The sequence below is a fragment of the Chelonia mydas genome, chromosome 14 (assembly GCF_015237465.2).
Source record: "Chelonia mydas isolate rCheMyd1 chromosome 14, rCheMyd1.pri.v2, whole genome shotgun sequence".
NCBI lineage: Eukaryota > Metazoa > Chordata > Testudines > Cheloniidae > Chelonia > Chelonia mydas.
The window spans coordinates 8,257,192-8,545,549 of NC_051254.2; the positions used below are offsets into that span (position 1 = coordinate 8,257,192).

Consider the following 288,358-nt stretch of genomic DNA (forward strand, 5'->3'; position numbering starts at 1 on the left):
GTCCCTAATGAAAGGCAATGCAATCTGTATAGTGATACTGAGAGTTTGGGTTTCAGTCCCAACTATGACTTTAAACAAATTTTCAGATGAGCCCTTTAAGTCCAAGTGCCTCAGTTTTTGAGTGCCCAAATCAGTATCGCCAACTCCAAACATTACAAAATGATTAGCCAGGCTCCCCCAAAATCATGAGATTGGAGTAGTAATAATGAGGTTTACAAAATAAATAAATGTGGGGTCCTTTTTCTGAGCTGCCCTCTGAGCTTTGAGGCTGCTCTTGAGCTGGATTTTTCAAGCTTTTTCTCTGCAACCAGGAGGGCTGGGCACTGTTATTTTTAAACAGCAGCTGAGACTCTTCTCTTTGGGAGGTGGGGCTTTAAGTCAAACATCAAATGTTGGGAAACTTGTGATACAATCAAGAGAGCTGCCAACCTGAGACCTTGAGGACCCAGCACACAGAGGCAGCCAGCACCCTCTCTCCTCCTGGAATGGGGGTGAGGGGATGCTCAGCTCTCTGACCAGGATTTGAACCTGCACCTCCCACCAGTCAGAGACAGTACAACCTCCCGCTCCAGAGCGGGGCTCTGACTTGTCCAAGGTCTCACAGTACATCGGGAAGGGACTCTGCACCCAGCACCCGCAAGGGGGACCACACAGACCTGCCTCCTAGCACCAAACGCCTTCCTCCCTCATAAGTAGGTCGGCCACGCCCCAACACGCATAAAGATAAATGCGCATGCGCATCCCCTCCTAGTGGTTGATTCTCGCGCGCGTGCGCTTGCTTCCCCTCATTGGCCGTTTGCTCCGGCTCTCTCGCGGAACGTGGCCTCGCGTCTTTCCCCAGCTCTCGCGAGAGGCGGCGGCTCTGTAAGATGGCGGCGCTGTGTGAGGAGTTCACGCTGTGCGGCCTGATTGCCAGCGCGGGAGCAGGGGCTGGCCAGGGTATCCTGGGGCTGGAGCCCGGCCCGGATTCCGACCGGGTGCTGCTTACCGACCGCGGCCGGACGGCCACCCTCTACAAGGTGATCGCCCCGCCCGGCCGCTCTCTCGGGGAAGCCTCGCTCCTCCGTGGGACGGGACCGCGTGAGATCCGCCTGCCTCTTTCCCCTGTACCGCATGCTCGTCAGCAGGGACCCTGTGCGGAGCCCCCCTTTCCCCGGGACGGGGATTCAGGCCCCCGGGCTGGCCTGTCCCGCTGCAGCCCCGTCTTGTATATGCTGGGCAGGGACAGCATGGCAGAGCTCGCCCAGGCTGCTGCCTCCCTGCTCCCGGGCTGCCCCAACCCCCGCTGCCGGACACCGAGCGCGGGGTGGGGAAGGGCCATGCAGCCTGCGGGGATGTATCCCTTGCCCTTGTGTCCGTGCTCGGCACTTCTGCCGCTTCAGCTGCTGCAGGAGGCTCTTCTCTTCTTCCCCCCCCCCCGCACCCCTCCGGTGCGTGTGCTTTAGCAAAAGTTTCTGTACCCTCTCTTGTCTTCGGGCACCTGCGGGGCGCTGTGCGTCAGATCTGCTCGCACCCCAAGCCTGGCCTTGCACTCCTGGGACTCGCTATTCTGCATCAGGACATGGGCTTTTCCAGTCTGATTACCCAGCCTCTAATAATAGCCGGTACCTGATGTTTCTGAGGGTAGGGGGAAAAAAACATGTATTTCCATCAGCCTTGCTGCCCTGCAGTATACCTAGCCTCTTGTGCAGCGTTGTAGTTAGCATTGTGGTCAGTTTCTTTGCTAACCCATAGGGAAACAGTCTATCCTGAAACGTGATAGTTTGTAACTTTCTATTTTAGAAGGCAGTGCTACAACTGTTTTATCTGACAGTTTTTGATCCTACAGCCTCCATTGCCTGCTGGTCTGGGGAGCAACAAATTGGAAATGAAACCCCACCGTTAAATGACTTTTTACTCTTCAAATAGCTTTCATTTTTAAAAAAAAGTTGCTGAAGTTAAAGGGTAAAATGTCATAAAAAAATCTTCATTTTATGTTCGAGAGAGATGGTGGTGTGAGGTAATATATTTTATTGGGCCAACTTCTGTCAGTGGCAAGCTTTCGAGACAAGTTTTTGAGCTTACAGAGAGCTCTTCTTCAGGTCCTGGGACCAACATGGCTACAACACTGCATACAATCATTTCATGTTGACAGAGCAAAATAGAAAAGTTCATCATCATGTTCCTATTACGCAACTGTCATTTAGGGCAGCAACGAAGCTCCTCCACTCCTGTCTGTTTCTGGCAAGTCTTTCAATGGTTCCCCAGCTGTGCCCCAGATTTTTCAGCTTGGCTTCCACAGCTCTTCCCATGTTTTTTTGGATGGCCTCGTTTTCACTTGCCTTCAGATGTCCATCTTATTGCTACTCTGGTGATGGAATCAGTTTCCATCCGAAGCACATGACCAATCCATCTCCAGTGCCTCTTGGCAACGATGGTGCTCGGATCCTCTTGGCTGCACTGTGCCAATTGATCTTGGTTTGTGATTGTTTTGGGCCAAAAGATAGGGAGAATTTTTCTGAGGCAGGTTGTATGGAATGAAGACAGTTTGGACATTTCTCATTCCCAGCATTCTGAACTATAAAGTAGTGTTGAAAGTACGCAGCTCTGATAAATCTTGAGTTTGGTTTTGGTGTTGTATTTTGATGATATCCAGACTGTATTTAAGCTCCTGAAGGTGTTCCTGTCTTTATTGATTTTGTTCCGGATGTCCTGGCTTGTTCCATCATCCTGGGTGATGGTGCTGCCCAAGTATATGAATGTTTCTACATTGGTGAGAACGTAATCCTCTATCCGTACTGGTGATGGTGAGGCAATATTAAAGGTCATGAGATCTGTCTTCTTGCGGTTGATTTTTAGTCCAATTTGCTGGCTGTATGCGTTGACTCAAGTTGTTTTTTCTTGTATATGGTGTTGGCTATGTGATAGGAGAGCAGCAACATCTGCGAAGTCCAGGTCTTCAAGGGGTGAAAAGTGTCCATTTAATGTCTCTTGGCATGTCTTCTGTTGTACGCCGCATTACTCAGTCAATGGCAGTGTTGAAGAGGACTGCAGACATGACACACCCCTGACGTACTCCTGTTTTGACTTCAAAACTGAGCTCACTGTGATCAGCACTGTACGTAAAGTTGAAATAGAAGCTTTTGATGATGTTGATTATACGGAAAGGAATTCTATATGCCTGCAGAATGCATCATAGGCTGGTTCTGTGAATGTTATCAAAAGCCTTCTCAAAGTCTATGAAATGTATGTAAAGTTGCCATTGCAGACTCTGCAACTAGACAAGCCTTGAAGAAAAAAGTTTTAGACGCAAAATCCCAGAAGCTAAAGGACAAATACCACAAGCAGTATAGCCAGGCACACCAGGAGGTCAAACGCCTTGTGAGAGCAGACAAATGGAATTATATTGATGATCTGGCAACACAAGCAGAGGATGCAGCTGCTCGTGGTGAACAAGGAACCATCTACAGAATGACGCAGCTTATCCATGGTAAACGGCAGACAGCAACAAACACTCTCATCAGGAACAAACAAGGCCACCTACTAACAACCAGAAAAGAACAAGAAATGCGCTGGACAGAGCATTTCGAAGAATTGCTGAACAGGGAGCCACCTACAGAAGAAGCAAACATTCAGGAGGAAGAAGATGATCTTGATTATCAACACAGACACCCCAACTAAGGAAGAGATCATTCAAGCCATCAAATCCTGAAAAAATGGGAAAGCTCTTGGCAAGGATAACTTGAATGTAGAATTGTTCAAGGTAAATCCTAAATTAGCAGCATCTATCCTGGCCCCTCTATTTACATCAGTCTGGGAAAGGGAAAAAGTTCCAGATGAGTGGATCAATGGGGTTATAGTGAAGATAGGAACTGTCAGTGATTGTAATAACTGGCATGGTATCACACTTTTATATGTGCCAAGCAAAGTATTATATAAGATCATAGTCCAGCATATATCCGAGGCAGTTGATAGCTTCCTCTTTTCTGAGAACGCTGGCTTTCAGAAAGGGCGTGGATGCATATACCAGATCTTCTTCACTCTACGAAAGCAACGGCAACTCTACATAATTAAGAAAAGTTCAGTGGTACAATAATTCCATTCTCCCATCAATTGTCTCCGTTGTCTGCTTGCTGTAAACTCTTTAGTAGAGGGGCTGCCTTTTGCTGTGTGTACAGCCCTGATCTCAGTCGGGATCTTTAGGTAAAGCTGTAATGCTGCTATGATTAACATATGAGTGCAAATCCCAAGGTGTGCGAATGTACACAGTACAGAGAGAACCAAAAAGGAAGACAAATTTAACAGTAATAAAAATGGTGGACAACAGCCACATAAACTGGTCAAATGGCATCATAGGACAGAGTTTAAAGCAGGGGTTCTCAAACTGGGGGTCAGGACCCCTCAGGGGGTCACCAGGTTATTATGGGGGGCGGTCATGAGCTGTCAGCCTCCACCATAAGCCCCGCTTAGCATCCTGCATTTATAATAGTGTTTAAATATATAAAAAAAGTGTGTTTTTTTTTTTTTTTTAACTTATAAGGGGGAGGGTCGCACTCAGAGGCTTGCTGTGTGAAAGGGGTAACCAGTATAAACCAGTGGTTCTCAAACTTTTGAAGAGACAATTTCTCCAATGTTTAAATGATTGTTTCTTGGAACAACTAGTTCTAGAATATTCAAGAGGAGGCAATTCTTCGCTCAGTCTTAGGTAATACTGTCACTTCTTGAATTAGCTTGTGTAGCGGAAACAAAAGAGTAATAATGAACACAGTGTAGTTATGGTCAACGTGCTTAGGGCAAGTAAGATACCAAAAAGTAACATAGTAACACTAAACTTTAGGAAAAGGGAGAAATGAGGTTAGGCAAAAAGACCCTAAACTTAAAAATAACGAAGTTAAATTCTTAGAGGTGACATAAATATTATTTTAATTTTTTTAAAAAGGCATTGGAAGATATGTGGACTGCTGAACAAAAAGAAAACAAGGAATGCAAGGAATAAACAAGGGTGGCTCACCGCCATGGTTAGTGCAGTTGTTTGAACCAAATGAAAATCCCTCAAAATTTGGAAATCAGACCCTAGGGAAGCCAATAAATAGAAACATAAATAACACATCAGGCAGCGAAAGGGAAATAGCTAAAAATGTAAAAGCAAATGAGATTCTTTAAGTATATCAGAAACAGGAAGTCTGTGAAAGAATTGGTTGGTCTGCAGAATCTGAGGCTTAAAAAGGGGGAGGATGTTATTAATGCGAAGTCAGTTAGCTTCTCGGTTTTTGCTCCTGAGGATATTGGGGAGATACCTAACCTGTAGCTGTGCTTTGCTGTTAACTTGCATGAAGTACTACCAGATCAACGTAACCGAAGAAAAAAATACTGGAGAAAACTGATAAATTAAAAAGCAATAAGTCAACACCCAGATGGCTTATGTCCAAGACTTCTGAAGACGCTTGAGTATGAAGTGGCTGAGCTGCTAACAAAAATCTGCCATATCTTCTTTTAAAAAGCCACTGTTCCAGAGGATTGAAGGGTAGAGAATGTTATACCTGTATTTTAAAAAGGCTCTAGGAGTGACTTGGAGAACTCATTTCCATTGGAAATTGTTGAGGCCAAGAATTTAACAAGATTCAAAAAGGGACTGGACACTTACATGGTAAACTCTGGATATGCTTGATCTCCTAATTAATGATTACAAATTTTGGAAGGGATATTACGCCTCAGGGTTTAAATCAATTTTTAACTAATAGCGTATATCTGTGCTTTAAGCTGAAGGTGTAATTTCCAGCTCAGGTATATGTACATGCACTAGCTTTGATTAAACTAGCATGCTGACTGTAGACACAGGCAACAGAACAGGCTAGCTTCCCAAGTAAGTACCTACGCTCCTAGACAGGATTGTACTCAGGGTGGATAGCCCGTCCTGCTGCCTGTGCCAGTGCAGTTACACTTATATTTTTAGTATGCTAGCTTAATCAAAGCTAGCATGTGTATGTTTATGCAAGCTGGAAACTACATGTTCAGCTCAAAGTGTAGAGACCAGGATGAAACCTAATATGGAAGGAAGACTACCACACATCTGCCTATTATGAGGTTTTTGCATCTTCCTCAGAAGCATCTGGTGCTGGTGACATCTGAGCGAGGGCTACATGGACTTTAGGTCTGATCCAGAATGGTAGTTCCTGTGTTCTTTATATAAACTCCATATTCAAGTGAAACTTGATTAGTTTGTGTTTTTGTTTTGACTCATTACCCTCTTTGGAATTATGCTTGCGTCATCCGTGGAAATCTAAATTACTTATTATTCTCACTTGTCTAGGTTTCGGACCAAAAGCCACTGGGTTGTTGGTCAGTCAAACAAGATCAAACTATCACATGCCCAGCTGTGTGTAACTTTGAAACTGGCGAATACATTGCTGTCCATGACAATAAGGTGAGAGCTATTTTCCAGTGTTTGAGAATATAAAGTCTTCTGAGTGAATTACAAGTAATTGATTGTGATTTAGCTATTTGAAGTACTGGAAAAGTGTGGAATTTTCCAGAATAAATGCAGCTACTCATTCTCTTAGGGCTTTTCAAATCATGGAGTGCCCCAGGTTGCACACCATCAGAATTTGGAGCACCTCAGTCATTGCATTTTTGCGCAGTGGAGAGGATGGCATGCAGCACTGGGATTGGACACACATTTGGGGGGGGGAAGAGGAGATGCCTTATGTTGAGAACCACATATTCAGTTACTTGTCTTTTGAAAACTTGCAAGTTCTTTCCTATAAAGTCTCTTCATATGATAGACATAAGCATAAGAATATTTTGGTTAAAATAAATTCAAAAGTAATAATTATTAACGTTTTATGTTGTGAGATTTGCATTAACACCCTGTTGAGATGATTGGGGTAGTTCACATCTTCACATCTCCTGTTCTGCTACCTTATCTCTCTCTGTTCTCGTCTTTTAAATAGGTAACTGAAAATAACCACCGGTTCTATTTTTCTTTACACTTCATACACTTTCTCATGCCAATGAATTATATTTAATAACTAATGAACCCTACTATATCTTTCCAGTCTGGGCCCTGACCTGGTAGAGGGTGGCTTTGATCATATCCCCTTCCAACTCCTTTCATTGGAATTTTCCTTTTTTCCTCACTTTTAGTCTATCCTCATCTGGTTTCTTTTTGTTTTCCTTCAGTCACGCTTCTGTATCTTCTGTTCTCAAAAATCTATCCATCCTCCCTTTCAAATCCAAACTTCTTGCGGTTGTGCTGAATTTCTGCTGTCTTAACTCCTTCAGCTCTTGCCTGGGTCCTCTGGCTGTCCCTCCCACACAAACCGCTTCCTCAAGACTGCTCTCACTAAGGTCACTCCTTGTGAATTCAGAATTCATTCAAAATTTCCTGATATGTTTGCTTTCACTAACAAATATTTCATATGCCAGTCTGTGATATACAGTAAATGGACAGTTTCATCATATTTATAAAACCATTTATCTTTTAAAGGTTTTAAGAATATGGAAGGATGAAGATGTTAATTTGGATAAAGTATTTAAAGCAACAGTAAGTTTGTTTTGTTTTTTTTAAAAGTAATGTATATTCACTTTCAAATTAGAATTAAGAATTTTTGGAGGGGAGGATGTTAGCTTTGCAGTGACATGTTGAATATATATATATATAATTTTTTTTCTTCAATTACTTGTCTCCTTAATTTACACTTCCAGTAGTATGGAATATTACTAGTAATTCACCTGTGTGCTTAGGTTTAAAGATCTTCCTGACAAACATTAGACTTAAAGTGGTTAGTAGGACCAGTGATAACTCTTTTTGAAACATAATAGAATTTATAGGTTGTGGGATTTTCTGAATGGGGCCACTGGGCTAATTAAATTTCAATACATAAGGTTTCTTCTAGCCTATTGCTGTGAGTAAAAGGTAAATTATTCAACTGAATGGGAGTTTCAGTCAGAATCTTTATTTGCGTTTCGTATTTCTTTATAGTGAGGTCTGGTTGGTGGATGTGTTGTGCTTTAGCAGTTATATTTAAATTCCTGGTGTCACTTAAGTGTTCCGGATTGTAACCTACCTAATGCGACCCAGAAATGTGATGCTAATTAAGTTGGAACAGATGTTTTTCTAGCAATTGCCTCTTTCGGCAGTGAAATGATGATGCATCACAATGTTTCACAAAAGTGGAACTTGCTGGGACTCCATTATGAAGAATTCTGCACTGGCAGCATTCTGTTGCTAGTCAGTTTTTATAAGAAATCTGTAGAAATAAAAAACACAAAAATCAAATGTACAACAGTTTGGGGGCAATGAATTGTGAATGTAAAAAACTTTTAAAGAGAACACTTTTCTTGCAGTTAACAGCTGAGGTATATCGGATACATTCACTACCCTATACAGAGCCCCTTGTGCTTTTCAAAGGAGGTGCTGTGCGAACCTTAGATGCTCTGTTGGCAGCACCACAACAAGAAATTGAAAATGTTATCTCAGATGAAGTCATTAGGTGAGTGATACCATTTTAGGGAACTACCTTCATAATCCAAGGAATTGATGGTCATATGTGAATCAAGTTCTAAGTCTGCTATTATCTATCTTGTGTGCCCTGAAGTGTGTGTTGCAGAGGTGAGAGCTGCAATCGTATTTAAAAATGTCTTGTTCACTCCTATTTTATGGCTATAAGGCTGTATCCTATTAAAATGAGAATATATGTATAAAAGTCTAAATACATAATTTAATGCATTTAGATGACTTAAGTGATGTTGAAGATCACAGTGATAGTCATCCGTTCTATTGGCAGTGCCTCCAGAAGATGTACCTAGAGTTTTCAGTTAAATGTATCTATTGCTTATGTATTTTTAGTTCATTGCCCACTTAAAAATGTTCAATTGTTTTTACTTGTAGCAAGAAATAATCCTACAACTTTCAACTTTTAGGTGGAGTGAAGCTTTCATGGAAACACAACAACCTGTTTTAATTTTTACTACTGAGAAAGTGAGTGGCTTTTTAAAAATTTGTTATAGCAAAAAATAAATAAATTATAATAGTGTTTAAATCAATTTAGTCTCTTTGTATCTCTTGCTTAATTTCATAAATATAAACTTTCATGATGTAAAGTATTGTAATATTTCTGTTACCTATTTAATTTATATTACAGTTGAGTTGTCCTGTAGTGATGAGCGTGACTTAGTTGAAAAATCTACAAAATGTCATCTAGCTTTTCAGTAATAGTGAACTTGTTCTCATTACCCCAGGGATGGGGCAAAATTCAGGACATTTAATTATGATGGAAAATGTAGTGACAACTTAAAAAATAAGTCTTACAGAGGCCTAAAACTTTAAAGCTATATTTTTACGTACAGTAGAACCTCAGAGTTATGAGCATCACCTCAGAAATGGGGGTGGTTCGTAATTCTGAACAGAACATTATGGTTCTTTCAAAAGTTTACAGCTGAATATTGACTTAAAACTTTACTCTGCACAAGAAAAATGCTGCTTTCCCTTTATTTTTTTTTTAGTAGTTTAACACAGTTGTCTGTCTGTCCTTTGCTGCTGCCTGATTATGTACTTCCGGTTCTAAATAAGTGTTTGGCTGACTGGTCAGTTTGTAACTGAGGTTCTATTGTATAAAATACAAATTATTTACAAAGATGACACGCTACAAAAATCTCATTTTGGTGGGGAGGAAGGAATTCCTGTGTATTTATCTGAAATACCGTACATGTCTCTACAAAGTGACAATCTCATTGAACTCTACCATTATTTTGCCTCCAAGAAGGGAAACTAGTTTTGGTATGAATCTAGAGAGCAATTAAGATTAAAATCAGAACAGTAGTAGTAGTTTGTATTCCTGAGTCCCTAGGAGCACCAGTCATGCTTTGTTTTGAAATCTTAAAATTAAAAACTGGGAAATACTAAGTAAAAGATAACCCTCATAACTAATTCTTGGTGCTTGGGATGGTGAGGACTCTCCCTGCAAGTTCCTCAGAAATCTTATGTTTAGCCAATGAAATGGCTTCTTGAGCGTCATGTTTGGTTTATTAACCAGAAAACCTGTATTGGTTCATGTTAATAGCCTCTTCTGACTCCTTCATATGCACTGTTGATTAGTGCCTGAAAGTGATTCTCTGATATTTTGGCTTTTTCATTAACTCGTTTTTATCTTCCCTGTAAATCCATTTGTATTGCATTAGTTTATAATGTCACTTAAACTTGCATGAATTTTACAAACTGTTTCATGTGAGTTGTTTGTGCAACATGTCCAGTTAAGAGTTTAGGTTCATAACTCTAAATGGCATGTATGGCAGTTCACTACTGCTAGTCTGTAACAATAATATCTGTAGCATCTCCCTGTTTTGTAAATGAAATAGCGGTAAACTTTTTTTTTTTTTAGAATGGGAATTATTTTGTGTATGTGCAGAAGGTTAACCCAAATATCCTACACAAGTACAAGCTTAAACAAGAAGAATCCCATCCACTGAGTTTTACAGCATATACAAAAAACAAGATTCTCACACTCCTGTGTTTGTGTAAGTCTTATTTTATGATGGATGTAACTGGTTGAAACTTGTAAACTAACTACAGCTGTTTGTGAATTGCTGTTGTCTAATATAACAACTTTTTTGGTATTAAATTTTGTGTAGAAGTAGTAATTAAAACTTTTTTTAAGCGTTTTCTTGTTCTGATGGCTGGAAAGTCTTATACCTGTTCATGCTATGCGTTGCACAATGAGATGTCTTTAAGAAAGTTCTGCATTTGAACTCTCTCTTCTGAACTTACTGCATTGTGATTAAAGTTGGTCCATTTAGGTTAGCTTTTCATGTGCAGATTTTATAATGGTCTTAGATGTACATATGAAGCTTTAGAAAAATGCAGAGGCATGGTTTGACACAATCATTAACTTAAAATGTAGTGTCACTTTTCTCTTCTGATAGATTCTAATGGATGTGTGTATAAGATTCTGATGTCACTGCAACAAAGTGTCCCAGAGGAAGAGCAAATTCTGTCCAAGTCACTGCTGCTCAAAATTGTAGTGTCTGACACTGTTCTAAAAGGAGCTTCGTTAGCCATCCTTGATATAGATCATGTTGCAGTATTGGGATGTTTGGATTCTCCACCTAATACTGCTAAAGGTAACTTTGAAGTGACTTGTTTTAACTTCTAAGACAAAATTAAGTTGGCCGCATAGACCAGTTGGTGGGTTATTTTTGTGGTCTCTTCACAGGAAAGAATGATCTTGGGTTGGAATTTCTAATCGGGGAATTTACAACTTTTCAGAGACCCAGTTATTTAGTGGGGATGGTAAAGAAACTGAATTTCAGACAGAATGCTAGTTTACTGTTGGAAACTATTGTAGTACAGTTAATTATACAACTGAGTGGTTTGCAGTCTACACTTACTGAAATAACGCCTCTAATGGATTGTAATTGTAAATAGTAGTGTCAAACCCAAGACTAGAAACTACTTTTGCTACTGAATTTCACGCTCTAAACTGCAGTATTTCTACACTGTGTTTTTGAAAATTGTATGACAATATAGTGGGAGATAACCCTCAAATATTTTACAACTTGTTTGTAATTTCAGCATACAAAAAGAGAATTATCTACTTCTGCTGCAAATAAACTGGCTGGGAAATGAAGTTTGCCCCAGGACTGAAATTCTAAGTTTCCAAAACATTTTCTGTCCTGAATCAGGATGAAAAGTCAAATTTTACTCCTGGGGGAATTGTGTGTCACTGCACGTGTGCAGAATTTATGTCCCCCACAGATTTCTTTGCTTCCCTGCAGAAAAATTACTTCTGATGGGGAAGCAAAGGGAAGCGCAAGAGTGGTCACGCACCCCTCCCCAGCAGCACAGACGAGTTGGTTCAGGCACACAAACCAGCTACTAGAAATGTAAATCACTACCAGGGCCGCAGGGGCAGGCTGGGCAGTCGTGCGTGAGAGAGAGAGGGACACTGTGTCCCTATTGCTTACTATTGCGGCACACTCAGCATGGAGGGGCAGGGCTTCGGTGTGTTTCTTAGGCAGTAGGTGTTGGGGCAGGCTTTGTTCCCTTAGGTAGAGCAGAATGTAATAGCCTGCCTGCATAGTGAATTGTTCCCATTGTCTTTGTTAATTCCTCCAGGAGTATAAAACAGGTGTAAAAGTTTTAAGGCTCCTTTTACATTACCAGAGTGGTGTAAAGGACAGTATAGCCTTATAAATGCTTATGGTGCTTTAGTCGTTAGGAAACTTTTTTTCAGTCCAAAAATTTAGACCAGTTCTATCAAAATGTGCTCCATGAACTGTTTGCTTCTGACTTTTCTGGAGATGGTCAGTAGCCAATATAAAGCGTGAGTTTGATTCCCCAGCCCTCACTTGCTCTTCAGTTGCCTATGATGTAACACTGAGCGTATGGCTGCGTATATTTGTTGACTAATAACTAGAAATAAAGTGTCGAACCTGGCCACATTACTATTAGGTAATGAGGTTTGGGGATTTTCTCCAATGCTCCCCACTCCCATGCGCCAGCCATTGTACTGTAGTTTAAATAAATTACCGAAATAATTGAAACCAGAGTGATTATATTGCATTATTCTGACAAATAAAATGAGGAATTTTTTAAAATATTGTGCGCAGAATCTTTAATTTTTTGGCACAGAATTCCCCTAGGAATAAAATACAAAGCTTTTCGCAAGACTGAATTTCCAAAATATTTTTGGTTTTGGCTGTGCTGAAATGCAAGGCAGCCAGGAACATGTCTATGGTTCTGAAATCAAATATATTCCCTGCGATCGTCGGGTGCTGGCCTGGCTGGTTTGGCCAGGCTGGAAAGCAGGACATCCTAGCAAGAAAACAGCCCCATCTGACTTGCCAAAATCACTTTTGCTGTTCCTTAGTGCTGGGTGCATTGTATACATTCTGAAATGCAATTTCATTTTATTTTGGGAAGCGCCTCTCTGTAACTGAAGACTACAGAGAAATGTTATATGTCTGTCACTTTGAACGCTCAATATATCCAGTTTTTTCCTTTTTCTGTAGAGTGCCTATCTATATGGAATACAAAATTTCAAACATTGCAAACTTCAAAAGAACTACCACAGGGAACCTCAGGACAAGTAAGCTGTAATTCAGTGTTTGATATCTATGGTACTGTAAGCTTCAATCTAACAAACTTGGCATTTCTGTTTCACTGTAGAAATGAGTACATACAACTGGGGAGGGGTGGAATGTTTTGTTTAAGCCATGGTTAGAGAAACAGTAGAAGTTTTGAGCAGCTTAAAATAATAAACACTTTAAAATGCTCAACTCTTGAGGCAAACTTCAGGCAAGATGGGCTTATGCAATAAAACTGCGACAGGGCTATCTAAAAGGTAGGTTTTTTTAAATCCTAAATTGATTGGGAAGAAACATAGTTTTGAAAGTCCACTAGGAGGCACTTAGTCTGCCCAAAAATAAAGCTTTTGTCTCATTCACATTGCTTGATCAATGATGCTAAGACTCAGTTGGAGTTTTAGTCGAGGTAAGGGTAGATGGAAAGAAACATCTTACTGAGGTGTTTTTAAAAAAAAATATTGATTTGAATGGATTTTTGTGCAGAAGTCCAAATTAGCTTCTGTACTTCATCTGTTAATTAACAATGTACTTAATATTTTGTAGTTGTGGTGTTATGGAGAGAAATTTTTTTTAACACATGGGAAGGTGCTAACTGTAATCGTATACAAGTGTGAAACTTCATCCTTGGCAGCTGCTGTTGGAAAACTCAAGGATACTCAAACCTCAGGTAAGAGTTCGCTCAATTATAAATATTATTCAGTGAATACTTGCAATTTCAGCATACATCCTACCACTAAAATTCTCTTGAAAAACTTCATAGAAAAAACAGGATCAGTCTTACAGTAAAATAGCTGAACAGTAGCTTAACTTTGCTTTCTGTTCCTTTGCAAAAAACTTATTGAAATGTGCATAATACATTACCTGTAGTATCGATGCACTGAAACAGAGCATCCTAACGTGCCTTGGTGATGGGGGGGAGATGGTGTTTATGAACTGTGAATTTCCTTACAATATATTTAACAACATTAAGCATTCACTTACTGCATGTTTTTTGTAGAGGAATAACATGACTGTCCCCCATGCTGCTAAACTGTTATATGTTGTGCTAGTTAAACCTTTACTACTTCTATTAATAAAACTGTACTTACGCAGTTTTTTAGGTGGAAGTTTTTTTAAAGCATCTTTACATACAGTACTGGTTGTTTGGGTGTTTTTTGTTTTTTCTTCCCCTTAATACAAATTCCATTATTTTCAGACTTCATATGATAGTCTTTTGCTTAGAGGTAGTTCTTGGCACAGCCTTTTCTGAAAATAGGGTATTGTGGAGTCAGCTTAATACCAGTCGTACTGTTGCACCTGTAAAATACTGTTGAAAGTACATATCTAATTCATCCTAAACTGTAGAATAAAGTCCAAGATAGATTTCAGAGCAACTGGTGTATTTGTATCTTGAGTGATACAGCAGTTGCGTTGACCTTATTTTCTAGGAAAACATTTTTTATTTAATGCTGATCTTAAACTTATTTTAATTTTATTCACAAGATGCATGGAATTGGAAACAAATTTTATATTGACAGGGAATGACTCAATATTTTAAATTGCTTTAGAGTTAGAAGATTCCCTACTGCTATAAGAGAGAGATAATAGAATTAACTTGCGTCCGTTCTTTGCGTGAATGCACTTTTGTAACTTTTGTATAGGTTTAATATAACTTTGTGTTTGCACAGGCATGAGAACGGTGTCTTCATATGTGAATTGGAATATGCTTCAAGAAGATCTGGCATCTCCACGTACACAGCAATCTGTAACTGCTAAAACTGAATCCAAGAGAACTGTAAGTTTCAGGGTTATCTTTTCCTTGCTTGTCTTTGCATTATAAGTAAGGCTACGATTATGTCACGGAATCTGTGACTTCCATTGACCTCCATGACCTTTTCTGCCCTGGGGTTGGAGCTCCCAGCCAGACCTGCCCTCACAACTCCCAGCCCTCAAGCTGGTGGGGAGACCCTGTGGCACTGCCCGGCCGCAAGCAGCAGATCCCTGTGGCACCCACACACTGAAGCAGTGGGGTACCCAGGAGCCCCAGCAGCAGTGGGTGTTGAATCCACCTACCCCTTTTGTCAGGGATATTTTTAGTGAAAGTCAGGGACAGCTCACAGGCTGCCGTGAATTTTTGTTTGTTGCCCATGATCTGTCTGTAACTTTTTTATTAAAAGTATATGCATGACACAAACTTTAGTCTTAATTATGAGTGCATGTATTTTCAAAACTTCAGGGTTGGCTCTGGCAGACAACTGTGTTTGTTTCTAAAACTGTGATCAGACTTCTCAACATTGTTCGGCTGGTGACCTCAAGCCAGTGGTGTCCAAACGTTTCCTGTTGTCGTCTTTCCCACCGCCCCCTCCCTCCAGTAATGGAATCTGTCTACACACCCCCCCCCCCCCATCCTTTTAAAGTTGGCTCAGCCGAGGAGCTTTGGCTGAAGCAGTGCTGGGGGGTGGAGAGGGAATGAGGGGAGAGTGGTGGCCAGGGGCGAAGTTGGAGCAGGGGCGGCATGGTGCTTCCCGCCTCGGGTGGGGGCTGGCATGGGCCCTGCCATGCACCCCCCCCTTGAGCTTTCCTCCACACACCTCTATGGGGGTGTGCCCCACAGTTTGGGGAACACTGCCTTAAACCCTACATGCTACTTCTACAACACACAAATAGCACATTCATGCTGTTCCTAGTTATTTTGATTGAAGATTTATCATTTTTGTCCAGGCTTTGAGGGTAGCTTCAATTTATTTTTTTTCCTTAAATTACAGTTAAGGTCGAGAAGGAACAATGTTGCAAAAGTGCAGCGAGACACCCTTACAGTTGAACAGCTTTTATCAGATATAAAGGTAAGTAACTAAAATATCCTTAGCTCATATTTTACTAACCTATTAGAATATCTCAAAATAAGTCAACCCAAATGGCCGATCGAGTTCTGTCATTCCCCCTCTTCCTTTCCTGTCCTCATAGCTTGATACATGTATACTTGTAAGAATTAGCCATATTGGAGATTAAACCATCAGCGTATATAACTATTCTGCAAAAAGAATTGCTCATGCATAATACTAATGATATTAAAGCTAGCTCTTTCAACAAAGCTTTAGGAACGTAGTATACAGCATCTGAATAATTTAAATATTATAAATGTAGCCTTGCACAAAGATGGAGGTCTTAAATTTAAAGGCAATAGACATTCTGAAGTAAATGGTGAGACTTAGAAAAAAGATTCTGACTGAACTCTAGACTTGTAACTTTTTGGAACTTTTTCTGTCTGGAATATTTACATTTGTTTTGATTTAAATAAGACATCTATATGGAGGCACGAAGCACCCTGACAATTAATATTCCAACATAAAACCCTTCTTCCCAAATCTTCACACCTGAGTTTCTAGATACAATGTGAAACAAGCTACTTAATTTTAAAAAGTAGTCTGAAGGTGAAGTCTGTCCTATAATTGCTTCCAAAATAAGATAATTAAACTTAATACCTGTATCAACAATAATTTTTCACTATAGCACATCAATTTAGAAACAAGTTAAGCAACATCCTGGTGCAGTTTTGAGAATTGCTGAACTAAATTTAATTGTATTTAAACTTATAAAAGTAAACCTGAGCTGCCTAGTCAGCAACATCGCTGTTGGCTGCATAGTCTGATTAATTCCTAGAAATTGTTGCAAACTGTGTGTGATCAAAAGTGCTTCCCCGCTTGTTTGAAAGTTCATGGCTGCTTTGGTATATGCAACACATTAATTAAAATATTATTGTTCAAGCAATCCTAGTGCTGTAACTCAAGTTATTTGATTGGAAATTGAGTAAAGATCTCTGCAAATATTATAGTAACTAATGAGAAAACGGTTATTGAGTAAGGGTTGAAATGAGACCACTCCCATCTGATTATTAAGGGTATAATTTTCAGTTCTAGATTAGGTCTTTTGGTCATTATGACAAGGCTGTCAAAAGGGGTAATCTTAAAATCTTAGCTTTACCACCACCATATCAGAAGGGAAAGTCATCTTAGTTTGCAGGGAAGAAGAGCCCTGTGTCACTTGTAAGTTTTTGTCTCTCACCAACAGAAGTTGGTCCAATAAAAGATATATCACCCACCGTGTCTCTCTAATATCCTGGGGCCAACACGGCTACATCTACACTGCATGTTATTATCTGCAGTCTGAAAGTTTTCTTTTTCTCCACTTTAGTCTAATCAGTAACAATATGCTAATCTTATACTTCTAACACTTTTGAATTGGATAATGTTACTTTTAGGATTCTTCTCAGAATGATATTGAAGAGGAATTGAGGCAGTTCTTGTCAAATGCACAGATGTCAGATTTCCAAGCTACAGTTGGATACGTTATAACAGGTCTTGTGAACAGGTGTAAAACAGAGCCAACATTTTACCCTCGAAATTGCCTGGTACAGTTAATCCAGACACAAGGACTCTCTTACAGGTGAATATTAAGTGTTTAAGTCCAGCTTTTGAAAGTGACTAAGCTGTTTATGTGAAGTTTTGAAAGTGTTACTTATGGTCGAAATGTGGAGACCTTTACCAGAAAAAGTGATTATTTTATGATTTGCTGTTCTCACAGGAAGACCTGTAGGATTTCTGTTGCTAATATCAATTTTGGTACCTCTTATAGCACTTTTCATCAGTAGATCTCAAAGCACTTCATTTTTTTTAAAATATTTATCATTCTCATCCCTATGAAGTAGGGCAGTACTGTGATCCCATTTTTTTACAGATGTAGGAACTGAGGCACAGAGAGGCTAAGTGACTTGCCCAGTGTGGGTCTGTGGCAGAGTAGGGAGTTGAACGTGGGTCTCCCAAGTCCTAAACTAGTGCCCTAACCACTGGACAATACTTCTGCACCTTAATCTAAAAGAAGGTTAACGCTTCAGTAGTTCACATGTGGTTGAAATGTGAGGACTAACGTCTTTATTCTGCCTCAGTTTGTGCCCAGACTTAATGGCAGTTGCCTTGGAGAAGACAGATGTGCATTTGTTGCAACTCTGTCTACAGCAATTTCCTGACGTTCCTGAAGCAGTTACCTGTGCTTGCTTGAGGGCTTTCTTAAGGTAAGCGGGAAGCTGGTAATATAATTCCTTTCTGTTAGTCTAGTTTTTACCTGAAGACTTGGTTTCAATACATTCCTAAGAATTATTTTAGCGTTCTAAGCTTTTTTTTTACAGATGAAGAGTTAAACAATATTTTAAGAACCTTCAGGAACCTGAAATTGTATTTATTCTTGAATTTTTACTCACCACCTTGTTGGTCAGCAAATTACTTCATTAGCCTAAATTGATGCCAGGCTTGTGTGTTGTCTCCTCTCCTAGAACACACTATTGGCATTAGCCTTGTTTCCACTAAAACTGGATGCCCCTCTTTGCTTTGATAGCTTCTTAAGATGGAAAGCTTAGTCAGTTTTGCCTATACACCATGCTTTTTATGTAACTCACCATGGTTTTTCACCGTTACAAAAAATGCTGAACTATTGTCTTTCTTTTAATATTCTCTCAAATGGTATATTGCTAAGACATACCAAAGCATAAAGCCAGGCCAAAAAAAAGAGATTGAATAGCAGCCCTGAAAATCCCCAGAATACTTGGAGCCATCCATCTGCAGATTCATTTAAATGCAATAAGTCTTTGTCCCAGTATCTTCTCCACACTAGCTAGTTACAAATGTAACAGAAAATTGTAAATGCACTTGTTTCTTAAGTGTGGCATAAGTTATGTATGTTCTGCAGTCCCCAGACACAGATGAGAGGTTAAAGGGAACACTTTGCTGCTCTTGGTTTTGAGTGGCCTGTGATATATTTTACCAGGGCCTGTCTTATGTTGGTTTAGCTTGCTCCTGTAAACTTAAATGGCAAGCTAAATCAATATAGAACAGTGATAAATTAATTTTAATGTCCACACACAATTTAACTAAATGTTTAGTTTTAACTAAACATAACACCTTTTGTTAAACTGGCACAACTTTGTGTGTAAAGAAGCCCTTAATACTAAAATTCTACCTTCTATCTGTGCAAGATGCCTATCGACTACAACAATTCTATAAACTATTTGGATTGCCAAAAGTTACTATCCATGGAGACTAACTCGTTCTTTAAAAATTTCAAAATGGCAAACTGTGTGGTGTTCATATTAGCAGCTAAGTGCCTGTCAACTGCCTGCATGCTAAATGTTGGAATAATTATAAACATTTTAAGGAACAAAACACATAGCTTTATATAATGCCATATGATCAAAACAAACTTAGATTATAACCTTCTTTAAACTAGTCCATAATAGAATGGCTGGTGACACGGTAATTTAAACTTGTGGTGCTAGAATCAGTACACATTTTATAAATATTAAGTCTGAAATACTTTAACTGGATTTTCTCTTGTTCTTTCATCTGTATTGTATGCTTCAAAGTGCTAATAGACTATTTTGGTATAAAAAGATTGATAGTGTTGCCTGTGCAGAGAATATACAAAGTATTAAACATTTAATAGTCTGTCCATGGAATGACCCTTCCTTCTTATAGCATCAATGATGACAGCCTTCAAGGAACAAATGTGAATTTAGATTCAGTAATCAGTTACATCGATATTACGCCCAATGATCAAGTAGAAAAAAAAAGTGAAACTGTACAGAATGGCTTCAGTTCTGAACTGATGGAGGACAGCTGTGATGTTCAATTAACACAGAAGTCCCATGTGATGAACACTGAAGAATTATGCCCTGTTGGACCACAAAAGGCAGCACTGTTGTATCCTTTGATGCATATATGTCATCTTAATTTTGTTACGTCATGAATTATCTCTAGTTTGATTAAAATACAGGCTGTAAAATAAGTGGTGCTTACTATTAGCATTGTTCCAAAGTCTGTCTTAACCTCTTTTTAATCATAAAAAGCTTGTCAGTTGTGATAAATTGGTCATAACTACACAAAAAGTAAATAAGGCAGTCTTCGTATTCATGCTGTAAAATAAGTGATACTTAATTTTGATTTACATTTACTTGTTGTATACAATTTCATGTTGCAATAATAAGTTTTGGTATAAAATGTTAGCTTCACAGAAAGAAAAATTGGTATTAAGTGTTTGGCTGGCAAAGGCACCCTTAACTATGTAACTACAGTACTTCTAAGAAAATTGAATCCATTTAAAAAATAAACACAAAAACATGCTACTCTCAGTGACTGAGACTAACTTATATCACGGTAGAAGCACAAAGACTAGGAAGAAGAATATTCAGAACCCAAAACAGCATTTCTCCCTAAAAGTGTAGAAAACTACTTTAACAAAATTTAAGATCCACTGAATCTTCATAGAAATGACAATTCTTGAAACTGTATTTCCTGAATAATCCTACACAGAAATGCCGTTCTCCATTCAGCATACAGTGAAACATTTCTCTTGCCTCATCTGAAAGACCTTTCAGCTCAGCAAGTCGTTGTAAGCATGCTATACTACTTAGAACTAATTATCAGTTTAGCTCTAACTATAAATCAGAACTTTTTTTTTATGATGGATTCTAAGTTGCGTAAACTTATTTTTCATGTATTGGTTTAAGATATCAAATAAGAATTAAAAATGGTATTAAGTGTTCTGAAGCTAAATTCTCAGTCTCTCTAAAAATGAGATCAATACTTTACAATTAACAAATAATGAAGTCTTTTTCCTTTCCCTTATACTGTATCAGCACACAATATATTAAAATTTACAAATAGGGGCATGTTCGGGGGGAAATAGCTAAGAATCTGTTATAGCAGTCTGACTCTATTTTCCTTCTAGCTGTTTCTCCGGTATTTGCAGTACCTGTATATAAAGTGCAGTGAAAAAGTTAGTATGAATTTTCCTGGCATGCGCTCTCCAACCATAAACCAGGTGAGAAGATAGCATTAAATATAACCCTAAATTTGGTAATGGCATAATTTTGTAGTTTAGATCAGTGTATTGTATTGCATTTATTCATTACGTGCTAACAGATTAATATCTCTATAAAGTGGCTTGGAAAAAGACACATTCTCCAAGATAAAGGGGTTTCATTTTACATCACTAGAAATTTAAACTTTCAATACAAATGTCCTATTCAACCTTTGAACTTGTAATCTGTTAAGCAGATGATGTTAGATATCATTAAACTATAATTATGGTAATGCTGATTTGTCTTGTTTGTTCAGATTATGGACTGGATGTGCCTGTTACTAGATGCTCATTTTACAGTTGTGGTGATGCTACCAGAAGCAAAAGGATTACTTTTTAGCTTGCATAAGTTTGTGAGAGCACAAGTAAGTTACACTTCCTATAATACTGCACTAATTTTGAGTATGGATTTAGTATCCGAGTGGCACGTGAGATATAAAAATACAGTCAACTCAATCATACACATTGGTTCTTCTCTACTCATATGCTTTGTCCTTTGTGTCAAATTTCTACCGTCTTCCATCTACTACAGGCCCAGAAATGACAGTATTGCAGTGGTTCTGTGTTTGTAGTTTGAACAGCTTTGAGATCCTTCAGGATGAGTGTATCATATAGATGTGCAATTGTTTTTCACTATTTTCACATATGAAAAGCATTCCATAAGCTTTGTATTATAAACATCTTAATTTTTCTTCTTAGGTACGATTTCACTCAGAACTCAACAAGATAGAAGGAAGTTTGCAAGAGCTGCAAAGAATAAAACACCAAAAAGACTTTGGCTTATATTCTATTGAAATGTTGGAACTGATTTGAATTTGATATGTATTCTTCATAAACTTATTTTTTATTTAATCCCTTCTCTGACAAGGATTTATTTCCTCTTCATAATGGGTTGTGAGCTTTCTGTGCAGGGTAACTGGTTTACTCTGTAGCTACATTGAGGGATACAAGTTTGAGGCTAATGTATAAAGCTCTCCCATTTTCACTGGGTGACCTATTGAAGACCCCACATGACATCAGAATAATCATACTAGGAAAATATACTCCCAGTAACACTCTAAAATGTGACTTGATTTTATGCAAACTTGATTATATATTGGTAAAATAGCTTCATAAATAGGGTCTTGACAGGCACTTTCTTAGACAAGATGACAGTATTATACTGTGCAAGAATTGTTCATCAGTATGAGCGAAATTATAGTACGGAATCTTTGTTTTAAACATTTAGGTTTGTGTAGAAGGTCATTTTAACACTATCTGCCTGGTTCCCCCATATGTATTATACTGGCAGTAAGATTTACCACAAAGTGCACAAAACAGATTATATTTAGGGAGTAAGAATAACTAATTTCAGTTGGTCCTTAACATTGGGCAAACTTACTTTACCAAAAGGTGGAGAATAAGGAGTTTGTCAATTAGCACTTCCCTATCTGAGTGTAAATCTGAAGAGAAACTCTGTTCTCTCCTCTATTATCAGTAGGTGAAATGGCATTGTCCTGCTGAACAAATATTCTTTTGCTTGCGGCTTTTTCATTTTATTACCTTTTTAGCGTCTAATTTGAGGTTTTAGGAGATAAACCGACAAAGCTTGGGAAGGGACCTCCTAGCTATAGCAGATCTGAAAAGTGTTAAATGACAACTTACCCTTCAGAGGCACTCATTTTATGGCTTGTTGTTCCCCTGGTCTTTTTATGACAGCTGAAATCTCAGATTTGGTATTTCACAGAGCTCCTGTTTTCGCCACTTCGTTTATGAATTGCAGATAAATTCAGCTCATAGCTAATTACAGTGTGCGTCATTGGCCTCCCATTTTTAAATTGTTTTCATATTTTACTAATATACTTTTGGAGCAACCAAGCCTAGCTTTATTCACTGAGGCAGCATTGTCCAGTGAATAGAGCATTGGATTTGGACTTCGTTTCTATCCCCTACTCTGTCACTTATGCCCAACATCATACAGTACATGTCACTTCACCTTTCTGTGCCTCTATTTCTCCTCCCGTCCTGTCTGTCATGCCCCTACTTAGATTATAAATTCTTGGGGCAAGGAATGTTTTGTCCTGAGCCTGACCTAGCAGGCCCCCAGTCTGTTGGGTCTTCCAGGTTCTGCTGTAGCCTGAAATTTCTTGATTTGCCCCCTACAGGACTACTGGAGACCCTAGAGTTGGGGAGGAGGAGAGCTGCTTTCTGGACAGGAAGAACTGTATTATTTTTCTCAGATTAAGAGGTAGAATCTAATACTAGTTTAATAGTGAGAACTTGTTCATGAAGCATATTATAGTTTCTCTGAGGTAGTAAAACACTCTTGAGCTGAAGGAGTAGACCTTTTTTCTTAGCCAGAGGCAACTGACAAGAACACTCTCTCTCCCTTTCATCAATCCATGCAAGATTTACTGAATTAACACACACTTAACTGTTCTTCTGAAGCTTTCTTAAATCTAGAAGGATTGTGATAATATGCTTATCCCATCATAGGTGCATTCCCAGCCAATGGTCATGGTTAAGAAAATCTTAAAATAGAGGGAGAAACAAGTTTGGAAGCCCTGGAGAAAGATAAGTGGAAATTGCCCTCAAAGTTTGCTTAGAAACTGTAGACTTGGAACTCTAGTCATTTGATTTGAAGTAAAATGGAGAACCTGACTTTGAACAAATGGCTTCCTAGTACTTCTTACGTTTAGATGTATAACAAGATTGACAATGGTGTATCTGACTCTAAGCATAAAGGTTCACATAGGTCCCCAACCACTCTTTAGCCACAGCTACACCCTAGAAGACACTCTGGTTCAGTGATCTTGAAGTAGTTGCTCAGATTCTGGCATAAGAATTGCCATACTGCAATAGACCAGTAGTCCATCCAGTCCAGTGTGTGTTATAATTGTGGTTAAAGGGATAGATCAGAAATTTTGCGTGGGTTTGGTCATAAAGTTTCAAATGTATTTTGGGTTAAATCCTTCTAACTATAGGCAACTTTTCTCTATGCCCCATTGTGATGGGGGAGGGGGTATGTGTTAGAGATAAGAGAATGTTAATAGAACAACATCTTCTCTTAACAGAAGTCAGTACGAGATGCTTCAGAGGAATGTGCAAGAATCCCTGCAATTTCAATTAGGGGAGCAACCTTCCCATAAACAGTTTCTGCTCAGCCTCAACCAGTGGTGGTATTTATGCCTTAAGCAGGAGGGTCTATATTTGTTACGTTAGCTAGGATAAAATGTTCTTGTCCGTATAAATGTCTCCTTTTCTTAATCCTAAGATCTTGGATTCAAGGGAGCTTGTGGCATTAAGTTTCACAAGTTGATTATGGACTAACTGCAGTATTTCTTTAAAATGCAGTGCTTGTTAGCTTCATTGGATGTTTGCTTTTGTATTATGAAAAGGTAAGTAAGAGCACCTCGTCTGTACCATTTTCTAATACAGACAAACATTTTGCCCCATTGGTAGCTTCAGCCCTTTTGATTTCTACTTTTTTTTTTTTTTTTTTAAATCCACCACTCACCTATACGTGACAAACTTGCATTCTTCATTAAAAACCTTGATTGCCCTAAATGTTGAAAGCCTTTTGAATGTGAAGACCAAACCTTAATGTAATATTTTCCTGAAACAAGTCTGAACTAGCCTATTCCCAAAACCAGAGTCCCATTTTAGGGGCTCTCCCCGTAAAAGATGAGTTGTTTATATCCATTTGAACTCCTGGTGCCTGTGATGGGAGAATAGACCATCTTTCTGGGGGATGGTCTTGAGGGCTCAAATTACTAAAATTCATTATCCTGGAGACTACCATTACCATTTGCATAAATTTCAGAATGTCAAGATCTCATCTTACACTCTCTGTAGCATCAGAATTTTATCTCTGCCTGGGGGGGGGGTGTTGCTGCTGTTTTGTAGCAGTCACTTCACAATATCCAATTCTATGATTCAGGCTGCCATCCTAGAATCATGCTTTCCTTATTAGATTTGATAGAATTTGGTGGGAGGGATATAATTTCATCAGATAATATTTTTAAGCTTTTTTATTTGTATTTTCATAGTTGTGGGAAATCATGGGGGGAAGGAGTCAGACAATAATTTAATTACAATAGACAATGAGATTCAAAAAGTTAGTTTTATAAATATTGCATAATTATCTGCAGCTCCAGTTTTGCTAACATTGGAGCCAACTGTTTAGGCAAAGTTGTAAATATATGCTTCATGCAGCATTCATTACAACATGTTTTATATACAATAAGGAGGACTCTAAATTCTCAAGCAGCATTTTTCTTATTTTGCCTATCTGTAAATTTGATAGTCAAATGGAAATGTTTTCATCGGTTTGTGTATGTATCAGAAAATTTGTTTAATGACACTTACTGATAAAAATCTAATCCAAGCCTGCTTATAATGCAGAATTGCCCAGCTACCATCAAGACACAAGCAAATTATAAAGCTATAAATGATTACGGCATGATTAATAGCTCTTATAAGAATGTGACAGACACTTATAGTCATGTACCCAACAAACACAAGATGAACAAACAAGTATCTGTACCCAGCTGGATTCTACAGTCACTCACCTGGAGGAAAAATCTCAGGTTTGTGCTGGTGTCCTATTCAACCACAATCCCCCTATGGTCATGCTATCATCAGACTCTTCCCTCTTGGGATTGGGAGTACAACTGGGTCCTCACACAGTCCAAGGCAAATGGTCACAACCAGAAAAATGCTTGCACAGCAATCTGTTGGAGTTAAGAGTGGTCAGAAATGCTTGCCTACACTCTCTTCCCCTAGTCAAAAACAAGTCCATCAAGATCATGACAGACGACAAAGCTTGTATGTGTTTATATTATATCAATTGTCAGGGCAGAGCGCGTTCCTGCTTGCTCTGTACTAAAGAAATAAACTTGGAACTGATGCTTGGAAAACCAGATAGTCATCTCACCTTCTTACCTCCTGGCTATACAAAATACCATAGCAGACCACCTCAGCGGACACTTCTCCCTAAATTACAAATGGGATTTGGACTCTTCAATCTTCAACAAAATATTCCTAGCTGGAAGATTTCCAGAGATTGACCTTTTGTCATGGCAGCCAACATGACGTGCAGAAAACTCTCTGTTCCAGGACTCAATCTCTAGGAGACACTTTCCACATTACATGGACAAAAAGGTCTTTTCTTATGCGTATCCTCCAACTCCATTGCTTTTAAAGGTCCTCATCAGGACCAAGCCACGGTCATTTTGATTGCACCAAGTTGGCTAACAAAGTTTAGTTTCCTTACCTTGTTAAACTTGCTCCTCTCCCTCCGTGGTGGCTCTCAACCAAACCTCAGCTGTTTTGTCTCAGGATGCAGGTCAGATGCTTCACCCTAATATGAATGTTCTGCAGCTACAAGCCTGGTTCTCAATCAATAGCTCTCAAGATTAAGGGCAGCCTGTTCTTGGGAGTACCAAATGTACTTTTAAATAGCAGACACTGCCCTTTGGAAATGGAGAAGAGATTGGCACAGGTATAACCACATCTTTCACCTATCCAGTCATCTTTCCATAATATTGGATTACCTGCTGGAATAGAAAATGCGAGGTCTTTTTCTGGGTTCATTTAGTGACAAAAGCAGCTTTGCACAAGCCAGTAGAAGTCTTCTCAATATTCGCTCATCTGACCGCAACAAGATTTCTGAAAGGTTTTTACGAATCTTTTTCTGCAGATTAGAGCCCCTGCACTGCTTTGGGATCTCATTTCTTAACCGGCTCATGAAACAGCTCTTGTAGAAGCAACCACATGACTAGTGGCTCAGTCCCTCTATGAAAAGGGCCTTATTGGTGGTCCATCACTTCTACTCAAAGGGTTGGGGAGATGGGAGTTCTGGTGGCAGGACCTCCAATGTAAAGTGATCTCCAGGGAGAAGGTATCCTTACAACCTCATTCAAAATTTTTTACCTAAAGTTTCTTGAGTTTCATATTAACTAAACTATTCACCTTCCTTTTCCCTGCCCTGCCCTCCCCACCCCCCAAACTGCATCAGTCTACACTGTAATCTGACTTCCACACACTAAATGTTCAGAGGGCCTTAGCCTGTTCCTTGGACAGAAGTAGGCCATTCAGGAAGGTGTCTAGACTGTTTCTCTTGCAGGTTAGGTCTAGGGGAGCTTCTGTCTCCACTCAAACTTTCAAAATGGATCTCTGGGTGCATTATTGCCTGTTATGGTTCCACTGACGTTCCACTTCCCCCGTGCGTGACTGCACGTTCTAGTAGATTGCAATCTATCTGTAGCCTTACTCAAGGATGTTCCAGTTGCTGAAATCTGCAAGGCTGCAACCTGGTCATCTTGCAGTGTGAACCAAAGCATATGCACAGATCAGACACTACAGTAGGCAATGCAGTTTTTCTCTGAGGGACTCTGTTCCGAAAATCCCACTGCCTTAAGGGGTTACTTCTAGGGAGTCCTCTGAAGCCAAGCACCCCCAGGGATGCTACTTGGAGGAGGAGAGGTGTGATCCTGTGGATATTCCACTACCTCCCCTCCTCCGCTTTAGAGTTTCCTCTGTGTACTTCACAATAGAGAAGGAACTGAGGGCAGTTCACCCGCACAGCCCTATAGAACTTCAGTACGAGGCATGAGGATATGTAGGATTCATGTGCAGGCCAATCGGGTATTGCTACCAAAAATCTCCAGTCAAAGGCACAGGGCCCATGCATGCTGTAGTGGGGCACCCACAGAGGGACACATCTTAAAGAACTCCCAGTTACTGCTCCAGTTACCTCTCCTTTCCAATTCTTGCAGCTCTTCTCTGACCCCCTCCAATTAATTCATCAACATTCTTTTTGTCTTCAGTTCTGGTGCCCACAATTCAATCTTAAGATTCCCTTCTTCTGCGTGATCAAACCTGTAGTGACAGTTGATAATAGAACTTAGCCAAACTGTTGGTGTGGTTTTTGTTTTGTTTTTAAGTTTAGCCTCTCAATAGAAAACTCTGGGGGGAGGGAGGGAATTAGTGCAGTTTGAATCCACAATAGATTTTTTTTTCCAGTTTTTCTCACCAGAATTAAACTGAACTTGATTACTAGTTGCAAAATAAAAATGCATGAAACTAGTATGGGCCAGGACTCTGATACAAAAGGGTTCTGAACTTCTGCAGAGGTATAATATTACTGGAATAGATAATTTATATAATTTTAAAAACTTTTATAGCAAGGGACAAATATTTCAGTCAAGAATCCAACTGGCTGGTTATCCTGTTGAGAGAGTTGTATTGTCTCCTGAGAGTAACTCACATAAATTTTGTATATTTACACTTTTGTTCCTATTCTACTCATTTTTGACTGGCCTTTATTAAAATAAGACATTAAAATATATTGGCTTAGTTGAAAACCTAATCACATTTATTTTAAGAACATGTCTTGGCCCATGACTACATCTGTACTCTGCATAATTAGTGCAACATCTTTTTCAGAGGTTTTTTTTTCTGGAGACACCTAGCAACTTTCCCTTGTTAGATGATAGCCGCAGAGTGGTTTTGAGTAATAAATCCTCCCCCGAGCAGTGTGTATTAATCAAAGCAGAAGTCTGTCTAAATAGCAGCTTAGCTCATGTTCTAGATAGCTAACATTTGTATTATTGAATGCAGTCTGTCAGCAAAGGTCAGATGGAAGTGGGTTGCTTAATTTCTTAGGCAGCCCTTACTCCTCTATGTAGTAAAAAACTTGGATATCGCACCATATTTTTAGCATGGTCATGTAAAAGTATATGTAAGCTCAAAGGCCTGGCCCATACACAAGTCATAAAATAATTTGAAAAGAAGCACAGTTTACAAAAAAAAGTACATGATTTAAGCAGGTCCCTACTGTAGTAAAGGCCAAGACTGTAACAGGATTCAAAAAAGAACTAGATAAATTCATAGAGGATAAGTCTATCAATGGCTATTAGCCAAGATGAGCAGAGAGTGTCTCTCTCACCTGTGTTTGCCAGAAGCTGGGAATAGGCGACAAGCAACGGATCACTTGATTACCTGTTCTGTTCATTCCCTCTGCAGGATCTGGCATTGGCCACTGTCAATAGACAGGATACTGGGCTAGATGGACCTTTGGTCTGACCCAGTATGGCCATTCTTATGGACTGCTATACCTAATTCTACCAAGCGTTCCTATGGAGTTGGGTACGGCACCTGGCTGTCCCCAGATTGTCCTAGGGTTTGAGTGGTAGAGCCAGCAACATAAATGGAACAAGAAATTCAGTCTTGGGCAAGGTCTAAACTACAAAGTTAAATCAATATAAATCACCTTATGTTGACCTATTAGTGCATGTCTCCACTCAAATTTTGTCTCCCACCAACATAAGCAACACAGTAAAACCACACCATGGAGCCATGGTCAACCTATGGCGGTCAACGTAGCGTGAGAGTTGACACGGGTTCGGCAATGTCTACATTAACAGTCTTCCACCGTCTGTCCCACAATGCCCCATTGCCTGCAACAGTGACGTACTGCTCTGGTCACAACTGTGAACTCCACTACCATGGGGTCATGGAGACCAGAAGCCATGATGAGTTTAGCTGGCATCATTGCAATAAATGGGCTAAGGGCATACTGACAGGTGGCTTTGGGACCCCAGTAGCAGCTGTTTTCTGTGCTTTCTGTTACTCTCAACGGTGAGATATCAACTAAAGCCACCACCACCTGTGGAAAATAGCGGCAGTTTTCAGTGCCATTGCCCTATGCTTATACCCATGGAATAGAGAACAAAATTTGATTGCTTCGTGCAACTGAAATTCCTTCCCCTTGCTGGGCCATACTCACCATATCTGAGGATGGGGAGCAGTGCTGTGCAGAGATGCTCCACAGCTAAAGTGTCAATAGGCATATCTTCTTAAAAGCTTTTATAGGAATAAGAGAAGGGAGTTTTGAAATTTCTTTCCTTTTCTGTTGTTACTGCCAATCCAATGCTACACCTGTCTGTTTTTATCAGCAATTGCTGCAGTTGCAGCCTCGAAGGCTGCCTCTTTCACATGTTGGTGCCTGACTGATGAGAAGGAAAACGAAGAGGACTAGGGAGGACATGTTCACTGAGATCCTGCAAGCTAGTGCTTCATTGACTGTGAACACAGGGCCTGGAGGGCTGATGTGGCAGATGGCGCAGAGAGCAGAGCACACAGGAGACAGGCCCAGGAGAGGAATGCACCAGGACCTAATGGGTCTTCTCAAGCAGCAACCACTAATGCTGCAGACCCTGGTTGACCTACAGGTCCAAAAATCCCAGACTCCCCACTCTTTTGCAGTCCTTAGAGCACTCCATAGTAGCATCTCCCTTCTTCCCCAACCCTGCCATGTGGCCTGACAGGCTGTGTTCTTCCTTACCCCTACCACTCCACACCATGAGACGCCAATGAATATCACAGCTTCATGTAAACTGAGTCGAGAGAACCACGGTTTGTGTGTGCATGTAGGTGCAATGGGCTACATTTGTGCACTGAAAGGGGCAGAAACACTTGTTGCCTTTCCAGTTGCAAAGTCCCATGCCGTTCATTTGTTTAAAATGTGTATTGCATTGCCTCCCATTCTTTGCGCATTGTTTTTCTGAGCCTGAGTTAGGTGGTGCTTTGTGCTTTGACACTGCAAAATGCATAGCAGTACTATGTTGTGGAGTGGGCAAAAACAGTGCAAAAAAAGTCATATCAGTAAATGTACACACATACCACATAATTCATAGCAGCAGCCGAAGCTCCAGGCCCAGAGAACAATCCAGTACAGAACACTCTTGGCTGACTGTTAAGATGGTCTTCCAAAGCCTCTCTCAACTGCATGGCTCCAGGTTGAGCTCTTGTAATGGTTTGTGTCTGGTTGTTTGAAGTCAGCAAACGGCTCCTTCACCTCCACCCTCTCACAGCTTTTCCCCCTTTGCCTCACAGATACTGTGCAGGACACAACAGGCAACTATAACCAGTGGGATATTTTTCTTATTGAGATCCAATCTCATGAGTAAATACTGCCAGCGTCCCTTCAATTTATCAAAAGTGCATTCAGTTGTCATTCTGCCCCCGTTGAGCTGGTAGTTTAATCTTTATTTGTGCTGTCAAGTGGGCCACTGTATGGCTTAATGACCACGGGGAGCATTGTGTAGGTTGGGGTCCCGAAAATCAGTACTGATATTTCAATGTTGCTTGTAGTAATCCACCAGTCAGGAAAGAATATTCCTGTTTACAGCTTTCTGAACAGTCCTACGTTCTTAAAGATGCAAGCATCATGCACCTTCCCTTACTAGCCCACACTGATAACAGTGTAGTGTCTCTGGTGAGCCATCAGTGTTTGCATAACTGTATAAAAGTAGTTGTTTCTATTGATGCACTCTGTGGCAAAGTGGGGGGGATGTGTGCCATCTGTCGCCTCCACCCGCCACCCGCGGTTCAGGAACTTCATTGCTGCAAATCTATCCACTATGTCCCGCCCAATGCTGAGAGTCTCAGTCCTGTGTAGTGGAAAATGATTAATGGCCCTACACACTTGACAATAGCCCCCACTATGGATTTTCTGACTCCAAAATGAATTCCTACTGACCGGTGGCAATCCAACTTTGCACGCGTCAACAATGCAATTGCTACTCGCTTCTCCACGGTCAATGCAACTCTAATTCTGGTTTCCCTGTGCTGGAGGCAGGGGTAAGCTTGGCGCCAAGATCCAGGAATGTGACCTTTTGCATCCAAAAGTTCTGTAGCCCCTGCTTGTCAACCCAATCCTACATTATGATGTGATGCTACCAGTCAGTGCTCATTTCTTGGGCCCAGACGTAAGCTTCACCATCTGCAGCTGCTCTATGGATGCCACCAACATCCCTTGAGTTGTCTCTCACCAAACTGCTTGGAGAAATCATCGTGTCCACTGTTGTTGCAGTACTTCCTGCAGGTTTGTGAATACATAAGGATCACACATCTGGGATTTGCAACATTCATGAGAATAGTGCAGAGCTCTGCAGGCTCCATGCTTTTGTCAGAGAGGACAGACCCTGAAAAGTGCCATGCGGGTTTGTAGGATTTTAAAGGCATGAAAATTATGGAATTAGGGATGGCATAAAGGGATGGAGAAAATTGCATGCTGCAAACTTGAGACCTGGCTCTTAGAGATCCTTGGCTGAATAGTTTTGTTTCTACAACATCTGAAAATTTCCCAAAAGGCATCATGCTAGACAGCGGTGCATGTCAGATAGGGATACCTACTGGTGGTCCACAACACTTTGCATCAACACAAGCAGTCCTGGGTTAGTACATACAACATTGACGCAAGCAGCTACATATGCATGTGCATGAGTGATATGTTAATTGGTGGCTGTCAGCTCATATGACTGTAAAATTTGGTCAATAGATGTTTAGACATGGCCTTGGTCTGTACTTGAAAGTAATAACACCATAGATATGTCAGTCAGCTGAGGAAAAGAACACACCCCTAGCTGATGTAGCTAAGCCAATGTAACTCCCAGTTTAGATGCAGCTGTGTCAACAAAAGAGGGCTTTACATTAACATACAGTGTGTCTACACTGGGAATTTTGTTATAGCTATAGCTAGCAGAAATGTGTGTTTGTTTTCATCGCCCAGACAGACATATACCTATGCTGATATAACTTTTAAGTAGGCCTGTCAAGCGATTAAAAATATAAAACAATAATAGAATACTATTTATATAAATATTTTTGGATGTTTTCTACATTTTCAAATATATTGATTTAAATTACAACACAGAATACAAAGTGTACAGTGCTCACTTTATATTTATTATAAATATTTGCACTGTAAAAATAAAAGAAATAGTATTTTTCAGTTCACTTAATACAACTACTGACGTGCAATCTCTTTATCATTAAAGTTGAACTTACAAATGTAGAATTATGTACAAAAAAAAGTGCATTCAAAAATAAAACAATGTAAAACTTTAGAGCCTACAAATCCTCTTACTCCTACTTTGTGTTCAGCCAGTCGCTCAAACAAGTTTACATTTGCAGGAGATAATGCTGCCCGCTTCTTGTTTACATTGTCACCTGAAAGTGAGAACAGGTGTTTGCCTGGCACTTTTATAGCCAGCGTTGCAAGATATTTACATGCTAGATGCGCTGAAGATTCATATGGCCCTTCATGCTTCAACCAGCATTCCAGAGTACATACGTCCATGCTGATGATGGGTTCTGCTTGATAATGATCCAAAGCAGAGCGGCCCAATGCATGTTCATTTTCATCATCTGAGTCAGATGCCACCAGCAGAAGGTTGATTTTCTTCTTTGGTGGTTCAGGTTCTGTAGTTTCTGCATCAGTGTTTCACTTTTAAGTCTCCTGAAAGCATGCTCCACACCCTGTCCCAATCAGATATTGGAAGGCAGTTCAGATTATTAAATCTTGGGTCCAGTGCTGTAGCTATCTTTAGAAATCTCACATTGGTACCTTCTTTGAGTTTTGTTAAATCTGCAGTGAAAGTGTTCTTGAACAACATGCTGAGTCATCATCCGAGACTGCTATAATATGAACTATAGGGCAGAATGCGGGTAAAACACAGAGCAGGAGACATACAATTCTCCCCCAAGGAGTCTGCTCACAAATTTAATTAACGCATTATTTTTTTAACCAGTGTCATCAGCATGGAAGTATGTCCTCTGGAATGCTGGCCAAAGCATGAAGGGGCATATGAATGTTTAGCATATCTGGCACGTAAATATTTTGCAATGCCGGCTACAAAAGTCCCATGCAAACGTCTGTTCTCACTTTCAGGTGACATTGTAAATAAGAAGTGGGCAGGATTATCTCCCATAACGTAAACAAACTTGTTTCTCTTAGCAATTGGCTGAACAAGAAGTAGGACTGAGTGGACCTGTAGGCGCTAAAGTTTTACATTGTTTTATTTTTGAGTGCAGTTATGTAACAAAAACAATCTACAGTTGTAAGTTGCACTTTCCTGATAAAGAGATTGCACTGTGGTACTTGTATGAAGTGAATTGCAAAATACTGTTTCTTTTGTTTACCATTTTTGCAGTACAAATACGTGTAATAAAAATAATATAAAGTGAGTACTGTACACTTTGTATTCTGTGTTGTAATTGAAATCAATATATTTTAAAATGAAGAACTTCCAAAATATTTAATAAATTTCATTTGGTATTCTATTTAACAGTGCGATTAAAACTGTGATTAATCGTGATTAATTTTTTTAATCACTGTTAATTTTTTTTGAGCTAATCGCGTGAGTTAACTGCGATTAATCGACAGCCCTACTTTTAAGTGTAGACAAAGGTACTGTAGATTGTAGTAATCATGTGGCCATACTATAGCTGGGATCCTAGCATAGGCCTGTGGCATTCATGCCTTAATATCCAGCCCTAGGTATGAGCCAACTAGCTGTATGTAAGAGTTTTCTCTCAAAGAAAGATGTTTCTATCCCCTGTACTGTTCAGCTTCATTTACTTTCACAAACCAAAGAAGAGAATGAATGTCAATATCAACAAAAACGTTTTACTTTGCTGTACCACCTTTCATCCTGAAGGAACTCAAAGTAATTCACAAATTCTGGACATGTATATATTGCTAATCATAGCAGAGAAAATGTGTCCGTGAACTCACTTCCCAATGCTCAGAGGGGAGTCCTATATACATTTTAGTGCACTATACTTGTTGCATGAAAATAGGTATCAGGACGAGTGCTGTTTATTATACTGTTTCTTATAGCAGCCAGAAATTAAGTACTATTTATTTTGTTTCATATCCTGTGATAATTACTTGTAGCTGCATATTAATAAAGTACAAGTAAGACATTAAATATGCTAGTCATAGCATGAAAGCTAGCACCTTTGTGCTATAATGTGTATTTCTCCTTTTCTGGCTCTAGGTAACAGTTGAGACAAAAGTTAAAAATTTGAGCTGCGTGAGTTGCAACAGTTTTGGTATACAGGGGATTCATTAATGCCAGCCTCTTCTGATTCTAATTCACATGGGTTTTTGTATTTATTCCTTTGAGTTTTAAGGTTTGACTTCAAAGCAAATTAAAACAAACCAGTTATGTTTCACCTGGTTTAGCATCAAAACTATAAACTGGTTCAGTTTCATGCTAAATGTTTAGTTTGGGGTTTATAATTAAACAGAACCAGATGCACTTTGTGGTTTTGGGTTCCATAATGAAAGTTTGGTTCAGATCTTAAAACTTGTGGGCCAAATGCTGTAAAATGCCTTACAGAGGCATTCTCCTTCTGGAAGGCTTTTTTCTGCTTTGCTTTTAATAATAATAGTATTTTTATAAAGCACCATTCCCATCCTTCTCCAACCCAACAAGCAGGTTTGTGAGCCTAACAGGGTTCGCAAATGGAGCAGCAAGTTAATTTAAAAATAGGCACCTTTTAAAAGAGATGAAATGTTGAGCATAGAAGAGTGCAAATTAAGTACAGGACTGTGGATATAATTGACAACTTTGGGGTGAGCAGGGTTGTCAGGCTGCGCAATAATTGCATATAGTGGAGATGCACCCAAAAGGTAAAAGAACACAGGAGCATAAGCTGGGTTTGCTTGGTGCTGTAGCTGAACTTTGGAGTCTAGCAAGGTTCTAAAGCGCTGTGCAACAGTACATTTTAAAAAGTAGAACTGAGTATAAATGACGAGGCAGCTTAAAACATGACTAAGTCAGGTTTTGTTGACAAAACAGTGGAGGTGTACACACAACAATGCTCCTCCTGCCGATGTAACTTTCCTGCTATGCTGACATCATAAACCCACCTCGAGGAGTGGCACAGAGCTTTTTGTGATGAAGTTAGAGCAACTCCGTGTCAGAGTACCCATTGCACTTGCTAGGTGGTCCACAATGGCAATGCCCATCATGACCACTCTGGTAAGCAGTTTCTGCTCTGCTGCCCTGCAGCCAGAAATACAAGTATGTGCCCCATTCTAAAGCCTCAGGAATTTTTTTAATTCCACTTCATTTTTGCTCCTTGTGGACAGCTCACATTGCATCTTCCCAGCTGACCCCATGCCGGCTTTCCACGGGAAACACACTCCTGCCTGGAGTGTACCGGAGTTACTGGGTCGATAGGGAAAGGAGGCTGTGCAGTGGCAGCTCCGATCCAGCCATAGGAACTTGAACACCTGTGAGCAGATTGCTCATGGCATGGATGAGAAATTACATGAAAGGGACACGCAGCAATGCCGTGCTAAGACCAAGGAGCTGAGGCTGGTGTACTGGGAAGCCAACCATCACTCTGGTGCAGTGCCAAAAACATGCTGTTTCTACAAGGAGCTGCACGCCATCCTTGGCTGTGACCTCACCTCTACTGCCAAGAGCTCCGTGGATTCTTTGGTGTGACGGGAGGCAGCGGACAGCGAAGTCAACCCCTAGGATGAAATGGATGAGAAGGCTGAGTTGAGGGGGACGTGGGACAGATGAAAGGCTCGTCTAGTGCCATGGTGAGCCAGTACCTCTTTTTGACTTCAGAGGGGTCTAGCCAGTCCCAGCAGTCCGGCTCTGGCATGCCTGAAACAGGAGAGGGGTGCTCCGGTAACTACTCATTTTGCTTTGATACTGCACAGTTACATGAGATAGAGGTATCCTTTATTTTCTTACACGGTGCACGTGGGAGAAGGGATTGAAATTAACAACACATGGTACTGTTTGCAAATGCTTCTCATTTCCCTGTGCATCTACACAGTGGGGGCCCTGCAGAAAAGTTTGGTAATGCAAATTGCACACCTAGATCTCCTGGAAATCCTCCATAGAGATCTCTAGGAAACTTGCCTGCAGGTACTCTGCAATCCTCGGCCAAAGATTCCTTGGCAGAGCTGCTTTGTTTCTTTCCCTATTGTAGGAAACTTTTCCATGTTAATAGGCAATTACCTCTACAGGAACCAAAGCAGCACACAGGTAAGCAGCATATGGACCCAATTTGAAGCCGCACACGTGCAGGAGATGCACCCTTGCATCTTCAGTTACCCTCAGGAGTGTGATTTCAGCTTGATCACCCCCCGTTTGTGGAAAACGATGCCAATATTCAGAATAGTGCCCTAGCCACTTGTACGGATTCCCTTCTGAAGCCACCCAGACCCCTTTGTCTCATCTTGCACTTGTTCACCCCCCCAGGGTGAACTCACTATGTTTAATGTTTTGGCCATGCTGCGTGCTTGCCAAGGGAAAGTGAGAAAAAGGTGTATAACTTTTATGATTCAAGACTGTGAGTGCACACCCAATACTGACTCTGTGTATTGCTTTTTCTTGTTTCTGCAGATATGTTCTTGAGGGACAGCTCCTACACATCGGCGGAGTACCTCCATCAGATAAGGAGGTGAATGAGGAGGAGTAAGAAGGACATGTTTTGAGAAGTGCTGTAATCGTCTGTTCAAGCCAATAGCAAGCACAGAGCCTGGAGAGAGACCGTAAATGAAAAACTAGACCTGGATAGCAGGAGAGGAGAGGGGGCAGGAGCAGATGAGAAAACTCATGAAAGACCAAACAGAGGTGCTCAGGTCCCTGATTCTGCTGCAGGCAGAACACATGCGTGCTTGATGCCCCCTGCAGCCCACACAGAACTGCATTCCATGCCCTCCCCATGCATGTTCCTGGGCTGTGTCAGTACCTCTTGCATTCCACCCCAAGGACATTTTCTATAACAGTAGCTGGACTTACACACAGCTGTCAAATCCTCATCTCAGAGAGTGCTGCTCAGTGTCATGTCCTTTTTAAGAAATGTTAATCTGTGTATTGCTGTTTAAGAAAAATTTAGTTTTAAAAAGACACTGATTCTTTATTTGTGACCTACACAAGGTGGTTGCAATAGAAATGTATGCACAGTGGCAATCGGCACATTGGCAGACTACAATTAATGTTCAGGCAGGAATCATTACAAGGGTCATTTGAGGTGGCAAGTAAACAGTGTCTGGCTGAATGCATTACAGAAAGACCTATTGTGGGTCTCATTGTCAAAATGCTGCTTCAAAGCCTCCCTGATTCAAATGGCCCCCCACTGAGTCCCTCTAATAACCCTGGCATCTGGCTGCTCAAAATCATCCTCCAGACAATCCACCTCAATGCTCCACCCCGGGAAAACTTTTCCCCTTTGGCTTCCCATGGTCATAGCAGCCTGCTGTGCTCCGCATAATATTTGTGAAGATTTTCCTCATTGATGTCTAACCTGACAAAAAGGCAGCACCAGCAACCCTTTAATCTGCCAAGCACACATTCTACTGTCCTTCTGCACCTGCTGAGCCCGTTGTTGAAGCACTTCTTGCTGCTATCAAGGTTTCCAATGTATGACTGCATGAGCCACAGGACTAAGGGGTAGGCTGGGTCTCCTAGGATCACTATGGGCATTTCAGGTCTGAAATGAAAGTCCCTGCATGCAGCTTTCTATACAGGCCAGTTTTCTTGAAGATGCGTGCATCATGCACCTTCCCTGACCACCCCGTGTTGATGTCAGTGAAATGACCCCAGTGATCCACCAGCGCCTGCAGTACCATAGAGAAGTAGCCCTTTCTGTTGATGGTCTGGGGCCACAATTGGGATATGCATGCCATCTATCACCCTGCCGCAGTTAGGGAATTCCATTGCCACAAAGCCATCCACTATTTTCCGCATGTTGCTGAGAGTTACAGTCCTTCATAGCAGGAGACAATTAAGGGCCCTGCACACTTTTATCACCGCAACCCCCATGGTGGACTTTGAAACTGATTCGCGACTGAGCAGTTGCAGTCTGCAGTTGCCAGCTTCCACATAGTGATCACCACTTGCTTTTCCAACACTAGGGCAGCTCTCATTTTGGTGACCTTGCGCTGCAGGGTGTGAGCAAGCTCCGCACACAGTTCAAGGAAGGTGGCTTTGAACATGCAAAAGTTCTGAAGCCATTGCTCATCATCCCATACCTGAATCACAATCTGATCCCACCACTCTGTGCTTGTTTCCTGACCCCTGTAGTGACAGTCTACCGTGTGCAGCTGCTCCATGAATATCAATACCAATCTTGAATGGTTTCTTTCCATTGCACACAACAGGGCAGGCACCACGGCTTCCTGTTCAGATTTGCAGCTCATGAAATACTGCCAGATCAGCAACATTGTGTTCATAATGCTTATCACGACTTGGTGAGCAGTGCAGGACCCATGCTTTCAGGCAGAGATGGAGAGCATAAAGTTTACAGGGGCAGTTGAAAAATGGCACGAAACATAGTTGAAAGCCCTTAGAATTGTGGGATGGAGAAAACTGCATCATGGGATGGTGCTCCTGCCCCGATGCTGCATTGTGATCCATTCCCCGAACGCCTAGTAGCAGAAGGTGATTTGCACAGAGGGATAGTTACCCACATAGTGCACTGCTCTCTCTGTTGGTTCTAAAGCACCAACTGTGGATGAGCTCTGCCAACAAAAGGACTATGGTGTGAACATGCACAAGTGATGTAATTACAGCAGTTTATGACCTAACTTAAGTCAACCTAATTCTGTGGCATAGACATGGCCTAAGAAATGTGCATGCCTGGGGCCTGACTGTTCTCTTTTACACTGGTATAACTCAATTGACTTGAATGGAGTTACTCCAAATTACGAGTGTTGGAAATAGGATGTTGATGCTGTGATTGGATTCTGCAGATTTGTTGTACTTCTCAGGCTCCCTGGAAAATGAATGTAATATAGATGGAGCTATGAGATATGTGAGAAAGTGCGAAGTGGATTAAGCCCAACTCCATGCTTTGTACCAAACAAGACTGGAGTGTGGGTACAGCAAATAAGAGATGTAGTTTGAAGATGGAAGACAAGAAAATGCAGACTGGGGTAAACCTTGTGGTCTGTAGGGTGACCAGATGTCCCGATTTTTGGGGCTTTGTCTTATATAGGCACCTATTACCCCCACCCCCGTCCCGATTTTTCACACTTGCTGTCTGGTCACCCTAGTGGTCTGGCACTCTTGCTTGCTTGGTGTTGGCTGTGGTTAGACATTGTGGGGTCTAGGAGGGTTCTTAGCTACGCACACAACAGGGATGAAGACTGAAGATAGAATAGAGCAAGCCCGGTTACTGGTACTGGGCTGTGCTGGATGCAGGTGGGGTGCAGTAGAGCTGCCAGCTGCTATAGGAGGATAACACTGGGGACAGCCCTGCCCTCTGCCTGGTGAAGCCGGGAGAATCCCTACTGAGGGTGTGTGGTTTGGGTGGGAGTGCTATGGCTGGCCCCTGCAGCACTAGAGAGGGGGAAGAGCCCTGTGCCTAGACTCTGGAGCAGGGGGGAAATAGCAGACAGTGGGGATTGAAGCTGGCAAGGGGTGGAGGGATGCCGTGTTTTGGACACAGGTATAGAGTGGAGGGAGCCCTGGGGTTGGACTGTGTGAAGAGCTGAAGCTGTGAGGAGGGTGAGGCGAGCCCTGCGGCAGGTGCAGAGGCTAGAAAAGCCACAGGGAGCAGAGAGCCCTGTGGCAGGTGTTAGCCACAGGGAGCACAGAGCCCTGGGCGGGGGCAGCCCCTGTGCTCTCTGTAGCTGTGGTGTGAGGAGAGCCCTGGGGTGGCCGCAGCCGTAGGGCCCAGGGAATCTGTCGGGGGTCGAGGGGAGCCTCGCGCCCTACTCTGCGCTGAGGGATGCGGCGCAGGGGGGCGTGAGAGCCCCGCAGCGGGGCTCGGGGGCTGGGAGCGCTGCCCGCCGCTGGGGCTCTAACATGGCTCTCCAGCCGACGAGCTGCCGGCGCCGCAGCGCCACCTGGCGGAGCTCGGCGGTCTGGCAGGTCACGTGAGGCGCTCAGGGCCTGCTGCTGCCGCCGCTTCCCCCAGTCAGAGCGGAGCGAGCCGAGGCAGAGACGAAGAAACAAGATGGCGGCCGGTAGCGATCCGGAGCGGGACGCCGGCAATTCGGATTGATCCCCCGGCCCTCGCAGTTCGGCGGCCCCCCTCCCCGGCCCGGAACCCTCGCAGGGGGGGGAGCTTCCCCGCAGCTGCCTGTCCGGACTCCGAGCGCCCTCCCCAGCCTTCCCCGCCCCTCCCTTCCCCCCTCGGCCAGCGCCCAGAGATGCGGGGCCGGCGAGGCAGGCCGCCCAAGCAGCAGCAGCCTGCGGCGGCCACCGCTCAGGCGAGCTCCCCGGCTCCGCCCGCCCCACCGGGCCCCATTGGGGGGCTGAGGTCCCGGCAGCGGGGCAGCAGTCGGGGCAGGTGGGCGGCCTCGGCCCAGGTGGAGGCGGTGGGGCCCAGGCCGAGGGGGGTCGGGGCTGCCCAGGCCTCTTTCTCCTCCACCGCCTCCCCCAGGGCGGGCAGCAAGAGGAAGGGCGGCAGCGGCAGCAGCAGCACCCCTGGTGGGGGAGGCAGCAGCAGTAGGGGCAGGGGCAGGGCTGGGGCTGGAGGAGCAGGAGCAGGGGGAGGAGGCGCAGGAGGCAGCTGCAGCAGCCAAGGCAGGGCTGCCTCGTCCAGGAGGAGCATCAGCAAAGTGGTGTACGATGATCATGAGAGTGAAGAGGAGGAGGAGAGCGTGGTGTCCGAAGAGGAAGAGGAGGGGGACCCCGAGGATAACCAGGACTCCGAGGAGCAGGAGGAAGAGGAGATCATGGAGGAGGAGGACGACGACTCCGATTACCCCGAGGAGATGGAGGATGAAGATGATGCCAGCTATTGCACTGAGAGCAGCTTCAGGAGCCACAGCACCTACAGCAGCACCCCAGGTATACAGTCAGTGGGATGTACTGTAAAAGAAGGAGAGGGCACCCCACATGCTCCCTCTAGGTTTGCAAACACACATTCACAGGGGAGGGGGAAGGCAAGCAATAGTAAGGGATGCCTGCAAGTAGACACAGGGGGAGAGAGGCATGCAAATCAAGTGGTGCTGGTAACCACACAGATGCGTTGAGAATCAGAAGGTGCTCATAAACTCTCACATGGAAGGAGAAATAATATGTGCACCATAGGGATGCTATCAGACAGAGAGAGAGAGGACTTGCAATTACATAGATGCATTCTACACCAGAAAGTGTTCACAAACAGTGGCGAAGGAATTGTATAGAGCATCCAGTGGTACTTTTATAAAGGAAAAATATGCATTCATACTAAAAGGGTCCTTGCAAATACATATAGACAGGGATGCCTGTAACATCAAGTTCTTCTTGTAGACACAAGGAAAGGAAGTGCATGCAACATGAGGTGTCCTCCAGAAATTAAACTCTGTGTGCCTTGCAGACATGCATACAGTGTCTAGTGGCCACAGAACACAACTAGCTTTACTAGAAGGAAAAGGAGGTGCATTGTTCAAAATGGAGATTGCATTGTTGCAGTTTGGGGGAAAATTCACAGGGTTTCATTGCACTGGTTTAAACCCAGTTTTAGTTACTGGAATGTTTTAAAAAAACCCACGTCCAAACCTTGAACTGAAAGTGGTAAAAATGGAAATCAAAGGTGAAGTAGGTTTAAGTCTTCAGAACACTTGCCTTTAAACACTGCATTTATTTTAAAATATGGCAAACTTTAAAACTTGGTTTATTACTTAGGGGTTTGAGGCTCATTTTGATTATTTGGATTTACAGTTTATCTATTTTAATTATAAAATGTATTCATTTTACATCAGTAACAAATCTGGGCTTCTTTCAAGTTTTTTAAACTCTGCACTCCTTTTTTCCCATAATTTGCTTTATTATAGGAGTTTTTGAAGCTTAACTCAAAAATTATGGTTTGTCTAGATTTGCACCACTTTTTTAAAATTTAGAGGTTACTTTCATTCCTAAGTAGAGTTTAGGCTTGACTTTTTTTTTTTTTTAAGGTCCTGATTCAGGGAGGCATTTAAGCCCAGGCATAAATTTAAATTAACTTGTTGAATTGGGCCATAGATTGCAAGAGTGTTTGCCTAAGTTTTTGGTATGGGGAGAAAAACAGATAGCTTGTGTGAATTTATTGTACTTAATAAAATAGCTCTGTGGTCTTATACAACTTATAGACAACTTTTGAGAAGGAGAAAAAGAAGTTCAGGTTGCTAGAACATGTCATTTGCTTTAATTATTTGCCTACTTAATGGACACATGCAATGGGGATGCCATTATGTGGCTTTCAAAACTTCTAAAGGAGTAGAATTATTTTTAAAAGGCACCTCTTTCATATCCTAAGGTTTCTAAATGCAGTAGTTTTTAAAAAGAAATTGCAAGGCAATTTAAATGTAACTGCCAAAGAGAGATCATCTTTTGGAAAATGGATTTTAGTTCACCTGTAAGGATAGTACTTTGATCAGTTTGATGACTTTCAAATAGTTCTTGTTTAAAGATGAACTCTTGTACTAAGTTAGACCCAAGCTCTGAAAGTTACTATTCTGCATTTTCTTAACTGTTACATTTCTATTTAGTTATGTGGGAGCTTTTTGTAGTTACCCACCTTCTCCTGTTTGGTCAAGGGAAGAATTTGTTTGCTGACTTCATAGGCTCATGCTGAGAAATATTTTGATGCCAGAAATCCAGATGTAAGATCCATTTTACAGAATACAATATAGAAATACTTAAGTCTTGAGAAAAAGTACCTAAATTAAAGAGAGAGCTTTGGGCACGTGTGTGTATTGTCACTGTATGCATACACACGTATGTGGTATTTAAGTACCTACTACTAAAATAATAGTACACTTTATAAGAACTGGTAGAATTATAAATGTATGTGCTTATTTGAGTTTAAATCTCAAATTTAAAAATGTGTACATTTAATGTTATCTTTTGAAGTATCACATATATAGACCCCATACTTGTTGCTGAGTTGCCAGTTGTATTGTAGCATGGCTGGTATTTTAGCGGTATGCTGAAAGGCTTACTTTTTAAGTTACTTAAATAATTTTGTGTCTTAAGTTGCTTCTCAAATTCTTATCTTTAGAAAAGAAGCAAGTGATGACTAATGTTGCTTATTGCAGTCGATGAATAATAAAATACCAACTTTTAGTTTGGCCAGCTGTAAGTCTGTGTCCAGTTCCTGCTGAACAAATACATATATCACAAAGACTGCCACTTACAGGTAGCAGTAACTGACATCTTAATCTCATCAGATCTTAGAAGTGATTTGGGAATGGAACCTGAACTCCCCTTTCATTGGAGGTGTGGTCCTATTCACAGTTGCAGCATTTTTGCAGAGATGTGTGAGAGGAAATTATGATGCTGCTACCTGTGCTGTGCAGACAATTTAAGTACAAGTGTCAGTCAAACACTTCTCACCAGCCTTATGTGGACACTTCAAGCAGAAATCACATTCAGTTTACCTGAATGAGAGAGATTTTTAAACTTTTTAGAATTGTATTAATATATTGAAAGATAACATGATGGTATGTCCCTAGAACATAAGAACGATTATACTGGGTCAGACCAAAGGTCCATCTAGCTCAGTATCCTATCTTCCGACAGTGGCCAATGCCAGGTGCCCCAGGGGGAATGAACAGAGCAGGTTGTATCAAGTGATCCATCCCCTGTTGCCCATTTCCCAGCTTCTAACAAACAGAGGCTAGGGACTCCATCCCTGCCCATCCTGGGTAATAGCCATTGATGGACCTGTCCTCCATGAACGTATCTAGTTCATTTTTATACCCTGTTATAGTCTTGGCCTTCACAACATCCTCGGGCAAGGAGTTCCACAGGTTGACTGTGCGTTGTGTGGAGAAAAAAGGGCTTCAGTTTTTTTGCTCTACTGGAAAGTTAGTGATATCTCTTGAATGTGCATATTGGAGTATCTACTACTTTTGATGTTACTTGAATTTTAAGTTTAGGAAATAAAAAAAATCTTAGGAATATCATTATGGCATTGATATAAAGCTTGACAATTACTGCAGTCAGATTCAGTTGTAAGCACAACCATTATGGCTGCTTGTTGCTTCCAAGGGATGTGATGTTTTTCTTTTGTTGGGGGAGCCAGCATCAGTCGTGGGACTTTGATTAGTTCAGCTAATTTACTGTAGTTTGACACACCCCTGAACCAGGTATCCCTACTCTGTTATGCCTTTGACTTCCATTATTTTGGCAAGCAAATTTTGAAATAGTTATCCTTTGTGTTCTGTATTTCAAAACATTGTTGCCACCACCTGTCCACTGAAACCTTTTACTTTAAGCTTGTTATGATGTAATTATGCATATCCAATACTTCAGGTACATTGCTTAATTTAAAACCACATGTTTAAGCACGATGCCCGAACAGTCAGTCTTATCTTACCCTCCATCTCAATTATTTTCTCCTTGTCCCACAAAACCCTGGGAAAGCAGTTGGTTCTTGCAGCATGTCTTAAAATCAGGGTTTTGGCTAACTGAGAGAATGAAATGTCAGTGTGGCTGACAAATTATTCGAAAGCACTGGATTTGTGAAGAGCCAGAGGACTACGTATAAACACTTCATTAAATTTCTTGACTTGGATTCTGTCAATGTGAAAGTTAATGCAGCTATAAGCCATCATTATTTCCTTCTGAAACGAGTCACTTTACCAGAGTGCTCTTACTTTTGTAGCAGAATTATTCTATTGGAGAATTATAAGTGTTGCACATCTCTCAAACTTTTTAACTGTTTGTAATTTTTATTGCATAATATTCTTTTATGTCCCAGGTTATTTAAATGAAGGAGAGTTATTTAAATGGGGAGTTACTTAAATGAAGGCACTAAGGTTTGGTATTGAGGTATGTAAACAAAACTTTACTGATCGTGTCTGCACTGTAGGAATATTCACACAACACTGACTAAACTCCTGAGGTCTTTACCCAGCATGCACTGGGCTTTAAATAAAACCTGGCATGGCTTCTCTTGAGGCAGTCTCTAACTGGTGGTTTAATTATGTAGAGGAGATGTCACCAAGATATCATGCTTATTATGAAGGAACACAAGCGATGATTTGACAATCCTAGTGAGAAGTTTGTGCAAAAGAACAAGTGAATAGGTTTGTGGCTAATTGTGTTGCATTGACTTGCAGCTTTTACCAGAAAGGGGAGAATTTGCATGCCAGCTCAAGAATTCCTTAAAAATCCATTTAAAATAAAATCCTAAACAGTTATGGTCTATTTGCATACATTTTAAAAAGGAGCATTCTTTGTGTGAATAGTTGGATCTGGACTCCTTATTAGCAGTTGAATATTGTGCCATACCAGCTACCTTGTAACTTTCTTCTAGTTCTGCAGTAAGGTTTCAAATTTGACCTATGACCTCAGTGTCACATGGTATTAATATACAAACAAATAATTATTATAATTGGTCAATATACTTTTTGGTAGATTTTCTTGTTTTTTTCCATGGAGAAATTTAAATATACATTATTCTAATTCCTAAATTAAGTTTACATATGCTGAACATAATTGTAGCTCCACTAATAATAAAGTAAAGCTGTCAGTCATCCTAAATTGCTGAAAAAGTAGCTAAATTGCATTAATCCTGTAAATTTTCAATTTTGGATCCCTGGGTTGAAATTTTGCTTAGATGATAGGTGACTATGAGTACTTCTCAAATGGCCACACTGTACTTAGGTATTGATACAGTATATCTCATACTATTCACCAAAACATTTAAAAGGATGTGGGAAGTAGTTTAGGAAATGACATCATCTTTGTAGTTGACTAGTATTTAGAGGGATCCGTGTAGTTTTCATGCAGATGGTCAGGTTTTTAAGAAACTAAACTTATGTAAAACCAGTGTGTATCTGCTTGTTTCAGAAGCAACTAACACCCACTGTTTTTAGAAGTGTGCTGACATCCTTGATGCTCAAAAAAAAAAAAAAAAAAGCCACAATAACTTCAAATTCCATTTCACAGCAGTGTAAGTGGTGGGGAAGGGAGGGGTGTATGTTTGGGTCAGGTTCAGTGGCTCACAGGGGAGTGCAATAGTCTATAAATCATAAATTGAGCCCAGAAAATGATGCTCAAGCTCCAGTCAAAGGACCATATTCTGCTGTCTCATCCCTGCTGTCTGTGCCACGGTTCTACAAACAATTTGGTGTGTGGTGTTTTATAGGAAGCTGGTGCAATTTCTGTGGCTAATCTTGATTTCTTTTCCAAGCAATATAAGTAAACTGAAAAAAGGTGCACCTCTTGCATAGCAACATCCAAACTGGTCCCATAGTTGTGAGTAGAGCTGGTCAGAAATTTTTTGACTGAATGTTTTTCTGTCGGAAAATGCTTGTTTGTTGAAACTGAAACATTTTTTGGAAATGTGTCTCGGTGTATGAAATTTCATTTTGAAAGAAAAATTGAAAAAGTATTTTGGTGAGGTTGAAACGTTCCATTTCGACCTCTTTGGAATAGAATGATTTTCCCTTTCAGAATGACTTCTTTGTTTTTTTATTATATAATATAAAAATGTGAAATGAAAATGAATGACCCAAAACAATTTTTTAAAAATTATTTTACAGGAAATATGTTTTTTTTATTTTCTTTCCATTTTGGAATGAAAAAACCCTCAAAATTGCGAATTTTCCTGGAAATAGAAAATCTAGTTTGTGCCTAGCTCTAGTTATATCATCTCCTCAAACTATGAAAAGTTCTGTGGCACAGCACTTTTATCTGAAACTTGGATAAGTCAAAATAATATATAGTGTAGCAATCAACTGATCTTTAAAACTGCCTCTTTTCATATCTGTTAAAAGCAAATCTTTAAAAAACGGTTCTCTTTGACTAAGCTTGGCAATGTATTGAAAAGTGAGAATGCCTACTAGGTAGGAGCTGAGCAGAGCACCTGTTTCTAGGGAATCCTCATGCCTCCAGAGCAGCACATTATTAATTGGGAATAAACCTTCATGTTGAAGATGCTGTGTACAGGCCCTAAATCTGGAAGAAAATCCAGGTTTTATTTTAGTAGATAATTAGTCTGACTGGGTTATGTATGAATTACATTGTTTGAAAGATTCTGTGGGAACTGTCACCAAATACAAACAAGTAATCTCTCCTCTTCTTGGAGCTGCAAAACTCTTCACCTGCTAAGATCTGAATACTGAATTATGGGCTTGGGTTGGTTTTTTTTGTACAACCTGACGAGGTCCTTTTCCTAATAGGACAGGGAACATCCTTTTGTTCCATGTGCTCTTTTATGTGTCTCCTGGCCTCTGTAAAAGGTGATGATATAACACAGAACCCTGAACTGAGGTCTTGGCAGGTAATTGAAGGAGGATTATAATTCATTACTTGCATTTTACCTGGCCTGGCTGTTCCTAGTGGCAAGGAAAGTTAAGGGGAAGGTTTTGGAGGAGAGAAACTAAAATTAGTTGAGAGCTTTCTGGTCTAGCAGATGCTGGAAGCAGCTCCTATTGGTCTCAAGATCATGTTTGGTCAATTTAAGGCATGGCAGCAACTGTCTTTGGTGGAAGTAGAGTTTAAACCTTCCCTTGACTTCTGATTGGAATTCAGGTTGTTGGTTCTTTATAACTTTCAAATTGGTTTTGGACCTGGTTAGCTGAGAGATTGCTTCTCCTTGTGTGACGCTACTGCATTTGTGGTTAGCTGGAATACACTCAGTTTAAACAAGAGGGGGCTTCTGAGAAGGCCTTCTCCATGAAGGTCCCTCCCACTGGAATTTGTTTCTTTCCTGCCCACCAGAGCCCACCTTTGTTAACTTTCAGGATCTGCTGCAAAGGCCATCTCTTCTAATACATTTAGAAGTGGCAGTATATGGGATATAAGATACAGCTTGGTTTTTGATTAGCAGGTGAATAATTGAATAATTTAGTCCTTATTGTATTTGTTTTACAATTAAAATACACAATGATTAACTAGAAAAGTGCTCACAGACCTAATGGGTGCTTATTGTGGGTTATAAAATAAAAGAAATCGGGATAAGAATGGGCACAGTGACACAGATATATGCAATGTAATTGTAGCCGTGTTGGTCCCAGGATATTAGAGGGACAAGTGGGTGTGGTAGTATCTTTTCTTGGACCAGCTTCTATTGGTGAGAGAGACAACCATTCAAGCTACTCTTCAGGTCTGGAAAAGGCACTCCCAGCATCACAGCAAAATGCAAGGTGTGCCAAACTTTGTTTAGCAGCCTAAGTAGTCAGCATATTTTGCAAGGGACCATATAGGGTAGAGTGGCCCGTTAACACCTCTGTAGTCATAGGACAAAAAGAGAGGGTTAGTGGGTTACAGATTGTTGTAATAAGCCATAAATCCACTGTCTTTTTTCAGTCCACGATTTTTAGTGTCTATCAGAGTAATGAATTTAAGCTCCTAGGCTCATCTTTTGAAAGTATTGTGCAGGTTTCCTTTGAGGATGAGGACTGATAGGTCAGATATAGAGTGATCGCTTTGTGAAGTGTTCACCCACACGTGATAGTTGTTTGTTTGTCTTTTCTCATTTTTTGGAGGGAGTTGGTTCGAGAGCATAGTGAGTGTCTGGTGTCACTGACATAGTTGTTGTTGGGGCATATAGTGCACTGGATGAGATACACCAGATGTTGTGATAGGCATGTGTGGGATCCATGAATCTTGAAAGGTGTGTTGTGGATGTTCGTGGGAAAAGCAGTCGGGGAGGGAAAATTCTAAAAGACCTTGTAAAGTCAGTTGTGGGTTTGAAAAACCTTTGAATGCCCTCTTTAAATAAATATTCAGTTTTCCTGTTATTGGAATGAAGATTTCTGAAGTCCCAAATCCATGCATTTGTTAGTATTGAGTTACATGTTATCTAATATCTAGGTTTATGGGTTGAATCCAGCCCAAGGAAGCAGTGACCAAAATTGTTGGCTGCTTGCTAATTGTTCACTGTAAAATGAGTTTGATCTCTGTTCCATTCCTGTTTGGTGAATTTTGTGATGTAGATGTTTGTCCATCAAAGTTGGTACTAATGGACAGCTTTGATGATGATCTCAGCAAAAATAACAAGGATTAAGTGGCGGAGAGTGCCCCTTTATTCCTAGATCTGAACTGGATGTCATGGTGGGGATTGGTGAAACATATACTGGTAAAAATTCCTTCCTACCAGTAGAATTATATACACAATAAGGGGTTGCGCTAACTTAACAACATTTTTTTTCTGTGCTGCACCAATAAACCGTAAGTCTGCCTCTCCAGTGACAGTCCCGGGTTCCTCTCATACATTATTCATACTGAGGGTTGTGAGGATCGAGCCTCTATATTACAAAATGTCATTCTTGGTTTGAGGATTTATTTTCTAGGGGCCTTCAAAAGTTCATTAGAACTTGTGGCTGTGTATAGCTTAAATTTAGAAAATCTATTGGCATAGTGACCATACCACGCAGCTATCTCTTGTCATTTTTGTTAAAAGAATTTAAGAAATTTATAGTACATGGCTGCAGAATTCTTATACAGCTTCTGTGTCGAGCAGTTATAAGTGTGTGTTTGTCAACACACCAATTATCTTGATGCTTCAAGTCAAAGCTTTCTGATCTGGGCATATTAGATTTATATGAATGCTCTTTCATTATTAATACTTGAATAATTGGTGCCACATCAATTATATTGTTTATTCTTTAGTTTTAAATACAACCATCTCCTCAGTCAGAGAGTAGAAAATGGGAAGGGGCTGCTAAATCAGGCTTTCTCATCTGGAAACTGCTGCTGAGCAGTAGGGTCTCATGCATACCCTAGATCACTAGAAAGCCATGGAACATGAGTTGAGCAGGAGTGGAGTTCTGCCCCTGCTTTGGTTGGGCTCACCCAGAATGGCCTTGCTGGTGGGAATTTGATTCAGGGACTAGGTGAAAGGGTATGCATGAGTTGTGAAAGGATGCATTACTCATGAAATAAAGTCCTGCTTCTTTGTGGGAACCAAAAGTATGAATAGTATGACTCTTTAAGTGTTAGGTTTAAATTTAGACCCCATCAACTTGAAATCTAGCCAATTAAAATAAAAAATGAAAAGTAGTTTCAGGTATTACACCTGCTTCTGAGTCCTTCTGACAATTTGTTGTGGTTTTTACAATCACGTTTTCTTTCTTTTTTAAAACATTCCTTTCTGTTGCTATGTGAGAGAGAAAACAGCTATAAACTGACTAAGGGAAATAGCGAACTTGAAGTGGTACATAAAAGTGGAGTAAATCTGACTCTGATGCATATGTATTGGTGACATCAAAATAACCATGCCCCATGCATGTATTTCAGTGTGTAATTATAATGAATACAGCTGTTAGTGTGTACATGTGCTCTGATTTTTTTAAATCTTTTAATAAAGCTGAAGAAAGAGATGTCTAAAGTCATGTCTGCATGAGAAAGCTACACCAGTTTAATTTATATTGGCTTTTGAACAGTTTAAACTGAAACACACCTCTGTGTGGACACTTTTTTAATTCAGTTTGTGTGGTTTATTTGAGTTTAGCATTAATAAAGTTAAACCAAGCGAAGCCTGGTTTTAAACCAAAATAAGTGTCCACACAGGTTTGCACTAGTTTAACTAAATTGGTTTAAAATCTTACGTTTAGAGTTGGTGTAACTTTCTTAAATAGACAAAGGCTAAGGCCTGTCTGCATTTAAAAAATAGATCGACCTAGCTACATGGCTCATGACTGTAAAAAATTTTGTGCCCCGAGTACTGTAGTTTTGACCTAACCCCCAGTGTAGACATGACAAGTTAGACTTTTTTTAAAAAAGTAAATTGTCAAATCTCAGTGTCTGAAAACTTAACCATGAAAGACATCTTCAGAAAAAAGCCAAACAGTTTTGCAAGGCAATCTTAAATCTCAGTCCAAAGGGAAGCTTTTTGGGAGATGTGTAAGTACTTGAAAATAATGGGTTATAATGTAAATGCTCCCTCTGTAGTCATATTATTGTTAGAGCTGTCCAGCGATTAAAAAAATTAATTGCGATTAATCGCCTGATTAAACAATAATAGAATACCATTTATTAGTTTTGGATATTTTCTACATTTTCAAATATACTGATTTCAGTTACAACACAGAATACAAAGTATACAGTGCTCACTTTATACTTTTATTACAAATATTTGCACTGTAAAAAACAAAAGAAATAGTATTTTTCAGTTCATCTAATACAAGTACTGTAGTGCAGTCTCTTTATCATGAAAGTTGAACTTACAAATGTAGAATTATGTACAAAAAAAGAACTGCATTCAAAAATAAAACAATGTAAAATTTAGAGCCTACAAGTCCACTCAGTCCTACTTCTTGTTCAGCCAATCGCACAGATAAACAAGTTGCTCTACATTGCAGGAGATAATGCTGCCCACTTCTTGTTTACGATATCACCTGAAAGCAAGAACAGGCGTTCACATGGCATTGTTGTAGCCAGCGTTGCAAGATATTTATGTGCCGGATTCACTAAAGATTCGTATGTCCCTTCATGCTTCAACCACCGTTTCAGAGGGCATGCATCCATGTTGATAATGGGTTCTGCTCGATAACTATCAAAGCAGTGTGGATCGACGCAAGTTCACTTTCATCATCTGAGTCAGATGCCACCAGAAGAAAGGTTGTCTTTCTTTTTTGGTGGTTCGGTTTCTATAGTTTCTGCATCGGAGTGTTGCTCCTTTAAGACTTCTGAAAGCATGGTCTGTACCACATCCCTCTCAGATTTTGGAAAGCACTTCAGATTCTTAACCTTGGGTTGAGTGATATAGCTATCTTTAGAAATCTCACATTGGTACCTTCTTTGTCTTTTATCAAATCTGCAGTGAAAGTGTTCTTAAAATGAACAACATATGCTTGGTCATCATCCGAGACTGCTATAACATGAAATATATGGCAGAACGAAGGTAAAACAGAGTAAGAGATATACAATTCTCCTCCAAGGAGTTCAGTCACAAATTTAATTACTGCATTATTTTTTTTAATGAGCATCATCAGCATGGAAGCATGTCCTCTGGAATGGTGGCCGAAGCATGAAGGGGCATACGGAAGTTTAGCATAACTGGCATGTAAATACATTGCATGCTGGCTATAAAAGTGCCATGCAAACACCTGTTCTCACTTTCAGGTGACATTAGAAATAAGAAGCGGCCAGCATTATCTCCCGTAAATGTAAACAAACTTGTTTGTCTTAGCAATTGGGTGAACAAGAAGTAGGACTGAGTGGACTTGTAGGCTCTAAAGTTTTACATTGTTTTGTTTTTGAGTGCAGTTATGTAACAAAAAAAATCTACATTTGTAAATTGCACTTACACGATTGAGATTGTACGATCGAGATGGTACTTGTATGAGGTGAATTGAAAAATATTATTTCTTTTGTTTGCCATTTTTGCAGTGCAAATATTTGTAATAAAAATAATATAAAGTGAGCACTGTCAACTTTGTATACTGTTGTAATTGAAATCAATATCTTAAAAAAAAGTAGAAAAACATCCAAAATATTTAATAAATTGCCATTGGTATTCTATTGTTTAACAGTGCAATTAAAACAGATTAATCGAGATTAATTTTTTTGAGTTAATCGCATGAGTTAAATGCGATTAATCAGCAGCCCTAATTATTGTTGATCTCTTAGACTGAGAAATCCATGTGATTAATGATGTATCCAGTTGATCTCACAAATCAAAATATCCATATTCTTAAAGTAAAATATCTGAAATTACTTTTGAAAAATTGGGACTTCCCTGAGATTCTAAAAGAAGAAATAAACTGAATTCGGATTTTGGAAAGTTGAATCCAACCATTGTTGCAGAATTGTACTTCAGAATCCAAGCTTTTATTTTTTATCTTTCAAAGCCTTTTTCTTTGAAAAAGAATTTGAATGTAATAGCTCTGAGAGTTGGGAACTGCACTATCCATCTCAATGGAATAATTCCAAAACGTATAGATGATGCTTATCAGAATCATACACATAAATATAATGTGGTTGTGCCATGGTCCAGAACTCTCTCTTGCCACGGTAGGTGCCAAAAGTCCCAGGTTCATCCTCTTCAGATGCCCAACTTCTCAGCTTCACCAGTAACAAATTCTGCAGTGTAATTATGTATTGTCAGTACAAAAACATATATAGAATATTGTAAATATGGGATGGTGTAAAATTGAATTTAATATCAAAATGGGCTATGGTACTCTTGGTTTGATTTCATGTGTAATCATAAATTAATTTTAGTTTAAATGAAGCTGCCACAGTGGTGCAGAATTTAGGAACAGTTTACCCAGAAAGTACAGATTCTTCATTAGAGACACTGATTATTTGATGATTTCTTTTCTGTAAAGTTGTCGTTCTTTTTCCTGACTGACTTATTGTTATTACAGTTCTGTGCTACATGTACTAACAATAATACGTTTACACACATGTAACATTGTTTTCTGAATATTCCAGTGCATCTTGTCTTCTGTGTCTGTCTCATAATCTTCAGGCTTTGGGAGGGAGGATATAACACCAACCATATTAACAAATAGTATGAAAGCCCAAGACTGGCCTAAATACCATGCAGCTAAGCCATTCATATAAGAAATGGCTGGGTATTGTTCTTTCCTAAAATGTTCTGCAACTTTTGTATGCTTTTCTTGCCTGGTTCTGGAAGCCACTCTGTATACATTGCTGAATTACTCAAAACAAAGTGTGCCTAAACTGAGAGAGATGGCTCTGAGATCTTAAGGAGAGGCTGTCAAATAATGTGTGTTTTACAATGGTATTAGTTGAAGTGGAATTTGAAGTAGTGTAAAGGGGAACCAGGTATGCTAGGCTGTAAACAGGCAATTTATAAAAGTGTAACACAGGAAGTAGATTAGGTGCATACTGTATGTGAATTTAATATTGGATAATGTGACCTATCTTTGCTCATTTGCCACCCCTTAAATTTATTGCAATTTACCCCTTTATGCTTTATACCAAGGCAAACTAGAGACAAAGAGGTGTCAGAAGATACTTGAATGCTAATTGCAACCTATGTCCTGAAGTTAAGAGCTCAGTTTAATAATTGAAGCAGGTGTGAGAGGTAATGTAACAGGTATTTTACCTCTTCTGAGGGTCATCGGAGACCACAGTGTGTGTACCACTATATAAATAGATCGTTTCAGTAGAAGTTGGAGCATGATGGGAAGAATATAACTGTAACTGGTGCATTATTTCATATGCTGAACTGAAGTGCTTCATTTTGGTAAATACATTGTAGGGCTTCTCCATATTTTGACCAGTTATAAGCTTTTTTTCTTTGCATTTGAGACCAGCAGTTTCTCCTCAAAATACTTTAAAAAAAATTTTTTTCACCATGACAGGAAAGGCTAGGAATGCTCCACTTGATTGTCTTTATTTATTTATGATATATATCAATTTTGCCTCTTAGGCTGGGAATACACAACTGAATCAGAGAAACGTAGCTCAGTCTTCTTTCTCTCCTTTTTGGAACAATATAAGCTTATTGGTGCTTTTAATTCATAAGCCCATAAATTCTAATGCAGCAAATTTCAAAGTATCTGAGGGGTCAGGGTGAAGCCTTCAGTTTTCTCCAGTCTCCTAGCCAGTCATATCCTCTTCTAGTTCACTCCTGAACTCTGAGTACAGAGTTCATATTTTGAAAGCCTGATGATTTTAGGTCAGCATTGAAGATGATCCAGACCTATCTTTAGGCTTCTTACTCTTCTTCTGTGGCCACCTTTATGGTACATAGAGGAGCTCTTTTAATTCAAAACTTGGGCAGCAAAAATTACATTTGTTAGTAGATTCCCTTGCATTTGGTTGAACGTTTCAGTGAAAAAAATTTTGAATAGGACCACAGCTACTGGGTTATTCTCCAGATTGTTCCACAGGAATCAGAAGTAAGTTTCAGGAGTCTAAGATAAATTCCAAGGAAATGCATGTTCTTTTGTCGTTGCTAAGTGTCTTCTTCAAACTGACTTTCAAGTTTGAGCCTAAAAGAATTTTGAATCCCAACAATAGAAGGAATGAATTATTCTACATATTCTTGCTGCCAACAGCATTTTGTATCTGTAGCTGTGAAATCCCGATGTTCTGCTGTGCCTGCCATGTTTAAACATTTTCCACTGACTTGTGCAGCTGTTTACTGAAAGAATGATTATATGCCCTCCTTCCATTTTCCGCAGAGTAACTGTAGCTTAACTAAACTTGGAAATTTATTTTTATACACTTCTCAATCTTGATCCATTTCTTCTATAATGGAAACATCTGGCAGTTCATCTTTTATACTGTATTATCCTTTCAGAGTGTGTAGTTCGAATGTTGCACAAGATTTTCATTCACATTATAAAGTAAATGTATTAAACTTGAAATTAGATTAACTACTTTAAGGTTGGGAGCAATTTACCTAATATAGTAATTATTTTGAATCTGTTATCCTCTTTCTGTACTGGCTCAACCCTTGATTTACTATTCCTGTAATGGAACTATCTGTCAAATCATCTTTTATGGAACATAACGCTCATTAAAAATAGGTGTTTCTTTTTGTTTTGTATTTTTGTTAATTGTGAGTTTTTCTCTTTAGTACCACCTTAAAGTTTGGGTGCTGCTTTAAAATGTATTCTACTCTGAAAAAACCCTGCAAAAATGGCACCCTGTAACTCAACAGATCTGTCCTTTTATGTATTCAGTCAGTCATCTCTCTATCAAACCCTATGGTTGGTTGATATCTGCTTTTGTTAGTGATTAGTTCTTTCAATTACAGGATCGATAACTTACACCAGTGAAAACCACTTGAAGACAGTGGGGTTGAACAATGGTCATCAATGAGGACATAATTTGGCCTGCCTGACCTCTCACTGGTGGCAATACACAAGAAGGAAAGAACCCATCTTGACTTTCAAATGTTGGGGTCAATTTGAACTTCTGTATAAACTCTGATTTTAGCCCATGAGGTTTAATATTATAAATACAAAACTTTATATAAAGTTTTATATGGCACTGTCTGTTTTAATTGGATCATTGGCAAATGCATCTAATTTATTACCTGTAATTGGAATTATCCTTGTGGATAATTTCACTTTCTCATTTATTTTTGTTTAGATTTTCCCTTGAAAGAAACTCTGGCAACAGAGTTCAGCTCAAACTGTTCCTTTTACATATTGACAGTTGCTGAGTTATTGGCTAAAATACAGCAAGATTACAAGATTGCTGTGTTGAATGAAAGAGACACATTTTTTAAAATTGGGTTTTCATTTCAGTCTTTTGATTTTTAAGTTAATATTAACTTGTCTGGATGCCTAACCCTTTACTGAGTTTAAAAGCTCTAACAGCTTTGGTGAGTTCATCTGAATACTCAATCTAATAGCTCCAAAACAATTACCTGTAGTTGAATCCTTTTAAATTAACCCAGTAAACATTGAACATATTTGTAGGTTTTTAAAAAAAACTGCTGTAGCACCATGTAAAGAAATAAACATTCCTTATCCTTCTTTATGACAGTTTTTTTTTTTTTAAATCTTGTGACATTGCTCCCGTTCTAGAAGGCTGTGCTGATTATGCCTGGTTTTCCTGTGTGTGTTGAATAGCTTTTCTGATTGGTTAGGTGAGCTGGGATTTCCCCTGTCCTGCCCCTCCCTCCCCCTTTTCTAGAATGCTTCCCTGAAGAGTGACATTCCCTCTAAATCTAAGGAAACGGAAATATTACTTTGGCATTCTTAGGATCAGCACTGGCTTCTGATAATTAGAAAAGGCATAAGATTAATTTTTCTGAGGCTGGAAACTTTCTAAGGAGAGGTCCTTTTCTGTTTTATTGAAAGCACGGTTTTAAACATTTACCAGATATTGACAAGCCAGAAGTGAAGATCAAGTATAGATCTTTTTATTTTAGGGGTGGGTGTGTGTGTGAGAGAGAGAGGGGCAGGGGGAAAAGAACCACCAGCAATGGCCAGAGGGAGTACTCTGGTTAGAAAGCCAATTTATCCACAGTTCCCACCTGTTGTAAAAGGAGAGGGTGCTCTAACTCAACCCTGACTGGGACTCCATTTTCAGTAAATTTGAAAACCCCAATTGTCTCCTGATTGCAAAAAACAAAACAAAGCTCTCCGCTCCAGAGTTTCCTGAAAGTTAGGGGTGGGTCTTTGCTAATCTGCTCCTTGCCTATTCTCTTTTTATGTCCTCCCCAGTAAGTAACCTACAGTGTTTGGCTCTGGTACTTCTGTCTTCCCTAAGCAGCTGCAGTGAAATTGACATACTGATCAGTTTCACGGCTGGCATAAATTTTCATTAGCAATAGAGATGCTGATCAAAGTCCTGTTAATTTTACTCTTCAGTTGATTATAGACAGGCAAAATAGCAGAGCATTGTATCTGTTTCCAAATTTAGGAAGACGGGACATCAGTACGTATTTGGAAGCTTTCCTTCACAACCATATGGGCTGGAAACTTAATTTTTTTAAAGAAAAAACTTAGTTTCTGTAGAAACTGATAGTTGAAGACACCCACTTGCCACAAAGTGTTTGTACACCATTGCTGAGTAGGCAAATAGCAATGTGGTTTGTTGCTAGTACTCCAGTTTCATTTGAATAAAATGTCAATTTGAAGAATCGTATTGAGTATAAAAATCAGTTAAGAATTAAAAGCTTTCAGAGATAGGAAATTTTACTGAAAGCTTTGGCAAAACAACTAGCCATATTGAATTAAAATGAGAAACTATCAGTGTTTTGGGTGCTGAGGGCATTTGTCTACTTGTTTTCAATTTATTTAGGTTTCTGATTCTGCTTACTTTGCCAATATGAATACTCAGTCTGGATTTTACATTTTATTTTAAGAATTAGATGTCAGATTTAGATTAAAGTTAAAAACAATTTCATGAGTATTAAAAATTTGAAGTTTAAACATGAGTGTGAAGTGAGACTTGTGATCTAGACTTGTGAAGTAATTTTATTTAGTACTCTTAAAAAATATGGATAGGGTGAAAATACTGGGAGTAATTCGAGAAATACTACATTTAGCTGAGTGCAGCTGCTGATAAAACATGAAGATTTAATTTCCAGTAGCTCTGAAGGAAAATTTTACATGTGAAGTCTGTTTATAGGAGGCACACTCAAGTATACTGGTTTGTGATTAGCAAAACTCTTACTGTTACTTTTATTTACAGGTAGAAGACGACAAAGAGTGCATCGTCCACGTTCTCCAATATTGGAAGAAAAAGACATACCACTCCTTGAGTTTCCTAAATCCTCTGAGGACTTAATGGTGCCTAATGAGCATATAATGAATGTTATTGCCATCTATGAGGTACTACGGAACTTTGGCACTGTTTTACGCCTGTCTCCTTTTCGTTTTGAGGACTTCTGTGCTGCTCTGGTAAGTCAAGAGCAATGCACACTTATGGCAGAGATGCATATAGTGCTTTTAAAAGCAGTTTTACGAGAAGAAGACACTTCAAATACTACCTTTGGACCTGCTGACCTCAAAGATAGCGTTAATTCCACTTTGTATTTCATAGATGGAATGACGTGGCCAGAGGTTCTGCGGGTATATTGTGAGAGTGACAAGGAATACCATCATGTTCTTCCTTATCAAGAGGCAGAGGACTATCCTTATGGACCAGTAGAGAGTAAAATCAAAGTTCTACAGTTTTTAGTAGATCAGTTTCTTACAACAAACATTGCACGTGAGGAGCTAATGTCCGAAGGTGTTATCCAGTATGATGATCACTGTAGGGTTTGTCACAAACTGGGGGATTTGCTTTGCTGTGAAACTTGCTCAGCTGTGTACCATTTAGAGTGTGTGAAACCACCTCTTGAAGAGGTACCAGAGGACGAATGGCAGTGTGAGGTCTGTGTAGCACATAAGGTGCCTGGTGTAACTGACTGTGTTGCTGAAATCCAAAAAAATAAACCATATATTCGACATGAACCCATTGGATACGACAGAAACAGACGGAAATATTGGTTCCTGAACAGAAGACTTATTATGTAAGTAAATCCGGTCCTTTAGTCTATTCTGAAGAACATTAGGATGTTAAGTATCTGTTTAAAACCTTTTTCCTATAAGTACTGTTTTCATCTTAAAGGTGTGTGTAGATATATATTTTTTTGTAATATAAGACCAAAGTTCCTGTGTACTTTTCTATGTAGGTTCCAAAATCCGTGTAATTCATCCATGTAGTTTTGCCAAAACGAATGTTTAAATACTCTTCTATGTATGACAGAACTTTAATACTTTCAGCCCCATGCTCATGTGCAAAAACAAACCAGCGTGTAGTAGGCATGAATGTGGGATAAGGGAAATGGAATCTCAGTAAAGGAATATGTTTTGGTCTTGAGCATCCACAGAGTTATTGCAGACAATAAGAGACGACTTTAAAAAATATGAAAAATAACATTACAATATCCTTTCTAAAAATATTGGACTTCTTGTTAACATCACTTAAACTGGATCTATACAGTGCCTTCGTAGCAGCAGGCTGCAAAGAAACCAGGATTTAGGAGCAACTTCAGAATACTGTTTCCCCCTGCTGATGGAGATTTGATTGCTGAATATTGGTGACTGTTGATGGTCTGCCTGTGCCTGACTAGTAGAAATCCTCTTGGATCACTCTCTATTGTTCACAGCCAGGACTGCAGTGATGGAGAGCATGTACAAATGAAATAAGTCTTCAGGCTATAAAGAGGAAGTGAATGCATAGACCTATGAGTTCAGGCTGTCTATTGTTTTGTTTCTACAGTGCCTAGCACTTTGGGGACCCATTCTTGGTTGGTCTTTAGGTACTACTGTCATAAATGTGATTAATAATCATAATCTAAGATGCTTTATGGTAGCTCAGGGTACCCTGATCTCTTTTTCTCCTCCTCCCCGAAAAGTTAAATTTGGAGTTGTAAACAGATCTTTATTTTCTAATAGAAAATAGATAGTGGAATCCTGGCTACTACTGAAAATCTTGTCTAACACAGTAGCTGTGAAAAGGGAAAAGAAGTGGAAATTTATGAAGAGAGAAATAAAATGCTTAACATAGTGAGCTTTATTATCTCTTCATACCATCTCCCATTAAGCATTCAATCCTGGAGAAAATAGTCCATAGTAAGTTAGTTAACAAAATTTTACAAAATTAATGACATTGAAATATATCAAAATGTTAGACTCTCTGGGAGGAGGGGCCATCAATAAGATTCTGTCACTTGCAAGACATCAGGCCAAACCATGCATTTGTAGTCCTTCAGAATGTACTGTCATCTCTTCCTGCTAGCATTAGTACATAATCATTCATTGATACTTAAAGTATTGACTAGTTCTTGAGGTTAAATCCACCAAGAGTATAACTTCAACTTGTTAACAGAGAATATTAGCATGTCCTATAATTGTGAGGTGAGGATTTTTCCTGTCATTTTAATTACTTTTAATTTCCCCAGATCATAAAAGCCACAGTTGTAGCAGTTAATCTTCTGTAAGATTCTTGGGGCTAACTGCAGCCTATTATGTATTGTTGAGGTTGATCAGCCTGATCTTGTTGTCAACTTTATTCTGTATGTGAGACCTCAATCAGATGAGGGCTGCCCTCTGTTGGTTTCTGATGAATTACGTAGCCTGATTTGTCAGGCTATGAGACACGCTGCTCCTCAGCTCTTTGGAAGTGGGCATTTTCCATTAGCAGTAGATTATTCATCTGAATTCCCACTCGTGCATTTAAAGATTTGGGGAGCAGCTTTCATCCTAGGAAAAATATTAAATTCACTACTTACCAAAAAATCCCAAATCCTAATTATCATTTGCTAATAGTTTGGGTTTGACAGTGGCTATTAAATAGCACATTTCCTTCTCCAAATCTGACATCATAATTTCTATGACAGCATGAAATCATAAATCACAGGATCTTCATTTTACTACAGGCTCAGACAGAGAAACTGGGAGAGTTTCAGCAAAATAGTGATTTTTAACTTGTCTTTCCTCTTGCACTCCTGTAGTTCTGCAAAATACATACCCCATGATCAGAGATCCTGCGTTGTTGAGATTATCAGAATACTGCATACTGGGACATGTGAGCCCCTGTGATCAACTCCAGATTAGGGACTTGGTCTATGACAAAAAGGGGAATTTTTTTCCATAATAGTGAAGTTTTGTATTTCAGTTAAGCAAGGTTGACTGCTGAAAGAATGGACATGCCTTTTTGTTGTTAACTGGACTTGGGAGCTTGCCCATCTGTTTTCTCTGCACTTCCCAGACATTATCTTTCTCTTGGAGGAAGGGTTTGAGGTGTAGGAATCTGGCAAATGTTAAATTTGTGTCCAAAGTAACTTTTTTCCAGTTAAACTGAATTTAACCTTTTATTCAATGTATGCTGTATTAGCATAACTTTTTAAAATTGAGCTGATTTAAATACTTCAGTAGACTTCTATACATTCTTAAATCTGATACACCAAGCTTTCTTTTTAACCCCCCTTTTTGTTAGTATAATCCAGTTTTTAGGTGTACATATCTACAAGGGGACACACATCTACATATTGTTTAAGGTTCATAGATTTGATATACTATTATAGAGACCATTATTGAAATAGATAAGTTTCAAACACCTATTTATGTTTAGAGATGGGGGTTCTCTACTTTAGTATGTCCCACTCTCTTGATGTACTAGATCTTCCGATTCTTAAAGTAATCTATAATATGACTTTCCAGAATGTTAAAAACTGGTTAAACTGTGCTGATTATTAAGGACAATCATGTTCAGCGCAAAGCATGAAAAAGATTGTATTACAAGAGGAAATAGTAATAGTATAGCACTCTCCTAGAGGGCAGGAAAAAGGGATGCCGCTTGGCAGTTAGAAAGCACTAGAGGAGAGCAGTAGCTCAGAACTGAAGAAGACTAGGGTATGTCTTCACGGCAATCAGGAGGTGTGATTGCAGCATCTGTAAGCATACCTGATCTGGCTTTAATCTAGCTAGGTCAATGCTAGCTTGAGTAACAATAACAGTGTAGCCATAGTGGCAGGGGCTATCCTCCTGAGTATAACCCTGCCCAGGCCCCTAGGTACATACTGGAGCAGCTAACCTGGTCTGCTGCAGCTACACTGCTATTGTTACTGAAACTAGCTTTGATCTAGCTGGGTAAAAGCTAGTTTGGGTATGCCTACCCATTCTGCAATCATATTTCCTGGTTTCAGTGTAGACATACTCTGTCAGAGGCTGCTGAGAGGTAAACAAGCAACTCTAAAAACTTTAAAATGGGGATCATTGGAGAACTTTAGGGAGAACTGACACTTCCTTTTCAGCTGAGAGGATTAGTTAGTTAGATCTAACTAAATCCAACTAGTCTTTGCAGGAGAATAAAGAAGAAAATGGGGTTCATGAAGGGTAATTGTTCCTAGGTTGTATTTACCCAGAGGAAAAAGGCTATCTAAAAATATATATTTTTCCTATTTGAATTATTTTGATTTTTTTCCAAACATCTCTTTTTGCAGTAAACTTGCACTGGAGATGCATATGCCTGACTTTTCCAGCACACTTCCTTTTTCCCTCAGCAAATGGAGGCTAGAAAATAAAGTGCTAAAAATGTTTGAACTTCCACTTCAGTCATAAGAGAATAGTCAAACATTTAAGAGTAAAATAAGTACTTGCCTCACTGCTCAAAATATAGAAGTGAACTAGTGGTGTAAACACTTTTTTCTCTTAAATGTTATTTACAGAGCAAAGACAGAGTTCATCTCTGCATTGTTTGTGTGCTGATGTTGAAGTACTTCAGTGGTCCTGCGTCATCTTGTTACCACCTTATTGTTACAAGGCTGGAGTCAAATGGGAGCTACTCAGTGTGTTTTCAGTGAGCAGCATCCTCTTGTCATTTTCCTCCTTAAACCCATTATTGGGCCTAATCCAGAGTCCATGGAAGTCACTGATAATTCCTGTGGTTTTAGTGGGCTTTAGAGCAGACCCTATATGCCACTAGTCTTCTGGGGGAACAGTTGGTTGGAGGCTGTAGTTGAAACATATGTGGAATAAGATTTACATGTGTGACTTTTTAGAACCACAGCTTTTAAAATTATACCTAAATGCACCTGTACAGTACCCAGAAAGTAGTGATCAGATTGGTGTGCGAACAATTCTAAACTCTAAGTATTTGGAATCTTAAATAAACGTGAACACTTTAAAAGAAAATGAAATTGAGGCTCTTTATTATCTAAACTGCTTAATTGGAAATCTTTTCATTCTTTAAAGGTACATTGTCAGGTGTATTAGGCGCAAAATATAAAGATTTTTTTTGAAAAAGGGGGAAGCCCTAAATTTCAGTTAAAGATTTTCCTTGAATTTAGACATTCCCTTGTAATATTGCCAATACTGATAATCCCGGTTGTGCGTGTGAGAACTAGAGCATGAAACTGATTAGGTTAAAGATTTTTGTAATACATGCTAACATAAATTCAGATAATGTTAATTATCTCCTCTCCCTTCCCTAAGATTCCAAAATGGTGGTGGGAGAAACTCAGTTCAGATACGCAGGAGAAAAGGTTCTTTACAGTCTGAGAATGGTTACAGTATATCAGATTTAAATAATTTAGAAATCTTGTTATGCTAACATTACACTATTAAAACTGAAAATTAAAATTTTTATTTTTGCCATTTTTGGCACTATCCAGGCTTTCAGATACTTATCAGTGATTTACTTCAGTGTTAATATGGAGTCTCTACTCTTGCAGGTACAATTTGAAATTATAGTTTGCCATGGAATGGAATGGAAATCTTAACCCTCCCATTAAACAATCTTAATAACAAGAGAAAATGTACCAGTATGATTAGTCACAAATTTTAGTTTTTACGGTACTTGTTTTTCAGATTTAATTGTTGATAGTTGTTAATTGCAGTGCCAAATTTTACAGCAACAGTTTTATTATTTTTTAGTGCATTTTTTGGTACTGAATATGCATTATGCTGAGTAGTAACTACTAACCTGAAAACAAAAAACAACTAAGGAAGGGGAAAAATTACTCCTGGGGGCATTCTACACCCAAAATTAAAAATACTGTATGCAGAATTTTTAGAATTCTGCAAAATTCTGCAAATTTTATTATAATACTACATAATCACACCAGTTTCAATTATTTTGGTAATTTATTTCAAAATGCAGGCTTGTCTTCACTACAGGGGTAAGTTGACCTAAGTTACACTACTCCAGCTGCATGAATAACTTACCCCTGTGTCTTCACGGCACTGAATCGATGGGAGATGCACTCCGGTCGACTTCCCTTACTCTTCTCGGAGAGTTGGAGTACCAGGGTCAACTGGAGAGCATTCTGCCGTCGATTTAGTGGGTCTTTACTAGATTGCAGCAGTGTCAATCTCCCCAGTAGTGGAGACCAGCTCTACCTGTCAGCAAGTATGTCTGTAATACTACAGACACACACAAACATTCCCCCAGGAACAGAGCATTAAAGAAACCCCTATGACAACCCCGTTCCTGTTTCTCTGCCTCCCCCAAGCCCAGCCAGGGGGCCAGACACCCACAACCCTCCCCGCAAGAGCCCAGAGATACAGAGGGAGAAACAGCCTTATGCTTGGTACCAGGCTTGCATGGAGTTTCCTGCACACTGCTTTTTCCTTCCCTCACAGCATGCTGGGAACAGCAGCTGCCAGGAACCTTCTAGCTCCCTCTCCCTCCCCCAGCAGTGTCTTCTATGTGCAAGCTGAGTTCTGCTGGGTCCAGTGGCCCCTGGTGGCAGCTAGCAGCACTGCAGCCCATTTCTGTGGGGGAAAGAAATTCTGTGCACACGTTAATTTCTGCAAAATTCTGCATTGTGCAGTGGTGCAGAATTCCCCCAGGAATTCACCTGTCAGGGATGGTCTAGATAATACTTAGTCCTTCCATGAGTGCAGGGGACTGGACTAGATGACCTCCCAAGGTCCCTTCCAGTCCTACGATTCTGTAATTCTGTACATTAGCGTGCCACAGGAGCGAGAGGGACTGACCAAGTTTCACTCTCTCACACGCATGACTGCCGATTCCCCCCCCCACCCCCCAACCTGTGATTGCCCATCCCCCCCAGTGGTGATTGCCCATCCTACTGCCTGCTACACCCCAAGCGGTGACTTACGTTTCTACCAGCTGCTCCAGGCACCCAAACTGACTTGCCTGCGCTGCCAAGGAGGAGCACACCACCGCTCTTGCGGCTTCCCTTTGCTTCCCCATCAGAAGTCATTTTTCTGCAGGGAAGCAAAGAAATCTGTGGGGGACATGAATTCTGCACAGAATTCCCCAGGAGTAAAAAATGCAACTAAAATAGTTAAATCAGTACGTAAGATAAAATTTTGAAAAAAGCTTTGCCCTAAAATGAGGACTGAGAGGGCAAGAAGGGGATGATGGTAGTTTAATTATCTAACATTAGTAATGTCAAATTTAGATCCTTGTTCTGTAGTAATTTGATTCTTACAAAACGGGTCTCAGATTCTCAATTTTGCATTGATGTAACATATTTCAAAGTTTACCTTGACAAACTTCCATCTCCACTCAATACATTTTCTTAAAACTTAAAGCCAAAGGTGGTAGGTCGTGGCTCCACCAGTTTTATCAGGCATAGTGGCCCCAACTCAAACTTGTACCTCCCCTTATTAAGTCATTCTGGTTACACTGAAGGTCTTAACATTTTCCATTGGAGATATTGCTTAACCAGAATCTCTGGAAATGAGGAGGAAGTGGGAGAAACATCAACTGTAATAGTTCGGATTAACAGAGAGCCATAAATCAAGCTCCCAGGCTATTTAGCAGCCTCTGATCCCTCTGTCAAAACTCAACATACTTACTAATATTAAACATTGAATTCCACACTTTAAAGATAAGATAGGGAATGTCTACACAGCGATTAAACACCCGTAGCTGCCCATGTCAACTGACTTGTGCTGTGGGACTGTAAAATTGCGGCGTAGATGTTCAGGCTCAAGCCGGAGCTCGAGCTCTGGTACCCCACAAGGCAGAAGGGCCCCAGAGCCTTGGTTACAATCTGACCCAAACAGCTACACCACATTTTTACAGCCCTGCAGCTTGAGCTCTGCAAGCCCAAGTCAGCTGACTCAGGCCAGCTGCAGGTGTGTTGTTACTGTGTAGATATACTAAAAAGTAAAATTTGTCTTGAGATTTCCCCCTCTTAAACCTGATATTGGCTGGTCTGGTAGCATGCTTGTGGTACTGCAGCCATATTTAAACCCAGACTCCATTTCAAGGCAGACAAAGGTTCCTCTGGGATTTTTGTGTCCTCTTTTTAGGCAGAAGTTTGGCCTCTTTTTTTTTTTTTCCCCCTCCAACCCGCCAACGAATCAGGTGTGTGTGTGGGCACTTTAGGGCAGTATATCAAGGACACCAGGGGGATTCCTTTTACTCAGTACTTCCTGTTTCAGTTGTCAGTAATGCTGAGGTTTCCATAGGTTGGAGTTCTCTGCTCCTGTGCAGCTTTGTGTATGTGTGGTCTCCCCCACTCCATAGCAGCATCAGGAAGGGCTGGAAGCCTGTTTACTGAAGCAGGACCAGGCTTTACAGATATTCACAGTTTTTCCTGTGATTTCACTATGTCAAGCTGAACATGTCCTCAAAACGAAAAGGCCAGGTTGGACAGAGGGGAAGAAAGTGCCCAAGGTATGGGAGCTTCCACTGACCCGTGCTCTAGCAGACTCCTTTTGTCCCAAATGCACCAGAAGCAGCAAGAGTCCTGGGCCCCATTCTGTCTCTCTGGTTCTATCCTCCGCTGTCTCTCCTGATTAATTCTCTAGGAGCAGTGCTGACTAACTCAGCCCAGAAATATCAGGTGTTTCTGTTGAAACAGCTTCAACGATCTACCTCCCACACTGTCAACACAAACTCCAGATCTCATCTCTCTCATTCTGTAAGGCTCCCAGCAGGCCCAGATCATGGCCATCAGTAGACCTGAGTCCTTGTTTTCTTTGGATCTCTTCATGTCTCATGCCCTTTCCAATCTTTATTTGACATCATCCCAAGAAGGGAAAATCCTCTGGCAGGGTGGATTTGATTTAAACCACTAGTCAGGAAGACTCAATTTAATCATGGATTTCTACGTAAAAGTGCATTCTTGTTGGTTGTTATAACCTTAATACATATTCTTCACAACTCAGAGATAGAGATGTAGGTTTCATTTTTAAAAGGTACACACTATACGTTTTTAAAGTGATTTATTTTGAAAACTTTTCAGATTAGTTTTATAGCTACATTGGAAAATGAATTATTGTTTGGTTATTTCATTTACCAAAGGTAATTGAAGCAGATATTTATGAAGTCATTGGGAGGTGAACTATCTCCGATTCAACAGGTTAATCATTAATATTTGGAGGATTTTCTTGCCATGCTGTATTAGGAGGAGAATATCACCAGACATTTAAACTGTTCTATTTAACTAAATCAATGTTGTGTATTCTGGATTTTTTTCTTCAACAGCAAGCATATAATATTTTAACAAAACAAGCATATGAATTTTTGAATTTAAACATTCAAGTTTTTTAAAATCAGGTTTGTTTTTGTTAAAATTGTTTTTAACTAAAATAGTTAAATGACGTTTGTTTTTTTTAAATAAAAATTAAATCAACTATGTCAGCCAGATCAACATGAGGAACATAAAATATTGGCTTCTGCAGCTAACTCAGTCATCTTCAGCTTCATTTTCCTGTTTGTTCATAATCTGGAAAAGAAAAACAAGCTTTCCTGCTTTTTCAGGTCCCAAACGATTTCTCAATTTGGAATGAATTAGTCCAAAGGAAGAAAATATTCTTTCTACACCAGCAGAAGAAGCTACTGCTGTTAAAAGTGAGATTATCACTTCAACAGTCTCTGAATTTAAGTGCTTAAGTGACTTCCACCAGTTCAATGGTGTGACTTTCTTTAAAACGTCATCAGCAAACATATATTTCTTGAATGGTTCATCATTCGCTCTGAAGTTTATTATAGTTGGCATAATGGAGGGATGATTGCTGGATGTCCATGTCATAGCCAATTCCTCTTCTTCAGCAGTTAAGGTTTGACCCTGGTACCGAGTATTGCGAATATTGGCAAGAAAATGAGCTGGAGACAGTGCTTGTCCCATTCGTTTTTTTAAATGCTTGTAATTTAACTCTGTCCTTGCATATTTATCTTTTTAAGATCTCAGTTCCTTCCAAATTTCAACAGCATCAGCAATAGAACAGCTATTTACAGCTATTTCCCTTCATTTTGTTCAAGGCTACAGAAATAGGCTTCAGGGTGCTCAGCATGTGTTCAACATTTCTCTTAAGCCCAATGTTGAGAACTTGGGCTATTTTTTCACTATTTTGTTCACGAACTGTCATCAGATTAGGCCAGATCTTGATATAGTGCTCAAAACAGTCCACTACTGAGTTCCGTCGTACGTCTTGTGGGAGAGTTAGCTTGGTTCCTCCCACTTTTTCAGAGCAGCTGCTGCAAAGTGGTTGTTATGGAAGTATTTTGCAATTTCAACATTATTAGCCTTTATTTCTGGAACACTGAAGTCTTCGGCTAGGAGGTGCATAAGTGAGCACTGCAACCGTATGTTATTAGCTTGGGACTCTCTTCTCAATTTCTTCTAATCTTGGATACATTTGCAGCATTATCTGTGACCAAGCTGCATACTGGACATTTGAATTGTTTTTCAGTTTATTGCTTTTACTGCTACTTCTTGTAAGTATTCCGCTGTGTGTGCGTTTCCTGATATCAGTTGTTTCCATAAGGAAGACATTCCCTTCTTCAATGACAGGTTTCAGAGTAGCAGCCGTGTTAGTGTGTGTCCGCAAAAAGAAAATGAGTACATGTGGCACCTTAGAGACTAACAAATTTATTTGAGCATAAGCTTTCATGAGCTACAGCTCACTTCATCTGATGTGAGCTGTAGCTCATGAAAGCTTATGCTCAAATAAATTTGTTAGTCTCTAAGGTGCCACAAGTACTCCTCTTCTTATTCCCTTCTTCGATTGTCAGACAAGCACATACAACAGGATCATTGTGGACATTGCTCCACCCATCAAGACTCAGGTTAACAATTTCACCTTCTAGACCAGTGTTTCCCAGACTTGGGACACCGCTTGTTCAGGGAAAGCCCCTGGCGGGCCCTGCCGGTTTGTTTATCTGCTGCATCTGCAGGTTCGGCTGATCGCAGCTCCCAGTGGCTGCGGTTCGCTGTGCCCAGCCAATGGGGGCTACGGGAAGTGGCAGCCAGTAAGTCTCTTGGCCCGCGCCACTTCCCACAGCCCCTGAACAAGCAGCGTCCCAAGTTTGGGAAACGCTGCTCTAGACCTTTTGCACACTGCTCAATTTCTCTTTCATACACTTTATCCAGCAATTTGCCTGCGACACCTGCTCTGTTGGGTGGACTGTATCCTGGTCTTAATGACTGAACCACGTTAATGAAGTGTGGGTTCTCAATCATAGGGAAAGGAGAGTTTGTTGCATAAACAAACCAGGACATTTTTTCATCAATTACTTCTTTTTGTAATCTGCTGGTTCTTATCACAAATTTATCTATGGCTGTTCCTGGATGATGGAGGTTTTTTTTTTTTCTTTTTGCGACAGGTGATATCCTGTAGCTGTGTGACATACATGATGTGACTGAAACACTATCATTGTTAGATAACTCTGAAACTATAGAAAATGTTGGTGATCTTGAAGGTGGCTAGACTTCAGAATCCTGTATGTTGAGGATGGATTCTCCTAAACAAAATAAGTCAATGCAGTTATTTAATTATTATTACTATACCTCTCATTTAGTATTACTCATTGCATTCACTGACACTCAGTACTACTTTAAAGGTGAAATTGTAACAGGAAGATCTGCCTATTTCAGCTTTATTTATTTTTTTATCACAACTGCATCTAAAATGATAGAGTAACAAATATATTTTTTGCTCAGACATGAGAATTCAAGAATAGACCAGAAGGAAGCCCTTAAGAAAGAAGTATGAAATAAAAAAGTTTACCAACGTGAAGATTCTGCATGTTCAGATGTGTTCCTTTCATCATCTTCAACGCAGCTTCTTCCTGAGAAGGAACACTTCTAATGATGTTGTTTCATTCAGTCAACCAGGCTTTGCGTTGTTTTGTTGCACTGTTTGCGTTTTGCATGCATGCCTGTCTTACCCACAGGTAGAGGAACTTCATTAAAATATTCCCAAACTGGGTCTTTTTTTACGGCCTGCTGTCATTATAGGTTTTCCCTTCTAGTGAGAGAATGGTATGGTAGATCTCAAATCAATGAGGGCTACACTCAGAAAGACCTCAAGACTTCTGGAATATGCTGCTCAAACAGTTTCACTTTTGTTTCTGCTGCCTGTCCCTCCCTTCTCACATTTATATCCAGACTTCTTCTCCTTGTCCAGATCTACTCTGCCCCCAACCATCTTCTATTCATTGAACTTTCTGAAACTTTGCACTTTTAAAGAGAGGTAAGGGATTGACTCTGTGTACACAAATTTGCAGAGGGACAATAGGGTTGAGGTCTGTTATTTCTCACCTCTCTCTATACATTTATTTATTTTAAAACATTTTTGCTGTTAACAAGCATGTTATCTCTGGAGACACAAATCCACGGTTTGAGAACTGCAAACTAAGCATCTCTGATGGTATTTTCTAGACTGAGCACAGAGTCCCATTGGGTAGATAGAAAGATAAACTAAATCTGTACAGAAGCCCCTGGAACCCCCTAAGATTGGGTCCCTAATCCATGAACTATTGGAACTCATTTACCAACTTTTCTTAAACATTATGTGAATATATTGTCTCATATGATAGAATTAGAATTTAAATCCCTATTCCACAATGAGATGTTTTTGAGCTATAATGTATCTTAATTAAAACTATCTTTAGATAGGGTTTTTCCCTCAAAAAGCATTTTATCAGAAAAATGGATTTAAATAAAAAAATCTGATTTTTTATTTAAAAAAAAAATAATTGATTTTTATCCACCCTGTCCTCTGGGAAGAGCAGTTTCTAATCTAGAAAGGAACAGCCATTAGCTGAGTGTTCCTAAACCTCTGACTGCCGGAAGCTGGGACTGGACAATGGAATGGATCACTCAATAAGTTGCTCTGTTTTGTTTACTCCCTCTGAAGGACCTAGCACTGGCCACTGTCAGAAGACAGGATACTGGGCTATATGGACTATTGATCTACCCCAGTGTGGCTGTCCTTATGTTCTTTGTAGCTTTCTTGCAAGGGAAATACCATGCCCAGTGAAACCCTGTGAAAAAATTAGATGGCACTCTCAAAAAATACTTTGTTTTTTAGTAGTCTGTTTCCTGTACATGATCAGAGCAGTCATGAAACGATTAGAACTTTGACTAGATCCAGAAAGTTTACCTTGTGGTCTCTCCTGTAAAGTATCATCCCTTCGTGGTGTAGCATCCATCTAGGTGGCTCAGGATTCTTTTGGGGTGTCAGACTATAACATGGCAAGTTATAGATGGTAGGGTAAGCTCTCTGTCTCTATGCCTGGAGTGGAGAGAGAAATCTACTAGATGCGAATCTACATTGCTGTGTGATGGGGTGACCTGAGGGAGCCCTGCAACACCGGAGTAAGAAGAAATGAGAACAGAGGGAGGGGGAGGAGGAGGTGGGTGTCTTAGGCTGGGTAACTGTATGGTCAGAGCAACAGATATGACTTTAGCGGTGGCATTTTGGATTCATTGGTAGGAAGCTAGGTGGGGAAAAAAGGAGGTCAGAGGAAGAAACCTGCTTGATGGCCAAAGCCAAAGTCTCGGTAAGTCGCGTAGCTTCTTTCTGCCTCCTTTTCCAATCTGTAAAGTGGGAATAACAGTACTTTCCTACCTGACAGGGATGTTGAGGATAAATACACTAACGACTGAGAGGCACTCAAATACTTTGATAATGGGAGTCTTCTAAGTAGCTAAGATAGATAGGTGAGGTGGGCTTCTGTGTTGGTTAGGCAGTAATCTTGTGTGATTTCTAAATTGGGTTCAAAATGAAAAACAAATATGCCTGCTGCTGAGTAATTAAGTAATTTCATAAAAGTATAATGCTTATCAACAATTACATGTGCTCAACAATATTACTAAGCAGCAAAATGACTGTCTAGCTCCTACAACAGCTCTGCCAACCCTTCCCACTCCCATCGTTGCAGTGGTGTGTCTGCCAGGGATATAAAACAAGAGTAACAAATAAATACAACACTGTAAGCATGTATTCTTTTTTCTTTTCCTCGTGCTCTTTTACCACTTTTTTTCTCTTATCTGTTCTTTTCGTTTACAGTCTGTTCTTCCTTTTTCTGAATAAGCTATATTGTCACTTGCGTGCTGTTTTCTCTCCCTTCTCTTCTTGAGTTTCTGCCTCCTCCTGCTTTTCCTTTCCATATCCCAGTAGTTCAACAGTCTCTTCACTCGTAGGATTTGAAGCACCTATCAGACCAGCATAATTTTTTCTTAGTTTAGATGAAATATGGCTTAACCATTAACTCTGTTAAGTTTGAAAAACATACAGGTGGCTAAGTGTTAGAGTACACCACAGAGATAAATAAGAACAAAGAGTTGACAATATAAAAACTATTTTTGAACTATCCGTTGGATCTGTAATCTGTGTGAACAACCTGAAAATTTTCTTAAATAACCATTTTTGTTGGAAACCTTTTAAAACCACTAAACAACTAAAACATGCTAAACTATGAAGATCAGATGGAAATTAGAAAGACTAGAGCAGTAGTCCCCAAACTATGGGGCGTGCCCCTCTAGGAGGGCGGGGGATGCGGCGGGGGCAGGGGCCAGCCCCCACAGGGGGTAGGAAGGGAACACCACACAGTCCTGCTCTGCTTTGGCACGAGCTCCTGGCCTCGCTCCTAGCTCCCAATGGCGGCTTTGGGGAAGGGAGGAGGTGCAGACAGCGGTAATGGGGACCCCCTGTAAAAAGTTTAGGGACCACTGGACTAGAGGAATAAATTAAGTTAACTAGAGTCTTAGTTGCCTTCCAAAAGCAAGGAAAGATGCCCCTAAATCCTTTTTAATGGAAAGGGTAGTATTTCTTTGCGATATGCCAGATTCTGTCAGCCAGTCAAAAACATATTTCGAAGTAATGTCTAGAAAGGTGTTGATTTAATGTAAAGTCATATTGCCATTACTTCCAGGCTCCTGATATTTTGGCAATTTTGAGGATGATTGTCTTCGTAACAACACTTTGGTGAATTTGAATTTTTCTGCACTGTCTGTGTGTAACTGACTGTTTAGCTTGCTTTATAATCTTAATTTAAAGTATTCTAATATGTAAATAAACTCATCAAATCACTAAGGATACTTGTGTTCCTGAATGCATAAGGCCAAATCATATACTTTCACTGGGGAGAAAAAACACTGGAGGGGGCCAGTAGTGAGGGAAATTCAGCAAGTTCCTCTGATGGGGTTGCTTCAGACTGGTTTGTTTGGAAGAATTAGGTATAGAGGAGGAGCAGAGCATTGTGCTCCCCAAACCTCCAGATTACAGGGATCTGAATAGAGATCCTCTGCAGCGAGTGCAAGGGCCTGTGCCTTCTTCACCACTCTGATGCGTGTGCACACAGGTAAATACTATCTGAATAGTAATATAAAACATTTCATGGTGATTATGGGATTCCCCATCTTTAAAATTTCTGACTGAAATTTTAAATATATCAAAGCCATAATATTGCATTGGTTTTAGGAGTGCTTGGTAAGCATAGGCATTTAGTAATATTGTAATCATTGAAAAATAACTGTAGTAAATCCTATTGGAAGATGGACAAACCAAATTTGAGGCAATGATTTAAAAGCTTTTCTTTTAACCTCCCTGGGAAGTGATTGTGAATATTGGCTTTTTTGAGGGAACAGGGAGGAAGTGGTGTGAAAAGAACATTTGGAGGTGGAAAGAGAGGGAGCTTCTTTAGAAGCCTGGGAGGCCAAAGGTGAATCTCGGGTGTTAATCTTATTCAGCCCTTATTGCTTAATATTTTCTTGGAAAAAAGGAGCAGGTAAATTCATCTTATCTAATTTTCTTCACTTATCTAAAATAAATGTATAAAACAATTGTTCTCAAACTGTTATTGCAGAGAGGAAGATTCAGACAATGAGAAGGATAAGAAACTCTGGTACTATAGCACAAAGGTCCAGCTGGCACAGTTAATTGAATGCCTAGACAAAGATTACTGGGAAGCTGATCTTTGCAAAACTCTTGAAGAAATGTGCCAAGAAATTCATCGGCATATGGATATCACGGAAGACCTTACTAACAAAGCACGGGGCAACAACAAATCTTTCCTTGCTGCAGCAAATGGTAGGAATATCTGTCTATCATGGGAATGAATGTTAAACACTTTCATATTATGATTTTACTTCAGAGTCTTTAAACATTGCAGTAATGTCTACCCCCAAGTTTCACATACACAAATGCTTTTTTGAAATGTATTGTTAATAACTTTCTAACATCAACCTGGCTGGCAGTAGCAATGTTAAGAATTTCTGAAGTTGCTTCCATACTTCCTGTTTTAAACAGTTTTAGTCCTGCTGGACTGCTTGATATATCCTCTAGACATATTTTTCTAGCACTGCCAAACATACTTATGTCCTGAATTTCCATTGACTTAATGTTATGTTCCATGTAAGAGAGAGTGTGTGGTGGGGAAAGGGAGAGAGATGGAGTGTTCATTAGTAAAATGGTTAAGTATCCTGTTAACTGAATTTATGTGGTGATATGACCATTCCAGAGAAAAGTCCAAATCTATACCTTTTTTGGATTTCATAGGAATTATTAGTGGCAGGGGTTCAAAACGGAGTTGTCCTTCCTGTTAACTCTGTCTGGAGGTAATATTCTTTGAAGAGGTAGAATACAATTTTGAATTACCTGAGAAATATGACTTATATAACTTTTTAATTTTAGGTCTGTTAAGTTTTGTTTAGAGACCTAGATGTCTGCATCTGCAGGTCCACATATTTAATACTCTAGTAGCTTTCTAATTATTAGGAAACTTCTCCTGTACTTCCTATCTAGTACTTTGTAAACATTGACACTACAATTATGAATGAGATCTACTCAACTTTGTTTTAATTTAACATTTTTACTAACATTTCATTTCTCCACAGAACTTCTTGTTAAAAATTGAAGTCTGAACCATGTGTTTTAATGGAATATTGTAGACTGCTGTCAAAGTACAGTCCCTTCCAAATGAGTGCCAAAGATATAAATTCCCTAATGTTAAATTTTAGAATTTCTAATTGTCCAGCAATCTGGTGTAAAGTAAATGTTAAATGCTACTACTAACTGGGGGAAGTACATAATGCTCCTCAAACACAACTGTATAATGTTACTAGTAAATGAAAGAATTAAGTGTTTTCTATGAGTTATGTGTATTGTGGCAATAATTCTTGGTTCACATGTGAAAGATTTAAAGGAACTCCATGGATGTATGTGATCTGGCATTTGGTATAATCTGTTTTCTCTAGATAGCTTTGACAAAGTACAAAATCTAGGGAAATTCTAGGCAGAGAAAACAAGCAAGATGAAGTATCAACTACATAGAAGCTGTATCTGAATCCTTGTTTACATGCGTGCCCTACACAAGCTAATGATTTGTATCATCTGTGTGGTTTCCTCAAGGAACGAAGGCTGTAACTTACACGCTCAATATTTATTTCAACCCTTTTTTCTTACTGAAATACAATATGCATTTATGTAGCTTTGGCTATATTAAATTAACAGTTTAAGCAATTCAGCTTTTTATATCTTGATGAAAGGATTTTTATTAGTTATGAGATATAATTACTGAAAGTATGAAGTCTTTCAAAGTTTAGAAAGCCTTCATTCAACATTGTGAGCAAAGCAGCTATTCTTACGTCATTCAGAGGAGTACAAAATAACAAAAACTAGGAGGTAGGATGGTGCAGTATTATTGAGTTTCAATGATTAATGCTCAAATCCATTATACTTTACTGGAAGCCAAAGTGGGTAAGGATAAGAATGGCATGACATGGAGAAGGAATTGACTTGGTGAGAATTAAGTCACATGCAATCTGAATTGAATTGAGAGCACCCTCAATTAATTCTCAATAATAAGTTACAGTAATCAAGTCAGAATCACTATTTCAAGGTTTTACTGGTCAAACCAGATCTTATAATGGCAGTATAAGTGATGTTTTAAAAAAAAAATCCCAAAGAGACCTGTCTGGAGAGACAATCTGATTCCATAATTAATTCTTTCTACTTAATACTCAAAAGTTAAAACAGTGAATGTGAATTGCCATGGGTGGAGTGCTGCTCAGCAGATATTTGGAACCAACCATCAATACATGTACTCAACTCTCAGTAAATTACATGGCTTGGATTTTTATAGAAGCAGTTGAACAGAAATTACACTGTACTTCAGTGCTTAGCATGACAGTCTCATATAGCTGGTCTTTGGTATATAGATGTGTAATCCCAAGGGAAGGAGACAAAAGGAAGCAACCATGTAGACCACTTTAAAAAAAAAAAAAAAAAAAAAAAAAAAAAGGCAGAAACAGATTTGATCCTGACCTCCTGATTTCCCCCAGTGTAAAGAGGGGCAGGAATAAACAGGCATATGACACTGGCCATGCAAATATTTTCAACAAAAACACTGGAGCAAAACCCTAATCTTTTAGAGAAAGTGTGATAGCATCTTTAAACTTTATGTAGAACCCCATAAACAGTAAGCTGAAACTCAGTTTATCTACCGTGGAACAATAAAGGACTGTGTAAAGGGGTTTGGTATTTTGTACATAACATAATGTTGAGAAATCAAGAACTCGAGCATTCCAATTTCCATGCATCTGAAAATGGAAAAAGGAGTAAGAACTTGGATGTTAATTTTTGTTCTTAGCTCCTGGCTTTTGTTTTGTGATTGTGAAAGGTAATGCTTTAAACCTGAAGGCCATCTTGATTTAAATGACTTTTGATTTAAGACTTCTACTTAATGGCTCTATAAAGGGTATTTTGATGCTTGTTCCCTGAATTTTACCGTTTTTTTCCTACTGTAGATGAAATATTGGACGCTCTTAGAGTCAAAAAAGGAGAAATAGTGGAGGATAAAAGTCAAGCAGCGGAGGAAACAGATAAGGACAAAAATGATGTTGAAAATAATGACCAAACAGATACTGAAAAAGGCAAGGAAGAACCTGCAGACCAGCTACAGGAAAAAAATGAAGAAACACCATCTGAACAAGATTCAGAAAAAGGAAAAACAGAAGGTAAAGAAACTGACCTTGCATTAGCAATATTTTTGTTGTTATTAAATAACCTTTTACTAGCACATTTACTTCTGGAAATATTAATGTAATTTTTTATACCGGCAAGATTTTTTTAAAATTGCTTTTAAAGAGATAATGCTAGTTTGCTTCTTTATGGTTATATACCATTGTTTCTCTTTGGTAGTGTTGGATAGCTCATTTTCCCTACTGCTGTTTTACAATTTGACTCCATTTTTGCTTTGAGATGTCTGGCTTTTCTGGCATGAAGCTCACTGATGGCAGTCAATATGTGTACATCCACCAGTGTCAAAGGATTGATTTCTAATGCTATTTTTAAAGTAGAATTAAGTAGTTTTGGCCTGTTTCTGTTCTCTGATTCTATGAAGACGCTATCCTTACTGCAGAAATACACTCAATATATTTTGGTGCTACAAAGTGGACATAATACAAGGAACTGCACGAAGTCTGCTTTTTAGCATGGATAAGGCCAGATGACATCCTAAGGAAATGTTAAGAATATCCTTAAAGATTTGTTGTGCATTTTACTGTAGAGCCAACAGACGTTGGGGATAAAAGTAACTCTGGGGCATCAAGCACAGACGGCAGCACCACAAATCCTTCTGCAGGAGAAACTAGTTCCTCTGAAGGGAAGAACGCAATGGGGTGTCAGTCAGAAACCTTTGATAGCAACAATGTGGCAGAGAAGAAAGTGGCATCAGAGCTCCCTCAGGATCTCTCAGGTACAGAGGGCGCTGTATCAATGCCTCTGTAATTTGGGGAACCTTTAAGATTTTCTTATTATAAATTCTGGTTTGTCAACTAAAACCATTTACAGTGTATGTTCATTCATGCTATTTGCTTTCAGTGCCATCCTTTACTGCTGCATTGTCATCTAACATTTAGAATTTTTTAATGTGGTCCTCCCTGCTGTTAGCATATGCTTCCATGCCCTCCAAAGATTACTGTGGCTAAGCTTTTCTCATATTCTGTTTACTATATATTTTATTTTTCTTCATTGCAAACCATAGTGGTGGTGAACATCCTACAAAGGTTTATTTCAAGCTTTTATTTGCTAATGGCTGTTAAATCATTTAACCTGTAATGTACTGTAAAAATAATTAACAAGAAAAAATTAGTATTTGCAGTTATTCATATAGGTTCTTGCATTGGGTTGCCTGGAGAAAAGTCTTGCATCATCCCACAAATCTGTAGGCTGAAGCTTAATAATGTATGTACAAAGTTTGTTTTTCTTTTAAGCTGTTTTTTATTTCGTGCAGTAGTAATTTGCTACTCCATAAAATACAATTCTTTTCTTGAAACTCAGGAACGAGTATGACTTGCTTAGGTCTGGAGCATTAATTAGTACATTAAAACCATACAAATACTTTTTAGAAAAGAGAGAGAACGTACTTTTGACCAAATTCCTACATTAGGAACAGATAAGTTAATTTGAATAACTCATAGCATTAATTAAGATCATGAAAGTTGTATTTTCACTTGAATTAATATTACAACTAAGGTACATGCATCCGATGAAGTGAGCTGTAGCTCACGAAAGCTTATGCTCAAATAAATTTGTTAGTCTGTAAGGTGCCACAGGTACTCCTTTTTTTTTAACTAAGGTACTGCAGTTGAAAAAAGCACACTTGGTATGTTAGATTTGAAAGTGAGTTCTTGATAACTCATTCAAAAATATGGCGTGCTGTGTTCCAAGAACAAGTAAAATGCCTCCATACAGACATAGTTTGTAATGTTTCTGGGTGGTTATTTAACTTTTAAAACATTACTGTATTTAATTCTTTTGTATGAAATGACCCTCATTATTCTCCACCACCAGTTAGTTTTATTTCTCTCCATTAGTAAATAGCTTCATAATTGGATTAGCAGTTTTATGTACATCTCCAATAGGGAAAATGTGCTTGTGCTTGGGGGAAAAAAAACATATTTTTGTTTAGGATTTATAGATCAAGCATAATTTTTTTTCCATTACTGTTCACAAATCACCTGTTGAGTACATATTTCCTGTTAGAGTTAATGAGGAAATAATCCTTTTCTTACAGGATATTACTGAAGGTGCATGGGGAAAGCACATATGCTTGATGATTCAAAATTTGAGTTTATATTTTTTGTTGAAAAATGCATTTATGAAGATGCTTATTGGGCTGGACTCGGGGCTGCCGTTCCTTGTTACGTTTTTGCAGGTAGCTCTAGCTGGTTGCATCCAGCCAAGCTTTTCTACCTGCAGCCTACCCTGAATTCTTTGCTACCTCGCAGTAATAAGTCTGCTGCTACTGCACAGTCATAGGGACCTTTATTCAAGAGCGTGGGGAGACCTCTGACATACAACAGGCAGGCATCCATTCCCACATAGGTGGAGCAGAAGCTGAGATGTAGATATGGAAGAGAGAATCTACCTACTTTCTTCCCAGCTATATGCCCTCTGGATCTCAGTTCATCATGTAAATGTAGGTTGGGAGGGGGTGGTCTACCTTCCCCTTCTCTTCCAAACTCCAGGCCTTAGATGATTCTATCCTCCCCGACCAGCAATAGGGCAGGTTTGGGACCAAATAATACTGATCATATTCTGGATCTGTGTCTCACCCAAAACAAGGTGCAGTGAGGTTAAGGGTGCTCTGAGAACCCTTGGATTCTCAGCAGATTTATTCCTCTGCTTTTTTGATGGTGAGTATTTCCCAGAGAGGGAGACGTGGCCCACCACCAGTCTCAAAACGATGGCAGGACTTTTCTATTCTCCATTCTGTTCTCTGTTCTATATAGGGCTGTATACCACTTCACCACCAAAGTGTTTGAGCACCTGACCTTCAGCACCCTTGGGGAGGTGATGTCCAAAGTCTGGATTTTGTCCAGGGAGGACTCCAGGAACAGAGAGCCCTCGGGAAGAGGTTGTTCAAGTTCAGGAAAAAGCCCTCCTTGTGTTTCCCTTGTACAAGGTTATCAAGGAGATAGGGAACCCTGAAATAAGCCCAGTGCTCACCAGGCCCTAAACCTAATTGCACCTTTTCTTTTCTGTGCCTGCTTAAGAGATAGTATGAGACCCCTGGGTCCCTCCTGCCTGTTGGCATCCTAGTCACTAATTCGGAGAGTCCGAGTTCTAGACGGAGGAGGTGTGTTTTTTCTGTAAGATTCTGACCTCAGGAGAAATCCACAACCTGATCACAGACCATTTTGGCAGGTTCAGCCATAGCCTTTTGTTCCAAAACATCAGCTGTTTGGTTCCAACTTCTGAATCTAGACTCTTTGACAGATCACAAGTACATGAAGATCTGGACCAACCTGCTTGGTTTCAGACTTACTGCCAGAGGTCTCCCTAGACACAAAAACCTTGGTCTCCTTTCTACTTATGGTAACCTCATGGTGGAAAGAGCTGCTGGTTAAGGGCAAGATGCCAAGAGCGACAGACACTGAAACTCATTATTGCTGCTTTAAAAGTGGGAGGCCTTGAATCAAGCTCGTCAGAGCTTCCAGGTTCAGGACTGCCTGTGGAGCCCGAGTAGTCTTCTTTCGTCCTTCTTCCACTATGGTTGCTCAGATTCTCTTAAGTCTTGCTACCAGATGAGGTTCCAGAAGTCGAGGACTTTAAGGGATGGGCTCAAACTGGCAGACCAACTAAATCAAACCAACTAAAATGTTTTTATGTCAGGGAAGCAAGACTCTTCCCCATCCCTTTGGAGGGGCAGTCCATTTCTTCTACCAGTAGTGAGGGGATAGAACACGAAGTACCTGCTAGGTGGCCAATTACTTCATGGACGTCCACCCTCTTCTGAGTTCCTAAAGATTTTGTCCATCTTCTGTATCTCATAGAACAAAAAGCCAAAGCAGTAGGCAGGCACGTCATTTTTAGAATATCAGAACCATCACAGGCGTGTTCTGCAGGGATCTACTTTGATTTTGCTAATTATAACATGACATGGATAAAGATTTAACTCTCACCATCCTGGATATTCAGAAAGCCATTGGAGTAACAGGAAAACATGATCAAATCAGGTTACATTAAAGATGTTATAGATGTTAATTCTGAATTTCCCTTCTTTTGTTACTGTCAAAACTGTTTAATTTTGTTGTTGTAGAAAATGTCCTTTACAGATGTTACAGATAATAGATGGTCTTCATTTTTCATGTGGGCACTTAAACACTACAGTTATTTGTGCCATATATGTGAACTAGTCTGTGTAGAGACTTGTTTCCAGTATATGTGGACAGGTTTGGGGTTTTTTTTAAGAATTTCTAGTTTAAAAACGGCAATTCATCCAGTCAGAGTAGATGTTCCTATGTATATTCATTGTCTCGGTGAAGTTGTTGCTTAGCTCTAAGAAATGAGGGAGGAACTGCATTTTAAATACAACGACAGGCAGTGTGATCCATTTACATCTAATTCCGAGATGGTAAAAATACAGATTAAAAAAATACTTTATGGGCCACTGTCAGTTTAAAAAAAATGTTCTTTATCTGTTACTAATAACACTTTTAATAATATAAACTGTAAGAATTCTAAAAAAACTTCTTACCATTAATGTTCCATTTTTGCATTCCCCCTAGTTTGGATAACAAAACAAGCTAGTCACTTTCATTTCTTGTTTTTTATTCTCTAGCACAGTACTGTAATGCTTAGGTTGCAGACACAAAACTAGGGAGTCTACTTTGTTTTATTAAAAAATATACTCAGTAAAAATGTATATAAAAATTAAAATGTTTGACTTCTATATAGTCTGTTTTACAAGGCTTGTTTTTATAAAACATTTAGGTTTTGTAATTTTGGGAAAAAAAGTTGTAAAAGTATAGCAGATATTTTTTTAAAATGTAAGTATTCTTCTTTGATGGATCCAGTGCTCTGGATAGAAGTCATAACTCATGGGTATTTCTCTGCAGTCTAGCAAAAGTCAGAGTTTCTTTGAGGGGAGGAGTAGGTCCTGGAAGCATCATCACCTGCACTCGTGCTTGCTGAATTAATCACACCTTTCCTCAATAAACATTTCCAAAGAAGCAAAACTTAATTTTTTTAAAATTTTTTTTAATGACTTAAGCTAAAGAAATCCTGCTATTATGTTGTCAACACTGCATCAATTTTTAGCATGATTTAACATTCCCTCTTGTCCTGACTTGAAGACAGATAAGAAAATCCCATGCTAAACCAAACCTGTATAGAATACTAGACAAGTTTAGGGAGTATCTGTCCAGAGCACTGTATCTACATGAGGAGAAACCAAAATTGCAGGTAAGAAAACTAATTTTGTCTTTCTCTGAGAGTTTGACAGCATAGATCGTTTTTAACTTAGTATATGTTTGGTCTTTGCTGATTCACTCTTTCTTAATTTGTATTTTGATGAACATATATTTTTGGTAATGTTAACCAGCAGTTTCAGAATATCAGGATGTGAAGAATATCTTGAATGGCAGGTTAGGCAGAAAATCCGGTTTGAAATCTAGGAGAGGTTAAATACAAAGAACAAAAGAAATAGTGATTGATTTTTTTCATTTGTAGGTTTCAACTACTGAAAAGCATGTAATTGTCTATAAATAGACAAATGAGGTATTGGCAATATTTATGAAGATATTTATTTATGTAGAATTTGTCTATTTAATGCTTTGGGTTAAAACAATCACTTACTGTTTTTACTTTATTGCTTATGAGTTATTGATGTTTCAGTAGCTCATCTGACTCTTTGAGTTTTTAACTTTAAGAAAAAAAAAGTAAGCTTAATTGGTACAGTACTAAATATCTAAAGTCCTTCTTTTGTAGAAGAGACTGGTCAGATGACCCCCAGCATCAGTCCTAGTGCATCCGCTGCACCCCTCCAGTCTGCCGAAAACAGCAACAGCAGCGAGCTAAATTCTATGCAGAATGACTCCATTAAGACATCTGAGGATGCTGAAAATGCAGAAGGAGGATCCCAGACCTCGGAGGAAACAGGTAAAAATAAGTGTCACTAAGCTTCTTTCTAAACTTGATTCTTAAATTTCATGATTCCCATATATAAACACATTTGCAGTGTATTACCTTCGTTCTTTTTTCATGTTTGTTTAAATTACGTTTTTGTGGCAGGGGAGAAATCCAATGGTGAGAGAAGTGATTCTCCATGCACAGGGAAAGGCACATCAGGCTCGACACGAATGCTTACCCGATTACGAAATCCAGATAGCAAGCTGAGCCAGATGAAAAGCCAGCAGGTTGCTGCTGCAGCACACGAAGCAAATAAATTATTTAAAGAAGGCAGAGAGGTTTGTACTCACTTTGAGAATTTCCAAAATATAAAATTATATTGGTAACATAAGAAGAAACCACCTTCCTGCTACAGTCTTAAGAAAATGGGGTCAGTGACATACTAGGGAGGTACATGAGAAATTCACAAGTTGATGGAATTGCCATATCAGAGGTAATTCTTAGGTTTTTTTGTCCTTTATTCCACCCCCTTTCCCTCTGTGTAGCTGCTCTCTGATTTGCTCTCTGTAGAGTGGTGTGACAATAACGAAGTGGAGTAGAGTCGCTTTCCTTTAGCGTGAAGCAGGTTCTTTTGGTTTTCTTTTCCAGGAGAGTGATGCAGTGGGTATGGTGTACACACAAACTAGTTAAATATATTTTTACCCCTATTTTTGGTGATCAGATATGAAGAAATTCTCTTGCTAGTTGTAACCTCTTGGTACTTTCTTGTCATATTTGACTGTCATGTGCCTTTGTGTATTCCACTGAGGGGTGTGCATGCGCTCCATGCCTCTGAGATTGAGGATTCTTGCTCGTAATGTGTGTTGATCCATCCCTATTCCCTTCTCCTCCTCATGCTCTGAACTGAGGGCATAAGGGGCAGCAAAGACGGACAATTTCTGCAGTTCCTTTCTACTTCCTGTGGTCTGAGATGGAACCTCTTCTGTGTCTGCAGGGTTTGCTAATTGCTTCTGCGTCAAATTGTAAATATTTCTAAATAACTTTTAGATACAGTTTTTAGATAGATTTTATACTTTAGGTATAGTTTTGAGCAGTCAGGACCTTGGGAAGTCTTCCCCTACCTTGAGTCCCCACCCATACGGGGTGACCAGTATGCCCAACAACCATGCATTTAAGAACTGCGTTTCCTGCCGCTGTGCCTTCCCAGTTAGCGGTGACCATCTCAAATGTTTCTACTGCCTCAGGGAAGCTCACGTCCCCTCCAAGTGCACTTTTAGCCAATCTATTCCAAGCTGAATGCATCAAACCTGTGAATATAGGCTCTGGAGATTCCTAATAAATCATGCTATGAGGTGCCAGTTCAACCTTCGCCCAGCAGACCCCTATGTACATCAGGCAGAGGCATCAAGAAGTGCCTGTTGGAGCACAATGACCTCTGCGGCTGTGGGACTTATAGGAGTAGAGCTGAGGACTCCTCCAAATGGACATTAGAAGAGTAGGAAACATTCTGATAAGAAGCAAGAGAAATCTGCCTCCAGGTATGCATCCGAACAAAGGACCTCTTCTCCGACATTCCCCCAAGTCAGGTGTGGCTCTGTGCCCTAGTGGGAGTGTCAGGAGCTCACAAGGAGCACATTATTGTCTCACTGCTCCAAAGAGTAAGCCACCCCAAAATTGGCATTAACCACAGGAGCAGGATCATACTCATTACTGGTCAGAGAGAAGCCGAAGTGGATGCCTTCTACATTGATGGTACTGTCGTACTATGAGAGGGAGATGTCAGTACCAAAGGCCGTGACAAGACCGAGACTGCTGGTGCCACCGAAGAGAGAGAGTCCATTTCCATTTGTCTGGGGATAGATACACCGCCCCCATAGGACTTTGCCATCCTCTCAAACCTGGACTCTCTCATCCTGTAAGAATGGATCTTAACAAGGGAGATCACCACATTATCGATCCAAGGGATGGAAGAGAGGGAGAGCCACTCACCAGTACCATCTACCAGCTGGAGCATGTCAAGGTTGGCACCACTCTGGGAATCTGAAGCTACTGCCTCCTCTGAGTCAGTGTCAACACTACCATTGAGACATAGGGTCAGTCCAGACAGAGGATCCAGAGTCTCTTGGGCACTATCCTGATCTTATAGGAGCGATTATGCACCTCAGGACTCCATGGGGACCACCTCAGTTCCCATTTGACCCCTCGCACTGCCCTTTTGGGATCCCACGGGACCCGTACATGCGATATCCCGAGTCAGACAACATGAGAGCAGTGTGCTGCTTCAAACAAGGGAGAGCAAGGTCCGCAACTCTCTGTACAGAAATGATCAATCTCTCAAACTGGTGTGCTTGCCACCAGATCATCCTCTCAGCAGTGCACCTCCCAGGAATACACCACAAGTTAGACAGCCTCAGCAGGCACTTCTCCAGGGACAGCAAAAGAGAACTATACAATTTGGTAATAGAGAACGTATTTCAAAAATGGGATCCCCATCTTCGGACTTCCTTGGGCATTTCTTGTTCTCTTGAGATGCAATCTGCTGTTGCAAGGGGACTCAAGGTCCAGGTTCCAAAGGAGAGGCATTTTTAATCCCTTGTCAGGACAACTAATATACACCTTTCTACCCATTCCACTCTTACCTCAGGTTCCAAGAAGGATCAAGCAAAAGGGAGCATTGGTGATTCTTATTGCTCCAGATGTCCCAGATGGTTCTGGTTTCCCAACATTCTGCAGATGTCAAAGTATTCATACAGCTGTATTCAACTCTTTCCAGATCTATTGATCCAGGGACTGAGGCAAAATCAGGCATCCCAATCCAGCATCTTTCCACCTAACAGCTTGGCATTTGGCTGGATGATGACCCTAGAAAAGACATGCTTGGAAGTAGTTCATTACCTCCTTAACAATAAAGGAGGAGACCACGTGAGAGTGCTACACAACAAAGTGGAAAAGATTTTTTTGATGTGGTGTCAACATTGTCAGCCCCAGGGGATTCCAATATCTGTGTCATCTTGGAATAGCTTCTCTTCTTAAAGACTTCGTGTCTACTGGTTAAATCCCTTTGGATGCAATTAGCAGCTGTAAGTGCCTGTCGCAATAACTTGATCTCCACCATGTTGTGACAGTTTCCTAAAGGGTATCGTTAAAACCTTTCCCTGGTACTGAAAATTACCCTGATTTGGGACCTCAGCATAGTCCTGTCAGCATTAATGGAGGCTCCATTTGAACATTTAGACATATATTCCTTAGTCCATCTATTGATGAAGGTTGCTTTTTTGGTGGCCATCACACCAGCCATGTAGGCTAGGGGACCCTCATGGCACATCCACTGTACACAGCCTTCCAGAGGGACAGTCTCCTGAAGACTACACTTGAAATTCACACCCAAAGTGGTCACAGAAATCCATCTAAATCAGGCTGTTCACTTACCTGTCGTCTTCCCAAAGCCATATGCCACCAGTGAGGAGAGGAAGCTTAACTCGCTGTATGTCTGAGCCTTGGCATTCTACTTCTAGAGGACTAAACCTTTTAGCAAAATCACCTAGATTACTTGTATCCCTTGAAGAACATATGAGAGGTGAAGCAATCTTGTCCCAAAGACTGTCCAAATGAAGTTTGGACTGCATCCTGCTCTGTTACAAATTGATTCATAGATATTAAGGTCAGAAGGGACCGTTATGATCATCTAGTCTGATCTCCTGCACAAGGCAGGCCACAGAATCTCACCCCACCCCACCCCCCCACTCCTGCGAAAAATCTCTCACCTATGTCTGAGCTATTGAAGTCCTCAAATCATGGTTTAAAGACTTCAAGGAGCAGAGAATCCACCAGCAAGTGACCCGTGCCCCATGCTACAGAGGAAGACGAAAAACCTCCAGGGCCTCTTCCAATCTGCCCTGGAGGAAAATTCCTTCCCAACCCTACATTGTGTGAGGGACCACTTGACTGACCCAGGCTGCAATGCTTCAAGGAAATTTGCAGGGCAGCACTGCAGGGTTCTGTTCACACTTTTACGAGACATTACACCGTAGTTTAAGCTTCTACAGCTGAGGAATCGTTTGGCAGAGCAATCCTCTAATTGGTGGTACCGCCAGGGTCCTCACCCTTCTCTTCAATGAATACTGCTTGTGAATTGCCCTCAATAGAATATACATATGGACAACTCAAAGAAAGTTAGTTAGTTATTTACCTTATAATAACTGGAGTTCTTTGAGATTTGTGGTCCCTATCAGTATTCTAATACTCACCTTCCTTCCCCACTGCTGCTGAGTCTTATTCTAAGGTTACTTGCATTAGGAAGCTAAATAGAGAGGCAGTCTGTCCACGCTGCCCCTTCTGCTCCTCGTGCTCCAGACTGAGAGCATAAGGACCCAGGCATGGACCTATAGACAGTGCTAGCTAGAATTTTCCAATCTTAGACATATGAAGCGCCTGCACGTCCGTCAGTGGAAGACAGATAGGGACCACACATCTCGAAGAACTCCAGTTACTGTAAGATAGGTAACCTTTATTTATTTTACTTATTTGCATACACAGATTCTAACTTCTTTGCACACCTATTTTGTGGGTGCAACTTGGGTGTCTACATTAGAAAACTTGGCCCCTAACTTTAATACTGTTACTACTTTAGTACCGTTAAAATGTTTTGAAGGTAAAAAAGATTAAAGAAGAAGAAACTAATACAATATACAATTCAGAATGAATGGATGTTACTTTGAAAATTGAAGGCCTGTATTGTAAACAGGAATATAATAGATATTATTAAAGATTTAAAATAAGTTAATTTAAAAAACAAACAGAAAAAACCCTTTTGTTTCTTTAACAAGGTTCTGGTGGTTAACTCCCAAGGGGAAATCTCCCGGTTGAATACCAAGAAAGAAATCGTGATGAAAGGAAACATCAGTAATTATTTCAAGTTAGGTCAAGAGGGGAAGTATCGTGTCTATCACAACCAGTATGCCACCAACTCATTTGCATTGAACAAACACCAGCACAGAGAAGACCATGACAAGAGACGGCACCTTGCGCATAAATTCTGTCTGACTCCTGCTGGAGAGTTCAAATGGAATGGGTCTGTACATGGGTCCAAGGTTCTTACCATATCTACTCTGAGGCTAACTATCATTCAGCTAGAGAGCAACATCCCTGCATCATTCCTTCACCCCAATTGGGCCTCCCACAGGTAAAGAAATAGCAAATATTTTTTGATTACCCATATTTTATTTAATAACATTACTTTGTGGCACAGGTGCCAGCTTCCTCCTTTCCCTAAGGGTGTTCAACCCCTGCTCTGCCCCAGGCCCTGCCTGCACTCCACCCCTTCCCCCAAGATCCCACCCCCAATTATACCCCATCCCCACTCCTTCCCCTCTCCCCCAGCGCTTCCTACACACCGCTGAACAGGCAGGCAGGAGGCTCTGGGAGGGAGGGAGCGGGAGGAGCTAATCAGTGGGCCGCCGGCTGGCAGGAAGTGCTGGAGGGTGAGGGAGGAGCTGATCGGAGGGGCTGCCAGTGGGTGCTCATGCTTTGTGGTGTCCTAAGTCATATCACTCACATAGACAATAAATATAATTGGAACAGACACTTGAATAAATGTGATATGTAATGCATAACTGAAATAATGCAGTGTTTTAGCAAAGATATTTTAATAGTTTGTTTAGCCTACTTTAAAATCCTGTTGACGTATTGCTCATAAAATGAACTTGATATATTTTACGTTCTTTCCAATGTAGGTCTAACTGGATTAAGGCTGTTCAAATGTGTAGCAAACCTAGAGAATTTGCACTAGCTTTGGCTATATTGGAGTGTGCAATTAAACCAGTTGTCATGCTGCCAATTTGGCGGGAGTCCTTGGGGCACACTAGGTAAGAGAATCTTTATGAATGTATTCTACTCTGATCTGCATCATTGGTTGAGCTAAAACTATAATTAAGAGTATTGATGAGAATTCAGTCAGACATCACACATTCTACTAAATGATACTGAAATTCTTTATTGACAACGTATCCTGTTTCATCGCTCCTTTTCCTTCAAACAGTGATTTACTTAAGCCCAATGATTTACCTAAGCCCCAGCCTCAAATGACATCAATGGGGAAAGTCTAAGAAAGCAACAGTGAAGAACTTTCAAAAACCCCAATTTGTTGGGATCTGACATTATTCTCTAATCTTGGGATAAGAGTAGGAGTAACATTCATGATGTTGAATACTCTTGCCATCAACTGCTTTTGCAATTGTGTAAATGCTCATAAAAGCAACAGGTTTCAGAGTAGCAGCCGTGTTAGTCTGTATTCGCAAAAAGAAAAGGAGTACTTGTGGCACCTTAGAGACTAATCAATTTATTTGAGCATAAGCTTTTGTGAGCTACAGCTCACTTCATCAGATGCAACGTTATCACAAGTAATGTATATTAATGTTATTCCTTAACCTAATATTATTCATTGGTAGTTTTTTCCCCTCATCTAAATCTTAGACATTCAAGGAGGTAGTATATGCCATTGTTAGGGTGTTCAAATTTGCTTACAAAATTTGCCTGTATTTGCATGTATTAGATTACACAGAATGACAGCTATTGAAAGAGAAGAAAAGGAAAAGGTGAAAAAAAAAGAGAGGAAACAAGAGGAGGAAGAAACAATGCAACAAGCTACGTGGGTGAAATATACCTTTCCTATCAAACATCAGGTAACGTTTCTGCCTAGCAATTTATTTTTAGAAATAAAAGGCTTTATTTTTGTAGCAATTGTCATTTATACAACTCTGTTTTATACTTAAGATGTTAATGACCAAATTCTTCACTCTATTGCATCAGTGAGAGCCATGTGCACATACTCAAAGACAGAATTTGGCTCAGAGTTAAATTTCTGATGTTATTTCTGGACTTGATCATTTGAGGTTGCCTGTGTCAAAAATTTTTATTTATGATGCAAAATATGCAACAGTTTTTAATGGAAGTATAATAGGTGAACAGTGGAGTATCATTGAATATAAAAAGTAAGAAGTCTTTTAGCTAAATTGTGCTGAAACGAGATGTGAAACAATGAAACATTACTGTCGAAACACAAGAGTTACACGTTAAAGGCTATGATATTCTTCAGTGGAGATTCATTCATGGAATTGACTTGGTTGCATTTGCTTCTGAATTTTTTAGGGGATTTGGTTTTTGTTGCTCATATTCTCTAAAGTAGAAAACAGCTAGAATAATATCCTGAGCTCAAGGGCTAACAAATAAAGAGAGTCTTATTTTAAGCTAAGATTTGTTAGAATTTTGCTATCGGACTGAGTTGTATTGTCAGTTTATTTTTGGGTATACATTTTGCAACAGATGTCCTCCAGTATGATGCAAAAGTGAACAAAATTGTTTATCTGCTGCTTTCAACTTATTAAACAATTCCTAGCCAGTGATGTTGGCATATGTACAATCTTTGTAAACACGCCAGCGTAGTTAAACTGTGTCCAAAAGCTAAAATTTCTGGAGACTTTTTCCCCTTCATCCCTCAAAAAAAACCCAAACTTTCTTACAACATCCTTTCATCCACCAACTTCTCCCTTCCCTCCAGATAGGCTTCACAGCATGACCTGAAGATTAGCAAATTGGGTCTTGGTGGAAAGCGAATTCTAGTCAATGACTTTTTGCTGAAAACATCCAACTCCCAGCTGCATCACTGTTAAATTAGGATGCTGTAAACTGGAGTCCCTCAAACAAAGCAAGATCACACAAGGGAGGAAGTAGTCTCAGAAGTTACCAGCACCCAACTCATTTAAATGATTAAGGGGGGGTTAATGAATTTTCTTGAATAAAAATCTTTCAGCCTAAAGTATTGTACTCCTGAAATGTGCGACGTAAGTGCAAAGTAATAGTGTTATGGTGACTTGCCACACTCTTTAAACCGTCTTTAAAGGTTTCAGTAAACAATGTTTTAAAAAATTTAATGTTGCAAAATATTTAACAGGTTTGGAAACAAAAAGGAGAGGAATATAGAGTAACAGGATATGGTGGTTGGAGCTGGATTAGTAAAACACATGTTCATAGGTTTGTGCCTAAATTACCTGGAAATACTAATGTCAATTACAGAAAAGTGCTACCAAGTAAGTGAAATTTTATTTGTTTTGAATTCATAACATATTACTTACTGAATTTACTGCATATTTAGTAGACTGCATCAAAAACATCCCAGATATGTAGGCTTTGTTCTAAATAGTGTTCTATGTAAACTTTAGGAATTTGCTGTCGCCTTTTTTCTGTATATAGCATGTATTTCAGCTGTCCTACAAAATTGATCATGTATGTTAAATTGGCTCATTTATGAAGTTGAGGTAGTTTGTAGTACTTCTGTATGTGCATCTTCACATCTGCTTTGTTCGTGGACAACCTATGTCCAGAAATAGCATTCATAAGCTAGTTATTGTAGATATGTACCTATTTTCTATATTAATCAAATATTGTGCCATTAACCAGCTTGATTTGGAAATCATAGTTTTTGCAATGGGGAAGGAAGCCTGTCTGTACAGAAATCATGAAACGGGACTTCAGTTTTTATGGGGAAGCAGTCCTATGAATGAACGTGACCTAAGCTCCCTTTGGTACCGCTGACCCTTAAAATTGTCTGTCTGCAATTTTATTTAGAAAAGTAGTAGTTTGCAATTAATCTTGGAATTCCTTTTAAATATTAGAACATTGTGGGTGAATTTACTGCTATGAAACTTTTAAAAACATTTTCTGGAGTCCACAAAAACATGCAGGCTCCCGCTGCTGTATTACTTGTGGACACAGCCTTTGGGTTCCCTTTGTAACTGCTAGACTGGATTATTATTGCCTCATGGAGTCCAGCGTGCCAGTCAGGCACAAAATGTTTGCCAGTTGGATAGTTGGGTCCATCCAGGGTTTAAGGTGTATAGACCAAAATTAAATAATTAAATTAAATAAATAATAAAAAAAAAATTTGGAAGCCTATCTTGAGACACTGTAAAAGGGCCTGATTTTCAGAGGGTGGGTGCTCAGATCTTTCTGGAAATCAAGTCCTTTTAAGGTATCTCACACTGGGCTTCCAAAAACACGAGTTGCTTTTTAAAATCCAGACCAAAGAGCCTGAACCTGCAGTGGATGGAATTTTTACTATTTTCCAGGATTGGGCCCATAGCATACATGTATATATTCAACATTTTGAGCCTGTTACTTGAATATATCACTGAAGTGTTGGGTTCTCTTTTGACATATTAACCATGCCACGTGGTTAATTTTGATTTCAGGAGGGCTGAAAAGGTAAAATAATGTACGTGATGCTTGTAAAATGCAGGAAATAATGTAATTAAATCATTAACAAAATGTACTGAGTTATTTTGAGCAAGTTAAAACATTTAAAACTTTTTTCTACTTTTTTAATCTATTGCTAATAGCAAAGAATGATGTTACCACTGAAAACCAGTGCGAACTGGATAAAAGAAAAAGTCCAGCAAAAGTAAAAATAGAGACTGATTCTTCTAAAGAAAGAATAAAAGATTCTCATGATCCACAAGAGAAGGACCAAACGAAAATAGAAATTTCTGAAACCTTGGGGAGAGCCCAAGTAAAGGAAGAAAACAAAATGAGTGAAGAAAAGGTGGAAATTGATATGAATTCTGAAAACTTAGATAATGCAAAAGCTGAAGGTAATACAGACATATTTCAGACCTGAATGTGACATATCAGGGTGCAGTCCAGACCAGTGAGGGACTATTTACCCCTGCCCTGCAACTTTGTGTGCCTTACAATACCTTGCTGTTAGTAGCTCCTACCTGGGCTGCTCACAAACAGCCTTCCAGCATGCAAGTCACACCCTGAGTGTCTGTGTGTAACTGCAGCCTGCCAGCCACACTTGTGTTACACTCTGGCTCTCACCAGCCTTGGTTTATACTGCAGGGTGACCCCACCACACTCCCAGTCCCAGATTCTTCCCCAGAAATGTATGTCTTATACTGCCCAGCCCTCTCCTGGAGAGTGTGAATATATTAAGTCCATTACTCTTTTAAGGGACTAATATACACCAGTTTACCGCCTTAAGTGGAGTCACCCAGACACTTTAAGTTAAACACTGGATTAGATAAAACAATGAAACAAGTTTATTAAGTACAAAGAGAGGTTTTAAGTGAGTACAAGGAATGAGTCATAAGAGTCAGAAATGGTTACAAGAAAAATAAAGATTTAAACTATATTAGATTCAAGTAAAGTTTCTCACCACCTGCTTCCAGTAGCATTACTGACCAAAGTCTTCAAGTCAGGAACCCTCGACCCAGAATCCAATGGCTGTTTTCTTTGTCTTCTTAGATGTGGAGAATAAGAAGGGCAGGGGGAAGGGAGAGGAGGGCCTCTTGAGGTATTTGCCCCTCCATCTTATAGTTTCAGTCCCTCTTTGAAAGGCATTTCCAGCTGAGAACCAAGAGACTGGTCTGGTGGAGGAAGGAGACCTCATGCTGTTTCACTGCTAAGATGGAGATCTTTGTCCCTGCCCTCCTTCCTTGCCAAAAAATGGCCCCTTGATAGGTGGTGGCCCATTAGCTTTGTTGATGCCTGGATGGGGCGTCGGCTTTCCTTTTGTGTTTGAGAAACTGGTTTAGCCACCCCCCAGATTTATCTGAGAAACATACTTCAGTCCTGATTTCAGCTGATGTTTATCTATAACTTTACACACAATGTTGCTACATGCATTTTACCATATTACTGATCAACAAGTTATGAGTTTTTAAGTGATACCTCACAAGGCAAGCCTTGTACACAGATTATTACAATAGTGTGTAGGGTGTGTGAATACAGGGTTGCATTCTGTCACGTTTATATATATATACTACCTAGGATATATGTTATGTATTTTTATGTATGTTAAAGCACAAGAAATCTTTTAACAAATCCTTTTTAGTTTTGAGAGTCTCAGGTGAAGTTTTTTGACTAGTTTTTAGTCATTGTATTTCATACTACTTCTCTGCAGTAGCGTACCGTATGCGAATGTCTTAAGAGTTTTCTGCTTCATGCTTTTCCTAGCCCAGTTAATGTCTATCCAGCCCTTTGAACATCTGTACTGCTGTAAGTGCAGTTACTTTAAACTTCATGTAAAATTGAAAGTTATTTATTGTATTGTCATTACTGAGAGGTCCTTCTGATTCAAAAATATTTATTGTTCACAGCGGAAAGAGAAGCTGATTGTATAAATAGAACCATCAAAGAAGAACCCATGGAGATAGATGATGTAAAAATGGAATCCCCCACAAAAAATGAGGATATTCACTCTACAGCAGATTTAATCAATGTCAGCGAGGGGTTTCACTTAAGGACTTGCTACAAAAGAAAAGTAAAAACATCAAAATTAGATGGACTACTTGAAAGGAGAGTAAAACAGTTTACGCTGGAAGAAAAACAGCGCCTAGAAAGGATGAAGCTGGAGGCTAGTTCTAAACCTGTAGGCAGTAGATCTGTGAGTCCGCAGAAAAACATAGATGAGCCACAAACAACTAAAGCAAAAGAAGGAAGCCAGATTGACATGTCTCCCCAAGACAGAACCCATATTTCAGGTAAGATCCAAACTGAAGATTCAGTTCAGGACTGCTTGCCAACCAGCAGTACACCTTGTACAAAAACCAGTGAACCAGACCAGCCTTCTTTGCCTTCCGTAGACAGACTGTCAAAAAGAGAAGGCCAAGTACTGGATGATGCCTCTGAAATTCAAAGCTCAGTTCAGAACGTCACTAAAGAAGGTGATTCTGAACCAGTCGCTACTGATAATAGCCAAGGACAAGAAGTTCTTGAAAAGAGAGAGAGTGAGAATCCCCTCATGGATGACTTAAAACAAACACACACAGAAGATATAAGCAAGAGTGGCACCTTAAAAAACAATGAAAAATCTTCAGAACAAAAAGTATTTAATACCACAGTGTCTCAGAGTAAATGTGAAAATCCCTTACAGCCAGTGGTAACTAAAAGCAGCTGTGAAACAGATGTTCAGCCCATTGCTGAAAAAGCAACCTTGAAAGAAAAACCTGAAAAACAGGTCAGTGACCCAGAAAATAATTGCACGCTGAAAAGCCATTCTGAACCAGTGTCCCCACAAGAAAATGATGAGGGAAAAGATATTGCTCAGAAAAGCAGTGATGGTAAAACTGAAAACAAGATTTTATTTGATCAGAAACAATCATTAAAAACCAAGCTAACTTTAGAAAAAACACCTGAAAGCCAAACTCCTGAACATGTTGGTGGAATAAATGTTACTGATGATTTACTGAATTCTAAAGTCACTGAAGCTAATGGTGAAAAGCAGGGTCAGGAACAGAAAATGGAAGCAAGTACCATAAACAAATGTCTCGATCAGCTGAATCTAAAAAGTATCACTGACAAAAAGAACAATAAGAATGGAGAAATAGAGACTAAAGTTGAGAGAGAGAAATCGGTGGCATTTCAAATTAATGGAAAAGACAGTGATATTAAGGTATTGTCAAATGAAGAATGCTTAATGAAAGATACCTGTGATACTAAGGCAGGGAGTGATATTGAACCTAAAGTCAATAATATTAGTAAATCCATTCCTGAACATGAAATAAAACCATTGACTATTAAAGAATGCTCTGTAAAGCCATTAATGAATGGTGATATCACTATGGAGGATACAGATTTAAAAAATAACTTGGATGCTAAATCATGTTTACGAAGTTCTGCGGAGATTGGTGGTGAATCTGGAGAGTATCCTCTGCTTCCAAATAAAATGTCCAAACGTGTGCAAAATATTGGAGAAAAGCAGCGTTCTCTTGAAAGATCCAACTTTGTTGATAGTGCTTCTACACAAGCACAGCTTTCCTGTAAGGAAAATAATGTGATTAGTGAAGCAGAATCCATGGAAACTGAAGCTGTTATGGGTAAGGAAGTTGCACCCTCACCAGTAACTTCTTGTGAGGAATCTAGCTTGAGTAGTGACTTTACTGATCAGAATGGCCTGCAGATGTATAATAAAGTTGAAAATATCAATGGAGAAAATAAAACAAAAAATAAAACTGTTATTACAGAAGTGACCACCACAACGTCAACTGTTTCCACAGAATCCAAAACGGTGTTTAAAGTAGCAGAGTTGTCAGTCTTCAAGGATGATAAACAAACTATGGTGTCATCTACAGAAAATTGTGCCATTTCCACTGTAACCACCACCACCACTGTAACTAAGCTTACCGCACCTGCTGCAGACAGCAATGTTGATGTCATCTCTGTACAGGAGCACAGTAAAACTGTGATTACAACAACAGTAACTGATTCATTAACTATTCCAGGAGGCACGTTAGTGACTTCCATGACTGTGAGCAAAGAATATTCCACAAGGGATAAAGTGAAGTTAATGAAATTTTCGAGACCCAAAAAGACTCGTTCTGGAACAGCCTTGCCATCTTACAGAAAATTTGTTACCAAAAGCAGTAAAAAGAGTATATTTGTTTTACCCAATGATGATTTAAAAAAGTTGGCCAGAAGAGGAGGTATCAGAGAGGTTCCCTATTTCAACTACAATGCAAAACCTGCCATGGATATTTGGCCGTATCCATCCCCAAGACCAACTTTTGGTATCACTTGGAGGTACATACTTAATGTTTACCTTTTTAAAGAAGAATTTGGGATGGGATGAAATTAACTGTAAAAATGGAAGCAATACAATAGGCATGCAAAAGGTAATTTTTTATTGACTTAAGGTACATCAAAATAAGGCATTCTTATTCCAAAATAAGCATCCACACACAGGTTTGCACTGAAATCACTAAAGGTGTTGGTTACAGGTGATGTAAGGCTTGTCTCTATGGGAAGTTACTGCACAGCAAGCTAGGGTGTGAACTTACAGCACAGTAGCTATTCCGGCGACACCTCTTACTGTGCACAAAAATGCCCTCTGGCAGTTTAGCTCTGAGCTAAACCGACAAGGGTGCATTAAGTGCTCAGTAATGTGTTTAGGCCATGAAGGTCGTGCCAGAGTAGCAAGTGCACTGTAAATTTACACCCTAGCTTGCTGTCCACTAACTTCCCCATGTTACAAGTCCAGTTTTTAGATGGATCCAAGCAACATAAAACCAGATTTTAAAACAGTGTTGTAGAAAGGTTTACCATAAAAGAAAATTATCCTGTCCACTCTAAACAAAAGTGGTGGAAATAGATTTATATGGAACTGATTCTCAGGCTCTGTTTAAAGACCAGTGGAGATGGAACCTCAGTGGTACCTATAATTGGTGAATAGGTAGAATAACCTGTTGGAACAAAATAGTTCTGAAACTGTTTATAATACTAACCATATTTAAACATGGTTGTGGCTCAGCTGCATTAAATGTTTTTTCTTTTTGTTGAGTGTTTTGGTGATGGTGGGAGGGAATGTTATAACTGTTTTCAAGGTCCCATGTTTTTCTTTCAGTAGCCTTATCTACACTAGATAGGATGCTTAAAAATAGAGGTCAATCTGTACTAACATTCCCATAGGTGAAGATGGATTAGTGGGAAATGTAAGAAAGTTTAGTGTAGACACAATTTCTATTACGTTTAAAATGTAGTTATAAATTTACTTTTTATAGTCTGTGTGGATGTAAGGTATGCTGTAATATACTTTTAGCCATAACCATGTTTAAACATGTTTTTGTGTATGTAGACAGGGTCTGAATTTTATTTTCTTTCAACAGCCTAATTTTCTTGGTTTTATGTGATTATTCTTCTTTATAACACAAAACTCTTTGTACAGTTGGGCCTGAATGGTATATGGTGTCTTGTAGATTTGCCTGCTAAAGCTCTTCCTTAATTCCACTGCGTATCCACAGACCCTCATGCTTTAGGGCTTGGTTCTGCTCCCGTTCAAGATGATGGAAAAACTCCTAATAACTTTAATGATGCATAATCAAGGTTTTAGTGCGAATCATCTTAACAATTTTAGTCTCTTCTCATCACAGAATGCTTACTAAGAATCATTCTAATTGCTCTGTATTCACCTTAAAAGAAAAGGTGACCAAAATCCATTATTTTTAAAAAGCAATAACTATTGCTGAATTGTGTTATGAAAGTTTCTTTTGATTCGTTCTTGATCTGTTTCTACAGCCCATTATTACTTGCAAAAATCTGCAGTATTATGATCAGGCACTGATATTTTATCTTTGATATTTAAATCATAATAATCATTGTTATAAATACAGCTGAAAACTGAGTTTCTCTGGTGGGGAGGGATTTGCAGATTCCTGCAGAAAATCTTCACTGCAGTTTATGGACCTGCAGAAATACTGTTAATTTTTCAGCTTAACTCATTGAGAGAGGCCCCTAATTTTGTCCCTGGGTACCCTTCAGATAAACTCCCAGCTTCAGACATTAGTGTTAGCCACTTTGTGCTAAATCTGAATCCTTCCTGCACTGTCAGATATTGCTTAGATCTCAAACAAGGCTGCATTGTACCTACCTATCTTTTGTATGTGCTGTCTGTTAAGTTCCATATGTTTTTCCTCTGAGTGGTATTCGATGGAGGGATTCTTTTGGTCAGCCCCTTTTTGCATGTTCCTCCAGCTGCCCAGTGTCATTCCTGCAATGGCATGTAAATAACTCGATAAAATTCTCTCCTCTTCATCAAAATATGTTTAATCTATCCTCCACTTCCCAACTCATCACCTTAAGATGAGGTGTATTTGTGCACACGTGTCCTTTACCCACTTCCTAAGAGAATTCTGTATATGCATTGTCGGTAGGATGTAGAAATAAACTCAGAGAAACTTTTACAGTTAGGCCCTCCACAGTGCCATCAACAGGTGACTGTGCCTTGCTGCAGACACTTTCAAAACAAATATACACTATGCAATTCTTCTGTGGCTTTTCAATCTTAGTTTAGAATGTGCTAGGTTTTTATCTTTGTCAGTTTGTTCTGGACCATTTAAACACATGCCTACTAATAGAAGGCCCTGTTTCATTTACTTATGAAGAAAAGTGGAGGTCTTTATTTTAAGCTTTCCGAATTTTGACCTCATATGTCATCTAATAAAGATAATTCTATTCTGTAACACTATAGAATATATAGACTGTCATGTTTCTTGCACAGGGCTTTTTCCGGGGTCATGTGGAACAAAAGATATTTTTGAAGGACACGACAAACTAACATTGCAGAATTTAGGGGTGTTTGGTACAGCATCTTATCCCATTGTGCCGTGGAGTACATAGGGGGACCTGTCATATATCCAGCCTTGATCCACACATGCAGTACACACTGACATCAATGGGAAATCTTCTGGAGATCTAGGGCAGTGTGAGTTCCAAAGAGTTTGAGGAGCCAAATAAATTACAAGTGTTCATGCTACTTAAATACTGAAAAGATAAAATGAAAACCGTTTGAGTCTTTGGTTTGGTTAGTCATGAACTTAATATGTTCAGTTTAAAATGTAACATTTTTTTTTTTTTTTGTGGCTTGTTTTAGATATCGACTTCAAACGGTGAAGTCATTGGCTGGGGTGAGCCTTATGTTGCGGTTACTCTGGGCATGTTTACGTTGGGATGATATGGCTGCAAAACCCCCACCTGGGGGAGGAACTACACGCACAGGTAGTATTTCTTATAAGCTTTTGCCTTTTTAAAAATGAATAGTTTGTATTAATTTAGGATATTGGTACTGAGAGTCTGTCTAGAAAAGTGGAATATGCTACACAAACTTCAGTCGGTTAAAATCATATAAAATTAACATTATATGGTTTATACCAATTGCTATTTTACTTATTTTGAGTATTTGGAGAAATGGATGAATCAGTTCAATCTAAATGCTTTAGTTTTCTGTGTACATTTTTGAAAAAATCTAACCAGAAACAAAGTGTGTAGAGTTGCTTCCAAACAGTTACTTCAGAATGACCATCTGAGGTTAAGAAAAATTTCCCTCACCTTGGGTGAAATCCTGGTTCTACTGAACCCAGTAATGCCAGGATTTTACACCTTCTTACCAGTGATGGTGTTACTTTACACAAGAGTGGGGTTTAAATTTTCCTCTGACAATCAAAATTGGCCAGTGTGTGAGGTAGACAATCTATTCTGATATTACACCTCCTGTGGTTCTAGGAGTGGGCTGTTTCTTAAAATGTATTTCTCTGTTTTTTGTTTACTCCAAACCCATCTGCACACACAGTCACTTATTTCTGCCATTTTTAATTGCAATATTCTTTGATTTCCTCACTGTAGCCCATATTTTCAAATCAGACTGCACGCTTTTATGCATGCCTTATTTCCATGTGCACAATTCAGGAGTTATGTACACACATGCCTTCATGCAGTTAAAAGCAAAAATCCAGATTTGGAAATCTGAGCCTGTTCATGCAGGCACTTGAAATAGCTTTTATGCTTGCCTGTGAAACTCAATGGATTTTTGAAAGTTATTTCTCCACAACTTCCTGTCTTTATTTCTGATGAACAAATTGTTTACCTTTTATTTTCTAACTTAATACATCGTATTGGGTTAAATCACTGTAGAAACATCTGAAACTGAAATTACAACAACTGAAATAATCAAACGGAGAGATGTTGGTCCTTATGGAATTCGTTCAGAGTACTGTATAAGAAAAATCATTTGCCCTATTGGTGTACCTGAGGCTCCAAAAGGTATGTTTGTTTATAAGTCTTCAAATGTCGTCATAAATTTTATAGAAATAAGTTTAACCAAATTTTTATGGTAACCCTGACCATCTAAGGAGAGGGCATTGTTGCACAAATTGAGATAAGTATCCATTCTCCATTCAGTTGTGTTAAACAAATCAATCTAGTCATTCTGTTAGATTTATTATCTTAAAGTCAAAGGCCTTCCTGTTTCTAAAATGAGATTAGCAAAAATGAATGGGGGTAATATACAGTAAATCTTCTTTATAAGCAGGATATCCTGTCCTTAACATGTTAAAAGAAAATTATCAACTAATAAAAAGTTAACCCAACTCCATATCTAATCTACCATATGATATTGTAGATTCAAGTAGGTTACAACTTGAAAAACAGCAAATTTGTGTGTGTGTGTAATATTTACTTTCTCTGGATTTTCAGTAGCCATGCCATCATACAAAAGAAGCTAAAATGAACCTACCCCTACAGATCTTTAAAACTGTAGACATGATTATATTTTTCTCCTGATTTCATTAAAATCTAACAGCCCTCCTAAATACAGTTTTAGCTTTTAGCTTCCTGAAAATCAAAAATAGCTTGTGGATCTGTTTTGCTTATTATAGAGTCTTGGATAATGATACTCAGATTACTTCTTTAACAGTTAGGTTAGAATTTTTAAAAGTCTTCAGCTTTGGCCTAACAGTGCTGCCATTGAATTCAGTGGGAGTTTGTCTGAAAAATTTATTCTGAATAACCCCCATTTTCAAACACTTTAGAATTTGTATAAAAATTGACACTAAATAACCTTAAATTTGGATCTTAATTTTATTTCCTGGTTTATTTTAATGAATGTTTGACTTTTCTCTAAAGAAACTCCTACACCTCAGAGGAAAGGCCTTCGATCAAGTGCATTGAGGCCAAAGAGGCCAGAAACGCCCAAGCAGACAGGCCCTGTTATCATTGAAAGTTGGGTAGCAGAGGAGGAACTGGAATTATGGGAGATCAGGGCATTTGCTGAAAGGTAAACTGATGCAATTTAAATGACGCATTTTAGTTTGTGTGTACATTGGTAAATAAATGCTCCAACCAGATTGCCCAAGCTATAGGTGATACCCATAATGAATAAAAAATTAAGCTTTTAATGTTGTCTTTGCTTTCTTTTTTAAAAATGGGCAAACTTTAAAGTTGAAGGAGCAAGTTACTGGTGATGCCAGAAACTAATTTAATTGTGGCAGATCTATAAACCTACACACTAATTTTGTGTTAATCTAGTATGTAGTAACTAAGTAAACTATTATTTGACTGCTGTATGAAGTAAACAGTGTTGTGTGCCAACAGAGTATTTCTGTACAGCATGAGTCCTTCTGACATGCACATTACTTACTAAAACGATAAAGGTTTTAAATCATTCGCAATACGAATGAAGCAAATGTGTCCCTTAAAACAAAGGGTAAAGTCAGCCTTTAAGTCCCAAAGTACACTCACATGAAAGGAATATTCACAGCGCTTCACATTTAGAGGAAAAGTTATAGCTAGGCCTTTATCTTGCTTATCTAACAAAATGCTATTGTTTTGAACTGTTGGTGTTACGCAAAAAGTGGTGTTTTCAGTCTCTCAAAAATAGTTTTCAGAGTAGCAGCCGTGTTAGTCTGTATCCGCAAAAAAAAAAAGGAGGACTTGTGGCACCTTAGAGACTAACAAATTTATTTGAGCATAACCTTTCATGAGCTACAGCTCACTTCATTGGATGCATTCAGTGGAAAATACAGTGGGGAGATTTATATACACAGAGAACATGAAACAATGGGTGTTACCATACACACTGTAATGAGAGTGATCAGGTAAGGTGAGCTATTACCAGCAGGAGAGCGGGGGGTGGGGGTGTGCGGGGACGAAACCTTTTGCAGTGGTAATCAAGGTGGGCCATTTCCAGCAGTTGACAAGAACGTCTGAGGAATAGTTATAGACCACAGACTTGATCAATAGTTTCTTTGAAAGGCATTGCATTCATTTGCTTTAGAATATTTCAGGGAGTAGTCTAAGAAGCAGGACTAATTCTCAAAAAATCGGTTAAGCTGGATAAAATGAAATAGCCTTTTTGTGTACAGTAGTAATTTTTTCTTTGGTTGCTTGTCTTTGGCAGGGTGGAGAAAGAAAAGGCACAGGCAGTTGAGCAGCAGGCTAAGGTTAGTGAACAGAAGAAGGCTGAGGAATTCAAGGCCCAAATGGAGGTTCAACTAAAACAGCAACGATTGGCTGCCCAGCAGGTGGGGGAGCCATTAGTAGTCCCACCTGTCAAAAAGTTTGCATTGTTAGTCTGCATACATCCAAACACAGGAAATAAAGTATGCCTCTGTAATGCTATTTTTCAAGTATAATTGTAACTTTTCCAGTATATATACAAACTCAACATTCTGGAAAGTTCCCACTGAGATATTAAACATTGTTACTTACTGTACGTAATACATACATTATTTTGAAGTACTGGGCTGTAAGAAGGATATTTTTTTTTATAATTGTCTTTCAGTTTTATAGACCCAGTTTAGATTGTGTCCAAAAATGTTTTCCTTCCACTTTTAAAAGGAGGGTGTGAAATAGCATCCTCCAGGTGGGATCTGAAGCATTCCACAGTCCGATGGAAAGCAGCTTGAACACACAGTTGACTGTGAAATTGGCTAGATTGGTTCCCATGCTAGAATTAGGACAAAACTTTCTGATTTTGTCCAACCCTGAATTTGTCTGGGTACAAGCATGGAAGGGGAGGGTTGTGTTTTAACCTGCTAATTAATAATACCCAATAACTGATCGCAGGTTGATTTTTTTTTTTAATTTTATTTATTTTGCACCCTGATTTTTCCAGAATGGTTTCATTTTTCCTTTTGTTTTGTATTGTCTGTAGAGAATACATTTCTGCCTGTTAGTGATTGATACCACAAATAGTATTTTAGAATTATCTAAGCATAAAATAAAATGCCAACCCTTAGTTAACGTACAAACCCATTACTTTATTTTCTAATGTTTATGCTATTTTATATCTTAAATCATGGCTATTTTAATTCTTAAATCATTATTTATTCACTTGTAAATAGTGAAAAAGAAATAATGTTGGTGCCTAAGCAGTTCTACCCACTTTTCCCAGACTTGCAGTCACGATTCAAATTGATAAGGAGCACTGCTCAATGTGAAATATATTGGAAAACATGCAAATTACAATTGGCATTTTTGAATTGCTTGCAGATAGCAGTCTCTCTAAAATAAAAAAGCACCATTGCTTATGACAGTGACAGTATGGGAAGCCTACTGTCATGTAAGGGATTGTTGAATATGGTTTTGAGTAAGCTGGAGATTGGCTTCATTGTCAGATGAAAAACTTTAAATAATGATATTCTTTTGATGATGGTAAATTAGATAAAGTAGAAATGGAGATATCTTCACTTTCTGACACTTTGTTACCATTAGCAAGATAAAGCTGCTGCCAGCAGTAAATTCAGGAAAGCCAACAGTAATTAAAAATTGAGCTGTGTGTGTAATACAGGTTTGCATCTGTCATTGAAATTGATGAAAGCCATGGACACATACTGAAACCCAAAATATGGGCATATATTTTCTGACGGTAGTTTATCATGATAAAAACTTTCTACCTTTTGATCTTTCATATTTCTTGATAGTCTGAGAATAGTGAATAAATGCACTGGATTGATTATGTACAGCATTCAAAAGATGCTGTATATAATGTGCGGTGTAGCACAGTGGAATGTATACATCTGCAATACAGAAAGTATTTCATGGCAAATTATAATATTGCATGTCTATGTCAATTGTGATAGCTTGATAGCAATCTGTAATATATTCTGCTTCAATAATTTAGTATTTAGATTTGCTAGATCCTGTTTGCATACCTTATTTTTCAGTGGGAAAAATTAGTTATTCATCCCTTGCAAAATCCACAAATTTTAACTGTTCATTCATTCATTGAGTTTTTCTTCTAACTTTGATAGAAGCGACTGGAACAACAGAAGCAGTTACCTACAACAGCCACTACGGTCACTACAGCAAGCAGTACTGCAACCACTGCCTCCACTCCACAGAAGGTTGTGGTAGGCCCATTAACAGGCCCAGTTCCTACTGGAACCAAAGTAGTGCTTACTACTAAAGTGGGCTCTCCAGCTACGGTAACATTCCAACAGAACAAGAACTTCCATCAGACTTTCGCTACCTGGGTTAAACAAGGCCAGTCCTCAGCAGGTAAATGATCTGTGCCCTGGTCTACGCTGGGGCGGGGGTGTGTGTGTGTGTGTGTCAATCTAAGTTACGCAACTTCAGGTTCGTGAATAATGTAGCTGAAGTCGACGTACTTAGATCGACTTACTGTGGTGAAGAGTCGACTGCTGCCGCTCCCCTGGCGACTCTGTCTGTGCCTCTCGCGGCGCTGAAGTACAGGAGTCGACGGGAGAGCGCTTGGGGGTCGATTTATCGTGTCTAGACTAGACGTGATAAATCGATCCCCTCTGGATCGATGGCTGCCTGCCGATCCGGCGGGTAGTGAAGACATACCTTAGGTGTCACTAAAAGAACCTGTTGTTAGTCATTGCTTCTGTAGCACACCAACTTTTTCTCTATAATATAGCAATATTGGGATTTAATTTCTGATCTTTGTGGTTAACTTTGTTACCAGTTTGGGAGGGAGCTGGTGAACAATTACTTTTGTCTAAAGATGAATGTCCTGTCCTTAGGCCAATATTTTTCCTGCACTCACAAGCCAGGTTGTTTCATTTCTTATCTATGCCAGTTTTATCTGTAATATTTATGGTGAAAGTGTTCTGTGCATAAATTCACTGTTTCAACAAACCTTTAAAAGATATAATGAGGGGGAAATGATGACTCATTCAAAAGTGGTTGTATAATAACCTTCCAGTTTTACTCTTTTATACTTAAGACATAGTCATATTTACTAATAATAATAAAGTTCAAAAATTGACTTTCTTATTTCAATAGCTACCAGCACAGCTGCTACATCAGCTACAACCATTGCCAGCACAGGTCAGACGTTCCAGATTGCAGGCACTCCAGTAACTATGGCAGGCAAAGTGATAACAAAGTTGCCACTTCCAGCAAACAGCAAGATTGTTGCCGTTAATGTGCCATCAACCCAAGGAGGTAGGGGTAAAAAATGTATCTTCTAACTTTCTAATTCAGATTGCATTGACATTATTTTCCTAGTGAAATAAAATGTGACTTGCCTCTTTTTAAAAAAACAAAAAAACCACAACCACCCAACCGGAATAAGTCTCTACAGCTTTTTCTTTGCTGCCTCCAAAACAATGGCAATTGTTTTCAGGCAAAAAATGTAGGTTTGTATCTTAAATTTCTGCCTGCTCTTACCCGTGACCTTGGGCCTTCTGCTCTACGTTCCATAGTGCGTAATCAGAAGCTCTAATTTCTTTCGACAACCTAGAATGCAAAATTCTTTTTTCTGCCTCTAAATTAGACATCAGCAAAAGGATTCTTTTAGAAGTGTAGCAGAACAGATGTAACCGCTAATTGTTGTAAATATTTGTTCCTTAGAAGCTGGTGTGATTCATTTTACTTATCAGTGCAGTACTGTTGGATCCTTTTCTTCTTGATTGGAAAAGACAACATGACATTTTGTGAGCTTGTGGATGGCATATCACTTCTTCACCAAAGAAAAATACTCATTCCTCCATCTCCTTTATTTAATCTATGAAAAAGTCATGGAGACTGCTAGCTTTGGATGGTGCTTTTTTAGGTGGATGAACGGCACTTACCATGCTCTTCAGTTCCATGAGTTTGAGGCTCGTTGAGATGTTTAAATAGGTCACTTGGAAGCAGGGAGGCACAGGCCATCCATATCTAAATGTGTAAATAATAAACACTTGTATATGGCACCACACATGGGCAAGAACCTCATCATAAAGATCAATAGAGAGGTTCACAACTCTGAAACACCATTCTTTGCCCAAATCCTTTTAAAATATCTGTCTGTGGACTGATACTGTGGAGCAACAGAAGAGGTAATGCTACTTCCCTATAGAACGTGAAGAAGTTTCTGCCAAGAGACTTTGACAGAAGTCCCACAGAACGATCATAAAAACTCAGAGTGAGAGTACTGGATGTCAGTGTGGAGTCCCTATGATTTATCACATTTGCAATTTTTTGTATTGATTGATTCTTTTTTTTATTAGGTGTTGTTCAAGTTCAGCAAAAAGTGTTGGGTATCATTCCATCAACTACAGGTGCAAATCAACAAACATTTACTTCATTCCAGCCAAGGACAGCGACTGTAACTATTAGGCCAAATACCACAGGGACTCTAGGTACAACATGTACTTCACAAGTAAGATGTTTTTCTGAGCTTTATCAATTACATTGGGTAAATACATTGGAAGTCATGGAAGGGTACATGAACAAACACAGAAGCAGGATCCTACATGCATATGCAGATGCACAGCAAGTCTCATAGACTCTAAGATTTCAGAATAGGATTATTGAATTATTAAAGTTTTCAAAGGTTGTGCTGTGTTGCTATGTAAGACATGCAAATTTTGATTCAGACTAGAAATAAGGTTGTACAGTGCCTAGCCTAGTACAGTGGGGTCTTGATCCATGGCTAGGGTGTGTAGGCACTATGGCAATACAAATAATAATGTGTAAATTTAACACGAAGGGAAATTAACGATTGAAATAATTTACCTAAGGATGTGGTGAATTCTCCTTCAGTGTAGTCTTTAAATCAAGACTGGATATCTCTCTCAAAGATATACTGTAGCTCAATCAGAAGTTATGAGCATGATGCAGATGCTACCGAGTGAGGTTCTCTAGGCCTATATTATGCTGAAGTCAGACTCGATTATCTTAATGATCCCTGTTGCCTTGATATCAATCTGATTCCTGGATTCCGTCTCCCACTCACTAGGCTGGCGTTCACATTTGGTCAGAGTGGGAGGATAAACCCACGCATAATTTTTTCACCGATCAAGGAGCCACTTCCATGTTGTCCTTCTTGGCTTTTGGCTGGTCTCTACAACACAAGACCTCACAGCACATAGTTTTAATGAGGAATCAATACTTATCAGAGCTAAGAAACTTGTTAGGAGAGTACATAGGACAGAGTTTTGCTAAAGTTGGCTTTAACAGAATTTTCAACCATGCAACATATAAATATATGAGCTACTTGTATCCCTTTATTTCTCAGTGTTTGTAAAGAATTCAAGGTTCAGCAGGATATGCGCTTTTTGAAAAGTTTTACATGTATGTTCTCCTTTTGCTGTCTCTAGATAATGCCAGGGACACCACTCCGCCCAGGTATGACAGTAATACGGACACCACTTCAGCCATCAACATTAGGAAAGGCCATCATTCGAACACCTGTAGTGGTGCAGCAAGGTATTCTTCCATCCAGTAGGTTCATTTCAATTATAAATTTCCAATGTGTGAAAACCATGGTTTGTTTCTCCATAAACATTTTATGTATCATTCACCCTAACTCAGAAATTACTGTATTCAGTGCAGTGTTAACAAAAACAGTGTTGGGATCAATCATCAGTTTAATCAAGGTTACTGAATGAGAGTCCACTGAATAGTAACTCTTTCATTCGGGTGGGTACAAAGAACAGGTTTCCTAGTTTAATACAAAACTTGGATAAACGGTTTAATGAATAATGAAAATATAAAATTATTATTAATCAGTTTGTAGAAAGGTTTGAATTAAGTGTTGTGCGAAAACACTACATGTAATTAGAGGAAAGCTAGGTGTTTTAAAGTGTCTTGTAAGTAGATTGCAAAATGTTTTACTTGAAATCAGATTCATATTTTTGTTTAGTCAGATACAGAAGTGACTAATAGATATTCTGTGGCAAGCAGAAATGCTTGCTTAACTTCTCTCATGAAGTTGGGGTTTAGAAGTTTTGTGTGCTTTAATGAAAAATGTTGGAAATGTATTTTAGCATAACAAATTTTGCTGTCTTTAACAGGTCAGACTCAACAGGTGGTGACTCAGATAATTAGAGGTCAGCCTGTCTCAACTGCCGTTTCTAGTGCTAGCACAACTTCTTCAAGTCCTGGACAAAAGGTAACAACAGCTCCTGGAACACCTCCACAGAATATACAACCACAAACCACAACGCCGCAGCCCACTCGTCCCCAGCAAGGACAAGTGAAACTTACTATGGCCCAACTCACGCAGTTAACTCAAGGACAGGTAAACATTTTTTTATAGACTCAGACATGAAAATATGCCCATACTGGTATCCTTTGATCTCATCAGTATGGGGTGTGTGTGTACATTTCATACATGGTGTTTCAGTTTTACTTTTTGGGAAACCTATAACCTACGTACGAATCAAATGGTAATTAAATTAAGAAAATAGAGATTTATTTTCTCTAAATATCTTTTATCTATTTACCTTGTTGCCTTCAGAATGTGGATGCCCATCCACTGTCTTTGGCTGGGTGTTGAAGGACATAGCTGTCATTTATGTTTGCTTTAGTGCTGGGAAAGGAAGAGTTACATCATTTGGAACTGGGAAATAGCACTCTCTGTTACTTCTGCCTAGACCACGAGAGTCTGGTCTGCATGTTAGTTTAGATTCATGCTGAGTTTGGCTGTAAATTGTAAATCCTTCCTTCAAGGGGCCCTCTTTTCTGTGTTTATATCTTTGAGCACTACCATAATATAAATACTTAATAATAATGTTAAGAATGGATATAAAGTTTAATTGTCAAAATATGCTCATGCCTTAGTGTCATTTTTGACATGTAGAACAACATGCAGGAATTATTTGCTAGGGCAGATTCAAAAAGTTATTGATTATTGAAGGTGTGGACAAGGGCAGGTATCAGTTGAAGGCAAGAGCTGCCACTGGTGGGACTGATTCAAAGAGACATGTCTGACACAGGGAGTCACTGTAAGGGTTAGAACTATCCTGATCTGTCTGCAAAACTGGGATGTTTCTGCCTGTATTAAAGACCTCCAAAAATATGGTATCCAAAGAAACAATTTAAGCAGTAACATTCTACCAGCATGCTGAAAACCTGGATGAACAGTCAACACTTACAGTTTACAGTTGGGCAATGTGTGATATGCACTTAGGAAAATGTTTTATTGAATAACCTTGTGAAGAGGCAGTTGGGATCTTGAGGTTGGTCTTTGGGTCAGGAGGTGGTTAATAGGATGCCCCAAATTAATCTCACACCTGAATTTATTGCTCATACATTTTAAAGAGACACAAGATCAATTGTAGATTCTGTTGGCTAAGAATCTAGCCAAGTTTGACAGATAAAATCTTAACAGCCTTTTGTTGTAACAAATCTGCTTCAGTATTCTGATGAAAATGCATGTAGCTGAACCCAGCCCAATAGATAATCAGATCTGTCCATAAAGAACCAGGGTACTTTACCATCTTTTGCCCTGAAATTTTGTTACTGGAATATTTGTATGTTTTTGTCATAAAACTTTGTATTTCCACGATACTGAACTTAAGCATCAGAGATACGATATGTACCCTAGTGGTTCAGGTGTTGAATCCCCAGAATTCATAATCCTGGGTCTCCCGGATTACTGCATAATCCACCTAAGGGTTATATCATTGGGACATCAATACTAACATGAATTTTACTTTTTTTTTTTTTTTTTTTAGGGTGGCAGTCAGGGGTTGACCGTGGTAATTCAGGGACAGGGTCAAACTACTGGCCAGTTACAGTTGATACCTCAGGGTGTGACTGTAATACCAGGTCCAGGACAACAGCTAATGCAAGCGGCTATGCCGAATGGTACAATTCAAAGATTCCTTTTCACTCCGTTATCATCATCCGCTACTACAGCTAGCACAACTACTACGACGGTTTCCACTTCGACATCAGGTAGGGTTTTCTGTGCTCAAGAGAAGAGGATGATTGGAGTTAGGTTTTTTTAATTTTTTTATATAGTTGGAGTTAGTCTCTTTCATTAAAGTATCTTAGTTAAAAGAACAGTGTGTAGACGTAGAAATCTTCAGCTGAAGCTCTGTATAAAGTATTGTAGTGCTTTTTAAACCAAAGGGGAAATAGTGCTTCCTCAACTTTAGAAAACCTAGGACCTTGTCTACACTACACAGTTTCGGTGACAAAAGGGAGCTTTTGCTGACAAAACAGCGGAGGTGTACAATGCTACTTTTGTTGGCAAAATAAAACCACCTCGACAAGAGGCATTAAGCTTTTTGCAGCAAAGTTAAGCAACAAAGTGTCAGAGTAGATGCTGCCATTTATTATGTCTCCATAACTGGCCTCCCCCAGTATCCCACAATACCCGCTGTGACCACTCTGATCAATGTTTGAACTCTGCTGCCATGCATTCCAGCTACACAGGCATGCACCCTTCCCCTTTCAAAGCTCCAGGAAGTTCTGACAGCTACACATGCCGCTCTGCTCAGGCAGAAAACAGCAAATCATTAACCTCCTCGGCTCTAGGAACAAAGCAGCAGGCAGGGGCGTATGTGCACGCGTGAGGGCGGAGATGCAGAGCCAGGGAGGGAGGCAGCAGCCAATGTTAGGGGTCTGCACCTGCCTTGGGACTGGTTGTTTCCAGCCGCTGTCTGAACTTAGAGACAGCATACCAACACACTCACTCTCCTCCAATACACGCACCTTCAACCTCCCCTTTTTCTCACGTACTCCCCCAACACACACACTGTGTCTCCATCACACACATGCTCCCTGTCTCCCACACACACACATACTTCAGTTGAAAAGTGACTGGCAATCTAGTAGGATGCCCATGGAATGATGGGATTTAGAAACCTGCATCATGTGTTGCTGTACCTGCCCCACGAGGCATTGCAAACCCTTCCCAAAGCACCCTGCGCCCAGTTGCAAAGTGGGATAGCTACCCACAGTGCACTGCTCTCTATGTTGATGCAAGAGCTGCTAGTGTGGATGCACTCTGCCGACACAAGGAGCATAGTGTGGACATGCAACAGCTTAACTTTTGTCGACAAAACTGCAGTGTAGACGTGGCCGAATGGTTCTAATTAACAGAGCTTGTAGACACATTGCTTGGAATGAGTGGAATACTCTGTTTTTATCCTTCACAGCTACTGGAGAGCAGAAACAAGCCTCACAAACACAGACACAACCAGTGCTGCCACCAATTCAGCCCCACCCTCACAGTCAGTTGCAAGCTCAGCCACAGGTGCAAACCCAGAGTGTTCAGCCTCAGCCCCCAGCCCAACCACAGACTACTCAGCCCTCACTTCAGCCTGAAGATCAGACACAGCCTGAGTCTCAGTCTCCAACATCAGCTCAGTCTCCAGTCGTATCTGAAGCACAAACTGTCGTGGCACAATCAACTAAAACTCCAGTCACAGTTCAGTCTCCACCACAGACCCAGGTTCAAGGGCTGTCTCAAATTCAAATCCAAAATCAACCACAGACTGTCATCCATCCACAAGCTCAGTCCCAAGTCCAAACTCTGCAGCAAGCTCAGGTGCAGACTACAACTCAGCAACAGATACAAGTGCAACCCCAAGCTTCTATACAAATACAAGCTCAACTGCAGCAGCAGTCACAACCCCAGATTCAGACTTCCCTTCAGACTCTTCCAGCTGCACAAAATTTAAATCAAGTTACTGTACAATCTCCATCTCGCCCTCAACTGCAGATCCAGCAGCCTACAACAAAAGTTATTACTGTACCTCAGCTTCAGCAGCAAGTCCAAGTTCTCTCCCAACTTCAGTCTCATGTTGTAGCTCAGATACAGGCCCAGCAAGGCGGCGTCCCCCAGCAGATTAAGCTTCAGTTGCCTATTCAGATTCAACAAGCCAGCCCAGTGCAGGCTCACCAGATTCAGAATGTGGTAACAGTTCAAGCAGCTAGTGTCCAAGAGCAGCTGCAGAGGGTTCAGCAGCTCAGGGAGCAACAGCAAAAGAAAAAGCAGCAACAGATAGAAATTAAACGTGAACACACTCTTCAGGCTTCTAATCAAAGTGACATTATCCAAAAACAGGTAATGTTCTCAGAAGTAAATACAAACCGTGCTAAACACATGTTTCTGTTAATCCTATTGATACATTAGATAGCCTGTGAATTGAGCCTCTGGGGTTTTTATTTCTAAATTATATTGCAAAATTGTTTTTGCCAATTTAATAGCGCCTCTAAGTTAGTTCTGCACATTAAGAAACTACCGTGCTGTGCTTGCTCTCTGGCACTTTTGACTTGATTGATTGTATCACTGGTTATTGGGAGAAATGTATCTTCAGTGTTAGTCCAGAAAAAGTGAGGACTGGTGGTTTGCAACACTTCTACTGTGCTTTCATTGACTGTTATAGAAAGGAGACTATAAGAGCTGTATTAAGCATAATGCTGTTAACTACAGGGGGATGGACTGTGGGAGAAAAAATGGGCAGAAACTCTAAATATAGTGCAGCAATAGGAGCTTGGGAAAGTGCAACTGACTACAGAAGTGAAACTGACTTCACTTATTTTTTTCTCCAGAAATAATGAAAAATTTAAGTTGAATCTCTAAATTCCTTAGTCATAATTTAAGATTAAGTATGAAAAGTTACCTTCAAAATAGTGTAAGTAATATAAGACTTATTTGTTCAAATGTGACTTAAGTTGGCAAGTGTCCGCATTTCCCCAAGTACTATTATCAGACACTGCCTGAAGTTTTTAAATGTTGTTTGGACTTTGTGTTCAAGGTGGTGATGAAACACAATGCTGTAATAGAACACTTGAAACAGAAAAAGACACTGACCCCGGCTGAACGAGAAGAAAATCAGAGGTAGGAACACGTGATAATGTATCAATAGACATGGAGCAAATGTGTTCATTGGTGTCTGTTGTACAAAATAAGGCTTGCCTACATGGAGCTGTAAGGCACACTGTGTGAGTGGGATTTCTAACCAGTCTGCGTAGACAGTGCTGGTGCTCACTGAAAGTTCCCTAGTTTGCTTTAACATAGTGCTATTTTAAACACTAGTGTGCTTTAGAAATCACGCCCTGATAGTGCGCATTTCCCCATTGTGTAGTCACGCCTTCTGTCTCAGGCTTGGAAAGCTTAGTTGTATGAAATTTTAAAACTGACTTCAAGTAATATACAAATCATGGTGACAAATCCATGACTTAAAAGTAACATTCCTAATTATGAGCAGTTTGATTCTCCTGTAATCAAAATAAACGTTGACTATCGTCACTTGTTGCCCAGAATATGGACTGTGATATGATGCATGTGGGAAGTGCTTGCCACAGGTTTTTAATACAAGCAGATAAATAACGTTGAGGGAGCTCACAAAAGGAAATGAAGGATTGCTCCATTGTAGCTAAGCCTGTTTCTCATTTCTGTTTGAGCACTCCATGTTATGGTTTCTTAATTTCATTCCCTTTATTGGCAGGAGCTTGTCCTCTGTTTAACTATTTTACCTCCCAGCCAGCAGACAAAAGTAGAGAAACTTGTAGACATTGTCACTCCATAAATTAGTAGTAATTTCATCCCTTGCACTGGCAAATGTGTATATGGAGGGTTGGCTTTAGACATTCTTCCATTGCTATTTTGACTATTTTCTTATTCATATGTTTTATCAAATAATCCTGTGATCAGGAAAAGGAATTCCAGTTTTATAAGGTTTTGATCCCCGAATCAGGTACAAGAACAATACTGTGCAACTTAGCTGTCCACTCAGTGTGAGAAACGAATAGTGAACACACAGTGGCTAGTTCACAAATCAAAAGTTAAAAATTTGTTGGCACAGACTGCTCGCTTAACAATTGCGAATGACCAAATTTGTTACTTTTAAAAAAACAAAAGAACATTTTTGTTCATGATGTTTGACCAGCTCTGTTCGTTGCACTGTCATCTTTCCTCCCCAATGAGTCTTTTCTTCCCAAAGAGTATAATCTTTAACAGTGAAACCCAGACTAGACCAGGTAGATGGGGGACAGTGGAGAAGAACAGAATGATTGATGTCCTATGGCCCTACCAAACAACCAGTGTACTCCTACAGCTCTCAGTAAAATACCAGGCGGCTCCCTGAAACCACTTGATCTTCCATTCCTACATCTGCAGCAGCCACTTGCCACAAGCTTTTTTTCTCTACTCTTGCTGCACTCAGCTTAGCTGCAGGTGTAAGTGTTGCCTGTTTATTTGAATACCCCCATGCCAAGCAACATTTAGTCTTCTGGTGAATTGGGGAACGGGGAGGAACAGAAACTTCAAAATGAATGAAAAGTACAAAGCAAAAATACAACTATACTACAAAAATTCAAACAGAAAATGATTAGGAAAAGACAGTTGCAGCAACACTGGGGCATAGAGGGGGCATATTATATGGGGGTTTGCATCCAACAGCCTATCATAAGGGGTGCTTCATGATGAAGCAGTTTGGGAACTACTATTTGTAGTGATCTTTACTGATAGAGAAAATGATTCTCTTGGACTTACTTTTGCTGGAACACCAAAGTTTAGTACTATTCAGAGCTGTCAGAAGGACAATTCTGTTTTGCAGCAAGTTTTCAGGTCTTGAATTTTTTTTCTGCCTTCGAACAAAAATAAAACCTCAAAGGTTTTTGCAAAAATGGAATTGTCTCGAAATGTCTCTTTTTTGGATCAAAACGTGAGCTTTTTTGATGCTCTAACCATCAGGTTATATAGCGTGAGTCTTTGTTGAAATGGATAGGTCTCCACAAACTGTCAGCCAAGCAAGTGTTGCTGTTGTGGCTAAATCCATGATTTTACCGTCAGAATTAATAATATAGCTTTGTGATTTGTGGAGGCTGTAAAGAGAAAATAACTTCAGTTTTGTGATTTATTAGACAACTTAGCACAATGTGCTTCTCTATATTCCTTCCCTAGAATGATAGTGTGTAATCAGGTGATGAAGTATATTTTGGATAAGATAGATAAAGAAGAAAAACAGGCAGCTAAGAAACGGAAGCGAGAAGAGAGTGTTGAACAGAAGCGTAGTAAACAGAATGCTACCAAGCTCTCAGCTCTGCTTTTCAAACATAAAGAACAGCTTAAAGCTGAAATACTGAAAAAAAGAGCACTTCTGGACAAAGATCTACAAATTGAAGTGCAGGTAAGAGCAGTTCTTCTCAATGAGCCAGGTGGGTTTTCTTAAATTTGGGGAAAATACTGTTCTGTTTATCAGCTTGTCCTTTGAGTCTTTACGGAAGCATGCAGGGTGAAATTCTTCTGCTGCATGCCTGTATCCCTGCTGAACCCCCAGATCAGTTTATTTACTGTATCTAGCATTTAATCTATGGTGAGGTCTTAAAACAATTTCTGCCCTATTAAAGTTAAAGGTCCAAATCCTGCAGTCTTGCCGCTCACTGGAAAAGCTAAACCAAGAAGGTCAGAAATCCCCCTACCCTAGTTTTGGCTCCTTCCCCTGCCTTCAAAGGAAATATGACCCATTGATTCCACTCCTGTTGAGATTTTCACACCAGTGGGGATACACTTCTAGAAATGGGGGTGGAGCTGCATTAGACATGTTTTTGTGAAGGACCCAACAAAGCCTAGAGCTGGCCCTATCCTTTATTTCTGTGGCACTTTCTCCTTGTAAGGGCATCAGATTTCCAAGAAACAAACAGCAAATTGCAACACAAATGTACCAGAGCACTTAAGGCAAAGGCCTCACAATTTATGGAACCTACTGGACCAACTGCAAGGTAAAGAATATGTGGTGGTTGTGTGGAAAACTGAAGTGATATAAAGACATACCAACAGGGAGCTCCTTCACCAATCATGGTCAAGAAGGAGCTGGAATGTCCAGAGGACAGCACTTAAACCACTGCTCTTAGATCAGAACTCTTTGATGACTGTGGAAGCTACCCCACTCTCCCATTAAGGAGTGAAAACCAGGAGTGAGAATTCTGGTGGATGGTATCACTGGGGTGAAATATTGTTTCTGTATGCTTCCCACACACAAGATTTTGTATCCTGGCAATTACACCTCTGGCTGGGGGAGCTGCCTTCTGTGTCATCTGACATTATAGTTTATTTGCCAGAGGGTCTGCTGTTGAATATCCCTAATCACCCTTTACATGCCCAAGGAGTGACTAATAGGGACTAGAAATTGAATAGGTTTCTCACATGACAATGCAGAGTTACCAGTGTGGGACTTCATTAATATATTAAAGGTTCTGTGGATATTTCAATTCTGAATGCCACAGATACTATAAGAATCATATTAAATTTGATTTATTATTGTTAAAAGTACGAAGAGCTAGGTGATTAACAGTAAAGACTGACTCCATCCTTAATTCAACTTTTTATGCCCGATCACCATTTTTATTAGCAAGCATGTGTCCTCCATGTTCTTGACAGATCCCTGAAATTCCTCCCTCTTCTTTTGCCTTAGGATTAGAAATGGGGTCACCTCCCCAGGGCTTATCAGACTTAAAACATTGAATCTTAAAGGAGCCCAGGGGCTGACTTACATTAATCTTGGAATTTGTACCTGAATGAGTAAATTATTTAAATGGTTTGTCTTTTTTTTTTAAACTGGAGAAAGATTTGAGTCTGGATTCTGATCCTGTTCTAGAATGTCCTCATCAGGTGTCTCTTTTTTTTTTTTTTTTTTTGCCTTTTTTTAAATGTGCTTCAGGAAGAGCTAAAGAAAGACTTGACTAAAATTAAGAGAGAAAAAGAAAAAGCTCAGGCAGCTGCCGCTGCAGCCGCTGCTGCTGCAGCCGCTGCCGCTGCTGCCACACCACCTCCGCCTCCGCCACCGCCTCCCCCTCCGCCACCACCACAGCATGCCACCAGCATCGCAGCTGCCACCACAGTCCCAGCGCCAGCGTCTTCCCAGAAGAGAAAACGAGAGGAGGAGAAAGATTCTTCAGCTTCCAAGTCCAAGAAAAAGAAAATGATTTCTACTACCTCAAAGGAAACCAAGAAGGACACAAAGCTTTATTGCATCTGTAAAACACCTTATGATGAATCCAAGTGAGTGGTGAATGCAGCATGCTTGTTCCGTGCGTTGTTTGGTTCAGCTTTAGCATTTAGCTATTAGTCTGAGATAGTGATTAGAAATGGGGGTAGAAAATCAGCCGGTATTGCAGTGAGCATGGACTATGAAAGAATAAGCAGTGTCTGGATTACACGAGCAATTACAAATCTAGTAATTCTTGTGAGTTAATTTTTTTACCTGTTTGCATGTTTCCATTGTATGATCTTTCTGTCTCACATGCACATACTCTTTATTTCGCTCTGTTCTTTGTTTTGCCTGTTCGCCTCTGCTTTGGGAGCAAATAATTATATACTTGTGTTCCTTCTTGTGACCAAGCTGGTTGGTGTTCCCTAGTGATAGGTTTGGTACCGTCTCCCCATAAATAAGGTTTTTTTTTGTAATTAAGTAGTTAACTAGAGATACTAACCTATTAGGCTGCAGTTCATTTTGGACAGTGTTTCCAGTAGATGTATTTTCTCTTTTCATTTCTTAATATATTACCTACCCACACCAGACTCTTACTGAGTTGCATTAAGAAATGCAAACCAAGCAAAAAAAACCCCATACTTTTCTATCAGACTCTAGTACGTTTTTGAAGTTTTAAGCATTTGACAAAATGAAAATGGCAGTTCCCCAATAAGTGGTTTAGAAACGAACTATGAAGAGAAAAAGAAGAATGCTATGTTTCCCTCTGAAAGGGAAATTCCTTTATAGAAGGAATTGTTTATGGAGAAATTAATAAATGGTGGACTGGATGACTGAGTGGACTGGATCGCCTCTAGTTTGCTGGCTCTACTTCCGCTCAAGTCAGTAATGATCAAAAGTTGTTACCGTCTGATCGCTGTGCGGTGGCATCTGAGAAATCAGTTGGTGTCAGTGTTCCAGGTTTTCCACTTGACAAAAATCACTCATTCCAAAAGCACTAATTAGCAAATTTGTTTGGGGTTTCAGTAGAAATGCCGAGAATTAAAATGAGCCGTGGAGACTGAACTAGCCTGTCACCCCAGTAGTGGTCCCTCCAAGTCACAACTGAGGGGGTTCATTTCTGTCTCTTGGGTATTTATATAACTCCGGTCACGATACCATCATGTCAGTGTTGGGAAGCTTAGACTGCTCCTTGCTGCAGCCATTCTATGAATAGAGTACTTCCATTCCAGGCTGCCAATCTGCCACTACTTGTAAGTGCTAAATACCGCTTTAAATGGGCATTGGTGGGGGGGGGAAGAGTAAGTGCTATATTAGGATTTTTGTCACTCAGTAAAACTTAGTAGGATGCCCTGTCCTCATTTTATTATAATATATTGAGCACAGGCCAGTGATACTGGTTCAGTCTCTTATAAGCAGTGGAAGCTTTATCACAAAAATAAAGTAAAGTAAACAAATACATGGATTTGATCTGATGCCTGTTCAAGTCAATCTTTCCGTTGATTTCAGTAGGCACTGGATTAGGCCATAGATAATACATGATGACAGCACATTCTAGCCTAGTGAACAGAGACAACCTTTATTTAAGCAGGAAATAAGATTTCACAAAAATGGAATGTTAATGCCTTAGCCTAATGTGATCCAGTTCAACCTCTCTGCTCATAAATTCTGAATCTCACAGTTTTTTAATATACAGTGGCTATGCTGTTGAGCTTAATTATTTCACCACTTGATTGTGAAGAAGTTAATTACTTTTGAAAACATTGTTTTCTTATGTAATGTAGTGTTTTTTAATAAATGTGTACAGTTATCAGATATGTTTTTTGTGCTGGTGCCTCATTTGCAGTTCAGGCAGGACAGAAGTGCAGCTTTCAGTTTTGTAGCCTGAACTGCTCCTGAGAGGCAACCTGTAATATGAGATGAGGTACCCTATACATTTGTTACAATGCACTAGATTCACTAAGATCATTCTTTGCTTAAGTCATTTATATTATTTTACTGCAGGTCTTTCATGTTTATTTTTTCATTAATGACATTGAAACATATTAGGGATTCACTCGTATATTGTATTCCAGATACAGGTTGTGGGTTAGTCAGGGTATCCGTCTAAGATTTAACCGATAAGTGGGAAATATAAAAATAAAACAACTTGTGAGGCAAAGGATCCAAGTTCTGGACCTGAATTTGCTTCCAGGCCAGCAGGAGCTGACAGCACTGTGGAGATGGTGCTATCTGCCCTTACAGTGTTGGGGGAGGAAGCAGAAGAAATACCTTGTGCGAGATTGAATTGGTGTTGATTCACTGTAGAGAGAGCTATATCTAGCCCTTCTTTGCAGAAAGATGACTTCATTAGATTGTTGAGATTTGACTGATAGGAAATAAGAAGCAATGGAAAAAAATAGGTTGAATGTGGCAGATATTGAGCTGCTAAGAGAATTTTGGAGGCACCCATAGGAGGGGAAGCATTCCCAAATTAGCAAGAATGGTCTAGGTGAGGTGTGATTTGATGTGAAGTCTGGGTGCACATTCCAAGACTTCTAGTGCAAAAGTTTGGTAGAAATTAGAGATGTTTGTTTGTTTGTTTGTTTGGTGTGACATATATTGCGAGCCACCCTCGTATCGCCAGTTTGTCTTTGTCATGCCTGCCCAGTGATTGGTTCTGTAGATTAGCAGAAACTGGCATCATAACAGGTGATAAATGGTCAGGTTTTCACTAAACTCTAGAAAGCCTGAAAATCTGGAGTCAGCTAGCTTTAGCTCAGTCAGAGAGAGGGGGAGACTGAGTGCCTAACGTCTTGTCCCCATGGTTGATTCTGCGAGTCATAGGTACGTTTGGGGCATCCATATCCAAAATACTGTCAAACATCCTTGCGTAATTATTTACCAGTTTATCACATCATTCTGTGCAGGGTCCATTATTCACATGATTCTGTATGGAATTAAATTGTTTTTGTGCCTTACCCAATTCTCCTTCACTTTGTATCATACCATATCTGGTTCTGTCCAATAGTGTTGTTTGAGAATAGACCTATATTCTCCAAAGAATGGTCTGTGTTCCAGTTTGTTGTAATTCTGATTAGTTGAATTGCTCTGTTTTCAGGATCCCACATAGAAATTTTAAAATTACAACACACATTCTTACAGTTTTCCTTCACATCATGTTATACCAATATGTATTCTACACATGGCTGGTATGCATGTTCCTTTGTAGTGTACTTGTAACTTCTAGTTGGTGTTTGTGCTTTGCTTTGTTTTTAAAATTAACTGAGACCTACATTTTCAAATCTCAAGAAATTACCTTGATACTTAACTGGCTTCTGAACTATAGTTTTGAAAATGTAAATCTTTTTCTTTGGCCATGTCTTTTTGTGCCTTTTACAGTTTTTCACATACGCATTCATGTTGGAGATACACATTTTCAGTCCAGTTTTTTCAAAATCTTGTAGCTACTGGTTGATCCACATTTACTAAACTGTCTATATCAAGATTGACCCAAGTGACCTTATTTACAGTGCAGCTGCAGTTTCAGATGTAGGCCTTGTAAGGATACAATGGTAGAGGACAGGGAGACTGAGTCAGAAAATTGCAGAAAGCAGGCTAGCAAGAAAGTGCATCAGAAACAGAAATGCAGGGAAAAGAGCCATGCCATTTGAAATGACAATTACATTGTCATTTTCATTGTGAACACTTTTAGGTTCTATATTGGCTGTGATCTTTGTACTAACTGGTATCATGGAGAATGTGTTGGCATCACAGAAAAGGAGGCTAAGAAAATGGATGTGTACATCTGTAATGATTGTAAACGGGCACAAGAGGGCAGCAGTGAGGAATTGTACTGTATCTGCAGAACACCTTATGATGAGTCACAGTGAGTTCTGATAAGAACCTCTTATTTAATATTTAGGGAGCAAATTGCTCTGACTTTGGTTACTTGTTCCTTAAAAAGAAAAAAAATATTCTGCATATATTGTATCCCCTGGTATTACAAATTCCTTTTCAATATTTCTCTCTCCCAAATGTTGTTTTCAAGTGAATATTTTGGATATATAGGAAAAGTAAAGTTCTTAAGGTGGCCTCAATGTTTTAAATAAGACCAAGAATTTTACACTGGGATTAATTTTAACAAGGGAAGAGCTAGAAAGATTAAAACAAAATTGAATATTAGTTAGGATTTTTTGTGCTTGAAATTAGTCTCTTGTTCAATTTAGATTAGAAAAATTACTTGGAGTATTGGGTATTTGGGTGGTATCTTTACGTTTATAAGGCTTTTTGTCACCAGAATACCCCTTCTATATTCAACCACAAGACTCTGGTTTCCATATAAAAAATGTTTGAACAAGGTGAAATGGGAGCCCTAGAATGTAGTCCTATTTTACATGTGTAAAATGTTCCTTTAATCACTGGTCGAGTGAGACTTCTGGCATTACACTGTTACTTTCAACTTTAAAACTGATAAAGAACTTTTGAAACCTTGTTTCCTTGAAATTAATTCTCTAATTTTAGGCACTCCTGATAATTATGAAGTAAAATTGTCAGGTAATTTAGTTTGTAAATATTAAATTAGCATGCATGGTTTAATTAGCATATGTAAAACTGAAATGTCACAAGTTTAAATATATAATTGTTTTATATCGTGCAGAACAACTACTGAGGTGCAAATTGTTAAAACTGAGCTTTAAAAAAATCTTTTGTTTTAAATGTAAAGGATAATGTTACTGATATTTTTCTTTCAAATCTTGCAGATTTTACATTGGCTGTGACCGATGTCAGAACTGGTATCACGGGCGCTGTGTTGGTATTTTGCAAAGTGAGGCAGATCTCATTGATGAGTATGTCTGTCCACAGTGTCAGTCTACAGAAGATGCCATGACAGTACTCAGTCCACTGACTGATAAAGATTACGAGGGATTACGAAGAGTACTACGTTCCTTACAGGTGAGGATAAACCATACTTAGAGTGGAAAATACAGGTACAGTAGAGGTTCATCCAAGAGGTCTTTTTTTGGCAGTAACCTTGGATCTCCGCTTGTCTGATTGTTAGACATCATGATTTTGTTAAGAGATGTAATAAGCTTCCTTTTCTGTGAGGGATGACAGTATGTTGGCCACAGCTTTCTCAAGCAGCATTGTCACATTGAATAACACTGATGGTAGCCTGGAAGAAAATCACTGCCTCCAGGTTCTGGGGTATTTTGTTTTTTTAATGAATGTGGATACCTCTGTTGAGCATGAAGGAAGCAGATTTCATCAGAATGTAAAGGGCAGAGCAGTTGTGTTTTGGGTAGGAAATGGACTTTTCAACATAAAATAAGTTGTGTTCTCTGGCTAGCCTGTATGATTTCCAGTCTGAAATTATATACACTTCAGCTAAACTGCAAGGCTGACTTTTTTTTAAAGATTAAAAAAATTATTAAAATTTTCTTTCATACAAGATCGCCTCCAGAAGATTGATTTCAGCATGCAAATGACTGGGTGTTGCTAAGAAAAATGAAAAGCCTCTGGCCCAGTTATAACATTTTTGTTAGTGTAAATATCATCTCTAATGGCTGAAAAGGGACATTTAAATTGCCATCAGCTAGAAATAATCCCATGTGTTAATAGAAGAGCAGGCTAGTGCAATATATAATGTACAGCAAAATATTTGTTTGATTTGAGCGGTTTTAATGGACATTTTTGGTGACAAGTTAATTTTAGATTTAATGAAAGTGAAATACACTAATGGCCCAACTCTGTAAGGTGTACAGCCCCTTCAATTCCCACTGACTTGAAAGGAAGCTTCTTCAGGAATAGTGGCTGAAGTTGGCTATGTGCAGTCTCTCGATTCCCGTATGCCTCTCTCCTCATGAGGACAAACTGCTCATCATGCCAGATTACACTTTTTAGGATACAGACAATCATCTGCTGGGACTAGAGCAAGATCAGCAAATAACACTTTAGTTGTTGCTGAAATTAGAATCAGATGCAAATCTCTAGCAATATATAATTAATTAAACCGCTATCAAGCCCTAGTTAATTTAAACATAAATGTAATGTTTTCTTCTGAAACTGATTATGCCTCATTTTCCTGATAGGCTCACAAGATGGCATGGCCATTCCTAGAACCAGTAGATCCCAATGATGCACCAGATTATTATGGTGTTATCAAAGAGCCTATGGGTAAGTGTATTTCCAGTTAATAGCATGATTGGCTGAGTGGTAATTGTTAGTTAATATAGATTTAAATGTACATATATCGAATGGCTTCATCCGAGGATCTTTGGGTGCTTTATCAATATATCCTCATTAAGGAGGTGGGTAAAACGAGACAGAGATGGTGACTTGCTTATCAGCACGTAAGTCTGTGACCGAGCTAAAAAAACCCTATCTACTGACTCTCAGTCCTGCTCCTTAACCAAAGTCCGTCCGTCCTTCCTAACATACAAATAAAGTCGCAATTGGGTTATCAAACGTACAGACTTATTTTTTTCTGACCTTTCTGTGCTTCTGTGGTCACTTTCAAACAGAGCGAGTTGTACCACCGCACCATATCCTTTTTTCTCTCCCCACACTCAGCATCTCCCAGTGAGAGAAGTAGAAGTATGTGCTCTTGTGATAGTTAAGAAAAAAGATTATTTTAGTAAATTGATGATGCAGTTGCCTAATGACTTATGTAACATAGGATGGAAAGGTATAAAAGCAATCTTCATTTTCTTTGCTATTGTACAAGAAAATTTTGATTAGACTGAAAGCTTCCTTGAAAAGGAAGAAAATCATGCTGGGGCAGATACTGTAGCTGTATAATAATCTGCAGCCATACTGTGTTGCACTGTGATCTTACTAAATCTCAAGGGCAAAGCAGTGGTGGGCTGCATCAGAACTTGGATGTAAGATCTCTAAGGAAAACCCAGCTGCTGCAGGACATAGTTACAAATGTTTGTGATCTTCTTCCTTCAAAGCCAGTATCAAACCAGAGTCTTAGAAGGAATTTTTTTAAGGAAGGTGAATCCTTTGTTCATTTTCTCAACCAAGTGAAGGGGGGCACTTGTTAATTTAAATTTAGAGACCATTTTGTTTATATTTTTCAATGCTTGTCCCTTTGTTTTTAACTAGGGAGTCGCACACTTTGTAACTTGTGTAGGCCGAGCTTATTGCACATACCAGGAGCTTCTTGCATTCTTTCATTTCCCTCCCCCCAAAAAACTGTGTGTGTCACTCTCCCATCCCCCTCTGTTTCTAGCATTCCCTACAACTCTCCCCAAGTTCCCCACCATCATGGATTTTGTGTGCCCCCCATACTCCTATACCAGGGTTTCCATTCTCCCTGCCTCACCACTGGCTCTGGCTGCGTGCCCATTTCCCCTTCCTCCATGGCAGGAACTCTGTGTGCCCCTCCCCCATTCCCCAGATGCCTGTGTGCGTGCCCCCATTCCTCACCACAATTTCTATTCTTTCTGTCTGGGAGATAAGTGATTCAGGATATCAACAGATTAAACTCTCTGGGAAAGATGAGCAGTGATGAGTTGCAGTATTGTTATGCTGAAAGCTATTAATGGGTGTCATCAACCAGTTGTTGGATAGACAGTTGAGTAGCTGGCATTGGCAGGGACTTCATGTGTCCCCCATTTTCCCTCTCTTGATTTTCCCCCAAATCAGCACAGTTGGCTGTGGATGCCTAGGACATTCCCTGAAATTTCAGAACTGATTAGCTGCGGCGTTCGAGTTATCAGTTTGCAGTCTGAAAGCCCTTGAAGGCATTCTGTCCTCTGTGTGGTAATGTGTGCATCTCAATGGCAATTAATGGATGTCCCTAAAAGAGTTATGTATTCAAATAGGGAGTAATCAGCAGGAGCAGATGAACTGCAAATCCAATGTATTTATTATGCATTGATTGACGATAGTATTAAAAAATAAGGAAAACAAAAAAATACAAAGGATAGAATCAGAATTCTCTAATGGCAGTGTCCTTTCTTCATAAGGAGTAAATAATAGCTCTGTAATGGAGGTTTCAAAAACTTGAGCTGCTGTAACTAAAAAATGTGTAAATTACATATAATAAATACATGTGACATTGGAGGAAGCACACATTCTAAATGAGACCCCCTCAGCTGGCATCATGTCACCAGCAACATTGCAGAAAATGTAGCCAAGCCAGTTGTGCTTTTGTTACTTTATATCATCATCAAATGTTGTAACTTCTGTCTGGGAGACTAAAGATGTCTCATTTTAAATAACAGGTGTGGGTTGGTTTGTTCGTTTGTTTTCTTTTAAGACCTTGCTACCATGGAAGAAAGAATCCTGAAACGTTACTACAAAAAGGTGACAGAGTTTGTGGCAGATATGACCAAAATTTTTGATAACTGTCGTTACTACAATCCAAGTGACTCCCCTTTTTACCAATGTGCAGAGGTTCTTGAATCATTCTTTGTACAGAAGCTAAAAGGATTCAAGGCAAGCAGGTAAGGCAAAGTGTTCCCCATGTTGATAATCGTTTGCCTGTAACCTGAGTTTGTGTTAGAAAATCTTCCTACTACCCTAAGCTTATCTTACTACACTCCTATAAAGGCCTGCCTCTTCCCTTCCAAATCTAGCTGTAATGGCATGTGTGTGGGAAGAATCTAGAGTCAATACATTCCAGCTGTTGATTTTTGTCAAACTTAGGGCTTGAACCTTATCCCACTTCATATTTTAAACAAAAATTATAAAAATATTTAATTCCATATCAATATGGGCATTATCATAATTATAAAGAAACTGAACATTAAAATAAATAAGACCTTTTCAGTTAATGTGAAAACCAAATCAAAGGGACCAGCTTCTGTTTTGAATACAGGTTATATATCATTATTAGCTACTTACAGTCCACTGGTGCCAGGTCCTTTCCTAACACGAAGGAAGGATGCTCCCCTACTCCAAAGAGCTCACAATCTAAGGAAAATTCAAGTGTATGCAAAAGTAAACAGTTCCTTATTCTTACCTAACGAACTTCCATCTTTTCTCGTTGTTTTGTATTAGTTAGATAACCTGTTCACCCTCATTTTTAAGCAATTAAATGTCCAATTGAATAATAGAAATTTAAATTGCAGACTAATAGTTTTTTTTTAAAAACGCAGAAACTTAGCTTTAAACTCCTTTTCTGCAGGAAAAGACTGGTACAGAATATTCCATCTGGGAACTTTGTTTGTAAAACTAACATGCAGTCTGCTTAACATGAACTATACAGCTTGTCAACTACGTTTCAGGCTACAATCCATATGTCCGTATGTGTAATGCATAGTATCATGAACGGACTTACATGAAACCAGGGAGCTGTGAGTGGTGGTACTGCTGTCATTAAAGTTGAGACTAGCTTACTCTTTAACACTAGTATAGTAATAGGACTCTCCATATGTCATTGCAGATTTGTATCCCAAGAGTAAACCACCTATGACTTAATTACAAATATTACTTTCATTAAATTAAACTTGAATCTGAATTCCGATTATGTACAGTCAGTTGGTAGATTAGTCAACTTGACCATTACACTTGAATTCTGGTAGGTTTAGATCAATTCAGGATTAAATCTGTTTGCAATTAACTCGGTTAGAAGCTGCTCTTATATCCATCTTTGTGGAAGTTGCCAGTTTTCCAAATGGAGGAAGTGCAGGTGTGGCCAACTGAAGCAATTGTGTGTTTACCCTCTTAATTTAATTTTATGATATCTGCTTTTATCAGGCCATTACTGGCTCATGCTTCTTTCATTCAGTCATATTTGGTTATCCGACATTCATTGTTTGCACACTAATTTCATTGCTGCATCTTATTTATTGTGCTTTTTCATTTACACCATCCATGTTCTTTCTTTTCTTGCAGATTGTGATATCTTTAGTCTGACCTTTTTAACTGGAATCAGAACTGGATGTTGGGGTCACTCTTTCTTTTATTGTACAGTACCATGACATTAAACTGCCTTAAAAAATCCAGATCAATGTCCAAATATTAACTGTTCTTTTTAAAATGGAAACAATTATTTGCCAGCAGCCATGTTGGTAAACAAAAATGTATTAAGAAACTGTCTGTTCCTTGGAATACTGTATTTAAACAAAGTCAAATAATTTAGTCTTGGAAACTATGTATTTTAACTAATTATTTGCAGTCACTAATAAAACTGTGAACTTTAGAAAGGGGATTCGCTGAACTCTGATTAGCAAAAATGTGGTATTAATTTCTTTTACTATTCAGTTTTTTATGTTTGAACGTTTATCCAAAGACTTCCCAAATCAATGTAACTTCGGTATATTTTGTATATTTTACCAAAAGTAATAACTTATGAATTGTCTTTATGCCTTCCTATTACAGAATACTATTATGTATCTTGATTAGTAAAATTTTATTTTGGGCATTTTTGGATATTCCAGTGAAGCATCATGTTTTGTATACAATGGAATTTTTTTAATGCTGTAGCTGAAAACTTCTGTAAAGTTCAGAGATGCTTGTTTTAAATGGTGGTTGTCTCCAAAGATGAACAGACACAACATGGCTGCATTCCCCTCCCAGTGATTGACCCTTGGCATCCTCTTAGAGAAACAGTGTTCTCAAAAATGAAGGGTGCTTAATTCACTTTTTTCTGTATTCTGCAGGTCTCATAACAACAAACTGCAGTCTACAGCTTCTTAGAGTTCAGCGTGTTAACCTAATACACACACAGCAAGAATCTGGTTGTCTGAAAATTTTTTAATTAAGAAGCCAGATGGTTTTTAGTCAGGTTATCCTGACAAGACTTGATGTAAACTGTGTTTTTATTGGTCACAGCAGTCAAATTATATTCTTGGCTTATTTTGTCCAAAGGACAAAGGAATAAAAATCAGCAGCACCACTTTCTTGTCAAGATCAAATTGTTGTACTATTGTGGCAGAAGTGAGAAACCTTTGTTTTGTTGGCGAGAGAGAGCAAGCAAGCAAGAAAAAAGATACAGTAAATGGGGTCAAGTTTAACTCCATGGAAATGCCACGTCTGTTCTTCAGTGAAGAAGCTGGTTTAAAGTCCACACAGAAAACTTTGACTGTATTTATTTATTGTTGCAAAAAAAGACGCTTTTTTATTGCTGCCCTCATTTGTCAGCTAATTATTTTTTCTTATAAAATCCGGCCCTGGTTACACGTAATCCATTCTGTATCTTAACATGATTCCTGTAGGTAAAAGTACAAGAAGACCTCTAGATGTCTTTTCTTTCTATGAAAGGAGCTGCTATGTACACATGTGCACACACAAAAAAACTGGGAATCAACAATGAGTTTATCATTCATGGTAGATAAAAATGATTAAGCTTGCATAAAAGTTGGGCTAAGTGGTCACAGACTGACTACAGACTCTGTTGCCTTGAATATAACAGTACAATTTGTCATTTACTCTGCACCAGACTGAAATGAGTAAAATCTATTTGAAGGTATCTTGTTTGTAAACATTTGTCAGATTCTAATTTTTTTCTTTTTGTATTAAAATTCAAAACATGGATGTATAATGAAACAAAATAAATGGAGATAATTTTTCTCCCCACAGATGTAGGTGTCTTTGAATATGCGCTAATATGTTTGTAAAGTTTTGTTTTGTTTTTTGGTGGGTGGGGGGGTCTGTTCGGAATTGGAAGTATCCCAAGTAGTAGGGGAGGAAAAGGGTAAGAAAAGGAGAAAGGGAAAGCGTTTTTCTTTTTCATTAAGGAACTACTGTCCCTTTAAAAAACAGTTCTACTGTGGTGCCATAATTGCTGCATCAGATAATAAAGGCAGTATTGAGAAATTTCATTGCCCGCTTCTGAATTAGAAAGTGGAAGGCAAAATATCATCCAGGAATTATGTACCACGTGTTTGTAATTATATCTTGGAAGGGCACTCAGTGGTTTTGTCTCTTCCTGTACAAGGAAAGGTAGCATGAGGGATAAATGGAAGCCAACAGAGGAAGATGTGACTTGCAGACTTTTTCTCCTTCTCCTCTCTCTGAGCTATCACTTGCACATTGCTTATGTAAGTGACTTTGTCACGTTAACTGCCTCCAGTAAATCAGCCAAGGCTGGTTTATGCAGCTCTACAACCATTTTGCACTATTTCACAATTAGCTTTGTCCTACAGTGATCTGGGATTTACCTGGTTTATGGATAAGCTTCCCTTGGGTTTAACCTCACCCTGCTATGCAAGAACCTTTCCTGTTAATTTCTTAGAAGTAAGACATTGCTACTGACCACAGTTTTCTTACAATTACATGCTCAGGTGTACAGGTTCTTCTGGGTTAATTTTATCTAATAAAACCCATACATTTTTGTACAGGTATTGTCATTTAACCTAGATGTGAAAACTAAAAATGAATTGTTCAGTGTGAAAACAAAATCAGTTTATGCTTCTTAAAATATTATGAGAAGAGTAGTTGCATTTAGGTTATGTTGTCCTTTGACTTCTTAAAAGAAATGCTACATATTGTATGCATTGTGTTCGATGCCAGAAGGAAAATTCTCAATTTAATGAGTTCTGAAAATATTCTGCATCTCTTCACAACTTCATAGTATTTCTGTACTATTTATTCATATATAAATATATATGATGTCATTTGAAACTTAATGCGAAAAGAACTTTCCTACCTGTAGCCAATAGATTGCTATGTTTTTAACAGTTGTGGCAAACTGAAGAGTACTTTTTTTGTACGTAATAGGACATTTCATCCTAGACAAATAAAGTCATGTGTTTGACATCCAATTTGGTGGCGTTTCTAATGAAACATTGGTTGATTATGTAGCTCTTGGCATTTCCAAATTTTATATAACTTCTTAGAAATTTTTAATACAAATTATTCTCTTGCTAGGGAAATGTTAATCTCACATAGACATTTTCACTTTCTTGACATCTTTTCAGTTTTTCTATTGCCAGCTAACATGTCGAGACGTTTTCTAGCTCTATCAGCTATCAAGTTTTGTGGTTTTGTCTTTTTTTAAAAGTGATATATTTAAAAAATTACCATATCTGCAATACCAGTATCATTCCTGAATATGTATTTCAAAAATCATACTTAAAACTGGTTCTTAAAAGCATGAGAATTCATAATACTTGAGATCTGCTATGTTGCTCCAGTGTCCTGTTTCTGTATATTACCATGTAAATTCCAAAGTTATTGAATTATGTTTTAACTTGAGTTTTTGGTGACACACACTAAACCAAGTTGGGGTTTGTCTTTCTTTATGCTGTGTCATCAGAGGTCCTCAGATAAACCTGAGTGAATGTAATTAGTCCTTATGCAGAATTTAGTTCAAAAGCTTTTAAATCCTCATAAAATGTTGTAGAAAGATGTGTTCATAATAGAACTGGGTAAATCACTGGAGAGACTGCAGTGTCTTATGTGCTCAGTGTGTCAGTTGATTGGCTGCAAAATATTCATGTTTGTCCTGCTGAAAAAAACACCAGGAGTTAACTTTGTTCTAAAGTAAGAGACCCTGTAAAATTTGTTAGAAATGTTGAGGGACAAATACACTCTAAAGGGACACTGTCATCTAATTACTTTTAAAATCTTTTTGCTTTTCATTGTTTGTAATAAAACATACTAAAAGTTTTGAAAATAAAAATCCCTGCCAGATTTGTCCTTTTTGTTGTCTAAACTTTTATCTGTTTAGCAATTCATGTGGTTATATTTGCTTGTTTCTGTCTCTGCATTAGCATTGTTGCTGATGTCCTATTAAGGCCTGCTTCACTTGTAGCATTGGCCATTTCACTGGTGCTCGTTGGAATATGGGTTTTTAGGGACTCTTAGAATTGGGGGGACATTTCCTGAGTTAACAACTTACTACCTAAGTTTGACAGTGTCCCTTTAATGAAGATAGATGTGTAGCCTGATATGTGCACCTCATTTGCTATCCCAACACCACACAAAATAACCTGAAAGTGAAATGTAAACTGTCTTTTAATGATGAAATCATTAAAATCTGTGTAAAGCAAAATTGACTCAGTATGAAAAGCTAGCTGTACTATAGACTAGTTTTCTATTGCACATGTACTTTCCTGTACATTTAATACATTTTTGATATGCTTAATAATCTGCCCCATACTGGTTAATTATTGGAAGACTGCTAATGTAATTGAGTATGAAATGTTTTGATCTTTAAAGAAATTCTCACTTTTTTCTTTCCACTCCTTTGCTTCATTAGTAATCTATTGCAATTCAGAAGTTACTTTGCCACCTCCCCACTTGAGCTTGTAAAGCAAGTATTATAAATAATGGCCTCTTTTTTTCTTTTTCTTTTTAAATCAGGTACAGCTTTTAAAATAGTGTGATCTTGTTCAGTAAGAGAGTCTGGAAGAGCAATCCAAATGATTTATAAACATCTGTCTGCGGTATGGGACATCTACATATATTTTTAAACACCCCCAGTTAAAACATACACACTGGGTTTACCAAAAAGTAAAAACAATGAATAGTTAAATGTTTAAGTAATAGACACTGAAACATATTGGACTGTTACCTCTTAACTTATTATATGATACAATAAATACCTTCCTTCTGGAAGAGGTGAAGTGGTTAAAATTTTGTGATGCGAAAGGAAAAATAAAGCATCTTGCTGCTTTTCCCTCTTTCAGTAACGTCGTGATGTCCTAGTCTCTGTGTAGCCAAATGAAAAAATAGATACACACCAAATAAGGGGTTGGGCACAAATAAAATGCCATTGTTGTGTAATTCAACTTTTCCTAATAAAGGGTTTATCTATTTCCTTAGTGGCTTAATTCTCCAGGTGCAATATTATTCTAGAGTAGTGGTTTAAATCTAGGGGTGGTCAAATGTTGTTGGTTTGTCCTAAGCTAGTGGTCTTGCTCCAGCTACTGTCCATTACCACCATTGATATCCTATTTGTCTCAGGTGGGGAGATCAAGTATTAAGTGAGCCAGGGCAATGGAGCTACCCTTCACCCTCCGCTCCAGGTGTCTGCTTCAGATCATTGTCACGGATGAAGGTAGTGGGGGAAGTGTGCATTGCTGAATCTGGATAAATGGAAAACTGGGCATCATTGATCAACGCTCAAATATCAGTTGAAAATAGAGAACCCAAACTTGAGACATTCATGTAGCCCTTCCTCCAGTAAATTGAGTTGCTGCCAGGATGGAACAGTCTTATTCTGCCAAAGTAAAAGCCCCTCAGAGTTTTCTTGGGAAAATTTCAACTGACATCTCTAATGTAAATGTGCCATTCTCCATGCTCAACTCTGTTCTCACTGAAATGTACCATAATAAAAGCAGTAAGGAGGCACTGTGACCTTTTTAGATAGATGCAAGCTACTGGTTGTCAGGTAGCAAGCATCTCTGCGGGTACTTCAATCATATGATAAAACTCTTCTGATTCTAAAAGCTAGCTAGTGTGTACCGCCCAGTAAACCAACCTTTCACTTCTCTCCCAGTTGACAATGCAAACAAATGCTGACTTACAGCAAGAATATTTAGTGTTTTAGAAGCAACAGCAGTGTTTGCAGTCAGTGCTCTAAGTCTATTGCATGTCAAGAAATAAATCACGAGAACAATTCTGGGAAGGTACTTTCGCTGCTCTATCAATGTCACCTTGCTTGCCTGCCCCTATCATTTTCGTTTCTGAATAGTCTCCTGGTAAAAGTAAAAAAAATCGATCTCCAATGCTTTTTCCTCTTTAGCTAAATCCTTTGGTGTACTCTGCCATAATGCATAGTGACCTAGGTGTACCATTTTGCTGAGAGTCCTTTGCTTCAGCAGCCTTTAAAAAAAAAAAAAAAAGTACCTCATTATTATGGTGTAAATCTACAGCAGAGTCAAAAGTCAATGGTTCCAGACATGAATTCTACAGAGCTCTACAAAATGAATGTATTCTGGCTGGCTGGCTGGCCAGATTCATACAGAAATCAAGATTGATATTTGCCTCTGTGACTTTCTTCCCCCACTTCCCACCATGGCTATGCAATCTCTCACTGAAGCGAACACAAGTTTGGCTGCCTATATCTGAGAGGCAAATTTAGTTCATCTTTGTCTAATGGCATGTCTACACTTACTGGGGATCGATGCAGCAGGGGTCAATTTAGCGGGTCTAGTGAAGACCCGCTAAATCGACGGCAGATTGCTCTCCCATCAACTCCGGCATGCCACTGGAACGAGAAGAGTAAGGTAAGTTGATGAGAGAGCGTCCCCCCTCGACACAGCACAGTGAAAACACCGGGGTAAGTCAACCTGGGGTAAGTCAACTCCAGCTACATTATTCACGTAGAGTAGCGTAACTTAGGTTAACTTACCCCTAACTTTGCCTAAGGAATAAAAGATGCTTGCTGGGGCCTCCATCTCCTTCCATCTGGATTTCAAGGTTTGGCTTTTTTTTTAAATAAAAAATATTAGAATTAATTTTAACTTCTACAGCACTCTCTGAAAAGCCAAATTACCAGCTGCTTCTATTGGATTTGTCTGTGCTCATGGTCCCAGGCCACTATCTGTGCTAGTGTTAGTCTCTGCTTGGTTTCTTCTTATGCTGACCAAAGCCCCTTCTCTGAAATGTTTTTAAGCAGGCTCCAGTCTTTTCATATGTTGTAATGATGATACATATCACAGGTGTGAGGTAGGTTAGCCAGGTCCCCATTGTAAATGAAATTTCACTGGCTTAATATAAACTTTGGACTGATAAATCAGTGTTGAGAAGCTTTCATAGCCCACCTGCAAGATACTACTTTTATAACAGTTTGATGACAAGAAGAAGAGATTTTACTGCTATTCTAAAAGGCAGCTATTTTTCCCCACTGTTAGGGGAACTAGGCCCCCACAAGCTGTTTCAAAATAACTTTTTCATGACTAGCTAAGCAAGTTGATGCCTTTTTTTGAAAAGGCGTTGAATCTTTTTACTGGGTCTCTTCCTGAACTTTTTTTTTTTCTTTAAAGTTTCTGCCCAAAGAGTAGCGCTGATTAAAACAAACTGAGAAAAAAGCTAGAAAGCTGGATTTGAGATAATTGGGGGGAGCTATTTAAGAATATTTAATACCAGCATTTCCTACAAAGGGTTAGACAAATATCTTTTTGACATTTAAGTCTCACTAGGGCTCTAAAAGTAAAAGATCAGGTCCAACATAGAACTGATTCCAAAGGTAACTTTACTGTTTTGCAGATCTAAACCTCATACCAGTGTCTTCGTAGAAAAATTATACCAAATACACTCAATAGTTTCAGGGTTGAACATCCACTTTAGAAGAGTAATTAGGCATGCAAAATGTGTATGCAATTGCATGACTGATTTGCATGCCTCGGTACCATAATTTGTACATGCAAATAGGTAACTGTACACATACTAATTGGTTATTTGTACATGATTTGTATTCAATTAATGAAATAAGGCATACATTTTTAACAGCGTAATTAAACATTGGAACAATTATCAAGGGTCATGGTGGATTCTCCATCACTGACAAGTTTAAAATCAAGATTGGATGTTTTAGAAAAAGCTTTAGGAATTATTCTGGGGACTTTGCATGGCCTGTTATGCAGGAGGTCAAATTAAATTATCACAATTGTGCTGTCTAGCCTTGGAATCTATAAATGGAGCAATCTACGAACGCACATGTAAGCTCTAATAAGGCATGCTGTGGCATATGTATTTTGAACATGTTTTTAAATGACAAGAAAAATCTGGCCCCTTATATTTGAGGAAAAAATGGTATAATTATACATTGTTTTCATAGTTGTTTTAAAAAACAGTATTCTGTACTTTGAGGAAACCAAAGCGCTGCAAAAATTTTATTTATTTTGTCAGAATTCTTCATCTGATAAATCCTTTGATAGTGTTTCAAAACAAATGTCTACATATGTATGCTGTGCAGCCTTTGAGCTACAAATGATCATGCAACCCATTACAGATTAAGGATTTGAGTGCTCTTTTTAAAAATCTCATTGCACTGAGAAGTTTAATACTATTAAATATACAGGTTTGAATATTAATCTAAGCAATAAGTGACCGCTGTTCTCAGTTAAACTGGTGTAAAGCTAGAGTGACTCCAGTTACTCCTGATGTACATAAGAGGTGCTGACAAAAGAATTTAGCTCTAAAAATAATCATAGTGGGTTATTTTCTAAACATTAAGATTTAAATTGCGTATTACAAAAACAATAACCTACTATTTTGGAATCATATTTAAAGGGAAATTCACTAACCAGTTAATGTTCTCTACAGTGAGTGAATAGGTTTGATTTCTCGGCGGTGGGTTTTTTCTCTTTTTTTGCGCACTACAGTGGTATCTACCTATATAATCAGAACCTTTGAAAGAAACATTGTTTTGTAAACCCCATAAGACACCAGATGCTCATCAGTATTGGAGACCGAATTAAGCAAGAGCTGAGCTGCAGTCACTCTAAAAGGATCCTTACTCTGGAAGGAAGGTCAGACTCGATTAAAGTAGAGACCAGTTTTTTTCTACTAGCTGAAGGCCAGTGCTGCTTAAGCCCTAGTAAAGCAGTTAGGACTGTAGCCTCATCTACACTTGGTGTGAGCTGCCCCTTGGACTTTACGATCCCTCTTCCTGTTGAATCTTTTTACATAGTTGCTGCTGCTCCTTAGCAGCCCATCTCCTGGCCGCAGACGCCCTCTCAGGAACTGCAGCAGAGGTGTAGGTAGCTGCCGTCTCTTGTGGTATATCTGACCCATCACAATATATCGACTTCCTGCAAAACAACAAGTAACTTACTCTAGGTTGGTTTATTGTTGGTTCGGTTTCATTTCCTTGTTTCATTTTAGAAAAACACCTGCTCCACTGTGGATGATTGTAGCTTAGCCACATTTTCTTTTAACATAAATTAAGCTAAAACCAACTGTGTTAAAGTAGCAAAATTCAAATTACTAATAAAGCAAGAGATGGGCGAAAACTGGAACTGGTTATGCCAGCTCTCTTCTCTCTCCTCCCCCCCCCCCCCACCACCTTGACTTTTGGGGGTTGGATAAAAGAAGACAGGTCTGCTTGCTGGTGAAGGCTTCAGCAGGGCAAATATTCTATAGAATGACAGGTTTCAGAGTAGCAGCCATGTTAGTCTGTATTCACAAAAAGAAAAGGAGTACTCGTGGCACCTTAGAGACTAACCAATTTATTTGAGTATAAGCTTTTGTGAGCTACAGCATCGAATGCATCCGATGAAGTGAGCTGTAGCTCACGAAAGCTTATGCTCAAATAAATTGGTTAGTCTCTGAGGTGCCACGAGTACTCCTTTTCATTCTACAGACTGTATTTTTTAGGGGATTGAATGGCTTTCACCATTCTGCCTTTCAGACCGTTGGGCTTGTTTTGCAGATACGGGGAAACCAGAAAGAAAACTGTATGTGTGCCCCCTGTTCCTAAATGAATCAGTTCCTTCTGCCCAAAATGTCCCATGAACTCCCATTAAATCTGGGTTAACTGAAATCCCACAACAGCCAAAGGAGAAACCGACCGGATTTAGCTGGGATTCATTACCAAGTTTAAAATCTGGACATGGTTTATTGCAGTTCAAAGCATCCACAATGAGAATGTGAACTCGGAAGAAGAAGCCATCGGGCGTGATATACAGGCGACTCATCTTGTATAATCCGTCACTATTTACCAAGAGTGTAACCAGGCGGACTCCTTTCCCCAGTGTTTCCACATCATGAACAATCCCATTCACTGCTAGTTTAAGAAGGGAGAGAGGGAAAACAATCACTCGATATACTTGCTAGTGGAACATTGATACTCAGCTCATGATACGTGTGGAGGCGCTAAACGAATCACAATGCTGCAGTGAACAAAAGTCTTAATTAAAGTTTATAAAGTACTTCAAAGTTGAGTCCTATGTATTGTTGGATAACAGTGCAGGTTGGGAATAGTGGGGGTAAAGGTGGGGTTGAGTATTCACTTGAAAAGGAGAAGAAAAAGAAACATTCATTGGAGTATTATGCTGTATTTCTATTACACTGGAGTATTATTTAATTTGAAGGGATAGTCCCCTTGCTCAGTGTCCTTGCAATGCAGCCTGATAAGGTACCATGAGTCTTAATCTTAGCAAACCACATGGAGCTGCGCTACACCATTTCTGCCTCAGAAAGACCCAGGACTGGGCTGAGTTAACTGAGGGACTGGAAAATCCCCCACATGTATTCTAGACAGACAGTGATAAAGTTACTGGAGAGGTAAGGCTAGAAAACTTCCTTGACAAAGGTCAAGGCCATACCTGCCTCATGGAGTGAAAACTTCTCTTTGATACAGCCACTCGACCTTTAATCTCTAGATGTAAATTCATGAGGAGTAAAGCCCCTTCTGTGATCACTCTAGGGGAACCGTGGCTGTGCAGATTAATGTTCATTCAGGCCGGGTTAAGAGGCATGCATTTTTTTAAATTTAAGAAATAAATGAAATTGTTAACCGTTAAAGAATGAAATATGCAGAAGGCCAGTACAAGGCCTCAATCAGAGACCTATGCCCTGGGCATAATTCTAAAATTTTGACTAGAAGAAACTTAAGGAATGTTCACATTTGTAGAAAACTGCCTAATTTCTAGTCAGGCAAAACAGATGACTCATAATATGCTTATTTTCTGGAAATAGAAACACCTGTTAACTGGTACCAGGCATGTATTTTACTTATCTGCTTTTAAATATTGAGAAAGACACCATCTAATCCTCTGCTTCTTTGATAATGAGAGACAGCTCCATTCAGAAAACTTGTGCTCCAATTTCCAGTGCAATTAACCCAGACCTACACTATCTTTTTCTACCATCTGTGTGTGTGACATAATGGCCATTAAAACCTAATGCAGCATGACCGCTGCAGGCAGGAGTCCTAAGAAGCTAACGCAAAGTCCTGAATGCCGAGAGCATGCTATTCAGGCCATCATCTGGCACAGTCTTCCATCCAAATTATATCCTAAAACTCATTAGGTAAATAATGCAATGCCAGCTAAACAATACAGCTACAAAGGCAGAGGGAGAGAGATGTTTCCAGCTGTGGGTTAATAAGAAATGGCTCGTGAAATGGCTTTAGCACTGACAGTGATGTGTGGATGGAGTAGGGGCACAAAGAAGGCCAGTGCCAGACAAACAGAAAGGGGATGAGACAGTGAAACACGATTGATGCTATTTGTTGTGTATGTATAGGAATATCTGTGATGGGTACCTTAAAAATAGTTATTAGAATAGGCTGGAGCAAGCCCAGGAAGGCTTTTAAAAACCAGAAAGGAAATGTATGTGCTCGTAGCATGGCCCAACGAGTGTCTCTGCCATGCCTCCTGTAAGTAAGAATACATGCAATGGGAACAAAACGGTCTTACCAAATTCACTCACACAGAAAGCCTCTGCTTCATCTCTCTCCCTCCTGCACTCTGTCAGGCACACCTTCTCCTTGTTGTCAGCATCTAGAACTGCAACATGCACATGTGTTGTGGACGTGCAGCATTAACACAACATGGCCCCTGGAGTTCAGGAGTGAAAGTAAGTAACCCTGTTCTCCTGAGAGGTCACAAAGTCCCTTCCCATAGAGGTGCCCCCTTACCTTTCTTTAGCACGTTGAAGTGATACAGCAGGCTAGATGACTGGCGGTTGGTGACCCAGGAGGGCTTGCTGATGTTTCTTAGAGGGTTATGCTGTTTGTAGGGATTCATCTTGCCAGGTCGGTTGAGGTGATCCACCATATTGGGATCTTCTGTCTCAGCTGCCCCTGTGTCTTGGAAAGGATGCGTCTCAGCTAAAGTCAAGGATCTGCCTTTATAATGGGAAAATGCTCTATGGTGGAAGTGTGCTGAGATGCTGTTCGCTGCCTCGGACTGAAGCCTATCTGTATGCATTCTGTTTGCGTAACTGAAGTCAAAGGAAACAGGAGGAGGCCCCTCCATGTGGCTCTCAGAAGCCAGGACCCTGCCATCCTGGTGAGGCTCTTTCCTCAGCCCCGTATTGTTTTCCACGGAGGTCTTGGCCTTTTTCTTTCTGTCGGGTGAGACTGAGAGGATGTCAACAGCTTTTGGCCACTGCAGGTTAGCTGGAGACAGTAACCAATGCTCTGTGTGATTCTCTTCACCAATACTGCTGCCTCTAAATGGGAACTTAGCTTGGCTTGGTGTGGAGTCTGCTGCACTGTACCCATCCTTGCTGAGTGCCCGAATGGGTTTTCCAATAAAGGGCAGGGCTCCTATGTACAAATAAACAGAAGAGGCAGAATTGTTTTAACTTTTTTGGGGGGTAGGGGAGGCGACTTGTAAGCTCTTTGGGGCAGAGACTTTCTTTGTTATATATATGTACAGTGCCTGGCACAAGGAGTGGAGGGGGCAACTGAAGCCTTGCCATTACCACAATATAAACAATAAATGGTCCACTAACGGGAATAAAGCAGAGTGCCCATATCTGACAGGCATTTGATTTCACTGTCCCCACATAAGGAAAGATAGCACCTGCCTTTCTGGGCCTCATAGCTTGTGGGACAAAATCTGAATTAGCTTCTCATTTCCAAAATGCTGCGGGGTGGAAAATAGCTGGGATTTGAACAACAAAACAGCCTTTCAAAAAATGCGGGGGCCAGAAACACAGGAAAGAGTGGAGGGGAACTTTCTAGCTCCTATTTCAGACAGAATCCCAGTAACTGCAGCATGGAACTTGGCCCAGCTGTGTGCGAGCTGAACCCTGGCGATCTGCATTTTTACTATTATTGTTACAAATTAAAAACACGATTTATAAACAAACCCTTCTCTCGAAAGAGCCCTGAAAGTCCAGGGAGCATCCGGGGGAGCCAGATTCACAGTGCAGCTTGGGCTGATTGTTTAAAAGGCTATGACAACAGAACTATTTGGTTTTCCCATCCATGGGACGCCTTATTGACAATGTCATCTGGACTTTTCAATTCTCGTGGGCTTTGAGGATTGCTGAATAGATCTTTATCCAGCGTTTTGGACTTCTGACTTGTGCGCCATAGAGCTGTCAAGGAGCCCAAAAAGCTCATGTTTGGTAGAAAAGCCATTGCTTTTAAGTTATGATCCCTTGCAGTTTGTTCCTGATGGCAGAAAGATGGGATTGAGAGAAATCTGCCCTTTATTTCAAAATGAAAGTTAAGAAATGATGATTATGTTCAAATATAATTGTGTTTTTGGGTCAGGCAGGTTAACAGCACAGTGCAGGCCAACTGGGAAAATTTCCAGGTCTCATTTCACACCATCCCTTTCCCCTTTTGAATCTCACAAAGCAAACTGACTTTCCTTTTAGACAGAGTTTTCTTTCCCCTGCAGTTTTTTCCCCTTCAAATTTGTGGTTCCCTCTTCCTTTTCAGCCTATTCTTGCCATGCAATTAGTTTGCCAATATAGAGTATTTAAAACCAGTTTACCCACACACACAATGTGAACGCTCGCTGTTTGCAGTTAACAGTTGCAGTGTGTAGGAGGCTGATCCTGACTCGTCCTGTGAAGTATTTGACATACACAGATGAATAAAGTCCTGGTTTATCTCCAAAGCCTGACTCTCAGCTGTTGACCTCACTATTACTTCTCCATTGCTCTCACCAGCTGTTGTCATGGGAAAGATTTCCTGATATTTGGGTTGAATGCATACGAAGTCAGTTTCCATGAGACAAGTGGGGGCGGGAGAGGTACAAGCTGAAGACAGGGACATGCCAGAGTGCCCTGGAGCTGTTATCCCTGGAGCCATGGAGCCTGAACAACGTCTCCTACCTGCGATGTTTACCCCCAAGACACACTTTCACTAAGCACTGAATTTCTAAGGAGAAATTAAGCATTTTGTCTTGACTCAGATTTCCAATCCCCCTCAATTCCTCTGTCAGATCTCTGGAGACTGGGAAAATAGAACTGCAACATAGCACCTGATCTTTTCTGTCCTCTGGGAGAGATGCACCTTTTACCTCCATACCCCTTGTGGGATGCAGTAACAAATCCGTTTAGTCTGACATGCAGAAGGCACAGGTGGGAGCTAAGAACAGCTGAACTAAACCACAAATTTGGAGCCTACAGGGAATAGGAGGGGGGCTATAAAAGTCACACGAGAAACCACACACATGAACCACTAAGTAACTCACAAACTGCTCAACACTGGCTAACTCAGGATTCGTGGCATTAGCTGATTCTCTGTTTCTTGCAGGTGCTCTCCAGCCTCCCCAGACACACACCTTCCTCTGACACCTCAAGCATGTCTGCTTGTTTTCTTGACCAATGGACACACTAAAATCTTCCTTTCCTTGGCTCTCATGTGCTTGCTGCTGCAGCATGCTGAAACGGATACAGCTGGAGAGGGCTGTCAGGGCAAGAATTGGAAATAATGTGTCTAGTCTTTGTGGGAAAGAGCAATGCTCAGCCTCTCCCCTCCTTGCTGAAAACAGCAAATCTGCCCTTTTCTGCTTTGGAATGTTAAGAAACTTACCTGCCACCAAGTTGGACGATGGTCCCATGACAAAACAGAGGAGCCAGAATGCTTCAGTTGTCATTTTGAAGGAAACCGTTTCCAGACTCTAAATGACCTGGAGTCTTTTATGCCCTTCCCCCTGGTTCATGCTAATGAGAGGCAGCCTTAGGGGAAACATGAATCGCTCCCTGGACAAACCATTGGAGCAAGACCAAGCTGCCGCAATCCTGCTAACCTCCCACTGCCACTTTCTAAGAGAAATGTGTATGGAGCCCCCCCCACGCTGGCTACAATTACCTGAAAGTCTAAATGTCAGTTCTGTCTTTGCCTGATTAAACGCGTCTTCCCTAAACGCCTACTCTCTACATAAAGTGGTGGGGGGGTCTTGTTTTCCTTCCCTACCTCTGAGGGAAAATTGTACAAAACATATCAGTGCATAATTGGATACAAGGAACTGCATGAAAATGCAGCATGCAGAATCAGGGACCACATCACCTCTACATGTCAGCATCTACTTTGGAGCCGGGGAGGGATGAACTCAGCATTTATGCACAGTCAGTTATAATGGGTGCATGTTTTTTAAGGTCAGTTATATTGTACATCTGGCTATTTCAGTCCTTACTATATGGGGATTTTGCAAATTTTTATAGTCATTGTCCATTCTCAGTAGAAAGGTCTGCTGTTCCCTGTAGTAGTTTCAATTTATTTTAAAACCCGGTTTCAGTAACTTGAATGAGTATCTAGAACTCTGACACCCCTCCTCTCATCTTACACACACCGAGCCAAATTCATCTTGAGAGTAACTTTATTGATGTGGGATTCATGTAGCCCAATATGCTTGTTCCTATCTAACCAGTTTAAACAGTTGAGGACTTTTCTTCTTATTACCAAGCCAGATGTTCACTGAAGCTGCTCACCCCACTGTCTGATAAGGGATGCTATGAGGATCATTCAGTTAGTTTATACCTGTATAGTGCTTTGAACACAAAAAGCACTATACACGTGTTGTTAAAGGTCATTAGAAATATCCTGTAGCCTGCTTACTGAAGCCCATCTTTACAGCCAGAGGAAAGCTATGCAATGGAAGGCCCCAAAAGATTGCTGAATGTAGTATCTATCGCTTAGTTTAAGCTTAAATGGTTTACTAAGAATGATCAATGCATCAGTAATAAATATATGTAAACGCTCTATGGATTTCTAATGCTCCTGTGGGCATGTTCTGTATCAAGTTACCAGTCAAGACAGAACATGGCTGGGAGAATACTGCAGCTTTAGGATTGGATATTTGCCCTCACTGACGTAAATGGTAAACTTCCAGTCTGTTGAATTATTTTAAATAAAACAGACCAAAGGTATATGAAAACTTATTTTGGTTGCTACCTGTTAGAGTGGAAATTTTATTTCTTTGATGTCTGATGTAGATAATTGATATTTCTTTATAGCTGGACTGTCTTATATATTCCAACAAATTCCCCAGCAGCACAAAGTCTTATTTCAAATAGCTGTGTACAGTTTATTCTCTAGATATCTAAAATGGTTTGCAATATGTAAGGAAATTGTAATACATATGTGACCCTATGCTTTAATTTCCCTAACATCATGTGTTAAATCTTTTTCTTCTATTACAATATGCCTTTTAAATGTTTTAATTCTGAAAGTATGTTAATGTGGGGGAAAACCATTGTAGAAATCTAAACCCAGACACAATGCTGAACTGAATTCACAACTGGGAATTCACATTAAACATCTTAACCATTTATATTTTATTAATTTGGCTGCTTAGGAGCTGGTCCAGCACAGTGCATTCCTTTCCATTTCTCCTGGGGTTGGGTGGGACAATGAGGGGCTACACACCAGAAAAAGCAATGGGGTGGATGGATGAAATACACAGTTGTTCTGTAACATTTATCTAATATGCTTCTATGGGACTGTGCTATGGCAGGCAAGGATAAAATGCAACCTGCAAATAATTAAGTGAATTTGTTATGCTTCTTTGAATGTTAAACTCTCTATGTTGTTTAAACTCCTCAAATAGTAAATAAGTCAGCTGGTTAGTGTCTGAACACCAGACTAGGTAAGCACTGGCGCCCCCTGGAGGATAAGGAATAAGAAAAAGATGCCTATGCTCTCTCTCCTGATGCAGCATTTTCTTCCTTAGGTAGAGGATGCAGGGGGCAAGATGTGAGTATGAACATGTGAGGAGCTGCATGTGAAGGTGTCTTTCTGGGTGTAATTTATATCTACTTCAGGATGTACGTGGGATGCATCAGAACCATGCAGACGTTTTGATGATTTAAAGAAACCACTAAACAGCTACAACCTTCTGATAAAACTATTTGTCAGTATAATACAATCCATTTTACTATATTGCTGTGTCTATGTCTGGGTGTTTCTCCTAAAAATTCAGCTATTTTAAAATTTCAGCTTCACTGGTAGCACTGTGGACAATGTGGTGGTTAACATGTCTAAACTAGTCTTTGCACTGGTGCTACTACTCGTGAAGCTGCTTGTTTGTTTGCAAACTGCAGTGAAACACTCCTAGTATAGGATTCCTTCTCCCTATGAGAGAAGTTTAGAACTACAACTTTAGCAACCAATTACATCTATTGAAAAACCCCAGAGACCCTGCACTGGTGGCAATACTGGCTTGCAGTGAAAAACTGAATGAATTCCCCATTCCTAATCACTATAGAGAAGAGAACACTGAAGTTCTGATGCCATCACACCTGATGTGTGATGAACAATGGCTCACTACAAAACACTAGGGCTCAGATTTTAAAAAGTAGTTAGGGGTCGAGCTGCTTACCACTGCAAGACCTAAGCGATAAAATGGCCATTTTCAAAAGTGACAGAGGCACTTAGGAATCTCAATCCCATTGATTTTTGATGAGACTCCCATTGATGAGTCTTAGGCGCCCATGCCTTCTGACAAAGGGAGTTAGCGGTCTATATCCCTTCGGCATTGCAATGCTGACACAACACAATGTCTCAATACCTTTAAAAATCTGGGCCTAAAACATCAAAAATTAAGTCCAAACGAAGGCCTAGTCTACCTCTGTATCTCACCATAATCCGATTGCATGCCAAAAACAAAGCACAGCAAATCCTCAAAATGCTCAGCCAGCAGCACCTATGAGAGGTTTCAGAGTAGCAGCCCTGTTAGTCTGTATTTGCAAAAAGAACAGGAGGACGTGTGGCACCTTAGAGACTAACCAATTTATTTGAGCATAAGCTTTTGTGAGCTACAGACCACCGTCCCCTCTAAGCTGTGCGCGTGCAGATCCGAAACCCCGCGCACACAGCGAAACACCGTGCGCACGCAAATTTGCACAGTAAGAAATGTTTTGTGCACACAGCCTGTCAGAAATTAGGGGGAACGTTGCCCTAGACCCCACAGCTAGGAAGGCCCAAGGAAAACCAATAAGGAGCCAGACGGATACGGAAGGAGGCCCCTGATCGGAAGCTCCCTGTAGTCAGTGGACAGACCCCAAGGGGCCCTGGCTCAGGCTTTTATCCCAGTACCCCTCCGGCCGTTAAAAGTGCAAAACAAAGGGGGACCCCTGCTCCTGACAGAAGAGCCGCCATCAACTGCCACAGCCTAAAGGCGGGAGCCGGCACCCCGCGGCCCAGCGAGGAAAGGCCACCCAGGGCCAAACCCCCGACTCACGCCCCGTCCTGGGCAGGCTGCACCCCTCGGACGGACACGGGGCCGACTCCTGTTTCCCTCGCGCCCTCACGTGCCCTGCCGACCCAGCGCTCCGGCTCTGCCCGCGTTTACATGGCAACCGGCGCCGCGCTCCAAACCCGCCTGGGCGCCTCCGGCCCGGCTCCCGGCCTGCCCCCTTTCTGCGTCCCAGACCCACTCAGGCCGGGGCCGCGGGGCAGGAAAAGCCCCGACCCGCCCAGGAGGCCGCTCCGCAGATGCCGGGCGGGGGGGAGGTGTCTGGCTGCACGAGCACAGGCCAGCCCGGCTCCCGCAGCCCCGCTACACGGGGATTTCTTTCCGCCCGGGGAGCGGGAGGGTTAACGGGCCGAGCTGCACGGGGAACGTCTGCCCCCTCGAGCGAGGCAAGAGCCCCTCCGGCCCCGCCGGTGCGGGACTCCCCAGCCCCGCTTTGCATGCCCCGGCCGCCAAGAATCCCCTTGCTCCCGCGCGTCCCGGGACGGCATGATTAAAAGTGTGTCAGGGCAGCGGCGTGTGCAGCCCCTGCGGGCGTTAATAACGTGGAAGCGGCCCAGGAGCCCGGCGGGGGTGCCCAGTCACGAATTTACCAGGCTGCTCCGGCTCGCTACAAAACGTGTGATCGGTACGACCCAGATGGGACTCGAACCCACAATCCCCAGCTCCGGAGGCTGATGCCTTATCCATTAGGCCACTGGGTCACCCAGTGAAAACGGAGACCGGCGCGCTCTAAACGCCCCGCCCGGCTCCAACTGGCTCCGCCCCCACCCAGCCTTTGGTCTTCGATGATTCCAGCCTCACTCTAAGAGCCCCGCCCAGCCCAGGATGACCCGCCCCCCACTCGGTTCCAAACCCGCCGAGCTCTGACTCCGCCCCTCCCCCGCCCTCTCAATCAACAAGGCGCGCTAAGGACTTGTGCCTGGGCCTTGCCCTGCCGTTCGCGACCCGCCCTTAGTCTCACTCGCGCGCAACGGCCGTTAGCTCCTCCCTCCCCGCGCGCCCCGATAGGTGGCGTCCCCCCTATAGTCTCCACGACGTAGTGTAAGGCTTTCTTTCCCCGCGCCTCCTTCATCGTTAGCACTGCCCTCCGCGCCCATGCCAGCTCTCCCATGATATTAGCTCTGCCCACTCCCATGCAGGTCTGACGTTAGGTTGTCCCCCACACAGGCCCTCCATGTCACACATTCCCCCTCACACAGCGCACCCCTCAGCTTCTCCTGGGCACCCCACTGACAGCGTGTCCTGCCCCCCGGGCAGTCGCTTCCCATTGCTTGCTGCCCACTCAAGCGCTCTGATTGTCATCTTCTTCCCTCCCCCTGTGTGAGGCCTCCGGCCCGTATCCCTTCCATCAAAACACTGGCACCTGCCAGGTTTGTCTCCTTCAGCCACTGCAACCTCCTCTACAGCTGGCCGGTTCCTTGGGTCCCCAGCAAGCCTCCTGTGCCCCAGTACCATAACTACCTCTGCTCTGCCCCGGCTCCTCCAGCTGGCTCATACTACCCAGGGCTCCACCCTGGTGGGTTGCACGCTTCATTGCTTGTGTCCACCAAGGCTAGCTGGGTGTATAGCTCTGCCAACCAAAGCAACCTGTGTGACCCCCTAGTAAGCTGCCCCCTGTGATATGTGTATGCCAAAGGCAAGAGCACCAGAGAGTTTCCACTGCAGTATCAAATGGGCACTTTGGGCCTGATTTTAATGGCAATCAGACTTCCAGTTTTCACCAGAATCAGTTGGGTTCTGCCCATTGATATCTAATATTCCCTAAAATTAAAGAATTGATCAGATGTGGTTTTCAAAAGTTGTGGTGTTACAGACAGACAGAGAAATGCCATTACGGCCTCACTTTCATGTAGCAAAGGAGCTCCAGCTCACTATCCTCAGCCATTGGCTCTGCTTCTCCAACATGATTCCTTCTCCACCCTCTGTGCTTTGCCTCAGTCCTTGCTTTAGCCCCTTTCCCACTTGTGATTCCCACTGCCTTTTTCTCAGCTTCCTTCTTTTGATGTGCCAAGCATCCACTCTCTCTCCCCTAAAAATATCTCCTCAAAGGTCATTGCTTCTGGTTAGCTTGCCATCTCTACCATCTATTTTGGCAATCATCACTCCCACGCTCCAGCCGAACCATGTTCTTGTGCCATTCATATTTCTCTTCATAAAGGTCAGAGCAAGCAAAATAACTACAAACAAAACCAAACCCTATATAAAATGTCACTGAGGAACCCTCCTGTCTCTCTCCCATTGCCTATCATCTTCATTTGCTGTGTTATATGTTCTTCATGGCGGAGACCTTGTCTTCATATAGGTCTGTAAGCTACCATGTGCTTCTATGGAGCTGTGTAAAAATAATAATCTAATTAACAGGCATGTGTCTCAGTGGCTGTACCACTACCTTTGACTGGTTGAAATTTGAACTGTGGTCATAGGGCTTAATGTGCTTGAGTTTCAGCTGGTGTCCCTAGGATTCCAGATCTGTTGGGAAAATGTAATACTGTGTAGCCTGTGCTCTGGATCCTTGTCCTTCTTGTCAAAAGCCAGTAGGGAAGTGTTGAGCTTTTCAACATATCTGAGGAAAACAGGGTGCCAATTATAATTTTTAAAAAATTATGAGTTTGACTTCTGTTCAAAAAGTTATCCCATGTATATAATCTGTTTTGCATTAATATACTGGCAATCAATGTGACAAGACAACTCATAGTGTCTCTATGCCACTGACTTGATTGATTCTAGTTAATTAGTGTTCAGAACTAAGTATAGCATATAGACTTGTGTTGATGTTGTCCATTTCACCAGGATAATTTATAATCCAGAAAAGTTCCCCACAATAGCGGGACCATTCTCCCGCTTACGTTTGCTACATGAGAGTGAGCTGCTGGCAGTGTGTTCTCTCTTCAACTTTGGAATTTGCCCTTTGCTTGGTTCTAAATATCCCAAATCTATTTGATCTTTTGGGCATGCTACAAAACCCCTATTTTTGAGCTGGCTTTTGAGAGGGTCTGGTGGTGGATCTCTTAGGAAACTAAGGTCTAAGATGTTTTGGATTTGGAATCTGAGGGCTGGAGAAGTATGTGAGGGTAGGTTGCTGCCCTTTTGATTTGATATTTAGTATGTAAGGAGTGCGTCTTCAATCAATTTGCTTTAAATCCCAGTAAAGAGCTGCTGCCATTTTGGTTAGGAGCCTGAGGGTCTTGGTTTTCCCAAGAGCAGGAAGGAAGGCACAAAGGGTATGTCTATGGGTACGTCTAGACTGGAATAAAAGATCCACAGCATTGCCGTGGTTGGTCCAGATCAGCTGACTCAGGCTTGGGCTGTGGGGCTAAACATTGCTGTGCAGACATTCCGGCTCAGGGTGGATCCTGGGCTCTGAGACCCGCCGCCCTCACAAGGTCCCAGCCTGGGCTCCAGCCTGAACCTGAACATCTGCAGAGCAATTTTACAGCCCCACAGCCCAAGCCCCAAGAGCCCAAGTCAGCTGACACAGTCCAGCTGCATGTATTTAATTGATGCGTAGATGTACCCTACATTGCAATGTAAACCCAGGGTTAATAGAACTCAAGTTAGCAGACCCTGTTTTGTTAACTTAGGGCTTGAGCATCTACATTCATCTGTAACCCCAGTTTAGGAATTGTTGAACCCTTGGTCCCAAGCTTGGGCTCCAGCATCTACACTGCATTACGTGGGCCCAAGTCCAATCACTCATATCCCAGACTTCCTAGCGCCTTCCTAAAATGTGGCTGGTGTCACCCTTTCTTCATTGTGAAGTGTGGGAAAATCTGACTGTCCACCAATCTTTACAGTCCAGAGGACAAAGGAAGTCAGCCCATGGGATTGTGGGATATTTCTGGTGGATTTCATGAGCAGGAGTCCAGTGGGGCTGTGCCTACATTGCAAAACAATAGGGCTTGAACCCTAGGTCCTGGATAGGGTGGCCAGGTGCCCAGTTTTAGACCGGAAAGTCCAGTCGAAAAGGGGACCTGACTGTGTCCGGTCAGATCTACGGATCGGACACCCAAAGTCCAGTTACAGTGGGTGGGGAAGGCGGGGAGGTGCCAGGTCATCACCCGCCCAGCCCTACTCAGCCGGGGCCATCTCCTACCTGCATCAGGCAGCTGCAGCTCCCAGCCCCGGCTCCACAGGCAAGTCCCTCCTCACCTGGGTGGGGGGTGGGGGAGAAGAGCAGCGAGCGGCCAGGAAGAACGGGGAAGAGGACCGAACAGGGGGTGGGGCCTCAGGGAAGAGGTGGGGCAAGGAGGAAGAGGCAGTGTTGGGGAGGTTCCAACACTCCTGCTGGAGCGTCTGTTTTTTAAATATTACAAACTTGGCAACCCTAGTCCCAACTTGACTGAGGCTCAGATGCTCCATGCCAATGTAGTCCTGGGTCTGAGCTCTGGATTTGCATGATTTGTGTGTAGACAGAAAGGGGGTAGGCTTGAGGCTGAGTTTGAACCCTGGGTTTACAGTGCCGTGTAGACCTGGGATTCTCAAACTGGGAGTCTGGACCCGTGAAGGGGTTGCGAGGTTATTACATGGGGGGTCACGAGCTGTCAGCTTCCACCCCAAACCCTGCTTTGCCTCCAGCATTTATAATGGTGTTAAATATATTTTTAAGTGTTTTTAATTTATAAGGGGGAGGGTTGCCTTCAGAGGCTTGCTAAGTGAAAGGGGTCACCAGTACAAAAGTTTGAGAACCACTAGTGTAGATGTACCCAAAGCATACAGCAGTCCTAAGTGGCCAGGGGTTTGGTCATGCTGTAGGGGATGTGACTATTGAAAACCCCACCGTGAAAGTCCATTCACTCCTAACCCGGGAAGGGGGGAGGTAAGAGCAATGACTTCCTCCTTCAGGCTTCACTCAACCTCCCTGCTTGGGTGTACTGAAAGCGGCCGCTTTCGGCATATTTTTGGAGGTCCCCATAACAAAAACAGGCCACTACGGGGACAACAAATCCCAGCATCCCATGCCCCGACTTCCTTCAAGCTGACAAGGAACAAGGCCGAGCATTGGGTGCTGGGAACTGTAGTCTGCCTCGGGCTTATTGGCACTAGGTGGCGCATTGTGTGCTGGGATCGGTAGTCTTGGAGCCGCGAGTGGTGCGTTGTACGCTCTGTGACGTGTAATCATCTCTCGCCAAGATCCTGGCGCGGCTCACGTGAGATCACTGGTTCCCCCTCACGCACGCCTCCACCTCGCGAGAACAGCTTGTTTTTCAAACAGACCAATGAGAATGTTGCTTTGGCTCGAATTGACCAATAGGGGAGCGAAGACGCGGGAAATTTAAATCCCGCCAGGGGCGGGGTCAAGGAAGAAGGGGCGGGGACAGCGGCAACGTGTTCGCTGGTGGCCTGGGCGAGTCAGTCAGTGCGCCGGTGTGGTAGTAGCTGCAGAGACGGGAAGCAGTTTCTGTTGTAGGTGGGGGTCTCTCGCGCTCCGTCCGGTAGACGTGGGGGTGATGGAAGAAAAGCGGGGGAGGGGAGTTCTGGGGGGTGGGCTGGAGTAATAGGGGGTGAAATGAAGTTGGGGATTTTCTATGGGGTATTTAGTGTGGGGGAAGGGCGGCGGTCGGGGGCTATGTGGGCTTGTGAGGGGGCAAGAGGCTAGGCGGGGTGCGGTTCTCGGGCTATATGGGACGGGGGGGATGGGCTAGAGCTGTAAAGGGTGAAATGAGGTGGGGTAGTTCCTATGTGGTGGTTATATAGCGGGGTGGGGGAAGGTAAAACACCTTCCCCCCCCCCCCCCCCGCGTCCCATTGCTCATTACGGGGGCTAAGGTGGTTTCCGCCCTGCTGGAGGGTGGATGGGTGGGGGATTTCTAGATTGCAACTCTCCCAGGGAAGGCACTGACTGGGTTACTGGCTTATTTTGAATCGGGTGGTATGTTCTTGACCGTGTGACTGCAGCAGCTTCTTTGTGTTGGTTTGGGGCTTGACTCCCTGTAGCCTACATAAGGAGCTGCGAGCTGCACCCCGTTATAGATGTAGCGGCTGCACTGTGCTTGGGGTGTGTCTGCAAAATGGCTATCTCCATTTAAAAGGCCATTATCAACTTTAACTCACTTTACGGAATTGACTGGATTTCAAGTTAAGTACATGTTCTACATCTGCCTGCCCCCGAGTCAGGTTGCCAACCTATGTGTTTCTAATCTCACTTTTGTTTTTTTCCTGGGGTGGGGAAATAACAAACTTTCTTGTTGCTATGCCTGAACGATCAATGTTGTTTGCCGAAATAATTAATCTGACTATGCATCGAGGGCTGTAAGAAACCTACAAATAAAATATATATATTTTCTGTTTATTTGCAGTAAACTTGGGTGTTACTTGTAACAATAGTGAGCTTTTAAAAACAAAAAACAAAACATCCCTTCTGTTTTTCTAACTTAACAATGTCCCTTTTCAAATCAGAGGCAATGCTAGTTATTTAAGTTTTAGGTGGAATGATATGGAATCTGGACATACTACTTTATCTTTAACCCCAATCTTGATTTCAAGTGTATGTCTTAATCTGAAATCTTTTTGGCTAAAGTAAATTAATTGCTAATCTCAGATCTGTTTCAGGTCTGTCTCTTTCATTGGTATTGCCTGACGTCTGACTCCTATAAAAGATGTCTACCAATGAGAATGCTAGTGCAGCAGTTGCCCGTCTGAACAGATTCAAGAATAAGGGGAAAGACACTACAGTGAGTAACTGATCATCAGTTGGAGTGTGTGGTCAAATATGTTTTTAAGCATAATGTAGCCCTTTAAAAAGAGAAGTACAGTTCATCACAAATGTGTATTTGCCTCTCTCAGGAAATGAGGAGGCGGCGGATTGAAGTCAATGTAGAGCTGAGGAAAGCTAAGAAAGATGATCAGATGCTTAAAAGAAGAAATGTCAGTACTCTCCCAGATGATGCCACTTCACCTCTTCAGGAAAACCGGAACAATCAGGTAACTAAGTCCCGAACTCAGTGATATCAGGAGGTTTTTCCCCTTATGCTGGGCTGTGGCTCTGCTGCATGTCTCTTCCATCAGTGGATGTGTTTCTATGTATGTCTGTAGTGCTGTATAATTACGTTACCAGCTGTAACAGAGAGACCACAGTGGCAATCCCTACCCTATATAACCTCAGACAGAAGGAACAAATAAATACAGTAGTGCTAGGCTTTGTCTACAGTGGGAACATGGTTTTAAACACAATTATCTACACTAATGCTAAATGGTTTTAATAACAATTAAAATTCATGTTAATACACCTAACAACTAACTTTCCTAGTGTAGACAAAACTATGGCTGACAAGGATTGGGAGTCCCGTTATAATTGCACAATGCTCAATAAAGCAACGTGCGTTTGACCGGTGCTTTCTCATAGCACTGTGCCTTGTGGGCTTAAGGGAGCTTTTGCTTGCTATACAGACACACATTCTTCCCAACATAGTCTTAACAACTTTCTATTTCTCATGCAGGCCACTGCACACTGGTCTGTTGAGGAAATTGTCAAAGGAATTAACAGTAATAATTTGGAGCTTCAGTTGCAGGCAACTCAGGCTGCCAGGTGAGAACCTTCAAGGTCAAAGTTTATCCAACTCTTCTATGTGGCTGGGGATAAAGGGGTTCAGCTAATCAGAGCACAGGTGTCAGTTGTAGCAAATACTTTCTGGAAGCCTTGTTCTATGTAAATATTGCTAACACTTCTATAATCTGCTCTTTGGCAAGTAAACATTTTGGAATTGACACTCTAGTCAGTGTGGAGACTAGGGCCAAATGGAATTATAACCTAGCATTATGTATAACCTTGAATGATTAAAGGCGTGACCTGACTCTGGGACTTTGAACCTGGTACACCTGAGCTGTTCCCTGACTCTGTTTCTGGTCTTAAGGGTGGCACAGAGGTGCTGCAAGATTTTTAAAAAGTCTCATTCTCCATTTACAGAATAAAATATTGCATCTGTTTAATTATATAGTATGATGTTTAGGGATAGAACTGGGACCTTAGTTTAGGGCTGAGAATTTAAGACACTAATGTATACAAGTGGAAAACGGGTTCTGGGATCTCACTTCTGAATGAATTGAACAGCACAATGGTTCCAGTTAGGAATGTGGTCCAAAACATGTGAACTAGCAGAAAGATCTCACACGGTTTTTGTGCAGCCTCTGGCAGCTGCTGCTCTCTCTACATTAGAATATACCTCTTGAGCAGCTCAGATGCATTCTTACTGTTGCAGCAGCATGAAGCTAAGTTTCACTTCAGTCACTGAACAAAATCTCTAAAGAAATTTGCCCAAAAACAATTTTGTTAACATTTTAAAGCTTCCTAGCTAGCTTGTGTTCAACTGACTTGTAGTCTGTCTGAACGTCTCAGTACATTTTGCTGCTTCCCCTTTTGAATGTTTTTATATTTTACAAAGTTTTTCTCAGACTGACTAAACTGGAATCTTCCCTAAAGATTTTAGTGGACAAAAATAACACTTTCTTATTTTTATTTCTTCCATAGGAAACTCCTGTCCAGAGAGAAGCAGCCCCCCATAGACCATATAATTCGGGCTGGTTTGATTCCAAAATTTGTCTCCTTTTTGGGAAGAGCAGACTGTAGCCCTATTCAATTTGAATCTGCTTGGGCGCTTACCAACATCGCTTCTGGTACATCGGAGCAAACGAAGGCTGTGGTGGATGGTGGGGCTATACCAGCCTTTATATCCCTGTTGGCTTCGCCCCATACTCACATCAGTGAACAGGCCGTGTGGGCTTTAGGAAACATTGCAGGTATATCAATGTGGTGTATGACCATTGTTTTCAGCCCTACTTCCTTATATACAAGGGGAAGAGAAGGCCGTTGGGGCCAGATTTTCAAAATAGCGTGGTTTCCATTTACCTAGCAAGCAGAGCTCTTGCAAATCTGGCCCCACCCCCAATGTCATCTAGCATATAACAACCTGAACTCCCACATGGAGACAGTCACAAATAACTCCTTGCCTTTTGGCTAAGTATAGTATTCAATACAACTTCTATCAAAACCTGGCAATCTGTAAATTCCATTTGACACAACACTTTCATATTTCACTACCATCTTAATACGGTAGCTACTTCTCTTTTCAATAGTCTGAGTGGACTCTGCTTTTTCTTGAAACGGGTGTCCTCTTTTGGGGCTTAGGGGGAGGGAGATACTGAGGAGCTTTCAGGTGTTGTCTGCAATCTGCCTGGTTCTAGTCAGTCAGTGTTCAATCTAGTTCTTGAATTCTAAGTTTATAAATTCAGACATAGCAAGGGTAAAATAGTGATTCAGATGATCACTGGAGCAATTATTTTAGTACTTGAATTCTAGAAATGGCTGTTTAAAATATTGCATGGCTTAGGCAGTGGATTTCTGGGATACCTCTGTGTTCCTTCCGCATAGCCTCAAAACTTTAATTGAGGCTGAAATCCTTTCTCTTGACCCCTAAAATCTAAATCCTTAAACTAGCCATAGCGTGGCAACTAGGAACTGTGGTTCTCAGCCATGAGAGATCAGAATTCCAAAGTACTTCATAATTTGCATAAGACGCCATCAAGTATCTTAAAAAATAAACATCCTTTTCTCAGGGATGGACTACAGGAACTCATCAACAGCATTAAGTTCACTCTAGTTTTCATGCACCATCACAGTGCAGTTATGTCTGACAATGTAGGGATATGTTGGGGTCCAAGAGTTTTTATTGAAATAAAAGCAAGAATGTTTCTATAAAATTGTTCTAGTGCTACAGTGAGACTGCTTTATTGGGGGGGAGAAGAAAGGGTCTGTGACAAAATAACCATTCAGTAAAAAACACTTCAACCATAGCCTTTAATTACTTTGAATCAAATTGTGAACTAAAGATTTTAGTCTCTGAAAGTGGATTGAAATAACATTGACTGTAACTAATAAGTGCTTTAGAATATTTTTAATCTAAGGGGTAGTAACAAGTGAATTCAACTAGAAGTATCTTAAAATTCCCACTTAGCATAACTCATACTTATTTACTCTGGAATTTTCTCCAGACAGAATGAATGACTCTTTCATGTTCCCAGTTCAGTACTGGGTCAAATGCATTTTGTGGAAGGGTGTGGGATTGGGTTAGGTTTCCATTAGAACTAGGGAGGGCAAGGGAGAAAACTCCTGCTTGATTTTGAGTTTTGTAAAAACTTGTTACCAAACCTACAACTTAAGCCACATTTTAAAATATCAGATCAGGAAGTCCATGGCTTGAGTAGGAAAAAAAACATGCATTCCAATTGGCTTATCACTGATAGCGGTTCTCCCTTTGACCACCAATGCCTCTGCTTCTTAATCAGTATCCGCATTAATGATTCACTAAATCAAGGAAGGGACGCTGTTTATACACAGCCTGCTGTTCAGTTAGGAGTTTCCTGTTCCTGACATAGATATCTCTTCTGGCTTTCAGGTGATGGTTCAGCCTACAGAGACCTAGTTATTAAGTATGGTGCTATTGACCCACTGTTGGCTCTACTTGCTGTGCCTGATATATCTTCTCTAGCAGTAAGTGTGCATCACAAACGAAGTCACAACAGTAGCACTAAACTATTATAAATCACTAAACTCCCAGCCGAACAGGAGCTAACCACAAACGTTTACTTTTTCAGTCTGGATACTTGCGCAATCTTACCTGGACCCTCTCAAACCTGTGTCGCAATAAGAATCCTGCACCTCCCATAGAAGCTATTGAGCAGATCCTGCCTACCCTAGTTCGTCTATTGCACCATGATGACCATGAGGTCTTGGCAGATACCTGCTGGGCAATCTCTTACCTTACTGATGGTTCTAATGATAGAATTGAAGTAGTAGTGAAAACTGGACTGGTGCCACAGCTTGTGAAGCTCCTGGGATGTGGTGAACTGCCAATAATGGTAAGATGGTGATGCACAGAAATTACTTTAGCATGTATTTGTCTCACTCCTGTCTGAGTGCTTTATGTTAAAAACAAAATAGAGCAGTGGCTTTCAAATCGTGTTAGCCATTTCGTGTAGTCAAAAGGAAACCCATAACATGTACTTTGGCTGATCCATGAGTAGATGGTCTTTCCTGAGGACCTCACATGAATGATCTATGCAGCTAACAAGCTTCTTTCCTCAGTAACTTCAGTAGCTTGACAATGTCTAATGACATCACTCTGGTCTCGACTTCACTTATGAATCATGACCTGAGGAAGAGCTCTGTGTAAGCTTGAAAGCTTGTGTTGCACCAATAAAAAAAAAAAAATACTACCTCACCCACCTTCTCTCCTTATGAATCATGAGTAGGTCCCTACCAAATTCACTGTCCATTTTGGTCAATTTCACAAACATAGGATTTTAAAAATCATAAATTTCATTATTTCAGCTATTTAAAACTGAAATTTCAGTTTTGTAATTGTAGGGGTCCTGACCCAAAAAGGAGTTATGGGGAGGTTGCCAGGTTAGTGTGGGGGGGGTGTGGGTGTGCAGGGGTGTTGAAGTACTGCTACCCTTACTTCTGTGTTGCTGCTGGAGGTGCTGCCTTCTGCACTGGGCAGCTGAAAAGCGGTGGCTGCTGGCCAAGATCACAGCTCTGAAGGCAGATCTGCCCCCAGCAACAGCACAGAAGTAAGGATGGCATGGTATGGTATTGCCATCCTTATTTCTGTGCTACTACCTGCAGAGCTGGGCCCTCAGTCAGCAGCTGCCCCTCTCTGGCCACTCAGCTCTGAAGGTAGCACAGGAGTAAGGGTGGCAATACTGTGACACCCCCACCCCAAATAACCTTATGACCCCCTGTAACTCCCATGTGGGTCAGGACCCCCAATTTGAGAAACGCTGGACTGCCCTGTGAAACCTGTATAGTATAGGGTAAAAGCGCACACAAGACCAGGTTTCATGGGGAGAGACCAGATTTCACGGCCATGAAAAACATGTTACAAAGACCATGAATTTGGTAGGGCCCTGATCATGAGGCATGGGTAACAACTATCAGAGATATTCCTTCAGATTTAGTAGTTTTCCTTAATTAACTAGTTTAAATTACCAATGGCTTCAATCCACAACACTGATATAAAGCTTGGCATTCTAATGGCAGTGCTTGGCAATGGAATCTGTTAAAGGAGTATGGAATCTTAAAACTTAGCTCAATATGGTTAGAGCATGGGTTCTAGGAGTCCAGCTTGAGTCTTCCTCCCAACTCTAGCACTTTATAGGCATATTGTGCTAAGACCATAACTTCTCCACCTCAGTTTACCTACTGTATAACAGCTGTAATGTCTAGACCACTTCAGGTTTCTCAAATGAGAGGGGTATCGTAGCTGTTTATTCTACAGCAACCCACTTAACTGCAGGGGATAAAGCAGAAGAGCTTCTGGTGGTGATGGTCTGCTTCTGAGGTGTTGTACTAGTGGAACTTAGTAATATGTCCTAAACTAATCATTTTGCAACGTCTCTTTCAGACTCCATCATTAAGAGCTATAGGAAACATTGTCACTGGCACCGATGACCAAACACAGATTGTTATTGAATCAGGAGCACTAACTGTCTTTCCAAGCCTGCTCTCTCACCACAAAAATAACATCCAAAAAGAAGCAGCTTGGACCATGTCCAACATTACTGCTGGCCGTCGGGACCAGATCCAGCAAGTTGTGGATCATGGACTTGTTCCATATCTCATTGGAATTCTGAAAAAGGTAAAAATCCAATGTCCTCCACAATGAGATTTTGTAATCAGGTGCCAAAATTCAGGCCTTACATATGGAAGTATGTTCCCCCACAGACTTTAGTGGAAGCCACCTACTGTTCTAAAGGTGTACTTACTCTAAAATCTTCAGGCTGATGTTGACTGTAACTTACTGTAGGGTTAAGATGACCACTTTTCAGAGTTGAAGTTATTCTAGGCAAGTTTGCTATGTATAAAAAGGAGGCATTAAATGTGCTCTCTGTATATTAATCATCTTTGGCAAAAACTTAAGCTCTGAACTTTATATACTTTAACTTTTATTGCATGGCCAAACCTAGCACTTGGATATCTTTAATGTAGAAGACCGCACTGATCTACTAGTCATTGGTTTCTTGTTACTGTTTATACTGGAGTACATCACCCTTATTTTAAAACAGGGGGACTTCAAATCACAAAAAGAAGCTGTATGGGCTGTGACCAACTACACAAGTGGTGGAACAATTGATCAGATTGTATACCTTGTTCAGGCTGGTGTCGTAGAACCTTTACTGAACCTCTTGTCAGCCAAGGACAGCAAAACTGTGCTAGTTATTCTGGATGCTATTACTAATATCTTCTTGGTAAGTAGACAAAGGATTGTCCATTGTTGGTAGGATGGCCTGTAACAAATAATTCTCCAATAGTTGATGACTGAAGGGGAGCCCCCTACTGTAGATACTTCCCACCATGTTTCATTCAGTATTAAGAACAATGCCTGGAAGTAGGTAACTATCTATAGCAGAGGTGGGCAAACTATGGGCTGTGGGATCACATCCAGCCTGCAGGACCCTCCTGCCTGGCCCCTGAGCTCCTGGACCCTCCCGTGCTGTTCTCCCTCCAGTGCAGCTTCAGCACTCCATGCTGCTGGTGTAGTGTATTTAAACTGCTCCGCGTAGGAATGTGCTGCTGGTAGCAGTTATCGAGAGCAATTTACTACACTACACGGGTGCAATGCTCTGGGTGGCATGGCTGTAGCACCACCAGCCACTGGTGCTCTGTGCTGCATGGTAAGGGAGCAGGTGGGGAGTTGGATAGAGGGCAGGGGAGTTCGGGGTGGTGGTAGTCAGGGAGCGGGGGTGTGGATGGGGTCAGGGCAGTAAGAGGGTGGGGACTGGGGGGGTGTCGAATGGGGGCAGTCAGGGGCAGGGGTTCCGGGGACAGGGAGTGGGGGGGTGGATGGGGCAGGAGTTCTGGGGGGCTGTCAGGGAATAGGGGGTTGGGTGGGGCAGGTGGTGAGAAGCAAGGGGGGGTGGATGGGGTGGGGGCACAGCCTCCCCTAACTGGCCCTCCATACAATTTCCAAAATCCGATGTGGTCCTCAGGCCACAAAGTTTGCCTGCTCCTGATCTATAGAGTTCAGCCACAGTATCTTGTACCTTAGTAGATTCAGTAGCCAAGAACCATGGCCTTGTTCATAACCAATCACTTTTGCTGATTCTAAAAATGGCCATTATATGCTCCAAGCAGGGACAAACCATCCATCCCTCTTACAAAGTTAGTCATTGTGGTAAATGTGTGGTGCTGCAGTACGTAAGCAAACCTCTTGAAGCATGAACCTTATATGGCTGATTCTTTGCAGGCTGCTGAGAAAATCGGTGAGACCGAAAGACTGTGTCTCATGATTGAAGAGTGTGGAGGTCTAGACAAAATTGAAGCTCTCCAGTCCCATGAAAATGAACTGGTGTACAAGGCCTCCTCAAGCCTCATTGAGAAGTATTTCTCAGCAGAGGTGAGTAACTGAAGGATTGAAATATGGGTTTGACTCTCTACATCTCAACACAAGCAAGTGTTTTAAAGCTTGAAATATTGAAATCCATTTCAAACCTCTTTCCACCTCTTTTAGGAAGAGGAAGACCAAAATGTTGTGCCAGACTCTACTGTTGATAGCTACACCTTCCAGATTCAGGGAAGTACTCCTGACACTTTCAACTTCTAGACTTTTCATACATTCCAGCCAGCTTCAAAAGTCTCTTGGTTACCCATCTGAGTACTGCCTTCTATTTGTCTTAATATCTCTACTTATCTTTTTTTACTGTTTTTATGTGACTTGTAATGTAGCACTTTGTATAACTGAAGCATACTTGAACAGTTCAAAACAGTGTACATACTGTGTGAATTACTTACTGTAAATCTCGATCTTTCTACTTGAGTCTTGAAGTACACATGTAAATACTCTTCTACTTCCTTCCTTTTTTTGGCTCTTATTGTGATGTCAGTGCAAGGCTGTGCTAATATAGCCTTTGTGCTGTTTGGGATAAGGGAGGTATTGGTTTCTCGATGTCACATCTATGTACGTGCGAGGAATTTGGAGGCTTAACAAGTCATACAGCCTTCTCTCAGAGCAGGAGCCACTGCCATGCACTCTATGCCCGATCACAGTGGATCATCAATGGACTGTGAATCGGGTTTTAAAGAGAATTGGTGTTCAGAATTTAATAAAAATAGTATCAGAACACAATGTGAACTGTCAAACTCTTTATTTTTAAAGGAAGATGGGGCAAACCAGATGTATTTACACTTTTTCCTCTTTTGCACTTGTTAATCAACCAGTTTCTCATTCCTAGTGGCTGGGTAGAGGAATGAGTTCCTAGCCCAGTAGATGAGTGCAAGTCTAAATTGTGTATGTGTGTTGTTGTTGTGTGTTTTTTTTTTTTTTTTTTTTTTTTTTTTTAATTTGCCTGAAACTAGGGCACTCTACCCTTCAAGTCTTGGATATGCCTAACTGAATCCTATAGACAGACATAGCTGACAGATACCACTGCATAATGGGGAGCAGTTATAACGCTGCTTCCTTGTTTGCTGCTGCTCATACAGTTGTCCAGTACCACCCTTCAGCAACCTCTGATAACACTCATGACTGTAATGAGATTCTAGATACCAACAGGTATGTCTACCCTACCCTGCATTTCAGACTACGTTGGTGTGATAGCAGTATGCACCAAAGTGCTGCTGTGTAACTCTCTCTTGTCTGATGTGGGCATGAGCTTAAAGGTTCCTAGTTTGCACTAATGTGGTCCTATTTAAAGAAACATGCCATAAGGGTCTGACTCCTCATTAAGAAAGGATGCTGAAGGAATGGCAGCCGGTGACCAGATGCTTACCAAAAACCCTGGAGGTGGTTTCCGGGGATGGGAGAAAAAGTTGTATAGCTCTACTTCTCTAAGGCTGGGCATGTTGACTTGATCCTCCTCCTCTTCAGGAGGACATCAGACCATCTTGTATTGGATTAATATATACAGCTAAGGGTACGCCTGCACTACCCGCTGGCTCAGCAGGTACTGATCAATCTATCGGATTGATTTATCGTGTCTTTTCTAGACGCGATAAATCGATGCCTGTACTCCACCTCAGCAGGAGGAGTAAGCAGCGTCGATGGGGGAGCTGCCGCGGTCGATTCACTGCTGTGAGGACAGCCAAGTAACTTGAACTAAGATGCTTCAGCTACGCGAATAGCATAGCGGAAGTTGCGAATCTTAGTTCGAACCCCCCACCAGTGTAGCCCAGGCCTACGCCTAGAAGTGTCCTTGCTGTAGTCTGTTTCATGTGCATAAGATCATCTTGGAGAACAGTAGCTACAACGGCAACTTTCATCTTCAGAATCAAACACCCTCTTTCAAGAAAGTAGAATACAGTATTCATCCATTCTAATGGCTCTCCCTTCAGTAGCTTCGTGTGGGGTCATGTTTGTGCTGGCTTCCTTAAAGGAGGCTCATATTGATGCTCTTGAGAGAAGGGTAGAAGAAGAACCATATAATAGCATCTGCAATCTTCCAGGTCTGAGGAAGAAAACGTGTTACTGAAATAAACTGCTGTACTAGGAGTGAGCCATAGGAAGCATCCACTAAAGAGTGACTTGGTTTCATGTTTGTTCAATCCTACACTGATGTAAGTGGTGGTGATAATTGAAAGTAATTAATGATACATAAACTTCTGCAATAATTAATCTCCTGTGACACAAGCTGAGAAAAAAATTAAACACTCCCAAGTTGGAGAGAGAGTTGAACTCGTTGAACAAGTAACCTGCTCCTGATGAATCATAACACACAACTCTTCTGCAAGCAAAACTATAATCTACTCATGCTGACTGTGCCTGGAAGGTTGGCTTGCTGATAAAGGTAAAATCAAGAACTACCATAGGAGTGAATGTTACATCTATGAAGAAGCCATGACCAACAATACCTGCAATCTAATTTAAATAAGGAGGTTGACTCTGAGAGGGTACACCAGATAATAGTGTACTATGGGAGGACTCTCTCCTAGCTTTTATTTTGGTAGCCAGAGAGAGTTAAATTTCTAGAGAAATAACTTGCTGTAGATAATGTAGAATGGTAGCAGATTTCTAACCAGTATCAGCTGCCCAGGAAATACTCCAAATTATTGCTTGCTATAGAGAATAAGGCCAACAACTTGGAATGTATTACTCCTTTTTTACTCAACTTGAAAGAAAATCTAGCACCTACTTCAGACAGTGGAGTCTTCACCCTTTCCCTGCAAACCTCTCTAGAGATCTATTTATTTTTGCTGAACAATCCTAGAAAACTCCGTAAACATCTGTTCTGGATAACCTGTGCCACTCACAGTGTTACAAGGTTTAGTCTAAAAATGGGAAAAAGAAACTTGAACACTGGTCCCAGCCTGGTACATGAGATTCACACTTGTTGGCTCTTAAGTTTTGGTGCTTCGTCATTTGCTGCTACTTAATACAGTAACAACTGGACCCTATCCTGCTAAAAGATAATGTGGTGGAAGTATTGAGATGTGTAATAGAGAGTAGGCTGACTTCAACACACACATTTTCAATTGATTTCAGCTTGGACTGAACTTTTAATAACCGAGCCAATAAAATCCTGATAACTCTATATTTTAAAGCCATTGTATAAAAAATGGCACAAACTTCTGGTTCTGTTTATTTGTCCCTTCTCCATACCCCCCCAAATCTTTAAAGTTTTTAAAAAATAACTGAACCTATGCTTAAAATTACTTATATCACATCACCATACAACCTTGTGCTATAATCTGAAGTGCTATAAACTAGTCTGGATTGGACCTGGTGAGAGCTATGAAAATGGTATTTGTGATTTTAGTAGGTAGAACTCTTGCTTCTACTCTGGCCTAGAGGCTGCTGTGCTGTTGAAGGTGCTACTTAACACAAGAACTTTAAAAATGGCGCCCTGACTATGTTATCTCTCTGTTGTAACTACCACTTCCCACTACACTTTACGGACTTTCTCCCTGTAAATTTAATTATAAATGTTCATAATTTACCCATTTAAGAATACTAGACTGCTGCTTAAACAGAATGGCTGCTATGGCTACCCATATGACGACTGCATTTCAGAAGTAGGTGAGTCAACATTATAAATCACCTGGGCATCATCAGCATGAAAAATGCTATATTGTAGAACTGGGTGAAATTTTTCAGATTAAATTTTGTTTTGGGGGGGGGGGGGGAATGCAGATTAATTTGACTAATTCATGAAATATTTGTTGAACTAATCCAAAATGTTTCAGTTGGGATGGCAAATTGTAATGTGTTTGACATTTTTAGAAACATTTAAACTTTGATTTGAAACTTTTTTGCCTAAAATTTTATTTCAAATATATAAGATATTTTAAAAAAAAACAAACAAATGTTTCACTTCACCTAAAACAATATTAGGTTTTTTTTGGTTGGTTACTGAACTGAAAAATGGGTTATGTGCACAGCTCTTCTACAGCTACTTGCAAGGGATTATAACTTGTCTATTTTATACTCTATGGCTAAATCAACTATGCTATTTAGCAAAATGTTTTGTGCATCAAACAGTCTAGAATGTTTATGCAGAGGATAACCCTTTAAGGCATATTGCATTCATCTTTATAGCTGGGCCCCCAAGGAGCTGGTTGATAAGGCTTGTTGGGGGTAAGTAATGATTAATTCAAACTGCCATCCAATTTACAATTGCCTCCACCCTTGCCCAAAATTGAGAAGGTGAAGAGAACTATCTGCTTCCCAATATCAAAAGCTTCAACTGCTTTGAGTGCCAGAAGCTCCATGTTTCCATTTCCCAGCTCTCAATCCTCCAGCTTCCTCCTGACACTGTTGATGATACACTTGTTTTCAGTGCAAAAATCTGCAGATACTGAAAATTTGGGGGAGCAGTCTAAAATGAATAGCCAATTTACTTTATAAAAAGAATAGTGTAGGGACTGAACTTTTGTGGGAGAGGGCTTTGAGGACAATGCTATTATAACTCAGTCCCTGCAGTGTAATATTGGTCCAATATCTGATATAGATGCATGTTCATAGCTATGTAACATATTGATGTTAAGTGTTCCACCAGGGGGTGCTACAATCAATCCCAAATATGCTTTCATACTATTTAACAAGGTCACAAAAGGTATCCTTGTGCTCATCTACTCTGATTGCCTGTAGAACTGTTCCTAGTGAGATCTGGCCTTGAGATGAGATGAAAAAAGATGGTGCTCTCACTAAATTGTGAAACATTAACCCTTTTACTGGGTTACAAAGTTATGCTTAGTGTGCATTAGAAAATAATAGTATGTTAGAAACATAAACCTGAAACCATGGCTGGGTAAATATTAAGGGAACTAAGCACCCCACCAACTCTCATTCAGTAGGAGTTAGGCATTAACTTCTTTAGCATCCTTTTGAAAATCCCACACAAAATATATTAGAAAGTATTGTACTCCCCCAATTCTCAACCAGGGGTCTGGGGTCCCCTGGGGAGCAGGTTTCAGGGGGTCCACCAAGCAGAGCCAGCATTACTCACTGGGGCCCCGGGCAGAAAGCTGAAGCCCCATCACGTAGGGCAGACCCTGAGCCTCGTCAGTTGGGGTTGAAGGTGAAGCCTGAGCACCATAGCTTTGTGGGGTCTCCTGTAGTGTAGGGGTCCCAGGCAATTGCCCAGTCTATCCCCTAGAGCCCTACAGTACTTCCTCCAGTACTTTTTGTCCAATCTAGTTTAAAAATATATTCTCTCTAGTATAACCACTATCCTGTACTTTAAGTCTAGGAGACCCAGCTTTTGTTTGCCATGTAGTACTATGGATTAGCACCTATAAGCAGAAGTGCAGTGTTCCATGGTAACCTACAAAATGATTCATTTTAACCTCCATGAATAAACATTACATAAACAGCCTACTTCCTTTCAGCTAGGAACTGGTTCCATTTCATACAGAATAGGGGTTAGATTCAAAGAAGGGCATAATATCTTAAAATTTGTGCTAGGCCCTTTGCAGAACAAATAGGAGAGACAAAGCACTTGCTCCAAGAGAATGTGAGGCCCAGGTGTTGCAATCCGATCCTGAGGAGTGAAAGGGTATACCCAGTTGGCCTTGTGTGGCCAGAGGGTTTCATCCATTTGGATCCAATTTCAGGATGAAGGCCTCATATTGCACCTCATGCTGCCTCTGAATTCTACCTTCTTTCTTTCTTAAAGCAACATCTTTCATGAATATTTAAATTTTTCCCTCAAGAGGTTTTGGCCATGAAATCAAAGTATGTAAGAGATTTTCTTTCAGATCACATTTAGCATTTCAATAGTCCCTTTGACCCTCTTAAATATCTAGGCCATTCATCACTCTTTCCCAGGGATTGTAGTAGGGAGTATGGAAAATGTAAATTCAGCAATGCAAAATAATAAATGACTTGATGGTTGGTTGTCTTCACCTTCTTCCCTAAATCACTTCCACATTTGGAAGGTTGAATGACACCACTAAGGTCAAGCACATAAGGAGCTTATCCAGATTTTGGGATATGTAAATGTCTCTCATGACACTCCAGCATATGTAGTGGGAAAAATGCTGAGCTGGATTTAGCAAGTAGAAGGAAGCGAAAAGAAAATTCTGATTTTTGTTCTATTTGACTCCTTTGTGCTTTACTGCATCATTATATCACAGAATCTATGTGCTTCAGCCACTGAAGTTTTGAAATAACATGCATATTAACCTCTACACAATTGTTATATAGAGTGAGGAGGCAGTATGGGGATTAGAGCTTTGGAGTGAAAGCCACTTGGCCTGGATCCATTCCTGACACTGAAAGTTTTATTTTATGACCTTCGGTAACTCACCCCACCTTTTAGTGCTTTAGTTTCTCCATCATTGAGGATAACGTTTCCCTTCCTCCTGGGATTATGAGTCTTAATTAACTATGGTAAAGTGCTGTGAGTTCTTGTGCATAGAATGATCCTTAGAAGAATGTTTATCATTATTTGGATATTTCCTCCTGAGTTAATCTCATACCTGAACCTAAATCTTTGGAGGTATTTCTAACACAATCCACATGCAAAACTCCCATTGACTCAGGGACTCCGGATTGAGCATGAGGTGATGCTCTCCGGATAACTACGTCTGATACCGCCATAGGCTCCTTCATCCAAAACCCCTGCCTAAACTCAAGAACTGCAGTGTAGGATCAGACCCAATCTCCATCTAGTCTAATATCCTGTCTCCGATGGTGGCCAGCACCAGATGCTTCAGAGCAAGGTGCAAGAAATCGTACAGGAAGGAGATGTGGGATAAGCAGCCCCCCATCAGAGTCTCATCCTCACTGTAATAACTATATATGGTCTTAAACTCTGAAGCATGAGGTTTTAGCCATTGCATTCAGATACCACAGTGATGAGTACTTAGAAATACTTAGTTATAGTGGACCCTGATGATAATGTGTCTACACAAGCTACGATAAGGCCTATCAAGTCATGTTTCAGGGCTTTTGGGGGTCCAGAAAAGCATTTTTCTCTCTCCCTGTAGTATTTCACAGTTGATAGGTGCATCATAGGATGTTTTTGCCTTCTACTATTGGCCGCTGTCCAAAGAATACTACTGAGCTGAACAGATCAGCTAGAATCTGATTTCACTTGGCAGCCATGTTCTTATAAATCACTATTGACCAACATTGTGCAAAGAGTCAATATACAGTACAAGGACTGGGTCAACTGCTGTCATCACTGGGAATTACACCCTCACTCCCAGGGACCAATGTAGTTGAGATTCAGAAAACATACTATTTAAGAATGTTTACGCCTCACCGTTTGCAGATGGAAGCATTATTCTATAAAAACTTACTCTGAGATATCTGGGAATAGGAGAGATTAGAAAAGACTAGTTACTCCTTTAGTAACCAAATACTTATGAATTAGTGGAAAGCAGTGGTTCATGTCAACTGTAGTACAGAATTGTCCAGGCTGACAGTCTCACTGTGATAGCATTTCATTTTTCTAAGTTAAACACCTCTGAAAACTAAAATCTTTCAAGATAATTCACATAACAGTTGTAAAAGATACAGTGCCGAGGTAAATCTCCCACGTGCCTCACCAAGATAGTATTTTTGTTAACTATCTTATTCTATAAGGTTCTAGGTTTTTATTAATCCACTCATGTTGAATAGACAAAAGTATATGGGACCTGATCATGCAGCTGCTCCAAACAAAGCAAGGTGATCTTTGGGAGTTACAAGATCAGGCCATAATTCTTATAAAGGGGTAGTCAAGGTACCTTTAATAATTTAAATGAGAATGCTTAGCAGCTGGCACTCTCAGCACTTTACAAACCTCAATTAAATCTCCCCACACTCTGAGGAAAGTTTGTACTATTATCACTACTTTACAGATGAATGAAGAGAGGGTGATGCTAATAATTTCAAGAGTGGCCTCTGGTTTTGGGTGGCTGATTTTTGGGATGATGAGTTTGAGACACCTTGAGCCTGCTTTTCCAGAGTACTTTTCACTCACAGGTCCCCCTCACTCAATGGAAGTTATGAGCACTCAGCATTTCTGCAATTTAGGCTCAGTGTGTGTCTCATGTTGGGCACCCAGAACATATGGCTGCTTTTGAAACTGTTGAACTAAGTGACTTGGCCAAGGTTATTTAGGGCTGATCCTGCTCCCGCTGAAGTCATTGAGCCTAATCCCCCTCTCAATACACAGGTTGTATCAAGTTCATTGGAGTTACTCTTGATTTCCATTGATTCAAGTGAGAGAAGAAACTCACCCATTAATTTCAATGGGAGCCCACAGGGAGGCAGAATTAGGAATGACTTCTAGTCCTATGTCACTAAACCATCTCTTGAAATATGACATTGGTTTCCACAGTAATTTTCCCCTCTGTGTTCATACATCCTGGTTTGTTGCTATAAGATTGCATACAAGTGCTATGCAAAAACCAGTACTGAAGCATAGATTCTGAAAAACACCACCGCGCACAGGGGCAGAGAAGTTTGATGACTTCAGCTGGGCCACAAAGCTGGGACTAGAACTCAGAAGTCTTGGGGCCAACTAGGTTACACTGGGGTTATACTGGTATAAATGAGAGAAGAATTTTTTTCTTTGACTCCCAGTCACCTGCTCTAAACACTAATCCGATGCCTTCTCTCTTCAAATTAATATTACATTTGTTTGTTTCAGACAGGGATTTTTAGCCTCTGGCTATCCATAAGATACTATGATGCACCTGGTTAGCCTGTTTCAATGCCTATCCACTCTTTAAAGAGTTTGCATGTCTTACTTTTATAAAATAACATGAGGACACTGCCATCCAGCAGGACATAATTAGGAAACAAAATAGCTGAAGGAGTAAATAAAATGTGTGCGCCTCAATTACTAATCTGCTGTGGTTGGAGTTACAGAACATATCTAAATGACTAACCACTGGAAAATCCTGTCATGGGGGAGGAGGGTCATCTTTTTCTGCAGCCACAGTTGCAGTCATTTCCCTTCAGAGATACACAATTTCCCAAAACGCATCCTGTCTGAGAGGGCAGTGGTATGTCAGCAGCTGGTGGAGACATCCTTCCTATTTTCTTCTTCTGAGGCAGAGCTCCATCTTGCTCTCCAGCCTGAGAAATGGATTGAATCTTGACCTTTTACACAAGCATTGTCTCTGTATGCCAGAGGAAATCTTAAACAGAAGCTCTGCTTCTCATTAGACATTTCTGCTCATTATATTGCTGCGATGAAGAAATCGTCCATCATGGGATAGCTTTCTTTGTCTCTCTGTAGTAAGATGTCAGACCTATGGCCTATGGACCTGACGCAACCTAGATGAAGTGCTGATCAGGGCATACACATCTGGTCCACTGTACTGCTCAACAGACAGAACAAGGGACGGGGCAGCCGTGGTTTCTTAATTGCAGTGTAGACATCCCTAAAAGAGAGCCTGACAAATGGCTACACTAGAGAGCTTACATTAGCTGCTCTAAGCATATGGGAGAGAGCTCTCCTCTTGACTTAATTAATCCACCCCCAATGAGTGGAAGTAGATATGTCAGTGGGAGAAACTCCCCTGCTAGCATAGCGCTGTCCAAACTGGTGCTTATTCACATCCCTGAGCGACATAAGTGATAGCATAGACATAGCCAAAGTGGAGAAAGGGCATGGTTCTGGCTAGAGGGACAATGGCCATTGCAAGCAAAGATGTCTATGGAGAGGGCCTTGGTTGAGGGAGGTCATAAGAGAACAGCATTCTCTGTGGTCTCCAGGAACTCATGGCCTAAGGAAATAAACCTGGTTCTTTGAGCAATAAGATACTATTCACTGTGAGTGAAAATGGCAGCATCAGGCCTTACCTTATTTCATTCTCTCTCCCAGACAGAGAAGCAATACAAGCACTCATTCCAAACCCATCATCATTTCTGGATCCTCCTTTCTTGACTCTGCAGTGCTCTCAATGGGGGTCTGAAGAATCCCCACAGATCAATAGGTATTGTTTGCTGAACTTTTACTGCATGTTTCAACATAGTAAGGATATGCTCTGAAAGAATATTATGTTACCTGTAGTTAAAGGAACTGCCCTGCTTTTGCTTTCTTTCTTATGGGAGTTGTTTGTCTAGATTTTATTTTAATAAGATATTGTCCAAGTTTAATGTTGTAAATTTGTATTATTATTAATTAATATTAGGGAGTGCCTAGGGAGCCCAAATGAGGTAAGGCTTAATTGGGCTTGGCACTGTACAAACACAAAGTAAGAGACAGTCCCTGCTCTGAAAAGCTTACAAGACAGACAAAGAGGTGGGAGGGAGGAATATAACATGCAAGCAGAGTGAATAATGTGTGATGTCTATAAACATGTAAGTACCGTGACTTTTTAAAAAATGTTTTGCATGGAATTTTGTTGGGAGAGAATTGACTAAAAAGGAAGGGAGACAGAATACTGAAGATGTAAATGTTCAGATCTAGAGACTCTATCTAGTATCGCAAACAGCTATTTTAAAAGCTCATTGTTACCAGTGTGGGAAAGTAGTAGTGAAAAAGAAAAAAGTGGGACACTACAGCCGGGATCGATGCTCTGAGATCGATCCACCAGCAGTCAATTTAGTGGGTCAAGTGAAGACCTGCCAAATCGACAGCACATCGCTCTCCAGTCAACCCCTGTACTCTACCCCTGAAGAGAAGAAATTCTCCTGTCTACTCCTCCCCCCCGCGGTGTAGACCCCGCGGTAACTTGACCTAAGGTACGTTGACTCCAGCTATGTTATTCACACAGCTGGAGTTGCGAAGACTGAAGGCAATAGTTACTGTAGAAAGATTCCAGATTTATCCTCCTAAAATTGTTTTGAGTTTGATAGATTAACATTTTAATTTGCTTTGCCTGGATGCTTATTGTAGTATTACCTTTTACTCTCAGAACGGGATCATTAGGTGGAAAAAATAGGCATAGTCTGCCCACTGCAGTTGCAAATTCCACAAACAGCATGCCATGGGGAAAAGGAAAACACAGAATGGGGCTGAACTGTCCTACCACCTATGCTAATTTTAACTCCGTTGGCTCCAGTGGAGTTACTCCTTATTTACACCATTCTACATGAGAGAAGAATCAGGCTCAGAGAAAGAGAGACTAACAGCAGGTAATCGAAAGTAGCAAATATGAAGAACCTTTGCTTCCATCAAATCACTACATATGCCGGTGAACAATGTGGTATAATACCAGCCAGCTCTCTCATTATTGTTTAAAGGAATGGTGTGACTAAACCCCTTTGTAGGAAGACTTGAGATTATAATCTTTGTTTCTCCAGTGGTGTTTCTCTTTGAACACGTACCAAATTCTGAGGAACACATTTCCAGCATCCTCTTCTGTCTCTAAAGATGGAAAGGACATCACCTCTAAGAATTTAGCTACACATTTCCTTTTCTGAAAACAAACACTATTTGGTTACAGACATGTGTTTACATTTTTCCAGTAAAAAACACTAAATGCCTTGAGAAACCTCTGTAAATGTAAAACCTTTTCTTTCTGCATAGTGGGAAATTCAAGAATCAAATTTCTGTGGTATGCAGCCATAGAGCAGCAGTTTTTGTATCTCTACACATTTATTCAAAAACTGTTACTAACCAGTGATATCAACTATTAAATTATTTTATCGCCCCAATGGCTCCTCCACATCTCTGTTGGAGCCCTAAAGATGCTTCAGTTCTTCCTTTCTTTACACATTCCTGCCTACCCTTGAGACTCCATGTCTCAATCACTAACCTTCTGGCTGAGGATGACTGGATGGAACTCCCTTCTGAGCCTGTCAATGCAGCTGTCATCCAAAAAGTGAGCTGTTGGGCGAGAAAAGGCACTCCCTTCCCTCTGGATCTGAGCTAGCTACCTCATCTTGAAAGGATTTGTTACTCAGTGATATCAGCCTAGAGTGAAATAGAGATCACTTGTCAGCATTTAATGGTAATACTTAAACACTTACATCACAAGATTAGCTCCATAAAATGTGCAGCTTCTTTTTACCCTTGAAATGAGATGTTTTGAGAGTAACATGTATTTTATACATATAGGACCCAACAATGAAGTATCCATTTAATGTCTGATGCATCCTCTATGAGAAGATTATTGGGGCGGAAATAAACCTATATAGAAGACAAGAAACTCCTTGAGTCTCAGAATGTCTGTTGCATTGTTTTGTTAGGGGAGTGAAGTATACTCTCTTGTGGCAGTGCACAGGCCTTGACCACTGTAAGAAAATACATTCTCTGAGAACTGCTTTGCAAAGCTTCCTGACCCCCTTGTCACCATGGCTCCTGCATGGGTTCCTTTCCTGGCTGCTGCTCCTCGTCCCGCCCCACTCAGGGGCTTTATTCAGCAAAGAGGACAGTGAGTAAAAAATGCTGACATTGTCTTACCTAGTGATTCCACACAGAAACTGGGGAAGGAATGATAGGATAGAAAATGGCTATGCCCTCATCCCCAACCCTTCCCAACCAGCAGAGCCCAATTACCAGAGAGCATACAGGGGCTTTTGCAAAGTTAAGGGAAAAGGAGATGATGCTATAGACCTGGCCCCTCTCCCTGTCGGAGTAAGGCCTGATCTGAATGTCTTCTGCTTGCAAGAGTAGAGGTGACAATTTGTCATGTATCCCACATTTGAGGCAGGTAGAGGGCTGTGAGGACCCTGTACCTTCCCTTGCCACATCATCGTCCTTGCCTGATGAGGTGGTAGCAGGAGCATCAGTTTCAGGACCTCCGCTCATCGACCACAGGGCGCACCAAGACCTGCTTGCCCACATTGCCCGCCACATGGGCCTACAGGCAGAGGAAGTGGCCAAAACAGAAGACCCAATGGTAGACATTCTTGCGCCAGAAGTCCTTCACGGGTGGTGTTACCACTAATAAAGACCATACAAAATAATAATAAAACCCTGTGGCAGACTCCAGCCTCCATTCCGCCCATTGCTAGGGGCATAGAGAGGAAGTACTTTGTCCCGTCTCAGGAGTACGAATACTTATTCTCTCACTAGCACCCTTGCTCCCTGGTGGTCTCAGCGGTGAATGAAAAGAAGCACTAGAGGCAACAGGCACCGGCCCAGGTGCCTATCCAGGAGATCTGCACAGCGGCAACCTGGTCTTCCGTACACACCTTTACCACTCACTATGCCATCACCTAGCATTCCAGAGAGGATGCAGCTTTTGGCAGAGAGGTTCTCCAATCAGCGATTCCTTAACTCCGACCCCCACCTCCAGGGTAGACCTTGGGAGTCACCTGATTGGAATCGATGTGAACAAGCACTCGAAGAAGAAAAAATGATTACTCACCTTCTTGTAACTGTTGTTCTTCGAGATGCGTTGTTCACATACATTCCAATACCCACCCACCTTCCCGTCTGTCAGAGTAGCCGGCAAGAAGGAACTGAAGAGGGGTCGGGTCGGCAGGGTCATATATTGAGTACCATGAAGGCGCCACACCAGGGGGCTCCCCAGCAAACCTGATGGGAGCTGCTAAGGGGAAAAGTTTCCAATGACTGTGTATGTGGCGCATGCACACCTGATTGGAATGGACTTGAACGACACATCTCGAAGAACAACAGTTACTAGAAGGTGTATAACTCTTTTTTTTTTAAACACGTCTTAGCTGATCAAAATAAACCTATGGTGTGGTACACTGGGATATTAACATGTTAGCTAGGATGTGTTTAAAAATACTTTTTTCTTCCTAGTGAAGATAAGGACTTTTCATAGATTGAAAATAACAAAACAAGAAAGACAAAAATAGTCTTCATGAAAGAGCTACTTATTTGATGATACAAAGGTTCAAGAAATTTAAATGTATTGAATATGCCAACTGTTTTGACAAATGAGAATATGCAAATACATGATATTAATAAATAGTAAAAGAGACCTATATCAATTACAAATGCAAAAACCAGTAAACCCACTACAAACAATCCCTGAGAACCCAACTCATGCATAGGTCTAATTAAGGACACAGTCTTGCAAAGTGCTGAATACCTTCAGCTTTCATTGAACTCATTGGGATTAAGTATTTTATGGGAGACACTAGTCACTTTGGAGGCTTAACCTCCAATTTACATACAAATGCCAGATCCACAAAGGGACTTAGGTGATGCAACTCTGGGCATCGCGGTGCTTAACTTGTTGGTGCCTGGAAAATCGCAGGAATACTACCACTGTGATCCACAAAACCCGAGCTAGGTGCCTAGGCTTCCATAAAATGAATGGGAAGAGATAGGTTCCTAAGAATGCAATTCACAAAAGTCAATAGGCTAGGCAGGGAGACATCTAAGCTAGCTGATAGGAGATGCCAAGGAGAGAGGTGGGTCCTAAGCCTTGCCCCTCTCTCTCCTAAGTCTGGGCTGCAGGTGCTGTCCTGGAATGAGGGACTTGGGCTGTGGGGCTGTTTCATTGCTGGGCTCTAGGCCCTGTGGGGTGGGAGGGTCCCAAAGCTTGGGCTCCTGCCTGTGTCTGGAAGTCGACACAGAAATGAAACAGTCCCTTAGCCCAAGTCACCTAGCACAGGCCAGCCATGGGTTTTCTTTGCTGTGTAGACATACTCTGAGGCACCTAAGGCATTTCTTTTGGGAATGAGTTAGGCCCCTGCCTTTCTCCATCCAAAATGGCCAGAAGAGGAGGCGGTGCTCACTACTCTCCCTCTCTCTCTGGCCCAGTGACTGCTTATCCACAGTGAAACAGAATCACTGGGCCAGAGATAGAGGGGAATGACTCTGTAGCCCAGTGGGGTTAGGGACCCAGCATCCAGTCCCCCTACTCCAATGACTCTTTAATTATTGATACACCTGAGGGGTCCCTACATTGGAATATTCTATAGTTCAGAACACTTTCCTGACAGCAGACCCCTGCTCAAAACCTTCCCTTCCCACCCAGCAAAGGGGAAGGATTGAACGCAGGTCTCACAAAATGCCAGCTGAGTGCTCTAACCACTGAGCTAGAAGGGGGGTGACTGCTATCTCCTCTGAGCACACCTACTATGGCCACACCACACGTGACTTAGGCAGATGAATGCCTATCTTCTGCAAAGTTTCTGACTCGATCTGGGGCTTAGGTGGGAGATAGACATCTGTAAACTTAGAGTGAGAAAGCAGTGCACATACCCAGAGGCAGAAACATAAGTGCCTAAGGAACTTTTACCCTGAAAATTTAGGTGTTGAGTAAGTGTAGGTTCCTAAAGGGTTAGGTGGGAGTTTTGTAGATCACAATGGAGCTAAAACTGGGATTTAGGCATGTAAGTCTGGTGTTTAGCTGCCTAAGTAGCTTTGTGGATCTAGGCCTTAGATTCCTATCCTGCGCTAGGATCTGTTACTGTTGACCCTTGAACCTGTGTGGAATCCCATTGAAGCTTAATCCAAGAGAATTTCAGTATGTTCTGAGCTGAAACTAACAACCAATGGCTTGAGCCAAAGCCCACTGAAGTCAATGAAAAGAAGCCGATTGACTTCACGTGCTTTGGAACAAGCCCTTACAGAGATGCTCAGCATCTGTGAAAAATCAGACTGGGGTTGTCTGAATAGAGAAGTTAAAATGTGGTGTTTTCAGATACTTTGACCAATTAAAAAAAATTACTTTTATATTTCTTTAAAAAATTAATTTCTCAAGCAATAACTCTTCCCATGTTCTTTTGTTTCAGAAAATGTCTAGTTATTTAACTTCGAAAAGCAGCTGTTACACATGCACCTTTCATAAAAATTTTAATAACATAAAGAACCACTCATCCCAAACAGTGTAAATGGAAGAATCATAATGGTTTTATTGAGGTTAGAATGACCCAATGGAATTATGTCAATAGCAATATCTTGTACAATATCCAGGTACAATGTGTAATTCCACAGATAGCATATTTGGAGCCCTCCAGGACTTAAAAAGCTCTTCCAAAAGATATTGCACAATTCCCAGACATATCAAAGAGCCATGTTCAAGAATCATTTACAGAGAGAACTGCAGATCATGAATTCTGTGTTGAAAAGGAGTTGCAAGGGACATATTCCCTAGGAAGATCTTGCAGTTTTTGGCAAAAATGGTTACAAGGTAGTGCATAAATAAAAGCAAGTAGCCATTTTGTTTGTTTTTTAATGATCACTCGATTCTGAAATCAAACCCAGCAGATAGCAAGGTCCTATGTGGATTTAAACAGATTGTTCATTGTATTGTGGCAGAATGTCCAACGCATTGTCCAAACATATAAGACACAATCTTTGCCCTGAAGAGAGATGACAGCTCTATCTGCTAATACACATTTATGTAGTTTCTGTGTAGTGCTGTACAGCATGTTATCAACTGAAGGTTTTATTTTAAAGGTAGGTGTCATACATTGGTATTATGTCAATATGAGCTTCCCTCTCTGCCCTATACAGTTTTACAATAGTACTTGTAATGAAACTATCAGATAAGCTGGGTGAGCATCAGAAACAATATCAAATATAATCAGCGGTCTGATTACAAAGCCAGTAGTTTCCTATTGATCTCAATCTTCATGGAAATTTTACAATGGCATCTCAAACTCATAATTTTAAGTGGGAGTACCTGCCCATTTTTAGCTACACCAGTATTCTCCTTAATTTAGGGTATGCAGAGTAGTTATAGCTGTGTTAGTCCCAGGATTGTCTCTCATTTAGCAAAAAGAAAAGGAGTACTTGTGGCACCTTAGAGACTAACCAATTTATTTGAGCATAAGCTTTCGTGAGCTACAGCTCACTTCATCGGATGCATACTGTGGAAACTTCATGCATCCGATGAAGTGAGCTGTAGCTCACGAAAGTTTATGCTCAAATAAATTGGTTAGTCTCTAAGGTGCCACAAGTACGCCTTTTCTTTTTTGCGAATACAGACTAACATGGCTGTTACTCTGAAATCTCTCATTTAGGGCACTTTTGAAAGTTGCCCCTCCAGCCTCTGCTGTGATTGCTGGGTTGTTCATTAAGATACAGATACCCTTCCTTAAATCCTCTTGCTGCTTTGGAGTGTCCCTAGTGGAGGGTGTGTTGAAAGGCCTGGAATTCTCTGGAATAGTTGCCACTGGATCTGGAAGACAAAAGAGTTACACTGAGAATCGGGATCTGTGTCAATCTTTTTTTGAGAATTTCAGTGTGTGTGTAGGAATTTCCCTGACTTTTCTAGTGTACCCAAATCACACATAAATGGTGGATTTATCTGAGTTGTAATGGTTTTCATGGTTAGATTATGATACCCTTGTCCGGAAAAGTACCTTACATCACAAATAGTCTCATCATACTTGTGGAACAGGGTACTACTCGATGTGAGAAGGGTATTACAATCTATTTCTAAACTTTTATCCCATAAAGTTATTTTACTTTTGAATCTTTGGTTTTTCAATACATAAATCTGCACACCACCCACTAATTATAACTTCCTACTCCTTTTTCAACCCTTTGACTCACAATATGATTTGTGCCTACATTTCTCTGAGCCTTTCAACTCCAGGGTGGGAATTATTAGTCACACTTGATGCTATTCTGCCCATCATAGGATTACAAGTCTCCCTGGTCAGCATTTAGGGGCAAAAGGAGCAGCATCCAGTAGTGCAAGGTGGTGTCATCCCGAGGAAGGGGTGAAATTTGCGAGGAGGGAAGAAACACACAGGGGGGCACAATTCCCAGAAAATTGGGGGCACAAGGATACCATCCCAGTGAGAAGAGCCCCATCTCTGGGAAGCAAGGGATGAGAGGGCCCAGCTTGAGGGAGAAAGGAAGACACAAGGGGGTCCCATCCATTGTGGATAGTATTGAGGGGCCATGGGGTACCCTCACGCAGTGGCAGACGATAGCTGAGGGGGGCTTTTCCCTGGGGGGAGTTAAAGATACACAGGAGCTCTGTCCTCAGTAGTGTGTGTGTGGGAGGGAAGCAGCCCCAAGGGTAGTGAGGACATGGGGGCATCCCCAAAGGGCAAGGGGAATGCTATGGGGGCAGACAGCCCCCTCCCTAAGGGGCAGTGAGAACCTGGGGGCATCCCAGTGGGGGGACCCTAAGGGGACAGTCACCCCCTTGCCCCTGGGGGTAGTGAGAACCTGGGGGCATCCCAGTGGGGGGGACAACTAAGGGGACAGGCACCCCTTCCCCCCGTGGGTAGTGATGACCTGGGGGCATCCCAGTGGGGGGGACAACTAAGGGGACAGGCACCCCTTCCCCCTGTGGGTAGTGAGGACCTGGGGGCATCCCAGTGTGGGGGACGCTAAGGGGACAGGCACCCCCTTGTGCTCCGTGGGTAGTGAGGACCTGGGGGCATCCCAGTGTGGGGGACGCTAAGGGGACAGGCACCCCCTTGTGCTCCGTGGGTAGTGAGGACCTGGGGGCATCCCAGTGGAGGGGACACTAAGGGGACTGGCACCCCCTTGCCCCCCGAGGGTAGTGAGGACATGGGGTACTGAGGGGGGCACGGGGCCCTTTTCCCCGAGGCAGGAAGGAAGGTGCAGGGACCCGGGGCGGGGGGAGGGCTCCAGCCCCACTTGGGGGCTAAGCGGGCCGCAGGCCCTGTCCCGCAGGAAGGGAGGCGGTCGGCCGCCGCGCTACGCGCTGTCCCGGGCTTTGTTGTGCTCGCCGCCAGGGCCCCGGGCAGGGGGCGGGGGAAGGCGGCGGCGGCGGCGGCGCCTCCTCCTCGGCGCTGGCCCCGCTTATGGCGACGCTGGGCACATCCGGGCTTCTCCTCGTCCGGCGGCTGCCGCCGCCGCTGCCCTGAGCGCCCAGCCCGACTCCATTAGCGCGTCCCCCCTTCCTGCCCGGCCCCAGAGGCAGGGGCAGCCCCGGCGAAGGCAGCGCCGAGCCCCAGCAGCGACCGGGGACATGTCCAACCAGGGGGCCCGGAGGAACGGGCCCGTCAAGCTGCGCCTGACAGGTGAGGAGGGACTGGGGGAGCCCCCGGCACCGAGCCTGGGGCCCGCCGAGCCCCGGGTCTGCTCCGCCGCGGGGACGGGAGGAGGCAGTGGGGAGGCGGAGAGGGGGGCTGGGGGCCAAGAGCCGGGCTTTGTGAGGAGACGGGAAGGGGGTAGGTAGCGGGGGAGCCTGCTTTGGGGGGCACGGGGCTGCTTTGGGGAGAAGGTTGAGGGGGGTAGGGGCGAGTTGGGGGGCGGGCGCTGTTGTGGGGGGTAGATTGGGGCCGGGCAGTGTGGGGGGGAAGGGAAGGTCTGGTTGGGGGGGGGGCCGGGCGGTGTGTGGGGCGAGGCGGGGGGGAAGCGGAGATGGGGAGTGTGGGTGTTAGGTTGGGGGGTGTAAGGAAAGAGAGAGCCGGGGAAAGCCCCTTTCTCTGTTTTCTAAACACGGCGAGCCCAGCTGGAGGGGTGGGATCGAGCTCCCTCCATGTGTATTTGAGATTGAACCTGGGGTTTGGAGACTCGGGCCTCCGGAAAAAGTAAACTCTCTCCTCTCACCCGGCGCTCCGCAGCAGGGGGCGGGTTGCTAAGGGGTCCGTGTGCCACGAAGGAATCGTCCTTGCACACAACTTGTGTGAAGCGTTGTGGTGGCATCGATTATCAGATCGGATTGTTCGCTCGAAGTAATAAAACACGCCTTCGTTAGGAGAGGTGAAGCCTTGGGGAGTGTGTCTGGGGTGGGATGGAGGTATTGGTGCCCTCCGCCTCCCTGTCTTCCGAATCGAGATTAAACCCGAGTTCACTCGATTTATGACATGAAGTCTGTAACATGCTGGATCTCTTTTTGGAGTAGGTGTATTTTTTAGGGAAGGAGGGGCGGGCAGGAGGCCATTGTAACTTTTTAGGCGCTAGGTACCTTAGGTTGTTTCTCACCCTCTCCGACCGTCTTTTCTGTGTAATCGTGAAACAAACTATCAGGCCCTTTGTCCCTTTTGTTTTGATCTTTTGTGTTGCTGTTTTCAAGTCAACTTCCTTAGTTGAGATTGTAAACAATTCGTTGGATATAGTTCCTCCTGCTATTGGGGAAAAAAAACCTTTTTAAAAAAACTTGGCCTTTAATAATATATATGTATATTATATACATAAAAGTAAACTATTTCAGTCTACATGCTGGGAAGGAAGAAAGGCATTATTTTTATTTCTGAATACTTGGAATGTGCTCCTTTTGTAGTGATGAGGGCAGTGTAAGCAGATAAATATAGAGAAACGTTTATAAATATGGATAAAGCTTGTCTTCTGCCTTTGAAAAATAATCACTGAAGACTTGCGAGAAAATAGTGAATTTAAAAAACAAATTTTGTACCCTAAATTGTGACTTCAGTGAATGAAAATACAAGATTTAAAATAAATATTTAAAATACTTTGTTGGTCTTCCAACAACTTATTGAACCAAGTTAATAGCTGTGCTTTGCAAAATAAATTAGTTGTTTCAAAAAAGTCTAAAAATAGTTACTGCGTTTTTGAAATTATGTAATTTTAATGGCATGTGCGGTATTTCCAGTTTAACTTCTAATGCGAAAAAAGTCTTAAAGTTACTGCATTTAACTTTTTAAAATAATTCCGAGTAGGGAGAAAAATGGCTTTATTTTCTAGACTACTGTAGATTTTTTTCTTGTGATATAATTACTTATAATTGCTTACATTATATTTTAGAATTTATTTGGACTAATCTTGTAAAAGGGGTTTTCATGCAGGGCCATTATAGTGTCCATGTGCTGAACTCCTTAGAAATAAGCTTTTGAGATGAATGTAGCTGGGCTGATGTGTGGGAGAATATTAGTTTTTAAAATACGGTTCTTCACTTTTGTGTCTCTGGCTGATAGTGCTCAGAGAAACTAACAGAAAAGCAAAGCTATCTTTTTAAAACTTTATAAATCTGTTGCGGCCTAATGGAAAACTATGAACAAAAATCTGTTTAATAAATTGTCCTTTTTCACCTCTGGATTTCTCTTCCCTTTATTAAAGATCTAGGAACATAGTGTTCTGTCTGTGACAACATAGGTACATTGCAGAGGGTTATGATTGTTGTGAAGAAATAAACAGCAGGAGTAGATATTTTTTCAGTTATTTATTGAATTTTAGTAAAGTGTACAATTATGATGCATTCAATCCCAAGAAAGGGCATGTATATTCTTAAGAAACAAAGATACTATTTTTGAGCATATATCCTTGCTAATAAAATATGGGAAGAGAAATACTGAAAACAAAATACACACAAAATTGTCTTCAGAAAGAATCTTGCAACTTTGATAATTGTTTGGATTTGGTACTGAGCAACTCTGATTTTCAGAGATTTGAATGAAGCATCGGTCTGTTTCTTAATATACGTCTGATATATTGAGGTATTTTGTGCTTTCATTAATCATAATTGATTTACACATAAGGTCAGTTGTTATAAGGAAGTTTTACATGCTTAAGGAAAGTTGGTATAAGTGTTGAACTGAATTTTATTAATTGAACTGACGTCAGTTCTTGCTTGGGAATAGTTTGAAGTACCCTGTGTGGTTTTGATTACCCATTTTGATTGGAAAAGCGGTCTGAGAACGCTTGAATGCTAAAATTGTTTGGAATTAAAATCCTTATATTCTAGTGTTTTTTTTTGTTTTTTTTTGTTTTTAAAGTAATTTGCTCTCTAAATCTGACAAGTGTTATTTAATCTTAATTTTCTTTGGCTTTATGAAACTAGCAGTCTTCTGTTTTGGCTTTAACATTGATAGGATTAATTCTGTAATCAGTGTGTAATACTTATTTCTTTTTTGTTCATTATCTTTAAACTGGATGGTATAGATTCTAAAAATGGATTTCAGGAACTGGATTCAATTAGCAGTTTTTCAGGACATAAACATTAAAGGTTTAGATGGAAAACGTTGTTTTGACTGACTGGATAAATGACAGGATAGTGTTTGATGTGAGTCCAAGAACTGATCTGGAGCTCATGCCCAACTTCTCAGTCCATCTTAAGGAGCCAAATAAAATATTTAACCTAGGCCTCATTTTGCAGAAAAGGTTGAGTCTTTGTTGGGACCTTAAGAAAGTTCTGAGAAATGTTTGGCATACCTTTACACTAAGTGTTTAACAGTTTATTTAGGTCTGGGTTCCATAATAGGGGAAAAACCACGGTGGTGGCATAGTTCTAGTAACTTTTTATTTAGCTTACAGTGCATCTAGGCTATAAGTTTCTTCTAAGGTTATTGATCTTTTGCTTTTATGATAGACAAATTAAGATAAATATCTCCTAACCCCTTACTAACATGAACATTGGTGTATTATGCACTGTCTTGAGGTAGAAAGTTGCAGGATAGTAGACAACTGTCAAAGTATTAAATATATTCAAATACATATTTTAAGTAAAAAATCTTAGCGTAAAGTTTAAATGTTGGATTTTGATCTCATTTACACAAGTACAACTCAGGTTAGTGTGAGCTCAGAAGCTAGTTCTAAGGCTGTGTCTACACTAGACTTTTTCTTAACATTTCCCACTATGGGTATCACTGATTTAGCCCTTCTCATGGGAAATGTAGTATAGGCAGAGCTTCTGCAGCCACTGTCATTTTTACCACCATTTTATCTAATCCTGTTCAGAGTCTGTTTAGGCGACGCTCTGATAGAAACTCCAGCATTCACCCCACTTCAATTCTAATGTGATTTTTAGTAGTTGTCATTCTCATGAATCTCTTTATGTAGAAGTGGTTGCTCTGTACCATTTGAAAACTGAGATTCCAAGCTTTCAGATGGAATATAGTATTAATGCTTAACAGTGGAGGTGTGCAGGAGGTAAGATAATATTGCTTATCTTCAAGGACTAGAAGTGTCTGTTGTATACTGTTGGAAAGTTAAAAATCCTGGGTTTTCAACAATGTCTACTTAAGTGAAACACATCAGCCTAGCTACTTTTTGTCAAGCAGAAATAATTTAAAAGAAATATCAGTTTGGAGATAGAAAACATCGCTAAAATATATTGAGCTAAATGAAAACTATCAATTGGTGCATAATCTAGCTACTTCTTTTGGTACAGCCTTGATTTGTTTCAGAATGGGTAACAAGTGAAATGAGTTTGATGGCCTTAGCCTAGACCCTTGTGGCTACATGATGCCAACTTATGTGGTATTTGTGATATAGTGTAATTGGTAATCTTTTTCAGGGGGAAAAATAGAAATGAATACAAGAGTTTTGTGGGTCAGGTGTGGGTGCAGCTAGTTCTGGGGAGTATGGGGAAGTTGGTAGAGGACAGTCTTACCCTTATTTACCATATACCTTCCGGAGACCTGAAGTCACAGATTTGTCAAAAACATGAAGAAAAAAAGGTGGATCTAATTATTTTGTTTTCTTTCTGTAAAAATGACAATCTCAAATATTGTTTCAGTGCATCTTTTGTTGATTCTATGAAGTGTTAATTTCTTTCAACAAAAAAGGTGGCATTGTATTCCATGATAGGGCCTAAAGTGAGAGATCTCAATAAGTAGTTGTCAGAGAGGAATCCTAATCAAATGGGTGTGTTTTTAGTGGGATTCTGCAGGGCTTGCTACTAGTCCCTACTCTATTCAACATTGTCATCAATGATCTGGAAATAAATATAAAATAAATGTAAAATCACTGCTGATAAAATTTGCAGTGTTGACTCAAAGAATGGCAAAGAATGATGAGGATAGGATAGTCATATAGAGTGATTAGGATTGCTGGGCCCATTCAAGCAAAATGTGTTCTATAGCCAAATGCAAAATTATACAGCTAAGAACAAGGAATGCAGGACCAAACCTACAGAGTGGGGGTGGGCACTAAATCCTGGGAGCAGCAACTCTGAAAAGGATTTAGTGGTCCTAGTGGACAAGCAACTCCATGGGAGTTCCAGTGCGATGCTGTGGCAAAAAGGGCTAATGTGATCCTTGGACGTATTAACAGAGGAGTAGTAAGTAGGGGCAAAGGGGTGACTTTTACTTCTGTTTGTGGCACTGGTGAGACTGATACAAAATACTACGTACAGTTCTGGTGGCACCATTTTTAAAAGGATGTTGAGAAATTGGAGAGGGTGCAGAAAAGAGCCACAAAAATGATTCAAGGGCTGGAGAAAAAGCCATACTATGAGAGTCTTATAGAGCTCAATCTGTTTAGCTTATCAAAAATAAGACTGAAAGACGACTTAATTACAGTGTATACGTACCTTCACGGAGAGAATACCTGGTACTAAAGGCGTCTTTAATTTATTGGTGAAAGGCATAATGGGAACCAATAGCCGGAAGCTGAAGCCAGACAAATTCAAATTAGAAATAAGGCACTTTTTTAACAGTGGAAGTGACAGATGATTGGAAGAAACTGCCAAGGGGAAGTGGCATATTCTCCACCTCTTGAAACCCTAATGTCAAGACTGAATGCCTTTCTGGAAAATCTGCTTTAGCCAAACACAAGTAATTGGGCTCAATGCAGGGGTAACTGCTTGAAATTTAATGGCTGGTGATATACAAGTCTGACTAGATGAATCAGTGGTCCTTTCTGCCCTTCAACTCTATGGAAGAATATCAGAGCCAGGTAGCACAGGTGGGTACCCCATCAGGCTACTGCAATTATTATCCCTTTCTTGCAGCTGCATGGACAGCTGTGTGATTCCTTGTGGAGTCTTCTGCATCTCACCATGATGGTGAGATGCCTGACTTCTGAGTGCCTGGTAGGGTTTAATCTCGATTATCTCAGATAATGGGTACCAAAGTAGTTAATATTAGCTATTGTCTGTCCCCACTATTGGTGGTGCATGCTCCCTTCTTGCCAAAGAGGATCATAATTTTGATGCATTTCTGAACCTCACCTCCAACTGTCCTTAGATTTTCAGCTACTCGTATCACTCGTTTGAGATTAGCTAAGAGATTGCACTGTTTTCTTGATGTGGACCTTACCAGAGTTATTCATACCTTTCTGGCTTCGAGATTGGACTTTTAGTGTTTGCTTCCTATGAAGGCCACTTTGAAATGTCAGCTGGCACAGAATGGAGTGGCTCCACCCATCTAATGCCGTGGTTTTCAACCTGTTTACCATTGTGGGTTGCATATGCAGCTCTCTGTGTTATGTAGGCTGCATCCACACAATATGTATATTACCTCTATGGCCCTGAGGATGTCACATGGGCCGCAACTATGCGCTGATTGGGTGGCAAGCAGCCCGTGGGCCCCGGGTTGAGAACCACTGATCTAATTTGTTAGTTTCTAAGGTGCCACAAGTACTCCTTTTCTTTTTACTGATCTAATGGAATGAGTACATTACTTCTATATTATATTCAGTGCACTGACTTTGTAGCGTTTTCTGGGTGTAATTCAAGATGTGTGTTAATCTATAAAACTTTGTATTCTTGACACGTGACAGCTTATATCCCTGTGTGTCGTTATGATGACTGAGATCATTTGAGTAACGCAAAGCATTCTTCCCCCATAGTCAGAGGGTATTGCCTTCACAATATTCCCAGCCCCTGGAGAGCTCAGTACTTGATTTGATACCTCAGGAGCTGACTGAAAATGTTAGTGCGGTGAGGTACTGGGAGTAGGAATGGACCATGGTTGAATGGGATATGGGAGGGAAGGGGCCCAATTAAAAATCCCTCAAAAATTAAAGAACATAGGGAGTTCCCAACTTGTCTTCCCCTGGAGTGTTGTGATCTAAAAATAGGGATCTGAGTGTTTATATCTTCAAAGAAGCAGAATTGCAAGGTAAATAACTTTTCCTTGCTACTCAAACATTACATGTTTACACCACAAGGTTAGATAAGAATACTTGTGACATATATTGAATTCTTCCTCTGTAGATATCCAAGCTTAGCCCAAAGCTGGCTCAGCATTATCTCGGATTCCAGGGGAAGGAAACTGAGATGCAGAATGTGGAAATGACTTGCCCAAGTTCACAAAGGGAATCAGTGACAAAGCTGTGAATAGAATCCTGATATCTTGACTTCCAGTCTAGTGCCTAGGCACTGGGGCATGCTCTCTCTCCTTAATGTACATTTATTGAAAGTAAAATTTGGTGTTGGCCCTTCTGATACTAGAGATTGGGAGTGACCCAAAGATATCTTTTGGATTGTATCAAATGATTCTGTGATCTTAGAATGTACAAGTGAATATATAACTATCTGTGTGACTCCATTCAGAAATAGCTTAACATGCCACAGGTTTTACTGTAATCTTAAAAGTGCTTTTACCTTAGATGTCAAACCTGGTAATGAACCATCTAATATATTATCAATGCTCTTTACTTCTCATAGCAAGTGCAATTCAAGCTGGAAGGCTTTTGTACCACTTTCCATTCCTAAAAGTGAACGGAAAGTATTGCTTGGCTGTTAGATGGTTACTTCACATTTGCACAGTTCTGAAAGTGAAAGGAAAAGCAGTGACATATAAGTTTATAAGTCTATATCCTGTTATGAATCTTCTGGAATGATTCCTGGCCAATTCATGTTTAACACAACTAATAAAAATGGATTTCTTGCAGAAATAAATAGAAGACAGCCAGCCACTCCAACTCTATTTTTTTTTTTTTTTGGTGCCTTTGTCAGTGGCTAGCAGTTCGGTAATGCTTAAATGAAGCAATGAAACACTATTGTCTTAACAAGTGGGAGAATTAAATGGATGCCTGTGCATCCTTTTTCTAAATTTTAAAAAGAGATCCATGTATAGGACAAGCCAATTTATAAGAACGTTCCCAAGCACAACCTAAGAATACTACATTGATTCTCATTGGAGGTTAGAGCTATGTGAAAGAATACTGATACCATTACTCATTCTGGAAACAGATGTTAAAATGTTAACAATGATCAAATTATATGCATCTCTAGTGTACTGGTAAAATACTATAGTAGTATCAGGATTCTGATACTTTCAATGCACTGTTGAATTGTTACTTTATTAAAAATCAATAAAAATACATAGAGGAAATAAGGAGCGACTTAACAAAAGGTAAATGGCTTTCAACAGGATAATTGAGTTGAATTGTGTAATGGGATGAGTGTGGAGCCTGAAGTCCATTCAAAGAAACTTGTGTGTGTCAAATGTACAGAAACACATAGGGGTTGTGTTCTCATACATAACTCCTTGCATATCACCGTAAATATGTCCATATCCTGCAAATAATTACACATGTGCTTAACTTTCAGCATGTGTATAAACATTTGCAGGATTGGGACCATATTACTTACTGATTGATCATGATGGATTATCAAACCACCGAAAGACAAAGACTATAATTTTAAGTTAGTCTACATCCAGCTTTCAGTATTACTTATCCAGTTAAATGCAGGCACAACTAATTAGGTCTGTAATAATACCTTTTTACATGCTTAACTAGGTGATTTGTAGTTGGGTAGGTAAGAGTCCAAATGAGTGCACTTGTGCCTGTATTGAACTGAGGGTGAGAGGTTAATTGAGATTAATATGTATATTAAAAAAGAGTCTTTTATTTCTGGTGTTGGGGGGAAGCAGGAGAAAAAGAGTGATTATAATCATGACTTGACATTTTTTTTGGATGTTTACAGGAAATTAAGAAAAATTCAACATGCTCAGGTAATACCCCAGATGGTTAAATATGAACTGTGTAGTTCATAACCAAATAGTACTTACAGCAAAATGTTCACCTGCACTAAGGACAAATGGTGTTTTTAATTCTAACATGAGTTGGAATAGAATTAAAATTTAACCTTATTAATATACGCTTTCAGAATGAACATTTTCAGAGAACTGTTTTTTATTTTTGAGACACAAGATACTGGAAAACAGGATTTATGTCCATAGCATATTTCCAGAAAAGGAACTCTATTCCCAATCAACCTATTAAAATTACTAGGTCTTTTAAACTCTAGATCTTATAGATTTCTGCATTGAAAACTGTATGTGGGGCTGAACCTGTTATGCAGCAATGTTAGTGATGCCCTTTGTTTTTGTTTAAAATACGTATAAAAAAACCCTATTCAATTCCTGAAAGGAGGAATAAATCAATAGTATATTAGGAGCTTTCTAGAGAAGATGGTGGGTGGATATAGGAGTAGTGGGTGGTTTGAGAAAATTGGAACAGTATTGGGTGGAGTAGGAGAGGCAGGCAGGTGGATGGGGGAATTGAGCTGCTAAAGGGACTCTGTGTAGCTGCAGTGGTGCCAGCATGTGTGCAATTTGACAGTGGAAATGGAAAACTAGAAATAGGTTCTCATAGTTGGGCTGGAACATATGGAAGAGAGTCTTTTTTGCCCATGGCATTTATTATGATACAACTCACAGTCAATGGGTAACAATAGAATTACATTTTGTGAAATCCTAAAAATAATTGTTTTCATTTATTTGCTATGTTTTATTAAACATCTGTTTTCCTGCTTGTCATTGAAATTAATATGATTGTAGGTTTTTTAGAATCTGGGCTTTTTAAATAGATACAAATGGCCTCATTTTGCAAGATGTCAGGCACCACCTCTCTCAATTCCTGTTCAGGTTAGGAGGGGTTGAAGGTGACCAGATCCTTGTATGCTTGGACTCAGTGGGCTGAGAGATCATTGACCCAAATGAAAAGACAGGGTACAGTCCAGGTTCTCATGCAAGTTCTATGAGTTTTCATTTCTTGAAATGGTAATTCTTCATGAAAAGAGGAAAAGTATTCTTGCTCCTATTTATATTACAATAGCTCCCAAAACATATCCCAAGGGGAAGACACTGTCCATTTCCTGTTTCTTAGCGATCAATAAAATCCAAAGCAAAACAAGTCTGTGGACAATTAAATGATCTGTGCTGAATCTTAGTGCTGTCTGACATAGTTCAAATGGATTGGATAAATGGCATTTCTAGACAAGCATCTAAAATTACTGTTCCAATACATAAATCGAGAACCTGGGGTAAAGTGAAAGAATCTGTAAAGGTACACCTTTCATATTTATTGTTACAAGAAAGTACTGGTTAAGTGTGTACATGTGTGTTTTATGAAACAAATTGTTTTTGACATCTAGCCTAAATGTTTTGCATTACTGCTGATGGGGAATCCCTGTATGTTCTTATGGAAGTAAATGCTAATTTTATGGAAGCTCAGGGTACCATGCAATGATTTTAAATTGTTGGATGCACATTGTTGACAAAAAAGGTCAATTGTCTAGACTACATAAATGCAGGAGTGCCCAAAGCTTACGCTGGGGTCATGTCTGATCCTCCAGTGTATCTCTGCACTACAGGTGAGACTTTCCTGTGTATGGCCTTCTGCTCAACAGTTGGGTCAAAATGTAATTGTCAAAAATGTTTTAAAAAAAATGTTTAAAATGTTACCTGTTTCTCTTACTGAGACAGGAAATAAACTCCCTTTCTTTGTTTAGGAGCAATAAAGTCTGTTCCTGATGAACACAAGAAAGAGAATTTGTACTCAAGGTACTTCCTTGTACCAAAGAAAAATGGAGGGTGGAGACTGATTTTTAGTCTTAAGGTTACTCAACAAATTTGTGAAGTCTCAGAAGTTCAGGATGATGACTCTAGCAGGTATAATTCCTTCACTGAATTAAGGGAATTGGTTTTGAGCTCTCAACCTACAAGATGCATATTTCCATAAAGCAATAATGCCCATCTCTCAGAAAATAACTGCATCTTGTTATAGGTCAGGATCATTTGCAATACTGGGTGCTCCCCTTTGGACTTCTTTGCCACCGAGAGTGTTTTCAAAGGTTATAGCAGTGGTAGCTGCTTTCCTTCGTCGAGAGGTGATTTTAGTATTCCTGTACCTCAATGATTGGCTGTTCAAGGGTCAGTCTTATGAAGCAATGCTGTCATCCACACAGAAGGCCCTTTCTCTGTTGCTGGAATTGGGTCTTCAACTCAATGTAAAGAAATCCACATCGACCCCTGTACAGAAAATACAGTTCGTTGGCATGTCCTTGGGTTTGTTGGTCGCCAGGACTTACCTTCCCGTGGATCGATTCATATCTGTCTAATCAGAACTACTGAAGGGAGCCCTCAGAACTCAGTGATAAACTGCCTCCAACTCCTAGGTCACATGGCAGCTTGCACTTTTTTTTTTATCAGACCATGCAAGCTTATGCCTTTGTTGGTCTGAGCCACCCCTGGAAGCAGTCTACTCCCCAAACAGACACAGCTTAGACAAACAGGTTTCAGTTCCCCACAAAGTAAAAGATTTCCTAGACTGGTGGAAAGATCATGACAGCATCAGTGCAGGCATTCCTTTTCTCCAATCAATCCCAACAGTAATGACAGATGCATTCCTGTTGGGATGGGGAGCTCGTGTCAATGCTTATACAATCCAGGCCTGATGGTTGCCTCAAGAAACCAGGCTCCATATCAATGTGTTGGAACTCAGGGGAGTCAGGAATGCCTGCCTTCATTTTCTGCCTCTCTTCAGGGACAAGTCAACTAGGGTCATGACCAACAACATGGCCTATATGTTTTATATCAGCTGGCAAGGAGGAGTAAGGTACCCCTCTCTAGCACTGAAGCAATCAAGTTGTGGAACTGGTGCATAATCCATCATATATGCATTTCAGCAATCTACTTTCCTTGCCTTCAAAATACCATAGCCAGTGCTTTCAGCAGGCACTTCTCCAAGCACTATGAGTGGGAGCTGGACTCTCAGACCTTCCAAGGCATATTTAAAACTTGGGGATTTTCAGAAGTGGACCTCTTCGCCCCCTCTGTGAACATCAGTTTCGCTTAAGAGCGGCGGTCTAGGCCACTGTTCTCTAAGAGATGGCTTCCTCCTACCCTGGACAAAGAGTCTGTTCTGTACATTTACTCCAACACCTCTGTACTGAGGGTGATGAACAAAATCAGCCAGGACAAAGCCAGGGTTATTCTAATAGTTCCAACATGGCAGAGACAAGCTTAGTATCTTTATCTGTTTCACCTGTCGAGCAATCAAGCTTCTGATCATCCCCCATCTCTTCCCACAAGATGCCTGTTGATTGCTTCATCCCAACCTAGGAGTTCTCTGTCTCAGGACATGGATTCTCAATGGTTTGCAGGGCTAGAGTTTGACAGTTCTGTGGAGGTAAGACAGGTGTTATTAAACAGTAGGAAAGAATCACCTCAAAGTATTTACCTTGAAAAGTGGAAATTATTTAGTCATTACTGTCAACTCCAAGGACTCCAAGTCTGATTTTCCTCACTCTCAGCTATCCTGGATTACCTGCTGGAACTAAAGAAAATTGGATTATCAACCAGCTCAGTCAGGGTTCACTTGGCTACCATAACAGCCTTTCATTCCCTCAAGTGAAAGACCCCACTGCGGCTTGGGATATCAGTCTAGTTCTTCGATGTCTCAGAGGACCTCCCTTTGAACCAATGGTGACCTGCTTCTTACTTAACCTATGTATGAATGTGGTCTTTTTGGTAGCTATAATGTTAGCCCAAAGAGTTGGAAACATTGGAGACTTAATAGAAAGAGCCTTCTTTCATGATATTCTTAAAGGACAAGGTTTCCTTACATCTGCTCCCTAAATTCCTCCCAAGCTGTCATCCAAGTTTAATCATAATTCATCCATTTATTTATTGTGTCTCTTCCCCGCCCAACCCAACCCACCCCACATAATTCTCTACAGGAGGTTTCCTTTCATACCTTAGATGTCAGATGAGAATTGGCTTTTTATGCTGATAGGACCAAACTGTTTCAGAGGTCTCCTAGGCTGTTTGTTTCCATTAGGCAGATTTAAAGAATCCACAGTCTCCACTCTAAGGCTACTGAGGTGGGTCTCTAGATATATTATTACATGCTATGATGCTACCAGCATTCAGCCCCCTTCTAGGGTGTTGGCGTGTTCTACAAGGTTACAATTAACATCTACTCATTAATTTAAAGAAATTCCAGTATCTGAGGTCTGTAGAACGACTGTGTGATGTTCAGTGTGTTCCTCCTCTAAGCACTAAGCCTTGGTCTATGCTTCTAGATCTGATACAACAGTTGGCAATGTGGTTCTGTCTTCAGTTCTAGATCCACTCCTGAAGCTCCCTCTGCCCTGTGGGGATACTGCTTGGGAGTCATCTGAAGTGGAGTGCCCACAGGGAGGCTACGCAAATAAAACGTTACTCGCCCTGTGCAGTAACTGTGGTTCTTTGAGATGTGCCCCTCATGGGTGCTCAGCTACCCGTTTTGGAGTTTCTTTGTGGCACTTTGCTGTAGAGAGGGAACTGAAGACAATTCGTCCCTGCAGCCCTATATTGCCTTGATATGGGGCACAGGGCTGCTTAGGGCATGTGCATGGGCTGAATGAATACTGCTAATGAAAATCTTATTGAAGGAACGTGGAGTGCATGTGGACCTCAAAGAACCACAGTTACTGGATGGGGTGACTAATCTTTTCTTCTCCATGTCCACTGAAGGTAGGACAAGAAATAATGGGCTTAATCTGCAGCAAGGGAGACTTAAGTTAGGTATTGGAAACACTTTCTAACTATAAGGATAGGTAAGTACTGGAATAGGTTTCCAAGGGAGGTTGTGGAGTCCCAGTCATTGGAGGTTTTTAAGAACAGGTTAGGCAAACATCTGTAAGGGGTGGTCTGGGTACATACAGCGTTCTGCCTCAGCACAGGGAGTTGGACTAGGGAGCTCTCCCTTCTAGTACTACATTTTTATGATTCTATTACTTATTCACATATTTAACAGAATCCTAATTACATTTTAGTGAATTGCCTTGGAATTCCCACAATGTCTTCTACAGTGTTCCACGGCTAGAATTTTTAATGCTATCAGCGGGCCCACTTCTGTTCTCAAATATGTTGCATGTATCCCTTTGTATTAAAATAAAATCAGCAATAAGTGTCATGCACAATGACATTCTGTAAGTGACGCTTTTTGAATTGCAGAGCGTCTTAGTTATTCTAGGAATATCAATTTAAATATTAAAGATTGCATCTTATGTAAAGTGGAAACATAGCATCCAATTATGTAATTTACCCTCTGAAAACAGCATGCAAAAAATAATTTTTTTTTCTGGACATTTATTTTTCTGACAAATACATTTTCCTTACATTAATATTGTACAGCCATTAAGGAAGGTTGTACTGTGAGAATGGTGTCCATCTGTATTCGGAATTAATTTGGTTCATGGTGTCAAAAGTTATAGTGAAGAACCTTTTACAGTTTTACTTCATTAGGAATTTTTCTTTTCAGTTCTTTTTTGTAAGAATAACATTTGGCCTTATCTTTACTTACTCTTAAAATGGAACAGGTTGGCCTACATTTAGCTATGTTTTCATGATTAATAGGGTAAACGCCTTCATCTTCCATTATATTATACCCAGAGATCAACACTCTAGGATAGCAACCCAGTAAGAATTCACATACCTTTGTTAGCAGCTGGGTGGTAAGGGTTATCTTACCATCTCAGCATTGTAACAGTTTTTGGGCTTTAGTGTGCACAAACTCAATGTCAATTAACTCCTCTGAGTAGACAAGGCCTTAACTGGAGATTTTTAGTGTAACTATACTGGTGTACTGCATAAGTGCAAACCTTTAATGTGGATTCAGTGCACTAGTGTATACTGGGAAAATTTTCAATATGTGAAATGTGTCGATGTAGAATATGGGGATGGAAGTAGGTGGGAGGGAGTGGTTATACATTTTTTAAACTTATAAGTTCAGAACTGATATTTTGGGAGTAGAAAGGAGAGAGAAAATATAGGGGAGAAGATGGCAAATACAATGTAGGGGAAATAGAGACATAAATGGGTGGAGGGTCAGAGTAGAAAAAGAGAAGCACACAATGAAGACAATGTAAGGAAAGATGCACCATAATGGATATTGGAGGAAAGAGAGAGTGAAGCAGAAAGGGAAAGAAGGAATTACACAAGCAAGACATACTAAGTTACGATTGTTTAACAATGTTATTAAATACTTTACACAGCTGTTTTATTCCTTTAAATTGAAGATAGTGTGGCCTTGAGGAGGTGTTTGGAGCTGTAGGTCTATGATAGTCCAGGTACTGATCACTCTGGCTAATAGGGTTAGTGTTCAGAGTTGCATATGTTGCATAAACTTTTCAAGCTGTTGGTATATTAGCAGAAATAGGGAATTTTGGCACCATTTGATCATGAGGTTGGGAGTAAGGTGCTTTATTAAAGTATGCAGACAAGCAATTGGAACAAGTGGATATAAGACACTAGAGCAAAACTCATGCATACAAACATGAGTAAGAATATTGTGCATTGAAATCTTTACATTTTTTAACATGTCAGTGTATTATAAACATAATAGGCAAAATGTAAGAAACTAGTGTGTACATAGAAGTAAATGAGGTTGCACTGACGCACAGTTTTGAGTCTGGAGGATTTTCACACAGTGGCCTTGATTCTGCAACCCTCACATGAGTAGCCCCCATGGACTTTAATGGGAGAAGTTGCATAAGTCAGGGTTGCAAGATTGTGTTCAGTGTCATTAAAAGTGTGTACTCTCACCCATATACGTTTTCTCTAAATTCAGCTATTCTTTTGCAATGGTAATGGGGAGCTCAGTAATCTGTATACAACATGTATAAAAGCAACTGTTGCAGTATTACTTTGTCTTATTTTAAACTATTTTTTAAAAAACCCACCCCTTCTCCCTGAAACTTTGACCAAAAGATTGTTCTAACACAAGGAATTCCAAACATTAGGCAGAAACTCTCTCTACAACTCACTTGTTTTAAAGTTGGTAGTCTGTGTAGTTCACATTGAATGAAAAGATTGTGGTGGTTGCACTGAGCTGCTCTTATGATCATGTATTTAACTTATGTGAGATATTCCTTACTATGGGCTACTTGAGAGTTCCAAAGAACAAGATCAAATCATGATTCTTGCCTCTAGCCCAGAATGTGGCCAGATTTGGGCATACCTTAACTTTTGCTTGTACTGAATACCATACCCAAGGGCCCTTTAGTTGAGGATACCTTTCACACCTTAGTCCTAGTGATTTAAAGTGCTTGTCTACACTTATGTTTTATAGCGCTCTAACTTGCTGGCTCAGGGGTGTGAAAAATCACCCCCCTGAGCGCAGCAAGTCACACTAGCGCTTTAAAGCGCTAGTGTAACAGGCTCCAAGCGCTGAGGGAGCTCTCTCCCAGCACTCATGCGCGACCACACACACGCTTTGAAGTTTCCAGTGTAGACATACCCTTAGAACCTGGATTCCACCACCCTGTCTGTCCCTATTGCCACAGAGGATGTGTAATGAGAGGTGGTTCTTCAGATAACTACTGAGCACTTGTCTGTACTTGAAGGTTAATTCAGATTAAGGTAGGTTGTGAGTTTGAAGTGCAATAGCTATTCCTGAATAACTTCATGAGTGGCACTCTTATTCTGGAATAAGAATATTCACACCCAGAGCTATTTCTGAATAATGCCATGTGTAGTCAAGACTTCAGCCTAAGCCAAATTCACGGTTTTAAAGATAAGGACCAGAGCCTAGAAGTGTACCCAGTGCTGAGTAGGCAGCTGGTGTGATGTGCTCTGCTTCATGTAGAAGGTGAATGTCTGCATGCTGAACCAGCTAGTTTTTGGATGACCTTCTGAGTCCATCCCAGGTAAAATATATTGCAGTATTGCTGCCCTAAAGTGATCTAAACGTAGAATCATTGTTGCCAAGTCTGAATCTTGGAGGTAAAGGTGCAGCTTCTTGTCTGTCTGAAGATGAGGTCTGAAGAGAAAATAGGCTTGTGTTTAAAACAAACAAAACCCACCCTGATTTTTTGCTTCTCTTATTCTTGTTGATCCTACTGGCCAAGAGGTAGCAGTGGAGATGGGTTGCACTGAATACCTTACTGGCTTATAAAATATTTGGAAGAGTATAAATACATCAAAATAGCAGCTTAGTTTATATAGATATAGATATAGATATATTATTTTTATAACTGGATTTGGATCTCAGACATTTTGTGCTCTGTAGGTTCCCTGGAAGCAGAGTATCTATCTTTTCATGTCTGCATAACGGACATCTACAATTTGGAAAGCCAAATTCTAAATACAGATTGATTCTTTTTTAAATGAAATCGGTAGGTTTTGCTTGGTTTTGTGGATAATTTTAAGCTGGTAGAGAGTAAAAGGAGCAGAAGTGAATTCTATCAAATGATTCTCCTAGTGTTTGTTACAGGTAGGTTTAAAAAATGTATATTTTGTGGTCTCCTTAACCTAAACCTCTACCCTCTTAAGATACAGTCCAGACTGAGAGAGGAAATAAATGCAGTTCTTTATTCACACACAAAGCCTTAGGAGAGTAGGGGGATAGAGAACTTTAAAAAAAAAACAAAAAACTTTTTCATTCTCCTTTCTGTTTCAGAGTTGTGGGGGGCTGCCTGAAAAACTGGAGCACGCTCCCTGTGACCTCAAATTACTTTTTTATAAAATACTCAGACCTCTGTTTCTCTAAATTAGGAATTCAAAGACAGAATGATTAGAAAAGCAACTATACACTTTTTTTTAAAAAAAAATGTGGTTATTGGATAAATCAGTATGAGCCCAACTGCTGTAGATAAATTTATTTTGCTGTTGCTTTAAATCTATGATGATTTGTTATTTTGTCAGTGTAAGAAAAACAAGAATATTAAAAAGTAATTTACTACACTGGGCTTAGTAAGGAGCATTCTGTTTCTATGATTGGGGCAGAACAGGATTGTTCAGATGTGTCTGATAAACAGGACAAGGTCTAGTCTGACAGCTGGCAATAATATTTTTTACTCAGTCAGGTGTACTAAATTAGTAAATCTATTACAAGAATACAGGAGAAACCTCACAAAAGACAGCCTTGTAGGCAGAAGTGTTGCCAAATGGGAAATGATTCATCGTCTCTGAATGGGATGAGCATTGAGCAGAAGCAGTTGAAACCTCAGACTGGTTTGGCTCATATCACATCAAATATGTGATTTTAAAACTGTATCTTTTCCTATTCTTTGTGTCAACACATCCCGAACAGCAAAATTATATTTATGATCAAAATTGGATGGATGGGTTATTTATACTACTTTTGGAAGGTTAGGTGTGTTTGGTTAGTTTTGTGGTCCTTAACTACATTCTAGTATGTTTGTGTGCAGCCTAAAAACACTCCAATATTGTGACCATTGTCAGCTTCACCTTTTGGAGGGAAAGGGTTATATGTGCCTGAAATGTAAGTGTGACATGACTGAGGGTGTGTCTACACAGCAGCTGGGAGGTGTGATTCCCAGCGCTGGTAGACATTCTTGTGCTAGGTCTGCTCAAACAAGAAAAGTAGCAGTGTGGCTATAATGGCTGAGACTCGCTGCCTGAATGCATCTCCTGGGGGTCAGGTGGGATTGTACAGTACTTGGGTGCCTAGCCTGAGCCACTGCCCTTGCCACTATGCTCATGCTGCTATTTTTAGGCACTACTTTGAACAGAGCTAGTGGGTGTATGTCTACCTGCACTAAGAATTACTCTACCTAGCTGCTGTGTAAACCATTCACTGATGTGCAGTGGCAGAGCTACATTAATTTTGTGTCTGTGTCTCTTTTGCGTAACTACCCATAAATGTTGCTTAACATATTATTGCTCTTTGATCCTTATAATTTTGCTCACTAAAGGTAACTTGTTTGTTTCATGCTGACAACATGCCTGGTGCTGAATGGTCCTGCAACAAACAGTATCTTGCAAACATCTTTGTTCCTTACATTAGCAACAGAGGATATATTTGTGGATTCTTAGAGTTAAGTTACTTATCAAGGTACAAAGGAGGTTCAATTCACAGAGCATTAAAGGTAACCTTCAAAAATGGGGGAGGGGAAAGGGGCTTGTGCTCTTTCATGCTGCTTTATTACTTATATAGAAGGCCAGAAAGTTGTTGTCACTGCTTTGTTTTTTAAGTAGTAGTTATTTAAGTCTTGTCTGTTCTAGAATTTTATGGATAATTGAAAAACTAGAGAAATTATAACCCATCACAAGAGATGGAAGACTGAATAGTTTAGAGGAAGGTATTTTTAGTCACTGTCTAAAACCTTTTGTTGTTATTAAATATTGAGGCCTAATAAACACTTGGGAGAAAGATTAAATGTTTGTTCCTTTTTTTAAGGTCTGAACGGAGCTTCTAGTCTATGATTGAGATCCTCAAGAAGCTGTGTAGCAAAACTGGGAGAGAGTGAAACTTCATATTTCTAAGGTTTAAAAAGAAGTAGAGCCTTGCACCTGGAAAACAAAAACAAACAAAAAACCTCTGCTCTTTCAGTACTTATTATATATCACAAAGAAGCAAAAAGGGGCACAAATACAATATTAAAAATAATCATATGCAGGTCACCTTTAAAGATGAACTGAAAGATTATATAAAATCTAATCTATTTAACCTGCCAGGATTTAAATTTAGGTGCTATATTTCTGTGTTGGAACAGATGTTGAGATCACAAACAACTGAGCAGAGCAGGGAACACAGCTCCTCGTTCTGTATTCAGTATCTGTGATGTCATCAACTGTTCTAGGAAAGAGACTGTAGATCTTGACATATAAGAGGAAATTCTATCCATCTATTTTAAATTTATCTGTAATTCATTTTCTCTCTCTCTCTCTCTCTCTCTCTCACACACTCTCACACACACATTTATAACTTATTTTAACACACTCCTAGAAACCATAAAATTGGATTTAGAATAAGTATTGCAGGACTAGCTCAACACTTTCTGAAACTATGACCGACAAATAACGTGGGCTCAGCTAGGTTCAACTGTTGGAGTAGTATCAACAGTAGCTGGATGTATCAATGGGACCATGGTTATAACCATGATCTGGGTTTCCGAAGAGACAGAATTCAGAGTTTTCCTATTTAAATTGCGTAGGTGATCTTTAGCTCTGGACAAAGAGACTTGAGTAGACCTGATGCCTGACAAGCTTCAGTCATTTATAATTCCTAATACGCAGGAGGCTGTTAGTTACAGGTCTCTCTTGTCAGTAGATCTTTTTAAAATTCAAGGCATTTTTGTCCAGCTAGTAGTTAGATCATCAGTTTATTGTATTGTTTCCTCTACTATAGAGCATTCAGTGATGGAGAGTTTTACTGCAATGAAACAAATCTTAAGGTTCTGTTTCTTGTTGAATGTCTTTTTCCTCTAGTACATTTTCATAGATACATGAAATATATTGGACAGAACAGAGCTGCAAATTTTCTTTATCTCTGGTGTTGTCAACCCTTTTTTCCCTATTAATGCTCTTCATTTGTATTTGCTAAGCAGTGAATTTGCCTTTCCACCCTTTTTGATCCATTCATCTTCACAGAAAGACTCCTATGCTCTTTTATGGACTCTTGATATACGACTTTTTAAAAATAATTTTGGGCAAATCACTACTCTATTCAAGAAGATTGAAATTAGTTCTGTTAGAAACAGAATGGATCTTGACTCTTCTTAGGTAATATGCTGAAGTCATTGTCTTATGGATTTCACACCAGTTGTTAAGGAAAGAGGTAAGAATTGAGTGCATTAGTGATTCAGAGTTATAGGTGGGGCAGCTCTTCTTAGTTGCTTCTGAACTCTTTAAAGCTATTTTATACATGTGTCTTAGAAGGGTGTACAATGTATGTTCATGAAAGAGTTTACTTCGGCTATGTCTACGTGACACGGCTGTGTCGCTACAGCTGTGCTGCTAAAAGTCGCACAGTGTAGCTGCTGTTTGGTGGCTCTCCTGCCGACAAAAAAATTCCACCCCCAATGAGCAGCATTTGCATTGTCGGCAGGAGAGCGCTTCTGCCGACAATGCGCCATTCACGCTGGCGCTTGTTGTCGCCAAAACTTTTGTCTTTTTTCGGGGGGGGGGGGGGTGGGAGGGAGAGGAAGAGGGGTTCAACATCTCTGAAAGACAAAAGTTTTGCTGTTCAATTGCCAGTGTAGACATAGCTTTTGTCTCTCACTTGTGTTTAATTGCCGCTTCCTTCAAGATTAGAGATACTAACTAACCTTGGCCAGTGTTGCTTTTGATCTCCAGTTCACTTTTTTTTGTGTGGAGGGCTAATTGTTCTGCATATTGTAGAAAATTGAGATAAATTTAATTTGTAATTTAAGGATCACAGTACAAATGCAACAGTTAAAATAGGTCATTTAAGTTACCTTTATTGAATTTCCTTCTCCAATCCTTTGTGTGCTTTCTGGAATGTAAATTATAATCTGAATTTATTACAGATATGAGAAATGAAATCGTTAACTTTTAACCTGCATATTAGGCTTTGTTGACTGCCAAAAATGTTCAGGTTTCAGAGTAACAGCCGTGTTAGTCTGTATTCGCAAAAAGAAAAGGAGGACTTGTGGCACCTTAGAGACTAACCAGTTTATTTGAGCATGAGCCCTCCTTTTCTTTTTGCAAAAATGTTCAGTTTTTCAGATAAGCATTTTGGCAGTTAATAATTGAACTTTGTTAAATTTTGCCTTTTGGCTGGAGAACTGTTCAGTATTATTGTAATTAATAATTTGCAGTGCATTTATGATGTGCTAACTGCTTTTCATACATTCAAGAAGGGCAGTCTTGGGGGTACTAGGGAAGTTGAACAACATTTCTACTGGTCTGAGAGGCTCCATCCGTGCTAGACCAGGAAATACAAAATCTTCACACTAGCCTTTGTTTTCCTAAAATGTCCCACCAGTGCTACCACTGGTTCAGTTTCACTGGCTGTGGCAATGGTGGACATGCCAGTTGATACAGGATACAGGTGGACGCACACATTTTGCTACTGTATTATTTAGACTTGATCTAAGCATGCCACAAGTTCTTCAAAAATGGGAGTTCCTTAGATTTGAAATTGTATACATCCACTTAGAAACAAAATTGCATTGCCATACAGGAGACCTGCAAGTATACTCCAATGAGATTTTAATATACTGTTCTTTTTCTTCTGTCTGTATTGCAAAGGTTACAGAATAATTTCTTCCTTTACTCCATGACAGCCATGTAAAATAAAACCTGGACACATGAATAGACTTTGACGTGAGTGGCAGTAAGCCCATCACCGAATGAATCAAGGAAATGTGAATACGTTAGTCCCTTGTGCTAAGAATTCTATGAGTGTATGGTGGTTTTGTTTTTTTTTTTTTTGGCTTGGAGTGTGGTAAGAGGGAGGAGTGGAAAAGGAAGCCCTTTGTTTACAGTAAAACAATACTGTGAAGTAGACATCATGATGTTAAAACAGGAGTCTAAACATGGCAAATCTAGGCAGACTCCATCTGGCTGTGTCCACAAGTCATTCAGGCATCCTAGGCGCAGACTACTGGAGTCTGATATTTTTTTTTCTTACGGAAATTCAAAATTGCCTTGGAGACTGTGTCCCAGTGTTTTATTACTGGACGAGATGACTGATTACTGGTTAAGCCATTACTAGCTTATCTATTTACATTCAGTGTTGCCATGCATTTTTCTAATGTTTCTTCCATGATAAATGTATGACATTTTCATATTTTTTAATTTTAATCTGCATGAGTGTATGTTAAGTGCTTGCACATAATTGGTGTTTTGTTTAGTTTTAGCAGGAAACCTAAAATACTAACCCTAAAACCTTTATTAGAGTTATAAGGATAACAGAATTGAGTACAGTAAATCTAATGGAAAGAAGGAAAATGTACACAATCACTATAAAATTAGTTTCTAGTATACTGTGCAGCCCTTCAAATAGTATTTCAGATTACTAGGACATGCTTTCATTTTCTGGATTCCTTAGATTGCACTCTGGTGAATTATTGATTGTGCTGTTTGTTTAGTTGGAGAGCAGATTTACTTTGTTCTTACTGACAAAATGCTTACAGGCAGACTTATGTGAACCTTTTAAAATAGGTGTTTTTTTACACATTGTGTATTAAGTTTTATTTAACAAATGCAAATCAGCTAAGTTGAACTTCACAAATGTATGTTATGTGAAGGATAAATTAGAACTCTGATCATTATTAAAGAAATATCTAAGGATGAAATTTCTGTTAGTAGAAATTATTCTAAGATATAATAAAGAAGGCTTTATATTTTGTTCAGAAACTCTTCTGCCTGGCACTTGGATATCAGGCTAACAACATTTTTTTTTCCTTTTTGGGTTTTCTTTGTATTTTTGCGCTGTTAAAATAATTGGGCTTTAATGTTGCGCTAAAGTATTTTGATAACGTGTTGTAATTTTATTATTAGCTGAATCATTCTTTTAGACTATCTTCCAGATAAACAAAACTTTAATTAAAAACCAGGCCATGAGTCAATATTTACTTGTATACTTTAAATCATTTAGAATTATAATTTTGAAAGATAATTCTAGACCATTAGTTCCTGTTGTAGTTTGAATAATTTGACATTATTTATTTCAAAACAGTACTGGAATTTTGTCTGACATGGGAGAGCCTTAATTTCCAAACAGGTGAAATATGTTGCAGAAGTGATTTGTATTTCTTAGTGTTAAAAAGACCCCATCAACATGAAATCTAGTCTGTCATTTGCCATTCTTTTTGATCGTTTGTAAATGTGCTTGTGATGTGTTTGGGGTAAGGACTGTCTATACGTTAAAAGAAAAGGAGTACTTGTGGCACCTTAGAGACTAACCAATTTATTTGAGCATAAGCTTTCATGGGCTAAAACCCACTTCATCGGATGCATGCAGTGGAAAATACAGTAGGAAGGTGTGTGTGTGTGTGTGTGTGTGTGTGTGTGTATATATATACATATATATATACACACACACAAACACAGAGAACATGAAAAAATGGGTGTTGCCATACACACTATAATGAGAGGTTTCAGAGTAACAGCCGTGTTAGTCTGTATTCGCAAAAAGAAAAGGAGTACTTGTGGCACCTTAGAGACTAACCAATTTAAGCTTATGCTCAGATAAATTGGTTAGTCTCTAAGGTGCCACAAGTACTCCTTTTCTTTTTGCGAATACAGACTAACACGGCTGTTACTCTGAACCCTGTCTATACGTTGCAAGGCAGTGCCTATCATGATGCAGCTGCTATCCTGATTGGAGCCTCTTGGCACTACTGTAATGCAAAAAAAATTTCAAAACATGAAGTTAATAGTTGAAGGTACCTCATGCCTTTGAGTCTGTCTGCTAATGTTTGTGGCTTTATAACCACTTCTTAACAATAGTCTCTCTTTTGTGGAAATCTCAAAAAGGAAACTGATTGAATATATAGGAGTAACAGTAAAAGTGACTATATGCAAAGTGTTTTCAAATGCATACAATAAAGTGAAATCAAGACTTTTTCTTTTAGTTATATGCCTCTTAGATGTGACTTGTAAAAATGTAGTTTTTAAAAACCCCACATTTCTATCTGAATTTCTAAGTTTACGTTGTCCCTTTTAAAAGCTTGGGGTGGATAAGGGATGTTATTGACTGCTCTCAGTTTGGCACCCCATAGTAAAATCTCCATATTTAAAATACATGCTGTAACTGTAAACCAGAGAGTGGAAAAAAAAAAATCTTAACAACCCTTACTGCACGATGAAAACTTGCCTTTTAGCTGGACAACCCCAGTGGCATTGGTATGTTAGTGATCCTGGGTAGCTTTATTGCTGTCTCCCCTCCATTCTCATGAGCAGGAATGGCACTGAAACATTTAAAATCCTAATCTCTCAGCATGTGCACCTGTGAAATTTAAATGTGGAATATTTACCACCCAGGAGTGTTCCTTTATAGTTATAATTAAGTACAACCTTTTAAAATTTTATTAACTTTATTATTAACTAAAAATAACTCATTAGTTTATGGGGGTGTTTTATAATTTGCAGTTCGCTCTGTTGAAAAAGCCCTTTTTGTTAAATCTGAGGACTCGGAAATATTTCGAAGTGAATGAAGATTAACTGCGCCAAAAAAAAAAAAAAAAAAAGCCAGTGACAGGATAAACAATATTCTTTGTATAGTTTTCAATTAAGATTTTTCATATTTTGTCTTGCCACATGTTTAATGTTTAAAGTTGCATGACAATTTAATTTGTACTTAGATTTTTAGTTAATTGCAATTCCCCTTGTTAGATTTCTTAACATTTCACTTTATTTTATACCTCCTTTCTTTTGTATCTGGGGAAAAAACAGAGAAATAAAAGTTGCTGGGTAGCATGCCACCAATTAAAGAAGACAGTAGAATTTGGTTAGAAATGTTTAAAGTACTAGGGTGTCCTGCTGGAACGTGTGTGTGTGCGTGCGTGCATGCTTTCTTGAACTTCAGTTCTGAGAAAAATCTCATCTGTAAAGGGTAGAAAAAGTTCACAAAACATGCAGAAAGGTAGTGTCCGCTAAGTGTTCAAAATGTTCTAAACAGTTTGTGTCTCAGGAACAGTATCCTAAAAGTAAGTAAGTGTGTGTGTGTGTGTGTAGTCTCCCTGAAGTAGTTTCATTCCAATCAGCAGTGTAATTGGAATGCAACAACAGTCTGGAGGAGGAAGGAGAATTTTTGGCAAGAAGAGACAGAGCAGTTGGGAGCTTTATTCAGATTAAAGCATAGACGACCATTCATTATCGGTACATGCACATTAGCAACAGCATAGCATTGTGTTTCTACAGCTGGGACTTATTTTAATGATTGTATTACACTGTATATTACATGCAAACTGCTGGGATCCAGTCTCAGAAAGCCATATTAATGGTTTCCAAGATGATGATTGGGTAGAGAAAACTAACAATTTGTCTCTAAAATGAACTATTGCGGTGAGAACTGAAGGGCAGCATGTCTTTCCCTCCCCCACTCCACGTGTTCCATAGGGTCTGAAAGAAATACCTATTTTATTTATCTATTTTAAGAGCAGACTCTTGTGTTAAAATAACTATAATGCTTGAACCTACTGGTTGGGTTTAAAAGGCTGAAATAGTTTTTCTATGGTGATGACATGTGAAAAGACAGAAGATTAGTAAACATAATCTTAGTTTTGGACTCAGTCCTTTTTTCTCTGTAAATGTATTGCTATCTGTTGTCACAGTATTGGTTGCTTTTGGATATTGGCAATAAGTGTTCATTTTCTTGTAGCATAACCATGTGCTGTGCTTTAAACATATTTGTTTTGCAATTTCTTTCCTGTTTCTGCAGTTTAACAGACTTGACTTCTATAGTCATGTGAGTTCTTTTTTTATTTTTTTAATCTATTTTGACCTAAAAACAAGATCTTTTGGTATCTGTTCTTGTGCTGTGGACACCTGAATGGTATACTTTGGGATGAAAGACATAAATATATTTGTCAAAATTAAAACTCTTTAATTATTGCGTGCTTCAAGGACATCTTATTCTTTACTGTAAAAAGTAGTTAAGCATTTCATCTTTTAATAACACTTTATTTTTATATAGCATCTTTCATCTGAAGCTCTCAAAGTGCTTTACAGATGCTAAATATTCTGTATTTATATTGTTTTAAGGTCTAGGGCTCCAATTATAAATTAGTGCCCAGTTATAGACTAGGCACTGTACAAACACATACAAATATATTTGAGCATAAGCTTTCGTGAGCTACAGCTCACTTCATCGGATGCATAAAAGTGGAAAATGCAGTGAGGATGTTTTTATACACACAGCATTTTCCACTTTTATGCATCCAATGAAGTGAGCTGTAGCTCACAAAAGCTTATGCTCAAATAAATTGGTTAGTCTCTAAGGTGCCACAAGTACTCCTTTTCTTTTTGTGAATACAGACTAACACGGCTGCTACTCTGAAACCTGACATACAAATATCAGATTTTACTTATATAACATAAGAAACAATAAATGAATACAAAAGATGGACGGGGGATCACAATGTAATAGATACTAACTCATAACACTCCTATGAAGTAAACGGTATTTGCATTTTACAGCTGTGTGGGAAACTGATGCACAGATAAGTAGTGTCGGCTAAGTCATTTAACCTGTGTTCCCTTGGCAGAGTTGGATTCAGTACTTATGGGTCTATTTCCAAGACCCTTACTCTAACCACCAGGCAACTAACAACAAACCAGCTATCACTGGTAGACTGTCTCAGAGAGAGTCTAATTCTGAGGGTATGTCTACACTTAAACTGTTGCATCAGCACAGCTGCAGCTATAATGCTTCAGTGTAGAAGCTACCTATGCTAACAAGATGGGGGTGCTCCTGTTGGTGTAGGTAATCCACCTCCCTGAGAGGTGCTAGCTAGGTTGATGGAAGAATTCCTTCGTCGATGTAGTGCTGTCTATGCTGGGGCTAGGTTGGAATAGCTATGTCTCTCGGGTGTGGATTTTTCACACCCCAGTGAAATGTAAGTATACCTGTATAAGTTCCCAGTATAGACTAGCCCTGAATGTGCATATTAATCTAGTACCTTAAAGCCTTGAGGGCATGTCTGCACTACAAAATTAAGTCAACCTAATTTATGTTGGCACACAGCTGCCACAATAATTCTGTCACTGGTGCACGTCTATTCTTTGCTCGTTGTGTCAGCGGCGCATGAGCCAATTATGTACCAATTATGCTGTCAGTGTGGGGCACTGCGGGATGGCTTCTGAAAGCCAGTCACAGTCGATGTAAGCAACGCAGTGTCTACACTGACACTGCATCAACATAACTACATCAACGTTGATTCTGTGCCTCTCGTGGAAGTTGCGTTATTAAGTCAGTGTAGTGGGTGAGTTATGTAAATTTTAGTGTAGACATTTACATAGTTAGGTTGATGTAAGCTACCTTGTGTCAACCTAACTCTGTAGTGTAGACCAGACCTTAATCTGTTTAATCCTCTAGTAGTACGCACGTTGGCTTGCTGGGTAGGAGCCATTGTAATCCATCTCATCATTGTGTCTGCTGCACATTCACGTTGGGCTAGTCTACATTGGCAACGGCAGCACTTTAATGCGGCTTGTGTAGTCGCGGCAGAGCACTGGGAGAGAGCTCTCCCAGTGCTCTAAAAACACCACCTCCAGAAAGGGCATAGCTACCAGCACACCCCTAGCGAGAAAGTTGCAGCGCTGTAAAGTGCCAGTGTAGACAAGCCCATTGTCTCCACATGCTAATACTTTTAGTAAGTTTTTGAGTAAAGAGTAGGAAAAGTAGCATATATTTTATTTTGGTAGAGCTGGGAAGAAGGGAACATTTTGCACTGCTAGACAAATTCAAATAGACTTTTTATAATGCTTCTTTCCCCAAGACCTACACTGTAGCCATCAGCCTCCAGTGGGAGATTAGACTGTATGGAGTGTTTATATAAAAATAAACTCAAACACGATGCTAACAAGTTGTACACCTGTTCCCAGCTTAATTACTTTGCTTGTATATATATTTCTTTCCTCTGCTCATGTCTTTTTAGACGGTAAGTTCTTTGAGGCAGAGTTTGCCATTTCCTCTGTGTTTGTGGATAGCACAATGTGGCCTTGATCCTAACTGGGGTCTTCTAGAGCTACAGCAATACAAATTAATCATCATAACCCTTGACGATAGCTAGCTACACGTTGCACCCTCCCACAGTATCTGCTACCACATATCATAAAAGGCTGCCATTCTGTCATGGAGGTCGCAGAAGTCACGGGTTCTGTGACTTTCCACGAATGCTGTGACTTTTGCAGCTGCAATGACTGATCCCGGGAGAAGCACCCGAGCAGCGGTCCCAGGGGCGGCGGTCCCCAGGAGCAGTCAGTCCCTGTGGCCAGTGCAGGGGCTAGCCGTTGACCACGGGGCCCCCACAACAGCAGTATCCTGAGGTCCCCCAGAGTAACAGCGCCTGGGGCCTAAGAAGCTGCTAAGTTTTAGTCAGGGGTATTTATATATTAAAAGTCATGGACAGGTCAGGGGCCGTGAATTTTTGTTTGTTGCCTGTGACCTGTCCATGACTTTTACTAAAAATACCTATGATTAAGGCTAAGATTTAGTCATAACAGTAAGTAAACTAATCAGTGAAATAGTTATCAATATCATCCTCTAAATCATCACTAGGTTTCATAGTCAACAACACATTAACATGAATTCACATTTCTTTCAAATCTTTTGTTTAAGGCTATCTACAGACTCAGGGAAACATTACTGCATTTGCTTATACTGAGTTCACATTTTGAAAGTTTTATTTGTAAATGCAGGAGTAGAGACTTACTTTAAAAAAATACTTTAGATTCTAGAATATTATTCAACAGTATATACAGTCTTGTAGTTGTCTTATGTGGGCACCTGTTTATAAAGGATTTGTCTCAAACTGGTCACAGTAAATCAGGCACAAAAGATTGCTTTGTAATTTTTCTGCAGTTAAAAAAAACAAACTTTTAAATGTACCAGATATATTTAAGAATTCAATTTCATTTTTAAATGATTTATTCTTTTAAAGAGGATCATTCACACACTGGGCATAACTTAACATTTTACAACCTAAGCCCGCTTTCATTTTTAATCGTTTGTGTGTGTGTTTTATTTATATATATATTATATATTTAACTTTAAAGATGCAGTTTGTTATTCCCCTTGCAATGCACCTTCTCTTCTGGTTTATGTTGCAATGAAGTCAGTGCTAAATCTGCTTTCTCCACCCTAGCTCCTTACTCCCTCTGTCCTATTCCTATCTCTTGGGTGGGCCTGGAGAAAGCCCACCTCAAGCTTAGAGTGAGTTTGACATTTTTCTTCCGGACTTTTTCATTGCTGAGACCATTCACTCTCTCAACCAGACTTGTAGCTTTGGCATCATCTTTGCGTGTGGAAAAAGTCAGGAAGGAAGTGTTATTTACTCCTTCTCATAACACAAGAACTAGGGGTCACTGAATGAAATTAATAGGCAGCAGGTTTAAAAGAAACAAAAGGAAGTATTTCTTCACACAATGCGCAGTCAACCTGTGGAACTTTTTGCCAGAGGATGTCGTGAAGGCCAAGACTACAACAGGGTTCAAAAAAGAGCTAGATAAATTCATGGAGGATAGGTCTATCATGGGCCAGGATGGGCAGGGATGATGTCCCTAGCTACTGTTTGCCAGAAGCTGGGAATGGATGACAGGATGGATCACTTGATGATTACCTGTTCTGTTCATTCCCTCTGGGGCACCTGGCATTGGCCATTGTCGGAAAACAGGATGCTGGGCTAGATGGACCTTTGGTGTGATCCAGTATGGCAATTATTATGTTCGCCTTCTATCCTTCATCTCTTCCCATCACATCGAGGAAATTGCCAAATCCTGTCACTCTTCCTCTAGAGTATCATCAATATGTGTTCTTTTTCTCTGTTACCAATGGTAAAACTTTACCCTCCCTTCGACTCTTCTCCTTCTTACATATTACCCTCTTCCCTCAGAAAAGACTCCATATCAGTATTTTCCAAGAAGCTTCTGTTTCCTCCTCCAGATCTCCTCTGAAATCCTACTAGTTCTCTGAAGCTAGATATAACTGCATGTTTTGCTATTTGAATTGCTTGTCCTGTTTCCTGCAATGGCCTTCTGTATTTGCATCTTTAGATTGCAATTTATCTTGTGTATTTACTACATGTATGATTTTTTTTATGCTGTGTGACTAAAGCTGTAATAATAATGTGACATCATAATAATTTCCATAGCAACAGACCCTGATGTCATAAAAACAACATTATAACTTTGCTGTAGAATAAATCCAAAGCTAAAGCTAGTCAGTGCAAGAGAGAGCTCTTCAGTAATTAGCAGCAGGAGTAAGAAGAGTACAGAAAACTTCTTGGCAGTGTAAATTATTTTTTTCTACAAAGTTCAAGCTTGCACACTTGAAAATTCCTCTTGAATTTGTTTGTCCTCAGTCTGAATTTTCCCTTGGTTAAGGAATTGTCCAGTCTTAATTTGTGCTGTCTTACAAACAGAAGATTGGATTCAAACCAATTTACTGTTACTATATATAACATAAATAAATACGTTTCCCAGTCTCTTTAATTTTCGTGTATATGACTAAAAACATGGTTTTGAGAATGGTTTATTGGGACATTATGGCAGGCAATGAAATCATAATCTAAGCAAGAAAAATGGAAAATAGGATTCATTCAACTCCAATTTTGAAAACACAAATGTGTGTTAGAATAGTAAATAAAAAATAATTTTAATGATACATGGCTGACATGAGCTGTCTTGTTTACCACAAATGTTTTTCACCCAAGTGAATATACTCAATGTTCCCGACGTACTAACTAAAGCATTACAAAAATAATTTGTTTTAAAATTAAAGCAGATATGTAATGGTAAGACTCAGTTTCCTGAAGCATTCTCTTGCTCTTCTCTGGTTTGATACATTTCCCTGAATTGAACTTGTTTTTGCATCATATAAGGCCTCAATATATGTGTTTAGTTGCTAAATGACCTAAATACATAATGTGTGAAGTTGGTGTGCAAATGTATCTTGGCACATGTATTTATGTCTACAGAGCAGTCCTGTTGTCTCTTCCAGATTGTTTTACTGCAGTGCTGTCTTCCCTGGGCTACCCAAAAACCTTAAATTAGTAAAAAAATGTAGCTGCCCATTTACTGAGTTGCATTTCATGCATGGAGCATATTTCATCTTCATGTTGGTTTCCAGTTCATTTCATGGTAAAATGCAATTTGTTGGTTTTCATTTGTAAAGCCTTTTGTGCTTATGATTCTAGTTATCTGAGGCCTTGTCATTAATATAAGTTGCAATGGTTTAACTAAAGTGTGTATATTTATAAAATAGCTTTTGTTGTTCACTAGTGCAAACCCCTATGTGGACATTCTTAAAGTTATATAAGCCAGGCTTAAATTGATTTGAGTGTCCGCAAAGGGGGTTTATACTAATTTAAACAAACAAAATTATTTTGAATAAACCCAAAACACTTCTGTTAAATCAGTGTAACTTGTAATGTACTCAAGGTCTTAGGCTATGTCTATATCATAATTTATGGCAAAAATTTACCATCACAGCTGCTTACTGGTGCAACTGCATTAGTGTGGTAACTGTTAGAATATACAAGGCTTTCAGAGCCACCAGCATTTTTGCACCTTGTTGACTAACTTTCTTTAGAAGAGATGGTAGTGATCGTGTTGAAAATGCTGGCAAACACGAGAGCCTTAGCAACACAAGTTTTCACACCCCAGGGAACTTTTTTCAAAAAATCTTAATGTTGATAAGACCTTGGAATAGGGAGAAAGACTCACTTTCTTGGGAGCTGGGAGTTCGGCTTAGCTAGGATTAGGGTGACCAGGTGTCCAGTTATTGACTGGAACTCCCGGTCGAAAAAGGATCCTGGCTGCTCGCTGACTGGGCCATTGACTGTCTGGTTGGTGGCATTGCATAGAGGGGATGGCAGGCTCCCTGCTAGCCTCCACATCACGTGGCTCCTGGGAAACAGCCGGCATGTCCGGCTCTTAGGCTTAGGGGCAGCCGGGGGGTCCGTGTGCTGCCCCACCCACAAGCGCAGCTCCTATTGGCCAGGTCAGGGCAGGGGACGAACTAGCACAATTCGTGAGCACTCAGCAGGCGGCTCTTGAGGGGTTGTGGCGCGTGCCTGTCCCATGGTTGCCGGCACTCTTCTCCTCCTTGCACTCTTCCTGTGGCTGGGCTCGAGCTGCAGTGCATGCTCCTAAGCAGTGCAAGTTTATTAATTGGTTCACCAGTTCATGAATGGGAAGTGGACATACATCAGCTTTTCTAACCTGAGTAGATTTACCAAGCACTTCAGGCAAACTCACTGGTAAAGATAAGCTGTAAAACAAGTTTATTGATTACAAAAGATAGATTTTTAAGTGATGGGCAAAGAGTCAAAGTTAGTTACCAAAATAAAATAAAATATATATAAGCATGCAGTCTAAACTCTCATCCCAATTATACTGGGCAATATCTAGATCAGTGGCTCTCAACCAGGAGCCCAGAGCCCCTTAAGGGGCCTCTAGCAGGTTTCAGGGCGGTCTCCAAGCAGGGCCAGCGTTAGACTCACTGTGGCCCAGGAGGGGAAGATGGGTGGATCACTACACTGTCCTCTGATGTACGCTCCCCCTGAAGCTCTGGTATGGGCCACTGTTGGAGACAGATACTAGGCCTGAAGGACCATTGTTCTGATGTAGTATGGCAGTTCTTATGTTCTGAAGATAAATTAAAAACTAATTCCCATCACCTGTGTTTCACTTGTTTATGTCCTGTATGCTTATAACATGGTGACTGTGTGAAACACTCCTAGGATATGATGATTTAGCCTTATAATTTTTTTCTCAAAAGGCTTTTTTTTATATTTTAGACATTACATAATTTGAGTGACATATTAATTGGCTCAAGACTCTCCAGAAGCTTTTTATTTACATGGATTCATCTAAAATTTAAGTTCACCAACTTCATTTAATCCTACCACCCTTCTACTTTATGGAATTGTGCAGATGGTTAGCTATCTGTTTGCATATTTATAAAGTGCTCATCACTGTAGTAGTTGGTTGCCAAAACTTTCACTGTTGGATGAATGGGGGCCTAGTGAATGGAGAACTCTTTCAGTTTTTAGCTGAGCTGTGCCTGGTGACAGTTCTCAGGCTGCAAGAAAGCTAGGTTTCAGAGAAGACTGGCCAGCGTAAAGGAATTGAGGAATCATCTTGCCAGTTCTGTTGCATCATGTGATTCCTCAAATTGCTTTTAATTTTTGATTTATTTCTGTGCGCTTTGGTTGAGTAAGACTTCAAATCTCTGGGCACCTTGAGCTTAGTAGCTGTCCTCTCATTACATGATCCTAGGAATTTTATATGACTGTCTTGTGTAGCAGATTGCCATCGCATTCTGTGGTTGAATACATGCCTAAAATCTAGGTATCAGGGGACAGCTGAAATTCTCATCTTCTTTTGTGCCAACGTTAGCTGTCTGCAGTTGAATTATTCGGTTTGTGTTGGAAGGTTCCCATTACATGCTTTCCCTCAGCTCATCACCTTACCCCCTTCTCTCACCCCATCTCTTTAAAGGAAGAACCAATAACAGTGGCTAGAACCAGGACTACTGTATTTCAGGCTAAGTTAACAGCTCTGATATTAGTATTCCTTGTGACTGACTGATATGTCTAACACAGTGCTGTACCAGTTCTAGGCATTTCCTGTGGTTTGTGCCAAAGTGGAGTGGATCGTTCTATGATCCACCTGAGAATTAGGTGGCATGGCCATTGTTTTATTTTTACTTGTGAATAAAGTTCTTCAGAGATGAGTATAGCATTAAGTTATCAAGTCTACTAGGTTCTGAATTTCCCAAGGAAAGATGAGTTTAACATTTAGCCTTAAAAAGAGGTAGATGCTGTTATATCAGTATCTTTATAAACAGAAGTCACTAGAAAATTTGAAAAAATGTATCACATTCAGTCTATTAATTAGAGTAATATTTTATTTCAATTGTGGTAGCTCCTAAAGCGCCATTCACAGTGTGGCTCCATTAAGCTAGGCCCTGTATGTGCCTTGAACATGACACTAAACAGTGACGGGGTGGAGGAGAGATACAATCGAGATATAAATTTGTACATAAAAGTTATATATAAAACTTTTTTCTGGCATATTTAAAAACATTTTATAGTGCACATCAATTGCACCTGACTCTAAGGCTTTTAGTTGGCTAACTACTCGTAGGGATCATAGAATAAGCTAGTCTTGGGGAGGGTAGTTCTTTACAGATCAGTTCAGGGAAGGGTATTCCTCACATAGGGGAAATATTTACGATGAGTAATTGTATTTCTCCAAATGAGTTCAGTTTGTGGAATGCAGCCACCAGCACCGTTGAGCTTTGGGAACTTCAAGAAAAGCAGTGTACGTTGGAAGCACATATTTCAAGGTATGGTTATAAAAGGCTGTTCAGCTCCTGACCACCTCTGTTGCTCCTTTTCACAGTTAGCTGTGGGAGTTCCCACCCACTGTATTTGTCAAATAAAACCTTTGGGTTTTTTCCTGATAATTTTTAGTGCCTTGAGGGGGTGCTCATAATATCCCAGTGGGCACTGCTTTTCTAGAAGGTTTCTGAATCTCTGTGGCCGTGGGTGTGCATTGCACAGATGCACCATTCTCAGAGAACAAGAATTATTGGTAAGTAATTTTTGTATGCATGTCTTGTCACCCTGTAATTTATTTCCACCCTTGCAGGCGATTATCTTCATTCTTGATTTTTTTCTTTTTTTAAAATCCATTCCTGGAAAGAGAAGGTTGCTGGGGGAAGCATTTTCCCCTTTTTGCCAACACATTCCAATTTTCCCTTGGTTTTGGAATTGCAAAGAAATCTCTGAATCATTTTTGAGAAAGTCGTTGTTTTCAGTTTCCAAAAATAAACAAGACTTGTCTGGAGCCACCAAACTCTGATAATAGAGACAATCTATTCTACTCTAATGTTTATCTCAGGACTCAGTGTCTTTCTCAATTTGCCATTGTTTCTTTAGGGACCACAAAATTTCTTTCATAGCTAACTGATTACTCAGCACTAGTATCCTTTCATAAAACTTTATTACTTGCATATGATTGCTCTATATCATCCCCTTTTTTCTTCAATTTAAACCAATATTATTCCATTTGACTTGCTCTCTTTTAAAATTATAATATTAACTGCCATATTTTAATAGCTTATTTGCTTGGGCAGTAACATGATTAGAGGGACAAAAGAAACCATATTTCTGAAAATAAATTAATGAAGACAAATTGATAACTATAGCAATGGATGCTAACTTTGGGCTGGTTATTACCAGAGGCTACAGAAATTGTAAAAATGCTATCTCCTCAGCCATTAAGGGCATGGACGTGGGCTGTAAATACTTACTTGATTGTTCGGCCGCATCATTGCCTGTTTTTCCTCTCCATTCCTCTGAAAGTGCAATATCATCCTAGGTGAAGGACTCATAACCCCTGAAAGGGAACTTTCAAACAGAAGAGAACTTTAAAAATAGGAATCCGTTTATAATTCATGTTTTTCAAAATTCTGCCATTTGTAGCGTCCAGCTTAGTAGTAAAGCCTTTCTCCGTGTCTCTTGTGCTCTTGTTCTACTTTTTTCTGAGTACAGTGTGATATGTAAAATTGTCCAAGTGCTTGCTTGTTTTTTTTATTTAAAAGGTCTTGTTCAATTTTGCGAAGTGCAAGTCTTTCATAAAAACATCACTTGTAAATACGTAGTTACTTTGTCGGCAAAGAGAGGGAAGAAAACTGCCTCAGTTGAGCTGGGTGATTATGTGGTGCTGATAATTGTAGCTTTTTTGTCTTTAACCAGCACAAAAGATTAAATATTGGGCTGTTCTTGAATTCGGCCGCCTTCTTTTCTGAGTGGTCATCTACAATTTCATGTGGTTGGATTTTCCCATTCAGTTCATTTTTAGTGTGCTCTTGTCAAGAAAAGAGTTCTTACAGTGATTCTGCCATCTGATTCTTTAATTCAGATCTCCAAGACTCTACCCAGCTTCTGGTGCCTATTCAGAAGGTTGTTTTTGAAGTTTCATGTAGTGAGGGTGGAATCTTTCTCCGGGGTTTAAGAAGACAGATACTGGGGAAACCTGAGCAGGAAGACAAAAGTTCATCCGGGTAGTTTCCTTGATAGATGGTGTAAAAGCAGGAATACCAGTCAATCTAGGCTGGTGAGTCTGACTAACCCACCAAATTTACGTGTGGAAAGTCTTGCTATTTATATAGAACTGAAAGGAAGACAGATCTCTAAGTTATTTAGAACTAGGTCAAACCAGTCGATTTTAGGTCTCTGGTGTTCAAGCATCTTAATTCTTTTGTTGCTGGTGGGCAGATAAAGCAGAAAGGTACACAGTAAGTGGAAAAAAATATGAAGATATATCAACTAGGAAAAGCATATAGCTGTCATTACTCAATAGAAAGCTTAAACAAAGCCTTTTTGTGTGGAGGGAAATTCTCTCTCTGTACAACATTTCAAGACTAGATCTCTCTATCAGTCTTGTTTTAAAATATTTTAAAAAAAACTTCAATTAGTACAAGTATGTCTCCGTTATTCAGACCCATTTGGTTTTCAAAATAGATAAACCTTTTTACAGAAAAATCACTTCTAAAACCTTACAAACCTGATCCTATTTAGACAATTACTTTGATTCTATGAAAAAATTGCCATGAAATGGTTATAATTTACCTTCTGGTGAGGTATTGATTATGGTGGGATTTAGATTGATGTATTTAATATTTATCTGTGGTTTTTAAGCAACGAGACAATCATTTTACTGTTCAAATTTAAACAGTTAATAAACCGGAAGGTTCTGCACAGAGAGCAGATATTTTCTAAAAGAACCAAATTGTTTTTGTTTCATAGTTTACAGTTCAAGTAGCTAATAGATTAGCATATGCGTCTGACTGAGGATCTTTTTGCCTCACTCTCCATTATGTTCTGATTTTTCAGCTCTTTAAATTGAAATTATTTCTGATCTGACTCTTATTTTTCATGTAAGGCAAAGCTTGTTTAACAGACTTCCACAAGTGTTCCTTACATGTGTACACCACCTACTTAAATCCTTATTATGTTTTACTAACTGTACCATGAATACCCTCTGGAGATTGGTTATTTCTGTCTTCTAATAAAGTGTGAATTGAACGCATTTTAAAAGCTGGCTTGTACTATCATAGCAACCAATTTTCAAAGTGAGAAACTGAAACTGCAAAATTAGAATCAAGAATAACAGCTGAAAACACAAATGGCAACTCTAAATGATTTTTGCCTTCTAAATCTTTAATTTGTGTGAGTATGGTTGTACTGGGCAAGCTAACTTCATGTGGGGTAATTTATCACCGTCCATCAGGAATTACGCCAAGAGGGCATACGGCATAGGGAATCACCCTAATCTGTTCTAGAGGCACTTGCCTTTCTTTCTTGATGCAGTTCCATCCTTCCTCCACATATTAGCATGTTCTGGAGATATAATTAGATTAAAAATATGGCCATGTCTGAAGGGCTGGAAAGCGCTCACATACTGAGAACAACACCTCTCTGTAACTTCCACCACAGCTGACCCTGGGGTAACTGTGAAAAGAAGGAACTTCTGGCTCAGCCTTCTGTGTTTACTTCACACAACATTAAAAATGGCCCGTGATCACAATTTGTTTCCTTGCACACATCTCTGATGTTCATTGATTTTTACTTTGCACTGGGTTTTCTGGAATGCTGAGAAGATAAAAAAAAATTCTAAAATATTAATGACCAGTAATTTCATTATGTATTTCTTGTTTCCCTTGCAGTACTATGTGCAAAAAACTTGGTGAAAAAGGATTTTTTCCGTAAGTAGCTATTAAAATTTATGAATTCATATATGTGGTACATGTTACATAAGTTCTGTACGCTACTTTTAACACCTCATCATACTGCATTGACATCCATATGTTGAAGGAGATAGTGGTGTTTCCAACCCACTGTTCTTCAGCGCTTGTAACTTTTTAAGCTGGCACTCATCCTGGGAGTATTTTTTTTAAATGTTTAAAAAACAAAACAACAAAAAAAACAAAATAACAAATGAACAAAAATATCAACAACTCCTCTGGACTGGTGTGGGAGAGGGTAAGAAAGCTTATGGGTTGAAGATATTTTTGGTGCTAATAAATCTGAAGGATTTTCATCTAAAAATATCGATCTGCTCACTTTTTGGTGTTTGTATAATATGATTGGTTGATGATGTGCAGTAAATTTTTTTAAGCAAACAATTCTATGTTTTCCCCCCCACATATGTACCAATTATATTGGTACTGACTTTAGAGTGGGGAGAGTTTTTCATTCTGAGTAACTTCTCTCAGGCAAATTGCAGGCTTTCAGAAAAACTAGTATCACATACATAAATATATATTGAAACATTTTACCATAGAACAGCTCCTTTGGTCTAACCAGCAGATATACTTTTTAATAATTAATGAGCAAGTCAGAATACATATTCACCTACCCTGAACTGAAATTATGCACTTTCCACTAGTTTTCATGATATTTTGAAAGGAAAAATGAAAAAGGGAAAGAGGATTCTTCTTAACTACACACGTGTGTGTGCGCGCGCAGGCACAAACACAAATATACACCGAACCCTCGCTAGAACTCGGGGTTCGGGATCCATGTGTGGTACTGCGTTACCATGGATCCCAATTTAAATTTGGGATCCATCACCGTGTCCGCGCTATGCAAATCCGCGAATAGCGATGTGCTCTCTAGCGAGGGTCTGCTGTATATTTATATCTATAGATATATCTATATACACAAATATAAATATAATCAACTTCCTTCCAAATGAGATTGGTAGGTAAAGCAGGAGAATCCAAAAGGGCAGACTCTAAATTTAGGATAACCTGCAAAGAGGAAAAAGATGGATGAGTGTCCTTTTTTGTGGTCTTATGATATATAAAGAAGACCGTAAAGCCTTAATGTTTGTTTTGTTTGTAAGGTCTGTTTATTACTATGTGTTTTGTATTGTGCCTAGCAGAATGGGGCCTTCATCTCAGTTGGGGCCTGTAAATACTACCATAATACAGATAATTAGCAAGGATAACTAAAAAAAATCCTGCTTTTAACTTAAATACCAGGAATGTTATCTTCTGTCACTTTAGTGGAGTCCTTGTTGGCTGTTCATTGGGAACTTACACAGGGTCGAAGAGGCTGAGAGTGGTTATACCCTTATATAACGAGCTTTTCTCCATAAATATTTGACTTATAGGGATTAAAAAACAAACATTTTTAAAGCGTTTGAATGGAAATTACTTCCCTTCTCAGCCAGGTTGCCCTTGCTTGGTATATTTCATGTTGTCCTAACAGGCCTCCAGTCATCCATAGTGCCATCCCAAGTAGTCAAGATTTGAATGGCAAGTGTAAAAATAGCAGAAGGAAAAAGTTGTTTGTTTTTTTTAAAGGGGGGGAGGGGAAATGTTTAGTCCCCTTTACACATAAGGGGAAAAAAGCAAATAAGGTCAAAACCCTTTCTTTTTCTTTGCATGTCACCTTTAGAGTATTGTTGCAAAGCTCGGTTTGTTGATCTACTTAAAGGCAGTGTAACATTATAGTTTTGTCAGTTTGTATACAGAAGACGCCCATTATTTTTACATATTTGTAGAGAATATAAAATATCTGAAAACTTTCAGAGCAAGTATTTTATCCTGAATTTTGAATATTCTAATGCAAACATCACGTTCACCTACTTGGAGCTGAAATTGTGATGATGACAGACTCCGATTAAATATGACCCTTTTCAAAATACTCAACATACAAGAAAAAAATCACACTTGTGTATTGATTATCATTTTATTTTTCTCAGTTTTCAAGCATGCCCTTTTATGAGTTTTTCCTCCCCTCCTATAGGACTTCCTGATCCATTTGCTAAAGTGGTGGTCGACGGATCTGGCCAATGCCATTCTACAGATACTGTGAAGAATACGCTTGATCCAAAGTGGAATCAGCATTATGACCTGTAGGTGTGATCAGTGATATCTAAAATACAGCAAAGGTTTGAAGTTGAATCTTCTAAAAAGCACAGAAACTCCAAAACTGCCAAATGTTCACAGTAGTATTCAGTTCAGGGCTTGAAAAATATGCCAGCGGAGTTAACCTTATTAGCCAGGGTAAAAAATACATGCACCACCATGACACCTTTCCCATCTCAACACTATACCCCGGTATGTTTTCTAATACACTGTCTGCAATGCATTTTACAGATAGCAGTGTTGTCTGGATTATTTTATTGTCCAACATTTTGATAGTGGACTGTGCATAGAATAAAAGGAAAAAATAGTTACCAAATTTCTCTTAGCATTTATTCTTGGTTTCCTCTTCATTCCATTTTTTCTTCTGCAATATAATTTGGTGTCTTTCCTTCCGTCTTTCAGAATCTTTCTTCAGTCCTAATGTTGTTTTCTTCTTTCCCTTTCTTACTCTCTTTAATTTGTGCTAAGTATTTCATTTATATTCTGTGTAGGTTTTTATACTGCCGTCCTCACCATAGTATCTGAGCTCCTTTCAGTAGTGCAGTAAGCAACATGACATACATCTGTCATGTGTGGTTCATTCTTTCTCTTGCTTCTCCCTGGGGGAGAATTTTCTGTGCAGAAATAATACAATATTTTGTTAAGGATTTTTTATTTCTTTTTATTATATGTTTCTTTGCTCTCTTCTTCCCTTTTGTTCTTTCAGTATGTGCTTGGGGTGAAAGGCAGAAAGAGGAGCCTTTGAACTATTTGCACAGTTTGCCTCATTGCACTCTTTTTAGTCACTGATTACATCCTGGTTTAATCCACTCCTCCATTCACATTGTCTTCCCTCCATTCCTGTTTTCTGCCAGTATCTGCATTCACTCCTTAGGGCCTGTCTTCCAGTGCAGACCTTCAATGTAGCTGCAACACATTGGTGTAAAATGGGCTTTTACAAGTTTGAAACTGCTGCAGCACTTTTATAGAGAATGTTTAAAACCATAGGTGTTGTAAGTAGAGCTGCTGGGGGTGGTCCTGCACCCCCTGGCTTAAAGTGGTTTCCATTATATAGAGGTCTGACAGTTTGGTTCAGTGGCTCTCAGCACCCACCTATTATACAAATTGTTCCAGCACCCCTGTTTAAAACTGGGATAAACTGCACTGGGTGTAAGTCCTGGTTTGCACCAGTGCAGCACATCTATGCTAGGGATTTGCCCCAGCATAGCTGCGTCACTGAATTTATATTTATGCAAATATCTCCACTCCATGCCTCCAGCTTCCCAGGGAAAAGAAGCCTTGGCTCCAGCCAGCATCCTAAATCTTCAGCAGAACACTAATGTGAAAGATCTGGTTTAAAATAACCTCAGATCTTCCACTTCCTTGAATGGTTGAAGACTAAACATGCACAATACGTTTTCAGAACTTTCTGGTGCAAGATACAAAACATTTGCATTACTATTTCACTAAATGTCATTGATAATTTAATGAAACAATATTGCTTTACTTGGGGAGTGGGATTGTAGTATTTTAGCCAAGGACAGCATTTTTTCAAAGCATATTTTCAAAGCTTTGTAACTGTGCCATAAAAACTTAATCCAGAGTCAAGCTCTGCATACGCAGTCTTATTTCCGTTTCCTAACATATTTGATTTAAAAGCAGTTTGTTATAAGGAGAAAAAACATCCCTATGCTTTTCATGTTTAAAGAACTTGAAAATGCTTTGATTTTTCATAATTATTAAATCTGCTGAGGTGCTGATTTTGTACAAGTAGCTAATTAAGTGAATTCTCTAAATCTTCAGGAACTGATTTTTTTCCAGAGATTTCTTAGTAATCGTACTTATTAGGCATTGTAATCAGGAGCATTTGTTTTCTGGGTTGGTGTGGCAAATACTGCCGTGGAAATTGGTGCTAGCTGGTGAAATACATTTAAATTGGAAGCAGTACCGAAGTCTTGCATTTTCCTTTCCTACTCTCATTCTTTCTCTTTCCTTCCCACCCCCTTACCTTTCTTTATGTTCTTTTTGGAAATGCCCATTACCACACATTAATGAGCTTCTTTATAGGAACAAAAAGAAAGGCGTAAGGGAGAAAGGAAAGTGAAAAGAGTGTTGGCAAGTCTGTGTTTCCCACAACCTTGGTGGCTTTGTAAAGCTAGTTGTGGGATTTTTAAAAGGAGTAATGAGTGACTATAATTTGATGGTACTTCTGTCTACCTCCAAGCTCTGTGCTACAACTGCCTATAGCCTAAAGAACAAACATCTCACCTGTCACTACTTAATTTGGGCACTGAGAGTAGAGCTGCAGTTGTAGCGGCCTATGGGAGTGAACAGTTGATAGGAGCAGATTATTAAAAGCATTTAATGCTTCATATTTTGTGGAGGGTTCTCAGTATCTCACTGGGGAAATGGGAGTGAAAATAGCAATATAAATCTTTAGCAATTTTTTCCCACCTTCTCCCCCACTCTGATATTTATAAGAAGAAGAGAACTTACAACTTTTTGTTTTATCGTACAATATGGATCTGCTGGGACCCATAGACTCCACAGTCCAGATCCCTATACTAAATGTAACAGGTGCAGTTGGTACCATTTTGTGCAAAATAGTAGAGATCTTGAGTTTCTGGCAAATTACCATGCTCAATTGGGCAAATTTGAGGCATCCTTAAGTTATCGCATTTAAATTCAATTGCACATTAAATGCAGATTAATCTTAACTTTCCAAAAAGGTTTTTATTAGGGCTGTCAAGCGATTAAAAAAATTAATCATGCAATTAATCACATTGTTAAACAATAATAGAATACCATTTATTTCATATTTTGGATGTTTTCTACATCTTCAAATATATGATTTCAATTACAGCACAGAATACAAAGTGTACAGTGCTCACTTCATATTTTTTATTACAAATATTTGTGCTGTAAAAATAGAACAAATAGTATTTTTCAGTTCACCTCAGACAAGTACTGTAATGCAATCACTTTATCATGAAAGTTGAACTTACAAATGTAGAATTACGTACAAAAAATAACTGCATTCAAAAATAAAACAATGTAAGACTTTAGAGCCTACAATCCACTCAGTCCTACTTCTTGTTCAGCCAGTCACTCAGACAAACAAGTTTGTTTACATTTGCAGGAGATAATGCTGCCCACTTCTTGTTTACAATGTCACCTGAAAGTGAGAACAGACATTTACATAACGAACAATATGTGGTGGGTCATCATCTGAGACTGCTATAATATGAAATACATGGCAGATGTGGGTAAAACAGAGCAGGAGACATTCTATTCTCCTTCGAAGAGTTCAGTCAAAATGTAATTAACACTTTTTTTTAACGAGCGTCATCAGCATGGAAGCATGTCCTCTGGAATAGTAGCTGAAGCATGAAGGGGCATATAAATGTAAATACCTTGCAATGCTGGCTACAGAAGTGCCATGCGAACACCTGTTCTCACTTTCAGGTGACATTGTAAATAAGATGCTGGCAGCATTATCTCCCCTAAGTGTAAACAAACTTGTTTGTCTTTGCAATAGGCTGAATAAGAAGTAGGACTGAGGGGACTTGTAGGCTCTAAAGTTTTACGCTGGTTTGTTTTGGAAGGTATGTAACCAAAAAAAAAAATCTAAATTTGTAAGTTGCACTGTCGCGATGAAGAGATGCATTATGGTGCTTTTATGAGGTGAATTGAAAAATACATTTTTTTTGTTTAACATTTTTACAGTGCCCATATTTGTAATAAAAATAATAAAGTGAGCAGTGTACACTTTATATTCAGTATTGTAATTTAAATCAATATATTTGAAAATGTAGAAAATCATCCAAAAATAGTTAATACATTTCAGTAGAATACCAATTGTTTAACAGTGTGATTAAAACTGCAGTTAATCAAGATTAATTTTTTTAATTGTGATTAATTTTTTTTGAGTTAATCGCGTGAGTTAACTGCGATTGACAGCCCTAGTTTTTAATCCATCACTTTCAGAATCTTATGTGTCTGAATAAATCAAAACAGACTTGTTCAGGTTAGCAATAAATAACTCCTCAGACAGAAGCAGGTCTTTCCTCTGTAACTAGCATATACTTTCATGATCTCTGAAAGAGTTATCTCCATGCCTTTATTATGTAATGAATTCTTAAGAGATGGCATGTTTGTGCCTCTCTCATCTGAGGGACCTGAAATCCAAGAAAAATGAGTTTGCATTCATAGGTAACGTTACTCTTAATAAATATGTCTTTTAGGGTATGATCCTGTAGAGATGATTATTCTTCCTGGATCCTCCTTTAGAGGTTGGCTCTTTAAAGGGTGTAAGATTCAAAAGCACTCTTGGTACTTAAGGTCTGACCTCACACTGAATCTCGGTCAACAGTCATTTTAAAAAAAAAAGTCTTGTCTCTCCCTTCTCTCTTCATTCAGTTACTCTATTCTCCTTTATCCTCATTTAAACCCAACTTTTTTCTTTGCTCCCTTGCTCTATTAATCTGTAATACTAGATGTGATTTAAGAAACCTATTTTCTGTTAAAATTATTTACATTAAAAATAATAAAAAATCAGAGCTCTGTGTACTCTCCTGACAGCGTTTTCAAATGTACATATTCTCAGCTCCAAGTTGTCTAGCTTGGCAGTTTAAGTATCTTAAACCCCAGAATGCTGTCCACATGATTGTCCTCTTAAGGAGCCTTGAATTGATTAAACGATTTTGACTCTGTAGAATATATTAATCTGAATGTGATTTAAATATATTCTGAATTCTTACTTTGATATAACTAATACCGGTTCTTAGCGCTGCAACCCAAGCAGATGTTAAAATACAGTAATATTTTCCTTTGCAGAAAGTCTAGAAAAATGTCATAGTAAGAATAGTAAGTAGCCCACTGCCAAAAAGGATGATGATTAATCCCTGCGATCTATGAGATTATTTGCCTTTCCGACCTCTTCTGAAAATAATAATACAGTAGATTGTAAAGGCATCATAATGTTTACCCTAACAACACACCATTGCATGGGAACGCTAGTCTGTGACTTATGACACTTGTGCTGTTACAGGAAATAGTATGCACGCCAAGGATAACAGATGGTATCTCAATGACAAAATGCGCACTTAGTGTCTTCTGTGGAAATCAACCAGAGGAAGGTGCAAATATGTAGAATTTTTAGAACTGACGTAATTAAATACAGCATTATTTTAATTTTCTACTATAAAATATTTAGTTACTTAAAGAGGGTTTTTTTATAATTGTAATAGTCTGATGTCCAATAACATTGTCTCTTGGCTACGATGTGTCTGCTGAATGCCAAGTTTAGGACCTTTTGCATAACAAATTAACACTTACAGGCGTTTTAATGATACTGCATCTGAGTGTATAGTGAGAGGAATCTGTTGTGTATTTGTGAAACTGTATTTGAATTAGGTTGCAAATTTTAAGGGAACCCACATTCCTTAAGTCTGATTCAGCCCAATACACGTGTAGTTTCTGTCCTGTATAAGACTCCCCCCCCCCCCCCCCCCCCAAGGCTTTTGCAGTACTGTGAGGACCAGTAGTACTTTTTGCTATATGTGCTCCTTAATTCAGATTTTAATGTGAGAGGAAGCAGTTGAATTTCATAAATGATTAAATTCCTTAATCTAGCTGGGTGTGTGTAGGGGGAAAATCTGGGAGCCCTTCCAAAAAGAAATTGCCAAAGAGATGCTTTTTGGATGTAGTTAAATGTCAATAAAATGCCATGCTTGTCCTAGTCGTGTTCCCTTTTCTCCCTTATTTTCCATCTTTTTGTGTTTTCCTTATTGCTCATGCTTTTCCCAGTACCTGAAAAATCATATTTGGTACTTTTACTGAGCTTTATATGTTCAAAGCATATAAACATTATCTAAACCTAGCACCACCGCTATGAAGTATTATCAGTTTTTTTAATAAATGGGAATACTGAGGGAAAGTGAGTGACTTGTCCAAAGCAACAAAAGGAGTCTGTCAGAGCAGGGATTAGAAATTGGGATTTCCTGGCTTCCAGTTCTGTGCTACATTTTCTTTGCTTTTCTGGAGACAACACATCTGGTCTGATCAGAGGTGCTTTTTCAGGAAGGAAAGATTTCCCCCCCACCGCACCCTTTTCTTCCTGCTTTCCTCTCCCAGTTCTGCAAAGAAAGTGTGCTTTGCCCTAACATCATGATAGTAGGCAATTCACTTGACAGCAACCCTTCTGGATGATGATGGTGCAAAATGGATCGGCTCTGAAGGAAATACTACCTATTGACCTTGGTGAAATAATTCATCTAAAATAAGAGCTAACCCTTTGTCTAAAACTTGACTTGAACCTTTTTGAGGTTACAAAAAATTTAATTTAATTTAAGCTCTAATTTACCTAATTTTGTTTAGAGGTGGAAGTATTGAAATACTGAAAATAGCCTGTTTCCAGAATATTTCATAAAACCCTATTCTTGTGCAAAATCCTAGTTTGCAGACTTGAGATATAGAAGGGTTAAGATTGCTAACTTCTGGGTATCTTGCTTATCTGAACTATATCTCTTGAGCTTTCCTCTTCACTAGTATCTTTCATATGGTCTCCATTGCAAGTATTGGAGGCCATGATGTAGATATTGAGGATGGGTGTGGGGGGACGGGAAATGAGGAAACTCTCAGGATTTGGATACACTGGAACATTATGGGAGAAGAGAGAGAAATTGATTTGTTATGTGAAGAAGCAGAGTTTAACTTCTTTGTTTTAAGATTTTAAACTTTTTTTTAAATAAACAAAATTCCTAGCTAGGGTTTTATGTTTGATTTTTTTTATTGCAAGTTGATGTGAAACAAATGTAACTACTGTCCCAACAATGGACTGAAAATGTCAGCTCAGTCCTTAAATACCACTATAATTTTTCTCTGCCTCAATTTACATAATAAAAGAGATGAAGCATTTTTTCCAACAAGGTCCACTAGAGTTTATAGGAAGCGTTTTTTCCAAAGGAGGAAAAAACATCTTTCTTTAGTAAGTATAAGTTGAATTGTTTCCTCCCCTTACAAGATACTGGGACTGGATTTTTCTGGTGCAAAATTCAGAAGCTAAATTGGTAAGTAGTAGTGAAGCTCTTACCTGCCTTCTATGGAGGACTTATTAGTTACTTCTGAGCCATAAAAACTCATGAAAAGTATTGAAATATGTATTTTTACTTATTGAATTTTCAAGATAGGTTTGAAATTTTATTTGACTTTTTTTTGTCCTTCTTAAAAGCAACAAGGAAATACTGGAAAATAAAAGGCTCAATTTTTTTATTCTTCAGTGCTTATAACTAGTTCTCACAGGAATCTATTTTAAGAATACACTATATTTTATATACTTATTTTTGTAAACTATTACAATTAATATTGTGCAAGTGAATTCTGGTCTTCCCTTCTGTATTTCTCCTGTGCTTTTCTGCCTCCAATACAGTTCTTAAGTTGGCATTGTCAAGGTTGATAGGCCAAAAATCTGACCTCCCTTCAGAGTTACATTTGGTGGTCTGCTGACAACTTCACTTCGAATGAATAAATAAAAAGTTTTCCTGTTTTTTGTTTTTTTTTTTTTTCTCCCAACAACCCCCCCGCCCTCCCCACCCATACTCACAGGTATGCAACTACAGTAACGCTCTTCCCTGCTCTGCTCTGTTCTTGTATGCAGGCAGTAAAGTGAAATCTCCAAGAATCCTGCTCTGAAGGCCTGCATACAAGAAAGAAGCAGGGGAAAAGCGTTACATGAACACTTACTTGAGTACAGCTGCAATTTAAATCCCAACAGGTAGGTCCAATTTTTGGTCTGCCAGCCTTGACAGTATCATTTAAACTTTATGACCTACTGCATTAAGAACTCTTTTTAGATAAGAAGATAATACAAACTAGAATGAATGTGGGAGGGTGTATTTAGCAAGTGGTGGTAGTATCTAGATGGCTGAATTGATTGTTTTCTTTTTGTTCAAAATAAGTTGGTAATAATCTAAACAAAGCCAGAATCTGTGAACTTGGAATGGAACACCTCTCAGGATCTGGACCATAATTCTTAAGTTTATATTGCCCATGATAGAAATAACTAAACAATTAGATACCAGTCTTTCTCACTTTGACATATTGTCACTGTCTAGCCAGAGGGGATTGGCAATAGCTTGATATATCCAAAATACTTGGAAAGGTTCTTTTGAAATTGCTTCCTGTAAAAATTGGTTTGCAAATAAAATGCTTCTTAGAAGTGAATTAAAAACAACCAACTGACCAACCAACAACAAACCTTTTCAGTGTTCAGATTTTCTAAAATTTGAGAAATATTCATCTGGATTTTGCAAAGTACACAGCAAAGTGTTTTTGTAGCTCTGTAGATGCCATGTATTTCACACTGCAAGGGATCCAGCAGGTCTGAACCAAAGTATTGTGCAGTCTTTTGTAAGAGATACTGGGTCAGAGGCAAGTCTAAACCAGTGCAATTTACCACCTCCTTCTGGGCCTCCATGTCGCTTAAATTACACCCATTTAGATTTCTTAAGACTCTCGCTATTTTATCAATGTGTAACTTTGTAATGCTATTTATTTTTGCCCTTTTCAGATATATTGGGAAGTCAGATTCAATAACGATCAGTGTATGGAACCACAAGAAAATCCATAAAAAACAAGGAGCTGGTTTTCTGGGTTGTGTGAGACTTCTTTCAAATGCAATCAACCGCCTTAAAGACACTGGTTGTAAGTAGACTAAGTGCTAATATTTTGTCTCTGTTTTAGAGCACTTTTGCAAAGAGTTTTAAAAAAAATTAAGTGACAGCTTTGTGTATATGTGAATGTTTTGTTTTTGTTTTGCCCTTTTTAAAGTCCTGTATTTTCAGCCGGCCAGCCAATTGCAATATTGTTTCCTAGGTAAGGAAAATATGCTGAACTTAAGGCAGTGGTTCTCAGCCTTCTGTTTCCAGACTACATATTACAACAGAAAGTTTCAAAACTCCCTCTCCTGCCCTTTTGTGTCTAGAGTGGAGGGAGTTTTGAAACTTTCTGTTGTAATATGTAGTCTGGAAACAGAAGGCTGAGAACCACTGCCTTAAGTTCAGCATATTTTCCTTACCTAGGAAACAATATTGCAATTGGCTGGCCGGCTGAAAAACCCATGACTAAGGCAATGTCTATACATACAGCACTGTAGTGGCATAGCTGTACCATTATAGCTGCGCCACTTCAGCACATCTGGTGAAGACACTCTATGCCGACGGGAGAGCTCTCTCCCATCGGCATAATAAAACCACCTCCCTGTGCAGCAGAAGCTATATTGGTAGGAGAAGCTGTGCACATGAACACTTACGTCAATGTAACTTAGGTCGCTGTGGGGGGTAGGTTTTTTGTTTTTTTTGTTCCCCCCCGACACACACACACACACGCCTGAGCGACATGCGTTATGCTGACATAGGCTGCAGTGTAGCCACAGCCTAAGCCTATTGACTTTATGACCTCCTTGGACTTCAGCAATTTCATGAATGAAAACTGGTCCAGTCCTAAACTTGGTATGCCTTATGACTGAGCAATTATCAGAAATATAACCCTCTCTGTCTTGTCACATATCTTACTTTCATATTTGCACAAACTTATACTGGGATGCTATTAGAGTTGTTGGCTTTATTTAACCAATAGTCAACATATCCTTATTTGGAAGGTTTAACCTCATGTATTGCAAACATATAATTTGATATTCTAACCATTCCCTGTTGTAATGAAAAACAGAGAGGAAAAATAGTCCTCGTACCAGCATTACTCACTTTATGCCATGTTCTCTCTCCGCTATTTATGTACATTAGTGGTATCTTTGCATTGAAAGTTGACAAGCTTTTTCTATGTCCCAGTGCAACAAAAGTTTGTTAGAGGTGGATGAAATTACATAGTTAGAATCTTTAAGATAACTTGTTTCAGATGAGACCACTCAAAAGGTAGTTCAGCTTCTAGGTCTTAGAATCGCAAGTGTCCCTTTCTTAACTTTGTTGTTGCATAGTTTGGTGCTTCTGGTGCTAATTGCCCAAATTAAACTTCCTATATCAGAGCTGTAAAGGAAGACGAATTCCAGTCACTGCCTTTATTGCCTTCAAAGATATAACTCTTTTCAGAATTGTACTGTTTGGATTCCAAGTGTTTAACTTGTTTTTGTTTTAATAAATTGTACTTAAAAAAGGTGCATGAAGGGTAGCTGTAATTTGAAATTAGAGTTCTGTAGTTTAGAATTACTGCAACTTCAATTTCTACCTGTGTCGCGTGTGCCTAAATGTTAAAAGTTTACAGCAAACTTTTACAATAGTGCAGATTTACCGTTTTAAGAGTGTGTTAATAAAAGTTGTAAGATGCCTTTTTCTCATTATGCTAATTAACACGGACGCCATTGAAACTGGTAAGAGAACAGTAGTTGATCAATCATAAGGCATGCCTGCCACTGAACAAAGGTTGACAAACCACTCTTGATTGAAAAAGTTGTACTTACCTGGCTGGGCCAGTCAGACTTTTTTTCCCAGGAAGTATTCTAGTCTCCCTTCAAAAAATTGGATTCTTGAAGATGAAGAAGCAACTGAATCTCTAATTTCAAGCTGCTTGTAGTTGTCTCAGTGGTTCAACACATTGCATTTTGCTTAATTGCTTGGATTTCTTGCTGTTTAGTGTGGACTACATGCTCATTTGATTGATGATCCAGATTAGCTGTGTCTGTGTTAACGTCTCACTTGTACTAATATCAGATGCCATGGGGACAGTGAGTTATGGTGGTGGTTGTTAACCCCATGTAGGGAGCAACCAAGTTAGTTTTTAATACCACGTGACCAGTCCAGTCTGACAGCACAATCTCCTGTGTTAAATGAGACAGCAGGAGGAAAGTAAGAATTGTGAGGAGGAAAGAACTTTGAAGTGGGTCAGAGAACAGTTTAAAATTTAAAAAAGGAATTAAGTGTTTTTTTTAACTTTAGTAAGTTTTACTTTCAATTTTAGAAGCATGAAAATTAAATGTGCTGTCTTAAGAATTTTGTTTTTTCCCCTTTCTGAATTCTAGCAATTTTAAGGTAGCCCAGATCTTGTTTTTATGGTAATTCACAATGCTCCTTAAAAACAGCAAAATATTATATAGTTAACACTAGATATTTCCTGATTTTATAGATCAGAGGTTGGATCTATGCAAACTTGGGCCAAATGACAATGATACAGTTAGAGGACAGATAGTAGGTAAGTGTGGACTTTTTTTTTTAATTCAATTGGAACTTTGTCTTGAATTGTACTATCAGCTTCTAGATTGGTGTTTTCTGGACTAGAGTAACAATAATAATGCTTTTAAATTTGATTGCCAGAGGCCTTTGGCAATGGCTCCTGAATAACAAAGTGTGTGTGTGCGCGCGCGCGCACAGTCAAGCTCATGCACAGAGTTATAGAGAAAAATAACAAGGCCCAAGAAAGCAAAGTAGTGCTGAACTGAGGCAAACCAGGCTACAATAATACTAGTACAAAAGTTGTATAAAACACATTAAGAGAAAACTGCCTTGAACTTTGCTGTGAAGGACATGACAGATGAACTCTGGGGCTAACTTCCCCTGAAAACCCAACAAAGCTGAAATTGCTGACCTTGCTTCACGGCACCATGCAAGACATATTTTCTCTAGGTTTTGCCTAAGAATAGATGCCTGACAAGGAGTTTTGCTATAACTGGAGTGAGTTCTTCTTTGGGATAACTTCCCTAATATATCTTTTATTTTGATGGCTTTTTTTAAAATGGTCTCGCTTCAGTCTCAGCTGCTGTGCTGTGTGATTCAGGTACTTTTTTTCCTGAATTATTTAAGGTTTTAAACACTATAAATAACTCCCTGAAGCAGACTCATTGGAAAATAAGCAGCCACACATTTAAGTAAATGTTCTTCTTTTGCTGCATTCTGAATTTCATTCATAGGAAGTTTAAAAGGCAGCCCTGAGTAGAGCACATTGCAATAGTTCAGCCTGGAAGTCACCACACTGTGGATCACTGTGATGGGGTCTGTATTTTTGTGGGGGAGCTGTAGTCTCTGAATATTTCAGAGATGGGGAAAAAAGATTTGGGTCTCCATGTTCAGCTCCTGGTTATAAAACCTCCAAGTCGTGTACCTGATCCACCCTGCCAGGGATCTCTACCAATAGACAAAGCAGCCAGGCAGCAAGTGAGGGTTTCCGGATGTTTGTTACCCTCCTCAAAATACTCTGTCCATTGACACCACTGCTTTATCTTAGCTAAATTTTAATCAGCTGTTTTGCCTCCGGTCTGCAGTCTTTGTGAGGTAGTAAGATAACATCAAGACAGAGGTGATGTAATAGGATCAATGGTGAGAGATATGTCGGTATCATTAACACATTATTAATGCTTCAGTCCATGCTGACATATCAGTTTTCCATGGAGGTTCAGGCTAAACAGTAATGATGATAAAATAGATCCTTGTAGCAACTCCCTTGGTGCTGGTGGAGTATCCATAGCTACCGACTGAAACCTGCTTGAAAGTAGCGTTCATCTCTTCCCTGAGAAATCTACAGCTTGTGAAGTTATAAAGTGTGTTACATTGGAGCCATTGCTACTTCCCCCTGTAAGAACAGTATCTGTATGTTGTTTCGAGCTGTTAAGACACAAGGCATTTTTAAAGTTCAGTCAGTGCTGCCTTTAACTTGACGGATACTCTGCAAGATTCCAGAGGCTACTACCTTGTTTCTGTTGAAATTTCGTTGTTAATCTCCTTAAATTTTTCTTCACTAATACAATTTTGTTACTGGGTGAATGGGTCCAGGTAAAACTAGGTACTTCTGGTACGATAGTTAAAGAGTAGAGAGATTTTTTGAATCAAAATAAATTGTAGTTAAAATGAGTTGGAAGTGGGATTAGCTTTGTAACAGGGGTGAAATAGCCTGAATTAAAGGATGGGGTAAAATTGAAAGTTAAATTATTCTATTTCAATATAATTGGTGTCTTCAGCAATTGATAGTCTAGGAAAAGAGGGACACCTTGATGTATGCCTTATGGATAAAAATCTAGGGACTCCCTGGTGAATGCCGTATAACTGAGGGCAGAGAACAGGGGGAATCTTGCCTGGGGTTACCTTTTAAAGAGGGTAAAAGAAGGGTGATGCTTTTGGGTAGTGGATACAAAGGGCACCCGAACTGTGCCTTAATCTTGCAGCTCTCTTCTGTGCCACGATTTTATTTCTGATGTGGCGGTGCAGAAAAATGAGTCGTTACTCATTACAAAATAAAGCCGTCCACTAATTTTGGTCCTTACATAGGCAAAGAGGAGGTAATTGTTTAGTTTCGTTTTTGTCTGTGTGTATTGCTTGCCTACATGCAACAACATGAACTTGTAATGTGTGAGGTTGTTGCAGAATAGAGTAAATCAAGCATTTCCTTGCTCTCTAAAGAAATTAAAGGCTGTCTATATTTCTCTCTAATAAAGACCACACTCAGAAAAAGTTAGGCATTAATAGTGGCTAGAAATGAGGTTAATGCACACAGATACTGCAAGACTTCTTGTGTAGTTCAGCTAGTGTCCCAAAATCCTGAACTTCAACACACCGTTTGGTTCAGAACTGGGCCTCTCCTTCTCAGAGGTTGCCAATAATGTTAAATTGTCTTGTGGTTTCATGATATGGGCAAATGTCCATTTGGGTCTAGATTGAGGCCATTAAACTTATTTTTGCTTCATTTGTGAACAAGATTTGAATGCAGGTGTCCTGAGATGAAAAGGTGTATTCATGTCACACAGCCAACAGAAAACAATCATGTATTTGGTTTCATGCTTGACTCACCTCTTTAACAACAACAAAATGCAACCTGAGTGTTCAGATATTTTTACACATTGCAATGTCAGGAACAAAAATTGTCCACAAAACCTGTGATTTCATAACTTCAGTGAAAAAGCTTCTGGCATAAAAACAATGTTTTAAAATGTTTAAGACTGTAGCATGTAATACAGTTTTAGTTCGTTTATAAATTTTTTACTTTGAGTAATAAGACTACTGTTCTGATAAATGCTTTTGAAGTAGATTTAAACATATTTAAGTTGTATATCACTGATACCTGAATGTTAGTTTACGTAGATCCCTAATAATCAAAAGGTATAGTGCTCATAGCATTTAAACTTTGCCTGTTTTGTGTGTTTCCTTTTTTGTGTTGAATTTTCACCCTCATTCATGGTTACTAGGAAAAAATTAAACGTTTGTGAAAATTGCATTTTCAGACCACTTAACAGGCCCAATCTTGGTTGCTGCTTTCCATTAGAAGTGTTCCTTTTCAGTTTCTAGTTGAAGTCTGACACTGGCATTGCACCATTCCACTTGCTATCCTAGTCATTCTGCCTGGGATCAGCCACCCTGTTGTCACTAGACCAGTTGTACAATTTTAAGCTTTGCCTAGGGAAGATAAAAATTAATTACAATTTCAGATTTATCTTTTCTTCCCACTTTGAATTACACTTTTATTCTTAAAAGATGGGTTTTTCAAAGCAGCATGCAGAGATTTAGCTGTATGGAACCACATATTGTCTCTGCTTAACCTTTATTAGCTATTTGGGGAGGAAGATAAAATTCAGAAAACAGTTTAACTTAGCCCTCCTCTAAGTTGTACCATTCCCTTCCAAACGTAATTGTGATTTGGATTCTGTTGCAGTATCTTTAATAATTGCCTTTTAATATTTTAATAGTAAGTCTTCAATCCAGAGACCGAATAGGCACAGGAGGACAAGTTGTGGATTGCAGTCGTTTATTTGACAATGATTTACCAGATGGGTAAGCTAACACCTATGCTCACTTTGATGTTTCATCACTTTAAAGGTTAAAAAGTAAAGTAAAAATAGACAAATTTGTTTTTTAAATATTTGTAAACCTATAGAAGTTTTAATTTAGAAGCTAGAGACGTACCAGTTACTGACTTAGCCTAAGTCAGTACCTTCTACAGTTATGTCTACAGTACAGCCAGGCTCGATGCTCTGAGTTTGATCCACCAGTGGTGGATTCAGCAGGTCTAGTAAAGACCGGCCAAATCGACTGCAAATTGCTTTCCAGTTGATCCCTATGCTCTACCCCTGACGAGAAGAGTAAGGTAAGTCATCGGGAGAGTTTCTCCCGTTGATCCCCCGCCCCCCCGCAGCGTAGACCCCGCAGTAACTTGATCTAAGGTACGTCAACTCCAGCTATGTTATTCACGTGGCTGGAGTTGCATAGCATAGGTCGACTTACCGTGGTAGTGTAGACATAGCCTTACTCAGCATGATTGCTAATGAGTGCCGCCGGTGGATTGATTGCAGAGCGTCGATCACTGCCGTAGTGTAGACCTGCCCTAATAGTTTGAGCATTGTCGATCTGTTTGCCCATTTGGAGGGCAGGAGGAGAGCATGTTATCAGTGAATGAATGAAAGTATATACTCAAGAACCCACAGCTGGTTTAAGAATTCTAGAACAGATAATTGACTTACATGAATATAATGTAAATCTAAGTGATAACTAACATTCTTGAACATCCCTGCTTCAGCCACAAGATAATCTAAGCGGACCCAGTGCCCTAATTTTGTACCCTGTGTAATGTGAGAGCATGCCCAAAATGTCTTCTACAGAGCTGTAGAGAGGATACAGTATTGTAAAAATGGGTCTCTCTTCTTCTCGCTTGTAAATCAAGAAAACAGTATTATTCAAGGTCGTGGAGACTAAGTTCTTGCTGTACTTACCTGCCAAAGGCTGGATTCAGGATATTTTTTCCTTTATGAAAACTGATGAGATCAATACCTAAAGCAGTTTGGGGAGTTCAGAAAAGTGTTCTGTTTTAGGTGCTTCAGCTAGCATCAGCATAGCAGAGGAAAGACAGAATTCTGAATGTGAGTCTTGGCAGGGAGAGACAGGAGATAGTTTCAATTTTCATTGAAAAATCGGTTATCGCTTCTAAGTGATAAACCACATTGTAGTGTTGCTTCAGAGTCTGAAGAAGTTTTAAGAAAATTCTAAAAAGGTATGTAAGTCGCTGTTAAATATTTCCCTTCTAAATATTTCTTAGTTAATTGTATAAATGCAGAGCTAGTCTAAACCTTTAAGAGAGAATTTTTAATGGAAAAATAAAATAGAAAAGTCCTGTAACTTAAGGACAAATACAGTAAAAGCTTTTTTATCCGACATGTTGGGGAAATGGGGGAGTGCCTGTAAGTGAAAAATTCCGGTTAACTAAGAAGGGGGTGGAGGTGCAGAGCTGGGGGTTGAGCCATGGGAGGGAGTGTGGAGTTGGGGCACGGCACGGGATGGGGTGCGGGGCATGGGTTCTGGGAGAGGAGTTAGGGTTCTGGGAAGGGGCTCGGGGCAGGAAGTTTCAGGGTGCTGGATCCAGGAGGCGCTCACCTCTAGTGGCTCCCTGCAAGCGACGACCTGTCCCTAGGTGAAGGCGCTGCTAGGCAGCTCTGTACACTGCCCCCGCTCTGCCATGGGAGCTGCGGGGACGGCACCTGTGGGTGGAGGCAGCGCACAGAGCCCTCTAGCCACGCCTCCCCCTAGAAGCAGCAGGAACAGGTCATCGCTTCCAGGGAGCCACGCAGAGCTAGGTAGGGAGCCTGCCGATCCAGCACCAACCAGACTATAAACCGGACTTTCTATGAAGATTAGAAATGCCGGTTTATGGAGCTTTACGGATAACACAGCTTTTACAGTAGTAATTTTTATCAAAGGAAATTGGTGCAAAAAAGATACTGTGCATGATTGCATTTTTGTTATCACAAAAAGATAAGTTGATTGCACCAGAGAACTTCTGGTGCTTCACATTAACTTGCTGCCCAGCATTTGTAACAGATGCCTAAATCGTTAGCAGTGGTTGAACAGAATTTTAAGGAATTTATATATTTCAGAGGAAAAGGTGAAGAGAAAATATCTTGCAACAAGCTTTTTAGCTATGACATTACTCCTAATGTTTATTAGTTTACATGAGATAAGTCTGTTTACAGGATGTTTCATTTTTAATAAGTATAGATAAATTATGTTAATCCACCATATTTATTTATTTATATTTATTGAAACAACAGAGTTTATTGGAAGCAGTTGCCAAATAATAAAAAACTGAGTGTATTATCAAACATGAAATACTTTTATTAGGAAACTTTTGGAGTATTTGAAGTTAATTTCAATTTGAATAGTTACTGAATGTGAAGGCACAACATTGTTAATGATTTGTCTGGCTTCAAGAAGAAAACATTTTATTAATTCTGAGAGTTGAGCTTTCACTGTTCAGCTACTATGATTGATAATAGATGATGTGTTCCTGAGTTGGCTGTTGTGTTAGAAACGTTTTTGTGGCCTGGTTTCCTGGAAATATCACTCATTGCCTTATCTCTCAATGTCCGAATTCTAGTTGGGAGGAGCGGAGAACTGCCTCTGGAAGGATCCAGTATTTAAATCACATTACACGGACAACTCAGTGGGAACGACCAACACGGTAAGAAATTATAAGCCATGCCTACAGTGGAGTTCACCTGCTGATTGAAAGTACTGAGCACCCACAGCTCCCATTGGGCTCAAGCGTATGTGCTCAGCAATCCCTGAAAATCAGGCCCCAGATGGGATATATTCTCCCCTCTCCTGCTTAATCACAGGAATCATTCCAGTTAGATTTCTCTGTACTGGTCTTCATATCACTGATTTTTTGGTGGATTTCATCACTGTGGAACCCGAAGAATGCCAGTCTTTACACAGTGGGCTTTATGAAAAAGGGATTCTGACAGGTTGACAAATGTCTGCAGATATGCTATAACTATATGGGTCAGAACTCTTAAGCTGATTGTTACAAATATGTAACCAGTTTTTGAAATCAGTATAATCAGCTCCACTTACAATAGCAGTCAAATCTGTCAACCTTCATTTCCTCAAACCAAGTGGACTTCTGCTATTATCTAAGCCGTAAATAGTCTCTGTGCATTTTATTCTGGAGCTTTTTGCAGACCCTCTGTGTCTTCTCTTCCTTCCTCAATAGCCCTTATCCTTTGGAAAATTCATTGTGCATAAGGAATAGGTGGACAAATGACCTGCACTGTTAAACTTTCAGTTCTACTATATGCCTGCATTTCTCAATTGAAAGTACTGGCTATTTAATAATTTTATTTAGGAATTTATATTTTCTTGATTATATAAAAATGTCTATCCTGAGGTCTAGACACACAAATGTGTCCCTAGTTTTGGACTGTGGAATGTGTGGGTAGACTGTTGTGCCTATATGGATCCCCATTTGACACATTGGAGGTTCTGGAGTAGCAGCCGTGTTAGTCTGTATTCGCAAAAAGAAAAGGAGTACTTGTGGCACCTGCATCCGATGAAGTGAGCTGTAGCTCACGAAAGCTTTATGCTCAAATAAATTTGTTAGTCTCTAAGGTGCCACAACTCCTTTTCTTTTTATTGGAGGTTCTGTGAAGAATCATTGTATGAACCCATAATGTTTATAACTCTTCTTCACCAACCCAAACAATCAGGACCAACAATTTCTACCTCACTTGTCCCATTTACACTATCCTCATCTGACACCCTTCTCAAAACATAATGGGGGGACGGACAGACAAGTCTTGTAGGATACCCTGAAGTTCCATATGCTCTAATCCCTCCACTTACCCCAGTGACCCCACCCCATCTCCTGATCTCTTTTGCATCCACTTCTGTCGTGCTCTTCTCCTTATCCTCTGGCTCTTCCCTCCCCCCCCCCCCCCCCCCCGCCCCCGACAAACATCTCTCCCATCTTAAAAAAAATATATATATCCTTGGCCTCACTTTGCCTCTCCAGCTACCACCCTGTCTTCCTTCTCCCTTTCATCTCTAAGCTCATTGAACATGCTGTTTACAATTTTTGCCTGGAGTTCCTCTCCTCCAATTCTATTCTAGACCCTTTCCGTTCTGTCTTCTATCCCTTGCATTCAGCTGAAACCACTCTCGACAAAGTCTTTAATGTCCTCTTCTTAGCTAAAGGTCAGAACCACCACTCCATCCTCCTTGACTTGTCAGCCACCTTTGACACAGTTTACCATGCTTTTCTTGAAATCTGTACTGCTTTGGTTTCTTTGACTCTGACCTCTTCTCATTCTCCTTTCTCTCTAATTACTCCTTCAGCATGTCCTTTTGGAGGATCCTTCTAATCCTCCCTCCAACTTTCTGTGGTGGTTCGGAGGTCATCGTCTTCTCGCTTTACACTTTTTTTGTCTCTGGGTAATCTCATCCACAAACACAAACTCAACCTTCATCTCTATGCTGATGACTCCCAGATCTACCTCTCTACTCTGGAACTGTCTCCTTCTCTCCAAACTAAAATCTTGGCCTGTGTCTCTGACATCACCTTGTGGATGTCGAGCTGCCAGCTCAAGCTAAACATGGCTAAAACAGAGCTCCTAATTTCCCCCACCCCCAAAGTCCTCCCTGCCACCTCCTTTCTCGATCACGGTAGACAACACCAGCATCCTGCCTGTCACTCCCTGGGCTTGTAACCAGGCACCCTCTGCGACTCAGATCTCTGTCTAGATCCTCACATCCATGCTATGTCTAAATCTTGCTGATTGTTGTTCTGCATAACGTCAGTAAGTTATGGCCTTTTCTATCCATTCACACAGCTAAGACTTTCATACAAGCCCTCGTCATCTTGCGTCTCTCTTACTGCAATATCCTTCTTTCTGGCCTTGACAAATGCAATCTTGCCCCACTCATATCTGTTCAGAATGCTGCTGCAAAGATCATTTTCCTAGCTTGTTGCTTTTATCATGTCGCCCTTCTCTTTGAATCCCTTCACTGGCTCCCCCTTCTCTATTGTATCAAACATAAGCTGCTTGTAGTTACTTTTAAGGCCCATCATAGTCAATGCTCACCCTACCTGTCATCATTCATTTGCTATCAAGCTGTCAGTGCTCACCTCCGATCAGCCCATGATTTCAACCTCCATTGCCCACTTATTTTCAAATATACACTTGTGTTACCCATGCACTTGGGAGGAGCACCCCATTAACATCAACATTTTTTATCTCATTATCCACCTTCAAATCCCACCTGAAAAATCTTTTGCCATGATGCCTACAAAATACTTGATAATAGTTAGGCTGTTAATGTTCGGGGACTGCTGCCTATCGTTCTGACTAATATTGTCTTATTGTTTACTTGTGTGTATCTATCCATGTGTTGTCTCTTGTCTTATAATTAGATTGTAAGCCCCTTGGGACATGGACTGTCTTTTTGTTCGGTGTCTGAACAGTGCCTATTGCAGTGGGGGTCCTGGTTTATGACAAGGGCTCCTAGGCATTATGGAAATGCTCAAGTAATGTCTGACCAAGGGTGAAAGTTCCAGAGCTTCAGGCCCGTCACTAAAAGTACCGTACCGCCAGCCCCCGTTCCCCCCCCCCCTTTTTTTTTTTAAAGTGTGTGGCGAGGTGCTAAATCAAGTGCTTCACATGACCTAGCCTGCTGCCGCAGCAGAGAGCAGCAGTCTTTAAGGTAGGCAGAACCCATAATAATTTGAGCTAAAATGAACACCCTGAGTTGTATCTGGAAGCTAATTGACAGCCATTGCTTATCACAGAGCACAGGCATAATGTGCTTCCAGCAAGAAGCGCTGCTAAGCTAGTGGATTGCTACATTCTGCACTAACTAATGTTTTCAAATGATCTTCAGATGTAACCCATGTAGAGGATACTGGACAAATGTATGACTAGCTTAGCAAAGTCTACATACAAAAGAATAGTTTGCTGCCTTATCAAAGCAGTCTTTGACACAGCGGATACCTGAACATTTCTCACCTGTTTTATGAAATGAAGACTTAAACATGAGTGACTATTTCCTGCACTTTTAGTGACTGATGCTTTCATCTATTGTATGTAAATGTTGTTTCATAAAGGATAGATGTGGTTGGAGAGAATAATTTCCTTGGTTACAAAAGGCAGTAACCTTATCTCATTACCTCTCGACAGACCAGCATCTGAATATTCTAGTCCAGGCAGACCTCTGAGCTGCTTTGTGGATGAGAACACCCCAATTACAGGAACAAATGGTGCGACATGTGGACAGTCATCAGATCCCAGACTGGCAGAGAGAAGAGTCAGGTCTCAAAGGCACAGGAATTACATGAGCAGAACACATTTACATACTCCTCCTGACCTGCCTGAGGGATACGGTATGTGAGTTAAAAAATAGCGTGACATTATTCCAGTCCTTTAAGAAATTAGGTAAATGGGGTTCCCTCTTCCCCTGCTCTTTGTAACTTTTTTTGATCCTCTTTCTTTGATAACTGGTTTAAAATGCTGATCTGTCTGGGGTCTGCACAAAGTCTTAAATTTAAGATTGGACTTCAGATGATAGGCTTATTGTAAAGCAGTCAAACATTCTGTGAGGGAGGATGGAGCACATTTTCTCATTCCATTGTTCCTGTGTTTGTTCTCTGGACAATTTAGTGACATTTCTATAAATGGGAAATAAATACTTCCCTGCACTGTTTCACAATTAGGTGAAGAAATGTGCCAAATGGAAACCATTAGTGAAGGACAGACAAAAATGGTAACTGAATTTGGAGCTATTGAATTTTTCTTTAAGATTTTTGCTATTCCCAGAATATGTATTTGTTTCCATAGTAGATTCTTACAAGCATGCACTTAAATGATTGGACATGTACCACGTGTATTAATCTGCAATTGAGCATACATGTTCAATGGTCAAATGGGCAAACTTAGGTATGATTTGTGGTTAAGTTAAAGAAAGGACTTTGATACATTTTATAAGCTCTTTATCAAGACTAATTTAAATTTAAAAGCATAATTCGATTCTCTTACCTTCTATACCTAAATTAAAGTGGGAAGGTTTATTTGTGCCTTAAGAGGGGAGGGAGAAACTCTTGCAGTTTTTAATCTTGCAGCACAGAGCTCAGTATGTGGGCAAAACTCTAACTGCAGTGGGAGTTGGAACAAGCCATATACCAGCATTTTTGAAAGCCCTCCCTTATATTTCGTTAGTGTGTAGATGATGGATGATAAATTGCAAGTTAAGAACTAGAAAGGAGGAAGCCTGGTGCCAGTAGAAACGTACATTACAATAAGATTGATTAGAAAGAGGCTGGAAAATCATGGAACTTGTTAAAAATCATATGGCTTTCCCCCCACAATTTACAGAGGTTCACCTACTTTGTTTCCATAGTATTTAAAAAGGAGGCCATCACTAGTACATCCTAAAGCAGTTCAACCTGGTGGATAGAGTATTGGGCCGGGACTCAGAAGATCTGGGTTCTGAGGATGTTGTGAAGGCCAAGACTATAGCAGGGTTAAAAAAAAAAAAAAACTAGATAAGTTCATGGAGGATAGGTCCATCAATGGTTATTAGCCAGGATGGGCAGGGATGGTCATAGACTCCAACTTCCCCTCTGCCCCCTGCCCCCCCCGGCCCTGACCCTCCACCACCCTCGCCCCACCCCCCCTTCACCCAAGTCCAAGTCCCTGCCCCGCCTCCTTACCGTCTCCTTCCCTGAGCGCGCCACGTCCCCACTCCACCCCCTCCCTTGAGGAAAGTCCTAAGCGCCACCAAACAGCTGTTAGGCCGTGGGTGGGAAGTGCTGCGAGGGGGAGGAGCAGGAATGCAGCGCACTCGAAGGAGGAGGAGGGGATGGGGGTGGGGGGAGCTTGGCTGCTTGGCTGCCGGTGATTTTTCCCACGTAGTTGGCATTTATGGGGATGGTGTCCCTAGCCTTTGTTTGCCAGATGCTGGGAATGGGTGACAAGGAATGGATCAATTGGTGATTTACCTGTTCTGTTCTTTCCCTCTGGGGCACCTGGCATTGGCCACTGTCGGAAGACAGGATACGGGGCTAGATGGACCTTTGGTCTGACCCAGTATGGCCGTTCTTATGTTCTATTCCTGGCTCTGCCACTGGAGTGCTGGGTGACCTTGGGCAAGTCTGTGCCTCAGTTTCCCCATCTGTAAAATGGGGATAGTGGATCTCAAAGTGCTTTAACGCAAAGCACTTTGAGATCCACTGTTAATTGAATTGTCTCGTTAGACTGACTTCACGCTTGGTAAGGCAACTCACATCTTTTCATGTATTTATACCTGCTCCTGTATTTTCCACTCCATGCATCCGATGAAGTGGGTTCTAGCCCATGAAAGCTTATGCTCAAATAAATTTGTTAGTCTCTAAGGTGCCACAAGGACTCCTCCTTGTTTTCACTGTGTAAGAGTGGAGTGGTGTTGTTACACTTTGATCACGTCACATATTTTGTCAAGTAAGCTATAGTGGATGACATAAGTAGTTAACGTCTGCATGGTAATGTGATCTTAGAATCATAGAATCATAGAATATCAGGGTTGGAAGGGACCTCAGGAGGTCATCTAGTCCAACCCCCTGCTCAAAGCAGGACCGATCCCCGACTAAATCATCCCAGCCAGGGCTTTGTCAAGCCTGACCTTAAAAACTTCTAGGGAAGGAGATTCCACTACCTCCCTAGGTAACGCATTCCAGTGTTTCACCACCCTCATCCTGAAAAAGTTTTTCCTAATATCCAACCTAAATCTTCCCTCACTGCAACTTGAGACCATTACTCCTTGTTCTGTCATCTGCTAAAAAAAATCTTGTGCCTCAACATTTCCTAAAATCAAGTGCTTTTAGCTACAATAGGTTTAATTGCACTTCATGAAGTTTCAGTTTTTAAAATTGGTAGACTTCTGGCACAACTGAACAAGCCCTTACCCATGTGGCTAGAGCAGATACTCACACCATTGTAAGTGTAGCTGGCCAAGTTGACTCCATCTCTCATAATACCTATAAAAACAGTTAAACACAGAGATAATGCTGTGATCTCATTAAATGTCTAATCTTTTTAGTGGAAGTTTTTGCATTTGATGTGGTATTCCTCATTATCTAGAGGCTTTTATAGGACACTACCAGCTGGTAGTAGAGACATACCTATGTCATGGATAATAACTTGTTAATTACCTAGATATCTAGGTCAAGGACATCTGAATTGACTCTTTAGGGAAGTGGAACATTTTAAAGTAAAACATGGAATATTTAGTAGCTGCTTTGAATTTATGCTTTTTTTTTTTTAAAGGCTGCATTCTTGTCAAATATTGTATCCAGACTTCATCTTTCTAGTGTACAAGTAGGGGAATATTGGAACACTTTTGTTTTAGACTACTTGAGAAACTTTACCACATTTGGTAGTTCTGGAAGGCTGCTACAAAGACTCTTTTCAGACATGTTTCCACATTGTTCAGTTGCTGGTATAACACTACGCTTAGGCTTTGTCTGCACCACGCAGCTTTTAGCGACACGGCTGTGCCATTACGGCTGTGCTGCTATAAGGCACGCAGTGTAGCTACTGTTTGAGGGCAGGAGAAAGCTTTCTTCCTGACACACAACTTCTACTTCCCACAAGCGGCAGCAGCTTTGTTGTGCTATTCTAGAGTTTAGGCACTGCCTTAGAGGAAATAAAAGCCCAGTATTGCTGAGGCTTTATTATGTAATCCCAGATGTAGACACAATTCCAGAAGAAACTGAAACCTTTGTCTCATAATAGACTCCTGTGAACTGCAAAGAAAAGATACTGCTCTCCTATCCATATCTACAAATTGTAGTATTTTCCCAAAACTCTGAGACTGTAGAAAAACCATTCCATGCCTCTAGCAAAAACAAATATCTAAAAACTGTCAGACTGCCAATTTTCAAGGCTTGCTACTATGCTAATTGACTCTGATTTGGATTTCTTAGTTGGACGCCACATGCAACCTGCTCAGCCTGCTGTCAGGAAGCCTAGCTCTCTGCATGTTAATCCAATGACAGTACCTAGAAACCCTTCCATGTAAAAAATCTGTTTAACCACATTTTTAGAGCATCTCGTCTATTGAGCAGGGTTGTTTGTCTATAACCTTGTAGTATGAGCTGGATTACTTTTTTCTTTTCCTTTTTCCTTTCATGCATGTCTATTTTTTTGTTGTTCTTATATTTATTTTATCTCAATTAACAGAGCAAAGGACAACTCAGCAAGGTCAGGTCTATTTCCTGCATACTCAGACCGGTGTAAGCACATGGCATGACCCAAGAGTACCAAGGTAAGAAAAGAACTCACATGTCTTTATTGTTATATGAAGTCTTAAATTAAACAGGACTCTCTTAAAATTGCTTGTCCTCCAATATTGCACTGTTTAATGTTACTTAAGAGAATATGCAGACTGGCTTGGTAGATGAAACACCCCTTCCCCCCCCCTTCAGTCCCACCCCTCCACAGCAATCCAGCTTGTCATCTTAACATAAGCCACTCAACAAAATAAATTACACCCCTTGCATTAAAAACTAAGACTTCAAAGAATTCTTCAATAATAGAAAGTCTCAGAGAATAAATTAAACTGTTTTTATGAAAGAAAGTATAGTACCTAATGGTGTTAGTATCAGATATAGCCCCAATGATTATAACCAAGTCTGGCTTTTTATCCCTAATAAAATAATGGAACACACAGTAGAAGATGGAAAAATCACTAAGGCTTTGTCTAAACTACACAGCTTTTAGCGATACGGCTAAAAGTCGGGCAGTGTAAACTCTGTTTGTCGGCACTTTTGCTGACAAAATACTTCCACCCTCTATGAGCGGAGTTCTCCTGCTGACAACGCGAGCATTCACACAGGCACTTGCCATGGCAAAACTTTTGTCTTTTGGGGGCGGGGGGTTAAGCACCTGTGAACTGCAAAAGTTTTGTCGTTCAATTGGCAGTGTAGACAAAGCCTTAATATGTAGGGCTGGCTCGTAGAGCTGGCTCGTCAAAAATTCTCAGCTCCCGCTGAGAGAAATGGGAGCTCCCAGAAGCTCAGCAACCTGGCTTCTGCCTTTAGGTACCTAAATGAGAACTGAACTCTTGTAAAAATCTGGCCTATAGAAGATAACTGAACCATGAAAATTTAGCTACATAAATTTAAGTGCAAATCTTGTCAGACAAACTGGATTATATTTTATTTGCAGACAAGCCTGGGAATTTAAATTCCTAACTGTGCTGGACATTAAAAATTGTGGATTTAACACAGACATTGGTTTTATGGCTCATTACAACAATTTTAACACATTCTGCTGCCTACTCACCCTCCTTTGCCCTATGACTGCAGAGGTGCTAAGTGCCCACTTCATTTTAAGTGGTCTCCTAACCACCCCTTGTGTTTAACAATCTGTCCCACCTTATATTTAGCTGCAACACTCTCTGGTTACCTTCTGCAGATTTGAGGAAGAGCTCTGTGAAGCTTGAAAGCTTGTCCTTTTCCAACAATAGAAGTTGGTCCAATAAAAGATATTACCTGACTTATCTTGTGTCTCTGGGTTATTTTGTTGACAGAATAAAAAAAATTGAAGAGAATATGGTGGATGTCTTGTATGTTAATTTTTAATAATGCATTGGATACAATATCTTATGGTCTCACAATCAAAATAATTCAAATTGGCTTGGGTATGAGTACTGACCCATGGTTTAGAACTAGCTGAAGGACTCTAAATAAAAGATTAATGAGAAATCTCAGTTTTTGAAGCTGAGAAAGACGTGTAGTGTATTACTTCAGGATTAAGAGTTAGATCCCTTTTCATTAAAATCTTCCTTTAATGATCTGGAAGAAGGGAGCAGGCAGCACATATATGAAATGTAAGTATTACATTAATTTGGGAGGAGATATTATGAACACCACTGAGGACAAGGCACTAATACAAAGGGACTTACATGTGTTAGAAAGGGATGCTTGAAACAGCAACATATTATTTAACTTGGAAAATGTAAGCCAATTTGTTTTTGTAAAAAAGGTAACTTGCAACATTGATATTCAGTGGGATATAGAAGTCATGAAAATGGTGGGATACACCTAGAGGTGACCATGGATAGCATTTGTAATAGTCAAAAAGATCCAGTGTAAGGCTGTGTGTACGGGGGTATTGTATAGTGGAGCCAAGAGGGAATACTCGGACTGTTCCTCGGATATGGTAGTTAGTTCAGGGCATTTCATTACCCAAAGACAAATGGGTAGGAGTACACACAAGAGAACCAAATTGATAAAAGGGCTAGAAGGGACTGACTTGATTCTTTACACACAAAAAGCTAATGTGTACAGCTTAGCTAAACATTTAAAGGGGAAGATTAATCTGAAGTGGGCAAATATCAGGAGGAAGGGGAATGTAACTAGGACAGGGGTTCTCAAACTGGGGTCGGCCTCTACCCTAAACCCCCCTTTGCCTCCAGCATTTATAATGGAGTTAAATATATAAAAGTGTTTTTAACTTATTTGGGGGGGTCGCACTCAGAGGCTTGCTATGTGAAAGGGGTCACCAGTACAAAAGTTTGAGAACCACTGAACTAGGAGTAATGAATTAAGCGGGAAAAGAGATCACGAAAATATTCCATACATCGATGAGATGTACTAAATTCTGGAATGGTCTCCCAAGGGAAATGGGGAAGCCCAATTTTCTTGACATATTTGAAACTAGATTATGTACTAGAAAAATGTGCTGTGCAGAATAAATTCTGCCTTTTCAGGGAGATGGCGAGGATAATCCAATACATCTTTCCATCTCCACTTTCCAGAAGATTGAGGTTTACTGTCCCACTCATTAAACATGTCCCTGTCTGTAAAGAGAGAGAATATTGTTAGTTTTAAAAAAAAAGTCCTTGTTAACACACTGGAAGCTCTTTAAGATTATTACCTCCTAAAATCTGCAGATGCTAATGTAAAAATGGCATATACAGCCCTAAATTGGCAGCCAGCCCTGAGATTTATAAGAAACTTAACAACTTTGTGGTTGGCTGCTGCTCATGTTTCTTCCCATGTAAATGGATGTTGGATTGCCAGAAGTGAGTAAGGTGCTTCAAACCATAGTTTGAAGTTTTTAATGAAAATTAAAAGTTTTTAATGAAAAAGTGACACGTTTGCTGTGTGATATACTACTCTTGAGACAAGAAAAATACCTTTCTTGTGACATTGTCCTGAATCTTTGGTGACCATGGAGAAGATTTTCTAAAACACAAAAGGCAATTAAGCAGCTGACGCGAAATTGTCAACTGCCATTTGTGCCTTGGAAAGTGTGATGCAGGGGAAGATTTTCTGTCATTTTATGTGGGCAATATATTCTTTATCTTGCTGCGTAAAACTACTCTCCATTTTGTATGTGGGGACTTTTTAAAAAAATACACCTTAATTTATCCACGCTTTTTGTGCCTCAGATAATCAAAGTTGCAAATGAGAGCATATTGACATTTAGTTGTTTGTGGGTGTGATCAGGTGGCTTAACCATCTACTTCCATCATTTTGCCCTGTCATTATTTACAGCTACAGACTGTTGATGCAAGAAAGGAGGGTTTAGAAATTACACCTGTAGCCTATATAAGTACACTGCCTCTCTCTTAAACAGATCAGCCTCATTTTGGTTGTTCATGTTGGGGATGGGGAAGGAAACCCAAATTCTAGAGTGGTGGCAGAATACAACAACACTTATATTCAGCTACTTTTGTATTTAATAGATTTAATTAAGAGCAGCACAAACTTCTCAAACTGTAATTATAATGTAAAAGATAGAAGCTGCTGTGTGATAGCAAGAGGTCAGTGGATTTGCAAATTAACAATTTCGAAACATTGATTTATTAAAATGTTTTGGACAAAAATTATTTGCTTGGTATTTATTGCTCCACCTAAAAATGTGAGCTACTAAAGAGATTTCCTTTCACTATACTTATTGTAATCTTCTAAATTCTTTCATATATCCTGTGTTAAAATACTATTTTGTAACTGTTTACAATGATGCTACTCTTTTGTGAATCAAAAGCAGTACTGCTATGCTTCATATCCTACAACAAGACTGCACAAAGGGTATAGTGGGGTTGACGGTTTTCTACATTAGTTGAAGACTGCCATTGTTACAAACTGGTAGAGAATTGGGGCACTGGTCCTTTTACAAAAGATACCAAATGTTTAAAGATGCAGCATAATAATTTGCTTTGTAAAAAGTCATAATTATGTATTTGAGGCCAAATTGCTTCATGAGTTACATATGCCCTACCTCCAAGGATGTTAACAGAAGTTGAGCTAGAATACCTAAAGGTTGTCAGGGAGAAGGGATGTTTTTTATTCCTCAGAGAAATGCTATGCAGTTTTTAAAAACCACGGTATTCATCTTAAATAAATTAACCTGCAAATGCTACTTGCATTCATCTGACTTTAATAGAGATTACCTGAGACCACTTAATTGTTTACTTAAAATACTAGTTAAAGAGCTTTTCTTGCATCTAACTGTTTGTTTTTTAAAACAGTCAAAAATGGCTTTTGGTTTGGGCAGATATCCATGCATAAATCTTCATGGAAAATGTAACTAATCAGAAACGTGGTTTTGTTTTGTGGGAGTTTTTTAAATGTGATTGAGTGGCTTAAATGATTAATATTATTTTTAAAACTGTTTATTGTCAAAACTGGCGCAACTCCTGTTGGCAAATATGGTGGCAGCTTTTATTTTTGTTTTAAGTCTGTATTAAATTAGTATCTGATTGTTATTTTGTAAAAATGAAGATTATGTAATAACTGCTTTTCCAATTCATGTGTAGTCGGGTGTGTATATTTTCATTTTCTTTGGTAGGCTTGTACCTTGGGAGTAGAGATTCCAGCTGAACAGATTAAGTTTCTGAAACAATACATTTTCTCAGACTTCATGGAATTGTTCTGTTACATTTACACTTGTTTGGCTCAGAAGCCAAATGCTGAGGTATTTTTCATTTTATATTTGTTTTTGCAGGGATCTTAGCAACATCAATTGTGAAGAGCTTGGTCCACTGCCTCCTGGATGGGAGATCCGTAATACAGCAACAGGCAGAGTTTATTTTGTCGACCATAACAACAGAACGACACAGTTTACAGATCCGCGGCTGTCTGCTAATTTGCACTTAGTTTTAAAGTAAGTTTGAGAAGTGTACAACGCATATTAATTTTAATATTAGAACAAGAGGGTGACTCTTGTGAGAATGCTTGTTATAAGCCAAGGTGCATTCTGTCATTCTGTGTTATGTAAACTCTCTGCAATAGTATTTTCCCTTTAATTAACATGCTGCAGGCATCTGTGTGTATAACATAATATATATGAGAGCTTTGATTACTATATAAATATTTTAATCTCTACCACCCTTCAACAGGGGCGTGGCCACTGTGATGTCATGGGGGGGCAGGTGCCGTCCCATGGAAGAGATCTGCCACCCCAGGTGAGATATTGTATAACAGTGGCATTTATCCAGGGACAGTAGAAGCGTTGCCTGCTGTACCTTTTTGCATTGTCTTCAGATTTTAACATTTTAATCTATGGGGTAACAAACTGATTAAAAAAAATTAGATTACATATTTTGTTATCATTAAAATGAAAAATTGATGCATTGGGCCAGGGAGCAAGTAGCTAGGTATCCTTCAACAGTTTGTCCAGCTCCAGCTCTCTAATAAAGACAATTAGAAACATTCTGAACATAAAGAACCACTCATTGGAAATGGAGCTACTACTAAACACAGAGGAAAAATAGTAAGAGTATTTATGATGTGCATTAGGGAATATACCCCAGCATTTTGAATCTTAAGCAAAACCTAAATCTGGGTATTTTCAGATACTGCCTTTTTATTATTAAATAAACATTAAGGAATTCTGGCTGTCATTTTCATTCCTGATGTACTCATTTTGCATTGGAGGTGTTTCTATATCACTATATGTGGAAACCAAAAACAGTACAAATGTTTGTTTTTGTCTAGACACAGCTATCGTCTTGTCCAGACATTGCTGGAATTTTGACTCTGTTGTTTCTCACACTAACAACTTTTTAAGACCTTTGTTTCGGGAAACACCTGCATAGCATTAACTAGGTTGTGAATCGAAGAAACAATGAAGAGCTGGATGGACAGAAAGCCATATGCAGTCAGCATAAGGAGGTGCTAGGGAGGGATGGCAATAAGTTTCCTTAAAGGGAGTCAGGGTATGCCTACACTTAAACTGCTACAGCAGCACAGCTTCAGTGTAGACACTACCTATGCCGACAGAAGAGGTTCTCTCGTTGGCATAGGTAATCCACTTCCCCAAGAGGCAGTAGCTAGGTCAATGGAAGAATTCTTCCTTTGACCTAGCGCTGCCTACATAGAGGGTTAGGTGAGCATAGCTATGTCGGGGCGGGGGGGGGGGGGGATTTTTAGCTATGCCAATAGAAGTTCCCAGTAGACCGGCCTTCAGTCATTGGGAAGTGAAGCCAAGAAGAGTATGTCAGGAGCCAGCAAGTAGAAGAATCAAATTAGGCTCTGAAAACCTCCAGAAAAGCTTTTTATGTAACTTGTGCCATCACCTAAAGGTTGGCTAGCTGGTTTGGGAAAATGGCTTTTGTGTGGACAATCCATATCTGGAATCTAGTGAACTGAGAGAATTTGCCATCTAAACATGAGAAAAAATATTTTTAAAAAAAATGTTTTGAAGACCATATTTTTGAGTGTTACGGGCATTTTATGAAAGTCTTCATAGTCCAGGTTGATGGCTTCTTTTTATGAACCATGTACCTTTTTTTCTGAACTGTGTTTAGATTCCTTGTCTCCTTAGCTGCCTGCTGGCATGGAAACTGAATTTACCAGTGATATTTTGGGAGCCTGCACACATCCAACACACAGAAGAGATTAATTTTAAATATTTTTAATTGGATATTTTAACCAAAAATTCTCTTTATAACCATAAGATTTTTATATTTGTAGAAAATTCAATTCGTCTGAGTATATTTTTAAAAAAGAATATTCTGGTTAGCACAGCCTCTGTTTAGCTCCACCAGTTGCCGTTTCATAGATATTTACAAAATAACTATGACATGGTGGTTTGCATGACATTTTATTGTACTTACAATGGAGCTAGCTTTGCATCAGAAAAATCCAGTTTGACTTGCAAACTCCAGAACCATTTTACACTTCTTCAAGCTGTAAGACCTATAACAACATGCTTAAGTTTTTCATTTGTACATCTGTCTTTCATTAGAAAAGGATTTTAGAAATTCAACCAACAGTGTCTGCAGGCTGATAAATCTTCTGTCATGTTTGTTCTTTTATTGTACCAGACAGGATATGTGAAAGTGATTCTCTCTCCGTGCCCCCCTTCCTGCGGTGGTGGGGGGGAAAGAGAGAGAGCATTTGCTCTGAAGTAAAAACACGTTGTTTGCCTTAGGCCTGAAAGATTTTGTAAATTATCTGAAAAATAAAATAATATTGTTTAAGAGGGGATGGGTGGATTATAATTCTAAATCCAAAAATATAACCTAGGGTTCAGGACAGATGACACTGACTTTTCCATTGAGCAGAGGTGCCATTTTGCCCCGATGCCATTATATATAGCTACCTAATTCTGTTTAAAATTTAAATATTGGCCCAGAGTTACTGATAGTTTTCAAAGCTGAATGAGTTAAATAAATGCTTCATTGAGGATATTACTTTAGAAGTGTAGTTGAGCAATTTTCTGGTGACACAAACGTTGAAAAATAACTGAAAATGAGGAGGAATCAAATAGCAAAATACCAGCATCAACAGTTCAGAAATGGTAAAATAATGTTTTTATTATTTTAAGTACTGCAAACTATTTAGCTAATACACCTCTATCCCGATATAACATGAATTCGGATAGAACGCGGAAAAGCAGCACTCTGGAGGGCGGGGCTGCACGCTCCGGCCGATCAGTGCGTCTGGCTCCGACACACCGCTCTGAGCGGCGTGTTAAGGGTGCCGGTGGGGGGCCTGAGGGGTTGGATAAGGGGCAGAGGGTCTCGGGGGTCACTCAGGGGACAGGGAGAAGGAGGGGTTGGATGGTTCGGAGGTTCTGGGGGTGGGGCGGTCAGGGAACGGGGGTGTTGGATAGGGCGTGGGAGTCCCGGGAGGCCTGTTGGGGTGGGGGTGTGGATAGGGGGCGGGGCAGTCAGGGGACAGGGAGAAGGGGGGTTGGGTAGGGGGTGGGGTCTTGGGGGTGATTAGGGATGGGGGGGTCTATGGAGGTCAGGGGACAAGGAACAGGGGGGCTTAGATACGGGGTGGAGTCTTGGGAGGGGTGGTTAATGGCAGGGGGGGTCTCTGGAGGGGGTAGTCAGGGGACAAGGAGCGGAGGGGGGTTGGCTGGGGCGGGGATTCTGAGGGGTCAGTCGGGGCGGGAAGTGACTATTAATAACAGAAATGCTCGAGGCCAAAGCAAGTTCAATATGACGCGGTTTCACCTATAACGCGATAAGTTTTTTTTGGTCCTGAGGCCCGTGTTGTATCGGGGTAGAGGTGTACTTCATTGTGATTTGGTTTTGGTCTGATTCAGCTAATACTATTTTATTTTTCTCCGTCCAGTCCTGCTGCTATTTTAAAGAGCTGTAATTTGATGCATAGTTCTTAAACTCATGGTGATTTCACAGATTACTTACTTTTCCTTTAAGACTGAGATTAATTGGCTTTGTATCTACAGGACTAGTATCTTTAGTACAGTATATTGTATTACCTTGTCTGGTAAGCCTAATACAAGGGATGTTTTTACTGGCTTGCCCTTGTGGAATTAGAATGTGCAGGAAATGAAAGAATTATTTCCTTTTAACTTCAGCATCATCAAGAGTTATCCTCAAGTATATGGAGTTTATATTGTTATTAAACATGAATCTGTTGTTATATGTCTCATCATGAGTGGGAGGATAGTGTTAGATATAAGTCACGGGTGCATTAGAAATACATAGCCCTAATGATGTAGGGTTGGATTCAGGAGCTATGTGGGGACTTTGCTTCAAGGGCCTTTTGGAGGTGGACCTTTAGGGCTGGTCTATACTAGATGATTAAGTTGATGCAGCTACGTTGCTTGGCGATGTGATAAATTCATATTCCTGAGTGATGTAGTAAAACTCACAGAAGTCCCTGTGTAGACAGTGCTAAGTTGATGATAGAATTCTTCCATCAACATAGCTACTGCCTCTTGTGGAGTGGGTTGGCTGTGCCAACGGGAGATCCCCTCCTGATGGTATAATGAGCATCCATACTGAAGCACTACGGCAGTGAACCTCACCACTATAGCGTTTTAAGTGTAGACAAGCCCATAGAAATGATTGTCTCAGTTTCTTGGGAAAGAATGGAGAGAGAAGTAGAATGTCTTACACTTCAGCTCTGAGTAGCACTGAGATGTTGGTTGTCTGCCTCATTATATCATTTTAATGCCTTTTTTAGGATAGTGGTTTCAAGATAACTGTAGCTCATTGTAAGTAAAAACTAACAATGGTCACTTTACAGAGGTATTTTTAGAGTTTAAATTTAATTTTCCTTCTTCACCCCAAATAACTGCTCCTGGAGATTTCTCTGATATCTGCTTCTTGCGAAATCTTAGGTGAAGCAGTTTGCAGTTTATTCTGAGAGATTTGCAATGGCAGAAGGGGAGGAAAAATTCCACTGATACCTGCTTCCTGACCAGCAGATTATTAATAAGTTCTGTGTCCTAAATATTGGTGGTAGAACTGAATTTAATTCCATTGTCCCCTCCTTAGAGCCTGTGGAATAAAAGCAAATATTAACATTAAAACTCTAACTTTTGTTTTAGTGATTTAGAATGTGCCCTATTGCAGTGTTTCTCAAACTGTGGCAGCCTGGACCACCTTGTAATTGTTGGTGGTCTGCAGTGACCTTTCTGGTCCCAGTTTTCCTCCTTATTTCACCCTGCTAAATTGCATTAAAAGAAAGGGTTCTGTAATAACAGAATGGCTACTGAAACCCTGGAGCAAGCTGGGACTTTCACTTTTAACTGCCAACCCTGAATGTTTCAGTGGTGAAAACTTGCTGGAAATGAATTCTGGTTGGCCATTGTTCATAGGGAGCTTTCTAGGAGATCATGTTCAAAACAGTCAACAGACTAAAATATTTTCAGGTCTAAAATTATGCATGATTCTGTTTAGAATGTTTGGTGTATGAGGTTTGAGATATCATTAATAACATTCAACTGAAAAAACACACCCTGAATTCTAACCTTCGTTATACAGTACTGTACATTCAATGTACTATCGTCTGTGTTCCATATGAGACTTTTTGCTGGACAGCTTAAGTAAAGTGTACCTTTTTTACACCGTTGTGCTAGGTCATTGTTTCCCGGATGATGGGTCAACAGGACATGGGAAGATTCTAAGCAGGTCGCAGGCATAGTGCAGAGGGGGAGCCCAGCTCGCACTCACCCTGCAGCTGCTGCTGCTTTCCTGCGGGGCTGGGCCTGACTCCCCACTCCAGACGTGGCCTGCCATGATAGGTTACAGCATCACTGAGGTTTGGGTTGGTCGCCCCACGTTCATGACAGAAGAGTGGTACTGTGGCCCTGTGAGCCAAGCCACAGTGCCCAGAGTGGGGAACTGGGCCCAGCCCAGTGGGATGAGAACTGCCACTGTGGGGTGAGTGCAGGGCAGGCTCGGTCTCTGTCCCACTCCCCCATCCCCACAGGTCCTCCCCTCTGCACTGGGCTGCGATTAGGGTTGCGGTGCTAGGGTGGAGGGTGATGCTGTGGGTGATCAGTGCCCCCTCGGTAGGGTGAGGAGGAGGGGGCAGAAGAGGACACTGGCCTATGGTTTTGCCCCCCTCCTTCTTGGTTGTGTTGCAAAAAAAGGATGAAGTGGACCTTGGTTGTGTTGCAAAAAAAGGATGAAATGCAGTTGGTGGGTCACCTTATTAAAAAGTTTAGGAACCACTGATCTAGCTCAAACGATATCCACTTATTGTGTGCAAGATGGACACTTTCACATGTCTGTAGCTTTATAAAATCTCCTAGAATTGGTAGTAAAACTACATGATTATCTGTGCCAATTAGTTACATGTGAACTCCCTACATTCCTGTGGCCCAGACTAGTCCAGGTACAAGGGACAAGGTCCTTGCCAAGCTGCCAATACAAACATCTTTTTGTAAGCTTACTCTTTTGCAGACAAGCCATTTAAAACAGACTGTGGTATTGACTGTAGATTAGAGGCATAGTATTTGGCATATCCCCTGAATTTTAAAATGGAGGAAGGTAAAACATGCAAAGGAAATATGGAAATGGTATCTAAGAAATTCAGTGTCAGCAGCTCAGTGGTAAAACTGTATAGATAATGCTTTATTATATAGTGCTATAACCTTTTACGTACTTCATAGAATAGCACTAATGGAAATAACAAACCCTGAAACCAACTACTTGCCAAGAAAGACAGAAGCATGTGTCTTTGGTCAGGATAAGGTCTCTGGATTTTTTTTCTTTTTACTGAAACTGGACATTTTTAAAACATAATTACAATAAGTAACCATGTGCAATTGAAACTAGTTTTGTTGTAAATACTAAAATTTAAAAAATATCTGAGAGGGAAATAGAAGCATGTGACTTGTGTTTCTGAAAATAGCTCTGTTTATTTCTAGCCGTCAGAACCAACTTAAAGATCAGCAGCAGCAACAGCAGGTAGTATCGTTGTGCCAGCTTCCAGATGAGGCAGAATGTCTGACTGTGCCAAGGTATAAGCGAGACCTAGTGCAGAAACTCAAGATTCTGAGGCAAGAATTGTCGCAGCACCAACCCCAAGCTGGCCACTGTCGTATTGAAGTCTCCAGAGAAGAGATTTTTGAGGTAATCTGAAGATAAGGAAACTCTACCCATTTTTAAGTGATGGGAGAGGGAGAGTAGGGGAGGGAACTTTTCCGAGAGGTGGTGATGGTATATTCTGGGGTAAGGGTTCAGGAGAGTGTATAGATAATCACCGATCCTAGATGAGATGTGGTTCTCTTCCAGTAAAGAAATGAAAAGGGAGGGTCAGTTTGAAAATTTATCTTTTTTTAAAATAAATATAACAGGTAAATAACTTCATATAGCATTCATCTTCAATATTTTAATTACACAGTATGTATCTCAAATACACATTTTTGTTTAGATTTTTGAAAATCAGACATTTTAAAATCCATGAATTCTCAAGGCTGATGACTGACAGGAGACACCCAATGTGCAGTGTTCTCGCTGGAATTTTGCAACATTGTTTTGCTGAATTAATCATATGCAGTTGTAATTCTTTGGCTCTCCTCCACCGCAACCTTCTCACTTCACACTCAACTTCCAAGCCTCTACATTGTGGTCACCATTTTTCCATCCAAGCAGGATTGGATGAGTCTTTCCTTTGAAGACTTGCTCATCTCGCTTTAATTAGCTGCGGGGGCTGCTGTGCAGTAATCAGACATGCAAAGTCACAAATTTATCATGAGTGACGCGATTTCTAAGTAAAATTAAGCCGCACTCACGATCTTGCAATAGAACTCTCAAATGTCAGGATTTATTTATTTATTTTATTTATTTATTTGCTTAAAAAATTAAAATAAAAATAAAAATCCTGACATTTGAGAGCTCTATATCGCGAGATCCTGAGTGAGGCTTAATTTACTTAGAAATCGCTGTCAGCCAACAGCTTCCCCTCCCCAGGGCGCTTCCTGTACTAGAAAGGTACGTTTTTAGCCTGTGTGGTTACAGAGGAAAGGTTGAAAATGTGACCTTAAAGTCACAGAAACCAGTATGGAAATAGAGAACCCACATTTCTCATGATTTTTAAGCCAATGGACTTTTTTTAATCTCATGATATTTTGGGGTCTGACTCATGATTTTCTAATAGCAAGGGTTGGCAACGCTGAATGCAAGCTGTAGTTCCTTGGAGGCTGTGTGCTAGCGCCAGGGGATCACGACATTGTTCTCAAACAGAAACTATACATTTAATTCCCAGTTCTTCATTCCTCCTACCTCTCTGTTCTTCGGTTTCTTTATCCACACATTTTCTTCCAGTAGTGCCTGGGAGTTACCCAATAGAGGTGTAACTCTAGCTTTCCCAGTAGCAGGGGGCACCCAGTGCTTGCAATACTTGATATTCCTTAATGCTCCCCTGAAGGTTTGTTTTTGTACCTACACTTAACAGATTGTCCATGTTTTGTCCTCTTAGACAGGAGAAATGAGCCCTTATCTAGCACTTTCAATCTCCAAAGCAGTTTACTGACAATTATAGCTTTTAATTACTTTAGAAGTATAGAAGGACAAAACAAAGAGAAACGATCCCTGCACATGATAAGCAGTTTAAGGATCCATGGCTTTTCTAGCGTATCTGTTTTTATTTGACAAGTAATGTTATGTTGGTAGAAAACATAGTAGCCTGAGAAATGGTGGTTAATAACTGAAAGGACACCGTCTGGTTTAGGTACTGAGAGTCAAATGATTTATCATAACAAATAGTATATAAATCCATGATATGCCCACATCTTGAATACTGCGTACGGATGTGGTCTTATCTCAAAAAAGATATACTGGCATTAGAAAAGGTTCAGAGAAGGGCAACTAAAATGATTAGGGGTTTGGAACAGGTCCCAGGTGAGGAGAGATTAGAGGCTAGGGCTTTTCAGCTTGGAAAAGAGGAGACTAAGGGGGGAATATGACTGAGGTATATAAAATCCATGAGTGGTGTGGAGAAAGTGAAGAAGGAAAAGTTATTTACTTGTTCCCATAATATAAGAACTAGGTGCCGCCAAATGAAATTAATGGGCAGCAGGTTTAAAACAAATAAAAGGAAGTTCTTCTTCACACAGCGCACAGTCAACCTGTGGAACTCCTTGCCTGAGGAGGTTGTGAAGGCTAGGACTATAACAGGGTTTAAAAGAGAACTGGATAAATTCATGGAGGTTAAGTCCATTAATGGCTATTAGCCAGGATGGGAAAGGAATGGTGTCCCTCTGTTTGTCAGAGGGTGGAGATGGATGGCAGGAGAGAGATCACTTGATCATTGCCTGTTAAGTTCACTCCCTCTGGGGCACCCGGCGTTGGCCACTGTCAGCAGACAGGATACTTGGCTGGATGGACCTTTGGTCTGACCCAGTATCGCCATTCTTATGTTCTTACATTATGTTCTAGTAGTAGGATATCTATCCATAAACAGCAGTGAATATGACAGTAGATGGTGTGATTGCAGGAGTCTTACAGGCAAGTCATGAAGATGAGACCTAAGGATCTGTGGAAGCGATTAATGATAAAATTTCGTGGAGAAGAAGGCCTTGATTATGGAGGGGTTGCCAGGTATGCTAGAAAACATGACCTAAATTATCCACTGTATTCTGAATCCTAAAGCTATCTTGCTCCTAAGTACTGTGTTTATGTCTTTTTTTTTTAATGTGTGTTCCACTAATAACTTGTACGTCAAAATTGTCTCTACCAGTTTTCTGGTGTTTCTATAGAGTAGAAAATATACCCCAACATAGGAATTAATATCTTGTAAGTAAATCTGCAAGATTATTGCAGATCTTAACATAGATGCATTTTAAATGTGAGACATGTTTCTAGTAACTCCACTGAAGATGTAGTTGTTTTTTTCCCCTCTTGGTTACTGAAGCTTAGATATCTGAGAGTTTACACCATTAAGGACTGACTCCACCTTGTGGTACATTTTTGGTAAGAAAAGTAAGTCTAATATTGTAGTTTTCAATGAAAAACCTTGACTAGGATTTAAAGTCAAATGTTAGCAGTTACTAGAGTAGGGAAGTAAAGCCTATTTTAATTTTTCACTTGTTAAAAAAACTTTTTTTCTGCTGGTAGCAAATGTTTCTGTTTAAACATCATTTAAAACGGTTTTGATATAACAGCTACAATTATTTTAACATATGAAGTCCTTGTTACTGTAAAATAGCCTAGATGCTACTGTAATACAGTCAAAAATATTAATATGTCCATCTTGCTGGCATATGGATGCGTGACCTGTGAATGAAATAAGCCGTTGGATAGAAGTTAACGTATTTATTGTGGTGAATAGCACTTTTATGTTAAATTCTAAAAAATACATAAGTAGTGAGAGTTGCAACTTTCATTCATTCTTAAGCATCCATCTGCCCCCCAAAATTGAGGAGTATTTCTTTGGCATCTCTAGGTGCTGTATGGCAGGTTGTTGTAATGAAAGACACAAGGCAACTCTTTTATTGAACATATCTTTAGACCCCTGCGTGGGTACAAAATTTGTATCTGCATCTGATTCGCGATCCGCAAAAGTGTTCCGCAGATATCTACATCCATGGATATAAAGCATATATCCGTGGAGTTGCAGGGCTCTACATAACTTTACTTGATTTTTGCATAATGACACTATAGTGTGTTTGCTTCATGTAACATCCCATCCATGGAGAATAACTTCTCATTTAATCATTACTGTTACAACAATGTAATATTTTGCTGACTTAATTTCAGCTGATTGTTCAGTTATAACAAAAATGTTTCAAAACTAGAAATAAGAGATGCAGTAAGGTGTCATTTTCCATGCTTCTGCTAGTGTTTTCTAGCGCTACTTCTGGTTGGCATACCCTGGACAATCAGCCCTCTGCTTTGTGGGCAGCCAAAGAAGCAAAGCTAAGGAGCAGCATGAAAAATTATGGTTGTTCCCCTCCGTCCCTTAAGCCAATATTTACCAATCAGTACAAACTTATTTAGCACTTCAAATTGAAGCCTTCAATGTAAATGTCCTTCAGGTAATGGATACGTTCAGCAGAGTATCATACAGCAGCATCTGAAGAAATGGTGTTTTACCCACGAAAGCTTATGCCCAAATAAATCTGTTAGTCTTTAAGGTGCCACCAGACTCCTTGGTTTTTTTTGTGGATACAGACTAACACGGCTACCCCCTGATACTATACAGCAGTGTTGTATCGTGAGTAAAATATACAAAGTACAACCTTGTCTTAAATTTGTAATGCCTAAAGAAGGGGAAGCAACCAGAAACTATTGAGATTAAGTTAAAGAAAAGGCTTGGAGAGCTGAGAAACCAGCCAGTTTTCAAGTACTGTATGTTTACTGGGCGAGTAAAAGTAATTTCTGCTTTCTGTCCTGTGTATAGCTTAACTGTGTATTGATCGTGGTAAATATTTACAGTTGAAAACCTAAATTTTTGCACAACTTCTCAACATAGAAATGTATTTGTCTGAAACATGCAGTAAAATAATTATTTTTTTCCCCAGGGAGTGGCTTTACCTGTTGTCTCATGAAATGTTGAATCCATATTATGGCCTCTTCCAGTATTCACGAGATGATATCTATACGCTGCAAATCAATCCAGACTCTGCAGTTAACCCGGTACATATTATGACAAATGTACAGAACTCATTCTTTCTGTGACCTAGGAAATTCATCTTCAAATAAGCATGAGGAATGCCTTAGACTTAGGAGTCTAATTCTCACTTTATCATCTCTAGAAATTGGATTTGTGTAATGGCATGACCCCTTTGTATTTAGAATTAATCAAAGAAAAATACCAAATATTTCTCCTTAATTTTGGTGCCAGATGTTTGAATTGCGTTAAGGAAAGCATGAATAAAAGTTGCCTCTGTGCTGAGTAATAGGATCTCTGAATTGTTGCCAACCAAGTTCTGAAAGTGTGACAACAAAAAAACCTAGGAACTTTTTGATTGCAAAGTCTTAATTCTGAAATTTGAAATTCTGTAATTACTCTCTCTGGAAGTCTGATTTCGTTGAATGCATTTGTTTTTGCTTTTAATTCCAGGAACACTTATCATATTTCCATTTTGTTGGACGGATTATGGGGATGGCTGTGTTTCATGGACATTATATTGATGGGGGCTTCACATTGCCTTTCTATAAGCAATTGCTAGGGAAGCCAATTACTCTTGATGACATGGAATTGGTTGACCCAGATCTTCATAACAGCTTAGTCTGGATACTGTATGTATTGCACATTTAATAATTATGACATTTTAAAATTCTGTTATAATTAATACAAATGGTCTGTGTTCCTAAATCCAGTTAGAATTAAATTAAAAGTAAAGTATATTCTATGCTCCTGCTGCAGTCTAAGGTAGATTTACAGTATATCTTTCTAGTGTTCATAGTAAACAAAAGCTTTTTAAAAAATTGAGTATTTCAGCTTTCTAGAGGCATGGACATGTGTCGTGAATGTAATTTTGAACACGGAATGAAAGAATTTTTGATTCACTGGGCTTATGGCTGTTTAACTTGTCAGAAATTGTAACTTAGCTTTTCTATTTACTGATTATGTAAACCATTAAATAGCAGCAACATGTTGCTAAAAGTGTTGCATCAGAAGGTTTGACAGTGTTCCAAAATATAATTCAAGAATAATAAAAAAGTAATAGGTTTTCTTGTGTTATGCTTATTATCAATATTTTGAAACCAAATCTGATTATAAAATTATATTGAGGTGTCTATCATAAGTTTTTATGAGTGCAATACATTTGCAGAGTATGTCTTCTCCACTGAACCATTTGTTTATTTCCCTCCACAAGAGAGAATGATATTACAGGCGTCTTGGACCATACGTTCTGTGTGGAACACAATGCTTATGGGGAAATTATTCAACATGAACTGAAACCCAATGGCAAAAGCATCCCTGTCACAGAGGAAAATAAAAAAGAATATGTCAGGTATTAAATAATCATACACCTATTTTTCAAACAAAGCTTCTCTTTTAGTTTTCTCCATGAGAGATTTTGGCTTGTTTGAACTTATTGCCAGTGCCACATTTATCTAAGCACTAGCACAATAGTTTGATTGTGTTGTGTTGCTGTCAGTAAGTTTAGGTTTTGGCTGGGTAAACTGCAGGGTTAGTGTGTTTTGAATATATTTTTTCACAAAACAAATTTGCACTTTTGCAGGCTTTATGTAAACTGGCGATTTTTACGAGGAATTGAAGCTCAGTTTCTAGCACTGCAGAAGGGATTTAATGAAGTAATCCCACAACATCTGCTGAAGACATTTGATGAGAAGGAGTTAGAGGTCAGTACACTAATGTTACATTATGTCGTCAAGTGTAACAATAAAAGGCTGATGCATTCTTCCGAGACTAAACAATGTGCTAAGTTGCATCCCCAGTGCTTCTGGGGTTTTGCAGGTGCAGTATTACAAGCACCACAGTTAAACACAAAAGGTCATCCAGGCCTTGGAATTTTGAGGTTGATCTCTTACACCTTCCATCCTGTGTATCTTCTACAGAATCAGTAGCTGGGTTTGTCAACTTGAAGCATTCTCTCTCTCATGTGGTTTGTATTGTTTAACTCTGTTTAGTAGAGTGTATACACACAGGTTTGGGCTTATGTTTTTGTTAATCTTGGGAGTGACTGAATAGGGTGCTTCATAGTGACTGCAGAAGTAGCCACTGCCTTTATTTCAGTCCTTTCTGATAGGACATGTAGTATGGATCCCTCTCTTGTACCTCGGTTCAGTTGGTTTTCTATTCCGAAGTATCTACAATCACCTCATATTGGTCCAGAGTGTTCTCTGTAGTGGAGGAGGCAGTGCATTACCCTTAAAGAAACATGTATGCCTTAGCACTGCCACAGGCTGCTCTACTAAATGTAAAGATCCAGCGCCTGAAATACCGTATTGTCCTGGACAAATGCAGCTGGTTCCCAAAGTCCGTTTTTAAAAACGGACATCTAATATAGAATCCATATCTGGGATTTTTCTCTCTATCAATCCTGCAGTGATGGCCCACAACCACAGAGCCATTGTATGTGTTTCGGTTTAGAAAATGGCTAAAGTGTGAATTATCCACATTTCCTGTGTTTCTGTTTGTAAAGTTATTGTGATCCTGGAATATATTATGATTGCTTGTCTGCTCTCCCAGTGAGCAGGCCCATACAGTAAATTCAGAATAGTTTTATATATGCCTCATGAGAACTGGGAACAAAGCATTCTCTGTCAAGAGGATCTGGCTTCTAGAGGAACCAGCTTCCAGAGGAGATTAGGCAAATCCAGAGCTTGACTCTTTCAGAAATACTGCAAAACCTTCTTGTTTGAAATAGGCCTTTCCACCCTCACAACAGTGACATGCACAACACTGACACTCCCCTCTGCCCAAAGACAACCATTTCCTCCCCAAAATAAAAATATTACAAATGCACATAGAGGCTTTATTCAAAAAAAGAAGTGCCAGAGACTCCATGAAGTTCACTAGGGACTTGGCTGTTGCTATTGATTATTAAACAGAAGGCATTCAGATGTAATGGTGATAAAACCCTTAGATACACGTTCACAGTGCACAGTTTTTATTTAAGCTCTGACAAAATCGGGGATGGATGTTATAACAAAATTAAAACGAAGTCCAAGATACGTTTTACTTGTGCATTTGTCTTGTAAATGTGTTTAATCTGATTTGTACAAGACGTGTGGATATGACTACAATAAAAAGTTACATTAAGAGGGGGAAAAAACAGAATTAGTTAAATTCTGAGAGCCAAATTATACCCCCCAGCTACTCATAAGAAACTCCTCTTGAACTCAGTGGCCGCAATGCAACATCTGAATGCAGAATTTGACCCGTAAAGTGTACATCTGGAAACACAAGACACTTTCAAGCTCTCTAAATTATCTCTACCATACAACTTTTGGATATTGGCTGCTGTGTTTGAAATGAAGTTTAAATATGATACCTTGAAAATGGATTCATGGTATGACATTGCTTACCACAGAATAAAATGATATAATTGTGTGTGCCTTTAAACAAGAGAGAGAGCCTGTAACTTTCCATTTGCACGGAAATCTATAGGTATTTTTTTAAACATGCGTTGTATTTTGATGCTTAGATGTAATCTCACTTATTTCTGTTGACAACTGATGTATACAATTATTAACAGCTCATCATTTGTGGACTTGGAAAGATTGATGTTAATGATTGGAAGGCAAATACTAGGTTAAAACACTGTACTCCAGACAGCAACATTGTGAAATGGTTCTGGAAAGCTGTGGAGCTCTTCGATGAAGAGAGGAGAGCACGATTGCTCCAGTTTGTGACCGGCTCATCCAGAGTTCCTCTTCAGGGTTTTAAAGCATTACAAGGTAAAAGTTCGATGGGAACCAACTTAAAATGGATCCATTTGGGGAAAGAAATACCACATCACAGAAACCTTGCATAAAAATAAGATTATTGATCTGTAATGTGACCTTTTTTAAAAAAAAAAGGGGGGGGTTCAGTGGTCTTGATTAGCTGTTTTCAGTATCATTTACCAGTTACTCTTCTCTCCTGTCCCATAACCTTGTGACTCTCCGCTGTAACCTGCCCTATTCTTTCACTCAGCAAAGCGCTTCATTCTCTAGTCTTCTCTAATTGTAGAGAACTCTGGACATCAGAGACCTGTATGTGATTCTCCCGGCTGTTTTTTTTCTGGCAGCCTGTTTTGTAATATTCACTTTATTACAATCCCTCACCGCCTCTGCAGCTGTCCACAATTCACTCCATGCCAGGAAAGCCAACAACTTTGCGACTATAACAGGTGTGAGAGAGACTCTTGACTTCTTGGAAGGCGCCACATGGTGGTGAGCAGGCTAGGAAAAGAAAGAATCTACCTCATTATCCAACTGCCTTTGGAACTCTGATAGAATCTCTACCTTCCTGCAGCAACCATTCTAACTTTGTCATCCATGCTGCTGGGTGAACAGAATCAGAGGCAATCAGTTCAGGCCTCTGTGGTCCCCCTGTTTGTTCTCTCAGGATGGAGGAAAGTGTTGAAGAGAACACGCTCACCAAATAGAAGTATTTTCTTTACTGGTAGAAAGGCTGGATTCCAACTGAGCAAAAACCTTGTGATTGCCAGTTGCCATTTACAAAAGCCAGGGGTTCTGGAAACCAAATATCCCCACCCAGCCTTCTCACTCACATAGGGCCTATGTAGTCTTTTGGGTTCCTAAGATGGCATAGATCCCCTGCAGTACTAAGGTTTCATTAATGGGCTTTAGTACCTGTTAGCAGAATGCAGTACTCCACTGAGTGCTAATGCATATTGGAGGAGCTCTACACTATGTTGCATATTTAAATGGCAACATGAAAAGCATAAGCAGAGGTGGCAGCCCCATACTCATTTAGGTGCTTTCTTTCCTATGATTAACTCACTGTATTACCCACTAGATACTTGCCTTGTTTAATGTTCTGTTAGTGACCCCTATTACTGCCATGGCTAACTTAACCTGCGTGTTAAATCCTTAACATGAGCTAGAATTTTGCAGCACATACTGGACCCTAGTGTCTGGGAAGGGCCATACAACCACCAGTGCCCAGTGGGGCCTTGGCTATCACAGAAGTTGTACCACTTTAGCTATTTTGGTATAGTTGTAGTTGTACAACCCCTGAGGTCAAATCTACAGTAGAAGCAGTCTCCCAGCATAGCTATACAAGTGTACTATACTGATAAAAGAGCTGCTAACATGGATGCAGCTAATACTGGCAAAGCTGTAGCTTTTAGTGATATAACTTGTTCAGTCATCACCCGGAGTGAAGTAAGCTGCACTGGTAGCGGTGCAGTTCTTCAAGTTGTTGTTCCTACGGGTGCATTCGCCGTAGGCTGCGCGTGCGCTGGTGCACTCTCGATTGTAGATTTTAGTTAACAGTGTGCTCTATACATCCTTGTCCTCTGGTGCAAGGTATATAGGGAGGGGTGGACCCGCCAAGGCTCCAGTTACTTCTCAGCTGCCCCTGGCTTGAAACAAAGCATAGGAGAGTGTGCTGTTAGCTTCTCCATTACTGCCTTCTTAAGAAAATAAGTATTTTATTTATGTATTCCTTATTTTATTTGTTTTCTATTTGTCGTAGCCGAAGTTGGTGCTTCAGGAGGCCTGAACCCTGGCTGCCTTTCTTTGCAGTTAGGACCTTCCAGCCCTCAGCTGTTGTTGTCTGCAGCCTCCTGCTTGGGTTATGCCAAAGGCCCTGGACTTCAAACCCTGCCAGGCCTGCCACAGGTCTTCTTCCTCCCCACAGTGAGGGACATTCCATCTGTCTCAGAGTAGAGTCCCATGTCCACTCTAAGTGCAAGGTCTGCACTGGATTTCAAAGCAGATTTCGCAAGCTGAGGGAGGATGGGATGGAGTGCTCTGCTGTCTGAAACCTGCAGGATTTGACTCTCCTCCCCGGCACAACGGCCTTAGTCACTCAGGCTGCAGCAGTGACTTCCAGAGACCATGGAGCAGCTTCAGAACTGAAGCACTCTTAAGACATAGAAAATTCATTCCCTGGGGAGAGTCTCCAAGTTACCTCTTAGGACAGAGAGCAAGATGACTGGTATGGGTACTGCTGAGGCTTCTGTGACACCCCACCCCGGGTACCAAGCTACCAGTACCCACCAAAAAAAACTTCTCTTATGCCTCATGCTAAGAAGTCTTCTAACAAACTGCACCAAGCACCTCCATAGTTGGCCAGGGAACTGGAGACCTCCAGACACAATGACTTCTCCAGGAACAGGCATTCCTAAGAAGCCTTGTTCAGCTATGCTTTGGTACTGCCCTCCTCTGGACACTGCCACAAAGAATACAGGGACTTTACCTCTGTAGTGTACTCTTGGAGTTCATGGACCATACTTTTGCACAGTCCCAGGTACCATCTCAGGTTCCTATTGAGCACTGTCCAGTTTTCTCTCCCATGAAGACTTCTTAGTTACAGAAAAGCCAGGGTCTCCCCTCCTAAGGAATACCCAGAGGGATCCCTCCCCAGTACCATTCACAACCAGAGCTTCCTTCTGATATCCTGGATCCCAGCACACAATCTTGACCTCCGGTACCAGCCCCTATGAACCCCCAGTAACTATCCAGCCCCACCATACCTATGCTTGGGACTCTCCATTGGACACAGGAGAGGATAACTCCTCAGAGTCAGAGGTTTCAGTCTAGGATTCTACCATTCTTTCCATTCTAACCACCCTCTGGAGATATTTCCCAAGGAGGAGATCACGGAAACAGCAGACATTCATGTCATCCCTGGCAGGATCATCCTCTTCCTTTGCTTATACACCACTACAGTGGACTTTTTGGAACACATAGACTCTGTAGAGTGACCAGTATTATAGGGTACCCTCTAGAAAGCCCACTGTGGTGTTGCATAAGGAAAGGAAGAGGATGGTCCTGTCCTGGATGACATGAATGTTTGCTGTTGCTTTGATCTCCTGCTCGGAACCGTGGGGATCTATACGCCTTCCACAAAGAAATGACTTACCAAATCTGATTGCTTAGCATTCTTGACTTTTTCAATACCAGACCTATACAGACCTGCAGAACCCTCCAGAAAGAGGTCCAGATCTTACAAGAAGAGGCCTTCCTTGATGGTGACCTCCCAGTCTGCATCATCTTCCAAAAAGCCATTTTGACAGCTAGGTCATGAACTGCTGCCTTCTCTGGATCTCATGTTGCATGAAACTACTTTACACTCACCTTTTGGGGACCATCTCTCATTTTCAACCTGCCTGGGAGCTCATCGCATCAGACAGATCGATCCTACAGGTGGTTTCAATCTTTTTTGCTCTTAGGGGTGATTGAGACAGTTACCCCGAATTCACTGGAAGAGGATTCTAATTCAGGTACTTCCTGGTTCCCAAAAGGAAAGAGGATGGAAGCTGGTCCAAGACCTCAGGACTCTGAATACCTTTATCCTTTTGCAGCATTTCAGGATGACTACTCTAGCAACAATAATTCCATCCTTTAGATCCCAGGGACCGCTTTGTCACACTTTCATATAGCTATACACCTGTCTCACAGACCCTTCCTACAGTTAGTCATTAGCACAGAGAATTACTAGTATCCTGTCTTCCCCTTCAGCCTTTCAGATGCTTCAAAAAAATCTGTATAAAGGTCCACTCTGTCGCAGCTCACATGCATTATTGGGGAATAACTGTCTTTCCCTATCTGGACAGTTGGCTCAAGGGTCACTTCTTCCTCAAGGTCCAGCCAATGACCAACAAGGCCCATGTCTCATTTCACCTCGCTGGGCCTTTGTCTAGAGTTGGTAAAATCTACTCTAGTGCTGATAAAGAGCATAGACTTCAGTGGAGCCCCTCTGCACTTCTCAACCTACTTACCTATGTACAGGTTAACCCCAATGGCCTTCCTTATCTCCATGCTACAGTAGATCCCACAATCCATAGCAAGTGCTTGCCTGCAGTTCTTAGGCCACACATCAGCCTACATGTTTGTGACATCCTATGCAAGACTACTCCTTTTGGTGGACTGTTAAAACCCCCAACAAAGTCTTTCCAAGCGAGTGATCTTTACCACAGCATTCTTGACTCCATCAACTGGTAGAAGGATCCTTTCACAGTTAGTATGGGAGTTCCATTTTCATGGCTGCACCCATCAAGGGTTATCTCTACATATGCCTCCCTGCTGGGTTGGGTTGCCCATCTCCAAGGCACCAAAGCCCAGGGTAAATGGACTCCTCAAGAAGAATCTCTCCATAGTAACGTTTTTTGAACTCTGTGTAGTTCGCTACGCATGCCAATACATTCTTTGCAGCCGGGAGGATAACTCAGTCAAGGTAATGCTGGACAATGGAGTGGGAATATACTACATAAATTGTCAAGGGGGAGCAAGATCCTAATCCTTATGCACAGAATCACTAAGACTGCAGAACTAGTGCATATCCCACTGCACAGACAACAGTCTACCTTCCAAGACTGCAAAACGCTGTTGCAAATTCTCTGAGCAGACACTTTCAAAACCATGAGAGGGGACTCAGCAACTTGGTCTTTCAGCTTATTTGCCAGTCCTGGGGCCTTCCAGAGCTGGATCTCTCCAACACCGGCCAGTGCAAAATGCCAACAATTCTGCTTGTGGAGTGGGGAGGAGGGGGTACAGTCACAACTCCATAGGGAACTCCCTATTCTTCCCTTAGCCTCATAGCCCTGGTCTACACTGGGGGCGGTGTCGACCTAAGATACGCAACTTCAGCTACGCGAATAGCTTACCTGCCCACGAGGACGGCGGCAAGTCGACCACTGCTGCTCCCCCGTCAACTTCACTTCTGCCTCTCAGGAGCTGGAGTTCCGGAATCAATGGGGAGCGCGTTCGGGGATCGATTTATCATGTCTAGACGAGACATGATAAATTGTTCCCCGATAGATCGATCACTACCCGCCGATCTGGCGGGTAGTGAAGGCCTGCCCATAATCTCTTGTATAGCTGCCCTCTGCACCATTGAAACAAGGCACTTAGAAGAACAAGCTGTAGCTTTCAGTTTCTCCATCTTGATAGCACCATCCTGGTCAAGACAAGTGTGATTCCCAGAGCTGCTTCATCTCTGTGTGAATGTCTCTTCGCCTTCCTCTTACAGAACTCCTGACACTGGACTCGGTCACCACAATGCACCCCAGTTTCTTATCTCTGCACCTCGATAGTTCTCAAGCATAGAATTGGGCTGCTCTCCCGAAGTTCAGTTCATACTCCTGAGCAGTAGGAAACCAAGTACAAGGAAAATCTATCTGCAAAAGTGGAGGCACTTCCAAGTCTAGCGTACCCATCGATCCATATCCCCTTCTGAATCTCTCCTCACAGACATACTTGGTTACCTGAATTGAAACATACAAGGTTATCACTGAACTCCATGACGGGTTACCTGGCTGCTATTAGAGTCTTTCATCCACCAGTCAAAGGATTTTCTGTTTCTACCTCAGCCACATTCCATAAGGGTTTGTTTTATCTGTTTCATCATGTTAAGGAGTCTGCACCATCATGGGACCTTAATCTGCTTCTCAATGCCTTAATGAGCCCAGCTGTCTACCTGTCTTCAGGACTTTGTTCCTAGTAGCCGTAACTTTGCCAGACAGGTAGGGGAGTTAAGAGCACTCATGGCTGACCTTCTCTACTTACATTTTGCCATGACAAGGTGACCTTTCGCCCCCATCCTCATTTCCTACCTAAGGTCTCTTTAGAATTCCATTTCACTTAGGACGTCTGACTACCAGTGTTTTACCCCAAGCCTCATTCCTTGACAGAGGAAGCTAGCCTCCATACCTTGGATGTAAGAAGGGCCATTGCCTCTTACCTAGGCAGAACAAGATATTTCAGGGTTTTCCCTTCAGGGTCTTGATCTCCTTTGCCAAGAGAATGGACAGCCAATTTCCGCTCAGACTGTGTAAGTGGGTTTCTGATGCATTCTAGTTTGTTACAAAGCTGCAGGAGTGCATCCTCCTCCTAGATGGACTGCTCATTCCAACAGGCCCAGTCCAGCTTTATAGCCCTTCTTAAAGACAAACCCATCATGGACAACTGCAGAGCAGCAACCTGGTCTTGTGTTCACATGTTTTCTGGGCACTATGCTAGCCAATCTACTTCCAGGTCAGAGACAACCTAGAGCAACACTGTCTTCAGAGCTGTGCTGAGATCCGCCTCCATGTCAAGACACTGCTTGGGAGTCTCCTACTGTGGAGCAACCATAGGGACAATAACTCAAAGGAGAGGTTACTTACCTGTACAGTAACTGGAAGTTGAGATGTGTTGTCCCTATGGGTGCTCCACCTCCTGCCTTTCTTCTTCTCTGCTGTGGAATCTTCCTGTGCTTCCAGTCTGAAAAGGAACTGGAGCAGGGGCGGGTCCACCCTCCCCCTATACTCTCACACCAGATGACAAGGATGTGTAGAGTGTAGGCACGGACCCACAGGCACTGCTAACTAAAATTACTGATCAAGAGTGTATAGGTGCGTGCACATCCTATGATGGAAAGAACGAGGAATCCGGTGGCACCTTAAAGACGAACAGATTTATTTGGGCATAAGTTTTCGTGGATAAAAACCCCCACTTCAGATAAAGTGGTTTTTTTACCCACAAAAGCTTATGCCCAAATAAATCTGTTCGTCTTTAAGGTGCCACCGGACTCCTCGTTGTTTTTGTGGCTACAGACTAACACGGTTACCCCTCTGATACTTGATCCTATGATGGAATATCCATGGGACAAAACATCTCTAAGAACTCCAGTTACTGTAAGGTAATAACTTGTGCTTTTGCTAATATACTATGCTAGGGGCTTTTGCAATCACAGCTGTCTTGATCACAAATCATACCCCTGTAAATGTGACCCTGATGTGGATGCTGCTTATACAGGTATAAATGTGCTTACACCAATGTAGATTATTCTGGTATGAGGAGAAATCAGCTATAGTGGTATGAATTCAACCACGCTATGGGTTGTATGTGTTTTAAAAAAATCACACCCCTACCTGAAATAGTGATACCTGTATAAAAACTGTGTGTGGATCAGGCTCTACTGTATTACCTTAGTGCAACACAGATTTACATTTGTACTGTTAGTTTTTGTGTATCTTTCACTGGCTTAAACAGTCTTAGTGTTGTGCATGTGTGAAGAAAACCAAACTTCTGTCTGAAGGGGAAATGTGGAGAGACAGCTTTTCCGTTTGCTGTTCTGTGTGTTCTCTCCCTCCCTGCCACAGTATTATACTGTTTTCATTTCCTTAGTACATGGCTCGTCTGTCTCCCCTGCTTATTTACTTCTCACTCTGCCTTCTTAACAGTTACAGGATAGTAGTTTGGGGGTTAAATTGTTGTGCTAGAGAATTCATCTTTACTGGATTTGCAGGTGCTGCGGGGCCCAGGCTATTTACAATACACCAGATTGATGCCAGCACTAATAACTTGCCGAAAGCTCATACCTGGTAAGACCATGTTACGTTTTCACCCCTCCATGGAAATATTGGCGTTTTGGTAAATGGACACGTCCACTGATACAGCACATCTAGATTATCAACTGTCATTTATTTCTCCTCTCCTGATCATTTTTCTACTTGGTAAAGAATTCCATGTATTATGGCAATAGGGAATAGTCTGGTTTTGTTTATATCAATGTCATTGTGTTGGCCATCATAATGTAATTTAGTGATATAACACAAGAAGTTGCAATCTTATCACCAGAGTGTTTCAAGAATGTTAAATGCAGTTGTAGTGCAACAGAACTGCGTCCATCTTGGATTTCTCGGTAGAGTTGAAACTTGTTCTAAAGAGCTTTCGTTTTTTGTTAACAGCTTTAATCGAATAGACATTCCTCCCTATGAAAGCTATGACAAGCTGTATGAGAAGCTGCTAACCGCCATTGAAGAAACATGTGGGTTTGCTGTGGAATGACCCTTTGCAGACTTACCTGAGATTCTATTTATACTCCTGTCAGCCAGAAAGCCCTCCCCTCAGCCAAGACTCAAGAAATGCTTGAAATACAGGAATGCTTTTCCTCTTTTACTCAAGAACACTGTGAGGGAAAGGACAATTTTGGAAATTTTTTTTTCTTCAAGAAAATAGGTTCTGTGGCTATTGCCACAGAACCATTCAGCTGCTATTAAAAACTAATATCTTGACCATACAGAATGCTGACTGTTACTACATTTTGACAGTTAAGCAGTATTCTACCCTTAAAGACTACTACTATTTTTGTAAAAGGTAATTTGTTCTATTTGCCCACCTGATTTCTATTCTCACAGACAAGAAGACACAACTTCAGCAGTCGGTACAAATCACGTTTCAGCCCAAGTAAATATACTGAACAGCGTCTATACCTGCTATTTAAAAAAAAAAAAAAAAAAAAAATTTTGGATTATTCTAACTTTGCATAAAATTGGCTAAAAGAATCATTAACCTTTTTAATTACAGCCACTTACATGTTAACTGCATTTTCTTATAGTGAAATATTATATTCTGCATTATATGTTCAACTTAAACGTTACCCAGAATTGGGCTTTTTATATTTTTCAAGCACAAATTACAGACATGACGTTCTGGGTCCTGTTTCTATCAGTTGTCAGATTCCTAGTCTGAGTGAAATACTGCATTTGGTACAGTACTTTGTGTTAAATGTGGAATAGTCCTTTTTTAAAGAGCATTAGTCATTTTGTTTTTTTTTTTTTAAAACAAGCGTTTTTGTAACAAGTTGATATTGTCAAGAGTATTTTTGGTTTGCTTTCAATTTAAAACAAATGCTACATTTTAAAAAAAATTCTTAAAGCATGCTGATGAGGTGACGTTGACAGACTTCTGCCTGGTCATCAGTTCATGTTTCAGAACCCACTGTATCTATCTGATCAACCAAAGCTTTTTATGTTGAAATGCAGCCAATTCACATTCTGTACTTGTTGATGCTTAAAGACTTATCAGGTAAACCACATTTAACCTTTGTTTGGCTGCTCATGTCATGTGGGTTTTACAGCGAAGGAAAAGTAACTAACTCAAATTGCAAAAGCTCTTCTATTAACAAACACGCATGATGTGATGTGCTTTGAAAATGAGGTGGTTAAAGCACAACATTGTCACTGGTTGTAGGGATGAGAGTAAATATATGTAAGAGTTAAAATGTGGGTTGGTCAGTTCAAATGGGAACATAATGCACTACCAATGGAGGGAATCCTGGGCTGTTCAAATGAGCATCCTACTGTGAGGTCAGCATGCTGTCTTTTTGGGGTATGGAGAAGTTAGGCTACTCACTGCACATTTTTTATAGCAGCATTCTTCTGCATGATCGGTAATATACAACTGGCATTTTGCCTGTCCTCTCGCACAGTAATGAGGGCAGCAACATTTGGAGGGAATTTCAAATTTTTCTAATCAATGTTGGGTTTTTTTTAAAGCTTGGATCATAATTAATCATCGGAAATCTGCACTATTTTTACATTGGTGAGAAACGAGTCTTGAACTTACTAAGACAATGGGATGTAAACAACTACTTCCTTTCGCAGCATAAGTTATATAATGAACTAGTGATTTTTTTTTTGTCTTGTCTATTCTATGTAGTTTGTGAATGTCAACATATAAATTCATTCTGCCAAATCTGACTGCTACAGCACGTAAGCTAATAATGGACTGTATTCATTAGAATGACTGGTAATAGCCTAATAGTATGTCTATTTGAGAGCAGTCATAATGAGATCATACCATCATTGGTAGCCCAAATCCACATTTTCACTTATTTTCTTCAATAGTATGATTGCTAGAACAAGCAGCATCTAGCAAAACATACCAATCTGGGCTCATGCATAGTGGAGAGGTTAGTTGCTTGTTGATGCACACCTGAAGCAGCCAAGAGATCAACTTTGGCAGCTGGGGTTGCAGTCTGCCAGACCTTTTTCCTCATTTGGAGGGCTTGCGGCTCTGTGCTGACCTCAGTCCAGTTGAGTGGTAACACTGTCTCTAAGAGACCTTCCCAAACTCAGAGGGTCGTGAGATGGATTGCTCTCTAGAGACAGGGTTCTTTTGTCACTTCACAGGCTGGAAACTTCATTAGTGACTTGCAAGGCCTTGGTGTGCAAGCCTGCTGAGATGGTCTCACTACATTCTTCATCCAGAAGGAATGGTCTATTGACAGCACCACTCTCTGGGGGAGATGGCTGTTTCTGTTCTGTTCCTGCCCAAGGCATGGCTGGGATTTTTTCCACAGACAAGTCTCATCCCATGTGACTCACCTGATCCTTCAAGCAGCTCTTCCCTGTGGTGTATGAACAGAACAAGGCCTCATCCAAGTTACTCCTTGGGGAGGGGCAATGCAGATCTGTTACACTAGAGGACCCAGCCTGGGGATACCGAGCACAAACACTGTATCCCCAGATTTGACTGCTGCAGCTCAGTGCCTCTTCTGAGCTGCCACTGTACAAGGTCTCTTGATGGCATCCAGCCTCTGCTGATCTCTCTGCTGCTTCAGGTATGCATCTCCCTCCCCACTGTAGTCTACTCCCTGCACTAAACAGCCAGAACACACAGCTGTAGCTGGCCCCTATCCTAACCTCCTATAGGTTTGAGATATTGAGTCCAATGTAAGGGTTTACTGGAATTTGCACACAAAACAAAACCAAAAAAACCCTAACCCAATGTTTGACGTTTCACAGCAGCTTTAGCTGTAGGTGCACTGCTTTCCTGCTAGGCATTTTGGTGTTGATAATCCCTCTAGTACCACCAGTTTAATGTTGTAAAATCTAACTTTCTTAAAATATTATGGACATGAATAGACAAAATTAATATTTCTACATATTTGACCAGTTATGAGGATTATATCAAGTATCTGGAGTGCCTTTTTACCTTCATAACAACTAAGAGCTTTAAATAAAGCACCCCAACTGGCCAGAAGTTTTCTGATACATTTTGCAGAAGTATTCACCCATGAAAGTTTAGTTCCAAAATCATGTCAGCCGCTTTCCCTCAAACAGGTGCTAAGCCCTCTGTTGCATTGAACCTTGGACTTTCACCCCATGATTAATGTGAATATTTATTTCAGCTTGTCCTTACTGAGTTTTACTTTATCCATTCTTTAGTTGCATAAAGTTGTTTTAGAGAAATGCTGCATCATGTTTCATGCTGTTGCTTTTCATTATGAATGTTTAATTATGAACAGTGATTTCAAATATACAGCACGTAGTTGAGTTTGAGGATTTAATGTCTCGCTGTAAAGAGTTTTGTAATGGTGCTTTGTACAGTATGTATTCTAATTTTTTTTGCACATAGATTCAGCTTCCCTAAACTGATTTATTTTTACCATTCTTTGTTGTTATACTAGAGTCCAGAGCACACAAGTTTTCCTTTTGTATTTTTGTTCTACAACACTACATCTGTATGAAACTTCTGGTGCGTTTAAACTGGCTGCATTGATGGAAGTAAAAGCTTTGCTTCTATATCATAAGTATGCATCATACAGCTTAATGTACCATGCTCACATTGCTTCAGATTTTAAACTGCACCATATAGTTAACAGGTGCCATTTGTTGTATTTAACACTATATAGTAGGTTTTTAACTCTACCACATCCCAAGCTTTGTCTGTAGCTGTAATTAGTTTAGACTCAAGTATAATTTCCCCTCCACAAACTGAGTTTTATTTTCTCATTTCTATTATATTTATTACAGAGTGTTTTTAGCATTGATATTCATTGTATTGCCATACGTTACATAAGCTTTAACAAAACATCTGTATAAAATGGTTTTTAAAAACTTAATGTACCCATGCAGAAGTTGAGCAATAAATTGTATGCTGTTTGCACTGTCACAGCATCAATGGTTTAAAAACGTTTAAAGTTTTTAATTAAAGCTTTACTTTGACTTACATTTGTAACTTTAGAGGTGTTCAGGGAGTCAGTTCCAATAGCAGAGAGTATATTTTACAGGGTATGAAACTAATCTGATGCCTTCCTACATGTACTTGCATATACAGCAAGTATGAGGCCTTAAAACAGCATTCAGGAATGGATACTGTAGCCAGTTTTTCTTTTATACAGTAGAAAATACCTCAGAGTATGGAGGTTGTTCATAACTCTGAACAAAACATTATGGTGGTTCTTTCAAAATTTACAACTGAACATTGACTTAATACAGTTTTGAAACTTTAATATGCAGAAGAAAAATGGTGCTTTCCCTTTATTTTTTTTTTAGTAGTTTAATATAGTACTGTACTGTATTTGCTGTGTTTTGTTTTGTTTTAAATCTCTGCTGCTGCCTGATTGCGTACTTCTGGTTCCAGATAAGGTGTGTGGTTGATTGGTAACTTCATAACTCTGAGGTTCCATTGTACTTAGTCTCTCCCAGCTCCCTCTGTGGCTTTTAATAATAGCCACTTAAATATCAACATATCTCAAAGGGGAATTTATCTCTCTTGATCAGTGAAGGGGTGACTTTCCTGCTGGCTTTAGCTAATCCGAACAGAACTTCTTGCAGGAAAATATATAAATGTGAAACAAATCAATCAGTACTTCTTCTTCATTCCAACTCATTAAGTTATAGCCCTGGTAGCAGGGTATTGGTCTCTTTTAGTGTGTTAGGTGTTTGGAAGTGATTTTGTGAATTTTTTTTTAACAGGGCTACAGCTACCAGAAAAACTATTTAAGCTGGCAGAAGCTTCAGTCAAGGTGCAATTCTCTTTCTCCCACCAAATCTAGTGTGAACTTTTTCCCCACATCCATGAGACTCAATCTCATGAATGCTCTTGCAACGGAGTAGTTCTATTTCTCTTGTAAAGCCAGGCACAAAATGTTGAGTGACAGGTACTGGAGTCCTATACAGGCAAATCCCAAAGATTTCTGCTTCTAGTACAGGGGTGGGCAAACTTTTTGGCCTGAGAGCCACACTGAGGTTGAGAAATGGTATGGAGGGCTGGGTAGGGAAGGCTGTGCCTCCCCAACTGGCCTGGTCCCCATTTCTACTTTTTGCTCTGACTACCCCCTGCTGGGTCTCCTACCCCTATCCAACCCCCCCACTCCCTGGGCCCTAGCCCCTATCCACAGCCCTGCCTCCAGGCCCCCTACGACCTGCTGCTCCTTTTCCAACCCCACCCCCTTACCATGCTGCTCAGAGTGCCAGGACTGGGTTATTGGAAAGCCTGGGAGGTGGGTAGGCACAAGCTGTGCAGCTGCAGGGGAGGGGCTGGGAGCTTAGAGGCCAGGCAGGATGGTCCTGTGGGCTGTAATTTGCCCACCTCTGTTTGAGCAGTTAATCACATAGGGAAAACCAATGTGAGGTAAGGGCTTTTACTGAAAATTCTGCTTTGGGTCCTGGTTAGTGAAAAGAGTATATTCTAGGGCATGGATCTAAAACTTCTAGTTTTGTTAAACAGCAGGAGACTTAGCACTGTGCTTTAATGTGTCAGTTATTTTTTAAGTACATTCACATCCCTAGTTACTTTGGCTGAAAGGCTATGACACTGTTTGTAGCAGAGCTCCAACTAGAACCTGTACATTTATGGCTTTTCCTTCACCTAACCTACTAACACATGTATTTCAGTAGCAGAGGTAAATGATGGCTTTACAGAAGATGGGTACAAGAGGTTAAATTCAGGGTGAACTTTAGGGTCTTTGCCTTAAATGTACTGTCAGTGTGTGGTGGCAGACTAGCTCTCTTACCTCAACATGATAGCTGAATTGGTTTTGTAGTGAGAATGGTGAATGCAAGTATATTATGTCTTTCTTTACCCCACTAGTGTCAAACCTGCTGCTTCCTTACCTGTTCTCAAATAGACTGTTAGAGTAACAAGATAAGTTGGTTTTAGGTCTAAATGCTTGCATTATGTTTCCAAGTAGCTCAGTGAAGTAAACTAGCTTGTTTACAGTCTACCTCAACCAAGTGCAAATACTAACCTGGTTTGACCAGTGTAGATATAACCTACCTTCATGGTGGGAATAAGTACCACCTACTAGCAGCAGATTGCTGCAATAAATTGCATAGAGAACCCCTGTAAAACTAATGTGCTCTCTCTAGGAAGTAATTAAAAGCCTGCAAGTTCTTCTACCACTTATTTTCTTTAGCAAAAAGTGTTCTAAATTTTGAAGTGTGAGTGATTAAACAAGCTTGTTATCTTATTCTTAAAGTAGTTAAAGTACTTGTGCCCAATCATGTCCTCAATCTCACTTAGTACTAGCTATTAAGAGTCATAACCCTACAACAATATATTCCTGGTTAAATCATATGTAAATGTATCCTATAAGCACCGTGTACAGTGTGATGAAGTGCTTCTCCCCCCCCGTACATGAAATTTATTTGTATGTCAAAGGTTAAGTGAAACCCTTATTCTGACCTGCTCTCTCACAAGGAATTTGAGCAAGGAGTGCTTTAAGAGCTGCCTCCATATTTCTAGTATCATTATACTTTGCAGTCACAAGTTTTCAGAAGGCATTGATTCAGCCTAAAATGCCCAAATGTAGCACTGATCTGGAGGAGTTTTCATATTCAGCCCTTTAGAAAGTTGAGAGTACTAAGTACAATACACAGGTAGGTCAGATTATGTTCTTCAGCAATACTTGGGTTAAAAACTTTGACCTGAAGGCTCAATGGTAGCTTGAAATAGTCTAATGGTCCTTTATTAAGTTTAAACAATCATCTAAATTAACTTTAATAAAGTTATGTTAAAAATACTCAAGTCCTAGTTACTGACACATCTATAACACTATGCCTTTCACAGTGTAAGCCAGACAGACATTTACAGAACAACCAGCCACCACCTTCTGGTTGTGGCAATTCCCAAACATACCCTTAACAGTATCTTAGCCAGACATAAAATCTGCACTGATATTTAATAGTCAGTATGTCTTACAAGAAATAGTTTTTGCTATACTGAAAAGAAGCCATTTGAAGTCTGGATTTTAGTCGTTCTGCTTCCAGCTCTTGGAAGAAGGAGTCGTCATCATTTTGAGTTATCATAGTCTGCAGCTGCTGTATATCCTTTTCCATCTTTGATCTTAACTCCCTTTTTGTTTTGTGCAGTGTCTTAAAAAGAATATTAAGATTAACCAAAACCACTCCAAACAAGAAATCACTTGCATACTGGGACACAGTTGCCAACTTTCACACAGTAAATAAGCACCTGACTTTCACAATAAGCTAAAAATCAAGCTAATCCCATTTCAAAACAAGCCAATCCCCAAGAACTCCAACACTGACTAGATCCCCCTAACATCCATTCTGGGACTGGTGGTCCTGCTATGCGCCCATGACTCTTGCCACCTCTTGCCAGGAGCTGATTTAAAAAAAAAAAAAAACCCACACACTCTCCTAGCCAAGAAGCCCATTTCTATGTTTTTTCCATGTGTTTGGCATGTCTGTACTGGAAGTTAATACACCTACTTTTACTTGTGCTTTCTCTCGGGCTTGGATTTCTTGACGTTCTTGTGATACAGCTTCTGCCAGCATTGAAAACTGAGTAAAAACATTACATTAGAACTCATTAAGATATGAAAGGTTATTTACTAATTTAAGATTGAAAACTGGACAGATTGTCTTGGATGCAGTCAAATCAGCCCTACCTGATCCTTGTAGTAGTTCTCCATGGACTCCAGTTCATCCTGGTGTACTCTTCTTTGCTCAGCACGCTTTTCTTTACTATAGGTTCTCAGCTCCTGCAGTCTTTGCTTCTGAATTTCTAAGCCTTCTTCAAATAGATTCTTAAATATCTGCCAACAATTACAGGTTTTTAAATGTATAACCGAAGAAAAAATCCCTTCTGCTGGTGTAGGTTACGTCTACTCCATGGGGTTATGTATAATGTAGATCCAGCTTGCACATATAAACCACAGAACTTTAGGAAGTGATCTTTGAAGTTACAAGAACCCCCTAGATTCTACTTTAATGTTCCACCTCCCCTACAGTCTTCTAAACATTGGAGGGGAAGTTCTATTCTAAAGAGAACTAAATTGCATTGGGAGGTTCTATGTTTGTCTCAATTGCATATAAAAAGTTTGCTGTTTACACAGACAAAGATGGTCTCACTTCTCACTGCAACTTGAGGCACAGTTCTCTCCTCAAATCGCCACTAACCAGAGGGCAGAATCTGTTACACCTCAACATCACTGTGTTCATCAGGGTTAAAAGGTATAACTGACAGCAGCATTTGCCCCCATCATTGCAATGAGTTGATGCATGAGTAGGGATAGAATTCAGCTTGCTCTCCCATAGCTGTTGAATGTACAATAGTAAATGAGATAAATGAAGTGGGTTTAACATTAAACAGGATCTAATTGGTTGAGGAAGGTGGTGTCATTTTTCAGAAGGAAAGTTTAGGTGGCCTTTTAAGTTCCCTCTAAGCTGCGTGGCCACCCAGCAGTCTGAAGTGCTGTGCACTTCAGGAGCCACTGCCACACTGCTCCTGCCCTCTGCCTTGGAGCCCCAGCCAGGTGCTCCTGGGAGCCTACTGCTTGCTATACAGAGCCCGGGGGGGTGAGGGGGTGAGGGGCTGATGTCAGGGTATCCCCTTCCTCTCATACTGCTGTACACCATCTCTGCAGAGCAGGGGGTGGGGAGGACATGACAGGGCTTAGGAGTGGGACCTCAGATGGAGCTTCCTGACCACTGCTGCTGTTTCTGAACAAAATAGGTTTCAAGACTGGTGAGTACTGATCTGTCTCTCACACACAAACTACGTATGTGTGTCTTTCACTCACTTTCCAACACATAGTATTATTGTTACTTCCTGCAATGCACATATATTCTCTGCAATTTTATTCTTTCAAAGTGCTGTTATTTTAGTTTAACTGGTCTATGCATTTCATAATTTTTATTTCTCTTATACTTAAATTTCTATGAGTGGTGAGTTCTAAAATGCCTAACCTGTCCTGGCTGGAGTAATTATCCCTATGGTAACTTTTTAAAAATATATATTCTATCTAGTTTTGTTTCTCCTGGTGACGCACATCACCTTGATATTGGTGCGCATAACAAAATTCATTCCGCATGTGAATGGAAAAAATTAGAAGGAACATTGGTGGCCTTACTTTTGATACTAATAGAAACATCCTCTTCACAATGAGATCATAAAGCTGAGTTTAGAGAACCTTTTTCCCCAGGTAGTTCTCTGATGTCCACCCTTTACTATGCTGGACCCTCCTTTTCAACCTTGGCTAAGCCTAGTAGCTTCTTTTGTTGCCTGACAGTGAAAGTTATCTCTAGCTTTTGTTTAGGTGGGAGGTGGCTGCTCAACTGCATGTGGCAGAACATAGAGAACAATCATTTCATCTAGGACCTGGCTGACCAGCAGGTATAGTCCTGCACCTGCCTTCTTCTAAGAAGACTAGAGCCAAGAGCTTCTAAATTTCTACAAGGTCAAGGATGGTTGCTGCCAGAAAAACCTATCAGAGCCAGAGTTAGAAGGCAGGAGCTAGGAGCTCCAAGGCCTGTGCTGTTTAGTTTACTTGGCCTCTAACTCTTTGTACCAACACTTTGATTTCTCAGAAGTATAACTCCACACTACATAGTAAAGGGGGAAAGGTGCTCACTCAATACTGCAGTCTTTCACCTACGAGAACAAGAATGCCATACTTGAAGAAAGCACCCTCACATACCCTTTCTTCCCTTGTCCTAGCCCGCATCATTTTTGCGCGCAGCTGAACGCGGTAATCCTCATAGTACTTCTTGGCTCGAGCAATTTGCTGACGTTTCTCTCTCATTTTATTCTGAGCAAACTTCTGCCGATATATGCGTTGCTTAAACTCTTGCTAAATAAAGAAAGATCAACAGGTATCAGACCACCAGTGCTTCCTGGAGAGGGAGAATCAGGGCAGGGTTTTATGGCAAGCTTTAGTAAATAAAATCAATATTAAGGAAATTCTCCCCACTCTACTACCTTGCACTACATTTAGGATTAGACCACTGGAGTATGGTGCCATCCACAGTGCTGTATAATTAAGGAATCAGCACTTATGGTAAACGAGTGTTTCAAGGATTGAACTCACAAGGAGAGACTGAAGTCTGTTCCTCTCAGTCTTCCATATTCTCAGGATTTGTTCCCTGTTAAAGCACCAAACTGCTTCTTTAAATAGTGAATCATCAGCATGTTTAGCAACCCCACTGTCATTTTAAGACCTCAGTGGCCACATACAGCAAACAGACTAGGTAAAGTCTTCAATACCATAGCTGCTCAGAAGGCAATAGGGAGCAGCTTCCGTGGACCAACAACAGTAGGATCATTTTGGCTCTATCACCATGAAAGTGTCATATGCTGTGTGCATCCTCTTTAGAAGAACATACCAGTCTCTTGTTATGGTCTTGATCTTTCTTTATGATGTCAACAAGGAGGTCGTGCTTCTTCAGTGCTTCTTCCACCTTGAGATAAAGATGACAGGTAATTGCTTTAATAAATTCTGCAGGATAGGCACTCAGTGATGGGACTTTTAACAGAGGAACAATACTTCAGTGTACTCTGCCCCAAGTGGTTAAGAGAAAGGAAAGGGGAAAGATTCATTTAGCACTGGTGAATTAACCACTCAATGAGTTAGCAAATTCTGCATGCCAAGAATAGCTTTTAAACTACAGGGTTTGTATGTAATAGCACTTTGAATTTCTCTAAGTGCTTTACAAAGGTGAAAAAAGTATTCCCATCTTTATTGTAGAGAAAGAAGTATAGAAGGTTAAATGCAAGTGAGTGGTTAAGATCAGGAACTGAACCCAGGTGTCCTGATTCAGTCCCCCTACTTTAACTACTCAAGAGTGCCTCCTTATTCTACAGAGTAGCTCTTCCTTAGACAGCCACCTCTGCTGGGGACCGAGTGCTAGTTTGACCCAAATGTCTGCCATATATTTGTACAATAAAGACCATGGGAAAACCTATTCAAATACTGCAAGATGAAAGAGCTGGGATAGAGAATCTGTAGAGTTTGCATCTGCAGTAATATAAGCAATGGGCTTCCCCACATCCTTGTAACATGACAGTGGGCCTGCTCAGTTTTTAAGTCAGGGAGCTGAGATCTTGACAGTCCTGGTGCTTAGAGAACCAGTCCCAAACTACTCCAGCCTCCTTAAAGTAGTCTCCATTTTAAAGAAAAGCAGATTTCAGAATAGATAGATTCCAAGGTAACATATACAAACTAGTCACTAAGTTATGCCAATACCTTACACAGTATCTATGCAATTGGTTGGGTTTTATTGCTTAGTGCAATCATCCTGTGTCCAGTACTGTTGTGTAGCAGCACTGCCCCCCGTCAAGCCTAAGAGACTGTGTTCATATTGAACAAGAGGTTCTCACTTCACTTTGGAGTTTCAGTCTTGATCTATCTTTGCCAGAAGCAGACTTCAGTTGTTCCATCTGTGCAAGCTGCTGTTGCCACATTTTGTTCAAAGAGTGGTGGGAAATGTGCAGGTATGGAAACTCTTCCAGTAGCAGAGGCAGGAGGTCATTGTCCTTTACTTTCACTGCAAGATAAAAGCAGATCAATACGCTCCTAGAGAGCAAGTTTAATAGTAGTTCTTCCAGAGAGCTTAAGTTCTAGCTATACGAACACTTCAGACTGAACACCTTGTCTATTTAATATGCTGTTACTATGATGTAGCATTGTTCCTCAGTAGGATGTACTGCAGTCCTTCACAACATCCAAGGGAACAGTCCTAAGACAAATCTTAGCTATTTTTCCTAGAGATCTATTTTACAGTATTAGAGGGTTGATATTTTTAAAAAAGCCTGGTCACCTACTCCCTTCTTTTCAAGCAGTATAGAACCCTACAATTATTTCCTTGCTCCTGTCAATCTCATTAGCTGCATGTAGTTATTTAAAATAAGCCCAAAAGTTGTATTGGTGATGGCCCTATATTTCATAAATGAAGCAAATCATTGTCTGGATCCTCCTCAAATTCCTTGGAGATACTGCATTGAGGTAGTAGGCCCCAGGACAGGAGCAACAGGAGTAATGTCCTAATTAGGGATTGATTTATGAGTCAGTTCTTTCACATTTCAACTTCATCACAGGTTGATCTGAATGTGAGATGAAAGAGGGATAAATACAGGAGAGGGAGAGGAATTATTTAAGCTCAGTACCAATGTAGACACAAGAACAAATGGATATAAACTGGCCACCAGGAAGTTTAGACTTGAAATTAGACACAGGTTTCTAACCATCAGGAGTGAAGTTTTGGAATAGCCTTCCAAGGGAAGCAGTGGGGGCAAAAGATCTATCTGGCTTTAAGATTAAACTCGATAAGTTTATGGAGGAGATGGTATGATGGGATAACATGATTTTGGTAATTAATTGATCTTTAAATATTCATGGTAAATAGGCCTGATGGGATGTTAGATGGGGTGGGATCTGAGTTACCCAGGAAAGAATTTTCTGTAGTATCTGGCTGGTGAATCTTGCCCATATGCTCAGGGTTTAGCTGATCGCCATATTTGGGGGGGAAGGAATTTTCCTCCAGGGCAGATTGGAAGAGGCCCTGGAGGTTTTTCGCCTTCCTCTGTAGCATGGGGCACAGGTCACTTGCTGGATGATTCTCTGCTCCTTGAAGTCTTTAAACTACGATTTGAGGACTTCACTAGCTCAGAGAGATAGGTGAGATTTTTTGCAGGAGTGGGTGGGTGAGATTCTGTGGCCTCCGTTGTTGCAGGAGGTTAGACTAGATGATCATAATGGTCCCTTCTGACCTTAATATCTATGAATACTTGGGCACTTATTATACTATTAATGGAAAGAGTGTCCTGCAACCATGCTGAAACCAAGGCAGTGTAGCAGGGTGCCATTCAGATTGTGGATTTATATAACGAATGTACAGCATGCAGCTGCTAAAAGTGTGGCTTGCACTCACTGTGCTTCCATTGCAACTTGTTCAGCATGCTGAACAATGGATAATGGATGGGTCACAGTTTGAGCTGTGCATCAATGGTTTGTGTCTATTTCAAAGCATTATCTTCATTACAAAAATCCAGACATCTGGAGGTCATAAGGGGAAAAATGCTACAGCTGACTGGTATATGTTGGCCAGATGCCTTTATTCTTGGAGTTCACCAGATGCTTTCACAGGATGCCAGTTTTCCACCAAGTAGAGTTTTGTGGTTCTTACTCTGAGCTGCTTTCTTTGGCTTTGCAAGCCCTCCTCTTGGAATCCACTGGCTCTGTTTGGGAATCCGAGGTGTGGTTTTTCCAGAATAAACTTTCACTGGCCGAGGCATTTTTGGAGGTTCTTTAAAGATGTTTTCTTGGTATTCTTGTTCCTTAGGATGTAAAACAGATGGAGAACAGGTATGGGATGGGAAGAGTGGTAGTTCATATGGCTTCGATATCAGAACTGAAGTAATGTTTGAGTCTCTATGAAGGCAGTTTGCACACAGTGAGGCAGATCCCTCACAGTAGGGCCAAAAATTCACCAAATGCAAGTCAGAGGATGGAGTGCAATGGAGGCTTGAAGCTCTCCTTTGCACAACCCTAATTGTGGGGGTGCTCCATGAATGGCTGCAATGGCCCCCAGGACTGAAAATACAGCTCAGATTGGCATGGCCTACAGGCATTCCAGTCATGCTCCTTTTCTTGCTACACACCAGCAGCACGTAAAATAGTGGTGAGAACCACTGTCAGCTCCATGCTACTCACTTCTCTAAGATGATCATAGCAAGAGCTACATAAAGGCAAACAATAATGCAGTTTGGCACTTACAGCTTGTACCCTGACAGCTCTTTAATTCTAATGGCAAAGAAATGGGAAAAATCCATTTCCTTACTGAGTTCTCCTGGTGTCCTTGCACATCCCTCACTACTTGTTTCTTTTGGAGGTGATTACTTCAGCTATGCAAGGCACTAGTATTGCTTCTGTGGAATTTCTAGTCTACCAAATGGTGTTAAGTTATTATATCTTATTTCTCCAATACTGCAGTACAAACTAGCCACTTGCCTACCAGGCTGGCTTAAATTCTTCCAGCCAAAGTATCTCACTTCAGGACAAACTTAATACCAGAATCTTGGTCCTTGTGCCACCCCTAAGAGATGTTTCTGTAAGGATTACTAACTACCTAAACCCCTCCCCACCTTGGGGTCTATGTACCCTTAGAAAATTACATACTGATAACCATATCCACAAAGTATGGTAGCTGAACAAAGCTGTTTACAGCATCTATTACACTAGTATTTAAGCGAGGGTCAGCGTTGGGTCATGTCATTTAAAATCATCATCCATGTAGCATGGATAGCAGGCATGGGTAGAGTAACTTTTAGACTTTTTTAAACAAACACCTAATTTATTCTTGTAAGCTTCACCTACCGTTTCCCTGGCTTTTGCTTTTAGCTTGGAGAGGCCCAGTCTCTCTCTAGCTTCAAAAATTCTTAATTCCTCTTCATAGGCTTTAGTCATTAGCTAGAAAACAAAAGACGACACTCATTCTGAATTTCTACTCTCTGCAAAGGGGATAATCAGTCCAAAAGAAGTCACATAAATGAAACCAATTAGTGTTGGAGTCAAAAGGGCTTCTTTCACCTCTAGCTCACTAGGAAGCTTTATCCCTTCTTCCCGGACATGGACCTGGCCACAGTGGTTTATGCATTTATCTCCAGCATGAATTACTGTAATTCACTCAAGATGAATGTGAAGATGCACAAACTCTGTTTAAAACAAAAAAATTGCCCTTGTTATCCATGGACTAGGGCACCATGAGAACAGACTGGTGCTCAGGTCCCTCAACTGGCTCCCTTCAAAACAATTTATGGATCAAGCCCCAGCCTCATTGAACACTGGATTTTTGATCTAAGAATTGTCAAGACAGTTGCATTCCTCTGGGACAAAGCATTCTCCATCAAGAGGATCCACATATGGAACCAACTTCCATGAGATCAGGTGACTTTAGAATCAAACAGGCTTTAGGAAATGCAAAACTTTGATCTACAAAAAACACTTTCCACCATATAAATGACCCTCAAAAAACCTGAAATAAAAATCAAACTAAAAAGGTTACCCTACCCCAAGCAGAACTTATACACCAAAAAAGGTAAGCTAGAGACTTCATGAAATTCTTTAGGGACATTGAGCATTTTCAGTGTAAAATAGGCAGTCTGAGGGGTGGCCATATAAAACGTGTCCTATGCACAGCCATCAGCATTAGAGTGCAAGGTCAGTTTGATTAGCTACAGCTAAAGGTCATGCAATAGCATCTCCAGTGAAAAAGGTTTGCCAAATATAAAGTTGCTTCTGTTGTAAATATTCATGATCAGTGTTAACTGTCCCACACAAATCTTAGACCTCAAAATATAGCTTAACACAAAATGTTCAATAACTGTTTTTGTAATGTAGATAAACCATGAAAGGATTAAGCTCTTCTCCACCTAGGCATCTATAAACTGTGCTCTTCATTGGGGTAGTCAGTATTTTGGGTTGCCCATTGGGGATATTAATTTTGGGCTCACATTTCTTGAGAATTCTGAAGCTACTCCATTACACAATAAGCTTGGGCCTCTGAGAGGATTAAAGTTCTGCTCACTCATGTGACTTGGCCTCTGCCAAAGATGAGGGATTCTGGGACTTGTAGTCCAGCAATCATGAAAACTATAGGCTGCAAACAAGGCATGCTGGACATATAGAAGGCCTACTTTCCTCAGTGTGTCCAATGATGTCAGGAGGTGCTGTGAGCATCTCTGCCAAGAAGGAAACTAGGGAAGGACTAGATCAGGGGTTGGCAACCTACAGCACGCAAGCCAATTTTTAATGGCACACTGCTGTCTGCTGGGGACTCCAGCAGACAGCAGCATGCCATTAAAAATCCTGCCCAGCCTGCTCTTGTTCCCCCCCACCCCCCCCGCTCTCTCCCTGCAAGGCAGAGAAGCTTCCCCTTCCCCCCCGCCTCTTCCCCCA

The 288,358-nt window shown here is 40.2% G+C and overlaps 6 protein-coding genes, 1 long non-coding RNA gene and 1 other non-coding gene across 50 annotated transcripts in view; 4 read left to right on the forward strand and 4 right to left on the reverse strand.

Annotated features, from left to right (window-relative positions):
- The first annotated feature begins 716 nt into the window (after positions 1 to 716).
- Positions 717 to 21,801, forward strand: NOL11 (nucleolar protein 11). Of its 4 annotated transcripts, XM_043528614.1 has the most exons (19): positions 921 to 1,019; positions 4,919 to 4,997; positions 6,290 to 6,403; positions 7,466 to 7,522; positions 8,326 to 8,471; positions 8,902 to 8,959; positions 10,359 to 10,494; positions 10,900 to 11,097; positions 12,988 to 13,064; positions 13,606 to 13,729; positions 14,730 to 14,836; positions 15,807 to 15,884; positions 17,300 to 17,484; positions 17,984 to 18,109; positions 19,566 to 19,790; positions 20,400 to 20,478; positions 20,818 to 20,910; positions 21,207 to 21,314; positions 21,649 to 21,801. In XM_043528614.1, the coding sequence occupies exons 2-19, from the start codon at positions 4,995 to 4,997 to the stop codon at positions 21,760 to 21,762; spliced, it is 2,028 nt and encodes a 675-aa protein (XP_043384549.1). In that variant the 5' UTR covers positions 921 to 1,019; positions 4,919 to 4,994; the 3' UTR covers positions 21,763 to 21,801. The 4 variants fall into 4 exon arrangements, with proteins under 4 accessions (XP_007055156.2, XP_037770010.1, XP_043384548.1 ...); XM_007055094.4 differs by lacking the exon at positions 4,919 to 4,997 and having other exon boundaries at positions 717 to 1,019; XM_043528613.1 differs by lacking the exon at positions 21,649 to 21,801 and having other exon boundaries at positions 883 to 1,019; positions 21,207 to 21,642.
- An 11,473-nt stretch (positions 21,802 to 33,274) lies between these two features.
- Positions 33,275 to 52,626, reverse strand: LOC122462948. The gene is made up of 2 exons (XR_006285849.1): positions 52,417 to 52,626; positions 33,275 to 33,343 (listed from the first exon to the last, which is right to left on the reverse strand). It is a non-coding gene; the product is annotated as an uncharacterized LOC122462948 (long non-coding RNA).
- Positions 40,683 to 129,640, forward strand: BPTF (bromodomain PHD finger transcription factor). 19 transcript variants are annotated; one of them, XM_037914068.2, is made up of 32 exons: positions 40,683 to 41,552; positions 58,755 to 59,577; positions 74,631 to 74,854; positions 77,572 to 77,781; positions 78,333 to 78,521; positions 83,540 to 83,710; positions 83,843 to 84,018; positions 88,507 to 88,862; positions 89,413 to 89,544; positions 90,231 to 90,360; positions 91,629 to 91,764; positions 93,073 to 93,324; positions 94,834 to 97,255; positions 100,101 to 100,225; positions 101,138 to 101,266; positions 102,128 to 102,278; positions 103,401 to 103,524; positions 105,256 to 105,502; positions 106,253 to 106,414; positions 107,461 to 107,612; positions 108,553 to 108,676; positions 109,249 to 109,475; positions 110,914 to 111,136; positions 112,345 to 113,255; positions 113,950 to 114,032; positions 116,100 to 116,325; positions 117,856 to 118,196; positions 121,820 to 121,993; positions 122,868 to 123,060; positions 124,197 to 124,281; positions 126,374 to 126,560; positions 128,721 to 129,640. In XM_037914068.2, exons 1-32 carry the CDS (start codon positions 40,910 to 40,912, stop codon positions 128,755 to 128,757), a joined length of 9,765 nt encoding a protein of 3,254 aa, XP_037769996.1. In that variant the 5' UTR covers positions 40,683 to 40,909; the 3' UTR covers positions 128,758 to 129,640. The 19 variants fall into 19 exon arrangements, with proteins under 19 accessions (XP_037769996.1, XP_037770001.1, XP_043384540.1 ...); XM_037914073.2 differs by having other exon boundaries at positions 126,374 to 126,420; XM_043528605.1 differs by having other exon boundaries at positions 108,553 to 108,661; positions 127,954 to 129,640.
- Positions 129,641 to 134,986: 5,346 nt separating this feature from the next.
- On the reverse strand, positions 134,987 to 146,861 carry C14H17orf58 (chromosome 14 C17orf58 homolog). 6 transcript variants are annotated; one of them, XM_037914094.2, is made up of 6 exons: positions 142,457 to 142,596; positions 142,206 to 142,330; positions 139,595 to 140,227; positions 139,374 to 139,463; positions 137,546 to 137,737; positions 134,987 to 136,763 (listed from the first exon to the last, which is right to left on the reverse strand). In XM_037914094.2, exons 2-6 carry the CDS (start codon positions 142,225 to 142,227, stop codon positions 136,573 to 136,575), a joined length of 1,128 nt encoding a protein of 375 aa, XP_037770022.1. In that variant the 5' UTR covers positions 142,228 to 142,330; positions 142,457 to 142,596; the 3' UTR covers positions 134,987 to 136,572. The 6 variants fall into 6 exon arrangements, with proteins under 6 accessions (XP_037770022.1, XP_027673264.1, XP_027673265.1 ...); XM_027817463.3 differs by lacking the exons at positions 142,206 to 142,330; positions 142,457 to 142,596 and adding an exon at positions 146,711 to 146,861; XM_027817464.3 differs by lacking the exon at positions 142,206 to 142,330 and having other exon boundaries at positions 142,457 to 142,594.
- Positions 146,749 to 146,821, reverse strand: TRNAR-CCG. The gene has a single exon. It is a non-coding gene; the product is annotated as a tRNA-Arg (tRNA).
- Positions 146,862 to 151,358: 4,497 nt separating the features above from the next.
- KPNA2 (karyopherin subunit alpha 2) lies at positions 151,359 to 161,238 on the forward strand. 9 transcript variants are annotated; one of them, XM_037914086.2, is made up of 12 exons: positions 151,423 to 151,527; positions 152,054 to 152,194; positions 152,669 to 152,790; positions 152,903 to 153,040; positions 153,556 to 153,644; positions 154,584 to 154,852; positions 156,508 to 156,602; positions 156,707 to 156,970; positions 158,518 to 158,751; positions 159,179 to 159,361; positions 160,360 to 160,509; positions 160,624 to 161,238. In XM_037914086.2, exons 3-12 carry the CDS (start codon positions 152,716 to 152,718, stop codon positions 160,714 to 160,716), a joined length of 1,590 nt encoding a protein of 529 aa, XP_037770014.1. In that variant the 5' UTR covers positions 151,423 to 151,527; positions 152,054 to 152,194; positions 152,669 to 152,715; the 3' UTR covers positions 160,717 to 161,238. The 9 variants fall into 9 exon arrangements, with proteins under 9 accessions (XP_007055158.1, XP_027673260.1, XP_027673262.1 ...); XM_037914085.2 differs by having other exon boundaries at positions 151,425 to 151,523; positions 152,658 to 152,790; XM_037914084.2 differs by having other exon boundaries at positions 151,436 to 151,527; positions 152,658 to 152,790.
- A 17,818-nt stretch (positions 161,239 to 179,056) lies between these two features.
- On the forward strand, positions 179,057 to 276,350 carry SMURF2 (SMAD specific E3 ubiquitin protein ligase 2). Of its 4 annotated transcripts, XM_037914078.2 has the most exons (20): positions 179,057 to 179,373; positions 217,373 to 217,411; positions 219,462 to 219,570; positions 228,132 to 228,265; positions 230,696 to 230,761; positions 234,240 to 234,324; positions 236,918 to 237,001; positions 240,495 to 240,697; positions 244,530 to 244,614; positions 249,306 to 249,464; positions 249,700 to 249,765; positions 255,942 to 256,146; positions 258,512 to 258,615; positions 260,538 to 260,652; positions 261,080 to 261,258; positions 261,840 to 261,977; positions 262,209 to 262,329; positions 264,189 to 264,390; positions 271,898 to 271,973; positions 272,340 to 276,350. In XM_037914078.2, the coding sequence occupies exons 1-20, from the start codon at positions 179,322 to 179,324 to the stop codon at positions 272,437 to 272,439; spliced, it is 2,322 nt and encodes a 773-aa protein (XP_037770006.1). In that variant the 5' UTR covers positions 179,057 to 179,321; the 3' UTR covers positions 272,440 to 276,350. The 4 variants fall into 4 exon arrangements, with proteins under 4 accessions (XP_037770006.1, XP_037770007.1, XP_037770008.1 ...); XM_037914079.2 differs by lacking the exon at positions 249,700 to 249,765 and having other exon boundaries at positions 179,089 to 179,373; XM_037914080.2 differs by lacking the exon at positions 219,462 to 219,570 and having other exon boundaries at positions 179,150 to 179,373.
- CEP95 (centrosomal protein 95) overlaps positions 265,080 to 288,358 on the reverse strand; it is a 41,358-nt gene continuing 18,079 nt past the window's right edge. For all 6 annotated transcript variants that reach the window (XM_043527775.1, XM_037914096.2, XM_027817506.3 and 3 more), the window contains 8 exons: positions 286,778 to 286,870; positions 285,588 to 285,738; positions 283,783 to 283,949; positions 282,789 to 282,863; positions 282,104 to 282,256; positions 280,073 to 280,219; positions 279,894 to 279,965; positions 265,080 to 279,536 (listed from right to left, as the gene is read on the reverse strand). In XM_043527775.1, the coding sequence (XP_043383710.1) occupies positions 279,360 to 279,536; positions 279,894 to 279,965; positions 280,073 to 280,219; positions 282,104 to 282,256; positions 282,789 to 282,863; positions 283,783 to 283,949; positions 285,588 to 285,738; positions 286,778 to 286,870 (1,035 nt within the window). In that variant the 3' untranslated portion in view covers positions 265,080 to 279,359. The remainder of the gene's footprint in view (positions 279,537 to 279,893; positions 279,966 to 280,072; positions 280,220 to 282,103; positions 282,257 to 282,788; positions 282,864 to 283,782; positions 283,950 to 285,587; positions 285,739 to 286,777; positions 286,871 to 288,358) is intronic.

What these genes read in the sequence shown, in the direction of transcription:
- NOL11 (XM_037914082.2), top strand. Translation starts at nt 870, where the DNA reads ATGGCGGCGCTGTGTGAGGAGTTCACGCTGTGCGGCCTGATTGCCAGC. An exon ending in TCCACCTAATACTGCTAAAG is followed by an intron (nt 11,098 to 12,987) that starts GTAACTTTGAAG and finishes CTTTTTCTGTAG; the next exon opens with AGTGCCTATCTATATGGAAT. An exon ending in AGCTTTTATCAGATATAAAG is followed by an intron (nt 15,885 to 17,299) that starts GTAAGTAACTAA and finishes TGTTACTTTTAG; the next exon opens with GATTCTTCTCAGAATGATAT.
- BPTF (XM_037914068.2), top strand. Translation starts at nt 40,910, where the DNA reads ATGCGGGGCCGGCGAGGCAGGCCGCCCAAGCAGCAGCAGCCTGCGGCG. An exon ending in ACACCTTATGATGAATCCAA is followed by an intron (nt 118,197 to 121,819) that starts GTGAGTGGTGAA and finishes GAACACTTTTAG; the next exon opens with GTTCTATATTGGCTGTGATC. An exon ending in ACACCTTATGATGAGTCACA is followed by an intron (nt 121,994 to 122,867) that starts GTGAGTTCTGAT and finishes CAAATCTTGCAG; the next exon opens with ATTTTACATTGGCTGTGACC.
- C14H17orf58 (XM_027817463.3), bottom strand. Translation starts at nt 146,807, where the DNA reads ATGGATAAGGCATCAGCCTCCGGAGCTGGGGATTGTGGGTTCGAGTCC. An exon ending in TAGCGAGCCGGAGCAGCCTG is followed by an intron (nt 140,228 to 146,710) that starts GTAAATTCGTGA and finishes ATTTGTACATAG; the next exon opens with GAGCCCTGCCCTTTATTGGA. An exon ending in TTTCTGTGTGAGTGAATTTG is followed by an intron (nt 137,738 to 139,373) that starts GTAAGACCGTTT and finishes TTCTTAAACTAG; the next exon opens with CAGTGAATGGGATTGTTCAT.
- KPNA2 (XM_007055096.4), top strand. Translation starts at nt 152,716, where the DNA reads ATGTCTACCAATGAGAATGCTAGTGCAGCAGTTGCCCGTCTGAACAGA. An exon ending in GTGGTGAACTGCCAATAATG is followed by an intron (nt 156,971 to 158,517) that starts GTAAGATGGTGA and finishes CGTCTCTTTCAG; the next exon opens with ACTCCATCATTAAGAGCTAT. An exon ending in TCATTGGAATTCTGAAAAAG is followed by an intron (nt 158,752 to 159,178) that starts GTAAAAATCCAA and finishes ATTTTAAAACAG; the next exon opens with GGGGACTTCAAATCACAAAA.
- SMURF2 (XM_037914078.2), top strand. Translation starts at nt 179,322, where the DNA reads ATGTCCAACCAGGGGGCCCGGAGGAACGGGCCCGTCAAGCTGCGCCTG. An exon ending in TGACCTGCCTGAGGGATACG is followed by an intron (nt 240,698 to 244,529) that starts GTATGTGAGTTA and finishes CTCAATTAACAG; the next exon opens with AGCAAAGGACAACTCAGCAA. An exon ending in TTGCCGAAAGCTCATACCTG is followed by an intron (nt 271,974 to 272,339) that starts GTAAGACCATGT and finishes TTTTGTTAACAG; the next exon opens with CTTTAATCGAATAGACATTC.